This window comes from Erinaceus europaeus, chromosome 8 (assembly GCF_950295315.1).
Source record: "Erinaceus europaeus chromosome 8, mEriEur2.1, whole genome shotgun sequence".
NCBI classification, from domain to species: domain Eukaryota; kingdom Metazoa; phylum Chordata; class Mammalia; order Eulipotyphla; family Erinaceidae; genus Erinaceus; species Erinaceus europaeus.
In genome coordinates, this window is record NC_080169.1 from 53,382,404 (window position 1) to 53,641,587 (window position 259,184).

Genomic DNA, 259,184 nt, shown 5'->3' on the forward strand with positions numbered 1-259,184 from the left:
CTTCACTGGGATTTGGTTACTATTTTTTCACGGACTGGAGAAATTGTTTGGCTAACTGGTAACGATTAAACTCCTTCAATACTTACTTCAGTTGCTACGGTTATTCCGGAGGTTGGTGAGTGCAATTGTCATAAAGGTATTTAGTACAGTGTTACTTGTGCTCAAAACACAACAACTGAGGAACAACAGAACATTAAAAAAAAAAAAAGAGAGAGAAACACATAAATTAAAAAAAAATGGGTAGATTAAAAACAAATAAAACTGCTACCCCAATGAATGAAGACAAGAGCCCAGAAGAAACCACAAATCAGTCAGAAGTAACCATAGATAAGAAAAGTATGCAAGCAATAATAAACTTATTAATCACAGAAATGAAAACAACATTGGAGGAAAGAAATGGCAGTATTAGGGAAACAACAGTTGAGACCCCCAAGGAAAATACTGATTATCTTGAGACAATTAGAGAACTGAAAGCTGAAATAGCTGTAATGAAGAAAGAAGCTGAGGCAAGGGAAAGCAGACTAACAGAAGCAGAAAACAGAATTAGTCAGACAGAGGATGAGTTAGAGAAAACTAAGAAAGAGGTGAAAGAGCTTAAAAAGAGATTGAGAGACACTGAAAACAACAACAGAGACATATGGGATGATCTCAAAAGAAGTAACATTCGTATAATTGGCCTTCCAGAGGAAGAAAGAGAGGAAGGGGAAGCAAACATCCTAGAGGAAATAATACAAGAAAATTTCCCAGACCTGAATAACAGAAAGGATATCAAGGTGCAAGAGGCCCAGAGAGTACCAAACAGAATCAACCCAGACCTGAAAACACCAAGACACATCATAGTCACAATGAGAAGAAGTAAGGATAAAGAAAGGATCCTAAAGGCTGCAAGAGAGAAACAAAAAGTCACATACAGGGGAAAACCCATAAGACTTTCTGCAGATTTTTCAACTCAAACTCTAAAAGCCAGAAGGGAGTGGCAAGATATCTATCGAGCCCTGAATGAAAAAGGGTTTCAACCAAGGATTATATATCCTGCTAGACTTTCATTCAAGCTAGATGGAGGGATCAAAACCTTCTTAGACAAACAACAGTTAAAGGAGGCAACTATCACCAAGCCGGCCCTGAAAGAGGTATTAAAAGACCTCTTATAAACAAGAACATCACTATAATACTTGTAATATATCAGAGCAAACAAATTGTTTTTTAGAACAATGGCACTACAATACATTAAATCCATAATATCAATAAATGTCAATGGCTTAAACTCACCCATCAAAAGGCACAGGGTGGGGGGATGGATCAGAAAACATAACCCAACCATATGCTGCTTGCAAGAATCACATCTGTCACAACAAGATAAACACAGACTTAAAGTGAAAGGATGGAAAACTATCATACAGGCTAACGGTCCACAAAAAAAGGGCAGGAACAGCCATTCTCATCTCAGACACGATAGATTTTAAATTAAATAAAGTAATAAAAGATAGGCAAGGACATTACATAATGATAAGAGGATCAATCAGCCAAGAAGACTTAACAATTATTAACATCTATGCACCCAACGAGGGACCATCTAAATACATTAAACACCTATTGAAAGAATTTCAAAAATACATCAATAGTAATACAATAATAGTGGGAGACTTCAATACCCCACTCTCACACTTAGACAGATCAACAAAGAAGAGAACCAATAAAGATATAAGAGAATTGAATGAAGAGATTGACAGACTAGACCTCTTGGACATTTTCAGACTCCTCCACCCCAAAAAACTGGAATACACCTTCTTTTCAAATCCACACAACACATACTCAAGGATAGACCACATGTTAGGCCACAAAGACAGCATCAATAAATTCAAGAGCATTGAAATCATCCCAAGTATCTTCTCAGACCACAGTGGAGTAAAACTAACTTTTAACAACAAACGGAAAATTATTAAAAGACATAGAATTTGGAAACTAAACAACATGCTCCTTAAGAACCACTGGGTCAGACACTCACTCAAACAGGAAATTCAAATGTTCCTGGAAACTAATGAAAATGAAGACACAACCTATCAAAATATTTGGGACACAGCTAAAGCAGTACTGAGAGGGAAACTTATAGCTATACAATCACATATTAAACACCAAGAAGAAGCCCAAATGAACGAACTTACTACACACCTCAAGGACTTAGAGGAAGAGGAACAAAGGAACCCTAAAGCAACCAGAAGGACAGAAATCACTAAAGTTAGAGCAGAAATAAACAACATCGAAAATAAAAGAACCATACAAAAGATCAATGAAGCCAAATGTTGGTTCTTTGAAAGATTAAACAAAATTGACAAACCCCTAGCCAGACTCACCAAACAAAAAAGAGAGAAGACTCAAATTAATAGAATTGTCAACGATACAGGAGATATCACAACTGACACCACAGAAATCCAGAGAATTCTGCGAAACTTCTATAAAGAACTATATGCCACCAAGCTAGAGAATCTGGAAGAAATGGAACAATTCCTAGAAACCTATGCACTTCCAAAACTGAACCAAGAAGAACTACAAAATCTAAATGCACCAATCACAGACAAAGAAATTGAAACCGTTATTAAGAATCTCCCCAACAACAAAAGTCCTGGACCAGATGGCTTCACAAACGAATTCTACAAAACTTTCAGGAAACAGTTAATACCCATACTTCTTAAGCTATTCCATAAGATTGAAGAAACAGGAATACTCCCTTCCACCTTTTATGAAGCCAACATCACCCTGATACCAAAAGCTGATAGGGACAGAACAAAAAAGGAAAACTACAGACCAATATCTCTGATGAACATAGATGCCAAAATATTAAACAAGATCTTGGCCAACCGGATACAGCAACACATCAAAAAGATTGTTCATCATGACCAAGTGGGATTCATCCCAGGAATGCAAGGCTGGTTCAACATCCGTAAATCAATCAATGTCATTCATCACATCAATAAAAGCAAAGCCAAAAACCACATGATTATCTCAATAGATGCAGAGAAAGCCTTTGACAAAATCCAACACCCATTCATGCTCAAAACTCTACAAAAAATGGGAATAGATGGGAAATTCCTCAAGATAGTGGAGTCTATATATAGCAAACCTACAGCCAACATCATACTCAATGGACAGAAGCTGAAAGCATTCCCCCTCAGATCAGGGACTAGACAGGGCTGCCCACTGTCACCGTTACTCTTCAACATAGTATTGGAAGTTCTTGCCATAGCAATCAGGCAAGAGAAAGAAATCAAAGGGATACAGATTGGAAGGGAAGAAGTCAAGCTCTCACTATTTGCAGATGATATGATAGTATACATAGAAAGACCTAAAGAATCCAGTAGAAAATTACTGGAAGTTGTTAGGCAATATAGCAAGGTATCAGGCTACAAAATCAATGTACAAAAATCAGTGGCATTTCTTTATGCAAACACTAAATCTGAAGAAGAAGACATCCAGATATCACTCCCATTCACTATTTCAGCAAAATCAATCAAATACCTAGGAATAAAGTTGACCAAAGAAGTGAAAGACTTGTATGCTGAAAACTATGAGTCGCTACTCAAGGAGATAGAAACTGATACCAAGAAATGGAAAGATATCCCATGCTCATGGATTGGAAGAATAAATATCATCAAAATGAACATTCTCCCCAGAGCCATATACAAATTTAATGCAATACCCATCAAAGTTCCACCAAGCTTCTTTAAGAGAATAGAACAAACACTACAATCATTTATCTGGAACCTGAAAACACCTAGAATTGCCAAAACCATCTTGAGGAAAAGAAACAGAAATGGAGGCATCACACTCCCAGACCTTAAACTATATTATAAAGCCATCATCATCAAAACAGCATGGTACTGGAACAAAAATAGGCACACAGACCAGTGGAACAGAATTGAAAGCCCAGAAGTAAATCCCAACACCTATGGGCATCTAATCTTTGATAAGGGGGCCCAAAGGATTAAATGGAAGAAGGAGGCTCTCTTCAATAAATGGTGCTGGGAAAACTGGGTTGAAACATGCAGAAGAATGAAATTGAACCACTTTATCTCACCAGAAACAAAAATCAACTCCAAATGGATCAAAGACCTAGATGTCAGACCAGAAACAATCAAATACTTAGAGGAAAACATTGGTAAAACACTTTCCCATCTACACCTCAAGGATATCTTTGATGAATCAAACCCAATAGCAAGGAAGACCAAAGCAGAAACAAACCAATGGGACTACATCAAATTGAAAAGCTTCTGCACATCCAAAGAAACTATTAAACAAACAGAGAGACCCCTCACAGAATGGGAGAAGATCTTCACATGCCAGACATCAGACAAGAAACTAATCACCAAAATATATAAAGAGCTCAGCAAACTTAGCCGCAAAAAAGCAAATGACCCCATCCAAAAATGGGCAGAGGAAATGAACAAAACACTCACCACAGAGGAGATCCAAAAGGCTAACAAACATATGAAAAACTGCTCTAGGTCACTGATTGTCAGAGAAATGCAAATTAAGACAACACTAAGATACCACCTCACTCCTGTAAGAATGGCATACATCAAAAAGGACAGCAGCAACAAATGCTGGAGAGGATGTGGGGACAGAGGAACCCTTTTACATTGCTGGTGGGAATGTAAATTGGTACAGCCTCTGTGGAGAGCAGTCTGGAAAACCCTCAGAAGGCTAGACATGGACCTTCCATATGACCCAATAATTCTTCTCCTGGGGTTATACCCCAAGGACTCCATAACACCCAACCAAAAAGAGGTGTGTACTCCTATGTTCATAGCAGCACAATTCATAATAGCTAAAACCTGGAAGCAACCCAGGTGCCCAACAACAGATGAATGGCTGAGAAAGCTGTGGTATATATACACAATGGAATACTATGCAGCTATCAAGAACAATGAACTCACCTTCTCTGACCCATCTTGGACAGAGCTAGAAGGAATTATGTTAAGTGGACTAAGTCAGAAAGTTAAAGATGAGTATGGGATGATCCCACTCATCAACAGAAGCTGACTTAGAAGATTTGAAAGGGAAACTAAAAGCAGGACCTGATCAAATTGTAAGTAGGGCACCAAAGTAAAAACCCAGTGGTGAGGGGTAGACATGCAGCTTCCTGGGCCAGTGGGGGGTGGGAATGGGCGGGAGGGATGGGTCACGGTCCTTTGGTGATGGGAATGGTGTTTATGTACACTCCTAGCAAAATGTAGACATATAAATCAGTAGTTAATTAATATGAGAGGGGGAAATCAATTGTATGTCTCAAAGGTTCTCAAAAGACAAACTGAATCTTTTTAATAGATAGGCTACGTATTTGATATGCGGACTCTCTCAAAAGCCTAGACCAAGTAGATTAGAAGCTTCCAATAGCACAGCTATATACAAGATACTGGGTACTGTACAGCAAACCATAACAAAGGGACTTTTCAAAGTTAACCCAATTAACAAATAATGTGTGGGTAATATTAACTATTGATTGTCTTTTTGAACCCTAAGACAGCAGGAACCTCACATCTTCACTATAGAGCCCCTACTTCCCCCAGTCCTGGCACCCTTGGATAGGGCTCACTTTCCCGTATGCTTCTCCCAATCCATACCAAATAATATTGCATCCGCCGATCACAACCTAACCAAAGCAACGATTGCCATCTCAACATGCTTCACCTCAGAGTGTATCCAGAGACTTCACGTGTGGAATGACAACCCTTCAGCTTCATTACTCGGGTGAGACCTTTCCTTTTATAGTACACTCTAATTTCATCTCAGGTAGTTCACTTTCTAACAAAGTCCCATAACCTAGACATACACCAGTTTCTGTGAGAGAGAGCGTATGTGCACACGTATCCATAAACTACTGCAAAATATATACCTGAAAGCAGGATTACACTAGAGTTTGCAGTGAGTACCTCCCCAACACTTCCTCTCCACTATTCCAATCTTGGGATCCATGTTTGCTCAACAAATTGATTGGCTTCGTATGTTAACTCTCTTTTCAATCACCAGGTTCCAGATGCCACCAGGATGCTGGCTAGGCTTCCCTGGATTGAGGACCCCACCAATGTGTCCTGGAGCTCAGCTTCCCCAGAGACACACCTGACTAGGGAAAGAGAGAGGCAGACTGGGAGTATGGACCGACCAGTCAACACCCATGTTCAGCAGGGAAGCAATTACAGAAGCCAGACCTTCTACCTTCTGCAACCCTCAACGACCCTGGGTCCATGCTCCCAGAGGGCTAGAGAATGGGAAGGCTATCATGGGAGAGGGTGGGTTATGGGGATTGGGTGGTGGGAATTGTGTGGAGTTGTACCCCTCCTACCTTATGCCTTTGTTCACTAATCCTTTCTTAAATTAAAAATTTAAAAAAAAAAAAAAAAAGAAGTGCAAGGACCCTGGTTCAAGCCCCTTGTTCAAGCCTCTGGCTCCCCACCTGCAGATATAAAGTGGTGAAGCAGGTCTGCAGGTGTCTCCTTGTCTCTCTCCCTCTCTATCTTCCCTTCCCCTCTCAATTTCTCTCTGTCCTATCCAGTTAAAAGAGAGAGAGAAAGAGAAGAGAAGAGAAGAGAAGAGAAGAGAAGAGAAGAGAAGAGAAGAGAAGGAAAGGAAGAAAGGAAAAAAGGAAGGGAAGAAGGAAGGAAGGAAGGAAGGAAGGAAGATAAAAAGACAGAAAGAAAGAAAAGAAAGAAAGAAAGAAAGAAAGAAAAGAAAAGAAAGGAAAGAAGAAAGAAAGAAAGGAAGGAAGGAAGAAAGAGAAAGAAAGAAAGAAAGAAAGAAAGAAAGAAAGAAAGAAAGAAAGAAAGAAGAAAAATGGCCACCAGGCGCAGTAGATTTGTAGTTGTAGTGCAGGCACGGAGCCACAGCAATAACACTGGAGGGAAAGAAAAAAAAGAAAAAGAAAAATGCAGAATAGTATCTAATTTCACAGTTTTGAGAATTAAATTAGGTAAATAAATATAACATTACAGGCTCATACAGGGAGTTAAGAAAATCACCTCCCTTAGTCCCTCCCAAGTTTCCATGAGACAGACTATCATGATCACCACTTTCCTAAAGACATTAAATCAGGATCTAAATGCCAAAGGCTAGACTCAGGTCTCACCTCAAGTATCACGTTTGATCACATAAACTTGTCCTTAAATTTTAAAAAAATGCGATTGTGATAGATGCTTCAGATAAACATTTTTCTCCACTGGCTCCTCCTTATCTGTAGAAATGGTAGAAGATGCATTCTTAAGCTAGCTCAGATATTTTCTTGATAATATAGAAGATACTCATGCATCTGGAATGAGTACATTTGTGTTCAGAATTTGGATTAGTTAAATTCACAAGAATTTGAAAACCAGCTAAGATTCAATTCAAAGTTTAGGTGACAGCTGTTGACTACATAAAGACTCCTGCATTGAGATTCTGATTGAGTGTTTATCTAGTTCCAAACACCATCATTAAGATGCATAAATTACTGTATGCAGTCCTCAAGATGTTAAGTCTTCACATTTGTAGGAGTCATTTAACAAAGTAAATAAGACATTGGTCTCATAAGCTTGTTTATGTATACCAAGCATAATCCACAGGTTTACAAATTTAAAACCAAAGATGGGAATTATAGCAGGCATGTAGTCTGCCTCTCTTTGTAAATGATCTGACTGCCCAGATGTGTGCTTAGCTGCCAGCTGCCAGCTATGAGCTCCAGGTCTCCCTCATCTTTTGAGTTAAGCACACACTCTTTTCAGGGTGGCCCCAGGCAATTAATAAGTGACATTCATTTTTTAGTGAAGTCTAGAAGCTAATATATGCAAGAGAAAAACCCAAAGATCAAAACTCCATTTTTCTTTTTACCATTTGCCCAATCTTTACTGAGGCCCAACTCATACTAAGTAATAACTTTGAACTCATTATTCTTGTTCCAAAGCATTCATCTTACTTTCTTCAAATCAGCAATTCTTTTTCCTTAGATTTATGTGATATTTAAATTATATAAATATAAAAGTAAGAGCAACTGATATCGAATGATGAGCACTCACTTAAGCAGGTCAACATAGGGCCAGGAGACAACTCATCTGGTAGACTATATACCTTACATTGATTTATGCACTATGCTGCCAACTGGCTGATGAAACTTATGGGACAGGGTCAACTCCCACCCCCACCCCAATTTAATTTATCCTTAAGTGAATTTCCTGGAACTGGACAGTAGCATATCCAGTAGAAGCACACACATTACCATGTGCAAGGACCGGGGTTCAAACCTCCAATCTCCACTCGCAGGCACAAGAAACTTCATGAGTGGTGAAACAGTGTTGCATATGCCTTTCTCTCTCCCTCTCTATACCCCTTTAGCATCCATTTCTCTTTGTTTCTATCAAATGAAAAAGAAGGAAAAGAAAAATGGTTGCTAGAGGAGTAGATTTGTCATGCAGGCATCAAACCAAGGCAGTGGTTAAATACATAAATAAATACATAAAATAATTTCTTACTTGCTTCTCAGCAAATATTCATATTTAAATTTTCTAAATCTTTCTAAGGAAATTCTGACAAATAACTTTAGCAATTTTAATTAATAAGTGAAAACAAATCAGTTTATTGGGTAGTTCGATTTCAGCTGTTCACAGGAAACAGCTGACGTTAAACAGGTACAAAACAACAGAACTTGATAGTTTTTCAACAGAAGCCAACTCCTTTTCCACCTTTGCCAAGTATATTGGAATAAGAGAAGGGGGTTTGTTGTTGCTGTTATGGTGATGCTGGGGATTGAACTTGGGACTTTTGGTGCCTTGGACATGAAAGCCTTTTTGCATAAATGTTATGCTATCTCCCCAGCCCAAAGAAATCACTTTTATTTTGTTTTGTTTTAGTGATGCCCAGACCTGACACCTGCATAATTTCATCTCACCCAGAGTGGCTTTTTTTATTCTTTATTTCAGTTAGAGACAGAAAAACAGAGAGAGAGAGAGAGAAATAGAGCAAGAGCCATTCCAGTACTACTTCACCATCCATGGAGCTTTCAAGTGGTACCGGGGCTTTAACCCTGAGCCTTGTGCAGTAAAGTACATACACTTCTGAGTGAGCTACCTCCCAATTCCTGGGAAGTATTCTTGACCATACACAGAGGGCAAAGCCTTTCCAATACCTAGTAAGGAAAGTTGGCTGTAAATATACACATTTATTAAGGAAAACAGCAATGAGGTGCCCAAAATAAATAAGTAAATATAAGACTGCCATAAGACCAAGCAGTCCCACTTCTGGGTGGACCCAATGGAGATTAAATCGGCATCAATAAAAAGTACCTGCACTTTCATCTTCATTGCAGCATTATTCAGTATAAGCCAAGATGTGAGAAGAACCTAAAAGTGTACTGACAAATGGATTTTTTAAGATGATATGTAAAATATTATTTGACCATGAAAGTCCCACCATTTGTAGCAATATGAATAAACCTAGAGAACACTATAATAAGTGAAATAAGATGAATAAAGTCAAACATCACTACGTAGTCTCATTTTTATGTGAGTGGTAATAAATCGCATCTTTCATTACTTCTTGGAAGGAAAGTCAGAGTCTACTTAGAATTCTATTCTCAAGTAGGCTATGAAGATGTTCAAACAGGGGCACGCCTGGTTAAGCACACACGTCAAACTGTGCAAGGATCCAGGTTCAAGCCCTTGGTCCCTTTCTGCAGAGGGAAAGCTTCAGGAGTGGTTCAGCAGGGCTGCAGATGTCTTTCTGTCTCTCTCCCTCTCTATCTCCCACACCCCTCTCAATTTCTTTCTGTCTCTATGCAATAATTAATAAATATATATATATATATTTTTTTAAAAGATGGTCATCCCAATTAACTGTCAGGACTTCAATTGTGTCAATAAGTTAATTACAGAAGGAGGTCAACATGCAACTCTGATGCCATGGTGCCTACTTAAGCAAAACAAAAATATAAGTCTATAAATGATTCAAGTTATTAAATCAAAACACTATGGGGGGGGGCGGAGCCAAGATGACGGCGTGACTACAACTCTGACTTTGTCTCTGCAAAGTAGCAGCTGGCTTGAGTGCTGGGAGTGTAGTAAGGGCAAGATTTGCAGGTCAGTGTTTGTTAGAGGATACAGAGTGGGTCAGGAGTAGAACAGCAGATCACATGAAGGCTAGAGCTGGCTACAGAGCGGACAAACACATACCAGATTCTGAGCAAACAAACAAGGGTCCCCCCACCAGGTTCCAGATGTATAATAATGCCAACCAGACTTCCCAGGGCAGACGAATCCACCAATGTGTCCTGGAGCCCCACTTCCCCAGATCCCTGCCCCACTAGGGAAAGAGAGAGACAGGCTGGGAGTGTAGATCGACCTGTTAACGCCCATGTTCAGTGGAGAAGCAATTATAGAAGCCAGACCTTCCACCTTCTGCACCCCATAAGGATCCTGGGGTCCATGCTCCCAGAGGGTTAAGGAAGGGAAGGAAATGGGATATGGAGTTTCAATGGCAGGAAATGTATGGAATTGCACCCCTCTTATCCAATGGTCTTGTCAGTGTTTCCATTTTATAAATAAAAACTTTAAAAAAAAGAAACTATAGACAACGAGTCACAACCAAAAGCCCTTTAAGCTACATCCAACCAACCCTTTCTTTCAGTTCTTTTTCCCTCTTTTGAGGAAAGGTTGATTTACAGGACTGTTGTGACAAGGGTACATTTCCACATTTCCCAAAGATACGTATCAGTACATTTCACCTCCAACCAGTCATCCTATCTGTACTATCATAGCCACTTAGAACCCTAGCCTTTTCAGGGTGGCCCTTAGATGGGCTCCTCTCTGCCCATCTGAGTACCCAAAACTTCTGCAATAGACTACTCTCACTGAGGATTCACCCTGTATCATCCTTTGCCTTGTGTCTTAGCTCAAACCTGTGAATGAGACCACCGGGCATTCATCCTTCTCCTTCTTTTTTTTTTTTTAATTTAAGAAAGGATTAATGAACAAAACCATAAGGTAGGAGGGGTACAACTCCACACAATTCCCACCACCCAATCTCCATAACCCACCCCCTCCCCTGATAGCTTTCCCATTCTCTGTCCCTCTGGGAGCATGGACCCAGGGTCGTTGAGGGTTGCAGAAGGTAGAAGGTCTGGCTTCTGTAATTGCTTCCCCACTGAACATGGGCGTTGACTGGTCGGTCCATACTCCCAGTCTGCCTCTCTCTTTCCCTAGTAGGGTGTGTCTCTGGGGAAGCTGAGCTCCAGGACACATTGGTGGGGTCTTCAATCCAGGGAAGCCTGGCCAGCATCGTGGTGGCATCTGGAACCTGGAGATTGAAAAGAGAGTTAACATACGAAGCCAAACAAATTGTTGAGCAATCATGGACCCAAAGCTTGGAATAGTGGAGAGGAAGTGTTAGGGGGGTGCTCACTGCAAACTCTAGTGTACTTCTGCTTTCAGGTATATATTTTGCAGTAATTTACGGATACATGTGAACATAAGCTCTCTCTCACAGAAACAGGTGTATATCTAGGTTATGGGATTTTGTTAGAAAGTGAACCACCTGAGATGAAATTAGAGTGTACTATAAAAGGAAAGGTCTCAACCGAGTAATGAAGCTGAAGGGTTGTCATTCCATTCGTGAAGTCTCTGGACACAGTCTGAGGTGAAGCATGTTGAGGTAGCAATCGTTGCGTTGATTAGGTTGTGATCGGCAGATGCAATATTATTTGGTATGGATTGGGAGACGCATAAGGGAAAGTGGGCCCTATCCAAGGGTTCCAGGACTGGGGGAAGTAGGAGCTCTATAGTGGAGAGGTGAGGTTCCTGCTGTCTTAGGGTTCAAAAAGACAATCGATAGTTAATGTTATCATCACATTATTTGGTAATTGGGTTAACTTTGAAAAGTCCTTTTGTTAGGGTTTGCTGTACAGTATCCAGTATCTTGTATATAGCTGTGCTATTGGATGCTTCTAATCTACTTGGTCTAGGCTTTTGAGAGAGCCCGCATATCAAATACACAGCCTATATATTTAAAAGATTCAGTTTGTGTTTTGAAAAACTTTGAGACATACAATTGATTTTCCCCCCTCATATTAATCAACTACTGATTTATATGTCTACATTTTGCTAAGAGTGTACATAAACATCATTCCCACCACCAAAAGACTGTGACCCATCCCTCCCACCCACTCCCACCCCCCACTGGCCCAGGAAGCTGCATGTCTACCCCTCACCACAGGGTTTATACTTTGGTGCCCTACTTACAATTTGATCAGGTCCTGCTTTTAGTTTCCCTTTCAGATCTTCTTCCTCAACTTCTGTTGATGAGTGGGATCATCCCATACTCAACTTTATCTCTCTGACTTAGTTCACTTAACATAATTCCTTCTAGCTCTGTCCAAGATGGGTCAGAGAAGGTGGGTTCATTGTTCTTGATAGCCGCATAGTATTCCATTGTGTATATATACCACAGCTTTCTCAGCCACTCATCTGTTGTTGGGCACCTGGGTTGCTTCCAGGTTTTAGCTATTATGAATTGTGCTGCTATAAACATAGGAGTACATACCTCTTTTTCGTTGGGTGTTATGGAGTCCTTGGGGTATAACCCCAGGAGAGGAATTACTGGATCATATGGAAGGTCCATGTCTAGCCTTGTGAGAGTTTTCCAGACTGCTCTCCACAGAGGCTGTACCAATTTACATTCCCACCAGCAATGTAAAAGGGTTCCTCTGTCCCCACATCCTCTCCAGCATTTGTTGCTGCTGTCCTTTTTGATGTATGCCATTCTTACAGGAGTGAGGTGGTATCTTAGTGTTGTCTTAATTTGCATTTCTCTGACAATCAGTGACCTAGAGCAGTTTTTCATATGTTTGTTAGCCTTTTGGATCTCCTCTGAGGTGAATGTTTTGTTCATATCCTCTGCCCATTTTTGGATGGGGTCATTTGCTTTTTTGGTGCGAAGTTTGCTGAGCTCTTTATATATTTTGGTGATTAGTTTCTTGTCTGATGTATGGCATGTGAAGATCTTCTCCCATTCTGTGAGGGGTCTCTCTGTTTGACACACCCTGCTTTATCTCTTGGTCAGGAGTCAGTGATTAAGCTAAGAAGCCTCCTTATAGTTTAAAAGCCCTCAGGCTCCCATAGCCTAAAGAGAAGAAAAAGCACAAAAGAGACTTTTAAGTCACTGTTCTCCAATTCAGGGATTAAAATAATATTGATACAACTGTCAATTTCCACAACTGTGAACCCATTGAGTACCTTACTTAGACACAAGTCAATCTAGGCAAGAGTGATCAGTAATTTGAAAAGTACTGAGAGAGGGATCTCATAATATAGTATATAAAATGGTTAAACCAACAAGAAATATTGGAGAAATGAACAAGGTCCAGCTAAAAGCCCCCTAAGGTTGAAGCACAAAATAATGAGGTCAACATCCAAACACTACTTAAGGAAAGAATTGTCATCAGAAATGCAGAAACAACAAATGAGACCCTGGAAGAAAACACTAATTATCTCAAGGTTACTTGAGAGCTGAAAGCTGAAATAGCTGAGCTAAGAACACAACTAGCTGAACAAGCTAAAACAGTATCAGAACAGGGTAAACAAAACAGATGAACTCCAGAAAACAGTTTAGGGGAGAGAGAATACAATAAATGAAGCTGAAGACAGAATTATCAAGATCAAGGACAAATTAGAGACAACTGTACTACATCAAATTGAAAAGCTTTTGCACAGCCAAAGAAACTATCACACAAACAAGGATACCCCTCACAGAATGGGAGATCTTCACATGCCATACATCAGACAAGAGACTAATCACCAAAATATACATAGAGCTCAGCAAACTTAGCAACAAAAAAGCAAATAACCCCATCCAAAAATGGGCAGAGAATATGAATAGAACATTCACTACAGAAGAGATCCAAAAGGCTAACAAAAACATGAAAAATTGCTCCAGGTCACTGATTGTCAGAGAAATGCAAATTAAGACAACATTGAGATACCACCTCACCCCTGTGAGAATGGCATAAATCAAAAATGACAGGGGCAACAAAAGCTGGAAATGCTGTGGGGACAGAGGAACCCTTCAGCACTGCTGGTGGGAATGTAAACTGGTCCAGCCTCTCTGGAGATCAGTCTGGAGAACTCTCACAAGGCTAGACATGACCTTCCATATGACCCAGTAATTTCTCTGCTGGGGAAGGACTCCAAGGACTCCCAAAGACTCCATAACACCCAACCAAAAAGATATTTGTACACCTATGTTCATAGCAGCACAATTTGTAATAGCTAAAACCTAGAAGCAACCCAGCTGCCCAACAACAGATGAGAGGCTGAGAAAGCTGTGGTATATATACATAATGGAATACTATGCAGCTATTAAGAACAATGAACCCACCTTCTCTGACCCATCTTGGATGGAGCTAGAAGGGATTATGTTAAGTGAGCTAAGTCAGAAAGATAAAGATGAGTAATGGGATGATCCCACTCATCAACAGAAGCTGAGAAAGAAGAACAGAAAGGGAAACTAAAAGCAGGATTTGACTAAATCTGGAGTAGGGCACCAAAGTAAAAACCCTGGGAAGAGGGTGAGGGTGAATATTCGGCTTCCCCGGGTGGATGAAACACAATCTTTTGGTGGTGGGAGTGGTGTTTATGTACACTCCTATCAATTTGTAGTCATATAAATCTCTATTTAATTAATATGATAGGGGAAAAATTGATCGTATGTCTCCAACTTTTTAAAGCACAGACTGAGTCTTTTTAATACACAGGCTGAGTCTTTGATATGTTGACTCTCTCAAAAGCCTAGATCAGGGAGAACAGAAGCAACTGGTGGCACAGCAATATACAAATAATATCAAAGGACATAAATTATGGTGATGTTGGGTATTATACAGCAAATCCTAACAAAGGGATTTTTCAAAGGTAAACCAATTACCAAACAATGTGATTATAACAAAAACTATCTGTTGTCTTCTTGAACCCTAAGACAGCAGGAAACTCACATTTCCACTATAGAGCCTATGTTTCCCCGAGTCCTGGAACCTTAGGGTGGGGTGCACTTTCCTGCATGCTTCTCTTAATTCATACCAAATAATATTGCATCCGCCAATCCCAATCTAATCAATGCAACGAGTACAACCTCAGCATGCTTTACTTCAGACTGTTTCCAGAGACTTGAGGTGTGGAATGACAATGCCTTCAGCTTCAGTACTCAGATGAGACCTTTCCTTTCATAGTATTCTCTAATTCCATTCCAGGAGGTTCACTTCCTAATAAAGTCCCAAAATGTAGATATAGACCAGTCCCGTGAGATAGAGCATAAGTTCACACATATCCATAAACTAGGGCAAAATATATTTGAAAGCAAAAGTACGCAATAGTCTGCAGTGAGTACCCTCCAACACTTCATCTGCACTATTCCAGCCTTTAGGTCCATGATTATTCAACAGTTTGTTAGGCTTTGTATGTTAACTCTCTTTTCAGCCACCAGGTTCCAGATGCCAGAAGGGTGCCAACCAGGTGTCCCTGGACAGACAACCCCACCAATGTGTCCTGGAGCTCCACTTCCCCAGAGCCCCACCCTACTAGGGAAAGAGACAGTCAGGCTGGGAGTATGGATCGACCTGTCAATATCCATATTCAGTGGGGAAGCAATTATAGAAGACAGATCTTCTACCTTCTGCATCCAACAATGACCTTGGGTCCATACTCCTAGAGGGATAAAGAATAGGAAAGCTATCAGGGGAGGGGATGGGATACGGAGATCTGGTGGTGGGAACTGTGTGGAGTTCTACCCCTCTTGTCCTATGGTTTTGTTAATGTCTCCTTTTTTAAATAAATAAAGCCAGTATGCAAGGACCCAGGTTTGAGCCCCCGGTCCCCACCTACAGGGGGAAAGTTTCACAAGTGGTGAAGCAGGGCTGCAGGTGCTTCTCTGTCTCTCTTCCTCTCTATCACCCCTTCCCTCTTGATTTCTGGCTGTCTCTATCCAATAAATAAATAAAGATAAAAAAACAAATTAGAGACAACTAAAAAAGAAGAGATCTCAAAAAGAGATCAAGAGATACTGAAAACAACAACAGACACCTATGGGATGACTTCTTTCAAAAGAAGTAACGCACTCATTATTGGCTTTCCTGATGAAGAAAGAGAGGGAGGGGAAGAATGCATTCTTCAGGACATAATACCTGAGAACTTCTCTACTCTAGACAACATCAAAGACATAAAGGTTCAAGAAGTCCATAGGGCCCCAAACAGAATTAACCCAGACTTAAAGACACCAAGACACATCATATTTAGAATGGAAAGGAATAAGGATAAAGAAAGGATACTGAAGGCCGCAAGAGAAAAAACAAAGAGTCACCTACAGAGTAAACCCCTTAAGATTAGCAGGACACTTCTCCACACAAAAACTACAGGCCAAAAGAGAATGGCAAGATGTCTGTCGAGTGCTCAATGAGAAAGGCTTTCAACCAAGACTACTGTATCCTGCAACACTGTCATTCAGACTAGATGGAGGCATCAAAACCTTCTCAGACAAGGAACAGTTGAAAGAATCAACTATCACAAGACTGCCCTGAAAGAAGTTCTGAAAGATCTCCTATAAACAGTCACATCATCATAAACATGCCATATATCAGAACACTATAAAATCTAAAATAATGGCATTAAAATATCTTCAACCTATGTTATAAATAAATGTCAATGGCCTGAATTCACCTACCAAAAGGCACAGAGTAGGAAGATGGATCAAAAAACACAACCCAGTTATATGCTGTCTACAGGAAACCCATCTAACTCAACAAGACAAACACAGACTCAAAGTGAAAGGATGGAAAACTATCATACAAGCCAATGGCACACAAAAAAGGGCAGGAACAGCTATTCTCATATCTGACATGATATACTTTAAATAAATAAAATTTAAAAAGATAGGGATGGACAATACTTAATGCTCAGAGGATGAGTCAAGCAAGCATACTTAACAATTATTAATATCTATGCACCCAATGAGAAGCCATCTAAATACATCAAACCAAGAGATCCCTCACAGAATGGGAGAAGACCGTTACATGCCATGCATTAGACAAGAGGCTAATAACCAAAACATATAAAGGCCTTGTAAAACTCAAGAAGAATAAAACAAATGACCCCATACAAGAAGGGGGAGAAGACATGGACAGAATATTCACCATAGAAGAGATCCAAAAGGCCGAGAAACACATGAAAGATGTTCCAAGTCTCTGATTATCAGAGAAATGCAAATAAAGAAAACATTGAGATAACACTTCACTCCTGTGAGAATGTCATACATCAGAAAAGGTAACAGCAGCAAATGCTGGAGAGGTTGTGGGGTCAAAGGAACCCTCCTGCACTGCTGGTGGAAATGTAAATTGGTCCAACCCCTGTGCAGAACAGTCTGGAGAACTCTCAGAAGGCTAGAAATGGACCTACCCTATGATCCTACAATTCCTTTCCTGGGGGGATATATCCTAAGGAACCCAACACACTCATCCAAAAAGATCTGTGTAGACATATGTCCTCAGCAGCACAATTGGTAGTAGCCAAAATCTGGAAGTATCCCAGGTGTCCAATAACTGATGAGTGGCTGAGCAAGTTGTGGTATATATATATATAATGGAATACTACTCAGCTATTAAACACAGCGACTTTACTGTTTTCAGCCCATCTTGGATGGATCTTTAAAAATACATGTTAAGTGAAATAAGTCAGAAACAGAAGGATGAATATGGGATGATCTCACTGTCTTGCAGAAGTTGAAAAACAAGATCAGAAGAGAAAACACAAGTAGAACCTGCAATGGAAATGGCATATTGCAACAAAGTAAAAGAACCTGGGGTGGGTGGGCAGGGGTGGGGGTAGAATACAGGTCCAAAAAGGATGATAGAGGACCTAGTGGGTGTTGTATTGTTACATGGAAAACTGGGAAATGTTATGCATTCAAAAACTATTGTATTCACTGTCAAATGTAAAACATTACTTCCCCAATAAAGAATTTTTAAAAAGTAAATGAAATAAAATTCTCATTCATACAGGTATGGACCAATCAAGGGGCTTGAACTTGAATCCTTCTGCATGGTTATACATGCACTTAAGCAGGTGTGCCACAACCCAGCACAGAAATTGTATTCATATATCAATAAGTGAACTGTAATGAAGTAACACCCTCAATAAAATATTCATATCAAAAATAGAAGCCCCTACATTTTTTCAGTGAAATTTACAAATATTTAATTTATAATGCTTTAGATATTAATTTATTTTTCACCAAAGCCATAAAATATTTCTTTAGTATTTTTGTATTTTCATGTTTTACATTTAGATTTAGTATCCATTTAAGCTATTTTTATATGTGATATAAGCTTTGAGTGAATTATTTTTTCTGTTGTTTCACATATAGATATCCACTACTTTTAGCATTACATGTTGGGAAAGATGCTCTTTCTGCAATAAATTATCTTTGTGCTTTGTTGAAAATCAATAACCATAACTATGTGGGTCTATTTCTAAAATTTCACTGGAGTATATGTCAATCTGGAAAGTACTACCAAGCTATCTTGATTACTTTCACTCGAAATCAAAGTAAAGAAAATTATTGAGGGTAGAAACACTTGTTTTGTTTCCAGTGTTAGAAGAAACTTCATCTAGCACTATTAACTCTATGTTATTGATAATTCTCTTATAGATGCTCTTTATCAAACTGAACAAGTTCAACTCTCTTTGACTGAGAACATTCATTATGAATAAATGATTTTTTCAAATATTTTCTGCATTATTTTCTATTCATTGAATTAATTTTGATGGAATAAAACTGGAATCAATACCAGGTAGATAAGAAGGAGAGACTCCAAATCCATTGGAACTAAGCAACACACTTCTGAATTATCGAGGCATCAAAGATGGAGCTTTGAAGAAAATCTAAAGTGGAACTGAAAGAAAATGCTTATCAAAATTTCTGAAAAAAAAACTACTTTACCACTGAAAGAACTTAAAGAACTGTGTGCTTACATTATAAAAGCAAACACCTCAAATCAGTAACCCAAGGGCTTACAAAAAAAAAAAATCACAGGAACCCAAAGCAAGGAGAAAAATGAAGTAATAAAGCAAGAACTATATACAAAAAAGTAAATGAAATAAAAATATCATTCTTTGTAAAAACCAATATGATAAGCAAAGATTCAGCAAATCTTAAAAGTACATAGAAATACACACACACACACACACACACACACACACATACACACACACACACACACACACACACACACACACCACACAATCTAGAATGAAGTGATATTTGTCTCTACAAAACCTGTAGACACCAAAGGGTCAATACAGGAATATTGCAAAGAATTACACACAAATAAATCTGGCAGTCTGTGTGAAATAAGTAAACATTCAAAAAGCCATAAACTACCACAACTCACACACTCAGTATGAAGTAAGCCATTTGAATAGCCCCATCTGTGAAATTGAGTTTGTACTTTAAATACACCCATCAACAAAGAAATCCGCAGATCCAGATTGTTTCACTGAAGAAGAAACACCAATTAAAAATAATTTCTTAATGTAAAACATTAATCCCCAATAAAGGAAAAAATTAAAAGAGAACACTAACAATAATAATAATCTCTTAAAAAACTTGAATAAGAAACACTTCACTCTTGGAGGCAGAGTCAAGATGGTAGCTCAAAAACAAAACCTGGCTGACTCTCCACAAAAAAATGATTTAGGATCCAGGTGGTGGAGCACCTGGTTGAGAGCACATATTACAATGTGCAAAGACCCAGGTTCAAGCTCCTGGTCCCCACCAACAGGGGGGAAGCTTCACAAGCGCTAAAGCCGGTCTGCAGGTGTCTCTCTACATCCCCCCTTCCTTCTCAACTTCTAGCCATCTCTACTATCCAATAAGTAAATAAAGATAATTTTAAAAAGCCCTTAATAATGGTATTTATATACTTTTCCCATACTTGGAAGCTACTCTTTTCCCTAATCCAGCTTCTTAGTTTTATTCCCAACTCTGACACCATCTCCCCAGACAATAACTTTAGTCCACCTACATATTAGCTGGCGGGCTCAAGAAAGAACTAGTAAAGTCATAGGCCCTTTGAAATATATGTAAAAAAGACTTCCTAAATTTTTCCAAAATGGAGACCATAAATCTCATCTGCTATATTTTTACCTTTAGGTTCCTAATTATTATACAATTTGTTCTGCTTTATATCTTAATGCCTTTTAGCCACCAAGCTGCAGATGTTACCATGACACCAAAGTGACTTTCCTGGGCAGATCAGCTCACCAATGTGTCCTGAAACCCAACCTCTCCAGGGTCCTGCCCCACTAGGAAAAGACAGAAACAGGGTGGGAGTATGGATCTACCTACTAATGCCCATATCCAGTGGATTACAGAAGTCACACCTTCTGCACCCCATAATGACCTTGTGTCCATATTCCCAGAGTGATAAAGAATAGGAGAGCTTCCAGTGGAGGGGATGGGATGCAGAATTCTAGTGGTGGGAATTGTGTGGAATTGTACCCCTCTTATCCAATGGACTTCTCATTCAGATATATACCTTAAAGTAAAAATGCGCAATAGTCTGCAGTGATGCAATAAATGCAGTAAGCAAGAAGGAAGACCTAAAAAAAAAAGACACTTTTTAATTAATTTTTTAAAATTTTTTATTTTTAAAAAGGAAACATTGACTAAACCATAGGATAAAAGGGGTACAACTTCACACAATTCCCACCACCAGAACTCTGTATCCCATCCCCTCCCCTGATAGCTTTCCTATTCTTTAATCCTCTGGGAGTATGGACCCAAGGTCATTGTGGGATGCAGAAGGTTAAAGTCTGGCTTCTGTAATTGCTTCCCTGCTGAACATGGGCGTTGACAGGTCAGTCCATACTCCCAGCCTGTCTTTCTCTTTCTCTAGTCGGGAAGGACTCTGGGGAAGCAGAGCTCCAGGACACATTGATGGGGTTGTCTGTCCAAGGAAGTCTGGTGGGCATCATGCTAGCATCTGGAACCTGGTGGCTGACAAGATAGTTAACATACAAAGCCAAACAAATTGTTGACCAATCATGGACCTAAGGGTTGGAATAGTGCAGATGAAGAGTTGGGGGTCCTCCATTTTGTAGATAGCTAGTAGGCATATTTTAGTTAAATTCCAAAGGGCCTGTGGCTATAAAAAGACACTTTTTTAAATTAAGTACTATAAATTAATTAATCAAATAGTTTCTACTTAGACTTAGATACCCTCCTCACTAACTTCCTATTTCACTTCCCTCAACCACCCAAAGCCTGACCTAGTCAGATAAAGTAAGGACTATAAAGTCTGTATAAGGGTAAGAGACCAACACACTTAAAAAGTCCCTTTTGGTCACTACCAGGCCACCTCATTATCTGGGGTCCTAGTCATGGAATCCTTGGATTCCCACAGAGATATCATGGGCCTAGACCTCTAACAGATCCTTCTCTCCATCATCACTGGTTGTCTCCATCAGGAATAACATCATAAACCCTATATGGATCTCTATATAGGATCTTGCCCCCAATGTCAATAATGGTAGAAACTGCTGTACTCTCTGAAGGAAGAGGTCAGCCTTCTCTGCCACACAAGGAAGATTGGCCCTGAAATGAGTGTATCCTAGAATGTTCACATATGTGACCATGGAATGTGAGCTCAGACTGACAGGGATGCAGAGGTTACATAGGCTCCTGTGCTAAATATGAATAGACATGGGCCCTAGGTCAGATAGGTGAGGTTTACAATTAATGGTATTTAAATATTTTTCTCATATATGGGACATACTCTCTGCCCTGATCCAGATTTCTAGTCCTCTTTCCAACTCTGACACTATCTTACCTAAAAGATCATACTTTTAGCCCACCTACATATTAACTGTCAGGCTTAGGAAAAAATTAGTAAAGTCATGCTCCCCTTGGAATATACTTAAAATAGACTTCCTAACTTCTTCCAACATGAAGACACCAAATCTCATCTACTATATTCTTAACTTTAGATTCCTGAATATTAAACAATTTGTTCTGTTTTATATCTTGATGCTCTTCAGCCACTAAGCTGCAGATGCCACCATGACACCAAGCTGACTTCCCTGGGCAGACAACCTCAACAATATGTCCTGGAATCCCACATTCTCAAAAACCCTCTCTCACTAGAGAAAGATAGAAACAGGCTGAGGATATGGACTGACCTGTCAAAGCCCATGTCCAGAGGAAAAGCAATTACAGAAGCCAGACTTTCCACCTTCTGCACCCCATAAAGATTCTTGGTCCATAATTCCCGGAGGTATAAAGAGTAGGGAACCTTCCAATGGAGGGGATGGGATATGGCACACTAGTGGTGGGAATTGTATGGAATTATACCCCTCTTATCCCATAATCTTGTTGATCATTACTAAATTACTAATAAAAAAAAGAAATTGAAAAATTATAAAACACAAAGCAGAACTTGGACTGGACTTGGTGTACGGCACCAAAGTAAAAGACTCTGGAGTGGGTGGGGAAGGTTCAGGTCCTGGAATTTAATGGCAGAGGAGGACTTAGAGTGGACTGAATTGTTATGTGGAAAACTGAGAAATGTTACACATGTACAGACTACTCTATTTTACTATTGATTGTAAACCATAGGCTCCTAATCTGAATATGGACCCCAGATCAGACCAAATCGATGGGATTTATAGTCAACAATATTTATACATCTTTCCAATATTTAGGAGCTACTCTCTTCCCTGATCTAGCTTTGTAGTCCTTTTTACAGCCATGACATCATCCCCCCCCCCCCAGACAATAACTTGGGTCCACCTACATATCAGATGTCAGCCTCAAAAAAAAAGAAAAAAGAAAAGGACTGGTATAGTCATTGACCTTTTGGAATATATCTAAAATAGGCCTACTAACTATCTACAAAATGGAGATATCTTCATCCGCACTATTCCAGCCTTTAGTCAACAATTTGTTTAGCTTTATATATTAACTCTTCTTTCAGCCACCAGGTTCCAGATGCTACCGTGATGCCACCAGACTTCCCTGGGCAGATGACCCCATCAATGTGTCCTGGAGCCCTGTTTCCCCACAGCCCCTCTCCACTAGGGAAAGAGAGACACAGGCCAGGAGTATGGATCGACATGCCAACGCCCATGTTCAGTAAGGAAGCAATTACAGAAGCCAGACTTTTCACCTTCTCATCTCATAATGACCCTGGGTCCATACTCCCAGAGGGATAAAGAATAGGAAAGTTATCAGGGGAGAGGATGTGATACGGAGTTCTGGTTGTGGGAACTGTGTGGAGTCGTACCCTTCTTATCCTATGGTTTAGTCAGTGTTTCCTTTTTATAAATAAAAATTATATTTAAAAAGGCCAACAAGAAAAAAGAAATAGGCTGGGGGTATAGCTCTATCTGTCAATGTCAATTTCCATCAAAGAAGCAATTACAGAAGTCAGACTTTGCACCTTCTGCATAAAGATCTTTAGTCCATATTTCCAGAGGGATAAAGAATATAGAAGCTTCCAATGGAGGATATGGGATATAGAACTATTGTGGTGAGAATTGTATGGAATTGTACCCTCTTATCCCACAGTCTTGTCATTATTAATATTATTATTATTATTATCACTAATTTTTTTAAAGATAAATAAAATAGATTCTTTAAAAAGAATAAAAGAAAAAAGAGGGAGACTGGCAGAAGAGCAGTGGGTTAAGTAAGAGCATGTGGCATGAAGCCAAGGACTGGCTTAAGGATCCCGTTTTGAGTCCCTGCTCCCCACCTGCAGGGGAGTCGCTTTACAGGAGGTGAAGCAGGTCTGCAGGTTTCTACTTTTCTCTCTCCCTCTCTACCTTCCTCTCCTCTCTCCATTTCTCTCTGTCCTATCTAACAACGACGATATCAAAAACTACAACAACAATAAAAAACAAGGGCAACAAAAGGGAAAATAAAGAAAGAAAAAAGAAAGAAACACTTCACTGTAAATTCATTCCATGAAGCTATTTCAATTACCAAGATTGAAAAGACCCTGGGATTCATTCAGTGGCATATGCGGTTAAGCACACATATTACCAAGTGCAAGTACCTGGGTTCAAGCCTCTGCTCCCCACATGCAAGGGGCACACTTCATGAGCTGTGGAGCAAGTTTGAAGACCTATATCTTTCTCCATCTCTCTACCCCTCCTCTCTCAGTGTCTGTCTTATCCAATAAAAATAGAAGGGGGGAAAAAAAAGAAAAAGTCTACCAGAGCAGTGAATTTGTCGTGCTAGCACCTAGGCACAGTGATAACCCTGGTGGCAAACATAAATAAAATAAATAAATAACAAAATAACACAAATAAATAAATAAATAACTTGCAAAGCTATTCAAAAAAGAAAATTACTGACCATCATTCTTCATGAAGGTAAACACAAAAATCCTTAAACATATTAACAAATAAAATTCATTGATAGATAAAAGAAATTATATACCACAGATTAATGAAGTTTATTCTGGGGATGCAAGGTTTAATTTGTATTTCAAAAATCAATTTAATCTCCATATCCGTGGAATATACATATGATTATATTTCCTCATAGGTCATCGGTACATTTACATTACCAACTTAGATAAGTTCTGGAAATATGTCAACATGTTTTGGTTTGCTTTGTAAAATTCTCAGGATTTCACAAATCAAATTGAGGTTTGTGTTACCAATTTTCTCTACCATTGGTTGAAATTATGAACTCATACATCACCGAATTCATTTTCCAGTTTACTAACACAGAAAACACAATACTCAAGAGTTAATAGCACAGTAATTAATTAACTCATACGTCTTGCTTTCAAAAGAAACCCTAAGGCACCATTTTCATCAAAGTACACACTAATAGTTGTAAGAAAATCATGATCAGTCAAAATTTGTCATGTCTTTGAACTGGTGTACTGTAGAATACCAAGAACACCTTGCCCTAGAGAAAATTTCCACATCAAATACCAGTAGATAACAGGGAGACTGTCTAAAACTAATAGAAGGCTTAATGTTAAAAAAAAGTTTATTATGCAACTTAGAAATATATAATTCATCTTAGAGGCATCATAGAGGATTACTTATTTCCTACAAAGACACATTATCTTTAAAGTATTCTAAGACATTGAAACAATGTCAGCTGAACAATGTATTGCCCACCTGCATGATCCTGGAATATGCAACATCCCATTACTCTCCAAGCGCACAGTCTTGGTTATGACAGGTTGAGGTGACCAAGACTGGTAACTAAGTACATATGGAGGTTAAAAACCTGCTGAAGAAAGGTAAACTAAATCCAAGTTCTAGAAGCTATTTATACACATATCATTCCTCATACACCGGTTTCAACAGCATCAATTTTTTTTGCTACCTCAAGAATTCTTTACAGTTTCATTTCCATTTTCTTCAATGAAGTTGACCTTAAATCTGTTGATATTTTTCAGAAGAAATATTCTGCTAAAGGGTGAAGCGCAAAAAGGAACTCTTGTTCTGATCTTATGTGTTAGAAGCTTTATTATTCAAGAAGCACTAGAAAGAACAAGAGTCAGCATATGTACACAGCACAATAGAAGGAAGTTCTATTCCCAGCTGTAGTCTTCATAAATGAAGCGTCCTAAGAGTTTGGCAGAACACACAGCTCTGGAGGCAGTCTCTTTAAACTTCACTCTTCATATTGTTGGTACAGCCCCAATAGTAATAATTAAAAAATTCCCCCAAACAAACAGTCCAGGAAGATAACAATTTTTTAATTAGTGATTTAATTTTGATTTACAAAAATTGTGAGATAATAGGGGTATAATTCCACACAGTTACCATCACCATAGTTCTGTGTCCCCATATCTTCCTTTGAAAGCTGTAGTTCTCCCAAGGTCATGGATACGTGGATACGAGCTGATTCTATAATTATCTATATCTATATATCTAGATTTATTTTTTCTTATTTTTTCTTCCAATGGTCCTGCTTTCATTTCCTTTCTATGTCACCCTTATACCTATTACTATTTCTCAGTATCCTTCCTTTGTTCCCTTCTCACTCAGATAAAAGAAATAGTATCTGACTTCCTCTGGTGTTTTACAGATTCACCTTTTATTGATGGTATAAAAATAAGATTCCTGGGAATCAGGTGGTGGCACAGTGGGTTAAACACACATGGCACAAAGCGCAAGGATCGGCATAAGGATCCTGTTCGAGCCCCTTGCTCCCCACCTACAGGGGAGTCGCTTCACAAGCGGTGAAACAGGTCTGCATGTGTCTTTCTCTTCCCCTCTCTGTCTTCCCTTCCTCTCTCCATTCCTCTCTGTCCTATCTAACAACAATGACATCAATAACAACAATAACTACAACAACAATAAAAAATTAAGATTCCTGGTTACAAATGCTTTGGGTCCTAGTGGAATGGGGGTACAGAGCCCTTTGTTTTATCTCCCCTATTATTTACACCTTTAGGAGTATGGACAAAAAAATGGGAGGTGCAGAAGGTAGGAGTTCTGTAATTTCTTCTCTGCTAAATATGGAAGTTTGCAAGTCTACCCATACCCCTAGACTGTTTCTATCTTTATCTAGTGGGGTAGGTCTTTGGAGAGATGAGGTTCCAAGATGCACTAGTGAGATCATCTGCCCAGGGAAGTCAGGATGAAATCATAGTAGCATTTGCAAATTATTGGCTGAAAGGTAAGTAAGTAAGATGGGAAGCAGGACAAAATGCTTAATACACAGGAACCATAAATTAAGAATAGAGAAACATGAACATAGCAACCTTAAAGTGGAAGGAAGCTAGAAAGTCTATTTTAGGTATGTTCCTAGGATCCTATGTTTCAGTAATCTTTGTTTGAGCTTGATAGCTAACATGGGGGTGAACTAGAAATATTATCTGGGAAGATGTAGTCAGAGTTGAGAATAGAGCTAGTAAGCAGGGTTGCTCACAAACTTGAAGAAAATACATAAATTAAAAAAATAAGTCAATAAATTTTTAAAAAGAGAATACATAAATTAACTGTTTACCACTTCAATCTAATCTGGGGCCCATATCTATTGTGTGCAACCTCTGAATTCCTGTCAGTTTGAGCTCACAATTCATGGTCACAGCTTAGAACATTGTAGGCTGCTTTCACTTCAGAACCAGTCTTCCTTGAGTGGCAGAGCAGGCTAACCCAGCCTCCCTTCAAAGAGTAGGACTGTCCTTACTATTACAAATTCATAGTGAAGGTAAAGTTCTGAAGAAACCTCAAAGGGGCTTATGACATTCCCAATAGATGTGACCAGTGGTGGTAGAGAGAAGGATCTATTAAAGGTCTAGACTCATATTACCAACGGAAAATCCAAAAATTTCCTGTCTAGGACCGCAGGTGATGGAGTGGCCTGATAATGACCAAAAAGGCTGTCGTAAATGAGCCACTCTCTTCATTTATTTAGCTTTTATAGTCCCTTCATTATCTGACAAGCTCAGACTTTCTCCCAGTTATTAAATCATTGAGTGTCATTTGTTATATTCAAACCAGTATTAGGTTTATGGGATCTGGCCTCAAGTTAGGGAGGAAATAGACCTAACATTTTAGTGGGATCTAATTTAACTTTGAATTTTACTGCATTTACTAGTTTGTTGATTCTAATAAAGGTTCTCATATGAACAATAATTGTCCTTTACTTGAATTTTTTTTGCCTCTATATCTCTTGGCAAAAAAAATTCAATATATAGTGTTTCTTCAAAAGATTATCAAGGGGTAACAATAATGCTGATGCTGTCAGAAGAGATTAGGAGATATATCTTACTTTCTTTGGTGCAGATAGTTTAGTAGATAGAGTGATTTCTCTACTTCTTTTGTCAAGGTTGGCAGTTGGTATGCCTCTAAGAATGTGTCCATTTATTATAAGTTGTCAAATTCCATATAGTTGTCTATAATAGCCTTGTGTGACCCTTTGCATCTCTGCCTTGTCTGATGTAATATACCCTCTCTGGTTTCTCAATAATTTTGCCATAGTCTTCTCGTTTTTTCTCTTTGCAAATCTAGCTAGTGGTTTATTTTATTTATCCTTTCAAAGAACTAGCTTATGATTTCATTAATCACCCTGATGGTCTCTTTGTTTTCTATTTCACTTCTATTTTATTTATTTATTTATTTATTTATTTATTTATTGCCTCCAGGGTTATTGCTAGGGCACAGTGCTGGCACTGCAAACCCACTGATCCTGGAGGCCATTTTTGTTTACCTTGTTGTTATTATTGTTATTGATGTCGCTGCTGTTGGATAGGACAGAGAGAAATAGAGAGAGGAGGAGAAGACAGAGAGGGGGAGAGAAAGATAGACACCTTCAGATCTGCTTCAATGCTTGTGAAGTGACCCCCCCTGCAGGAGGGGATCCAGGGGTTTTTGTGCTTCTCTATTCACTTAAACATGATCTGATTCTAACTATTTCCTGTCTCCTGCTGACCTTTGGGTCTCTTTGATGCTACATTTCTAGTTGGTTCAGTTGGATTGTTAGATAGTTTATAAGTGAATTCTCCTCTTTATTAATGTGGGACTATGAACATCCCTCTCAGGACTGCTTTTGCTGCATCCCATAGGGTCTGACAGATGTTTTTTTTCTTTTTCATTGATATTGAGGCAATTCTTAATTTCTTTTTTGATGTCCTCAGTGACCCATGTTGTTTGTGTGCTGTAGAGAAGAGAGAGAGGAGGTCCGGAGTGAAGAGGGAACACAAATCTTTATTTGCACTGGCACCTCAGAGTTGGGTGCTAGAGAAACAGGTTGGGCCATGTGGAGGTAGCGAAAATGGCCGCCTCATGCAGTAACCTTTCCTGCATCTGAACACCGAAGTGAAGCGCTGGCAAGAGAGCAAGGTGCGGAAGAAGAAGGGCTTTTATAGGAGCAGCTTTCGCAAGAATGGGAAGGGGGAGGAGTAACCATAGCACTCCAGGATAGGATGATAGCTCTCGTGAGAATGGTAGGGTGGAGGAGTGACCAAAGCACTCCAAATATGGGGGAAATAGACAATGCCCTGAGGGCATAACATGGCGAAACAGGCACTCCGAGAATGTCCCAACTCTCGTGGGAGCTAGCAGTAGCCTGAGGGGACAACATGACAGATGTGACTGCATCTGCACAATTTCCCAGCACCATGTATTATTCAGAAGAATGTAGTTTAGTCTCTAGACTTTAGGGGGGTTTCTTTTCTTTTTGTGGTTGATTTCTATTTTCATACCATCAAGGTCTGAGAAAATGCATTTTAACACTTGAATATTCACAGATTTGTTTAGGCTGTCTTTGTGGTACAGCTAATGGTCAATCCTTGTGAACATTCCTTGTGTATTTCAGCAGTATGTGTATTTGTTGGTATGCTTCTAATTCTACTTCTGAAAACCTCTTCTGTTTCATTTGGTTTAATCCCCCCTGCTTAACACTGCATTCTATTTACATAACCACTGTATTCTATTTACATAACCACTGTATTCTATTTACATAACCACTGTTAACAAGCACCACCCTCCCTCCAGGGCATTGGTGGTTCAGTGGTAGAATTCTTGCCTGCTCCGCCCCCTCCCCTTGTCACACCCTGATTTTCACCAGTCACTTTTCTCTCCACCCTCTCTACATCACATCCTGTTTACACCCTACTTGGCAAGTATATATAAAGACAGCATTGTGAGTTTTACTTTAGTTTAGTTTAGCTTGGCATATATTGTGCTGCGTCCTGCATGAATAAAGAGATACTGCCTACAGCTCAGCCATGAGTCCCTGGTCATCTGTCTCCCATCAGTGAAGCTCAGCCCATCATGTATTCACTTTGTTTGAAATGGAAAATTCATATCTGTTAGGTCCAGTTTGTCTATGGTTTCATTTAAGACCATTATTTTCCTATTGATTTTTTTGTTTGTTTGTTTTTGGTCTGGATGATTTATCTCTTGCTGTGAGTGTTGTATTAACAACTACTATTATTGTATTGCTGTCAATATCTCTCTTAATTTCAGTAAGTACTTGTTTTATCTGTCTGGGCCCACTGGATCTTGGGGCACATATATTTATAATGGTTATGTCTTCTTGTTAGATTAATCCTTTGACCATCTCTGCTTATTGTCTTTACCCAAAATTCTATTTTATCTCGAATAAAATAGCTATCCCTAACCTTTTTTCTCGAATAAAATAGCTATTCCTAACCTTTTTTATTAGCCTGAAACATCTTGCTCCAATCTCTAACATTAAGCTTCCATTCATATTTTTCTCTGAGTATATACTTCCTGAAGAAATGCAATAGATGTATCCTTTTCTTTAATTAATTTAGCTACTCTGAATCTTTAGGCCATTCGGATATAGGGTGATTATTGATATATGTGGTTTACTTATATACATTCTAGGTTTTGTTTTGAGGTTATTGTAAATTATTGATCCTTTGCCTACTTGTTTCTATAATGAGCTCCTCATTGATTTCTCTTGTATTTACTACAGTCTTCATTCTTGCTGAACCTTTCTTCTCCATCATCCACTTTGAAGTTTGCTTTTGCAATTTTTCATTTATGCATTTATTGTGCTGATTATTGCTGGCTATCAGGTGGTACTATTGTAATCACTGTGCTTCATTTTGTATGTATGTTGAGTGGTAGAGGGTGAGGGCTGGGCTATGTTTCTTGTTAGTTTCTTGAGCTTTTCTGTACTCTATGTGGTATGTATATATGGCTTCTCTGTAGGATTTGACTCTAGATCCAAGCTTCAGCAATTTGCTGTTAGACTGCAGCTGTATTAAGAGAAGTAGGATTCAATTTACCATTTAGCCTTCAGCTGCCACAAATTTCCTTTATGTATGTCTGCCTTAGCTTGGCAATATTGATCAAAAGCTCAAAGGCTCTCCTCAAATATACATTAAAGTTCTGTGGAAGATTGTAACAGGTGATCTTAGTCAAAACTCATAGATTTGACTCTGAATGCTTCTCATCTTTGTCTTTACCCCTGGGGCTATGTGCTATGAAATCATTCTTGCCATGTATAATGGATACTTTCCATGTAGATTCACTGGATCCTGGGTTAACAGGATATTCTGAATGTCAAGTTCAGAAGACTCCTGAAATTACCTATTTACTCATTACTTCCCTACATCCATGTAGATCCATTGTGGTCTCCCCCAGATTGTGCCAAAGAAATGATTGTTGTCTTCTGCTTGTTCAATGGTTACAATTTTTAAGGCCAGTACTTACCTTACTATGCATTGCCAGATGGACAATTCTGGCATGATGCTGTCTGTCACTACTTTATCTTTATACTCCAAATGCTACAGTGTTCATTTTGAATTTTTTCTAAAGTTCAGGGAACAGCAACTTATAGTACTAATTGGCCATTCCTTGTGTATTTCAACCCTTGTCTTCTATGCCACCTTCATTGCTTTTATGAAGTAATGATTGCTTTCCATATGACCCCCTCATTATTTTACTGAAGATGGAATCTCAGAGCAAAAAGAACAAATAAATTAGTAAGTTGGCCTCACAGATGGTATTAGGGAAAATTTCTCTGTCCTCAATTTTGGGGGTTTGTGAAGTGTAGGTAGTAGCTCTTGCTTAAAGGTTTTAATGAATTCACTTGAAAAATTACTTTGACCTGAACTTTCTTGCTGGACTTTTGAATACTGCTTTAATTTCTTTGATTATAATTGATCTATATGTTGTTAAATTCCTCCTGATCAGTCTTGGACATTATATGTTTCTAAAAATTTATCCATCTCCTCTAGTTTTTCCAGTTTGGTGACATGTATTTATTCACAAAAGCCTCATATAATACTTTGTATTTTTATATTATCTGTTAGTTGTCTCCCTTTATATAATCCTATATATTTGGGTCTTTGTCCTTTTTTTTCTATTGAGCCTAACCAAAGGCTAATCAATTTTGTTTACCTCTTTGAAGAGCCAGCTCTTGATTTCATTGATCTTTTATATTTTGTTTTTGATGATGTTTATTGCTGCTTTAGTGTTTATTATTTTCTCCTTCTGCTTGCATTGGGTTTTCTTTGCTTTTTATTTCTCAAAACTCCATCAATTGCAAGGTCAGGTAGTTTATTTTTGCTTTTTCTTGTTTTCCGATGTGTGCCTATATAGCTATGAAGTTCCCTTTTAATGCTACTTCCATGGCTGAAAATCTCTGAAAAATAACTGCCACTAAAAATGGGGATACAAAAATGACAGAGTCCTTAGAAAAGAAGATATCTGGATGACAAACAAATATGTGGAAAAGTGCTCAAAGTTGCTAATTATTAGAGAAGTACAAACAAAGAGAACAATGAGATAACATGGTACACCTGTGAGAAAGCCATGTGGTAGAACAGACAGAAACAAGTGTTGGAAAAAAAAAAAAAACTTTTTTTAAAAATTTCTTTATTGGGGGGTTAATGTTTTACAGTCCACAGTAAATACAATAGCTTGCACATAACATTTCTCAGTTTTCCACATAACAATACAACTCCTAATAGGTCCTCTGTCATCCTTTTTGGACCTGTACTCTCCCCCCACGCCCAACCCACAGTCTTCTACATTAGAGCAATACACCAACTCCATTTCAAGTTCTACTTGTGTTTTCTCTCCTGATCTTGTTTTTCAACTTCTGCCTGAGAGTAAGATCATCCTATATTCATCCTTCTGTTTCTGACTTATTTCACTTAACATGATTTCTTCAAGCTCCATCCAAATTGGGCTGAAACGGTGAAGTCAATATTTTTAATAGCTGAGTAGTATTCCATTGTGTATATGTACCACATCTTACTCAGCCACTCATCTGTTGTTGGACACCTGGGTTGCTTCCAGGTTTTGGCTATGACACATTGTGGTGCTATGAACATAGGTATACACAAATCTTTTTGGATGGGTGTGTTGGGTTCCTTAGGATATTTCCCCAGGAGAGGAATTGCAGGATCATAGGGTAGGTCCATTTCTAGCCTTCTGAGAGTTCTTCAGACTGCTCTCCACAGAGGTTGGACCAATTTACATTCCCACCAGCAGGGCAGAAGGGTTCCTTTGACCCCACAACCAACCTCTCCAGCATTTGTTGATGCTAAATTTTTTGATGTATGACATTCTCACAGGAGTGAAGTGGTATCTCATTGTTGTTTTTATTTGCATTTCTCTGACAGTCAAAGACTTGGAACATTTTTTCAAGAGGCCCTTGAACATTTTTTCAAGAGGCCTCTTCTGTGGTGAATATTCTGTCTATGTCCTCTCCCCCTTTTTGGATGTGGTAATTTGTTTTCTTGCTGAGTTTGGCAAGCTCTTTATATATTTTGGTTATTAAACTCTTGTCTGATGTATGGCATGTAAAGATCTTCTCTCATTCTGTGAGGGGTCTCTTGGTTTGGGTTTTGGTTTCTTTTGCTATGCAGAAGCTTTTTTATTTGATGTAGTTCCATAAGTTGCCTCAATCTTCTTTGTAATTGGATTTGTTTCATTGAAGATGTCTTTAAAATATATGTGGAAAAGAGTTTTGCCAATATTTTCCTCCAAGTATCTGATAGTTTGTGGTCTAACATCCAAGTCCTTGTCCTTGATTCACTTGGAATTTACTTTTGTGTTTGGTGAAATATAGTTGTTCACTTTCATTGTTCTACATTTTTCAACCCATTTTTTCCAATACCATTTGTTCAAGAGACTATGCTTTCCGCATTTAATAGTCTGGGCACCTTTGTCAAAGATCAGATGTTCATAGGTATGGGAGCTTACTTCTGGGCTATCAATTCTATTCTACTGGTCAGTGTGTCTATTCATGTTCCAGTACCAAGCAGTTTTGATGACAATGGCCCTATAATACAATTTGAGATCTGGGAGTGTGATGCCTCCAGTTCTGTTCTTTTGTAGATAGCTCTGGGCAGTATATTCATTTTGATTATGTTAATTCTTCCAGCCCATGAACATGCAATATCTTTCCACTTCTTTATGTCTTTTTCTATTTTCTTGAATAGTGACTCATAATTTTCAGTATACAAGTCTTTCACTTCTTTGGTTAAGTTTATTTCTAGATATTTTATTGTTTTTGTTGCTATAGTAAAAGGAAGTGATTTCTGGATTTCATCTTCTTCTAACTTAGTGTTTGCATAGAGGAATGCTACTGACTTTTGTATATTAATTTTGTAGTCTGACACCTTACTCTATTGGCTGATGATTTCCAAAAGCTTATTGCTGGATTCTTTAGGTTTTTCTATGTATACTATCATGTTGTCTGCAAATAGAGAGAGTTTGACTTCTTCTCTTCCAATCTGTATATCTTTAATTCCTTGCTCCTGAGCCTGATTGCTATGGCAAGAACTTCCAACACTATGTTGAATAGTAATTGTGATAGTGGGAAGCCCTTTCTAGTATCAGAATTGAGGTGAAATGCTTCCAATTTTTCACCACTAAGTATGATGTTGGCTGTACATTTGCTATATATAGACTCCACTATCTTGAGGAATTTTCCATCTATTCCCATTTTTTGTAGCATTTTGATCATGAAGAGATGTTGAATTTTGTCAAAGGCTTTCTCTGCATCTATTGATATGACCATGTGGTTTTTGGTCCTGCTTTTATTGATGTGGTGGATCATGTTTATTGATTTACGTATATTAAACTAACCTTGCACGCATGGGATAAACCCCGCTTGGTCATGATGAACAATGTTTTTAATATACTGCTGTATCTAGTTGGTTAGAATTTTGTTCAATATTTAAGCATCTATGTTCATCAGAGATATTTGTATGTAGTTTTCTTTTTTGGTTGTGTCCCTGTCTACTTTTGGTATCAGAGTGATATTGGCTTCATAGAAGTTGGAAGGGAGTATTTCAGTGTCTTCAATCTTCTGGAAGACTTTTAAAAGAAGAAGTATTAACTCTTCCTCGAAGGTTTTGTAGACTTCATTTGTAAAACCATCTGGTCCAGGACTTTTATTCTTGGGAAGGTTTTTGATTACTCTTTCAGTTTTGTTGGCTGTGATAGACCCATTCATATTATCTAGTTCCTCTTTATTTAATTTTGGAAGTTTTTAGGTATCTAGGAAATCATCCATTTCTTCCAGGTTCTCTAGCTTGGTTCATTTCAGGTTCAGTTATCTCCTGGTTCATTTCTCCAGCATTTCCTCTTGTTGGTTTAACCATTCTATATAGTATGTTATGAGGTCCCTCTCAGTACTTTTTAAATTACTGATAACTCTTGCCTGGATTGAACTGTGTCTAAGTAAGGTACTTAAAGAGTTTACAGTTGTGGAAATTAATAGTTGTTTCAATATTATTTCAATCCCTGAGTTGGATTAGAGGCTGTTAAAAGCCTCTTTTGTTCTTTTTCTTCCCTGTAGGCTATGGGAGCCTGAAGGCTTTCAAACTATAAGTAGGCTTCTTAGCTTAATCACTCACTCCTGAGCAAGAGATAAAGCAGGGTGGGGGAAGAGAAATCACAGTGGTTATGCAAAGATACTCTCACACCCCAAGGATCCAAAGCTCCAGGCTCAATTCATCTTCTCTGCCAAGCCAGGCAGCATTTCTGGGCCCTGTGAGTTTCTATCCAAGTCCTGTTTATGGTCTGTAGGTTCTGAGGCAGTTATTCACCATGTTCTCATCAGAAGAACAATGTGGAAAGGCTCCCACTATACAGCCCCACTGCTAGGCCACTGAGGTAAATGGAGAGAAATGGAGAGAGGAGGGGAAGACAGAGAGGAGGAGAGAAAGATGGACACCTACTGACTTGTTTCACAGCTTGTGAAGCTATTCCCCAGCCTGTGGGGAGCTGGGGACTCAAACCGGGATCCTTATGCCTGTCCTTGCACTTTGTGCCACATGCACTTAACCTGCTGTGGTACTGACCAACTCCCAAAAGGAACACTTTTACTATACTGACAGGACTGGATTTCTCTGACCTCTGTGAAAAATAGTCTGTTGGTTGCTCAGGACTCTGGAAATAGACCAATTATGTGACCTAAAATTCCTTTTCCTAAAGATCATCACAAAGAGCATAGAAAGAGATCTAGATACACCTATGCTCATAGAAGCACAGTTTATAAGTTCAAGCTTGAAAATAACCCAGGCATGACATCATCTCCCCAGATAATAACTTGGTTCCACCTGCATATCAGATTTCAGTCTCAAGCAAAAAAAAATAAATAAAATAAAATAAAATAAAACTAGTATAGCTACAGGTCCTTTGTAATATAACTAAAATAGGCCTACTAGCTATCTACAAAATGGAGGACTCCCCCCCCCACAATACTTCATCTGCACTATTCCATCCTTTAGGTCCACGATTGGTCAACAATTTGTTTGGCTTTGTATGTTAACTCTCTTTTCAGCCACCAGGTTCCAGATGCTAGCATGATGCCGACCAGACTTCCCTGGATAGATAACCCCACCAATGTGCCTTGGAGCTCCACTTCTCCAGAGCCCTTCCCTACCAGGGAAAGAGAGAAACAGGCTGGGAGTATGGATCGACCTGTCAATGCCCATGTTCAGTGGGGAAGCAATTACAGAAGCCAGACCTTCAACCTTCTGCATCCCACAATGATCTTGGGTCCATACTCCCAGAGGGCTAAAGAATAGGAAAGCTATCAGGGAAGGGGATGGGATATGGAGGAATTGTGTGAAGTTATACCCCTCTTATCCTATGGTTTTGTCAATGTTTCCTTTTTATAAATAAAAAATTTTAAAAATAAAATAACCCAGATAGCTAATAAAAGGCAAATGACAAAGAAAGTTGCAGTACATATGCACAATGGGATACAATACAGTCATAAAATGATGAAATCATCACCTTTGCCTCATCATGGATGGGATTATAGAACTGATGTTAAGTGAGATAAGCCAGAAGGAGGACAAATATAGTATGATATCACTCATACATAGAAATTAAGAAACAAGAGAAGAAAAACACCAAGTTAAATATGAACTGGGTATTGTATATTGTAGCAAAGTAAAGAATTCTGCAGGGGGTGTAAGGAGTCTGACTGGAGTGGAGAAGAGAGGATATCAGGGTTATGTTTGTGGAGAAAGACTGGATGGGTGGTGGGAGAAGTGAGCATCTGGGAGATGAGGCTGCATCCATGTGTCAACAACTTTCCTGTAAAGCATTATTTCCCCCAATACAAATATTTGGGAAAAAGAAAAAGAATCAGATAAAAAAAAAGTGAAGAGTTTGACCTTTAACAAGGAAAAGCAAGGATCCAGGTGGTGGTGTTATGCCTGAGAGAGTACACACATTGCCATGACTGAGGACATGACTTCAAGCCTCTGGTCCTCACCTGCAGGTGAGAGTCTTCACTCGTGATGGAGCAGTGCTACAGGTGTCTCTCATTTGTGTACTTTTTCTTTTCCCTTCTCTCTGTCTCAAAGTGATGAAAATAAAAAGGAGAAAAACTACCTCTGGGAGCAGCGGAGTCATTTTACAGGCCATCAGTCATCAGTGATAACATTGATGGCAATAAAATAAAATAAAATAAAATAAAATAAAATACGTGAGGAAAAACAATAGGGCTGTGCAAATAGCATAGTGGTTATGCACAGTCCTTTGTGTTGGAGGTTCTGATATCCCAGGTTCAATCTCCAGCACCACCATATGCCAGAGGTGAGCAGTGTTCTGGAGGGTAAAAAAAGGCTAGTAAATTTTCAAAAAGAAACCATCAAGATACCTACAGTCCTGAAGAGCCTAGTTATTACCATATGTTGACTCTCATTCAAATAACATTTTAAAATGCCATTTTACTGAAAACTCAGAGTAATGAATGGAAGTCTAATAACAAAGATCATCTTGATTTTCCTGTGCAAGACAGTTATAAAACCATTCAATCCAGCTTCCAATAAGTAAACTTTTCAAGATGAAAATAAAGTACTTACTGAGAAAAGTCTGTTAAGAGCTGGAGAATTTCAGTCCCTATGATTGTGCTAATTATAAACTCATTTAGAATGTTATTATTGACACACACTTAAATCTCAGGGACAAAACTGCAGTTATTGATAGTTTGCTTGCATCAAGTCTTGTTTCAAAGATTAATGACTCAGAGAGGAACCAATAAACCTTAGCCAAAATAAATTTAAAAGTAACCATCCTACTATCTGAAGAAACAGATACCAGGCAGTACATTAGTTTGTTTAGTCAATGAAGTTGGATGTACAGGGGGGAGTGTGTGTGTGTGTGTGTGTGTGTGTGTGTGTGCTTCTGAGAAGTAAAAATTTACAAAATAAGAAGAATTCTGTTAAAAGGATTATGCACTCTCCTGACAATATTAAGATATTGATAAATGGCAAATTTCTGTCTCCATTAACATGTTTATTGGTTTTCTGTGTAATTCTCTTTTATCTGTTTCTCGTTAGCATCCAAACGCCACTTTTCCTCCTTCTACTTTCAAGGAGGCTAAAACTGTTGACCTATGTGAACAAGAACATTTCCACTTGCAAAATTACTTCTTACTTTCCCAGAGAGGAAGAGAAAGAGAAAAATCTTCCCCACAGCTGAGGTGGAACAGCACATATACTAGGGACTTTGTTATGCCCTATGAAGGGCAGCAGAAAAACTATCATGGAATTCAGGAATTGTGTGTCTGTAGCACTGCTTCTGCTGCCCTGTACTCCGAGTATATATGTGCAGCTTATACTTTTTTATATAGGTTTGAGCAAAGTTTGGTGATTTACATAAATAATATACAAAGGACAAGGCTCTTGATTATTCATCTTTGCATGATATAAGTATCAGTACTCACTTCCCCAAATCAGGCATTTGACTCACCCATAGTAGACTCTGTTATTGAATCTGGAGACTGTTAAAACTGAATTGGTGGGGTGGGGTTGATAGCATAATGGTTATACAGAGAGACTCTTATGACTGAGGCTCCAAAGTACCAAGTTCTATTCCCCACCCCACCTCCCACCTTCACTACTATAAACCAGAGCTAAGTAGAGCTCTGGTAAAAATAAGCAACACAACACAAAACAAAACAAAACGTGAAGTGGTCTGCATACATTCCTTTGGGCAGAAAGGTACATGCCTACAAAGGGAATTAATACCTGCGTGTCCTATAGACAGAGCAGCATTCCAAGGAAATGTAATGAGAGCCTTCACTAGTAAATACTAAGATCTCTTCTGCTAGAAATACTGATGGGAAGAACAAAATTTAATTTCTTGTTCTATTCTTAGCAGTGTGACAAGGAAAATTGCTTCAACCACCTGGGATCTAGTTGTTATCTCTACAAAGCAAGGTTTGTAGTAATCACCATTAATTGGTTACTTTTTATCTGGTAGACAGGGTCCTCAACTTTTTTTTTCACATTTATTTTTGCTTTTACCATAGTCCAGTAGTAGGAATTAATTTATTATTATTATTGTTGTTGTTGTTATTGTTACTATTATTATGCCACTGTTAAGATTTAATTGCTATAGGTCAACTTTTTCAGACAGAAATGGAAGATGTCATGAGGGGTTGGGATAATCACAGCACCAAAGTTTCCTCTAATACAGTGGGTTAGAGCAGAGGGCTTGGGCCGGGATTGCTCAAATGGCCAAGCAGGCACACTATCCAGGTGAACTGTTTTGCTGGTCCAGCAGAAACTACTATTGTTCCCATCTTAGAAAAGCACAAGTGCTCCTTAAACTTATGAAGCAAAAGAAAAACTAGAAACTAGGCAAGTTTGAAAGAATTATGAACACAATTGAGCTCAGCTATGTCCAGTTCCTGGTAAGTCTGACTGGGGCAACTAGGAATGGGATCTTCCTATTTACTATCTTATGTAGAATAATAGAATTTTCCTAAACTAATCAAACAAAACATATTTATTTTTTAATTGGGAGATTAATTTTTATATTTGAAAGTAAATACAATAGTTTGTACATGCATAATATTTCCCAGTTTTCCACATAACAATACAGGTCCTCTGCCATCATGTTCCAGGACCTGAACCCTCCCCCCACCCACCACAGAGTCTTTTACTCTAGTTTGGCAAAGGACAGCCCCTCAACATTAAGTTGGAGGACTCGAAGAGCAGGACCAACAGCTTGAAAGCTGTCAGGAGCTGCTTGTTGCTGGCTTTGAAAGTGACTGGGATCCATGTGGATTCAGTTGGCTAGGAAGGATCGTCAGTTTCCCCAATGAATGGGTACTCACTTTAGTACAACACACCAACTCCATTCCAAATTCTGCTTAGTGACAAAACACATTTTTTTGAAATGGGTTAGAGTTTAGTAAAAAGTATGAATTATGGAGTCATAGTGTATGATCGATATCTGAACTGAATTCCTCTTCTCATCCATTTTATTCAGTGTCAATGAGTTATATAGAATTATGCTATTCCACTGCAGAATACTGTGCCCCAGTATGGTTCCCTAGCCCCCATGTCCACTTGGTCGATTCCAAATTATATTCCTCCATCCATTCCACCCCGGTTCCATGGCTGCCAGTTCTTAGCAACATCACCCCACCAGATATTCGTCGGGATGTGGCATCATCTAAGTTCATTTCCCACGTCTATGCTCGACCGGACCTGCCAATATACGCGGATATCTTCGCCCACCCTGTCCAACGCTTGACGTCTCGTCACCCAATCTGGTCCCCTATGCCTACACTGAACTTCTCTGTTCCAGACTCTTGGAAACAGAGTTGGCAGTCAGCTGAGGTAAAGAACAAACACCTCATCACAGACCCCTGTAAGCGTCAACCCGGCTTTGACCTAGCACGTTATGATTGGGCCCTCCTCAATCGCTATCGAACAGGCAATGGCCGGTGCACCGCTATGTTCCATCGCTGGGGAGCCAGAGACGACCCGAACTGCCCCTGCGGCTACAGACAGACTATGACCCACATAGTCAACGACTGCCACCTCTCCAGATTCAAAGGAGGTCTCGAAACTTTACATCAGGCTCAACCTGACGCTGTTGACTGGCTATGGAAGAAGGGCAAACGCTAGAAGAAGAATAGAAATTAAACTGTTTAGTGTCTTCATCTGTGAAACAGGATGATATTAATGGGAGTTACCACAGAGATCCATTAAGCTTGAATGGACCTAGGTAAAATCTTTATGTCTAAGTTAAGATATGAAAATGATCTAGTTATCAAATAATTAAGTAATATGTGACACACACACATATATGTGGGATATCCTCAGACAGAAGAAAGAATAAAATTTTTTATTATCACTTTAAGGGGGTACGCTAGTGGTTTATAGTACAATTGTAGGTGCATAGGTGCAGTTTCTTATCTGTCTGTGCTATATGTCTGCACAACACTCATACCTACCCCCACCCTGGCCCCCTTAGATCCTTTTCTACCATCATGAACCTGGTCCTCAAGGTCCTTTCCTCCCCATCTTTCCCCAGAGTCCTTTGCTTTGGTGTAATACACCACATCCCATCCAAATTTCACTTTGTGTTTTCTCTATCTAAACTACTAGGTATAGTTATTTTTTTAATTATCTTTATTTATTGGATAGAGACAGCCAAAAATCAAGAGGGAAGGGGATGATAGAAAGGGAGAGAGACAGAGAGACACCTGCAGCCCTGCTTCACCACTTGCAAAGCTTTTCCCCTGCAGGTGGGTACCGGGAGCTCGAACCCAGGTCCTTATGCATTGTAATATATGCTCTCAACCAGGTGCGCCACCACCTGGCCCCTGTGTTTTCCCTTTCTAGTCTTGTTTCTTAAGTTCTACCTGTAAGTGGTATTTGTGAGAAAGAAGAAAGCGTTGTCCTATTGTTTGCAACAAATGAAATGAACTGTGAGGTCATTATACTAAGTGAAGTAAGTCAAATAGAGAAGGGAAAGTACTGTATGCTCTCGTGAGTAGAATCTAAAAATGGTGAACTTGGAGAACCAGATATCAAAGTCATTACCAGGACCTGAGGAGTAGTAGAAACCAAAATATTGTTCAAAGGGCAGAAGCTTACATCTATATATTAACACATTCTAGAGATATAATTTACATCATGACATATATTGACTTATATACTTGAAAATTAATAAGAAAGTAGATCTTAAAAGACACTACTAGGGAGTCAGGAGGTAGCGCAGTGGGTTAAGCGCAAATGGCACAAAGCGCAAGGACTGGCATAAGGGTCCCCGTTCGAGCCCCCCCCCCACCTGCAGGGGAGTCAATTCACAAGCGGTGAAGCAGGTCTGCAGGTGTCTATCTTTCTCTTCCCCTCTCTGTCTTCCCCTCCTCTCTCCATTTCTCTCTGTCCTATCCAACAACGGCATCAATAACAACAACTACAACAATAAAATAACAAAGGCAACAAAAGGGAATAAATAAATGAATATTTTTTTTAAAGTCACTACTAAAATGAAATTGTAATTACACAACAGGATGGTAGTTTTAGCTAGTGGCATGGTAATGCCATTTTGCAACATATAACTTTATGAAATCAATACATGCATACCTTACACTTACACAATTATATATCAACTACAATTAAGTAAACTTGGAAAAAACCTTCAGAAAGGTTATCTACTAAGTTTATTATAAATTTATTATCTTTTTAAATAAAATTTTAAATAGTATTTATTATTTATTGGATAAAGACAGAGAAAACTTGACAGAGAAGGGAGTGATGGGGGAAGTAGGGAACTAGGGAGGGAGGGGTTAAGAGGGAGGGAAGGAAAGAGAGAGAGAGACTCTTGCATCATTCCATCACTGCTTGTGAAGCTTTCTCCCTGAAAGTGGGACTAGGGGTTTGAATCTGGGTCCTTGCAATTTGTAACATGTATACTCAATCAGATGTACCACCACCCAGTCCCCAGCAAATGTATCTTATGTAGATAAAGGAGACTTTCTCTAATTAAACAAAATAAAAGTTACGAGATGTACCAATGCAATATACAACCCCTCTTAGAGGAGACCACATCAAGATAATACATTCACAGTAACACAGCACAGAAAATAGGATACGTGACATAGGTTATAGACAGGAATTGAAGCAATGAACAGGACTAAAGTAATCAGGAAGTTGCCATTGAAAAAATTCCTGAATGTGACCAGGGAAATGGAACATGCAGAAGTGGTGAAGACTAATGATTGCTGAAAGGAGCCCGCAAACAGAAGGAACAGTTTAGAGCAGGCTCACTTTACAGGTTGTACGCAAGACAGAAGCAAATTGTATATATATTCTTCCAGGAAAAGACAGATACCTAGAAGTCTGTAGGGCCAGTGAAATGACTCACCTGTGTACTTGGGTGCTTATTGCTTTGAGTCTGGACTCCACCACAATGAAGGAAGTTCTAGTGCTGTTATGATCTCTCTCTCTCTCTCTCTCTCTCTCTCTCTCTCTCCCTCCCTCCCTCTCTCCCTCCCTCCTTCCCTCCTTCTCCCTTTCTGTTACTATAACAAAAAATGTTCTTAGACATGTAACTCTTAGAATTTTCTGTTTTGGGAGTCGGGTGGTAGCGCAGCGGGTTAAGTGCAGGTGGTGCAAAGCACAATGACCAGCGTAAGGATCCCAGTTTGAGCCCCCGGCTCCCCATCTGCAGAGGAGTCTCTTCACAGGCAGTGAAGCAGGTCTGCAGGTGTCTATCTTTCTCTCTCCCTCTCTGTCTTCCCCTCCTCTCTCCATTTCTCTCTGTCCTATCCAACAATGATGGATAACAACACTAATAACAGCAATAATAACTACAACAATAAAAACAACAAGGGCAACAAAAAGGGAATAAATAAATTTTTTAAAAAGAATTTTCTGTTTTATGACAAAAATTATGCATCTTTTAAAGTATTTGACAGAGACAGAGACACCTGAAGCCCTAATTCACTTGTAAAGTTTCCCCCCTGCAGATGGGGACCAGGTGCATGAACCTGGGTCGTTGCAGACTGTAAGATGAGCACTTAACCAGGTGTGCCACCACCTGGTCCCTAAGAAGTTATGTACTTTTTCCCATTACCCTCACTCCAGTGGTTCTAATTGGCCATCATGTTCATCTGATGTATTAGATCAGGAAAAAATTATAACTGTCTCTTGAGTAGAGCTGTACAGCAATCTCAGAATAACTGAAGTTTAATAATTTCATATTTTAAGTGGTAGAAGAGATCCTCTCCTATGCCTTCTGTATAGAATTCAGTTTTTGCTTTATAGTAGAACAGGGAGGTTGGGGCCAGGTGATAGTGTCCTGAAAGAGCACACACATTATCATGTGCAAGTACCCAGGTTCAAGTCCCTAGTTGCCACCTGCAAGGGGGACGCTTCACAAATCATAAAGTAGTGCTACAGGTGTCTTTCTCCCTCTCCCTCCCCTTTCAATATTTCTGTCTTATCAATAGGGGAAAAAAAAAAAGGAACTCCACAATCCCTTGGAACCACAGTTGTATACTGAGTCACTCCTGTATAATTCCATTGCCATTCTTATTTCTCAAATTTATTTATCTTTTTATTAATGTCTCTTTTTGAGAGAGCCACACTAGAGCACTGCTCTGCCATTTTATGCAGTGCCAGGAATTAAGTCCAGGACCTTGCCTATGTAAGGTATGTGCTTCTATAATTGAGCCACTTCTCCATCTGCAATATCACTATTAGTAGTAGCAGTTTAGACAGACAGGCAGAGAGAGAGAGAGAGAGAGAGAATAGTAGCACTGAAACTTCAGTGTGGGGTGGGAGCTGGGGAGCTTGGGTTTGATCCTGTGTCACGCACCTAACAGGGCAGCATGCTATCCATGTAACTTATTTTGTGGACCTCAAGCCCCAATTTTATTTATCTTAAAAGTATTCTCACAAAATTTCATAGGATTACAATTAAAAACAAATTTAGAGGGAGTCGGGTGGTGGTGCAGTGGGTTAAGCGCACGTGGCACAAAGTGCAAGGACCAGCATAAGGATCCCGCTTGAGCCCTCAGCTCTCCACCTGCAGGGGAGTCGCTTCACAAGCAGTGAATCAGGTCTGCAGGTGTCTCTCTTTCTCTCCCCCTCTCTGTCTTCCCCATCTCTCTCCATCCTTTCCAACAACAACGACATCAATAACCACAACAATGTTAAACAACAAGGGCAACAAAATGGAAAATAAATAAATATAAAAAAATTAAAATTTATTAAAAATGTATAGTGTTTAAGCAATATCTCTTAATTTCTCTTATTACTAGGTAATTTGTGATTCATATCTTGTTTTTAAAATAACACTTGTGTCACCTAGTAATGCAAAACTATTATTTTTTTTAAAAGCTTCAAAGAGGGCATCAGGCAATAGCGCATCAGGTTAAGCACAGGTGTTGTGAAGCGCAAGGACTGGTGTAAGGATCCCAGTTTGAGCCCCCAGCTCCCCACCTGCAGGGGAGTTGCTTCACAAGCTGTGAAGCAGGTCTGCAGTTTTTTGTCTTTCTCTCCCCCTCTCTGTCTTCCCCTCCTCTCTCCATTTCTCTCTGTCCTATCCAACAACGATGATATCAATAACAACAATAACTACAACAACAATAAAAAAGACAATAAAAGGGAAAATAAATTTAAAAAGAGCTTCAAAGAGATAATTATTTTTTATTTTGAAGATGCGGGTAAGTAAAAATGTCTGTTGAATCTTTAACAAGTAATCCTTCCCTATCCTAGAAAACACTTTGTCAGATTTGGGGCCAGGTGGTGGCACACTTGATTAAGCACACGTATTACAGTGCACAAGAATGCAAGTTCAAGCCCCTGGTCCCCATAGAGGGAAAGCTTCACGACCTGTCTCTCTCCCTCTCAATATCCACCCCTCTCAATTTCTCCCTGTTTCTATCCAATAATAAATTAATTAATAAATACAAAGAAATAAGAAGAGAAAGAAATGACACACTACCAGACAGGTAATTGATCTTCCTACTATTTAGAATCAGTTAAAGTAGAAGCTAAAGAAAGCCACCTATAAGATCCATGTAGGAAAAAATAAGCAACTCCCAATCAACTGAGAAATAAATGAGAATTAGCTCCTTATGTGCCTAGCTGAATATGCCATTTAAATACAAGGACCAAGTTCATCTCTTGTTTGTATCCCTCAAAAGGCTGCACAGTGGAAATGATGACAGAATCTGCCTTCCAAGTACATACTCCAGTGCCACAAGTAACTCATGATGACTCTAAGAGGAAAGTTTTACTGTCAATATTGATTTAATAAGAAATGAACTGTGACATGAGAGAATGAACACAAAAACTAATCATACAGCTATCCAAGATACCACACCACCTATACGTTACAAGTGTTTCATATTATACTATACAGATAATTGATAGTCACAGGCGATGGTGGACACTGAGTGGCGATTATCTCTTGATCATCTCTGTGCCTGATCACACACAACCCCTTTCCTCTGCTTCAGCACCTCAGTTCTCAGAACACTCACAGGATGCAAGACCTATTTCTTCTAAGATGTTTCAGGAATGTGTGCTGTAGATGTTTTATGTAATACTCAGTAACAACAAACCAACACCACACAGGTTTAGATGTGTCTTCTACTCTCTGGTCAGAATTACAAGCAGAAAATTCCATGACATGAGAGTTGGGGGAAGTGCATGAGAAATTGGCTGATCTATGTGTTGGTAGAAGATACTAAGTTTCAAAGCAAGATTTAAAGTGTGTAGTTTATAATTCAGATAGTATAAAGTATATAGTTTGTACTTTACACTTAGTAGCAGTACACCGTTACTAAGTAATGGAGCTTCAAATTTTATCATTGCTTAAACTCACATTATTTTTATTTATTTATTTTTACCAAAGTACTCTGGCTTACAGTGGTACACAGGTCTAACCTGAAACATGACTCTTGCATAAATGCTATTTCCCCTCATATAAATTCATATTGTTTTTTAAATTAAAAAATTATTAACTTTATTTATTTGATACAGACAGCCAGAAATTGAGAGGAAATGGGGATATAGAGAGAGGTAAAGAAACAGAGAGATACCTGCAGCACTGCTTCACCACTTGTGAAGCTTTCCCCCTCTAAGTCGGAATCATAAGATTGAACCTGGGTCCTTGTGCATTGTAATATGTGCGCTCAACCAGGTGCACCACCACTTGGCCCCTAACTCATATTATTTTGTATATGTGATATAAAGTATATATTTAATGGACTGGGTGGTGGTGCACATGTTACAATGCACAGGGACCCAAGTGTAAGTCCCTGGTCCCCTACCTACAGGAGAAAAGCTTCATGAAAGGTGAAGCAGTGCTGCAGGTGTCCACTGTCTCCCTATCTTCCCATTCCTCTTGATTTCTGACTATATCTATACAAAAAATAAATAAAGATAATAGACAAAAAATTTTAAAAATAGTATATTTAAATTTTTGAACATATCAACATAACCAATACTCATGCCAGTTTAGTATTTCTTCTCATGAACCAGCTCAGCCAGATCATGATATCCTAAAATAAAAATTGAATTCAGGGGGTCAGGCAGTAGTGCAGTAGGTTAAGCACACATGGCGCCAAATGCAAGGACCTGCATGAGGATCCCATTTCGAACCCCCGGATCCCCACCTGCAGGGGAGTTGCTTCATAAACGTTATGCAGGTCTGCAGGTATCTATCTTTTTTATATAAATATTTATTTTTTTATTTATTTCCTTTTGTTGCCCTTGTTGTTATATTGTTGTAGTTATTGATGTCGTTGTTGTTGGATAGGACAGAGAGAAATGGAGAGAGGAGGAGAAGACAGAGAGTTTGCTGAGCCCTTTGTATATTTTGGTGATTAGTCTCTTGTCTGATGTATGGCATGTGAAGATCTTCTCCCATTCTGTGAGGGGTCTCTTTGTTTGTGTGATAGTTTCTTTGGCTGTGCAGAAGCTTTTCAATTTGATATAGTCCTATTTGTTTGTTTCTGCGTTAGTCTTCTTTGCAATTGGGTTTGTTTCATCAAAGATGTCCTTGAGGTTTAGGTGGGAAAGTGTTTTGCCAATGTTTTCCTCTAAGTATTTGATTGTTTTTGGTCTAACATCCAGGTGTTTAATCCATTTGGAGTTGATTTTTATTTCTGGTGAGATAAAGTGGTTCAGTTTCATCTTCTGCATGTTACAACCCAGCACCATTTATTGAAAAGTGCCTCCTTCTTCCATTTAATACTTTGGGCCCCCTTATCAAAGATTAGATGTCCATAGGTGTATGCTGGTTTAGTTCTGGGCTTTCAATTCTGTTCCACTGGTCTGTGTGCCTATTTTTGTTCCAGTACCATGTTGTTTTGATTATGATGGCTTTATAATAAAGTTTGAGGTCTGGGAGTGTAATGCCTCCATTTCTGTTTCTTTTCCTCAAGATAGTTTTGGCAATTCTAGGTGTTTTCTGGTCCCAGATAAATGATTGTAGTGTTTGTTCTATTCTCTTAAAGAAGTTTGGTGGAACTTTGATGTGTATCACATTAAATTTGTATATTGCTCTGGGGAGAATATTCATTTTGATGATATTTATTCTTCTGATCCATGAACATGGGATGTCTTTCCCTTTCTTGGTATCAGTTTCTATTTCCTTGAGTAGTGACTCATAGTTTTCAATATACAAGTCTTTCACTACTTTGGTCAGTTTTACTCCTAGGTATTCTATTGATTTTGCTGTGACAGTGAAAGGGAGTGATTTCTGGATGTCTTCTTCTTCAGATTTAGTGTCTGCATAAAGAAATGTCACTGATTTTTGTACATTGATTTTGTAGCCTGACACCTTGCTATATTGCCAAATAACGTCCAGTAGTTTTCTTCTGGATTCTTTAGGTTTTTCTATGTATACTATCTTATCATCTGCAAAAAGTGAGAGCTTGACTTCTTCCCTTCCAATCTGTATTCCTTTGATTTCAATGTTGTTTATTTCTGCTCTAATTTTAGTGATTTCTGTCCTTCTGGTTGCTTTAGGGTTCCTTTGTTCCTCTTCCTCTAAGTCCTTGAAGTGTGCAGTAAGATCGTTTATTTGAGCTTTTTCTTGTTTTTAAATATGTGATTGTATGGCTCTAAGTTTCCCTCTCAATACTGCTTTAGCTGTGTCTCAAATATTTTGATAGGTTGTGTCTTCATTTTCATTTGTTTCCAGGAACATTTGAATTTCTTGCTTGACTCTGACCCAGTGGTTCTTAAGGAGTATGTCGTTTAGTTTCCAAATTCTGTGTCTTTTAATAATTTTCTGTTTGTTGTTAAATGTTAGTTTTAGTCCACTGTAGTCTGAGAAGATACTTGGGATGATTTCAATGCTCTTGAATTTATTGATGCTGTCTTTGTAGCCTAACATGTGGCCTATCCTTGAGTATGTGTTGTGTGGATTTGAGAAGAATGTGTAGTTTTTTCCATTTTTTGGGGGGTGAAGGGCTCTGAAGATCTCCAGGAGGTCTAGTCAGACCATCTGTTAATTTAATGCTCTTGTTTCTTTGTTGATTCACTGCTTTGCTGATCTAAGTGTGAGAGTGGGGTGTTAAAGTCTCCCACTATTATTTTATTACTATTGATGTATTTTTGAAGTTCTTTCAGTAGATGTCTGATGTATTTAGATGGTGCCTCATTGGGTGCATAGATGTTAATAATTGTTAAGTCTTCTTGGCTGATTGATCCTCTAATCATTATGTAATGTCCTTGCCTATCTTTTATTACTTTATTTAATTTAAAATCTATTGTGTCAGAGATGAGAATGGCTATTCCAGCTTTTATTGTGTGGTCCATTAGTCTGTATGATAGTTATCTATTCTTTCACTTTAAGTATCTGTGTTTATCTTGTTGTGTCAGATGGGATTCTTGCAAGCAACATATGGTTGGGTTATGTTTTCTGATCCATCCTCCCACTCTGTGCCTTTTGATGGGTGAGTTTAAGCCATTGACATTTATTGATATTATGGATTTAATGTAGTGCCATTGTTCAAGTTTTTATTTGCTCTGATATATGGAAAGTATTATAGTGAAGTTCTTCTTTAAGAGGTCTTTTAGAACCTCTTTCAGGGCCAGTTTGGTGATGGTTGCTTCCTTTAACTGTTGTTTGTCTAAGAAGGTTTTGATCCCTCCATCTAGTTTGAATGAAAGTCTAGCAGGATATATTTTCCTTGGTTGAAACCCTTTTTCTTTTAGGGCTTGATAGATATCTTGCCATTCTCTTCTGGCTTTTAGAGTCTGAATGGAGAAGTGTGCTGATAGTCTTATGGGTTTTCCCCTGTTTGTGACTTTTTGTTTCTCTCTTGCAGCCTTTAGGATCCTTTCTTTATCCTTACTTCTTCTCATTGTGACTATGATGTGTCTTGGTGTCTTAAGGTCTGGGTTGATTCTGTTTGGAACTCTCTGGGCCTCTTGAATCTTAATGTCCTTTCTGTTGTTCTGGTCTAGGAAGTTTTCTTCTGTAATTTATCTAGAATGTTTACTTCTCATTCCTCTCTTTCTTCCTCTGGCAGGCCAATTATATGAATGTTACTTCTTTTGAGATCATCCCATATGTCTGTTGTTTTTTTCAGTGTCTCTCAATCTCTTTTTGAGCTTTCACCTCTTTCTTAGTTTTCTCTAACTTATCCTCATCTAATTGTTTTCTGCTTCTGTTAGTCTGCTTTCCCTTCCCTCAGCTTCTTTCTTCAGTTCAGCTATTTCAGCTTTCAGTTCTCTAATTGCCTCAATATAATCAGTATTTTCCTTAAGAGTCTCAACTGTTGTTTCCCTAATACTGCCATTCCTTTCCTCCAAAGTTGTTTTCATTTCTGTGATTAATAAGTTTATTATTGCTTGCCTATTTTTCTTATCTATGGTTACTTCTGGCTGATTTGTAGTTTCTTTTGGGCTCTTGTCTTCATTCATTGTAGTAGTAGCAGTTTTATTTGCTCTTGATCTACCCATTTTTTTATTAATGTGTTTCTTATTTTTATGTTCTGTTGTTCCTCTGTTGTTGTGTTTTGAGTACAAGCAACACTGTACTAAATACCTTTATGACAAATGCAGTCACCAACCTCAGAAATTACAATAGCAGCAGAAGCAAGGATTGAAGCAATTTAACCACTACCAGTTAGCCAAACAATGTCTCCAGTCCATGAAAAGATAGCAACCAAGTCCAAGTGAAGAAGAAAGAGAAAGGAAAAAATGGATAGCAAGAATAGACAATTATGCAAATCTACTATTCACTGTATATTCTATGTGTAGCAAGAGGAGAAAGGGAAGTAGAGCAGAGATACACACATAGGGAGTCCAGTCTGAGTCAGATTTATTCCCCAAAATAATTCACAAATGAGTATCAGTGAATTCAGAAAGCCGAAGAAGGAGGAAGGAAGAAAGATAAGGAAAAAAAAAGGAAGAAAAACAAGAGAGAGAAAAGAAAAAAAAGATAAGAAAAAGAACTGTAATAAAGGAGCAGTGAAATGAAAGTTTTTTAATTAATTAATTTATTTATTTTATTTTATTTTTTAATTAGCTCAGAGGAGGGAGGAGGGGAGAGTGGCTAGGGGAGGTAGGAGTAGTGAAACAAGTTCCTCTCACAGTGGATAAGAAGCCCTGTCCCCTAGCAATGGAAAATACACTAAGAGTTAATTCTGGTCAACCTAAAGGAGGGGGGGGGAAGAGATATCCCTTTATATAATATTAACAATAAAATAGAGCAGGGTAAAAAAAACCTGTCCTAGATTGCCTCATGCTGCCTGAGCAGAGGCAGCTGATTGTTAAGAAAGTAAAACAAACAAACAAAAAAACAAAAAAACCCAACCCCCCCCAAAAAAAAAACACCTCAGGGCCGTCTTTCCCTTTTGTAGATCCAATTGGCCACTTAGAAAGAAAGAGGGCCAAGGGTTTCAGAAAGAAATAGACTTGGAATGGAACCCCTGTTGGGCCAGAATCTTGGTAAAGAAAGAAGCTCAGCAGGGAAGCCTGCTAGGAGCAGTTCTCTAGCACCCAGGGTCTGGTTATGGGGCGGGGGGGGGGGCAGGGATGCACTTCGGGAATAATAAAAAAATTTTTCCTTTCTTTTTTCCTCTATATTCTAACCCAAACTGGGCTATATTCACCCCCCTTGGTGTCACAGCTAGAACCCCGAATTCACTGTCCTGCTAAAGGCAAAAAAATCCTACCGTTTCCAGCAGTTGGTGTCAGAACTCAGACCAGAAGCTACTTCTCAGTCCACCATCTTGGCTCCACCCCCAGAACTCTTTTCAATGCAAGTTTTAAGAACATTTACAATAGTTCAAGTCCAATGGAGGGAAAACAAAAACAAACCAAAAGGATTACATAAAACTGAGAAACTTATGCACAACAAAAGGAATCATCACCAAAACAGAGGATTTATTATAGAATGGAAGATTTTTATATACCATACATCAGACAAAGGGCTAATACCCCAAATACATAGATATCTCACCAAAATCAGAGAAAAAAACCAAACCAAACTACAACAAAATTAAACATGGAGAGAGCACATAGACAGAATATTCACCAGAAAAGAACTCCAAAGCGTTAACAGACATGAAAAAAATTGTTTGAAGTCACTGATAATCAGAGAAAATCCAAATAAAGATGAAATATTACTTTACACCAGTGAGACTGTCATATATTAAAAAAAACAGAAACACCAAGTATTAGACGCTTTGGAAGAGGGGGAAAAAGTCCTTCTAGACTACTGGTGGGATACAAATGTGTCCAAACCTTGTGAGAAACAGTTGGAAGACTCAGCAAAACAGTAGAAATGGACCTACCCTATGACCCATCAATTCTTTTGGGGATGATCTAAGACATATATGTATAGCTATGTTCAAAGCCATTCAATTTGTAATAGCCCAAATTTGGAAGCAACTCAGATGCCTAAGGATTCTGGGAAATTATGCAGATGCAGTCACACCTGCCATGTTGTCCCCTCAGGCTACTGCTAGTTCCCGCGAGAGTTGGGACATTCTCGGAGTGCCTGTTTCGCCATGTTGTGCCCTCAGGGCATTGTCTATTTCCCCGCGATATTTGGAGTGCTTTGGTCACTCCTCCCCCTTCCCATTCTCACGAGAGTTATTATCCTATCCTGGAATGCTATGGTTACTCCTCCCCCTTCCCATTCTCACGAAAGCTGCTCCTATAAAAGCCCTTCTTCTTCCGCGCCTTGTTCTCTTGCCAGCGCTCCACTTGTTGTTCAGATGCAGGAAAGGTTACTGCATGAGGCGGCCATTTTCGTTACCTCCACGTGGCCCAACCTGCTTCTCTAGCACCCAACTCTGAGGTGCCAGCGCAAATAAAGATTTGTGTTCCCTCTTCGCTCCAGACCTCCTCTCTCTCTTCTCCGCAGCTGGCGCACAACAACATAAGGACAGATAAGTGGCTTAGAAAACTATAATATATATATATATTGGAGTTGTTAAAAAAAAATGAAGTCATTGCCTTTGCATCATCTTCAATGGAACTCGAAGTAATCACATTGAGTGAGATATGCCAAACAGAGGACAATGACAGATGATCTCACTCATAGGTGGAACTTAACAAGCACAAAAAGGAAAAACACAAGTGAAACTTGGACTGGATGTGATATACTACACCAAAGAAAAGGACTCTAGGGAAGAAGGGGAAAAGAGGGAGTGGAAAAGGTTTTGGGGTCCTGCTGCATGATAGTGGAAAAGAATCCGAGTTGAGGATAAGAGTGTTTTGTAGACGCCTATAAGGGAAATGAGAAATTGTATCCATGTGTCAATAACTGTATTGTAAACAATTACCCCCCAAAATTGATTTGAGTGTGTGTACATGTAAATTACCAGTGAGAATACCTAAAAATGATATTTGAGAAACTCCTTTTGCCTTGAGAATTCTATTCCTTTTATAGATTTAGTCATCTTAAAGCTTTCATTCTGGGCAGGGGAAATAGCATAATGGGTATGCAAACACTCTTATGGCTGAGGCTCCAGAGTCCTAGGTTCAATCCCCTCACACCACCGTAAGCCAGAGCTGAGCAGTGCTCTGGTGTTTCACTCTGTGTCTCTATCTGTATCCCTCTCTCTGAAATAAATTATTAAATTAAACAAATTATATATAAAATCTTTCATTCCAATTTTGTAATTTCAGGTGAGAAGTGTCTTAGGATCTCAGTTTAATGGTACTTATTAGAGAGAATATTGGCAGATTGGTGCAGGGGTTACTACTGGTGCGATGTTAAGAGAACTTTTGGTCATGTGTGTGGTCAGTTGTATACCCACATATATGTATAGGTATGAAACTACACTTCTAAGATCCTATTATAACCAGTGTCCCAACCAATAAAAATCTAACAGTTTAAAAAATTAGTAAAATCATGGGCCCCTTGGAATATACCTAAAGTAGATTTACTAGCCTTTTCCAAAATGGAAACCCCAAATCCCATCTGCTATAGTCTTACCTTTAGATTCCTGATTATTAAACAATTTGTTCTTCTTTATATATATTTTAAATATTTATTTTTCCTTTTTTACCCTTGTTTTTTATTGTTGTTTCAATTATTATTGTTGTTATTGATGTCAACATTATTAGATAGGACAGAGAGAAATGGAGAGAAGAGGGGGAAGACAGAGAGGGGGAGAGAAAGATAGACACCTGCAGACCTGATTTACCACCTGTGAAGCAACTCCCCTACAGGTGGGGAGCTGGGGGTTCCATCCTGGATCCTCATGCCAGTCCTTGTGCTTCACACCATGTGCACTTAACCCGTTGTGCTACCTCCTGACTCCCTGCTTTATATTTTAATGCTTTTTCAGACACCAAGTTGCAGATGCTACCATGACTCCAACCTGACTTTCCTGGACAGACAACCTCACCAGTGTACCCTGGAACACTACCTCTTCAGAGCTCTGCCCCATTAGGGAAAGACAGGCCGGGAGTATGGATCAACCTGCCAATGCCTGTGTCCAGCAGAAAAACAATTACAGAAACCAGACCTTCCATCTTCTGTACCCCATAAGGATCCTGGGTCCATACTCCCAGAGGGATAAAGAACAGTAAAGTTTCCAATACAGGGGATGGGATACAGAACTATGGTGGTGAGAACTGTGTGGAATTGTACCCCTCTTATACCACAATCTTGTTGATCATTGAAATCACTAATAAAATAAATACTTCCCCTATGGTCTAGTCAATCATTATTAAATAAAAATAAAATAAAATAAAATAGGGAGTTGGGCAGTAGTGCATAGGGTTAAATGCATGTGGTGCAATTCAAGCCCCTGGCTTACCACCTGCAGGGGAGTTGCTTCACAGGCAGTGAAGCAGGTCTGAAGGTGTCTATCTTTTTCTCCCCCTCTCTGTCTTCCCCTCCTCTCTCCGTCCTGTCTAACATTGACATCAGTAACAACAATAATAACTGCAACAGTGAAAAACAACAAGGGCAACAAAAGGGAAAATAAATATTAAAAAATTAAAATAAAATAAAAAATAAAGTGTCTAGAAACAGAAAGAATTTTGGGGTATATTATTATAACTATGCTAACCACTTTAAAAAGAAATGCTTTATGTTTATAGTTGAGATTTTAGTTTGAACAATGAGGGTGAAAAACAATTCATGAAAGTGACCCTAGGTTCCAGAAGTCATGAAGAAAATTATTTTAGATGCTACAAATGTTTATCTGAAACCAGAAAAGACCTAGAATTTCCAAAACAGTCTTGAGAAAAAAGAACAAAACTGGAGGGTCACACGCCCAGATTTCAAATTGTATTATAGGGCCATTGTCATCAACACTGCTTGGTACTGGAACATGAATAGACACAATGACCAGTGGAATAGAACTGAGAGTCCAGAAGTAAGCCCCCACACCTATGGACATCTAATCTTTGATAAAGGTGCCCAGACTATTAAATGGGGATATCATAGTCTCTTCAACAAATGGTGTGGGAAAAAATGGGTTGAAACATGCAGAAGAATGAAACTGAACCCACTCTATTTCACCAAACACAAAAGTGAATTCCAAGCGGATAAAGGACTTGAATGTTAGACCAGAAACTATCATATACTTAAAGGAAAATATTGGCAGAACTCTTTTCCGCATAATTTTTTTTTTATTTATAAAAAGGAAACACTGAAAAAAAACCATAGGAGATGAAGGGTACAACTCCACACAATTCCCACCACCAGATCTCTGTATCCCATCCCTCCCTTGATAACTTTCCTGTTCTTTAACCTCTGGGAGTATGGACCCAAGGTCATTGTGGGATGCAGACGGTGGAAGGTCTGGCTTCTGTAATTGCTTCCCCACTGAATATGGGTATTGAAAGGTCGATCCATACTCCCAGCCTGCCTCTCTCTTTCCCTAGTGAGGTGGGGCTCTGGGGAATGGGAGCTCCAGGACACATTGGTGGTGTCATCTGTCCAGATAAGTCTGGTTGGCATCATGTTAGCATCTGGAACCTGGTAGCTGAAAAGTGAGTTCACATACAAGGCCAAACAAATTGTTGACCAGTCATGAAACTGAAGGCTGGAATAGTGCAGATGAAGAGTTGGCAGGGGTCCTCCATTTTGTAGACAGCTAGTAGGCATATTTTAGTTATATTCCAAAGGGCCTGTGGCTATACTATTTTTTTCCCCCTGAGCCTTAAATCTGTTATGCAGGTGGATCCAAGTTATTGTCTGGGGAGATGATATCATGGCTGGAAAAGGAACAGAAAGCTGGATCAGGGAAGAGAGTAGCTCCCTAATATGGGAAAGGTATATAAATATTGTTGACTATAAACCCCATCAATTTGATTTGGTCTGGGGCAAATATTCAGCTTAGGAGCCTAAGTGACCTCTGCATCCCTGTAGATCTGAGCTCATATTCTGTGGTGGTCCAGGTCACTGTTTGTCAGAGAAATGCAAATAAAGACAACACTGAGATACTACCTCACCCCTGTGAGAATGGCATACATCAAAAAGGACAGCAGCAACAAATGCTGGAGAGGCTGTGGGAACAAAGGAACCCTTCTACACTGCTGGTGGGAATGTAAACTGGTCCAGCCTCTCCAGAGAGCAGTCTGAAGAACTCTCACAAGGCTAGACATGACCTTCCATATGACCCAGTAATCCCTCTCCTGGGGATATACCCCAAGGACTCCATAACACCCAACCAAAAAGATGTGTACACCTAAGTTCATAGCAGCACAATTCATAATAGCTAAAACCTGGAAGCAACCCAGGTGCCCAACAACAGATGAGTCGCTGAGAAAGCTGTGGTATATATATACAATGGAATACTATGCAGCTATTAAGAACAATGAACCCACCTTCTCTGACCCATCTTGGATAGAGCTAGAAGGAATTATGTTAAGTGAGCTAAGTCAGAAAGATAAAGATGAGTATGGGATGATTCCACTCATCAACAGAAGTTGAGAAAGAACAGAAAGGGAAACTAAAAGCAAGATTTCACTGAATCTGAAGTAGGGCACTAAAGTAAAAACCCTGGGGAGAGGGTGAGGGTGGATGTTTAGCTTCCCGGGGCAGCAGGGGTAGGGTAGGGAATGGGACGGGACACATTCTTTCAGTATTGGGAATGGTGTTTATGTATAGTCCTATTAATTTGTAGTCATATAAATCACTAATTAATATGAGGGGAAAATTGATTGTCTCAAACTTTTTAAAGCACAGACTGAGTCCTTTTAATACATAGGCTGAGTCTTTGATATGTTGATTCCCTTAAAAGCCTAGACCAGAGAAACAGAAGCAATTGGTGGCACAGCTATATACAAATAATGTCAAAGGACATAAACTATGGTGATGTTAGGTATTATAAAGCAAATCCTAACAAATGGATTTTTCAAAGTTAACCCAATTGCCAAACAATATGATTATAATAATAACTATTGTCTTCTTGAACACTAATACAGCAGGAAATTCACATTTCCACTATAGAGCCTTTATTTCCCCCAGTCCTGGAACCTCTAGGGTGGGGCTCACCTTCCTACATGCTTCTCTCAATTCATACCAAATTGATATTGCTTCCGCTGATCCCAACCTAATCAATGCAAGGAGTACCACCTCAGCATGCTTCACTTCAGACTGTGTCCAGAGACTTCAGGTGTGGAATGTTGTTGGTTGTGGCCAGGTGTCGGGCTGCACCGCGGAGAAGAGAGAGGAGGTCCGGAGCAAGTGGGGTACACAAATCTTTATTATAGGATGGGGGGGTCAGGCCACGTGGAGTCAGCCGACAATGGCCGTCCCCACTACCTCACCACGGGGAGAGAAGGGAGAGAGCGCAGAGAGAACGGGGGGGGGGTGAGTGAGCTTTTATTGGGCAACAACCAGGGGTGACATGTGGGGGCAGGATTGGTTGAAGGGGGCACTGCTAGGATTACACGGGGCGTGGTAAAACCTGGGGGCAGAGACTGCATCAGAATAATTCCTCAGCATCAGAATGTCAACCCTTTATCCTCATTACTCGGGTGAGACCTTTCCTTTCATAGTATTCTCTGATTCCATTCCAGGAGGTTCACTTCCTAACAAAGTCCCAAAACCTCGATATAGACCAGGTTCCGTGAGATAGAGCATATGTTCACACGTATCCACAAATTAGGGCAAAATATGTACCTGAAAGCAAAAGTTCACAATAGTCTGTAGTGAGCCAGTATAAAGTTCCTAATAAAATAGTATCTAATTAGACTTAGATACCCTCCTAACCTACTTCCTATTACTTTTCTCTCACTCACTCCAAAGCTAACGTTAGCAAAGCCAAGGCCTGCAAAAGCTGAATAAGGGCAAGAGACTGGGATACTTTAACAATGACTCTTTAGTCACTATCAGGCCACCCCATCAGCTGGGGCCCTATTTGGGGAGTCCTGAGATTCTCAGACATGATGGGCCTAGACCTCAAATAAATCCCTCTCTCCATTGTTACCAGTCATCTCTATCAGGAACAACACAATAGACCCCTTTGTGGGCCCTCATAGGACCTTGCCCTCAAGTTGGGTTAACAACGGTAGAGAATGTTCCATCCTCCAAAGGGAGGATGGACAACATATTCTATGCTACACCTGAGGAAGATGGGTAGATATTGGGGCAGCTTGGAATGATCCACATAAATTTTAAAGACATCTTCAATTAAATAAATTCAATTACAAAGATTAAGACAAGTATAAACCTATGGGACTACATAAAATTAAAAAGCTTCTGCATTGCAAAAGAATCCAATACCCAAACAAAAAGACCCCTCACAGAATGGGAGATCTTTACATGCCATACATCAGACAGAAGTTTAATAACCAAAATATATAAAGAGCTTACCAAACTAAACAAGAAAACAAATGACCACATCCAAAAAGGGGGAGAGGACATGGACAGAATATTCGCCACAGAAGAGATCTAAAAGGCCAAGAAACACATGAAAAAATGTTCCAAGTCTTTGATTGTCAGAGAAATGCAAATAAAGACAACAATGAGATACCACTTCACTCCTGTGAGAATGTCATACATCAGAAAAGGTAACAGCAACAAATGCTGGAGAGGTTGGTTGTGGAGTGTCAAAGGAACCCTCCTGCCCTGCTGGTAGGAATATAAATTGGTCCAACCTCTATGGAGAGCAGTCTGGATAACTCTCAGAAGGCTAGAAATGGACCTACCCTATGATCCTGCAATTTCTTTCCTGGGGATATATCCTAAGGAACCCAATACACCCATCCAAAAAGATTTGTGTATACCTATGTTCATAGCAGCACAATGTGTCATAGCCAAAACCTGGAAGCAACCCAGGTGTCCAACAACAGATGAGTGGCTGAGCAAGATGTGGTACGTATACACAATGGAATACTACTCAGCTATTAAAAACAGTGACTTTACCATTTTTAGCCCATCTTGGATGGAGCTTGAAGTATTCATGTTAAGTGAAATAAGTCAGAAATAGAAGGATGAATGTGGGATGATCTCACTCTCAGGCAGAAGTTGAAAAACAAGATCAGAAGAGAAAACACAAGTAGAACCTGAACTGGAATTGGCATATTGCACCAAAGTAAAAGATTTTGGGGTGGCTGTGGGGGGAGAATACAGGTCCAAAAAGGATGACAGAGGACCCAGTGGGGGGGTGTACTGTTATATGGAAAAGTGGGAAATGCTATGCATGTACAAACTATTGTATTTATTGTTGAGTGTAAAACATTAATTCCCCAATAAAGAAATTAAAAAAAAAAAAAAAACAAGATCATAAGAGAAAAGTAGAACTTGAACTAGTGTGGGTGTTGGGGAGAGTGCAGGTCCAAAATGATGACAGAGGACCTAGGGGGTTGTATTATTATATGGGAAACTGAGAAATGTTATGCATGTACAAATTATTGTATTTACTTCCGACTGTAAAATATTAACCCCCAATAAAGAAATAAAAAAATGATTTTCATACTCCTGATAGGTCAAGGGTAATAACTCAGAGTGTCAAAGCACAGTATTAGTATGCCTGAGGCCCAGAGGTCCCCAGTTCAATCCCTGGCACCATCATAAGCACAGCTGAACATTGTTCTGGTATCTCTCTCTTCCTCAGATAAACAAACATAAAAAAAAAAATCTATCAGTTTAGTCAGCAGTAAATTAAGGATAGGAGACATGGTTGCATGTGTTTGAAAACTAGGTTTAAAACAGTATCCTTTCTCTCTCTTTTTTTTAACCAGAGCACTGCTCAGCTCTGGTTGATGGTGGTGCAGGGAATTGAACCTAGAATCATGCCTAAGGCATGAGTCTCTTTTTATAGCCTTTATGCTAACTGCCTCACCTTTAAAATAATATATTCTTTTTTATTTTATTGAAGTATTATATTTAATACAATATAATATTTAATAAAATATATTGTATTTTATATTATAAAATATTTTATTAATATACATATATTTATATGTGGATAGAGATAGTCAGAAATTGAGAGGGTAGAGGGTGAGAGAGGGAGACAGAGACACCTGCAGCACTGCTTTACCACCCACAAAGCTTTCTCCCTGCAGGTGAGGACCAGGGGCTTGAAACTGGGTCCTTGCACATTGTAACATGTGCATTCAAGTAGGTGTGCCACCACCTGGCCCCTAATATATTCTTTTAGTGTATATTTTTCTATGATATTCATATACACACAATGGAATACTACACAGCTGTAAGAAATGATCTTTTGCTATAACATGGATGGAACTGGAGGGAATCATGCTGAGTGAAATAAGTCAGGAGAAGGACTAACACAGAAGGATCTCATTTCTATGTGGGATCTAAGAAATTAAGAAAAAAACAATACAGGATGAAACCTCAATGAATCACAGTCTATCACAGCAGATCTAGGGACATATAACAGGAAGAAGATAGGAGCACTAGAGGAGACTGGGATCTATGTCCCTAAGGTGGAACCGGATGATGGTCTGGTGGAAGATGAGATGAACTGATGTCTGTCTCTGGGAAATGATAAGTGGGCGTAAGATATGAATTCAGTTCTCTCTTAAAGAAGAGATACACATGCCCATAGACATATGCAGAAATGCTCTAATTCACTCATCACCAGAGAAATGCAAATTAAAACCACCTGTGAGAATGGCCTTCATCAACAAAATAGGAGAGGGCAAATGTTGGAGAGGATGTTGAGATAGAGGAACTCTATTACACTGCTGGTGGGAATGCAAATTGGCATAGCCACTATGAAGAACAGTATGGAGAATCCTTAAACAAATACAGATGGAAATACCTTAGGATCCAGCAATTCCACTCCTAGGCATTTATCCAAATGAGATAATAAAGCCAACCCATATCCAGGTTTCAGAAAACTATAGTGGTTATGGGGGGGGGGCACACAGATTTTTGGTGGCAAGAAAGGTGTAAGAATTATATTATTAATTTGTAATCTTAAAAATCTCTACTAATGTAATATGTTTGGGGCAGGAGAGATTTAATAATTCCAGTTCCTTAACTGCCTAGATCATACATAGCTCTAAATAGATTCTTTAGTTTAAGGTAGTTTAAACACTAATTTAAAAGGATATATGTACCCCCATGTTTATAGCTGCATTATTCACAATAGCCAAAATATAGAAGCAACCAAAGTGCCCTTTGACAGATGACTGGATAAAAAAGTTATGGGATATATACTCAATGGCATACTACTAAGCAATAAAAAAAAAAAACCCGATATTTGGGATAAAGTAGGTTGAACTCAAGAAGATTATGCTTACTGAAGTAAGGAGATAAAGGATAACTATGGAATGGTTTCACTCATATGGAATTAAGAGAACTGAACACATAAACTTGAAACAAACAAGCAAACAACCGAAAAGCCAACCCCATATCCAGATTGTGTGAAGCTACAGTGGTTATCTAAAGTGGGGGGGGGGGGGGAAGACAAAGATTTTTAGTGGCAGGAAAGGTGTGAAATTATAATCCTATTAATTTATAATCTCATAAATCTCTACTAATATAACATGTTTGGGATAGGGGAGAAATTTAATATTTCAAGGGGATGGGATACGGAGATCTGGTGGTGGGAATTATGTAGAGTTGTACCCCTCTTATCCTATGGTTTTGTTAATGTCTCTTTTTATAAATAATAATAAAAAAAGATGATCAAATTCTGATACTGGGCTTAAATTGTTCAAAAAGCCTTACAAATATATCTGTATATATAGTTTTCTAAATATGTAATTTACCTACAGCCTTGGGCCAGAGAGATCAAAACCATTTGGCCATTTCAGTATCTTAAGAGATGGTGATTTCGAGAAACTGCTAAAGGGCACAAAGCATAGTGAGGTAAGTGCACAAAGCATAGTGAGGTCAAGTATATTACTGTAGATGCTAGCCACTGGATTTTCATAGAAAACAAACCTCCAACTAATCTGACTATAATAATAATTAACGATTGCTATTTTAAACTCTTCCTAAAACTACAAGAAACCCTTCCCATTTTCTTTAAGATCCTTATTTCTCCTAATTCTGGAACCTCTAGGACTATGCCCACATTTCTTGATGTTTCTGCTCTGATTCCTTACTGTCATACTACCTCTGCTGACCTCAACTAAATCAGTGCTATTAGTGCTGTCATTCCATGTTATGCTGCTACTGAATTATTACTGTGGTCTGTAGCCAGAGATACCGACCCTGAGATGTCAGCATCCCAACTCCTCAAATCTACCAAGATGCAGATGATATCATAATTCTATCCTGACTCCCTGGGCAGAGGACCTCACCAATTTGTCCTGGGATCTCACCTCTCCAAAGCCCTACCCGACTAGGGAAAAACTGAAATAGGTTCGGGGTATGGATTGACTTCCCAATGCCGATGTCCTGTAGAGAAGCAATTACAGAAGCTAGACCTTCCATCTTCTGTACCCCCAAAATAATTTTGATCCATATTCCCATCGGGGGAAAAATGACAGGAGGAAGATGACCAGAGGGCTCTAAACTCCAACTCCATCAGGATTAAAAGAGAAAAGAAGAAAAAGGAAGAGACATTTGGATGTAGTAATAGGCATATATGTGCCTTGGAAAGGAAGAGGTGATGGGATCACAGGGACAAAAAAGGGCAAATATATACAAATATAGACAGAAAGCCATAGAAATAATAGTTAACTCCCTATTTGCAACCTTAAGAGAACTGCTATAGTTTACAATAGAGGGACTGAGATTCAGAACTCTGGTGGTGGGAATGGTATAGAGTTGTACTCCTGTTATCTTGTAATTTTGTAAATCAATTTTAAATTACTAATAATTGAAAAAAATCATAAATTAACATTCCCTCAATAAAGTGATAATGAAACTGAAACAAGAAAAAGATGATCAAAATTAGAACATATTTAAAAATTGTATCCTTATTTCATGAAATCTTCCAGGCAATAAATTATATCAAAATGTAGCCTTACATAGGTTAAGCATGTTAAGAGTATATTTATTAATTTTTATCACTTATGATCACTTCATTATAACCAAATTAACCCTGACATAAACTCTGATACTTAAAAACATACATATAGTTTACTGATTTTTCAACTACTTTGTTTACATGTACATTTAAAATTCTCATGCAGTGCTCATAATTAGGAGATACTATATATTGACACTCTCATACTATGCTTATTGAGAATCAAGCTTCGAGAGTAGAAAAATGCCAACATAAATTCATTTTCCAAAAACTGTCTATGGTTGTACTATCACTGTTCCTTCTAATTAAATACTTAAGGTGCATTTGCCAGTAAAATGTATAATTGTAGTCACATAATAATAGTTGTAATATAGCAATAATATTTCAAGGAAGGATTACAATAACTGAAACTTAAGGTAAAGGGACCAGGGTATATAAGTTATTTGAGACCACACAAATGCCAATTTTTTTTTCCCACTTTCCAGTTGCAAAGAACATGCACAGACTTTTCACCGCAGACAGTCAAGAATGCATGAACATTGATTAGTAAATCACATATGTTGAAAGAAGATCAATTGCCAGTGTTCATTATCTTTTGGGCCTGTCTATATCATCTATGGCTGATAGAAGTTTTTGTCTTGCTTTCTTGTTGATATGGGATCCCAGGCAAACATTCACCAGATTGGTCAGCTGCTTGGTTGAATACTCCTGTTCAAAACAAACAAATAAAAAGCACAAACAAATTTAGTACACTAAGAAGCATGCATTTGATAAATACAGTGACAGAATAAGCAAATATTTAGGTTTTAGTGAATAACTTTTGAGTATTACAAATCAGTGAAAAGCAGTAGAAATTATAGTTTAGATATACAGAACGAATTGTTTATTGAGCTACACCAATGACAAAATGAATACTTTAGTATGTATTTGAAATAGGAATCACCAAAATCTTTTAATATGACAGGGTAATCTTATGCTTATGGTTTGTATTACTGTATGCCTGCTTTGCCAGTTTTTGTTATGATGCTATAAAAATACATTGACTTTTGAATTTGGAAATTCTATTGAATAAGTACTTTTTAGCACTTTATATTTTAAAAGATTTATTTTTAATGATGAGGTGAGGAAGACAAATAACTAGAGTACCACTTAGTCATATTCAGTGCTGTGAATTAAAGTCAGGATCTCATGGCTTAAAAGTCTAATGCTTTATTCACTATGCCATATACACTACATTTTGTAAACATTTAAGGCAAAAGAAAATCCCCTCAGACCGAAGAACAACATTTTTACGGTATAATAAATGAAAATGGTAACATGGATTTGAAAGTTATCCACTGAGTTTCAAAGCATCACACTGTAAAGGTAGCTAGTATGTAAAAGTAAAGACTATTACATGGGGAAAGCAGTCTCTTCAACAAATGGTGTTGGAAACAATGGGTGGAAACATGCAGAAGAATGAAACTGAATCACTGTATTTCACCAAATACAAAAGTAAATTCCAAGTGGATCAAGTAAAGACTATTTCTTTTTGCTGTTTTTATTTATTGAATTTTAGATAACAAGTTTGTAGTATGAGAATGAATACTGACTCATGAAAAGTTTTGTATATTGACTAAGTTTGGAAACTGAACAGCAAGATTTCAGGTAAGGGGAGATAGTTGTGGGGAATATTCATATCAGATGTATCTAAGTCATTACCTGTCTCTATTTCCAGTAAGCTATCTGAATATTCCCAAAACATTGCTGAGTACAGCCACTACCTGAAGGTAGCCAAACTCCTGGACATTTAATGTCTTAATCTTTGATATGGAAGAGGATTTTCCAAACCTACCGTTTTGTATCTGAAATTCCTGATATTTTCTAAATCTTGTTTATAAAAGGACCCTGGGACTGAAGGGATTGCCATTTTTGCTAACCCTCTCTCACTAGTGAAAGGATACCTCTAGGTTCTCAGTAAAGACTTTAGACATCTCTAGTCTGTCTTGAGCAATCTTTTAGCTCATATATAAAAAAACTCAGCAAACTGCTTAGTTTGTCTATATGACCTCTGAAAACTCCTGTAAATGCCTGATAAATTCTCCCATGTAATTACTTAACAATTAGGGGCCAGGCGATGGTACATCTGGTTAAGTGCACACACTATAGTACACAAGGACCCAGGTTCAAGCCCCTGATTCCCACCTGCAGTGGTAAAGCTTCACAAGTGGTGAAGTAGGGCTGCAAGTGTCTCTCTGTCTCTCTCCTCTACCTCTCCATCCCCTTTCAATTTCTCTATCCAATAATAAATTTTAAAAAATTAGTGAGTATATACTATCATAAAGGAACTGGCCACTGTGGGGATGTCCTTGGAAGACAGTACTTGCTGCTGGGCAAGCTTTAATTAAATTATACTTATCAGTTACTTAAAGCTCTTCTGTAATATAAGTCAAAGTTTGAGTCCATTCTATCAAAAAAAGAACCCTAAAAAAGGGTATTATTCCTTTCTCTTCAGTTATTTGACTTTGCCCGAACTTCTTCCTGGCACCAATCCCAAATGTTTATAAATTACAATTTAACAAAATTTAGGAGTCAACTTGTACCTGTATTTTAGATTTTTGGTTCTCAAAATGATAGAAATATGAGACTCTTAAGTTTTCTTGATTCAGTATACTGACCAAAACTCACTGAAAATAGTCTGCATATTCCTATTTTGTACCCACAAATCTGAAACTGAACTACAATAGGCATACTTATACAAACCACACTTACTGGCTAAGATTGACTCTTATTTTGTTTCTAGAGTGTTAAAAAAAAAGGCCAAGACCAATAAAGTAAGTACTAGAAAGTCCTTATTTTCTTACCCATTAACATGAAATAACATTTTATTTAGATACTACTCATTAATAGATAAACATGAACACTAGAGTTATTGAAGATTTAAGATTTGGTGACAATTCTAGTACTTTCTATATTTTCATTAAATATATCTTTACATTTCTTTCTACCTAGACAAATGATAACAATCATACAGAAAAGGTCTTCATATTGAGCAGACTTTAGAGGTATATGGCAAGTTGACCTATATCAAAAATTCAGTATACCAAATGAGAATCAATTATATATATATATACACAAATGCACATATACACATAAAAATATCTATAACTAAGATAAAATATAATATAAAATGAAGCCAACTTTATTCATTTAAATATTATATATTCAGTGGTCTGAGAGGTGGCACAGTGAATAAAACATTGAACTCTCAAGCACGGAGTCCTGAATTTGATCCCCAGCACATGTACCAGAGTGATGTCTGGTTCTTTCTCTCTCTCTTCCTATCGTTCGCATTAATAAATAGTCTTTTAAACATATTATATAGATACTCAGTCAACATTGCTACACATCAGTGTACTCAGGATGTCATCAATTCATTGTTAAGGGCCACAATATTTTAAATTTTATAATATACTTTAGCTTGTAAATCTTTTCAGTGTCACCACATTTAAATTTGTTTTGATATTAACTAACTTAAACAACACAGTTTTCAACTGCAGAATAGACATAGCCAGTGTTCAAACTGTATTTCTAAACAAACGACATCACAGTTCACAAAGGTAACAAAAGATTTAAGTAATGACCCTGGGTCCGTACTCCCAGAGGGTTAAAGAATAGGAAAGCTACCAAGGGAGGCGATAGGATAGGGAGCTCTAGTGGTGGGAATTGAGTGGAATTGTACCCTTCTTATCCTAAGGTCTTGTCAGTGTTTCCATTTTGTAAATAAAAATTAAAAAAAAATTTAAGTAAAAAGCACTGTATAGACATAGCCTATATACAGTCAAGGATTAATCTACATAACTCATGCTAAAAAAGTAAAATATTTCTCTATATTTCACTCTCATGATTTTGATTTATCTTGTATACCCGGCACGAATAGTATTCAGAAAAAGGATAACAGCATAATTAACATTTTCCCCCAGCTTACCCTGTGCTCTTTGATCCAGCGTTCCATGTCATTCTCAGTTAGATAGTAGGCTTTAATATAGGTTTCCACAAATTCTTTATCAGGAATGGGTCTAATATCTGTTAGTTTTTCCAGTTTCATTAAAAACTGTTGAAAATCTAATTGCATCAAGGCACGACCCTCATTGCTACACTTCTTGACATTAGCATATCTAAGATAAACAATAAAAATAATGGAATGAATTAGAAAAAAGAAATTCTTAGATATTTAAACTCTCAAACCCATACTTGGGCAGATTCACTAGAAATGAGAGGTTACAAAAAAAAAAAAAAAAGAGAGAGAGAGAGAGGTTACAAAAAAATAATACATTTCTTTAACATACAAGTTTTTTATCTTATTGAACAACTTGATTAAAAATGCTTTTTAGTAATGATTTTTGACACAATTGGTTTGAACACAAAAATGCCAAGCCAGTTTTTAGCTTGTCACAGTCAAGGAGCTCCCACTTTCTAGTATATTTTTCAAGATGACAAATGAGAACTAAAAAGAATGTAGATAAATGATAGTGTGACAACTCAACTGATATACAATTACAGATCAGTGTGAATAGTTACTGAAATAGCAGTTTGCTTCCCAGGGACATTTTAATATTACTGATTCTTACTTGTGTTTCTGATAAGGAGAGCAGAGTAAGCAGGGTTTCTAAGTAATAATCACTGATGGGTAAACCTGTAAACTCAATATCTGAGAGATTTATACAGTTTACAATGACATTAACAACAGTGATGTAGTGGTAAGGAAGACTGATTTTGTCAACAGAACATCTTGAGTCATAATTGTGAACCTGAAAAGTTATCTTTATTTCTTGAGGACTCTGTTTTCTGAAACTATGTTTTACTATTAACAAAGCAGGATAAAATAAAATTAGTAAAATAACCCTGTGAAGTGCTGGGTTTAGTACTGGACACAGAGTTCTCAATAAATGTTGTATGGATAATCATCATCAGAATGGTTACCTGCTATATTTCCTCACCTTTTATTAACTGGTTCTAGCTAACCAACAAGAAAAAAGAACAGGCGGAGCCAGGAATGGTGTGGTTTAAGACACCTTGTCTAATTTTATTCCAAAGTTAAATCAGAATTATTAAGGGATTCTCAGCTATAAATGATCTATTCTCACCATCTTTTAGCAACAACATAAAATGTTATTCATATACTATGATTTATCACTGAAGAAGCAGATAATGTTAAAAAAAATTTTACCCTTCCACAATAGTTCGATTAGCCAGTCGTATACAATGTTCCCAAAGTATATTAGACACAGGCAAGGGTATCCGTACTCTCTTAGAAACCTCGTTTAACCTCCTGTTAAACTGCTCAAATTCCTAAAAAGATAAAGAATAAAGTCATATGTAACAATTATAATGCCATATTGCTTTCCTATCTTAAATGACAAAAAGGAATAATTAGATTCAGAATCAAACCAAGACAAAAGAAATAATGACAAAGATAAATTGGATTTAGTGAGATGAATTTTCAGAGTATGTTAAAATGAATACATTGTGTTGTAATACACAGAACACTATATTTCATCTTAAAGGAAGTGTTATTAACTGCTTAAACTGCTAACAGTTTTCAAATTGTTGTACAATTTTGAATTTTTCTGTCACTATGTCACTAAAAATTGACTTTTACAAATCTTCAAGAAACTGGGTTTCAGGGGTAGTAGTAGATAGCATAATGGTTATACAAAGAGACTCATGCCTGAGGCTCCTAAGTCCCAGGTTCAATCCCACAAACCGCGCACCACCATAAGCCAGAGCTGAACAGTGTTCTGGTAAAAAAAAAAAAAAAAAAAAGGAAACTGGGTTTCAAATTATAGTTTCAAGATTTATATATCTTTATACACACACACACACACAGAGATTAGAACACCGCAGTACAGTACTGGAGAATGAGTTTGGGAACCTAACACATCCAAGTCTTTCATATTACAAGCTAAACCACCTCTCTAATCACTAAAATACTGTTTTAATAAGCTTTCAACTCAAAGTAAACTATATGTAATTTTAGACTATTCTTTTGACAGAAATCTGACAAATTATTCTCTTTATTACTTTCGAAAAGTAAACAGACTTATATACTGTTAATTTGAGAGTCATGTAATAGCTGTACATTTTTAGTACAAATGTAAAACAAAATAATTTTTATTACTAACAGAAAAGATGGACATTTTTATTACCTATCAGTGACCTTCCTGCCACTATGGTATTAAAAAGACATAATTTAGGGGGGCCGGGAGGTAGCGCAGTGGGTTAAGCACACATGGTGCAAAGCACAAGGACTAGCATAAGGACTGTGGTTCGAGTATCTGGCATCTCACCTGCAGGGGGGTTGCTTCACAAGTGCTGAAGCATGTCTGCAGGTGTCTTATCTTTCTCTCCCCCTGTCTTCTCCTCCTCTTTCCATTTCTCTCTGTCCTAGCCAACAACAATGACAGCAATAACAACAATAATAATAACAACAATGATAAACAACAAGGGCAACAAAAAAGAAAAAATAGCCCCCAGGAGCAGTGGATTCATAGCGCAGGCACCGAACCCCAGCAATAACCCTGGAGGCAAAGAAAAAATATATAATTTAGACATTTTTCAATAATTATAAGAAAGCAGCAGCTAGTTTATCCTTCAATAAATATATTTCTGCTTTCTTTGTATTCTAAAATCATGAAATATGTTCATTTATTTATTTATAAAGATTTAAAAAATATTTATTTATTCCCTTTGTTGCCCCTGTTTTATTGTTGTATTGATGTCATTGTTGTTGGATAGGACAGAGAGAAATGGAGAGAAGAGGGGAAGACAGAGGGGGGAGAGAAAGACAGACACTTGCAGACCTGCTTCACCCCTTGTGAAGCAACTTACCTTGCAGGTAGGGAGCCTAGCAGGGAACCGCGGGCTTGAACTGGGATCCTTATGCAGGTCCTTGGGCTTTGTGCCACATGTGCTTAACCTGCTGCGCTACCACCAGATGCCCGAAATATGTTCACTTACAAAAGTAAATGCTAGTAGTAAAATTAAGAAAGCTCAAGTTTTACTTTCCTCAAAAAAGAAGCTAATAATGCTTAGCCAAATGGACATATATTCATATTTGGCGATAAGGAAGAAAAAAATAATCTGATTACTGCCAGTCAAACTACTTCTTAATGACCTAGTGGTATGGATGTGGAGAAACAAGCAAAAAGAACAAAAGTTAACCTAAAAGATTTATTTATTTATTTTAAGAAGTAGTTTAGATTGATAATTTAACACTCATTCTTTCAATATTTATGTACTTGAAATTAAAAATAACTGAAGCATGTACATACTCCTTCTAGTAGGTATATTCAGTGATGACAAGGGCACTTTTTTCCTTGCATCTTTGTGGCTACTAGCATGCCACAAATAAAAATCTACTTTTCAAAACAAAGTTGTTTAGAAAAGTGTCATTATTAAAAAGTCATATTTATCATGTACATTCTCAATTAATCTTGTCAATTGAAATCTTGGTGTTCTAGATAACAAAGTTCCTCCAGGGTAGTTCATAAAAAGCAGCTTTACAGGAATCGGGAGGTAGCACAGCGGGTTAAGCGCAGGTGGTGCAAAGCGCAAGGACCAATGTTAGGATCCCAGTTCGAGCCCCCGGCTCCCCACCTGCCAGAGGAGTCACTTCACAAGCTTCACAGGCAGTGAAGCAGGTCTGCACTGCAGGTGTCTATCTTTCTCTCTCCCTGTTTTCCTTTCCACTCTCCATTTCTCTCTGTCCTATCCAACAACGAGGACATCAATAACAACAATAATAACTACAACAATAAAACAAGGGCAACAAAAAAGGAATAAATAAATGAATAAAATTAAAAAACAAAGCAGCCTTGCTGTCATTCACGTTAAAGTTACAAATATAATCCAGCAATTATCTTTTAGAAATCATCAGGTAATACAGTAAGGTGTCAGGCTACAAAATTAACATTCAAAAGTCAGTGATATGCCTCTATGCAAACACTAAGTTAGAAGAAGATGAAATCCAGAAATCAATTCCTTTTACTATAGCACAAAAACAATAAAATACCTAGAAGTAAACCTAACCAAAGAAGTGAAAGACTTGTATACTGAAAATTATGAGTCACTACTCAAGGAAATTGAGAAAGACACAAAGAAGTGGAAAGATATTCCATGTTCATGGGTTGGTAGAATTAACATCATCAAAATGAATATATTACCTAGAGCCATCTACAAATTTAATGCTATCCCCATCCAGATCCCAAACACATTTTTTAGGAGAATAGAAAAAATGCTACAAATGTTTATCTGGAACCAGAAAAGACCTAGAATTGCCAAAACAATCTTGAGAAGAAAGAACAGAACCAGAGGCATCACATTCCCAGATCTCAAATTGTATTATATGGCCATTGTCATCAAAACTGCTTGGTACTGGAGCATGAATAGACACACTGACCAGTGGAATAGAACTGAGAGCCCAGAAGTAAGCCCCCAGACCTATGGACATCTAGTCTTTGACAAAGGTGCCCAGACTATTAAATGGGGAAAGCATAGTCTTTTCAACAAATGGGGTTGGAAAAAAATGGGCTGAAACGTGCAGAAGAATGAAACTGAGCCACTATATTTCACCAAATACAAAAGTAAATTCCAAGTGGATCAAGGACTTGGATGTTAGACCAGAAATTACCAGATACTTAGAGGAAAATATTGGCAGAACTCTTTTCCACATAAATTTAAAAGACATCTTCAATGAAATGAATCCAATTACAAAGAAGACTAAGGCAAGCACAAACCTATGGGACTCCATAAAATTAAAAAGCTTCTGCACAGCTAAAGAAACTACTACCCAAACCAAGAGTCCCCTCATAGAATGGGAGAAGATCTTAACATGCCATTCATCAGACAAGAGGCTAATAACCAGAATATTTTATAAAGAACTTGCAAATCTCAACAACAAGAAAATAAATACCCCCATCCAAAAATGGGGGGAGGACATGAACAGAATATTCACCACAGAAGAGATCCAAAAGGCCAAGAAACACATGAAAAAATGCTCCAAGTCTCTGATTGTCAGAGAAATGCAAATAAAGACAAGATTGAGATAGCACTTCACTCCTATGAGAATGTCATACATCAGAAAAGGTAACAGTAGCAAATGCTGGAGAGGGTGTGGGGTCAAAGGAACCCTCCTACATTGCTGGTGGGAATGTAAACTGGTCCATCCTCTGTGGAGAATAGTCTGGAGAACTCTCAGAAGGCTAGAAATGGACCTACCCTATGATCCTACAATTCCTTTCCTGGGGATATATCCTAAGGAACCCAACATACCCATCCAAAAAGATCTGTGCACACATGTGTTTTGGCAGCACAATTTGTAATAGCCAAAACCTAGAAGCAACCCAGGTGTCCAACAACAGATGAGTGGCTGAGCAAGTTGTGGTATATATACACAATGGAATACTACTCAGCTATAAAAAAATGGTGACTTTACTGTTTTCAGCCGATCTTGGATGGACCTTGAAAAATTCATGATAAGTGAAGTAAGTCAGAAACAGACTATGGGATAATCTCACTTTCAGGCAGAAGTTGAAAAACAAGATCAGAAAAGAAAACACAAGTAGAACCTGAACTGGAATTGGCAATATTGCACCAAAGTAAAAGACTCTGGGGTGGGTGGGTGGGGAGAATACAGATCCAAGAAGGATGATAGAGGACCTAGTGGGGGTTGTATTGTTATAAGGAAAACTGGAAAATCTTATGCATGTACAAACTATTGCATTTGCTGTCGAACATAAAACATTAATTCCCCAATAAAGAAATTAAAACAAAGTTACATTTATAAGAAAGCTCATTTTCATTTGACTCACAAATATGAAAAATAAAATCTTTCTGAAGGCTATTCTGATTTTTTCAGCCGCTATTTTCAAACATCTACATCGCTCATTTTCTTACTATATTCTGTTCTTTCCTTAAATGTCACTTTATCAAAATCCTTCTCTAACCACCAATAAATTAATGGTACTCCTTTTGTATCCACTCTCTTTTCTACTGGTTATTTTTTGCCACTTTTTTTTTTGTCTTCTTTTTATTTTTTTGTCAATAGAGACAGAAAAACTGAGAGGCAAGGGGGAGACAGAGAGGTAAAATGAAAGATACCCACAGCACTGTTTCACTTCTAGCGAAGCTTTCCCTCCCGCAGGTGGGTACTCGGGGTTTGAACCCAGGTCCATGAGCAGTGTAGCACCTATGCTCTACCAGATGTGCCACTGTCTGACCCTGACACACTATAAATCTCATTTATGTCTTTACTGCTGTCCCCACACTCTGACATTAAATTTCTTGAGGGCATGTAAGTTCTTAAATCACACCCATATTGTCAGTGTGGTAATATCAGGTACTCTATAAATATATTCTGATGTAAAAAATTAAAAAGTCAGTAGAGTTCTTTACAGAAAACATATTCATCATCACATGCAAAGGCATCTCTCTGACAATTTGTAAAAACAATGTGACTTCTGGGAAAAAAATACCTTAGAATAATCATGGACAAGGTTTCTTGCTAATGAAAAAGTACACTACAGAAATATTTTCAATTTAATGAGAAATCAATACTTTTCACTACAGTCACGGCTACTGAGATTATACAATGTAACAGTCATGACATGCAATAGTAAACTTTAATTCAAATGGGAAATTAGTGCACACACAAAAACTTAACAGTGTACTTATGAATCTAAAAAAAAAAGTCACAAAATATGAGAAGTAAGTCTATGCCAATTCAGGGACGTTAATATCATAAAGCTAGAAATGTAACAATTGTAATCTCACTATTTTAAAGCCATTACATGAATAATTTTCTCAATATAACCAACTGTAACAAAAATGTTTTCACGAGTACTTACCTTTAGCAATGCATCTACATATATGTTGTGCTGTGACATAATTTCTTTGACATCCCATTTCACATTAGTCATTAGAAGTAGCATTTGTTCATAATCAATGGCTTTACCAGCTACAATCCAGTAAATTGGTTTGCGTAGTTCACTGGCAGTTGAGACTGTCTGAAATAAATTTCACAGAAATGAAAAGTATTTTCTTGTTTGTTTATCTATTTATTAATGGATAGAAGCAGAGAGAAATTGAGAGGGAGGAGGGAGCGAGATAAAATGAGATACCTGCCCCACCGCTTCAGGGTTTGTGAAGCTTTTCCTCTGCAGGTGAAGGCCAGAGGGCTTGAACTCAGGTCCTTGTGCATTGTAACATGTGTTTTCAGCCAGGTGTGCCACCACTCATCCTCTTAAAAGTTCTCTGGGGGAGTCGAGCAGTAGTGAAGCAGGTCAAGCGCACTTGGTGCAAAGCACAAGGACCAGCGTTAGGATCCCGGTTCAAGCCCCTGGCTCCCCACCTGTAGGGGAGTTGCTTCACAGGTGGTAAAGCAGGTTTGCAGGTGTCTATCTTTCTCTTCCCCTCTCTGTCTTCCCATCCTCTCTCCATCGCTCTCTGTCCTAACAATGACAACATCAGTGAGAAAAAAAAAAGGGCAAAAAAGTGAAAGTAAATAAATAAATATAAAAAAAAGTTCTCTGGGAACAATGGAATACTTTAGTTTATTTTGCCAGAGCACTGCTCAGCTCTGGTTTATGGTGGTACAAGGGATTGAACTTGGGACCTTAAAGCCTCAGGCATGAACATCTTTTGCATAACCAGCATGCTATCTCCTCTGTCCCTGAAAACTATTTTCTAAAAAGTATCAGAAGCATAAGAAATACTTTGTCTGGCTGTGAGTATGGATCGACCCGTCAACACCCATGTTCAGCAGGGAAGCAATTACAGAAGCCAGACCTTCAACCTTCTGCATCCCACAATGATCTTGGGTCCATACTCCCAGAGGGTTAAAGAATAGCAAACCTATCAGGGGAGGGGATGGGATACGGAGGTCTGGTGGTGGGAACTGTGTGAAGCTCTTATCCTATGGTTTTGTCAATGTTTCCTTTATATAAATAAAAAATTAAAAAATAAATAAAATAAAAAAAGCATTACATTGTCTGTTTCTAGTATATGCCATATATGAAATAAAAGAGCATGCAACTGGAGAGTATATGTATGACAGGGATATTTTAACTCCCATGAGGTAAAGTAAGATCTTAGTCAAAACCCAATTTTGAAACATTAAACTGGAGTCTACAGACTTACAATTACCAGAGAACAAGAAACTTTCATGTAGATGAGCAAAGATTTTTTAAAAATTCTTTCACCTCTTTCCATTTCACTTTCAGTACTCCACCTTAAAGCTACCATTTCTCACTACATTACAGGAGCCTTCACATTGGCTCCACTGCCTCTGGGTTTGCCATACAAAGTTCACTCCTCACACCACTCCTCAAATACTCCTTCTAAAATACACGCTTGACTGACCACACCATTCCCTTGTCTCAAATCATCCTCTAATCCTTAGAATAAAGAAAAATCCACTGAGGGCACTGTACATGAAGCGGCTCCTGCTTAACACACTGGCCACCTTTTTGCACTCACCCTCTCTTCTGCCCTGGCAGTATAAATTTTCCTCAGCTGCTCTTTCACCTGGTGATTTTAACCTAAGTCATTTCCTTAGCCTTCTACTTGTGATTAGTGAATCAGTTTTAATATCACTTCCTTCAAACAGTCTTTCCATATGACTTTCTCACAACCACATCTTCTTTTTGCCCTCAGTAAAGTTAAATAACCTGCCACTGTTTCTTTCCGCTCACATTTTGTTGTTTTTCTTTTCTTTACTAGAGGGAGAGAGATAAGAGACCCCAATTGGAGAATCACTCAACTCTGGTGGTACAAGGGATTGAACATGGCACCTCCAAGTTTCAAGCATTAATGTCTAAGACACTTCCATGGTGGATCTTGCCTGCCTTATCTAACAAGTGTTTTTTATGAACACATTTTTATAACTGGCCCTCTCTATCTAGATTAAAAGTTATATGACACACTCAATAAGCATATATTTATAAATATCAGACTTCATAAATGAATCAATATTCTATTCCAGCTCTCACCTAGTTTGGAAATTGATCATCAGTTAAGAAAAAAGAAAACCCACATAAGGTAATATGTAATAGTCCTTTCTTGCTTGCTATAATTGAAATGATATATGAGATCATTTCTAACCTGAGAATAAAACTGCTGAAGAAAGGGCTTTTTGACCGCAGGCATCACGGCATCCAGATGTGGCTGAAGGAACTCAAATTGTTCAGCCAAGAATACCCTAGAGGGAATAAATAACTCAAGATATAAAAGAAATACAGGATAGGATTTAGCACGGCAATATTTTTGTACTTTAAAATCTTTGAGTTAAAAGTTTTAACAATCAAAAGCCTTTATGACTTTAGTGACCTACCATGCACTACACCATTTGACATTCTCATAAAAATTAATGCAGAGCTCACAACTGACTGGGAGCTAGGTGAGAAAAGCCTGACCTCAAAGGAGCTAATCTGATGTACAGAGGTGTTGCTGTGCAGTGCATAAGATACATAACTCAAGAACACAATATATATATTTTTTCCCTAAATGAATTGAATTTCTTCCTCCTCCCTCTCCTCTTCTTCTTCTTCTTTTTTTTTCCTCCAAGATTATTGCTAGGACACATTGCCTTCGCTATGAATCCACTGTTGCTGGAGGCATTTTGTTGCCCTTGTTGTTGTTATTGTTGCCATTGCTGTTGTTGTTGTTGTTGGATAGGACAGAGAAATCCAGAGAGAAGGGGAAGACAGAGGAGGGGAAAGAAAGACACCTGAAGACATGCTTCATCACTCGTGAAGCGACCACCCTGCAGGTGGGGAACCAGGGGCTCATACCGGGATCAATGCGCTGGTCCTTGCGCTCTTCGCGCCATGTGTGCTTAACTCGCTGCGCTACCTGCTCAGCCCCCTCTCTCCTTATTTATTTATTTATTTATTAATTTGTTATCATCATTGGGGTTATTACAGGGGCTAGGTACTGGCACTACAAATCCACTGCTCCTGGCAGCCGTTATTTTCCTTTCCTCAAACTCTCTGCTCCCATCTCCCATTTTATTCGACAGATCAGAAAGAAAAGTAGAGGGGAGGGGTAGACAGTGAGGAAGGAAGGAAGACAGTCAGTCATCTGCAGACCTGCTTCATTGCTTGTGAAGCGTCTCCCTTGCAGGTAGGGAGCAGGAGTTCAAACCCGGGTCCTTGAGTATGTGTACATGCACTAAATGAATTTCTTCTAAATATCTCCTTTAGTTAAATACAGCAGACCTTTGATTCAGATTTAATATATGATACTTTGCAGAAGTAACTTTAACATGTAACACATTGTAACTGACCAAGACAAACATAAATTTCAGGTCAGGAGGTTGGTGTGCAGGAGTGGGAATCATTCAACTAGAATACTGTAGAGATGCACTGGATTTTGCTACTTTTTTCTATGCATACAGAAATTCTTCAGTCATATTAGACTATTTTATAGAAAAAGTTATATACTTTGCATTAGAAATTATACAGGTCAGAAAGCACTCTTTCTAATGCCACAGGTAGATGACAACCAGAGTGTTTCTAGAGTCACAATTAGTACACAGGAAAATACAAAGTATACCATAATGCTTTTTTTTAAGTTTCACTTACAGCAAGGATCACATTGTTCTCTGCTTTCATCTTTATAGTTGAAAAACAAGCATAATGCTTTAGAAAATGATTGGTATTTTAGGATAAACTCAGAAATACACAAATGGGATTTACAAGTAGAAGTCTGTAGCTGAATTCTATACAATGCTTACTTTTATAATCTTCCTTAAAGATTTAATGATAAGTCATTGCTTTTAACAACTTACAAGGATTCTGTGGCTACCACTCTTTCTGCCAACCCATACAATGTATCTCCAGATGTCAAAACCACTAGGTGACTAAGGTGTGGGCTTGGAACCTTCTCCTTTCTCTCTTCTGCTGCTGTCAGTGTGGCAGTAGGGTCAGATGAAACTTCCTGAAAATATAATGTACATATAAACACACAGCCTGAAAGAGTGAATCTAGTAGCAATAAACTACCTGATTTTGACAAAACTTATACTGTTACTCACAGACACACATTAGATTTCATTTACATTCTTTTTTTTTTTTTCTGTCACTGGAGCTTTCCCTCCTCCACATTTTTTATTGTTTTATTAGGGAAATAATGATTTATAAGATAGTTGTTGTCTCATAAGTATAAATCTTTCTGTGATTTCCCAAATAATATCACATTCTTTTCTTTTTAGCTTTCTTACCCAATTCTCATAGCTCTCAACACAACCTGACACTAGATACTCATGTATTCCTAGTAGAAACACAAAGTCTACCACAAAGTAGCCAGGATACAGTAAGCATTTGCTGAATGAACTGACAATAATGATCCAACTATCTTGCATCCCCATGAGTCTTGTGCCCTCATCAGATTAATCCTTGCCTTCTGTATACTTCCAGTACCTCTATGACACCCTATTTTCTTATGATGCCAAATTATGAATATACATCTCCAAACAAGTCAAGCAATGGTCAGGAGACATGGAACCCTGAAATAAGAAAAACTACTAAAAGAACTAAGGGGGCTCACTTCAGCAAGATAGTTAGGTTAGCCAAAGTGGGCCCCTATGGGATAGAAATAAAATAAAAGTGGGGAAGCTGGGTGGTAGTGCAGTAGGTTAAGCGCATATGTAACAAAGTTCAAGGGCCCGTTTAAAAACGGATCCAGGTTCAATTCCCTGGCTCCCCACCTGCAGGGTGTTGCTTTGCAAGTGGTGAAGCAGGTCTGTAGGTGTCTATCTTTCTCTCCCCCTCTCTGTCTTCCCCATCTCTCTGAATTTCTCTCTGTCCTATCCAACAACAACAACAGCTATGACAACAATAACAAGAACTATAACAAGGGCAATAAAATGGGAAAAGTGGCCTCCAGGAGCAGTGGATTCATAGTGCAGGAACCGAGCCTCAGTGATAACCCTGGAGGCAAAAATAAATAAATGAATAAACAATTAATTAAAAGTGGGTGGAGAAGATAGCATAACGGCTATGCAAAAAAAGCTGTCTTGCTGAGAGACTCAGAAGTATCAGGGTCAGTCTCTGGCACTACCACTAGTGCCAACTACCACTGAGCAGTGCTCTGGTTGGTTGGTTGAGGTTTAGATCACTCCCAGTATCTTTCTCATTAAAATAAAATGTTAAAAAAGGGAAAATAACAGAAAATGGTTACAGATAAATCTATCATTCTATCAGTCAGAAGTATAAGGCAGTATTAGGCAGGACTGCTTACAGTAGTAATGATTTTCTTATTGAAGGAGTGGTTCAATCAGAAGCTGGCAGCCACTCAGTACATGTAAATACTCTACAGTTTCAATGAGCATACACTCACTTCCTTCTATGAATTTCTGGTTAGAAACCTAAGAATTATACTCCATAATTATGGGCAGGTCTCCTTCAATTATCAACACCCTCTTCTAAAATATTTTGCAATTTAATTAATAAAATCTGACATAAACTTTCTGCAACACTGTACAAACTCAAAATAGCTCAAGGATTACCATGAATACCATACATTTATAAAAGCAAAATTACTTCTGAATTTTAATTTTTATAACTAGATATTACCACATGTACAGTGCTATTTATAAGACCAAATATTTCTTTGAATTTAGATACTAGGTTTGACTTAAGAATAGAGAGAGAGTGTGGAAGTCAAACTGTAGCTTCACGTAAATGTGGGTGTGACAGGAGAGAGAGAAGCTCTGACCAAACTACCTCCCTAGCCAGGACCTGTTGCAAATGCATTTGGTTTCCCCCTTTACTTACTGAGCATTTTCACTAAAACACACTCATAGAGACCACTGGAACTGTTATTCCCACTTGTTCAAAAAAACTTTCATTTAGGAAACTGCTTTGTTCCTAGTTAACTGGTGTTTCAGGCATATAAATTATGGCAATTATCTGCTTAGTGACTAAAGTTCTGTGTTTACATTTAGAGAAATACACTTGAGTAGAACAAGAGTCATCAAATGTCAAGTCAGTATAAATAAATGTTGTATCCTTATGTGCATTTAAATAGAAAATCTCCCAATGTGATCAGTATATTCGCTTCTATCAGTTTAAAAAGGATACAAAGCTTCCTTTGAAGACTTGGCAAATAAAACTTCAATCAATCTTTATTCTCATAGGTTAAATTGCCTTTACATATATAATTTCAGGTGAGATTTCTAAGCTGTAAAGATTTCATTTTGCCTTTTATAACTTAAAAGAGAAGAAAAAATAGACACATGAAGATAAAAAGTGCTTATAAAAATTTTAATTGGCTTATAGGAGAAATGAAGAAAAATGTTATTTTCATTTAATTGGTTCCAAATTGATCAGGTTACAAATTATTTTAATAAATAATGTAATGAATAGCAAAAAAAAAAACCTCATTAATGCTCTCTGCCAATGTAGATACAAATTAATGAAGCAAAGAAGATTAATATATCAAACTTAGTGGAGATTTTTCAGAAAATCATCTACTGTATAACTGTACTGGGTCTGATGAGGACCCATTTAAAGTTAGCTCTTTACCTAACCACAATCTTTTAGATGTGATGTGAAACTATTCCCCTGCAATCTTATAATCTTGTAAACCATTGTCAAATCTCTAATAAAAAATGTTAACCACTCCAAAACAAACAACAACAACACCATGGTCCTATGATGAAAAGTGCAGTCTCTGAAGTAAGAGATAGTAAGGGTAAAGATGTAAAGAAACAATATCTTTAAAAAGCAAAGTTCCAAAGTCACAATTCATTTATTATAGAGAAGCAAGTGTTTTAAAACTGATTACTAAATCTGAGTAGTACAATAGTTCAGGAGAAACCTATCCAGTGAACATGGAACAGGTCAGGCAGCTGCTATAGACACAATATCATCAGTGGTCAGGTGACAGCATGTCTCAGAAAACAGATAGTTTGGTCCCTGAGTTTACTCAGTCATGCTATTTCATCCTACACCATTCAGGAAAACCTAGAGTATTAAATTTACACCTTGAGGGTCAGACCTGGAACTGTGTCTTGACAATCTTAAGTTGGTAGCTAGCAGAGATGATGGAGAGGGGTCAGAATGAATGATTTCTAGTGGTAAATTTAGACCATCAATCTTTTGGTGTATTTATCTAGCAACAACAAAAATCCTTCAGCTGCAGTCTAAGAACTAGATAACAGCATCTGATGATCATCCTTACATGTTTCAAATGGAAGAAGCAAAACAAACATAGTAACTACCAAGGGGATTGAAAATTAATGCATTTCACAAAAGAGACAAAAGATAAAGATGGCTAGATCAAACAATGGCTTGACTCTAAAAATGAAGATCAAGAATAAAGTGGATAGTAAAACAATCCAAGTTAAACTTGGTGACACAAAACTGAGGAATTAGAGTTGATCTATTCGACTGTTGTGTGCCAAGGTAAAGGCTATGAGTTTGCACTGGGCAAAAAAAAACTTTAGATGGTAAGACAGGTAATATCCTCTACATAGATTGTTGGGTAGTTGCCATCTCCCCCTGGCTTCTGCTTAACCATATGCCTATATAGGGATTTTACTGATCCAAAGCTTTGGTCTATTTACATAAATCACTTTTACATAAAGCACTCCAGGGCATTGGTGGTTCTATGATAGGATTCTCTCCTGCTCCACCCCCTCCTTATCACACACTGATCCCTTCTTTGTCACACTCTGATTTTCACCAGTCACTTTTCTCTCCACCCTCTCTATATCACATCCTGTTTCCACCCTACTTGGAGAGTATAAAAACAGCTGCTCTTCTGATTAAAGACACTTGGAAATTGCTTTCTGGCTCCGAGAGTTCCAGAGTGTATCTCCTGCGGAAGTTGGTGCAGCACGAGTTCCTGATCCCTCTCCCACACAGCAGCCTAGATCAGCTCCAGTTGAATTCTCTCCAACCCAGAGAGCACTAGCTCGGGAAGAAGTACCCTCAGGCTATCCCGGCATCTGGCGCCTGAACAGGGACCCGTAAGCAGCAGATTTACAAGAAGACATCTTAGATAAGTACACACCTTTTGGGTATCTGCAATATTGTGTTAAGGCACTGTGATTTTTTTTCTTTCTTATTGTTTTCCGGAGATCTTTCCACCATGGAAAATCTTTTCCAAATCCTGCATTCTTTTTCCAGTATACAATTTTTATATATCTGGGACATTTTTCTCGGGGCTTCACCTTATATCCTGTTGATCATCATAGCAGCTTTTAAGGGATATATAGGTCAACCTCTCAAAAGGCTTAAGGACCTAGAGGCTGAGGTCAAAGTGATAAAGGAAGTAATCATAGAACTTAACCAGCACCTTAAAAACAAGAAGAAGCAAAGGCCTGTCGTGATCTTGACCCACCCTAATTCCTCTGCATCTTGCCCTGAGGCCCCTATTTTGGCATCTTGCCCTGAGGCCCCTATTTTGGCAGACACGTGTCCGAATTCTCCTTTGGACTCCACAGCCACTTCTTCGGCCACCCCCATTTTGGCAGAAACGTGTCCGGAACCTCCTGCTGCCTCCACGGCTGCTTCTTCACCCCACCCTGTTTTGATAGACATATGTCCGAATTCTCCTGTAGCCTCCAAAACCACTTCTTCGGCCACTTGTCCAGAAGCTTCCACTTCGATGACTCCTCCTACCGCTACACACTTATCAGAGCAAGTCCACACATTTCCGGTCAATGTTGCCCCCAATAGACAAAAACCTCAGGCCTGGTATCCATATTCCGCCACAGACCTGAAGGAACTACGCCAGGCTATCAAAGATGACGGTGTTCATGCCCCATGGACCAGGTCCATTTTACGAGGCCTGCTTCAGAACCTTAATACCCCTCAAGATTGGAGAGATGTGACTCGTGCTACGCTCCCAGGCCCCCTCTTCCTGCAATGGGAGGCATTCTTTCGTGACGAATGTTTACAACAATCGCGGAAAAATATTCAAAATCAGCCAGAGGGTAATTTTGATGCATTGTTTGGAACAGGCCAATTAGAAACAGGGATTCAACAGGCGGAAGCCAAGTTTCCAGCGGGGTATTTTGATCAAGTATGCCTGTGTGCATTAAAAGCATGGGAGCGATTAACACCACCCATGGGAGCAGCCTCAGCCCCCATTCTCTCCCTGCAACAAGAACCTGATGAATCCCTCGCTAAATTCATTGCCAGGGTCCAGTCGAGTTTGGAAAGGAAGATTTATAATCCTGACGCTCGTTTTCTCCTTCTGCGATCCATAGTCTGGGATGGAATGCTTCCGCATTTTCGACAGGCCTGTATCACTCTTAAAAACGAACACCCAGATACTTGGATTCTAGCTACACAGGATCTCAGATCAAGCTCTTTTCAAGGACCTATGTTACAGGCCTATGCAGCTACCTTACATAAGCAAAAAGGAGCTTGCTTTCAGTGCGGTCGCCAAGGGCATTGGCGTAACCAATGTCCAAAAAATAGACCGTGACCCCGCCTCCAGTCAGGACGACCCCGCCTCCAGTCAGGACGACCCCACCTCCAGTCAGGGCGACCCCACCTCCAATCAGGGCAGCCCCGCCTCCAGACAGGGAATCAGAGACCACGAATGCCTTGTCCCAGATGCCAGAAAGGATTTCACTGGAGGAGAGATTGTTGGTCAAGGTTCCATAGGAATGGCACGCCTCTGCCAAATGTAAACAGGGATTTAAACTAGGTATGGGGCTTCCCTTAGCCCCACCCCCAAGAGGGAAGGAAGCAGGTCGCCCGCTTGGTGCTGTGCCCTTCTTCCACAAACAGAAGCCCAGCTTGGGACCCAATCCGTTGCTATACCCACCACGCCAAGTAACAATAACAGAGGGTGAGCAGAAGGAGGAACCCGTTGTATGTGGGAACTTCCAGCATAGAAATAACCGGCTGGAGCAAGAGAACAGCTCAAATTCAGAGCCTGAGATTTTATGGACCACCCCTGTTTTAGAAAGGGGTCACCCAACTATGACAGTAAAGATTGGTAATATTCCTTTTAAGTGTTTGATTGACACGGGAGCAGATAAGACAATATTAAGACAAGCAGAGGTTCCCCAGAGTTGGGAACTCCTCCCAGGACCACGCTTACATGGTGTTGGAGGATTGACTCAGGCATTCCTCACACGAGATTCCCTTGTGTGGGAAGATCCAGAAGGGACTACCGGACGCTTTCAGCCTTTAATAGCTGATATAAGCACCAATTTATTGGGAAGAGACTTGCTGGAATCTTTAGATGTAGTGATATCCTCAGACACCTCTGCAGGACACCACACTCACTCCTGTGAGACTGCTAGACCCAACCAGCACCCCCAATACTAACTGCCACTGTTCGTAACAGAACTCCCCGCTTAGATTGGCTTTCTAATGAGCCTGTCTGGGTGGAACAATGGCCTTTGCCTAGGGAGAAGGTAGAAATTTTTAAAAAACTCGTCCAAGAGCAGTTATCTTTGGGACACATTCGTCATTCTCGGAGCCCATGGAATACTCCAGTCTTTGTAATTAAAAAGCGCTCAGGAAAATGGCGCCTCCTCCAAGATCTTCATGCAGTTAATAAAACCATGCAGGTTTGGGGCTCCCCCCTAAAGGGGTTTGCCTCTTGCTTCTGCAATTCCCACAGGAATTCCAATCATAGCTATTGATATACAGGATTGTTTTTTCTCTATTCCCTTACACCCACAAGATTGTAAGCGTTTTGCTTTCTCTGTTCCTTCTATTAATAATGCCAGCCCTGCCGATAGATTTGAATGGGTGGTACTGCCCCAGGGCATGGCTAATAGTCCTACTATTTGTCAAGAGGTTGTTAAATCTGCCCTTTTTCCATATATTCATAAGGGCCTTAAGGTTTTTCATTATATGGATGACGTGTTAATATGGGGAGAATTAGATACAGATCTCTCCGCCCTACGTGATTTTCTAATCCCTGCCTTAAAGAGAAGTGGACTTAATGTAGCTCCTGAGAAGATACAGCTAATCCCTCCAATATCTTTCTTAGGCTCAGAGATTTCCCTAACGCAGATTCGTCCTTTAAAACCTTGTGTTACTTTTCCTTCTAATCTCACTCTTGCTTCTTTACAAAGTTTTCTTGGAAATTTGAATTGGCTTAGGCAGTATCTTTATCTGCCTACGAGCTGCCTGCAACCACTGTTCGATCTGTTAAAAGGAAACAAACAGCCCTCCTCAAAGCGTATGTTAACCCCCGAAGCATCCTTGGCTCTGGAAAAAGTTAACCAGGCTCTCCAGGACATGCACCTCGTTCGATTCTCCCCCTCCTCTCCAGTAAATCTTCTAATCTTTAACTCCACCCCCACGGTAGTGGGGGCATTGTGGCAGAAACATGGCGTTCTCGAATGGCTTCATACGCCAGTAGGTGGAGCTCCAAGACTCCTTACCGAGATTGATGCCTTAGCATTTATGGTTCGCCAAGGAAGAAACAGATCGGTTCAGGTCTTAGGAAGGGAACCAGATTCAATCATTCTTCCCTTTTCTCTCACTGATACAGAATGGCTCATATGCCACCATTCTCGTTTTGCCATAAGTTTAATGGGTTTTCCAGGACAATTAGATAATCATTTTCCCTCTAATAATTTGATAGCTTCTTTACCTCTGTTGCCTCTACTAGTACCTAAACTTTTCTCTCGAGATCCCATCCCCTCTGCTCCTACAGTGTTCACTGATGGTGGAAAAAAGGGAGCTGCTGCCCTTATATATTATCCAGACCAGCAATACCCCAAACCTCTCTTTACTGAACTTCCTGATAATTCCCCTCAGTACAAAGAACTTTATGTGTTTTCCTTGCATTAAAACCTGTACCAGAATCCTTCAACCTTTTTTCTGACAGTGTGTATACTGTTAACTTACTTCCATGGCTTGCTCGATCTTATGTAAGAATTGATGACAACCCACTTTCTCCTCTTTTAATTCAAATTGCCTCTATGCTCTGTTCTCGAACCCATCCACTGTATGTTCAGCACCTACGTTCCCACAGCCCTCTTCCTGGTCCCCTGTCCGAAGGGAATGCTGCAGCTGACCGCCTTGCCTCCACAGGAATTCTCCTAGCCTCTGTCTCTAATCCTGCTGACTTTCATTCCCTAACCCATGTTAATCTTAAAGGTCTTCGAGCTCGATTTCCTGATATTCCTCTGCCACAGTTAAAACGTATTCTTGCTACATGTTCCTCCTGTGCAGGTCTAATCAAAACACCTGCTATTCAGACTCTAGGGGTTAATCCTCGAGGTTTAAAAGCCAACGCTCTTTGGCAAATTGATGTTACCCACATACCTAACTTTGGCAAACAAAAATATGTGTTCGTCTCAATTGATACCTTCTCTAAGTTTATGTGGGCTACAGCTCAAACTGGAGAAAACTCAAAAAAGCTTATAAGCCATATGCTCTCCTGTTTTGCTGTAATGGGCTTACCTCTTCAAATTAAAACAGATAATGGACCTGCTTTTACCAGCAAACAATTTAAAGATTTTTGTTCCCTCTGGAACATTACTCATACTACAGGCATTCCGTATAATCCACAGGGACAAGGCATTGTTGAGAGGGCCCATCAAACTCTTAAGGCTCAATTAAATAAAGAAAAAGGGGAAATGTACCCCCCTAATATCCAGCTGGCAAAAGCCTTAACTACATTAAATCTCTTTAATATTTACAAAAACTCAGACCAACCTCCTATAATTCTTCATTGGCAAACACCACCCACCCTCCCAGCTATTAAAGTCAAATGGAAAGACCCACTTGATTAAATTTGGAAAGGACCTGACCCCCTGTTGACTATGGGGAGGGGTTTCGCATGTATTTTTCCACAAAATTACTCCAAGCCTGTTTGGGTTCCTGCCCGCCATGTCCGGCAATACCCACATGATGGCGCTGATATCCCTGAAGAACAAGAAACACTGCAAGAAGACTGGCTGCAAGAGGACTGGCTACAGGATGCACCCCAGGATCCATAATACAGCATGGCAGAATAAAAAAAAAAAAATCTGATTCACAGAACTCTCCCCCCCCCCCGAATGAATGTCTTATGCTATGACTGGCCAGTTGTGTTTTGTGAGTGAGAAAAAAAAAAAAATTGAGTGAGTTGAGTGACCAAAATTTTTGTATGACCCATTGTGCTCAGAGTACTCTGAAAGTTAACTGACTTTATATCAAACGGCTGGACGCAGCCATGGTTTCTGGAGACGTCCAGAAACAGTCCAAAAATTGTTCATTCCCCCTTTTGATTTCTTTTTTAAGTCTTGATATCAATATGAAATGTTTAGTCTTAAACTGTGTGAGTAAAGATGGTTCAACTATGACAGTAGTTCTAAATTCACATTTGAAATGATATATCTTATTTACAAGTTTTTCTCCTCCTGTGTGTTATAAACTATATGTTTAATATGCGTGTTTCAAGTTTGGTAAACATTAACTTGACAGTTAAATTGTAACTTCGAAGTTACATTTTTACGAGAAGATGTAAAATCAATTCATTTAAGTAACTGAGTGTTTAAGGTAAAACTCTAAATATTCAATGTGACAATTCATCATCTCCTAAGTTAAAATACAAATTCTCTATACAGGACATTTTTGGAGGGCCCCCAAAAATGTCCTGTAAGCTATCTTGTGGAAATTAATCCACAACAAATTTGGCATCAATCTGATATTGTAAATGTACCAAAAAAAAAAAATGTCACTAAAATGTGTTAACTCTAGTAACCTGAGTTTGCTTAAAAACCCAATGTAAAAATAGTTAAGAATCAATATATGTAACTTAAATTTGGTATGAAAACTTTGCTATATAAAGACTGCTACATGAGGTCACGTAAGATGACCTTTACACAAAATTATAAAGATACCTAAACCAGTTATAATCATTGAGTTACCAATTGTAGTAAACTTCTAATTTGTTACAAAGTTTTTCCATAACTAATTGACTACAGCTATGACAAGCCTTCACATAAAGAAGCATCTGCTCATATAGAATCCCCAGAAATCCATCTTGGACCCCTGACCTCTGACATCACCCACAATTACAGCCATCCCCCGAAACCCATGATGTGACCTGACACGATCTGGAGAACCTGATTCACAGACTCCAAAGGACAAGACTTTCCTACTGCCTTTCTCTCAACCATCGGTGTCTGCTCTTCCTGCTTCTGTTTCGCCCATCATGTTTTGGCGGTTCCAGGTCACTCTCTACAGAGAAGAAAAGTTCCGGTGGCCGTCCTCATCCATCAAGATAGACGTGTGGCATTTATTTCCTGGCCGTTGACATTGGACTGATGCTTCTATAGAACTTGCTGGACACTCCTTTTATACTGCTGGACTTCTTGAAGAATGACTGTAGCAGTTCATAGAACTTAACGCCAGCTGACTCGGGATTTTGCAATGCCAGATCACCCCTCTAGCCCCTCGGCTTATCAGGCCCCCACTCCTCCACCCATCAGGCTCACTCTGTCTCTTGCTACTCTTACTTATCCCTCCCTGTCTTGTGCTAGTTATTTTTGAAGACACTTACACACTATCATTCTGCTTTCTTCCCAACAGGTTTCCGTTCACCCCTACACTGCTATTCCCCTGACAGAGATGAAGCCTTTTACAGACATTGACCCAGTTATATATGGCCATTAAGTAAGAGGAAGATGTTGGGGAATTGTGAGGATATGGTTGAGCTTGGAAGGGCTTGAGCCTGAGGGGTGTGTCAATCCTGTTAGTCTCTCTCTCCACGGAGAGGTTGAGCAAGGAGGGACAGTAGAACCCCAAAAAAGGTGTGCCTCTTATCAGTCTCCCTGCCTCACAAAGTGCCCCGCACTCCTGATACTATGGCAAAAAGTTAAAAAGAAAGGGGGAGATGTTGGGTAGTTGCCATCTCCCCCTGGCTTCTGCTTAACCATATGCCTATATAGGGATTTTACTGATCCAAAGCTTTGGTCTATTTACATAAATCACTTTTACATAAAGCACTCCAGGGCATTGGTGGTTCTATGATAGGATTCTCTCCTGCTCCACCCCCTCCTTGTCATACACTGATCCCTTCTTTGTCACACTCTGATTTTCACCAGTCACTTTTCTCTCCACCCTCTCTATATCACATCCTGTTTCCACCCTACTTGGAGAGTATAAAAACAGCTGCTCTTCTGATTAAAGACACTTGGAAATTGCTTTCTGGCTCCGAGAGTTCCAGAGTGTATCTCCTGCGGAAGTTGGTGCAGCACGAGTTCCTGATCCCTCTCCCACACAGCAGCCTAGATCAGCTCCAGTTGAATTCTCTCCAACCCAGAGAGCACTAGCTCGGGAAGAAGTACCCTCAGGCTATCCCGGCAATAGATGACATTCACTAAAGATATACTAGGCATACACCTCTATCATTTTATTCACCTCTCTGCTCAAAAACCACTCCTATCACTGTTTCATTTTTCTTCTTATCACTTATGAGAATCTCACATCATAATCCGTACTTAAGTCTCTGTTCCAATAAAACATTAGTACAAAACACAGGAATGACTCTGCTGTGAACTAATGAACTTTCAGCAATATAATACCTGGCATAAGTTATTTTAGAAATATTTCAAATTATTTTAGAAAGTCTTATGAAATGAAATATATATTGCTTTATAAAAGTTCACTAGCGGGAGTCGGGCTGTAGCGCAGCGGGTAAAGCGCAGGTGGCGCAAAGCACAAGGACCGGCATAAGGATCCCGGTTCGAACCCCGGCTCCCCACCTGCAGGGGAGTCGCTTCACAGGCGGTGAAGCAGGTCTGCAGGTGTCTATCTTTCTCTCCTCCTCTCTGTCTTCCCCTCCTCTCTCCATTTCTCTCTGTCCTATCCAACAACGACAACAACAATAATAACTACAACAATAAAACAACAAGGGCAACAAAAGGGAATAAACTAAATAAATTAAAAAAAAAAAGTTCACTAGCAAAGTATGCACATACTATAGAGCACATTAATGAGGAAGAAGGAAAATGATTATTAGATATGAGAAGGGATACGGGAATATTTGGGAAAGTCCTAGTGATGATATAGATGCAGAGAACAACCAAAATCTGGCTACAATGACCAGCCACAGGAAAATTAAAAAAATTAATTTTAATTGCTCATAGTAGGGTAAGCACTACATAGCAGGTCAGTTTTGTTTTGTTATATATTCTGTTTTCTTTAAACCTCTATTATATCATGTGATGACAGTCAACAACCTAGAACGACTACATTTAAACTCTCTTGTTGGATTTCAAGGTAATTTATAACTATTCCAAAAGACACACTGCAACAGGCTGGGAAGGAAACATAATGGTTATACAAAAGACTCTCAAAAGACCTGATGCCCTAATTACTCAATTCTTAGCAGCACTACAAACCAGAGCTGATCAGTGCTCTGGTCTCTCTTTTTCTTTGTGGATATTTTTCATTAAAATAAGCAAAATATTAAAAAAGAATTCACTGCAACACATTTCTTCAGCATAGACTAGTAATCCATTAATAAAGAACTTAACACACTTTGGGGCAAGCTTACCCTTACAGCTAGGCCCTTGTTCTAACTCAGAACCTCAATTTGAATACATTCTTACTTCATTTTTCCACTTATCCCAAGACTATTCTTCAAAGTCTAACACAAATCTCACTTCCTCAAGTTGCTATTAATTTCACACGTTTCTTCTCATTTGCAACTTGCACTGAATGTATAGTCAGTATCACAGTCTATCACGCACACCAGCTTTCTCCTTAACTGAACTATAAGAAATCTCCATTTTACTTCTCGTAATCACTAAGTGTAACATTAAGGACTCAATTACTAGTTATACATACAGACACATTTATGTGCAGTTGACTGAATCACTAATTGTTATTTCATATTAGAGGAAGGGCAGATTCCAACTGAACACTTACCAGATCAATAAGACTTTCCTGTATTCTGTTTAGAGTTGTTCTTAGTCTACTACTACTTAGACCTAGTCCTGTTGATTCTAACTGAAAAAGAAAAAGAAAATTATGTTATATTGTACTGGAGGCAAACTTGCAAATACTATTAAGTTCAAATTAAGTAGCTGATGTACTTTCACTTAGATATTACTTAGTCTTCAGATGGTTTCCAGTATTTAAACCTTTAGAAATAGCAAACAAAGAAGTCTTAAGGAAACAAGAATTATTTACAAATGTACATGTAGAGGTCACACTATTATCAACCAATCTCATGAATCACCAGAGGTCATTTGAATTTCTTTTCTACACGTTTTTTATTTTTATTACAAAAATTAAGAAATGTAGCTATTTATAGAGTATAGTGTTATATTTCTGTAGAAGCAGAATAATGTACTAATATTAATTTATTCTTGTATAGGATTATGTAGACAATCTAAATCTTCATCCAAAAATTAATGAGGCTTTTTATTACACTTAGTAAACTTTCCACAGTATAGAATACACTTACAACATCAACATCACAGTTTATTTTTTAATTTTTTAAAAACTGTTTAATTTATTATTATTATTGGATAGTGACAGAGAAATTGAGAGGAGATGGGAAGAGAGATAGAGAGACACCTGCAGCCCTGCTTCACCACTCATGAAGCTTTCCCCCTGCAGGCGGGGACCAGGGGCTTGAACCTGGGTCCTTGCACACTGTAATGTGTGCGCTTAACCAAGTGCACCACCGTCTGGCCCCCAACATCATAGAGCTTATTAAAAAAAAAAAATAGATGTTCCCCTGCACCACCATAAGCCAGAGCTGAACAGTGCTCTCGTTAAAAAATAAAATAAGACCTTTCAAAAAAAAAAAAAAACAGTTGGCTCTTGGTGTGATGATTCAATTAGTGAAGATCTATTCAACATAGAAACAATCATCTATACTGAGTCCTCTGTAAAATATTTAAAATATTATGTGTTAATAAATTCAAAGCAATGCTTATTTATAACTGTAAATTATACAGTCTTATAATTTATTTATAGAAATTATAGGTGTGTACACACAAGTGAATATTCACCTTTATTCTAATCTGAAATCCAAAAATGAGAAATCATTTATCCTCTTTATATTAAGTATTATTTATAGCCAAATTAGTCATTTTAAGCAAGTGGTTTAGAAAGTTTTAGTAACTGATAATCTTTTAATAAGCGCCACTCAAAATACTGAAGTTTCCTCACCTTTAAAAATATCCTAGGCTGGGCAGTGGCACACCTAGTTAAGCACACACATAACCATGTAAGGACCTGGGTTGAAGCCCCCAGCCTCTCACCTACAGTAGGGAATCTTCATGAATGGTATAGCAAGTCAGCAAGTGTCTTTTTCTCTCCCCTCCCCTCCCCTCTCAATTTCTCTCTGTTCTATCAGGTAGAAGAAAGAGAAGGTGTGTGGAGGGGAGAATAGCTGCTGGGAGCAATAGATTTATAGTGCAGGGGCAGATAGATTTATAGTGCAGGGGCAGAGCCCCAGCATGATCCTGGTGGCAAAATAAATAAATAAACAAACAAACAAGTGAATAAATATCTTCATGGTGCTGAAACAATAGCATAATACAACAACAACAATAATAATACTTTAAAATGTGAGGCAACAAAGGTCCCAGGTTCAATCTATAGCACCACCATAAACCAGACCTGAGCTCTGATAAAAATAGGTAAATGAATGGATAAATAAATTCCTTATGACTTTTGTAATTAGACATCTCCTGCCAACCCTGAACCCCTGATCTTTCTGTTACTCAAGGCAGAACCTGAGAAAAAATGTAAAGAAAAGGAAAACACAGCAGACACTTGAACTAGGTGAAGTCTATTGCAGCAAAGCCAATTTGTTTTTTTCTGAAGCTGATATAAATAGAAGCCTACAGCACATAATCGTCATGATTGACTTCATTCTTTTGTTTAGCATGTTTTTGAGATTCACCAATGTTTCAGTCATCTAGTATTTATTTTAAAAAAGTATTCATGTATTTATTTGATAGAGACAGAGAGAAACTGAGAGGGCAGGGGAGACAGAGAAGAGAGAAACACCTAGCTCTACTTCACTGCTCATGAAGCTTCCCCCTTGCAGGTGGGGACTGGGCCCTTGAAGTCAGGTCCTTGAGCATTGCAGCATGTGTGCTCAACCAAGTGTACTACCAGTAGGCCCTTCTTAATTAGTACTTCATGCTCTTTTATTTACTAATATATTTCCTAGCATGGAGACAGCACAATATGCTATTAATTCAACAGTAAATGAACACTGATGTTATCTCTTTGTGTAGGCATCATTAAATTCCTTTAGACAATTACCTAAAAGTGAAATTTTGACTCATAAAACAAATATATGTCACCATTGCCCACCCTACCTTATTTCATAAGGTGAAGGTCAATGTTATGGTATTTGGCTATTAAAGTTAGACAAGGTCATAAGGGTAGAATCCCAATGATGGGATGTTGGCATGCTTCTAATTCTGCTTCTAAAACCCCTTCTGTTTCATTGGTTTAATCCCCCCTGCTTAACACTGTATTCTATTTACATAAACCACTGTTAACTAAGCACTACCCTACCTCCAGGGCATTGGTTTAATCCTGCTGGTTCATACTCTTTTTGCTCCGCCCCCTCTCCTTGTCACACCCTAATTTTCACCAATCTCTTTTTGCTCCACCCTCTCTACGTCACATCCTGTTTCCACTCTACTTAGTGAGTATATATAAGGACAGGATTGTGATTAGAGATAGCTTAGATTGAGCTGCGTTTCACATGGATAAAGAGATACTGCTTCCCAGCTCAGTCATTAGTCCCTGGTTGTCTGTCTCCCGCCCGCGAAGCTAGCTCGGCATAACGGTGCACTGAAACAGGGACAGGAATCTCAGATCCACACACATGCAGCAGACGAAAGAAGACCAGATAAGTAAAGCAGCCATGGCCTGCCTTTCTACTTATGAAGAGGTTTTCCAAAGCTTCCACTCTTTCTTCATGAGACAGTTTCTCTGTCTCTGGAACATTTTGCTCTGGGCCACACTTTGGTTTCTTATGACTGTGATCGTAGAGCTTGTAGATGCGGGAAAATTTCTTGGACTTTTTGGACTTCCTCTCGCATGTTTTCCGCGGAGAAGGACTACTCTAACTTGAAGAGCATTCTCCAGTACCCTGGCAGTCCCCAAGAATGGAGAAATGTGGTTAGTTCTACCCTCCTGATTTGATTTTTTCTTCAATGGGAAGATGCTTTTAAAAATAGATGCCTGCAATCCTGCAGGAACAGTCAGGAGCACCCTAAATGGAATTTCGAGGAGCTTTTTGGACTAGGACACCCTCCGGGGACTCATGATGCTACATGGTGAGATCTGGATAATCTGGAAAAGCCTATGGCTTTTCTCTCGATTTCCCCCTCATTGTTCTCTCTGAATATCCCCCTAGTTGTTCTCTCTGAATATCTTAAGTTTGCTGTCTGCTTTCAGTTGCGTTTCATAAGAGAGTGATTTGAATGACTGAATTTTTGTATGACATTGACTTAAAAAAAAATGCTGGATGCAGCCATGATTTCTAGAGACATTCAGAAACAATCCAAAAAAAAATTTTTTTTCTCCTTTGATTTTTTTTTTTTTTTTTTTATGTCTTGGCATAAATCTGAAACGTTTAATCCTGAAAACTGTATGAGTTATGGGCGGGCAGATAGTGCAATGATTATGTTAATGATTCTCATGCCTAAGGCTTCTAACCATGGTTCTTTTATTGAGAACTGTTTAAACAACCTTAAAATCAAACTAGAAAGGACTTCCAATTATAATGGAGTTATCAATTATAGTAAAGTTCTAATCTGCTACAAGTTTTGTTTGACAAGTAAGTGAATTACAGCTGTCAAGTCTTTATATGAAAAAGCATCTACTCAAATGGAATCCCTGGAAATCCATTTGGACCCCTGTTCTCTGACATCGCCCACAAGATGGCAAGACTACAACGCACCCCCGGAAACCAATGATGTGACCTGGCACGACCTAAAGAAACTGATTCACAGACTCCAAAGCTCACTCTCTACAGAAAAGCGGAATTACAGTGGCTGACCTTCCCCATCGAGACAGACATGCAGCATTTCATCCCCTGGCATTTCTTCCATGGTCATCTGCTTTGGACTGACACTTCTATTGGACTTACTGGTACACCTCTTAGACACTTTATACAACTTTACAGCAGTTTCCCTTTATGCTGCTGGGTTTCTCAAAGACTGACCACAGCAGTGCATGGACTTTGCAGCCAGAGCCTTGGGACTTTATAGGCCACATTCCCCTCGCCTGCAGGCCCTGTCCCCAGAGGCAGGAAATGCCCATTGAGGCATGAAATGTCCCCAGAGGCAAGAGATGCCCACAGAGGCAGGAAACACCCTTTGAGGCAAGAAACGACCCCCCTCAGGCCTCCCCTCAGCATCACATTGGTCCTTGCTGCTCTCTTACTTGTTCCTCCATATCTTCTACCAGTTCTTTTGAAAATGCCTGTACAATATAGGTTTCTGTTCACCCCACACTCCTGATACTATGGCCATTAGTTAAAAAGAAAGGGGGAAATGTTGGTATGCTTCTAATTCTGCTTCTAAAACCCGTTCTTTTTCATTAGTTTAATCCCCCCTGCTTAACACTCTATTCTATTTACATAAACCACTAAGCACTACCCTGCCTCCAGGGCATTGGTTGAATCCCGCTGGTTCATACACTTTTTGCTCTGGCCCCTCTCCTTGTCACACCCTGATTTTCACCAATCTCTTTTTGCTCCACCCTCTCTACATCACATCCTGTTTCCACCCTACTTGGCGAGTATATATACAAGCTGCTTTTCTGAGTAAACACACTTGGAATTGCTTTCTGGCTCCAAGAGTTCCAGAGTGTATCTCCTGTGACGTTAGCTTGGCACTAGTTCCTGATCCCTCTCCCAAGCAGCAGCCTAGATTGGCTCCAGTTGAGTTCTCTCCAACCCAGAGAGCACTTGCTCGGGAAGAAGCACCCTCAGGCTATCCCGGCAATGGGAGTCTTAGAAGAAGAGAACCTGAGGAATGGCCATGTGCAAATGCAGCCAGACTCAACTCTTTAGAAGTCAGGAAGAGAAATTTAACTTAGAACCAAATTGACTGATACTGTGCTCCAGGACTATGCAGACTCCAGACTGTGAAAAATAAATTTGTTGTTTGAGTTACCCAGACTGTGGGACTTGGTTATGACAGTCAAGCAAAGCAACTGCATAACCTTGACAACTTAGTATTGTCAGTTCTTTTAAGTACAGTAATTTTAGAGCACATATAGCCATACACTGTAATGTGCTTTTGTGTCCATTTTTGTGTTGATAATTCATGTAGTACATCTGTTCACGTACTTATTAGCTACTAAACAAAATCTTCTTTGTGATGTATCTGACCATATTTTTTTTTGTCCATTGTTTGACAAGGCTACTTATCTTCCTATTAAGTTCTAAGAGTTGCTTATATATTCTGTAAACATGCCCTTTCACTCAATATTTTGAAAAATAGTCTGCAGTCTGACTCATTTCTTTTTTGTAGTTGTCCTTTGAAAAGCATAATTTACCTGTAAGTCCATTTTATCAGTATTTTCTTTTGATTCATTCCTTTTGTATTTTCTAAAGCATAAGCCTAATATAACATCACAATTTTCCAAGACTACTTCTAAAAGTTTCATAGTTTTGAATCTTATATTTAGACTTATAAACAATTTATATTATTATGGATGTTAAGAGAAAAGTTGTTTTATACACACACACACACACACACACACACACACACACACACACACACCCAAATGTTCCAGGACTAGTTGTTGAAATGGCTGTTTTCTTCTGAGATATATTAGCATCTTTTAAAAATCAATAAAACACAGAGTTATACAAAAGCTACAAAGAGGCAAGAGACTTGCTCACTTAAGGGTGGCCTTTTGGGCCAATACTAGGCCACCCCATCATCTGGGGCCCTAGTTAAGGAAATCCTTGATTCCCACAGATATAATATGGGACTAGGTCTCTAGTAGAGCCACCATCACTGGTCGTTTCCATCAGGAATATCACCATAAGCCCTCTGGTGGGCCTCACCAAGACCTTTCCCTTACTGTAGAGCAGCAATGGTAGGGTCTGCCCCACTCTCCAAAGGGAGGCTGGACCAGCCTGCTCTGCCACTCAAGGAAAACTGGTCCTGAAATGAGTGAAGCCTAGAATGTTCCCAACTGTAACCATAGGCTGTGAGGTCAGACTGACAGGGACTAGGAAGTTATACAGGCCCTGGTGCTAAATGTGAATATAAATGGGTCCTGAGTCAGATCAATGGGGTAAACAGTTAATTGTACTTATATACTTTATTCAAGTTTGGGAGCTACTCTCTGTCCTAATCCAGCTTTCTAGCCCCATTCTCAACTCTGACACCATCTTCCCCGACAATGTTTTTAGGCTACCTGCATGTTAGCTATAAAGCTCAGGCAAAAATACTAGTCATGGGCCCTTAGGAATATACTTAAAATAAGACTTCCTAGCTTCTCTTCACCCTAAGATCCCCACTCTCTGGTTCCTGTTCATTGTTCAATTTTATTATTTTCTCTTGCTTTGTATCTTAATATCTATCAGCTACCCAAGTTGCAGATGATACTATGATTCCATCCTGACTTCTCTGGGCAGATGATCTGAGGAGTGTGTCCCTGAACCTCACTTTTCCAGAGCCCTACCTTACTAGGGAAAGATAGAAAAAGGCTGGGGGAATGGACTGACTTGCCAATGCCAATGTCCAACTGTCGGGAGCCATAATGACACTGCACATCACGCCCCTAGATGGCACCGGCCACGTGGTGGCTAAACCAGTAAAGTGGTAAACAACTTTGCAGAGGTTGGACGATCCAACTGAACAGACTGCGTGCTGTACACGTGAACTGTTTTATGATTGGTAGAAGGCTGCATGATCTATGAATGCTGTATGCTTGCTTAATGCCCATTGGCTGACTATGTAACCGTGAAAAGTACTTAAGGTGGCCATAAGAAGGAAATAAAGGGAATTGAGGAAGAAGACTCTGGTGTCCGTGTCGTTGTTGAGGGCCGACAACGACAAGTGGTGCCGAAACCCAGGAATCTCAAAACGGTCCGTGAGTAAACTGAAAGCTAGTCAAACAGACTAGGGAGCTGCGAGAAGTGCAGGATTGTGATCACAGGTTAAGCTGCTTTGAAGCAGGGAGTCGCCATGGGAGGCTTTCAGTCAAGCCAGCGTATGGAGGGAACTATTAAGAAATTACTGAAGAGTAATGGGACCCCCGTTAAGACGGGGACCATTAGGACTTTCATGTCCACGGTAGAAGAGGTCGCTCCATGGTTCCTGGAAGAGGGACTTCTTACCGTCCTGCAATGGGAGCACCTTGGAGAAGTTTTTAGAAAGACAGAGGACAAGGAGGGGCCCCTGAGGCCGGGAACTTTAGGATTGTGGACCCTGATCAAATCCTGTCTAGTAAAGAGGGGAGAATCAGCAGAAGCCTGTGTGGATCCCGGAAAGGCTGACCTGTGCTGTGACACATAAAGATGACTCCCCCGCGTGCCCTGCTGATCATGATGATGGTGATGACGACGGCCAGGGCACAAACGCGAACCCTGTGGAGTCTGGCCCGCGCGTGGCCATTCCCCTTGCCAGTGACCAATGAGTCCAAAATCCTGCCAGCCTTCCTGTCCACAAATGCCTCCACGGGACTTCCTACAGTGCCTTTCGACCCGGCCACAGGATACTTCAATACCACGGACTTTCTACTCCAAGGGACTGTCTGCTTTCAAGCCCCCGGGGTCTCAGCAGACTCTGTCGGACCCTGCGTGACGCTTTTGAATCAGACCCTGGGACATTTCTCCAATAGCTCCGGGCGCCCCTGGGCAGTCACAATGACTTCTGCCACTGTCCCACGGGTCTGCCCTCGTCGGGTGTGCAACTCCACCTTGCAGGTTCCCGACCTTTAGCAACAGGTCTTTTGGAGGATATAACTACTCCTTTGGCAACCCCACGCAGGGTGCCCCAGTCAACCCTTGGCAAGTGTGGCTGTTCTGCACCTCGGGCGGGGGTTGCTCGGACATTTCCCCTTTCTCCTTTGTGCGGGGGGCTACGTGGAAAAACTGCACCTATTCTTATACTCCCGGAGAGATGTTTGAAACTAATGTTTCTCCTTCTGAATGCAATGCTACATTGAACTTCCCCCCTACACCTGTATGTGTACAGCCCCCGTTCATGTTCATTGTTCATGCTTTGGTTAATACCACTCAGCTGCCTTATAAGTCAGGGAGATGTAACCTGACACAATGTTGGAACGGTATGGGCACAGCTGTAGTGGCCAGGGTACCCACTTATCTCCCTGTACCCACTAAGATAGAGGAAGGAGAGTTAGAGATTTTGCTCCGCCCCAGGCGAGATTTTGGCATCACAGCAGCAATTGTTGCTGCCATTGCCGTATCTGCCACCACTGCAGCGGCGGCAGGCATTTCCCTAGCTACCAGCACACCTACTGCAGAAGCTCTAAATAATCTCACCGCATCCACAGCTGAGGCCTTACAAACCAATCTAGCTGTTGTTCAACACTTCAAAGCAGGTATCATGATTGTGAACCAAAGGGTAGACCTTCTCCAAGAGTCAGTTGAGCAAATAGAGGGTATGCTGGGCTGCTCATTGCATGCGGAGCATGCCTGGAGTGTGTGTCACCAGTACAGCATGGGTCAATAACAGTCTGGCAGCTAATCACTCCAGGCGATTATCCCTGATGCTCAATGGCACCTGGTCCGCTGAGTTTGACACGCTGACCAAGACCATGAGACACCAAATTTTCTCCATTAATACCACCAAAGTGCAGATTGCCACGGCAAAAGAGTTTGCCGCTTATGTGCTCTCGGCAGCCTCCCACCTAAAAGAATGGGCTGGAGTAGGGGTCCTTGGGACAGCGCTTGTGGGTGCCATCATCCTGGGCCTTTATTGTCTGTTCGTCTCAGAGCACAGGCTCGAGTTGAACGACAAATTATGGTCCAGGCCATGTTGGCTATCCAAGGTGGAAAGACCCCTCAAATCTGGCTAAGCATGCTGGACCAGTAGCCAAAGACGGGTAAGTTCCCTGGGGTTCCTATACCAACCTAAGACAGGCGGCGTGCCAAGCTGCCCGGCCACTAAAGACGGGTAAGGGTACGAACAATCTGGGACAACCTAAGACAGGCATGGTCCCCTGCTCATTTTATTATATATAAACGGGGGAGCTGTTGGGAGCCATAATGACACTGCACATCACGCCCCTAAGATGGCGCCGGCCACGTGGTGGCTAAACCAGTAAAGTGGTAAACAACTTTGCGGAAGTTGGACGATCCAACTGAACAGACTGCGTGCTGTACACGTGAACTGTATTATGATTGGTAGAAGGCTGCATGATCTATGAATGCTGTATGCTTGCTTAATGCCCATTGGCTGACTATGTAACAGCGAAAGGTACTTAAGGTGGTCATAAGAAGGAAATAAAGGGAATTGAGGAAGAAGACTCTGGTGTCCGTGTCGTTGTTGCGGGCCGACAGCGACATCCAACAGAAAAGCAATTACAGAACTCCCACCTTCTGTACCCCAAAAGATTATTGATTCATACTTCTAGAAGGGGAGCAATATTAGGGGAAGATGACCAATTGGCTCTGAACTCCAACCCCATCAAGACCCCAATACTCAGAGAGAGAAGAGGAAAACAGAAGTAGCAATAGGTGTTAGTGTGACTTAGAAAGGAAGGGAAGGGGAGTTGGGCAGTAGCGCAGTGGGTTAAGCGCATGTGGTGCAAAGCCAAGGACCAGCTGGATCCTGGTTCGAGCACCAGCGCCCCACCTGTAGGGGAGTCACTTCACACACTTGTGAAGTGACCTGTGAAGGTCTGCAGGTGTCTATCTTTTTCTCCCCCTCTGTCTTCCCTTCCTCTCTCCATTTTTCTCTGTCCTATCTAACAACAATACTACAACAATGAAAAACAACAAGGGCAACAAACAGGAAAATAAATAAATAAATTTTAAAAAAAAGAAGAAAAGAAAGGAAGGAAAGGTAGAACCACAGGAAAAAAAAAAATGGATGGATATATATATGATAGTCAACCCACATCTGTGACCTTAAGAGAATTACTACAGTTTCCAATGGAGGGAATGGGGACAGAACTTTAGTGGTGGAAACTGTGTAAATTATACCCCTGTTGTCTCATAATTTTGTAAATCAATATTAAATCACTAATAAAAATATATTCATGTGTCTATATTTGGACTGATTTTGTAGTTGTTGCATTGACTTATAGGGTTATTGTTAGACCAGTAATCCTATATCCTTATCACTGCAGTTCAAGAGTAAGCTTTGCAATAAGGAAATGTTAAATTCTCCAACCTTGTTTGTCCAAAAGAATTTGCTTCCGGGATTTTAGACCCAGAACCATAAAATACACATAAAAAACATCTGATATAGAGATCTGGTGGTGGGAATTGTGTGTAGTCGTACCCCTCCTATCCTATGGTTTTGTTAATGTCTTCTTTTTAAAAAAAAAAAAAAAGAAGAAGAAGAAAACATTTGTGTTTCAAAACACTTCAGACCTTAGCATCAAAGATGTTAGCATCAACCCCATGGGCAAATAAAACTAAAAAACAATATATATATATATATATATATATATATATATATATATATATATATATCCTCTTAGTTCCAACATCCTAGTGACGGTCAGATCACTAGTTTTCTTTTTACTTAAAAACCTATTATAATTTTTTGGTTTGATAAATGTTGGTTAAATCATTTGGATTGTCATTTTCCCCTAATAACTAGTTTTCTTTGTTTTTAGTATGTAATTTTCTAGGCTGGACTTAAAAGGTAAACTACATCTCCTATAGCAGCTTCTATATCTATTTAGATCATTTTCTCTGTCTTGGCTTGAGTCATTCTGATCTATATATACAAGGTCCACAGAGTAAGTAGCAAAGGAGGATAGAGAGCACTGAGACTGCTTTATTGATTCTTCCCTCTGAGTTTTTACTCACTTTCTTCAGTGTTCCCAGTTCCCTACTTTCGATTTTCTGGTTTCCCAGTACATAAAGACTGGATGGACTTGCCTCCATCTCAGTTCTTCATGGACTAAACTGAGCCCTAGACTAAAGGTCATGAGAGTGAACTTTATTTTTTCCTAGCTTCTCTTTTCCCTGCCAGCATGGCAGCAGAAACTCCCCAATCCAGAGTCTGTGTATTTGTGCTCATACTCAGTATCCAGATTTTATAGTTTCTTTTCTGTATATAGTACTATCCAGTGAGGTATTACTTAACTCATCATACCCAGAAATAGAAACTAAATTCATTTCTTAAAAATTGAAATACTGAATTTCTTTCTTTCTTATTTGATAAGACAGAGAGAATCTGAAAAGGGGAGGGGGGGAGACAGAGAGAAAAATGATTGCAACACAGCTTCAACTTTCATGAAGCATGAGCAGGGGACTATGGGCTTGAACTGGGGCAGGGACTAGGGGTGTGAATACAGGTTCTTGTGCATTAAAATTTCAGTTTGTCTGTCACAATAGTTATATTTCAAATATTTAATAGGTATATATAGCTAGTGGCTACTCACTGGCACAGTGCAAGTAATTATAGACCATTTCCACTGTACAATTTCTCTTAGACAGTGCTAGTCTAGCAACATAAACCCAGCAGCAGATAAACCTAATTTAAATGATTGAAAAATTGTGGTAACTAAAACTCTATCTTTTCTTATATCTACTAGTTCACAAGTTCAGAGTGATGAATTAGTATACATTTTATAGTACAATTACTTCTGTAGCAATACTGTACTGTATGAGCAACTTTCCTGATAGAACATTTTACAAAATTAAGAAAACAGAAAATTCAAATCCCTTATTAAAAGATCATGTCTTTGATATGTTTAAAAGCATAAAAAGAATTTATATGAGGAATACAGTTGTACATTAAAATTCATATTTTTAAAAGGTCTAATATATAGTATATAAAATTAATATTATGACATAGTCATGAGATTTAGCAGAAATCTGTTACATAGAAAACTGTCAATAATCTATGCAAACTGCATAGTAACCTCAAATAGTAGATGAGTTATCTACCTAGTGTTGTTATCTCCATTAGGAGTAGAAAGATATAAACTCAATAAGAACTTTAGAAACAGTTCCAAGATGCAGGAAACAAATTCTGTGGCAGGCAGTCGAGTTCCATTATTTCAATTATTTTATTAAATATTTGCCATTATCTACTGAATATAGTTGTAGTCACTACTTAAAAGCGTCATTTCTGTGAACTAATTACACTCAGAGCCAGATTTAAATAAGGCAACCCGCACATTTTTCATTGCCAAAATATGAGTAGGGCTTAGAGATGGATGCTACATTTTTAGATCAAAGGTATGAATAACCATATAGTATAATTATATCAAGTTTAATGATAATATGTAAATAAGGGAATCAGGCAAACTGAAAGCTGTTGTCAATAATCTTGTTGCATTTTTGATGGCTTATTTTCAAAATAATTTTATACATTTTATACAGAAAATGAAAAATTACATTTAAATATAAGAGTAGATATTCAAAAGAAACAAACACCCCCCCCAAAGATTGACTTACTGAATCATTCCGACCAAAAAAGGTATAGATTGCATACAAGTAATAGTCAAATAGCTGAGACATGAAGTGTATAACATCAAAGGCAATTGGCTTAAGAATGTTCATCATCTGCATATATTTACCTGAAAAGAAAAAATAACAGCTTAGTCGAACAAAATTAAAATCTGTTAGTATACAATTATAGAGACTATAAAAATAGTTTACAATTTTTTAAATTACAATAGTTTACAATTTTTTAAATCATTTTATGGGGGGTTAATAATTTACACCACAGTTATTGACATATTTCTATTTATTTACTGGATAGAAATAGCTAGAAATTGAGAGGGAAGGGGGAGATAGAGAGAAGACAGAGAGACACCTGCAGCACTGCTTCAGCACTTGCAAATCTCTCTCCTGGCAGGTGGGAACTGGGGATCTGAACCTGGGTCCTTGTGCATTGTAACATATGCGCTTAACCAGGTGCACCATCACCTGGCACCTATAATTATAGACTATAAAAATGGTTTACAAAACAATTTTTAAAATAATTTTATGGAGGGAGAGGGCTAATATTTACAGTACAGTTGTCGACATATTTCTCATCTCTTCATGGTATGTGTCTACAGAATATTCTCACCCCCAACTCAGGTCCTTTCCCATCATCATTATGCACAGGAAGCCAAGGGCCTCGCCAACCCTTCTCCCCCATTCACCAGAGTCCTTTACTTTGGTGCAATATACCACACCCAGTCCAAGTATCACTTTGTGGTTTTCCTTTCTATCCTTGTTTCTTAAGTTCCACCTATAAGTGAGATCATCTTGTATTTTTTACAGTGAAATATTAGCACATTTCAAGTGATCAATAGTCCTATGTGGCTAGGAGCTACCGTAGTGGACATCACATATACAAGTCAGTTATATCACTGTGCAAAGCACTAGAATAAATAAATAATACCAACAAAAATGTTTTTAGAGCCAGGGAGAGGTCCACTTAGTTGAGTGCATATGTTATAGCCCCGGTCCCCGCTTGCCAGAGAAAGCTTGGCAAGTGGTAAAGCAATGCTGCAGGTATCTCTCAGTCTCTACCTCTCTCTCTCCCTTACTTCTCAATTTCTGCCCATCTCTATCAAGTAAATAAATAAAATAATTTAAAAAGTTTTTCTATCATTATATTTTATTGCTTGACAAATATTCATGGAATACCCATAGTTTTCTATAAATGACATTTGCAAACACACAGCATAGTTCCTTATTTCTTGGAGATTTCACTTAAAATAATTTCTTCAAAAATGATATAATAAAATAAAATAGATGCTTGAGAAAAAAGTCATTTTTATAAGTTCATGCCCACATAGCAAAAGTAAGAAATCATAAAGCAAAAGGACAGATGAATAATTCTCATTCCCTGATTCCGAAGTCTATACAAAATCTGTGTCAGAGGCCAAAAACATTTCTTTATGACTGCATCACTCAAAAGCTCAATGCTCTAAAAAGTGCTAAGATATTAAAATATCCTTGTCCTCATTCATTCCTTCTGAAGATGCTAATTTTCCATTTGCTTTCCTCTAAACATTGTAAAGATTTGAAAACCAAAATCTCTGCATTTAAAAACTTTTTAATACATATAACATATGCATGCAAACAGATTTAATCAAATAGTAACAATTTTACACCATTAATTGTATATATTTTGTGGGAAATCAAAGGGAAAGGAACATACTTATAAAAAATACTATACATGGATGTTGAAACAAATGATTTTAATTTTCAAGTGAACAATTTCATTTAGGTGTTGGCTTTTTCAGTAACTACCATAAATTTTATCTTTTTATTATTTTTTTAAAGATTTTATTTATTTAGTGATGAGAAAGACAGGAGGAGAGAGAAAGAAAGAACCAGACATCACTCTGGTACATGTACTGCCGGGGCTTGAACTCAGGACCTCACGCTTGAGAGTTCCAGCACTTTATCCACTGTGCCACCTCTTGGACCACTACCATAAATTTTAAGTGGGTACTACTGAAGATGTGATTCAAGAACAAATACATCAAGTGAAGTAGAAGAATGATAAATTTACTTTAATGAAAATGACTACTATCAAGACAATTTTTTATTATCTAAAACGTTTGTCTAAATTTACAGAGATTATTTTAGTTAACAGTCAGTAGTCCAAAAGAGAAACCCAAAGACATATATAAAAACAAAGTAGCAACCAGTTAAATCATATTTTATCCCTATTCTTGGTTGCAAGTCTTTTGTGTCAGAATTATCTTGTGCAATTATTAGCATAAATCATGCTATTTAAAAAAAAAATCACAGCTGAAAAATATACTCCTAGGACATTCTAGATCACAATGCATTTTTGCACATGCAAAACAAAGAAAAATTTGTCATGACTTTTCCAACAACTCAATAGTCATGAAATCTATAGCAGAATATGAAAGACTACAAAAGGTTCGTTAAGATTAAAATATTTATTTTTAAATAAAAACTAAATGGAAAGGGGGCTGGGTGGTGGCGCACCCTCACTAAGCATATATAGAACTATGCAGAAGGGCTGGGGTTTGAGCCCCTATTCTCCACCAGCAGTGGGGACTCTTCATGAGTAGGTGAAGCTGGTCTGCAGGTGTCTATCTTTCCCTTTCTGTCACCCTCTCCTCTCTCAATTTATTTATCCTATTGAATAAAACAGAAAAGAAAAAAGAAAAAGAAAAAAAGTTGAGTAAAAAAAAATAGAGAAAACACATGACATAAATGCTGATCTAAAGGCAAAAAGCTTGAGTAATGGGTAACCAAAAAAAAAAAAGAAAAGTAGACAAAATGAGGTGGCAAAAATTATCAAAGAAGTAATCACATGATACATGAGTTTTAGGTTGGGAGTATGGATTGAGCTGCCAATGGCCCATGTCCAGCAGAGAAGCAATTACAGAAACCAGAACTCCCACGTTCTGCAGCTCATAAAGAACTTTGGCCCATACACTCTGAGGGGGAGAAATGCTAGGGGAAAATGACTAGAGAGAGGGCTCTAATCTCCAATTCCATCAGGCCCAGAGAGAGAAGAGGGGAAAGAAAAAAAAAAAGAAAGAAAGAAAAGAAAGATGACTACCAGATGGTTTCACTCATAAATGGAATCTAGAGATCTGATTTACATGAACTTGGCAAAAAAAAACCTACATAAAACAGAAGCAAGCAAATTGTAAGACTTTTAGGACTATGGTGGTTATCTTGGGGGGGGGGGTAGGGATACAGACCTTTGGTGGTGGTTGTGATGTGGAACTACACATTGTAATCTTACAATCTTGTAACATACTATTAATAATAAAAGATTATTTATAAAAAAAGATACATGAGTTTCTCTTGTGATCCCAACAGGAGTTTGGGACTATTAGCATGTGAATGATGTCAGCCTGAGGCTGGGACACAAGGGAATGTATAAAAGGCCTTTAGGTTCATGATTAATCAACAATTTGTTTGGCTTTGTATGTTAACTCTCTTGTCAACCACCAGGTTCTAGCATGATGCCAACCAGACTTTCCTGGACAGAAACCCCACCAATGTGTCCTGGAGCTCCGCTTCCCCAGAGCCCCACCCTACTAGGGAAAGAGAGAAGCAGGCTGGGAATATGGATCGACCTGTTGATGCCCATGTTCAGCGGGGAAGCAATTACAGAAGCCAGACCTTCCACCTTCTGCAACCCATAATAACCTTGGGTCCATACTCCCAGAGAGTTAAAGAATAGGAAAGCTATCAGGGGATAGGATGGGATACAGAGTTCTGTGGTGGGAATTGTGTGGCGTTGTACCCCTCTTATCCTATGGTTTAATCAATGTTTCCTTTTTATAAATAAAATTTTTTTAAAAAAAAGTATCAGTTCATAGAGCTGCAGAGTTAGCTTACCTGGGGAGGCTCCTACTATACCCAAATAGGAATACTACGGTGCTGGGAAAAGTTTCAGTGCTGCATCTCCCTCTCTGTTTATCTGGAAAAGTTAGCCAAAGTGGTGATGCACTAGCCACAACAACATATATATACATGCATATAAATCATACATATAAAAAAATCCCTATAAAGAAAAAACCATATCTTCCACTGCATCATATAAAACTCCCTCCTTTTTTCTTGATTCCCCCATGTGTCTGAGCACAGGATGTAATACTTTGGAAGTGTGCAAATTCTCAGGATGCACATAAATTTTGACTTTCTTCTACTAATCTGTCTGATCTAGTCTGTACCCTTGTTCAGAAGAACTCAGAGGGGTGAGGAAATTTCCCCCTTCCTCCCCAATAGTGGTAAAGTTAATAGTTTTCACAAGCATGGATTTTGGCCACTGTCCCCTGTCCCTATCACACAAGATGAAGTAAAAGTTGTCTTTAATATAGTGAATGTAAACTATCAAGTCTATTTCAAGGATTAGACACACTACCTAGAATTTCTCTGCCTTCATCTGTAAGGAATTATTAGGCCGACAAGATTTTCTCTTTACACAAGCAAGCACTGATTAGTCCTCTGTGCTTGTAAAAGGCTCCTGAGTCTTTCTAACAGATTTAGGTACCACCTGGGGCTGGGAAGTCCCATTAACACTCTTTTGTTTAATCTCTCCTAATTATCTGCCATGTAAATACTACTTGAAAAAGACATTTGCAATATGCCTTTAATGTTCTAAACCATGTCTCCCAACTACTGAATAATTAGTTCCTTCATCTTCTCCACTATCAAAAATTAATCTTTTACACAACTGTACTTCTTGCCTTGTAAGAAGAGACATCACCTTTGCCAGTTTTAATCTTCAAACATCTTTATGCAGTAACAACAGGGGATGGAATAGTGCATTTGCTCGTTAAGAGACCCCTTGGAGAGTGGTTCCTTTAAAGTTCTATTTTATGATTATGTACAAACTGAGGATAAAGGCATCCTAGGGAGAGTGAAAGTGGTAAGCATAAAAATCTGTGTGGGGGGGGGAGGGTTAAGGGCAGCCACCTAATCCTAGCCATAAATGAAAGACACAAAAATTCAATTATCATACTAGGCACTGTTTCTTAATTGCAGCTCTAGTAAAAGTTCTGGTGGAGAAGAAGGCTTCACAGAGTAAGGTTTTTACTCAGGACTGTATTGTTTAAAAAAGCTGATGTAGCAATGGCCCATAAAAATGTGCTTTAAAAAAAGTATTTTTTTCTAATTTTCTATCAATCCTGTTAGAAAACAATTACACCTTAAATAAGAAGCTGTTATCTTCTTTTGGCTTTAGCAGCAACACATTTTTATCATTATTATATTCTTTCTTAGATGAGAATAATATAGTATAGTACACTGGTTCATTTCTTTTTGTGTGTGTGTGAGTTTTAAATTTTTTAAATTTATTTGTTTTCCCTATTGTTGCCCTTGTTGTTTTATTGTTGTTGTAGGTATTGTTGTTGTTATTGATGTTATTGATGCAGGTGGGGAGCCGGGGGTATCTTTATGCTGGTCCTTGCAGTTTGCGCCAAGTGTGCTTAACCTGTTGCCCAACTCCCCGGTTCTTCATTTCTTTATACTCCCCAGAAGTCTCGCAGTAGATTTGATGTTTGCATTTAACTAAAGATAAATTAAGTTCCCTCAATTTTGTTTGAGCATTGTTTTGTGTGATTTCACTCTATTGACTAGATATGTGTGTGAGATTAAGATATGCATACATCTTTTATACTACATATATATTATTTTTCACACAAGTATAAACATCTAAAGTCCATTTTGAACTATACAAGGTAAAGGACATAAAAACAATCTCTTAAATTGGTTGGTCATACTATTCTCCCCAATTATTTACCCATTTTCCCATTCCTTGTAAAAGAATCATGCATTCCTATTCACAGCCTAGGGTTTGAAGTTTCTTCCTGGAAAAACAATATACTTCTCTCTCCTGAAGTCAGGACTGACTTTCTGTGACCAGAGACAGGACAAAGGAGTCAACAGTGCTAAGAAAATCAATCTGATTGGAAGCCTTGCACTGCTCCCTATGTCCCAGATGATTTTTTTTTTTTTTTTGGTTATTTTTTTCAGCCTACATTGCAGAATGAAGGCTATCATCCCACCAAGATAACGCTTTGTGGTTGGAAGCTAGATGGTTTGTTACTTTAAAATCCTTAATTAGAATTAAGGAAAAATGACTAAACTACATCTCAGGGACTGAAAGAGGTAGATGACTGGTAGAGTACATACTCTGTATACACTGGGTTTGATCTCTACCATCACATAAAATGTCAAACATATTAGGAAATTTGGCACACTGATCATGAAGAATATACATTGAGGGTGGTAGGTATGATCAATGGAAAGTCAGTATAACTACAAACACAGAGGTGAAAAGTGACCACACATGAATAAGGAGGAAAACAAAAGTACAGGTCTATTTACTGTTTTTATTTTATTTATTTTAGACCTATTTACTTTTAAAGAAAGAACTAAGATAATAAGGGGCAGATGACGAGAAGGCTCTGAACTTCAACTCCACAGGACCCAAGAGAGAAGAGGAAAAGGATGGATGTAGTAATTGTAAATTGGATGTAGTAATAGGTGTATGTGTCACTTGGAAAGGAAGATAGGACCACAGGGGGGGAAAAAGGGAGCGGGTGCAAATATAGACAGATAGTTGTAGAAATAACAGTTAATCCATGTCTACAACCTTAAGAGAACTGTTACACTTAACAATGGAAGGATGGGGATTCAGAACCTTTGGTGGAGGGAACATTATGGAGTTGTATGCCTATTATTTTTTAATTTTATAAATCAATATTAAATTACTATTAGAAAGAAAGGGAAGGAGGGGGGAGGAGGGACGGAGGGAGAGAAGAAGGGAGAGAGAGAGAGAGAGGGGAGAGAGAAAGGGGAGAGAGAGAGAGAACTAAGAAAGATTGCATTAGAAAGGAAGAAACATTTTGGTTTACCACAAGGAAATAATTCCTACCAGTTAGATTAATCAAATTACAGAATGAGTAGTTTTGCAAAGCAATATGCTTCCAATGACTATAACATGAAACAACTGTTAGATGCATACCACATACTAGGGATATAAAGAAACCCTTATTTTATGGGACTTTAGACAGAATAATATTCATAGTCCTTCCAATTCTGACTCTATAAATTCTAGTAAAGTAACTTACAATACTATGTTGGGCTGGATAAAGAAAGCTTATTTCTTTGACAATATTCACTCACAAAACAGCTCCTGCCCCCATTTGCCTTTTTACCCATTTTTTGATTATTATAAGTGATTTACCATTGATTACAAAATTACAAGATAATAGGGGTACAATTCCACACTGTTCCCATTACCAGAATTACCAGAACTATATTATTCTCATCTAAGAAAGGATAATAATAATGATAAAAATGTGTTGCTGCTAAATCCAAAAGAAGATAACAACTTCTTATTTAAGGTGTAATTGTTTTCTGTAATTGTGTCCCCATTCCTTGCACTGAAAACCGCAGTGGTTCTCCCAAGGTCATAGATATGGGTTGATTATTATTTCTGTAGCTATCTTTCTATCTATATACGTTTTTGTCCATTTTTTCTATGGGCCTACCCTCTCTTCCATATTAAGTCACACTTATACCTATTACTACTTCCAAATGTCTTTCCCGTTTTCCTCTTCTTTCTCTAGGCCCTGATGGAATTGAGTTTTAGAGCCCTCTAGTCATCTTCCTCTAATAATTCTCCCCCTTTGGGAGTATGAACCAAAATTTTTCATAAAGTAGTTTTGTTATTGTTGTTTGTTTTACAATCTGTCATTTTCTGTGTTATGGAAATAAGTACAAAACTATATATTTCAATGACTACTTCTCTAATTTTCTTTTAAAAAAGTGGATTACCCCCAAATTTTGTCCACTTAATGCTATTCATTAAAGAAATAGACTTAAGAACACACAGACCATTTCATCAAAGGTAAGAGTACTAAAACTAGGCAATAGGGAGGTTCCCGGAAGATGGTGGACTGAGAAGCTGCTAGTGGCTTGAGCTCTGACCACATCTTCTGGAAACGGGAGGATTTTCTGCCTTTAGTAGACCAATCAATAAGGGGTCCTAGCGGTGACACCAAGGAGGTGACTATAACTTAATTTGGGTTAAAAAACAGAGTAGGAAAAAAAGGAAAAAAATTTTTTTCTTTTAAATTATTAACCCCAAAGCACACCTCCCCCCCCCCCCATAACCAGTCCCTGTGGACCAGCTCCTAGTAGGCTCCCCTGCTGAGCTTTTTTCTTTACCAAGATTCCTATCCCACCAGGGAGTATCATTCATTCTAAGTCTATACCCTTCCAAAACCTCTGGCCTTTTCTCTTTCTAAGTAGCCAACCTCCCCGACCCCACCCCACATAGCTAATTAATTAAAAATAAATGAATAAAAAACTCTTTCCTTTCACCGCTCTTTTATTACTGTTCTTTTTCTTATCTTTTTCTTTTTTCTCTCTCTTTCTTTTTCTCATTCTTGTCATCCTTTCTTCCTTAATCCTACAGCTCCCAAAGCCACAAGCCCCATCCCCCATAGCACCAAACAGTGTGCTTTCACTGAATTCACTGATACACATTTGGGAATTATTTTGGGGAAGAATTCTGACTCAGAGTGGACTCTCACTTCGAGTATCTCTGCTCAACTTCCCTTCCTCCTTTAGCTACCCCTAGAATATACAGTGGATAGTAGATTTGCATAACTGTCTATTTCAGCTATCCTTGTCTACTCGTGAGGTTTTTTTTTTTAATTTTTTTTTCTTTCTTAACAATCAGCTGCCTCTGATCACGAGGTTTGAGGTAATCTGGGACAGCAGGTTTTTACCCTGCTCTACTTTATTATTAATATTAAATAAAGGCATATATCTTCCTCCCCTTTAGGTTGATCAGAAATACTCTTAGGGTATCTTTCATTGCTAGGGTAGTGGGCATCTTATCTATTGTGGGAGGAACTTGTCTCGTTATTCCTACCTCCACTACAGACTCTCCCCTTCCTCCTCCTCCTAGCTAATTAAAAAAATTAAATTAAATTAAAAATAAAGTAATAAAAAAAACTTTCCTTCCACTGCTCTTTAATTACATCTCTTTTTCTTATCTTTTTTCTCTATCTCCTTTTTTCTTTTTTTTTAATCTTGTCACACACTTCTTCCTTTCTTCTTCTTTGTCTTTCTGAATTTGTGAATTATTTTGGGGAAGAACTCTGATGCAGAGTGGACTCTCTATGTGTGTATCTCTGCTCTACTTCACTTCCCCCTCTTGTTACCCCTAGAATATACAGTGGATAGTAGATTCGCATAACTGTCTATTCTGGCTATCCCTTCTTTTCTCTTTCTTCATCACTGGGATTTGGTTACGATTTTTTCACGGACTGGAGACACTGTTTGGCTAACTGGTAGTGATTAAACTGCTTCAATACTTGCTTCAGTTGCTATTGTAATTCCTGAGGTTGGTGAGTGCAATTGTCATAAAGGTATTTAGTACAGTGTTGCTTGTACTCAAGACACAACAACTGAGGAACAACAGAGCATAAAAAAAGAAACACATAAATAATAAAAAAAGGGTAGATCAAAAACAAATAAAACTGCTACTCCAATGAATGAAGACAAGAACACAGAAGAAAGTACAAATCAGCCAGAAGTAACCATAAATAAGAAAAGTATGCAAGCAATAATAAACTTATTAATCACAGAAATGAAAACAACATTGGACGAAAGGAATGGCAGTATTAGGGAAACAACAGATGAGACCCCCAAAGAAAATACTGATTATCCTGAGGCAATTAGAGAACTGAAAGCTGAAATAGCTGTAATGAAGAAGCTGAGGGAAGGGAAAGCAGACTAACAGAAGCAGAAAACAGAATTAGTCAGACAGAGGATGAGTTAGAGAAAACAAAGAAAGAGGTGAAAGAGCTCAAAAAGAGATTGAGAGACACTGAAAACAACAATAGAGACATATGGGATGATCTCAAAAGAAGTAACATTCATATAATTGGCCTGCCAGAGGAAGAAAGAGAGCAAGGGGAAGCAAGCATTCTAGAGGAAATAATGGAAGAAAACTTCCCAGACCTGAATAACAGAAAGGACATCAAGATTCAAGAGGCCCAGAGAGTTCCAAACAGAATCAACCCAGACCTGAAGACACCAAGACACATCATAGTCACAATGAGAAGGAGTAAGGATAAAGAAAGGATCCTAAAGGCTGCAAGAGAGAAACAAAAAGTCACATACAGGGGAAAACCCATAAGATTATCTGCAGACTTCTCCACTCAAAATCTAAAAGCCAAAAGAGAATGGCAAGATATCTATCGAGTCCTGAATGAAAAAGGGTTTCAACCAAGGATAATATATACTGCTAGACTTTCATTCAAACTAGATGGAGGGATCAAAACCTTCTTAGACAAACAACAGTTAAAGGAGGCAACCATCACCAAACCGGCCCTGAAAGAGGTTCTAAAAGACCTCTTATAAACAAGAACATCACTATAATACTTGCAATATATCAGAGCAAACAAAATTTTTTTTTGAACAATGGCACTACAATACATTAAATCCATAATATCAATAAATAAAATGTCAATGGCTTAAACTCACCCATCAAAAGACACCGAGTGGGGGGATGGGTCAGAAAACATAACCCAACCATATGCTGCTTGCAAGAATCCCATCTGTCACAACATGATAAACACAGACTTAAAGTGAAAGGATGGAAAACTATCATACAGGCTAACGGACCACAAAAAAGGGCTGGAACAGCCATTCTCATCTCAGACACAGTAGATTTTAAATTAAGTAAAGTAATGAAAGATAGGCAAGGACATTACACAATGATTAGAGGATCAATCAGCCAAGAAGACTTAACAATTATTAACATCTATGCATCCAATGAGGGACCATCTAAATACATCAAGCACTTACTGAAAGACTTTCAAAACTACATCAATAGTAATACAATAATAGTGGGAGACTTCAATACCCCACTCTCACACTTAGACAGATCAACAATTAGGAGAATCAACAAAAATACAAGAGAATTGAATGAAGAGATTGACAGACTAGACCTCATGGACATTTTCAGAGTCCTTCACCCCCCAAAACTGGAATACACCTTCTTTTCAAATGCACATAACACATACTCAAGGATAGACCACATGTTAGGCCACAAAGACAGCATTAATAAATTCAAGAACATCGAAATCATCCCAAGTATCTCCTCAGAACACAGTGGAGTAAAACTAACATTTAATAGAATTGTAAACGATGGAGGAGATATCACAACTGACACCACAGAAATCCAGAGAATCCTGCAAAACTTCTATAAAGAACTATACGCCACCAAGCTAGAGAATCTGGAAGAAATGGAACAATTCCTAGAAGCATGTGCCCTTCCAAAACTGAACCAAGAAGAACTACAAAATCTAAATGCACCAATCACAGACAAAGAAGTTGAAACCGTTATTAAGAATCTCCCCAACAACAAAAGTCCTGGACCAGATGGCTTCACAAATGAATTCTACAAAACTTTCAAGAAACAGTTAGTACCCATACTTCTTAAGCTTTTCCATAAGATTGAAGAAACAGGAATACTCCCTTCCACCTTCTATGAAGCCAACATCACCCTGATGCCAAAAGCTGATAGGGACAGAATAAAAAAGGAAAACTACAGACCAATATCTCTGAGGAACATTGATGCCAAAATATTAAACAAGATCTTGGCCAACCGGATACAGCAACATATCAAAAAGATTGTTCATCACGACCAAGTGAGATTCATCCCAGGAATGCAAGGCTGGTTCAACATCCGTAAGTCAATCAATGTCATTCACCACATCAATAAAAGCAAAGCCAAAAACCACATTATTATCTCAATAGATGCAGAGAAAGCCTTTGACAAAATCCAACACCCATTCATGCTCAAAACTCTACAAAAAATGGGAATAGATGGGAAATTCCTCAAGATAGTGGAGTCTATATATAGCAAACCTACAGCCAACATCATACTCAATGGACAGAAGCTGAAAGCATTCCCCCTCAGATCGGGGACTAGACAGGGCTGTCCACTGTCACCGTTACTCTTCAACATAGTATTGGAAGTTCTTCCCATAGCAATCAGGCAAGAGAAAGGAAGCAAAGGAATACAGATTGGAAGGGAAAATGTCAAGCTCTCACTATTTGCAGATGATATGATAGTATACACAGAAAAACCTAAAGAATATAGCAGAAAACTACTGGAAGTTATTAGGCAATATAGCAAGGTATCAGGCTACAAATTCAATGCACAAAAATCAGTGGCATTTCTTTATGCAAACACTAAATCTGAAGAAGAAGACATCCAGAAAGCACTCCCATTTACTGTTTCAGCAAAATCAATCAAATACCTAGGAATGAAGTTGACCAAAGAAGTGAAAGACTTGCATGCTGAAAACTATGAGTCGCTACTCAAGGAAATAGAAACTGATACCAAGAAATGGAAAGATATCCCATACTCACGGATTGGAAGAATAAATATCATCAAAATGAATATTCTCCCCAGAGCCATATATAAATTTAATGCAATACCCATCAAAGTTCCACCAAGCTTCTTTAAGAGAATAGAACAAACACTACAATCATTTATCTGGAACCTGAAAACACCTAGAATTGCCAAAACCATCTTGAGGAAAAGAAACAGAAATGGGGGCATCACACTCCCAGACCTTAAACTATATTATAAAGCCATCATCATCATCAAAACAGCATGGTACTGGAACAAAAATAGGCACACAGACCAGTGGAACAGAATTGAAAGTCCAGAAATAAATCCCCACACCTATGGGCATCTAATCTTTGATAAGGGGGCCCAAAGGATTAAATGGAAAAAGGAGGCTCTCTTCAATAAATGGTGCTGGGAAAACTGGATTGTAAAATACAGAAGAATGAAACTGAACCACTTTATCTCACCAGAAACAAAAATCAACTCCAAATGGATCAAAGACCAGGATGTTAGACCAGAAACAGGGAAAACATTGGTAAAACAGTTTCCCACCTACACCTCAAGGACATCTTTGATGAATCAAACCCAATTGCAAGGAAGACTAAAGCAGAAACAAACCAATGGGACTACATCAAATTGAAAAGCTTCTGCACATCCAAAGAAACTATTAAACAAACAGAGAGACCCCTCACAGAATGGGAGAAGATCTTCACATGGCAGACATCAGACAAAAAACTAATCACCAAAATATATAAAGAGCTCAGCAAATTTCACACCAAAAAAGCAAATGACCCCATCCAAAAATGGGCAGAGGATATGAACAAAACATTCACTACAGAGGAGATCCAAAAGGCTAACAAACATATGAAAAACTGCTCTAGGTCACTGATTGTCAGAGAAACGCAAATTAAGACAACACTAAGATACCACCTGACTCCTGTAAGAATGGCATACATCAAAAAGGACAGTAGCAACAAATTCTGGAGAGGTTGTGGAGACAGAGGAACCATTTTACATTGCTGGTGGGAATGTAAATTGGTACAGCCTCTGTGGAGAGCAGTCTGGAGCACTCTCACAAGGCTAGACACAGACCTTCCATATGATCCAGTAATTCCTCTCCTGGGGTTATACCCCAAGGACTCCATAACACCCAACCAAAAAGAGGTGTGTACTCCTATGTTCCTAGCAGCACAATTCACAATAGCTAAAACCTGGAAGCAACCCAGGTGCCCCACAACAGATGAGTGGCTGAGAAAGCTGTGGTATATATACACAATGGAATACTATGCGGCTATCAAGAACAATGAACCCACCTTCTTTGACCCATCTTGGACAGAGATAGAAGGAATTATGTTAAGTGAGCTAAGTCAGAAAGATAAAGATGAATATGGGATGATCCCACTCATCAACAGAAGTTGACTAAGAAGATCTGAAAGGGAAACTAAAAGCAGGACCTGACCAAATGGTAAGTAGGGCACCAAAGTATAAACCCTGTGGTGAGGGGTAGACATGCAGCTTCCTGGGCCAGTGGGGGGTGGGAGTGGGTGGGTGGGATAGGACTCAGTCTTTTGGTGGTGGGAATGGTGTTTATGTACACTCCTAGTAAAATGTAGTCATATAAATCACTAGTTAATTAATATGAGAGGGGGAAAATTAATTGTATGTCTCGAAGATTGAATCTTCTTAATATATTGAATCTTTTTAATATATTGGCAGTGTATTTGATGTGTGGACTCTCTCAAAAGCCTAGACCAAGTAGATCAGAAGCAACCAATAGCACAGCTGTATACAAGATACTGGGTACTGTACAGCAAACCCTAACAAAAGGATTTTTCAAAGTTAACCCAATTACCAAATAATGTGATGATAACATTAACTATCGATTGTCTTTTTGAACCCTAAGACAGCAGGAACCTCACATCTCCACTATAGAGCCCCTACTTCCCCCAGTCCTGGAACCCTTGGATAGGGCCCACTTTCCCATATGCCTCTCCCAATCCATATAAAATAATATTGCATCTGCCGATCACAACCTAATCAACGTAAGATTGCCACCTCAACATGCTTCACTTCAGACTGTGTCCAGAGACTTCACATGTGGAATGACAACCCTTCAGCTTCATTACTCGGGTGAGACCTTTCCTTTCATAGTATACTCTAATTCCATCCCAGGTGGTTCACTTTCTGACAAAGTCCCATAACCTAGATATACACCAGTTTCTGTGAGAGAGAGCATATGTTCATACGTATGCATAAACTACTGCAAAATATATAATGAAAGCAGAAGTACACTAGAGTTTGCAGTGAGTATCCCCCTAACACTTTCTCTCCACTATTCCAAGCTTTGGGTCCATGATTGCTCAACAATTTGTTTGGCTTTGTATGTTAACTCTCTTTTCAGTCACCTGGTTCCAGATGCCATCAGGATGCTGGCCAGGCTTCCCTGGACTGAAGACCCCAGCAATGTGTCCTGGAGCTCTGTTTCCCCAGAGACCCACTCTACTAGGGAAAGAGAGGCAGACTGGGAGTATGGACCGACCAGTCAACGCCCATGTTCAGTGCGGAAGCAATTACAGAAGCCAGACCTTCCACCTTCTACAACCCACAATGACCCTGGGTCCATGCTCCCAGAGGGATCGAGAGTAGGAAAGCTATCAGGGGAGGGGGTGGGAATTGGAGATTGGGTGGTCGGAACTGTGTGGAGTTGTACCCCTCCTACCCTATGGTTTTGTTAATTAATCCTTTCTTAAATAAAACTAGGCAATAGGAAATTATTATCTCCATAAATAGAATACAGACCTTTTATAAAAACAAAACAAAGCATTAAAACTACTGACGGATACAAATGATTTAATTAATGTGAGAAGATAGCTCCATCTATAATTTATTTGTTAAATGAACACCAGCATGTGAGATGCAAAGGCTAGGACAATATAAACAATGTTGAAATACTGATATTAAAAATCCACATAATCTTCAAACCTAAAAATTTTAAATGCCATTTCTTCATGTTTTTTGCCTTCTACAAAATCATTAATAAATATCTTGTCTATAATAAGAACAACACTTCTTATGGTGTGAATATTTATCTAGTGTCTGAAAATGTCAGAGAATCACTACTTATTCTGACTATCTGACAGGAAGACTGTGAAGATCAATGAAACAAGTACAAAAAACCTGTGCAAATGTAAAACTGGTCCTATCATCATCCTACACTTAGCTCTAACTCACACAAGTTTTCATTATAATTAAACTATCTATAACATTTTTTTTAATTGGAAGACACAAATACCAAGTAGTTAACTGAGAAAAAAAATGTCATTAATTATAATATGCATAGTATTATAATAATAATTATTATACTATTTGGTAAATTAAGATAAAAAGCATTGGCATATGATAAATCTTCAGTACAGTGTACAATGGAGTGTAGAATAAAAATTAAATGAAAAATAATTTTGTGGAAAAAAAAATCACTTTTTAAGAGATACAGCGACTTACCAACAAGTCTTATTACATTCAGTGTTGTATTTGTTAAGATGGGCGCATTCACTTTATTTAGACTGTAATCGGATTTCTTCCTGATTTTTAGAGTTTCTCGAGAAACACTTAATATAGAAAAAACAGTTGTAGTTAGGATTGTCAAAGTAGTAAAACAATACAAAGTTTAGGGTGTATGCTTCATTCCCTAATCAATTTTGTGACACATGTTGATATAAAAATTTACTTTCTGTTAATAACTAGTAAGTAAACAAAAAGAAATCAATGCATCAACCACTAAAAGAAGCTATGCCATTAAAAAAAATGATTCATCAAATTTACCCAGCATATTGAATTCAAGATTATAAATCTAGAAGAAAAAAAAAACCCTAGTATCTTCATTAAGTTAAAGTTATGATGGCAAATTTTGGGATTGAGGGAAAGGGTATTGCTATACTGGAAAAGAAAAGGTGGAAGTTATGTGGTACATTTAGAAAAAGGAGATAGCATGTAATAAGGTCAGTGGTAAAGGAGAACAGAGTGGTGCTCAGAGAAGCCTAGGAGTTCACATATCAACCTGCAGGTGGTTGGCAAAAGTGACAAGAAAGAACATAAATAGGGTCAGATCAGTAAAAGGAATCAAATCTAAAGAGTTTGCTTTTTAAATTCATTTTCCCCATCTTACTGGGTGAGGGGATTAATAATAATACAGTTGCTGGCATATAGGTACATCCTCTTATCTTTTTATAATAGGCATCTGCAAGACAATCTCTCTCCCAACCTAGGTTATTTTCTACCATCATAGACCCAATATTTTATCTAGTTGTTGTCTCTACAACTTGAAAAGAAAAAAAAAAAAAGAAACAAACAAACTATCAACTGGGGTTGGGGAGATAGTATAATGGTTATGTAAAAGGCTTCCATGATTGAAACTCTGAGGCTCTGAGGCCCCAGGTTCAATCCCCAGGACCATGATAAGCCAGAGATGAGCAGTGATATGCTATGTCTCTCTCTCTCTCTCCCTCTCGGCATCTTATTAAAATAAATATATAAAATATTTTTTAAAGAAAAAATATAAAATAGTTTCATTTCTTTTTTGAAGTACCATTGGTTTTTAAGACTACAAGTATTTTAGAAGTACAATTTCTCAGCTCTTCAAAATGTGTTATTTTATTTCACCCTCAGTCCCCCAAGTTATATCAAATGTAGTACAAACCATTAAAGTGCTCAACCATGAAAATACCATGATCAGCTTTTCATATTTAAAAAAAAAAATCTAAACTTGTATCTAAAAAATGATTTAGAGGTGAGCAAGACTGGCGATGGGAAGCCTAAGGAAGGACTGCTTCCAGGTTTTGGCTATTACAAACTGTACTGCTATGAACATAGGTAAATACATATCTTTTTGGATGGGTGTTAGACTCCTAAGGATTCATCTCTAGGAGAGGAATTGCTAGGTCATATGAAGGTCCATTTCTAGCCTTCTGAGACTTCTCCAGACTGCTCTCCACAGGGGCTAGACCAATCTACATTCCCACTGGCAGTACAGGAGGGTTCCTTTGTCCCCACAACCTCTCCAGCATTTGTTGATGCCTCCCTTTCTGATGTAGGACATCCTCATAGGGGTGAAGTGGTATCTCACTGCTGTCTTCATTTGCATTTCTCTGACCAGTGACTTGGAGCAATTTTTCACATATGGCATGTAAAGATCTTTTCCCATTCTTTGAGGAGTCACTTTGTTTGGGTGATGGTTTCTTTTGCTGTGCAGAAGATTTTCAATTTGATATAGTCACACAGGTTTATCTCTGTTTTAATCTTCCTTGCAATTGGGTCTGTATCATCAAAGAAGCCCTTGAGATTTAGATGGGAAAGAGTTCCACCAATATTTTACTTTAAGTATTTGATAGTTTCTAGTCTAACATCCAAGTCCTTGATCTATTTAGAGTTTACTTTTGTTTCTAGGGAGATGTACTGGTTCAACTTGCACACTTCAACCCAATTTTCCCAACACCACTTATTTTTAATTATATTTAATTATTTATAGGATAGAGACAGTCAGAAATCAAGACAGAAGGAGGTGATATAGAGGGAAAGAGACAAAGAGAAACTTGCAACACTGCTTTTCCCCTTGCAGGTGGGGACCAGGGGCTTGAACCTGGGTCCTTGCACATTGTAATGTGTGCTCAACCAGGTGTGTCACCACCTGACTCTTTCCAACACCATTTATTGAAGAGACTCTCCTCTCTCCATTTCATAATTTGGGCCTCTTTGTAAAAAATTAGGTGTTTGTAGGGGTGGAGGTTTATTTCTGGGCTCTCAATTTTGTTCTGTTCCACTGGTCAGTGTGTCTATTTTTGTTCTAGTACCAAGCAGTAGTAACCTAAATTCTGCTATATTTATTCAATAAGTAAGGGGAAAATAGATTGTATGTCTCAAGTTTTTAAATGCATAGATTTCATTTCTGAGTGTATATTCCTTTATTATAAGCACTTAATGTGCTTAAAATCAAATTTGTAAATTGATTGAATTTGGATACTGGGCTTAAATTAGGTTTTTGAAGCATTTCTAATAATTTTTTTTTTTTTTAAAACCAGAGCAATGCTCAGTTCTGGCTTATGGTGGAGCTAGGGATTAAACCTGAAACTTTGGTGCCTCAGGCATGAGTTTCAGCATAACCATTATGCTATCTACCTCCGACCATCATTTTTTTTTTAAATACTAAATCATCTATAATCTTAGACCAGGTATATCAGAAGCAAACAGTCCTATCAGTTATGATACAGTTATTTGTATACAGCATTAAATGATATAAGTAATGGTGAGGTCATACACAGTACAGTAAATACTCATCATGGGATTTTTCAAAGTAAACAAAGCTCCCAAATAACTTGGTTATAGTAATTAATTATCTACTGCATTCTTAAGCTCTAAAATAGCAAAGAACTTTCCTCATTCTCTTTAAAATCTGTATTTTTCTCATTCCTGGAACATATGGGACTTTGCTTGTATTTCTTCATGCTTCTCCTCTTGATCACCTAAATGTGATACTGCCTCTGCTGACCTCAACTAAATCAATGCAAGCAGTGCCACCATGCCATGTTTCACTTCAGATTGTATCCAGAGATGCCAAACCTGAGATGTCAGCCCTCCAACTCCAATAATCTGCCATCAGTTGCAGATGCTACCATGAGGCTATCCTAACTTCCCTGGGAAGATGACCTCACCAGTTTGTCTCAGAACCTCACTTCTCTAGAGCCCAAGCCCAGCGAAAGACAGAAACAGGCTGGGGGTATGGACTGACATGCCAACACCCATGTTCAATGGAGAAGCAATTACAGAAACCAGACCTGCACCCCATAAAGAATTTTGGCCCAGGGAGTTGGGCGGTAGTGCAGTGGGTTAAGTGCATGTGGCGCGAAGCATAAGGACCGGCAGAAGGATCCCTGTTCAGCCCCATGCTTCCCACCTGCTGGGGAGTCACTTCACAGGCAGTGAAGCAGGTCTGCAGGTGTCTTTCTCTCCCCGTCTGTGTTTCTTTCCTCACTCTCCATTTCTCTCTGTCCTATCTAGCAACGACAACATCAACAACAACAACAACTACAACAATTAAAAAAAAAACAAGGGCAATAAAAGGGGGGGGAATTTTGGTCCATACTCCCAGAGGGGTAAAGAATAGGGAAGCTTCCAATGGAGGGGCTAGAACAGGGAACTCTGGTGGTGGGAACTATATGGAATTATACCCCTGTTATCTTATAATCTTGTTAAGTATTATTATATCACTAAGAACATAAATAAATATAAATAAAATAAGAGAGAAAAAATAATCACTGTTTTTAAGAGGAAAGATTATCCTTAAAACTCAAATAAAAGAGGGGAACCTTACAAGATTCAAATAATGTACATATATGGTACTAGGTAGATACAAGGAAACTCAGTGTGCACTAGACTGAGGCAACAATTTCACATGTAAAATCAGTGACTACTGTTTCCCCTTTAAGGTTTTCTGATCTGTGAGAAACATGAAGTGCCTCTAAAGGCACCATTTATTTTACAAATTGTAAGTTCACTTTTCTGCAAATACCACTGATCTCTAACTTACAGTATTTAAATTATGCCTACTATCAAAAACTACATTTTTAGCCTTTTGAGAGTCAATTCTAAAATGTATCAACTTCTGTCACATGTTACAGCCAACTGAAACTTTAACTTTTAAATTCTATTTCCTAAACCTCTGTGGAAATCTTAAAGCAACATAAAATGCAAAAAAAAAAAAAAAAACCCAGGCAATATAAGAAAAACTACCTTTTTACAGGAGCATCACCAGTCTGTTCATCCACATAATCCCGTTTTAGTTCCTCAGGAACATCACTGTCACTGTCATATTCCTGATAGGCACTTTTTTCTTGTTCATCAGATTCATACTAAAGAAACACAGTATACAATTGGTATACCAGTTAACTTCTGTTGAAGTCTATCAACAAGATAAAATCAACCATTTTTCTATGAAGTAGCTTATAATTAAAAGTTCTTAGGTTTTTTGGTGTTTTTTTTTCTGCCTCCAGGATTATTGCTGGGGCCTGGTGTCAGCACTATAAGTCAACTGCTCCTGGAGGACATTTTTTTTTTTTTAAATAGGATAGGACAGAGAGAAATTGAGAGAGGAGGGGAAGATAGGGAGGAGAAGAGAAAGACAAGATACCTGCAGACCTGCTTCACTGCTTGTGAAGTGACCCCTCTGCAAGTGAGGAGCCAGGGGCTTATACAGGGATCTTTGCACAGATCCTTGCACTTCCTACTTACTATATGCACTTAACCCAGTGTGTTACCACCTGCCCCCCACTTAGCTTTAATTTTGTCATGAATATATTTTTTTATTTTCCAAGGATTACACAGCTAATAAAAAGACGGTTTGCATTCATCTGTCCTCAAGTCCTTTTTGCATACTAATACTACCTCCAGTTCATAAGTTTCCCTGAAATGTTCAAACATAAACAAAATATATAGTTCTAAATCCTAAAAAAATATACCTGTCAGACAAGAAAATGAGTTATTCCCCTTTTTTCAATAATAGGATAGGGAACAAAATAACTCACTTTGTTAGGTAAGAGAGGAATCAAGAAATAAGTGTAGATGATCAATTAATCTATCTACCAAATAAAATAAACATTAGGCATTATACTACTACTCAGCTGGCCAGACTACAAAATAATCTAATCTTAAATTAAACAAAGGAAAAATTTATCGTTCAAGAGAATAATGTGAACGAAGCATATTATAAAGTCGTTATCAGGAGACATAGGTAAGTGTAGGAAGGTGGGTTGTGGCTGTATGATTAATTTGTGTCAATAGCATTACTCTTCAGAAAAACAAGTTTTTCAATTAGAAAACCACACACACACACACACACACACACACACAGATTTGTACTTTTTTTTTTTTTTTTTTTACCGAGCACTGATCAGTTCTGGTTTATGGTGGTACTAGGGATTGAACCTAGTTGGACTTCAAAGCGTCAGATATCAGTATCTTTGCGTAACCATTATGTTATCAAACCCCACACCTCCCCTTTTAAAGGCATACCCCATTAGAAGCCAGAACATCTTCTGTTTCTTCATCCTTGTGGTTGGCCTGAATTTCAAATGGATTCCCACCACTGCAGTACTGCTCAAACAAGTTAACTGTTTTTGAGGAAGTTGAGGCTGGCTGCTTACTAGGTGAAACAGATGGGGAACGAGACTGTTCCATAAATTTAAATTCCTAGACATTAAGAAAGGAAGTCAGTTATGCTTGGTAGCAATAAAATCCAAGTGGTTAAACATATCCCACCAGTGAAAATGTAAAGATATTTTAAAATAAACATCCAAATGTTTAGGATTATTTACGTTCAAGTATTACAAGTTATCTAAAAACACAAACTTGGAAATATATGTTTCAAAATTATAAACTAAAAAAAAACTCAGTAGCTATTATCATTTAAAATAGAGCTATCTATAATAAGCTTCTTTTTTTTATTGCCAGGACTATAAATCATTGTTCCTCATTCTCACTGTTCCTCTTATTCTCTTTTCTATTTTATTTGATATGACAGTGAGAAAGTTGAGAAATCAACTAATAAAAAAAATCAGTTGAGTACTTTTTGTAAGTGCCTCCTTAACTTTTGAGGTATTTGCTTATTGATAACAAATTTATGATTTTACAAACTAACAAACTAATCTCCTTTCAGGAAATGATAATCTGTAAGTATATGTATTTTCACTCATCAAAATATAAGCAATTAAGTTTATATGTAAAATTTACATACAGCAGAAAGGTCTCCTGAAATTAAAAAAATAATAATTTTTCAATTATGGCTCTTTTTAGGCAAAATACTTTCCTGAAATAAACGAGTTTTCACAAGGACATTTTTACACTTATAAGCCAGTTACTCTTATAAAAGAGATTTGTGTTGCTTTTTCTTTTTTTTTCCCTGTCAGGCTTTTTACCTGTACAATTACACCACTCCAAGTGGCCTCTCCTGTCTGTTTTGTTTAACTCTTTTTCCCAGATAAAGGATGAAGCGAGAGAATGAAAGTCTACAGTAGTGTTCTACAGCTGTGAAGCTTCCCTTTGCATAGTGCTCCCATGTGATGGATAGTGGCTCAAAGAGGGGTCCTCACACACAGTACTATCTCCTGGTCCCTAGCTTGCAAGTACTTTGAAGAAAGGACAAAAATGCGTTACCCTTAATTTTAAATATTTTTTACCTTACTTAAGAAAACTAAAACATATCTTTTTTTTTCTTCTCAATACTTACATGAAGTTGCAAGATGCTGAAATTAGACTTAACGGGACAAAGTTCCCAAGTCTCATTTTCCAGGAACATTCTCAGTTCATCAAGCCGTGTTCTTTAAAAAAAAAAAAAGAATAGGACAAGGTCAAAAAGTAATAAACACATAACCCATACTGTATATGTGAGGTTACTATACAGAGAGGCAGAAGAGCTTAAGAGTTTAGATAGGGTGGTAGCGCAGCGGGGGTGGGGGGGGAAGTGGGGTCACCTCACAGGCGGTGAAGCAGGTCTGCAGGAGTGTGTCTCCCCCCCCCAATTTCTCTCTGTCCTATCCAACAACAACAATAGCATTGGTAACAATAACAGTAATGACAACAAGGGCAACAAAATAGAAAAAAATGACCTCTAGGAGCAGTGCATTTGTAGTGTAGGCACCAAGTCCCAGCAATAACCCTGGAAGCAAAAAAAAAAAAAAAAAAAAAAATTTACATAGGACACAGTGGTCCAAGTAGCACTTTGGTGGAGGGTGAGATATACAGTTATTGGGGGGGATGAAATTGCACCCCAAAATGATACAAGCTTGTAATACAGCATTTCCTCAATAAATTATTTTTTAAAAGGAAAGGAACAAAATCCTCTGTAATAGGTTTCTTCTTCTTCTTCGTCTTCGTCTTCGTCTTCATCTTCATCTTCGTCTTTTTCTGGAGCTGGAGTCAAGAATGATTGATCTCAGTGCTCCTAGATGACTTTTTCATTCATAGCAAAGACATTACAGCAGCAGAGCTTTGCTCAATACATGGCATGTCCATGTGGTGTGGCACCATGAACCTAGACTGTGCATGGCAAAGAAGCATGCACCCTACTGTTACTAGATCAGTTACGTCTCCAGAAGTTTCTTTTTTCCTTTCCCTTCCTTCCTTTCCTTCCTTCTTTCTTTTTCTTAGAATAGCTTAGTTCTGGCTTATTGTGGTGGTAAGGACTGAACCCAAGAGCTTATAATGTATAAAAGTTACTTGCATAATCACTGTTATTTCCCCAGCCAGTACTATGTGACAGGATTTTGCTTTCCATTTAGAATATAAGTTATCTACTTGTTGTCATGAGTATGATAGAGATCAAATACAGGTTGTGTAGTTATTTATAAGAATCTTATAAATCAGATTTATAAGATTTATACCAGAAACTCACAGTATAGATCACTGTTAATTCTGGAATGGGTAAGTCTAAAGCACTGCATTCTCTATAGTTATTCTCTGAACAAAATTATAATTGTTGGAGAAATCTGTATTTCCAGATTTATTTTATTTATAGATTTCCAAGCTGTAAACATTTAGCTGTCATAAAATTATCATGTTCATTCTATTAAAAAGAAAAAGAACATCCTAAAAAAGTAAGAAAAAAAAGGTACTGTACATAAGAATTCAGAAGGTATGATATAACTATAGGGTTCTATCATGATTATACTCAACTTTGAGAACCCATTCAGAGCAACACAGTACAAATAAATATCTACTTGTTAATATCTCATCATCCTTGAGGGGAAAAAACTCACAAATATTTACTAAATTCAGATATTTTTAATATATTATAAAATTAATGAATTCAAAAGAAATGACAGTTTTATTAAAGTACTAAACAAGAAACAACTCACCAACTCCTGTGCTTAAAATAACTTAGCTAATCATACATCAATGCCAAAAGACGAGAAATATTTTAGAGTTTTTAGATCATAAATGCCAATAAACGATCTATGCTAAACAGCAGAGATTACAATCTATGCTAAACAGCAGAGATTACAATCTATGCTAAACAGCAGAGATTACTCACTAAATCACAATATCAAGATGTTTAGCATTTTCCACACATTTAATTAATTACTTGCCTCTAAACAGCATTTAGTAATTAAATTAGCAAGTGTGGCACTTACATATCGACATTGTACTAATTACTTATTCAAGGGATATCGTCTTTTTTTAATGCTATTATTCTTACTGTCTATTTTGATTAAGCAGTACATTATTTAAGTAGTTCTAGAAAAACATGCTTTCTTCTAGGTAAACAAGGAAACAAAGAGCCATTGACTACCTTCTTCCTACAACCAGTCTGATTATAGTTACAATTATTCTAAATACAACACCTACATATATTAAAAATAAAAATACATAGGTCTTAAAAATAGTTTAAAAAATTGGTAAGTATATGAAAAATAGAATTTGCTCAAAGTGTTAGTATTCATAGATAAGGATTTTAAAGTCACTACTATAAATAAGCCAAACAGAAAATACATATATAAGTTCACAATGAAATAAAATATTCTGGGGAAGGAGGCAGGAGGAGCTGGAGTGATCCTTGGGGTCCTGATGCATGATGAAAAGAAAGTTGGTGGTGAGAATGTTCTGCAGAGACCTTTCACCGGGAGATGAGAAACTGTACCCCTTTGTCCACAACTGTATAGTAAACATTAGCCCCCTAATGTTTACAACACACACACACACACACACACACACACACACACACACACACACACACACACTAACTAGAAAGAGGAACTTCAAAGAATTCCAGTGATAAAAGGAGCAAATAGACGTTCTAAAATTTAAAAAGACTACACCTCAAAATAAAAGTTGACTGGATAAGGGGAGTCAGATGGTAGCTCAGCGGATTAAGCGCAGGTGGCGCAAAGCCCCTGATAAATCCCCAAGAAAAGTACCATAGAAGTCTTTTATATTTTAATTATTATATTTTTCTACTATGAATGCTAGGCTTATTCTTAGAGCCACTGAAAACTTCCTTTTTATCTCCTTCCCCAAAAACATTTTAGACAAATCGAAAGATTTGCACTTTACCTGATTTCTTCTATTTTACAACTAATATACAAAAGAATAGTTATGATGGGAAAGCAATGAGTACATAAAATATAAAGTGTAATCAGTGGATGAATCACAAAAGTGACTGCAGACATCAAATTATGTGAAAAAACAATCATGATTATGACTATTTAAAAGCTTCAGGTGCTGCATATGTCTCTTACCAAAAGGAACCATTTTAGGTACACAAAATAGGTACAAACCCCAAGAGTTTTTAAGGATAAATATGGTAGAATCATTATTAAATCACTAATAAAAATAAGTAACTAAATGAAAGAATAAAGAAGCACAGGAAAAACATAGGGTGAAACTTGGAGTAGAAGAAACATAGACAAGACCAAGAATTGGGGGGGGGGGCAATCACGGGAAAGGAGTGGGAAAGGGTGTTTAGGACTAAGTGCACTAAGCTGAAGGAGGTTCTAGGTTGGTAGTGGAAATGGTGTGCAGATATCAGGAGAAATTGTACACGTGACAACCATTCTATAAATCATTTCCCTAATAAGACTATTAAAAATAAATAAGTAAAAAAAAAAAATAGAGGACCTAGTGGGGGTTGTATGTTGTGTGGAAAACTGAGAGATGTTATGCAAGTACAAAATATTATATTTACTGTCAACTTTAAAATATTAATCCCCCAATAAAAAATTTTTTAAATGAATTCTCATTATCTAAATTTGACTGTTTATATTCTGAGTTCTTACCTATGGTAGTTCTTAAAATAATTGACACTTTGTTTCCTAATAGACTCCTGCAAAACTTCAGATTTACTACCACAAAATTCTTCTCCAACTTGCATCAACCTAATTGGATAAAGATTTAAATAAATTTCAACAAGATATTTAAATAATAAAAATTTCAAGTCAATTTTTTCATAAAACAATAAGTCATGAATATTTAGATATTTGGAAAAAGGCTACAAATAACAAATTCACTATCTTATAAGCATTTAAGTATCAGAAATAAACACACACATGTACCCAGCAAAAATTAGACTATGAATGTCTAATATTTTAATTTCTATTAAGAATTTATACATAATAATTTCCTCATTTATGGTTTCTTTGATTATCATGGTTGAATGAACTGAACTAAAAACCAGACTGAAAACATTACCTGCTGACTATATCCAAAACAAAGATGAAGTCATCATATTTGAATATTGATAAATCAGTTCCAAGTAAATAGGTTTTCACTTTTAGCTGAACATCCTGTAAGACCAAAAAAGGGAGCAAATAAACCAAAATCAAAAACACAGAAAATAAATACTCAGAAACAATCATTCCTAAACTGATAAATAACACATATTTAGATTAAGTCAATATCCTCAGGGCTAAATTAAAGATGTAATTCATAAACATCCTATATAAAAATAATAATGGCTACAATATCACGTCAAAACATATCAGTGCAAGGTAAGAATTATATACTAATACTTGATACGAAGCTAAAAGTCACCAACTTTTATGCAAAACTTTTTAGACCAGAAACTCCAAATAATAATAAAAATAAGAATTAACAAAATAATTATGTAAAGTCATATGTAACATGCAAAAAATGCTTTTATGTATACCTGCTATAATACTTTAAAATGGAGACTTCATTAAAAATAAATAAATTAATAATAATTTTTTAAAGTATAATATACTTTAAAATAAGAAATATCAGACCTATAGCTAAATAGAAACTGTTGTAATGGAATTTCTAAAAGAACTTTCAATAGAATGAGTGACTTAAATAGTATAAAGATGTTAGTTTTTCCAAATTAATATAGCTTCAGTGAAATTCTACAAAATTACCAAAATCACATATTCTTTTTCTGAACAATTATTTTTAAATGCCCCAGAAAAAGCAACCAGACAAAAATTTTGTTTTTTGTTTTAAAAAGATAGAATAGAAGCTGTAAAATAGCTCACTTGGTATGCTGTCTTGCCATAGGTATAACCCAGGTTCAAGCTGGTCTCTGCCAAACTGGAGAAAGCTTTGGTGCATGGCTTTTTTATACCTCTGTCTCTCTATCCATAAAAATTCAGCCTAGAGCACTATAGGGCCACCAGTAAATAAATACAAGATGGAACAATAGTTCATAAATTATGTTAGAGGACTTGTATTAATTACCTGGGCATTTGACTATGAAACAACATGAACATATGCATTTCTATGCTCATAGTAGCATTATTCATGAGAGCCAAAATACGAATCAACCTAAATATCCATCAGCAGATAACTGGATAAAGAAGCTGTGGTACATTTACTCAATAAACATAAATCTTTCAATTGCTTTGCAAAAATAAAAGTAATTTTAGAAACCAAACCTGCCATATTCGTGTAAGTCCATGTTCTAACTTCTTTTTTATATAGCCACGATCAAAATTAGTTTCTTCGGTACCAATCATATTACTCCCTTCTAAAAATAAGATGGCATGAAATGCTTCAAAACATTTGTTTAAAAAAAAAAACCAGAACCTGTAAACACATGTAATACATGTAGTATCTATAAGACCAAAATTATGACAAAAATAGGAATTGGGATTAAATTCGTTTGATTATAAATTAGGTCCTGAAATGTTAAGTACTTTATATCTAAAGAGATCAAGCTCATGTAGGATTTTAACTTGGTTATTATGAACCTGTTGACTAGGATTCTTAGCAATCTATGTACTGCCTAATGCCAGTGCACTGCAGGACCAATTAATCTAATTATGGACTAGTATGCATATGTTAATAAGAATACAGGTTGCAGAACTATTCATTAAGATAAAAATATGTGTGTATCTTCTGTTCAATAAATTAATAATGCTAGAGGATTCCTCTACATATCTAATCATAGAAATAAAGCATCTCTCAAAAATTAGAAGTTACTAAAATAAATTGAATAGAAATATTAAGCTGCATGCAATACAAAAGATTATGTATAGAATAAATTATTTTGACCATATTAAACAATGCTAATAAAATTGTTTGCTACTTTTAAAAAGTATTTTTAATACTTAATACTCACTATTGTTCAAGGATAATCACTTGATACACAGAATTATACAAATTCAGTATATTAAGTATAATATCTATTTAATATAATTTCTAGATTTTTCCCTTTATATACCCAACTATAACATAGTCACAGTTGTACTTAAAACATATTATTGACATTCCTGCTATGTTGTTACAAATAATAAGCACAACTATTAATTTTTTCCTCTCATTTCTCAGTACAAGTTGGAAAATTAGCAAAACAGAATTAATATTTAAATTCACCATTAATTTTACCGTATACCTAGATAAGCCAATGTCTTACCACATTTGCAACCATTACTTTAAGTCCTTAATAATTAAAAATTAAAAGAAAAAATTATGTCCTACCAGAAGTAGATGTAGTATCTTCATTATCATGTTTTTCATGCCATTCCATAGTTCTGTAATAACTGAGCATAACTTCCCACAGTGCTTTGCACAGGTCAGCAAGGCATGGAATATAGCTGTCTGGTGTAACATGCTGATGGAAAAGACAACATCCAAACACTCGTGTTTACTTCAATACCTAAGATTAGTCAAGCTAAATATTATCAATTGAATTGAATTCAGTTATCAGACATAACTGATAAATTTTCTTTTAACTGGCATATTTAAAGATCATGTTTAACTTCAGGGAAATTTTGTCTGAATCAATTTTGTTCTCATTTCAACATGAGACTCAAATGGGAAAAAATAGCTTCCAAGAGCAGTGGATTAGTAGGCAGGCACTGAGCCCCTGCAATAACCCTGAAGGGAAAAAAAAATAAATAAATAAAACAAAAAAAAGACTCAAATGAGGGGGTGGGCAGTGATGCACCTGGTTAAGTGTACATATTACCAAGTGCAGGATCCGTGTTTAAGCCCTCACGCTCCACCTTCAGGAAGGTGCTTCACGAATGGTGAGCCAGGTCTACAAGTGTATCTCTTTGTCTCCCTCTCTCTATCTCCCCGGCCTTTCTCAATTTCTCTATGTCTTATCTAAATAAAAAGATTCAAATGAGTTCCATTGTTAAAGGCCTTCCTCCCCCCGCCCCCAAACTCGATCTAAGTATATTTCTCACAGGGGTATTGTTGTCCCAATATTTCAAACTTTTAATGAGGAAAATGAAAAGGCATGCACCAGAGAAACACATGGCCCATTTTAGCAGATGTATGCATGAGCACACTTTCTCATCTTCCTATGATAACTGTCTGAAAGACACTCTCACCCCTAATTTAGGCCCATTTCCACCATCATGCACCAGAACCCCCAAATTCCCACATCAGACTCACTCCTCTTCTCCTAATTACATCTTTACAATGACTTTTCATTGTAATGATTTTTGAATTATGATTTTTACCATGTTACTACAGCTGACTTATTTCTAAGCACACACATGTAATGAAAGCCAATTCTGAAATACAAAGTCAGCCCCACACCTATGGACATCTAATCTCTGATAAGGGGCCCAAAGTATTAAATGGAAGAAGGAGGCTCTCTCCAATTAATGGTGCTGGGAAAACTGGGTTGAAACATGCAGAAGAATGAAACTGAACCACTTTATCTCACCAGAAACAAAAATCAACTCCAAATGGATTAAACACCTGGATGTTAGACCAGAAACAATCAAATACTTAGAGGAAAACATTGGCAAAACACTTTCCCACCTAAACCTCAAGGACATCCTTGATGAAACAAACCCAATTGCAAGGAAGACTAAAGCAGAAACAAACCAATGGGACTACATCAAATTGAAAAGCTTCTGCACAGCTAAAGAAACTATCACACAAACAGAGACCCCTCACAGAATGGGAGAAGATTTTTACATGCCATACATCAGACAAGAGACTAATCACCAAAATATACAAAGAGCTCAGCAAACTTAGCACCAAAAAAGTAAATGACCCCATCCATAAATGGGCAGAGGATATGAACAGAACATTCACTCCAGAGGAGATCCAAAAGGCTAACAGACTTATGAAAAACTGTTTCATGTCGCTGACTGTCAGAGAGATGCAAATAAAGACAACATTGAGATACCACCTCACCCCTGTGAGAATGGCATACATCAAAAAGGACAGCAGCAACAAATGCTGGAGAGGCTGTGGAGACAGAGGAACCCTTCTGCACTGCTGGTGGGAATGTAAATTGGTCCAGCCTCTGTGGAGAGCAGTCTGGAGCACTCTCACAAGACTAGACATGGGCCTTCCATATGACCCAGTAACTCCTCTCTTGGGGATGTACCCCAAGGACTCCATAACACCCAACCAAAAAGATGTGTGTACACCTATATTCATAGCAGCACAATTCATAATAGCTAAAACCTGGAAGCAACCCAGGTGCCCAACAACAGATGAGTGGCTGAGAAAGCTGTGGTATATATACACAATGGAATACTTTGCAGCTACTAAGAACAATGAACTCAACTTCTCTGACCCATCTTGGTCAGAGCTAGAAGGAATTATGTTCAGTGAGCTAAGTCAGAAAGATAAAGATGAGTATGGGATGATCCCACTATCAACAGAAGTTGAGTAAGAAGATCAGAAAGGGAAACTAAAAGCAGGATCTGACTAAATTGTAAGTAGGGCACCAAAGTAAAAACCCTGTGGTAAGCGGGAGGGTGGCCATGCGGCGGGGGGTAGGGGTGGGGTTGGGGGGTGGGTTGGATGGGAAACAATCTTTTGGTGATGGGAATGGTGTTTATGTACACATCTATTAAAGTGTAGTCATATAAATCACTATTTAATATGAGAGGGGGAAAATTGATTGCATGTCTAACAAAGGGACTTTCCAAAGTTAACCCAATTACCAAATAATGTGATGATAACATTAACTATCCATTGTCTTCTTGAACCCTAAGACAACAGGAACCTCACATTTCCACTATAGAGCCTAAACTTCCCCCAGTCCTGGGACCCTAGGGTAGGGCCCACTTCCCGTATGTTTCTCCCAATTCTTATCAAATAATACTGCATCCGCTGATTGCAAATAAGCATTTAATAAAAAATAAATAAATAAATAAAAATGAAATACAAAGTCAGATATAAAAACAAAGTGCGGGGGTGTCAGGCAGCAGCGCAGCAGGTTAAGCGCACGTGGCGAAGCACAAGGACTGGCAAAGGTCTGGGTTCCAGCACCCAGCTTCCCACCTGCAGGGGGGTCGCTTCACAGGTGGTGAAGCAGGTCTGCAGGTGTCTCTCTTCATCTCCTCCTCTCTCCATTTCTCTCTGTCCTATCCAACAATGTTGACATCATCATCAACAACAACAACAAAAAAAACAAGGGCAACAAAAGGGAAAATAAAAATCAACAAAGTGACAAAGTGCAGTGAAAAGTAAAACAAAGTGCTAGGCTATAATTCAGCATCTTTCACCTCTAAGTCCCTCTTTATGATAACTTTCAAAAACTCAGCTTTGCTGAAATGTACATTTTGGTTACACAAATTAATTCAATCTAATTATATTCAATATTTTTTTCTTTTTTAAAATTTTTTTATTTAAAAAAGGAGACATTAACAAAAGCATAGGATAAGTGGGGTACAACTCCACACAATTGATAGTTTTCCTATTCTTTAACCCTCTGGGAGTATGGACTCAAGGTCATTGTGGGATGCAGAAGGTGAAAGTAAATTACAGTATTTTTTCTGTTAAGTAAAAATGAAGGCAGTGTTGCTCTTATTTTTCCAAAGAAAAATTATGATTATATACATAATTGTCCTACAGTCCACCAATTAATTTTAATTATTTTTATCATCATTTTTTAACGAACAAGACCATTGTACCTTAGAACTACTACTTTCTTAGATGAGTGGCTAAGAAAGTTATGGTATATATGTACAATGGAATACTAGTTAACTGTTAAAAGTTACAAAGTCATCACTTTTGCTTCATCCTGGATATAATGGGAAAACATTGTTTTAATTGAGATAAGACAATAAGAGAAGGACAAATACCAAATGATATCACTTATAAGTAGAACTTAAGAAACAAGGACAGAAAAAGCAACACAAAGAGAAAAGTAGACTTATTAGGGTTTATAGCACCAATGCAAAAGACCTGAAGGAGGTCGATAGGCGTGGTGGTAAAGATGGTTTTGGGGTCTTTATATACAATGAAGAAAAAGGTCCTAAATTGGGGGTGAGAGGGTCCTGCAGAACATACCACAGAAAGATGAGAAACTGTTCCCATGTGTCAACATCTGAACTATAAATCACAAAACACCCAATAAAATGATGGAAAAAAATAAAAGAACTACAAACTTCTATTTTCCACCCAAACACTGTCTAGTTATACTATATACCTATTAAGAAGGTTCAATGTTCTAGCTTGAGATCATTTTAATGATCTGGGATAAGAGATAGGAGTATATGTCATGTGGATTTTTTTTTATTGAAATTATGGAGTAAGCAATAGCATGCTTTTGCTCTCTAAAATGTTTCAAATGTAAGTAATTTGCATATTGAGTCAAACCACTGCACATGCTTAAAGATCTCTTAAAATAATCCAACTGTATTATTTTTCAGAAATGGAAAATAATGTACTGATGTACTGAGCATTAGACAAGATAATTTTTGCCTTTATTTGTATTCTAAAATAGAAACAAGTTGATATTCATTGCACTAAACATGTATATACATATATATGTGTGAATATGCATATACATATTGTATATACACATACAGTAAAAGATAAAAGAAAATAAGAGAAGGTGGGATAGACTTTTCTTTTCTTTTTTTGTTTTGGGTGGGGTAGGCTTTTTTAAACTAATGCTTTCAATAGATTTAAGCCTAAATATGTTAAGCCCTATACTTGAGGACTATGCTAAAATAAGTCACTTCATTTCAGAAATGAATTTGAGGCCATTATCCACTATAACACATAACCAACTTGTGCCAGCTCTCAGAGCAGCAAATGCTTTTAGCACCTTATAACTAAAATCATCTGCAACTAGTGCTCCCTCATTAATTTATAAAAACCATTCCTGAATTTCAAGTGGGGCATCTGATTATATAGACACAAATAAACTATAACTGTAACCCAAAGAGATTTAAGGAAAACAACAAGTAAATAACTACATGTATATAGTAATTAAAAAAAAAGGAAGACAGACTAAAAGAATATTTGAATTTCCAAATTAAAAGTTTGTGCAGCTTTCAGTCAGATGTCAATTCTTCACATCTAAATAATATAACAGAAAAAAGTCTAGCAAAACATCAGCAGCATGAGTCCTAACCATCAGCAACTGTATAAGTACCAATCAAATGCCCTTAGACAGAAAACCACTCTGGATCTCTGTTTTACCTCTCATAAAACAGTGGGACAGATTCCTGGATCTGCCCACCTCATCACAGGTTTAGTCTATTCACTAATTACTACATACCTACCATGGCAGCTCAGCTCACATTTCAATTTGAGAGGGATTCACTGAGTATCTGACTAACAGAGAAGTGTACCATACTGTAAGTCCAATTTTATGTTCTTACCACACACTGCTAACAGCAATAAAATTTTTGAATCAATAAATATTTTTTAAAAATCCACAAAGTAGACATTCCAAAGAACTAGTATGTCTTGACATTTTCTTCAAGTTAATATACAGGAAACAGAAAATTAACTGTTAAATATTTCTCTAAATTCTATAGCTCTTTTCCATTGCCATTATTTGACTAAAAAGTAATGGTGGCAATTTACTCAGTGAAGGTAGTAAAATAAGAATAAAATAAATTGTCATCCAAGGCCAAGATGGCGACTGGAAAGTAGCAGCACCCGTGGGCTCTGACATCAACTGCTAGAAAGCCTTTAAATCCTGGCCTTCAGTGGGACAAGCAAGGAGGCATCCTAAAGGTAGACCAGGGAGGTGATTATAATTCAATATGGGTTAAAAATTAGAGAAAAAAGAAATGAAATTTCTTGATTATTTCTCTCAGCCCACCTCTCCCCATAACCAGACCCCAAGGGTAGGGAGCTGCTGCTAGCAGGCTCCCCGTGGAGCTCCTTTCTTTACCAAGATTCCTGGCCTACAGGGGTGCCATTAAACCCTGCTTCTACATTTCTAGGCTATTTCTGTTGTTCCTCTGAATAAGGGACTTAGACCCATTCAAGTGACAATTTGCTAATCAAGCAAGCCTCACCCAGCCTGGGAAAGACTACTTGAAAGTTTTTTTTTTTTCTTTTTTCCCCGTTTGTTTTGTGTTTTCTTTCTCAATCAGCTGTTTAGACTCAGTGTACATAGCTAACAGGGAGCTGTCCAAGCTGTAGACCCACTGCTCAGGCTTTTTACTCTGTTCTATTTTACAAATACTATTATATAAACACGCATATCCCTTCCCCCCCACCAGTTGACCAAAATTAACTCTTAGTATACTTTCCATTGCTAGACGACAAGAATTATCACCCACTGTGAGAGAAACCTGTCTCACTTTTCATACCTCCTCTATACACTATCGCCCTTCTCCCACCTCCAAGCCAATTAAAAAAAAAAAAAAAAATATATATATATATATACAACTCTCCTTTCACTGCTTTTTTTTCCTGTCTCCTTCTTATCTTTTTTCTTTACTCTCTTTTTTCCCTGTCTTCCTTTCTCCCTTCCTCCTCCCTCTGCCTTTTGAATTAACTGATGCTTATTTGTGAACTATTTCAGGGAAGAAGTCTGGCTCAGAGTGGACTCTCTTTGTGTGTGTCTCTGCTCTACTTCCCCTTCCCCTCTTGCTACCCCTAGAATCTACAGTGGACAGGAGATTTGCATAATTGTCTATTCCTGCTATCCCTTTTTTTTCCCTTCTCTTTCTTTTTCAATTAGATTTGGTTGCTATTTTTTCTTGAACTGGAGACATTGTGGGACTAACTGGTATTGGTTAAACTGCTTCAGTCATTGCCTTAGTTACTACTGTAATTGCTGAGGGTGGTGATTGCATTTGTCATAAAGGTATTTAGTATAGTGTGGCTTGTACATAAAACAAAGCAACTGAAGAACAACAGAACATAAAAATAAAAAACACATTAAAAATGGGTAGATCAAGAGCAAATGAAACTGCTAATAAAATGAATGAAGACAAGAGCCTAGAAGAAACTACAAATCAGCCAGAAGTAACCATAGATAAGAAAAATATGAAAGCAATAATAAATTTATTAATCACAGAAATGAAAACAACTTTGGAGGAAAGGAATAGCAATATTAGGGAAACAACAGATGAGACCCTCAAGGAAAATACTAACTACCTTGAGGCAATTAGAGAACTGAAAGCTGAAATAGCTGTAATGAAGAAACAGCCAAGGGAAGGGGAAGCAGACTAGCAGAAGCAGAAAACAGAATTAGCCAGACAGAGGATGAGCTAGAGAAAACTAAAAAAGAGGTGAAAGAGCTCAAAAAGAGATTGAGAGACACTGAAAACAACAACAGAGACATATGGGATGATCTCAAAAGAAGTAACATTCATATAATTGGCCTGCCAGAGGAAGAAAGAGAGCAAGGGGAAGCAAGCATTCTAGAGGAAATAATGGAAGAAAACTTCCCAGATCTGAAAAACAGAAAGGACATTAAGATCCAAGAGGCTCAGAGAGTCCCAAACAGAATTAACCCAGACCTGAAGACACCAAGACACATCATAGTCACAATGAAAAGAAGTAAGGATAAAGAAAGGATCCTAAAGGCTACAAGAGAAAAACAAAAAGTCACAAACAGGGGAAAACCTATAAGACTATCAGCAGACTTCTCTACCCAAACTCTAAAGGCCAGGAGAATGGCAAGATATCTATCAAGCCCTGAATGAAAAAGGGTCTCAACCAAGAATAATATATCACGCTAGACTTTCATTCAAACTAGATGGAGTCATCAAAATCTTCTCAGACAAACAACAGTTAAAGGAAGCAACCATCACCAAACCGGCCCTGAAAGAGGTTCTAAAAGACCTCTTATAAACAAGAACATTACTATAATACTTGCAACATATCAAATGAAAACTTGTTGAAAAATGGCACTAAAACACATTAAATACATAATATCAGTAAATGTCAATGGATTAAATTGACCCATCAAAAGGCACAGAGTAGGAGGATGGATCAGAAAACATAACCCAACTATATGCTGCTTGCAAGAATCCCACTTGACCCAACAAGATAAACACAGACTTAAAGTGCAAGGATGGAAAACTATCCTGCAGGCTAATGGACCACAAAAAAGGGCAGGAACAGCCATTCTCATCTCTGACACAATAGATTTTAAATTAAATAAAGTAATAAAAGATAGGCAAGGTCATTACATAATGATTAAAGGATTAATCAGCCAAGAAGATATAACAATTATTAACATCTATGCACCCAATGAGGGACCATCTAAATACATCAAACACCTTCTCAAAGAACTTCAAAAATACATAAATAGTAATACAATAATAGTGGGAGATGTTAACACCCCACTCTCAAACTTAGATCAACAAAACACAGAATCAACAAAGAAACAAGAGAATTAAATGAAGAGATGGACAGACTAGAACTCTTGGACATTTTCAGAGCTCTTCACCCCAAAAATTGGAATACACATTCTTTTCAAATCCACACAACATATACTCAAGGACAGACCATATGTTAGGCCACAAAGACAGCATCAATAAATTCAAGAGCATTGAAATCATACCAGGTATCTTCTCAGACCACAGTGGAGTAAAACTAAAATTTAACAACAAACAGAAAATTATTAAAAGTCACAGAATTTGGAAACTAAACAACATGCTTCTTAAGAACCACTGGGTCAGAGAGTCACTCAAGCAGGAAATTCAAATGTTCCTGGAAACAAATGAAAATGAAGACACAACCTATCAAAATATTTGGGACACAGCTAAAGCAGTATTGAGAGGGAAACTCAGAGCCATACAATCACATATTAAACACCAAGAAAAAACCTAAATATACAACCTTACTGCACACTTCAAGGACGTAGAGGAAGAGGAAAAAAGGAACCCTAAAGCAACCAGAAGGACAGAAATCACTAAAACTAGAGCAGAAATAAACAACATCGAAAATAAGAGAACCATACAGAAGATCAACGAAGCCAAGTGTTGGTTCTTTGAAAAATTACACAAGATTGACAAACCCTAGCCAGACTCACCAAACAAAAAAGAGAGAAGACTCAAATTAATAGAATTGTAAACGATGGAGGAGATATCACAACTGACACCACAGAAATCCAGAAAATCATGTGAGACTTCTATGAAGAACTATACACCACTAAGCTAGAAAATCTGGAAGAAATGGAAGAATTCCTAGAAGCATATGCCCTTCCAAAACTTAACCAAGAGGAACCACAAAACCTAAATGCACCAATCACACACAAAGAAATCGAAACTGTTATTAAGAATCTCCCCAACAACAAAAGTCCTGGACCAGATGGCTTCATAAACGAATTCTACAAAACCTTCAGGAAACAGTTAATACCCATACTCCTAAAGCTTTTCCATAAGATCAAAGAAACAGGGACACTCCCTTCCACCTTCTATGAAGCCAACATCACTCTGATACCAAAAGCAGATAGAGACACAACAAAAAAGGAAAACTACAGACCAATGTCTCTGATGAACATAGATGCCAAAATATTAAACAAGATCTTGGCCAACAGGATACAGCAACATATCAAAAAGATTGTTCATCACGACCAAGTGGGATTCATCCCAGGAATACAAGGCTGGTTCAACATCCGTAAGTCTATCAATGTCATTAACATATTAATAAAAGAGCCAAAAACCACATGATTATCTCAAGAGATGCAGAGAAAGTCTTTGACAAAAGCCAACACCCATTCATGCTCAAAACTCTACTAAAAATGGGAATAGATGGGAAATTCCTAAAGACAGTGGAATCCATATATAGCAAACCAACAGCCAACATCATACTCAATGGACAGAAGCTGAAAGCATTTCCCCTCAGATCAGGGACTAGAGAGGGCTGCCCACTATCACTATTACTCGTCAACATAGTATTGGAAGTTCTTGCCATAGCAATCAGGCAAGAGAAAGGAATCAAAGAAATACAGATTGGAAGGGAAGAAGTCAAACTCTCACTACTTGCAGATGACATGATAGTATACATAGAAAATCCTAAAGAATCCAGTAGAAAACTACTGGAAGTTATTAGGCAATATTGCAAGGTGTCAGGCTACAAATTCAATGTACAAAAATCAGTGGCATTTCTCTATGCAAACACTAAAACTGAAGAAGAAGACATTCAGAAATCATTCCCATTTACTGTTACAACAAAATCAATAAAATACCTAGGAGTAAAGCTGACCAAAGAAGTGAAAGACTTGTATATTGAAAACTATGAGTCACTCTTCAAGGAAATAGAAACTGATACCAAGAAATGGAAAGACATCCGATGCTCATGGATCGGAAGAATAAATATCATCAAAATGAATATTCTCCCCAGAGCCATATACAAATTTAACGCAATACCCATCAAAGTTCCACCAAGCTTCTTTAAGAAAATAGAACAAAAACTACATTCATTTATCTGGAATCTGAAAACACCTAGAATTGCCAAAACCATCTTGAAGAAAAGAAACAGAAACGGAGGCATCACACTCCCAGATCTCAAACTATATTATAATGCCATCATCATCAAAACAGCCTGGTACTGGAACAAAAATAGCCATACAGACCAGTGGAACAGAATTGAAAGCCCAGATCTAAACCCCCACAACTATGGACATCTAATCATTGATAAGGAGGCCCAAAGTATTAAATGGAGGAAGGAGGCTCTCTTCAATAATGGTGCTGGGAAAACTGGGTTGAAACATGCAGAAGAATGAAACTGAACCACCTTATCTCACCAGAAATAAAAATCAACTCTGAATGGATCAAAGATCTGGATGTTAGACCAGAAACAATAAAATACTTAGAGGAAACCATCAGTGAAACACTTTCCCACCTAAACTTCAAGGACATCTTTGATGAATCAAACCCAATTGCAAGGAAGACTAAAGCAGAAACAAACCAATGGGACTACATCAAATTGAAAAACTTCTGCACAGCCAAAGAAACTATCACACAAACAAAGAGACCCCTCACAGAATGGGAGATCTTCACATGCCAAACATCAGACAAGAGATTAATCAACAAAATATACAGAGAACTCAGCAAACTTAGCACCAAAAAAGCAAATGACCCCATCCAAAAATGGGCAGAGGATATGAACAAGACATTCACCTCAGAGGAGATCCAAAAGGCTAACAAACATATGAAAAACTGTTCCATGTCGCTGATTGTCAGAGAGATGCAAATAAAAACAACACTGAGATACCAACTTACTCCTGTGAGAATGGCATACATCAAAAAGGACAGCAGCAACAAATGTTGGAGAGGCTCTGGGGACAGAGGAACCCTTCTGAACTGCTGGTTTGAAGGTAAACTGGTCCAGCCTCTCTGGAGAGCAGTCTGGAGAACTATCACAAGACTAGACATAGACCTTCCATATGACCCAGTAATTCCTCTCCTGGGGCTATACCCCAAGGATTCCATAATGCCCATCCAAAAAAATGTGTGTACATTTATTTTCATAGCAGCACAATTCATAATAGCTAATACCTGAAAGGAACCCAGGTGCCCAACAGCAGATGAGTGGCTGAGAAAACTGTCGTACATATACACAATGGAATACTATGCAGCTGTTAAGAACAATGAGCTCACCTTATCTGACCCATCTTGGACAGAGCTAGAAGGATTTATGTTAAGTCAGCTAAGTCAGAAAGATAAAGATGAATATGGGATGTCCCCACTCATCAACAGAAGTTGAGAAAGAAGAACAGAAAGGGAAACTAAAAGCAGGATCTGATTAAATCGAGAGCAGGGCACCAATGTAAAAACCCTGTGGTGAAGGGGAGGGTGGTCATTGGGCTTCCCGGCATGGCGGGGGGGTTGGGGGTCCGGGGTGGGTGGTGGGGATGGGACACAGTCTTTTCGTGGTGGGAGTGGTGTTTATGTACAATCCTATTAAAGTATAAACATATAAACCACTATTTAATTGATATGAGAGGCGAAAAATTGATCATATGTCTAGAACTTCTTAAAACACAGATTGAGTCTTTTTAATACACAGGCTGTCTTTGATATGTTGTCTCTCCCAAAAGCCTAGATCAGGGAGAACAGAAGCAATTGGTAGCACAGCTATAGACAAGATGCTGGGTATGATACCCCAAACCCTATCAAAGGGCCTTTCCAAAGTTAACCCTATCACCAAATAATGTGACAATAACAATAACTATCCATTGTCTTCTTGAACCCTAAGACAACAGGAACCTCACATTTCCACTATAGAGCCTATAGTTCCCCCAGTCCTGGAACCTTAGGATGGGGCCCACTTTTCTGCATGCTGCTCTCAATTCAAATCAAATAATATTGCATCCGAAGATCGCAAGCTAATCAACGCAAGAAGTGCCACCTCAGCATGCTTCACTTCAGACTGTGACCAGAGACTTCAGGTGTGGAATGTCAACCCTTCAGCTTCATCACTTTCCTTTCCTTTCCTTTCATAGTATTCTCTAATTCCATTCCAAGTGTTCCACTGCCCAATAAAGTCCCCAAACCTAGATATAGTCCAGGTCCCCTGAGATAGAGCATAGGTTCACCCGTGCCCATAAACTAGGGGAAAAATATATACCTGAAAGCTTGCACAAGAGCTTGCAGGGAATAGCCCCTAACACTTCATCTGCACTACTCTAGTCTTTAGGTCCATGACTGTTCAACAATTTGTTTGGCTTTGTATGTTAACTCTTTTCAGCCACCAGGTTCCGGATGCCATCAAGATGCTGACCAGACCTCCCTGGACAGATGATCCCATTAGTGTGTACTGGAGCTCCACTTCCTCAGAGCCCCACCCTACTAGGGAAAGAGAGAGGCAGACTGGGAGTATGGATCAAGCAGTCAACGCCCATGTTCAGCGGGGAAGCAATTACAGAAGCCAGACCTTCCACCCTCTGCAACCAACAACGACCCTGGATCCATATTCCCAGAGAGATAGAGAATGGGAAGGCTATCAGGGGAGGGAATGGGATATGGAGATCGGGTTATGGGAATTGTGCGGAATTGCACCCCTCTTATTCTATGGTTTTGTTAATGTCTCCTTTCTTAAATAAATAAAATTTTTAAAAAAGGGGAAAAAAAAGAATAAAATAAATTGGGTATTTTCAACCTATATCCAAAAACATGCAGAGAAAAAGAAACATTTTTTTTTGTTTTTTTAATCAAATTTACCCCTCATATTAATTAGTGATATATGGGACTAGAAATTAACAGGAGTGTACATAAACACCACTCCCACCACCAAAAGACCGTGTCCCATCCCATCCCCCTGCTCCATGAAGCAGAACATCCACCCTTACCCTCAACTGAGGGTTTTTACTTTGGTGCCCTACTCCAAATTCAGTCAAATCTTGCTTTGAGTTTCCCTTTCTGTTCTTTCTCCTGTTTATGAGTGGGATTGTCCTTATCTTTCTGACTTAGCTCACTTAACATTATTCCTTCTAGCTCCATCCAAGATAGAAATATTTAATAAAAGAAATATTTAAGTAATCTAAACACATATATGCATATACACACATATACACAACCTCTATATAGATAACATACTTGCCTAATAACATCACTGATCATAAAAATATCGGGAAAAGAATTTGGAGAATATTCACAAATCTGGATGTTGTTATATAAAAATCTCAACACATTTAATCCTGCTTCGTTATTCAAACATCAATATAGGCTCAATAATCAAATTGATTTAATGCTTTCACAAAACCCACATAATTTCCATCTCACCATTATCAGTTCAGAGGAACACTCTGTTGTACCTTCTACTTTAACTATCAGTCACATCAATGAACCAACCTAGTTAAAACAAAAATAGTGAAATCACCTTATCAAAGCTAGCAACTCCATACAGCAAAGCATAGGGCTTTGGACTAGGGAAATGGCGTGAAGCAAGAGTACCTAGTACATGACGGTAAAGAGAGAGTGGGGTAGATGATGGGACATCCACCCACCACAGAGAGATTTGAAAGACTATTCATGTATTAACAACTGTCCTGTAAACTATTTCACCAATAAAACGAAAAACAAAAAATAATAAAACTGGCAACCTCTCAATCTTGAACACAAACAATAACTTCAATAAGAATCAACAGGCCGTTTTAAAAGAACAGTATAGGTCTAGATGTAAATATAAAGTCTTTCCTAAGTTGAAGAACACAATAAAGAGATCATTTTTGAAAGTTGCATAAATGCGAATTTCAGAAGTAAATGGGGGGGGTTTACTAGGTGTTACTAGGTCTAGTCTTTGCTTTCCTTCTTTCTTTTTACTCATACGAAAGACAGGTGGAGAGAAAGAACCAGACATCACTCTGGTACATGTGCGGCCAGGGATTGAACTCGGGACCTCATGGTTGAGAATCAAATGCTTTATCCACTGCACCACCTCCTGGACCACCTAGTCTTTTATTTCTTATTAATTTACCTTTATATATAACAGAAATTTCTATGACAAAATTCCTACAACTTTCAAAAAGTTATTATACTGAAAAAAAAACAGAAGAGAGTTTCTTAGAATTCTGTTATTTCATTTTGATTTTGCACACTAATTACATCCACGTAAAGGGAAAAGATGTTTTGGCATCCCATTATGGATCCCAAAGTAGCATCTGTAATACTCCCTGCCACCAGATACATATACTGATACATGGATTTAGAAATAACAAAGCACTATCAGCCAGTATCTTTTTTTTTTTAGTTTTTTTCATTTTTATTGAATTTTTACTATTATTGGGAGGTGATTAATGGCTTACAGTAAATACAGTCATTGATACATGTGTAAAATTTCTCAATTTTCTGCAAAATATTCTCATCCCCCAGCCTATATCCTCCTTCACTATCACAAAACAGAACTTGAGATTCTGCTTTGTGTTACCCTTTCTGTTCTTATTTCTCATTTTCTGTCCATGAATGAGATCATCCTATATTCATCTTTCTCTTCCTGGCTTATCTCACTTATATGATTGCTTCAATCTCTATCCAAGATGAGATGAAGGTACATTATTTTTTATAACTGAGTAATATTCCATTGTGTAGACATACCACAGCTTGCTTAGCCACTACCCAGCTTGCTTTCAGGTTTTGGCTATTACAAATAGAGCTGATAAGAACATAGGTATACACCGATCTTTTTAGATGCATGTGTTTAATTCCTTAGGATAAATCCCTAGGAAACTAATTGCTGGTTCATAGGGTAGGTCTGTTTCTTTTTTTTTTTTTTTTTTTTTTTTTTTTTTTATTTTTTATTTTAGGAGGGGTACAACTCCACACAATTCCCACCGCCCAATCTCCATATCCCACCCCCTCCCCCGATAGCTTTCCCATTCTCTATCCCTCTGGGAGCATGGACCCAGGGTCATTGAGGGTTGCAGAAGGTAGAAGGTCTGGCTTCTGTAATTGCTTCCTCGCTGAACATGGGCGTTGACTGGTCGGTCCATACTCCCAGTCTGCCTCTCTCTTTCCCTAGTAGGATGGGTCTCTGGGGAAGCTGAGCTCCAGGACACATTGGTGGTGTCTTCAATCCAGGGAAGTCTGGCCGGCATCCTGATGACACCTGGAACCTGGTGACTAAAAAGAGAGTTAACATACAAAGCCAAACAAATTGTTGAGCAATCATGGACCCAAAGCTTGGAAAAGTGGAGAGGAAGTATTAGGGAGGTACTCACTGCAAACTCTAGTATACTTCTGCTTTCTTACTTTGGTGCCATACTCCAAACTCAATTTCTGCTTTGCGTTTCTACTTTTTTTTTTTTTTACATGCATAACATTCCCCAGATTCCCATTTAGCAATACAACCCCCACTATTTCATTCATCATTTTTCATGGACCTGTATTCTCCCCACCCACCCACCCACCCCAGAGTCTTTTACTTTGGTGTAATACTCCAATTCCATTTCAGGTTCGACTTGTGTTTTCTTTTCTAATCTTGTTTTTCAACTTCGGCCTGAGAGTGAGATCATCCCATATTCATCCTTCTGTTTCTGACTTATTTCACTCAACATGATTTTTTCAAGGTCCATCCAAGATCGGCTGAAAACAGTGAAGTCACCATTTTTTACAGCTGAGTAGTATTCCATTGTGTATATATACCACAACTTGCTCAGCCACTCATCTGTTGTTGGACACCTGGGTTGCTTCCAGGTTTTGGCTATTACAAATTGTGCTGCCAAGAACATATGTGTACACAGATCTTTTTGGATGGATGTGTTGGGTTCCTTAGGATATATCCCCAGGAGGGGAATTGCAGGGTCATAGGGTAGGTCCATTTCTAGCCTTCTGAGAGTTCTCCAGACTGTTCTCCACAGAGGTTGGACCAATTGACATTCCCACCAGCAGTGCAGGAGGGTTCCTTTGACCCCACACCCTCTCCAGCATTTGCTGCTGTTACCTTTTCTGATGTGTGACATTCTCACAGGAGTGAAGTGATATCTCATTGTTGTCTTGATTTGCATTTCTCTGACAATGAGAGACTTGGAGCATTTTTTCATGTGTTTCTCAGCCTTTTGGATCTCTTCTGTGGTGAATATTCTGTCCAAGTCCTCCCCCCATTTTTGGATGGGGTTATTTGTTGTCTTGTTGGTAGGTCTGTTTCTAGCCTTCTAAGACTTCCTCAGGCAGCTCTCCACAGGGGTTGGACCAATTTACATTCCCACCAGCAGTGCAGGTGGGTTCCTTTGCCCCACAACGTCTCCAGTATTTGTTGTTGCTTTCATTTCTGTTGTATCATATTCTCACAGGAGTGAAGTAGTATCTCATTGTTGTCTTCATTTGCAGTTTTCTGACAGTGACTTGGGGCACTTTTTAAAGACTTTTTAGTTTTATTTTAATTTATTTTCCCTTTGTTGCCCTTGTTGTTTTAGTTTTTATTGTTGTTGTTATTGATATCATCATTGTTAGATAGGACAGAGAGAAATGGAGAGAGGAGGGGAAGACAGAGACAGAGAGGGGGAGAGAAAGGTAGATACCTGCAGACCTGCTTCATCGCCTGTGAAGCAACTCCCCTGTAGGTGGGGAGTCAGGGGCTCAAACCAGGATCCTTACGCCTGTCCTTGCGCTTCACGCCATGTGCAGTTAACCCACTGCACTACCACCCGACTCCCAGAGCATTTTTCTTATATGTCTGTTGGCCTTTTAGAGCTCTTCCTTGATGAATATATAAATTTAATGCACACAGAAAAGTAAACTTCAAATGGACTAGGGACTAGATGTTAGACTAGAAATTATCAAATACTTAGAGGAAAATATTAGCAGAACTCTATTCCATCTAAGTTTTATAGGCATTTTCAATGACTCAAGTCTAATTGCAAGGAAGACAGAAACAAAACTAAACCTACCAAAGGGGAGTACATCAAGTTGAATAGCTTCTGCACAACAAAAGAAGTCACTGTCCTAACAAAGAGATTCTTTATAGAATGTAAGGTCATACATCATACATGTCATACATGTCATACATCAAACAAAAGGCTAATAGGCAAAAAATATAAAGATCTTAGCAAAATAAGAAGCAAAAACAAAATAATTCCCAGACACAAGTGGGAAGATATGAACAGAATAATCACCAAAGATATCTTTACCACTTCAAGCTCACATCACCAGAAGTTGATGAACATTGATTTTATCTGGGAGGCTTCTGGGAATATGTTGCAGGTCAAAACAGCACTTCACACAGAGAAAAAAAATCTTGGTAGAGGGTGAATTCTTTTAACAACAAAAGACATTTTGCCTTCCTTAGATCTCTTACAGAACTGTGACATTTCACACTACGTAGACTTTTCTTACACTGACACTGATCATTATTGTGTCCTCAGTAGATTATAAACCTCATTTATTCTGCTGAGCAAAAATGATTACCTGAATGAGGAAAGTTGAGCAATAGCAAGGGTACTAATTCATACAGAAGGTGTAAGAACATAAAGGTTTTTGTCTTCTATTAGTATTTATCAATTAGTAATAGAGTAGTTCAGTATTTGACAGTAGGATAAAATTTCTCTCTTCACAAGTTCTCTACAATTTAGAGAACAAATATCAATAAGCAAGGAAAAAGAGATAAGCTTTCTTTTTAACCTATCTTTTGATCACTGTTTTGAATTTTAAAAATTACCAAACTTTACTTTTTATTTTACCATATTTAAAAAAAAAATCAACATATAATTTACATAAAATTAGTGAGCTACTAGATATATGTGATAGAATAAATATGACAGATGGATTCTTAGAATGTTCTAAAACTGACCATAAGTAAAAAATATTATACTTGTAAGTGAAAAGTTATTTTTCTTTGACTAAATATTAAATGCGTAACTTCCAGTAAGAAAGGAAGAGTTAACACATTTATCCATCCAAATAAATCAAGTAAACCATAACAATTGACGATTTACCTCCATATCCTAATTTTCCCTGAGTGATAAAAACCATAACTTATGCTTAGTATGCTTGCTTCCTTCTGGTTTCTGACAACCAAGCTAGTAATTTTTCTAAATCAGCATCCATGTGTACAGGGGAAAGGATAAATGACACTGCTAAAGAGGAATACAAATTAAAACATACAATCTAGAGAACAGTTTTGGAAATATGAACCAAAAGTCATAAGAGTGAAAAGCTTTTGACAGTAAAATTGTACTTGTCATCATTTATCTTAAAAAATAATTAAATGTGCACAAAACTTAGCCTTGAAGATTACTTATATTATTCTGTTCATAATGGCAAAGCTGAAAATAACAGAAATGCCTAATAGGAAACTGGCTAATCAACTTCATAGGTTCTCATATAAAAATACTGTCAAGGTATTAAAAATTAAGTAGGTAACCTTAAATGAAGTTCACAAATAGCAGTAAAGTAAAAACTTTCAAATGATCTATTTGTATAAAAAAATCAATTAGGACATTGATCTATGTGTCCTGAATATCTACTACGTGCTTACAGTGGAATGGTCTCTATAAGAAAATACCAACAGTAACAAGAAAAACATAACTCATGAAGTAACCAATGGAAGACTAGAAGCAAGGCAGGATAAATAATACTATTAGAAACATATTTTAGTAGAAATCAAATGGAATATGTACATATTTATACACACACATATATGTGGAAGTAGTACCAATAGCAAAAATCCCTTAGCCTAATGCTATAACTGTAACACACACATACAACCAGTTAGTGAGTGACACTGTAGAACTACTAGAAAAAAAGATGCTTATATTTCCACAGCAGCATCTATCTAAATTCACAAAGATATGTCTCATTCTTCTGAGGAATAAAAAATGCAACTATCTACTCCATTTTTCCCATTACCTGACTCCCTCTCCCCTTCTCCTATCTAGGACTACGTAGTTAATGGGCAATCTGAAGTAGGTATTTAAATAATGAAACTTCTAGAATTTCCTTCAGAAATTTAAGCTGCCATTTAAATCTTACATGCTTGCACAAGCTCTATTATGCTACATATTTAGACTGTTTTATTCTTAAAGGGATTTTACATCATCCAATTAAGAATATAACATTGATGGTTTTAAAAAATGCTTTAAGAGGTGGAGGGCATTGTGTGGAGCTGTACCCCTCTTATAATGGGAGCAGTGCTGTAGGTGGCTTTCTCTCTCTGCTTCCCTACTTCTGTCAATATTAGAGGGAGGGAGGAAGAGTGGGAGAAGCCACTGGAAATAGAGGAACCCGCTGTACAGACACCAAAGCCTTAGAAGCTGATAACCCTGAAGAGAAAAAAAAAAATTAAGCAGGGAGTCGGACAGTAGCGCGGTTGGTTACGCGCACATGGTGCAAAGCGCAAGGACCAGCTTAAGGATCCCGGTTCGATCCCCCCCGACCCCCTACCTGTAGGGATGACCCTTCACAGGCGGTAAAGCAGGTCTGCAGGTGTCTCTTTCTCTCTCCCTCTGTCTCTGTCTTCCCCTCCTCTCTGCATTTCTCTCTGTCGTATTAAACAACGACAACTACAACAATAATAACTACAACAACAATCAAAAAAAGGGCAACAAAAGGGAAAAATAAAAATGTAAAAAAAAAATTAAGCAAACTATGGATAGAAGTGACATGAAGAGTAACTATCTATTTATTTATTTATTTATTTATTTATTTATTTATTTATTTATTTGTATAGCACTGCTCAGCTCTGATTTATGGTGGTGCTGGGGATTGAATATGGGACTGCTGGTACCTAAGACAAGAACTCTATTGTATAAACTACTGTGTAATTTCCCCCATCAATTTGCTATGCTTTAGTGTTTCCTTCAATGATGCAGAGTCAAAAAATAAACTGTTCCATTTGAGGATGTGCATCATTTTTAAATTGTAGCCACAAGCTGGTAGGACTAAAAACAATCCATACAGATCTTTCTTAAAATCTAACGCTATTACTAAGCAAAATTTAATAGTCTTACTTAAAATATGCTTGAGACCGAGGGAATTCTACTTAAATCATATATTTACCCATAAGTGGGGGGTGCAGTGGATAGGGTGATGCAGGAGGGGATGCAGTTAGGATGGTGGACTCAAAAGTATGAGGTCACAAGGTCAATCCCTAGCAACAGATGTGCCAGAGTGAGGATCTTGATTCTTCTTCTCATAAATAAATGAATTATTAAAAGAAAACACTGTAACTGATAACTTACTGTTTTAATATAATAAAAAACTCTGTTACAGACTTACACAAAAAAGGTTTTAACATAAAGTAACAAATTAATGTTATCTTTTTTCCTTGCCTCCAGGGTTATTGCTGGGACTCAGTGCCTGCAGTACAAATCTACTACTCTTGCATCCCATTATTTTATTTTTTATTTTTTTAGATAGGACAGAGAGAAATTGAGAGAGAAAACGAAAGAGAAAGATAGCTGCAGACCTGCTTCATTGCCTGTGAAGCGACTCCCCTGCAGGTGGGGAGCCAGGGGCTTGAACTGGAATCCTTGAGCTTTGTACTATGCTGGCTTAACCCAGTGCACCATTGTCCAGAGCCCTAATGTTACCTTTAAAATATAATATTTTAAACAAAATATAGAGAATGTTTTATAAAAATTACCTAACTATACTTTTCTAACCTTCCCAAGATTCTGGTGGTAGGAACTGTGTGGAGTTGTACCCCTCTTATCCTATGGTTTTGTCAATGTTTCCTTTTTATAAGTAATAAATAATAATAATAAAAGAAATAGCATATGTTAGAGAGGGTGTGGACAGAAGGAAACCTTTCAATACTACTTATGGAGATGTAACTTGGTGTAACCTTTATGAAATTCAGTATAGAGTTTTATTATAAAAATAGAAATTTCATGATTCACTTATCCCTCTTCTGGGTATTTACCAGAAGAGCAAATAGCGCTTAAATATATATATGTACATATGTACAATATTATATTCTCACTGTAGGATTATCCACAATATTGAAGAGGTGGAAAAAAACCTCAGTTTCCACTGACAAATGAGTGGGGGGGGATGTGGTGCATACACAGTGAAATAAAATTCAGTTATTAAAGGACTATCATTTCCAATACTATGGGTGGATTTAGAAGGTATTATGCGAAGAGAATATATACACTATATATTCATTTGCACATCAGAAAACCTTTATACAGAAAATGACAACAACAACAAATTACCGTAAAATGTTATTTTATAATTAACATTAAGAAAAGCAAAATTCTTTAAAATTATAACAACGTTTTATAAGCTAAGTACTACTCTCATATTTAGAAGTTGAAAATGCACAGAAGGGCTTCTCAGAAAGCATGAGCTTAAGATTATCTTAACCTTTCCCACCTTAAAGTTTACCAGTATATTAGTAGGTATAGAAGAGAATTTGTGAAAACTTGCCTCTTTAAATAAGAGAAAATTGTTGTTCATCATTCTCATTTCCTCAAATATGAAACAACCTATCATCAGGACCAATTCTAAAATAGCTCAACTTAATTCACTTCTCACTTGTGAATTATAATACCTGCAGATTTATGTTCCTTTAAGGTTGAAAAAGAAAAACAGGTCACACATGCTGACAGAGTAGCACTTACACAAAAACAAAACAAAACAAAACAAAACAAAACAAAAACTGACTGAAAGTTTGCACAGAAAACCAGTGAAGATGATTTAGAAGCCATTTAAATACAATCAAAGACTAGGATTAATAGCACGAGAGGAAAGATAAAAGAAGCTAAAGTAAATAATCCATGTACATGACACATATGCCTACTGGGTGAGCAACTTTCCAGGCCTCACTGGTAATGTGTGTGTGTATATATATATATGAAAATATATAATAAATATAATAAATTATAACCTGATTGAATTCTTATCCAAACTATAACAGTATTTTAGAATATGGGAGATATTCTTTGTACACAATCTTACCAATTTTAAATAAAGACTATCCTATCCTATTTCAGGCGAAAAAGAAAAATTCTGTAGTAAGAACTACATTCCATAATTCTATACTATCTCATTGATCTTTCCCATTTGTGTTACCATTCTTCCAGCTTTTCTATAAGCACAATATCAACAGGAAAGAAAAATTTTAAGCAAATATTTGTTCTGATTTCAGTATCATCTTCAAATAGTAGGTGCTAAAAAAAAATGGAGTATGAATTTAAAAACTAAGAGACATATGAATAGTAATTTATGTTACTACATACAGTACAGAGATCCTTATATTGAAGTTTTTGGAATTTTGTATCCGTGTTTCCTGCACATAACTCCACATAGCCAAGAACAACTTGGAACACAGTATTGTGAATGGCCTGGGTAAAGTGCATATGAAGTTGATCCATGGCTGTCTATAGAAAGAAAAAGCATACCACATAATCTCATGTTATCAAAATAAATGTTATCAGACTGAAAATAAGAAAGTTTTTATCAATTACTGTTAAGACACAAAGATCACTAGTATTAATGGAAATTAAATATCTGCAAATAACAGCAATATCACCACTAAAGATAAATCTAGGGGTTGAACAGTGGTGCACCGAGTTGAAAGCACATGTTATGCCAGGTATAAGGACCTTGGTTCAGGCCCCACTCTCCACCTTGCAAGGGGGGACACTTCATGAGTGGTGAAGTAGGTCTGTGGGAGTTTTTTTCTCTATCTCCCCCTCACTTCTCAATTTCTCTCTGTCCTAGCAAATAAAACAAATAATAATAATAGTAAAAAGAAATAGCCAGGGAGTCGGGCTGTAGTGCAGTGGGTTAAGTGCAGGTGGCGCAAAGCACAAGGACGGGCATAAGGATCCCGGTTCGAACCCCGGCTCCCCACCTGCAGGGGAATCGCTTCACAGGTGGTGAAGCAGGTCTGCAGGTGTCTATCTTTCTCTCCTCCTCTCTGTCTTCCCCTCCTCTCTCCATTTCTCTCTGTCCTATCCAACAACGACAACAATAATAATAACTACAACAATAAAACAACAAGGGCAACAAAAGGGAATAAATAAAATAAAATATTAAAAAAAGGGAGTCAGGCTGTAGCGCAGCGGGTTAAGCGCAGGTGGCGCAAAGCACAAGGACCAGCATAAGGATCCCGGTTTGAACCCCGGCTCCCCACCTGCAGGAGAGTTGCTTCACAAGCGGTGAAGCAGGTCTGTAGGTGTCTATCTTTCTCTCCTCCTCTCTGTCTTCCCCTCCTCTCTCCATTTCTCTCTGTCCTATCCAACAACGACAACAACAATAATAACTATCACAATAAAACAACAAGGGCAACAAAAGGGAATAAATAAATAAAATTAAAAAAAATAAAAAAAAAGAAATAGCCAGCACCAAGCCACAGCAATAATTCTGGTGACAATAAAAAATAAATGAAGAAATCTGAATAATGCTACCATTTTGTATTTATGGTTGGGCATGGGTTCTGCTCTTTCAATGGTCACCTTTTCAAAGATGTATTTCTTGACTATCTTATCAGTACTTTCTGCGTTTCTACCCACTTAGATGGCTGCATCACTTCTTTACAGTACTTGTTAATGCTAGACATATTCATTTACTTATTTGTCCCCCTCACTAGAAGGTAAAATACACATGGGCTGAGTGCCATCCAAATCATTAAGTACCAATAACTATATCATGAATTAAATAGTTCTTACAGAGAAAATCAAAAGTTATGATCATCTTTTTGAAGGTCTTTAAGAATGGCCTTCAAAATTGCCAAGTATCTTCCTTCTGACATATATTTCACATGCATAATGTCATGAAAATAAATCACAATCAAGAGTAAAGTTTCTCTGTTCAGATTTCAAAACGTGAAGTTTAAATGGTAAAACTTTTAGCTCCCCTCTAACACAAGGGACCATTTAAGGAAATATAGTATTCATATTTATCATGTCTAACTACTTTATAGTTAAATATAAACTTTATACATGCAGAAACTAAAATTAGCTCTCAAACTATGGCCTGCTTTAAGTTTTCCAAGGAGCTCCTGAGAATCAAGTTAAAGTCACATATCATGGAAGCAGGCTGCTCTGGAGAGAACAGAATCCTTTGAAAAAAAATATGATAAATGCAATGTGCCTAGTCTACAAAAAATGGACAAGGGGCTGGGTGGTGGTGCACCTGGTTGAGCACCACACATTACAAAAAATGGAAAAATACACAAAACCTTGCAATTTTTGAGTCATGCTGGTCTATCCAGAAAGTAAAGTACTAAATTACTAAGTTCTCATTCAGAACTAACTGGTTAAAGAGACCTCTCCCATAGAGCACTCCTTTCCCACTGAGTTATCTGATGTTTTAAAAAACACAAAATTTTAACTAGTAAATTTAACTAGTAAATTTTAACTAGTAATTTTAACTTCATATTTGAAAACAAATATGTTACATCTTAATTATACTATATACACTCTGAATTTGTCAGTAACCATGTTCTAACTATTAATGAAGCAAATGAAGATTTGCTTTTTAAACTGAAAATTTAAAGGATAGCACATTAATGATATCCAGACTTCAGTAGTCACAAAGATCAATAGAATCCCTAATTAAAAAAGAAAAAGGGAAAAAAAAAAAAAAAAAAGCTTTCAGAACTCACCTGTGTTTTTCCAAGAAGTCGATAAGCTTGTTGAACCTTAGTGTAATGGTTAATGTCAAAATTCTTACAGATTTTGGAAAGTGCTACATCCAACTGTTCCTACGTAATTAAAAGGAAAGCAAGAAATGACTTGAGTGAACTATTTTCAAGGCAATGAAATAAGAAAAAATAATTTCTCAATTTTAATTAATATCTAAACACATTAAGTTCCACACTGAATAATTAAAAATAAATTACAAATTGCAATTCTCACTTTTAGCTACTATAATTAAATTTACTGAGATATTAATATATGCCTTTTCTAAAAATCTAGGCCTAGGACTCCAAGAAACACAAAACAAATATAATAGTTTCTATAAGAAATTTATTCTTAGGAGTCGGGCTATATAGCGCAGTAGGTTAAGCGCAGGAGGTGCAAAGCGCAAGGAGCGGTGTGAGGATCCCGGTTTGAGTCCCCAGCTCCCCACCTGCAGGGGAGTATCTTCACAGGCAGTGAAGCAGGTCTGCAGGTGTCTATCTTTCTCTCCCCTTCTTTTTTTTAAATTAATTAATTATTTATTCCCTTTTGTTGCCCTTGTTGTTTTATTGTTGTAGTTATTATTGTTGTTGTTGTTGTTGGATAGGACAGAGAGAAATGGAGAGAGGAGGGGAAGACAGAGAGGGGGAGAGAAAGACAGACACCTGCAGACCTGCTTCACCGCTTGTGAAGCAACTCTCCTGCAGGTGGGGAGCCGGGGCTTGAACCTGGATCCTTACTCCGGTCCTTGTGCTTTGCGCCACCTGCGTTTAACCCACTACGCTACAGCCTGACTCCCTTTCTCTCCCCTTCTATGTCTTCCCCCATCTCTCTCCATTTCTCTCTGTCCTATCCAACAATGACAATTACAATAATAATAACTACAACAATAAAAAAACAAGGGCAACAGAAAAGAATAAATAAAAATTTAAAAAAAAGAATTTATTCTTTTGTTTTCACTTAACTTTGTTCACTTAACTTTGTTTCCTTAAGTATCTGCTAAAAGACACACACACACACACAACCTACACTGACTTTTCAAAAGAATATACTTCAAAGAGTAAGTCTTTAGGAGACAGGGGATGCAAATGATAGAGTACACACTTTATCATTTTATCTTGTGCAAGGACCCTGGTGCAATCCTCTGGATCTCAAGTGGCAGTGCGGAAGGGGATAGGAGAAGGGCGTGGGGAATTTTCATTAGCAGTGAAGCTATAGGTATCTCTCTGTCTCCCTATCACCCCTTCTCTCCATTTCTATCTCTATCAACAACAACAAAGTGGCTGTCAAGAGCAGGAGTCTCATCTTGTAAGCACCGCACCTTGGTGATAACCCTGAGGCAATAAAGATAAGAGAAAAACAATTAATGTTTTGTAAAAGATTAAGCTTTTTAAAAAAATTGTACCTATTTTTTTTGGTATTATCTTTATTTATTATTGGATAGAGACAGCCAAAAATCAAGAGAGGAAGGAGACTGGGAGGGAGAGAGACAGGTAGACACCTGCAATGCTGCTTCACCACCACTTGCAAATCTTTCCTCCTGCAGGTGGGGACTGGGGGCTCGAACCCAGGTCTTTTCACATTGTAATATGTGCACTCAACCAGGTACACTACCACCTGCCTCCAAATTAAGCTTTTATATCTAAAGGCACTAATATTGTTTCTGGGTTTACATTTTAATTATTGGATTTGAAAAGTAATTATGTTCTATGTGGGTACAAAATATATATTCAGAATGATTATTTAATTTTTAGAACAAAATCTCATTAAAATATTCAGGAGGTTGTGTATTGTGAAAGTAGGTATTTAATGTTTATTAATTGCTATGTAATGCAATAACTGCATTTATGAACTTTCACAAAAGATCTTCTGCAAGCCTAGCCTCAAGTTTGTGAGTTTTTCTTTTTTAAAATTCACTTAGCTAGGGGAGTAATGATTTACAAGACAATTGTTGTCACAAGTATATGATTTCTTATCTCACAACAAGAGGCATCCAAACACTACAGCTTCTACAAACTGACAACTACCTCAGCTGCAATGCACTGGTTTTCAAAGCCCCTATCAATCTCTTCCCACCTCTCTTTTTTTAAAGTCTCTTGGGATAGACCACAATTAATCTAAGTTTTACTGTGTTTATTCTCTTCTGTTTTTTTAAGTCCCACCTATAAATGAAGCCATCTGGTATAACTCCTTCTCTTGGGTTTATCGCACTTAGCATGATCCCTTCAAGTTCCATCTAAGATGTAGCAAAATAGATGTCATCATTTCTTAACAGCTGAATAGTATTCCATTATGTTTATATACCACAGCTTTCTAAACCATTCATTTATCCTTGGACATGTGGATTATTTCTAATAACTTTGGTTATTAGAAATAGTGCTACTATGCACACAGGTATTCATAGTTATCTTTGGGATATGAGTTTTTGTGTTCTTTTCATAGATTCGTAAGGGAAAAATTGCCAGGTTGTATCCTAAGTTATTTTTAATGGTCTTGGGAATCTCCAAGTCATTTTGCACAGAGGTTGGACTAATTTACATTCCCACCAGCTATGTATATGGGCTCTATTTCCCCACATCCTTACCAGTACTTTTGTTCCTGTCCTTTTTTTGATGTAAAGCATTTTCATATGTACAAGAAGGGATCGATCTCCTTGTTGTTTTGATTCACATTTCTCAGGTAATCAGCAACTCTGAGCATTTTTTACTATGACTATTTGTCATTTGGATGTCATCTTTAGTGAAGAGTCTGTCTAGATCCTCTCCCCATTTTTTTTTTCCCTCCTCAACCACGGTTCTATGTGTGGTAATATTTTCTTTAGCCCCTAACACATCATAATTACTTTTTGTATCATAATTACTTTTATAAATGCTCTGTTTTTCCCTCTGTTGCTCTTTTGTTATTATTATTTATTGATTTAACAACAATCAACAAGTCCATTGGATAAAAGGAGTACAATTCCACACAATTCCCACCACTAGAATTCCACATCCCAACTCCTCCATTGGAAGCTTTCCTATTCTTTATCTCTCTGAGAGCATGGACCCAGGATCACTATGGGGTGCAGAAGGTGGAAGGTCTGGCTTCTGTAATTATTTCTCCATTAAACATGAATGTTTGCAGATTGATCCATACTCCCAGACTGTTTCTAACTTTCTCTAGTGGGGCAGAACTCTGGAAAGGTGAGGTTCCAGAACACATTGGTGAGATCATCTGCCCAGGGAAGTCAGGCTGGCATCACGATAGCATATGCAAATTGGTGACTGGAGTACTGGAGCTGAAGGGTTGGCATCCCATGCCTGGCATCTCTAGAAACCATTCAAAGTGAAACATGTCGAGGTACTACTGGTTGCACTGATTTAGTTGAGGTCAGCAGATGTAGTATCAAATGGTATGGATCGAGATAAGCATGAAGGAAAATGAGCCATGCCCCAGAGTTTCCAGGACTGGGAGAAATATGGGTTTTATAGAGAATGGGGAAGGTTCCTGCTATCTTGGAGTTTAAATTATTTGGGAATTTGGTTTACTTTGAAAATCCCCTGGTTAGGATTTATGGTACCATATAAGACCTTACCATGATTTATGTAATTTAATGCTATTTACAAATAACTATCTTATATACTGACAAGACCAGCTGCTTCTGACTGCTTGGTCCAAGAATATAGGTGATTTAATATTTAAAAAAATCATTTTTAGAAATGCATTAACAATTTAAGCCCACTGTTAAAATTCAACCAGGTTACTTATGTAAAAACCTTAAGTACTTAGAAGGTTTATTACTCTTTATTGAAGAAATATTTTACAAGAGTATTGGTGTCTCAGAGATAACAATTTTACAGCACCCCAAGAAAACTGTTAGCACACCTCACCCACTGCCAAAGTGCTACCTCCTTCTATTGGAGGACATCAGTACCCCTATACCCTTTAAAGCTCTCACTCCTTCCTATCTTCAGATCTACAGATAAAGTTTTATTAATGTTTCATCCTGACTGTTCCCCTTCTTTCTTAGATCCCACATAGGAGTGAGATCATTAGGTACTTCACATTTTTCTTCTGGCTTATTTTTCTTAGTATGATCCCCTCCAGTTCCTTCAATATTATAGCAAAAGGCAAGATTTCACTTTTCATACATCTGAGTAGTATATACAGCGAGTATATACTTCTTTATTCACTCACTAGTCACTGGTCATTGGTTACGTCAGTCATGCCCTAATTTCCCCTACTGCAGTCTTGCAATGAACAAACATATAAGTGTGCATGTATCTTTTCAGATTGGTACTTTTGTGTTCTTAAGCTACAGTGGAACTGCTGAGTCATACAGCAAAAAAGACTTGACCAAAAACAAAAAGACTATCAAATTCTACAGGTTGAGAAATCTCCATACTATTTTCCAATGAAATTAGACCAGTCTACACAACAATATATTCAAGGTCTCTCTCCCCCTCCCTCTCCCTACCTCTCTCTCTCTCTCTCTCTTTTATCATTTATCTTTTTTTCATTTGCATTTTCCTAATAACAGGTGAAGATGAGCAGTTTTTATTTATGTGGTTGTTGCAATCTGTATTCCTTTCTAGTGAAATATCTTATTAGCTCTTCTCCCTAATTTTTGGTGGGTTCCTTTTATCTGCTGTTGTTGAATTTTCTGTATTTCTTGAATAATAGCCCTTTGTCTAATGCATGTCTTGTATCTTCCATTCAGTAGCTTTTATCTTAATAAATTCTTTCTACCATGCAGAAGTTTTTGAGTTTGATGTAATCCCATATCTATTTGACATGAATGGCTGGTAAATAATATCAAATGCTTTCTCTGCAACTATTAATATGCTTAATATCTATCCTCTGTTGGTGTGAGATAGTAATATTTTCAAATGATGTTTTCAAAATCCTTAGTACTACAAATATTATTGAGATTATAAGTAGATAAACATTCTCTTGACTGAGTATATAAACTAACTGAAAATCAACAAATAAGTAGAGTTACCTAGACAAAATGGCATAAAGGTGACAACATAAATTATACCTATGTTATCTAGAAACCTCTAGAGATAAAAAAGAAAAACCAGTAAAATTATGATAAGCCAGTTTCCAATAGAGGGAATGGAGACACAGAACTCTGATGGTAGGAATAGTGTTGAATTATACCCCCGTTATCTCATAATTTTATAAATCAATATTAAGTCACTAATTTTTTAAAATTATAATGAGCCAGCTTACCTCAATTTGTTCTAAAGTATCTTGCAGCTTTGAATTTAGTTCACTGTTAAATAAAAACAGAGAGTTAGATGTTTCTAACTTATAAAAACGAATTCAGTGGTGAGTAAAGATTGGGTTCTCAGAAAAGTCATGACACATTTTTGTATAGAAAAACATGGAAAAAATATGCCACAACTTTTCTGACAACCCAATATATGACACTAATTCATTAGTTAATTACATGAGCAATAGCTTATAGTGTTGATTCTATAAGTCAATAAGGAAAATAAAGATAAATAACAACAAATGAATTAAAATTAAAAGAGATACTATTAGGAGCAACAGAATTATGTGAGTAGAAAATCTTTTAAAAAATCTATAGGCAAAACTAGGAATTTCGGAACTAAAAAATGTCAGCAAACTTTAAAGACATAATCCACAATTTAAATGAAAAGTAAAATTAGGTGGTCTGGGAGGTGGAGCAGTGGATAAGGCATTGGACTCTCAAGCATGAGGTCCGGAGTTCAATCCCCAGCAGCATATGTACCAGAATGATGTCTGGTTCTTTCTCTTTCTCTCTATCTTTATCATAAATAATAAAATTTTTTTTTAATTAAAAAAAAAGTAAAATCAGTATATGGAACAAAGAATTAGATTTTTTTTTTTTTGATTCCAGGGTTATTGCTGAGGCTCAGTGCTTGCACCATGAATCCACTGCTCCTAGAGGCTATTTTTTCCCCCTTTTGTTGCCCTTGTTGTTGTAGCCTTCTTGTTGTTGTTAATGTTGATGTCGTTTGTTGTTGGATAGAATAGAGAGAAATGGAGAGAGGAGGGGAAGACAGAGAGGGGGAGAGAAAGATAGATAACTGCAGACCTGCTTCACTGCCTGTGAAGCGGCTCCCCTAGAGGTGAGGAGCAGGGGGCTCGAACCAGGGTTCTTACTCCAGTCCTTGCGCTTTGTGCCATGTGTTTAACCCACTACGCTACTTACTGCCCAACCCCCAGATAATTTTTTTTAATAGAAATTATTTACTCATGAGAAAGACAGGCAAAGAAAGAGAAAGAACCAGACATCACTCTGGTACATGTGCTGCTGGGGACTGAACTCAGGACTTCATGGTGGAGAATCCAATGCTTTATCCACTGTGCCACCTCCCGGACCATAAGAATTGGATAATATTTTTAATTCTGTTTCAAAAAATCAAATACCTGGTAATGGATCTAAAACAAAATATACATTGTTAAAAAGAGCTAAGTAGGGAAGGCCTAAGGACATGGAAGTATAAGGTGTTTACATAGACTAAGACCTAAAGAGTTATCAATTCTGATCAAAACAATATCATAAAATAACTGAAATTCTAATAATTGTGAGTGTTTTTTGTGGGAATTAACAAACTGTTTCTAAAATTTATGCACAAACTCTAAGGGCTATGAAAAATCAAGAAAAGTCTTTAGAGTAATGTTGAGGTTCGTATATTTGTTATAGCAGGTAAAGGCATATTATAAAGTTGTAGCAATCACAGTATGATACAGTGTAAGAATACATAAACAGATCAACAGTATCAAAATAAAGGGCTGGTGACCTGAGCAGAGAAAATATCCAACTGGCTAATAAATGTATAAATTCTCCATTAGCCATTCAAAATATGAAAATGAAATACAGGCAAGAATACAGACCAAAGGGGTCATATAAATCAGTCCTTGAAATGGGAAAATCAATATATCCACTTAAAAAACTAACATCTACTAAAATGCAGTACACGCTGTATCTCAGCAGGGCCAAACATATTTTTAATATTTAACAGAAATACATACATAACCCTAACAGTATTGCTCATAATGGACAAAAATTGAAGCAACTTGAGTATCATGAATAATTAAGTAGATAATTAAAATGTTATATATTTACATAATGAAATACTATAGGAATGAATATGAATCTCAAAAACATACTAGGACAGTCAATTAAAATAGTATACACTGTGCTATTCCATCTACTTAAATTTCAAAACAAGCAAAATGAAGTCATAATAGTGGCTATCATGGGAAAATAATGATTGGGATGGTGTATGATTAAAAAAATGCTCTATTTCTGGAAGATAATTCATAACTATGTTCACTTTGCAAAGAAAACAAAAAAACCAAAACTGACAGCTTGATGACAGCTGACAAAATTAATTTAATACTAGTGACAACTAGCTTCTTTCCACCCTAAGATCCCTACACTCATCTGTTCTACTCCTACTTTTTTTTTTTTTTTCATATTTAGTAAACATTTTGTCCTGCTTTGTATCCTACCACCTTTCAGCCACCAAGCTGCAGATGCTACTATGATTCCAACCGGACTTCCCTGGGCAGATGACTTCACCAATGCTGGAACCTCATTTCTCCAAAGCCCTATCCCACTATGGAAAATTGAAACAAACTGGGGGTATGGACTGACCTGCCAACATCCATGTTCAGCAGAGAAGCAATTATAGAAGGCAGAATTTCCACTTTCACCCCATAAAGAATTCTGGTCCATACTCCCAGAGGGAGAGAAATGTCAAGGGACCAGAGAACTCTAAACTCCAATTTCATCAGAACCAGGAAAGAGAAGAGGAAAAAAAATGAAGGACATTTGGAAGTAGCAATAGGTATAGGTGTGACTTAGAAAGGAAGAGAGGGCATGACCATAAAAAAAATGGACAGCTATATATATAGTTACAGAAATAATAGTCAACCCATATCTGTGACCTTGGGAGAACTACTGCAGTTTCCAATGGAGGGAATGGGGACACAGAACTCTGGTGGTGGGAAGATGTGGAAGTATACTTGTTGGATAGTATGCCAGCTCCCCCTGGCTTCTGCTTAACCATATGCCTATATAGGGATAGATTTAATCCCATTCAAAGCTTTGGTCTATTTACATAAATCACTTTTACATTCACATAAAGCACTCCCTCCAGGGCATTGGTGGTTCAGTGATAGGATTCTCGCCTGCTCTGGCCCCTCCTTGTCACACTCTGATTTTCACCAGTCACTTTTCTCTCCACCCTCTCTATATCACATCCTGTTTCCACCCTACTTGGAGAGTATAAAAACAGCTGCTCTTCTGATTAAAGACACTTGGAAATTGCTTTCTGGCTCCAAGAGTTCCAGAGTGTATCTCCTGCGAAGTTGAAGCGGCACGAGTTCCTGATCCCTCTCCCACGCAGCAGCCTAGATCGGCTCCAGTTGAGTTCTCTCCAACCCAGAGAGCACTAGCTCGGGAAGAAGTACCCTCAGGCTATCCCAGCATATACTCATCTCATATTTTTGTATATCAATAGCAAATCACTCATAAAAAAAAAATTTAAGGTAAAAAAAAAGTGAAAAGGGGGCCAGGTGGTGGTGGACTTGGTTAGGTGCACACATTACAGTGTGCAAGGACATATGTTCAAGCTTCATGAGTAATGAAGCAGTGTGCTACAGGGGTTTCTCTCCCTCTCTGTCTCCCTCTCCCTTGTCAGGTTCTGTCTCTATCCAATACTATATAAATAAAATACAAAAAAAAAAAAAAACCATAGTTTGATATACTGATAATATAAGGTTTTTTAAAAAAGATTTATTTTATTTTTATGAGTAACAGATACACAGAGAGTGAGAAACCAGAATACCACTCAATTCTGGCTGACAGTGGTGGCCAGGATTGAACCTGGGATGTATGGAGTCTCAGGCATGTTCATCCTTTGCTCTGACATACTGAGCTATCTCCCCCATCCTATACCAGGTTTTCTACAATTGTTATCTGATGGAACATGTCTCTCAATGTCTTAGAAGGCAAGGTTAATAGGAAGGAACTACAGTACATAATTTGATGTTCACAGTAACAAAATCTACCAGTAAATCAACTGGGAAAACAAAACCAGATAAAAGTCACTTTTGCTGGCAATGAATTTTAAGAGAAATTTATACTAGAGTTTTGTTAGACTTTTTAAAAATCTGCTGAGGTATATAAACCTGGCAATATCCTTACAGTATATACAATAATGGATTCATGAATTCCTTGCAATTGTTTCATATAGTATCTTCTAATGCAAGATGGTAAGAAGGTAAAACCAGAGTGTTGATGATATGTATGTGTGTGGAAAACTTAAAACCGGATTGGGAAAACAGCACAAGACTCTCATGACTGAGGCCCCAGAGGTCCCAGTTTCAATTCCTAGCACTACCAGAAGCCAGAGCCAAGCTATGCTCCCTAGTCTCTCTCTCATTAAAATAAAATATACTTTCAAAAAGTCAGCAATAGCATAAGTACCCAGTTTTTGATGGTCTCAATAATGAATTTTCAAATATCTGCAAGAATCAAAGAAGTTTTTTCAAAAGTTTTTTTTTTATCATCTTTGTTTACTTATTGAGTAGAAACCGCCAGAAATCGAGGGATGGGGGAGATAGAAAGGGAAAAAAAGAAAAAGAGACATCTGCAGCACTGCTTCACCACTTGCAAAGTTTTCCTTTTCTCCCTACGGGCGGGGTCTGGGGGCTCAAAACCAGGTCCACCACCACCCAGCCCCCCCAGAGTTGTTTTTTACATTAATAGTCCTTTGACTAAAGTTCTAAACTAGAGATTACATGCTTCTAACAACTTAGTGACCAAAACTATAACCTTTGTCAATCAATAGTGTAGAATTAATATTTTATTAGAAAAACCAATACTTCTAACCAAGAGTTATACCTGAAAAATAAGGATGGATGCAGGAAGTGTTAAGAAAATACCTGTACATAGGAATGAGATATTCCATTAAGAAAATAAAACATTCTGAGACAACTTCTTTCCAAACTATAACTGAGGAATGAATTAAAATAAGAATGACAGTTAAAGGTCAAAATACCCTCCAAAAGATAGCCATGATAGTATCTTGGCACTTAGAATAATTTCCACTCTACTTTCTACCCCAATTCAGTATGTTCTCTCCCCCCCCCTTTAAACATGGCACATGGGAATGAACCCAGGAACTCATACATGTGCAATACTATTGACTACCCTCCCAGCCCAATTTTTTATTATTTTTATAAGGTGCACAAGAGGAAAAGTGAAGTGATAGAGAGGAAAGGCACTATTATAGCACCCCTCTACCATCCATGAAACTTCCCCAAGTAAAGTCCATGCTGTTCTTATCTGCTAACTGGGTTCAAATCCTGGGCCCCACACTTAGCAAGGTGTATAGTCTCCCTGGCGAATGATCTCCCTGGCCTCTATGTTCTCTCCTGAACCACAATATCATTATTATTCACTTCAAGATGAAAATCTCAGTCATCTTTAATTTTTTCACTTCAGATGTCATAGACTATCAAATCTTGATGATTCTACCAGTTCAGTGTTCTTCATACCCACCACTTATATTTCTCTTTTAATTTTTGATCCTAAACCCACCATTATCAGCTGTCTCCCCCCCACCACCACCACCAAAGCCAGTGCCAGGGCTCTGTCCTTACATCATGATTCCACTGCTCCTGGCAGAATTCTTCCTTTTTTTTCTTTATTTATTGCCTTTTGTTGCCATTGTTTTACTGTTGTAGTTATTATTGTTGTCACTATTGGATAGGACAGAAATGGAGAGAGATGGGGAAGACAGAGAGAAGGGGAGAAAGATAGACATCTGCAGATCTGCTTCACTGCCTGTGAAGCGACTTCCCTGCAGGGGGGAAGCTGGAGGCTTGAACCAGAATCCTTACGCCAGTCCTTGCACTTTGCACCACCTGCAGTTAACCCGCTGCAGTATCACCCGATTCCCCCTTCCTTTTTTTCTTTTTTCCTGCTTTTAGATAAGACAGAGAGGAGAGGCCCCATATCACTGCTCCACTGTATGCTAAGCCTCCCCCATGTAGGTATCCCCATGTGGTTGAGCTAAAGTCCTCATGGATGGCAAAGTATGGGCTCTAGCAGGTGAGCCATCTCTCAGCTCCTGCTTTAGTTATCTTAATGGTTTCCTAACTAATCACTATACACAATGCACATATCCTACTCTTGAATTTATCCATTCATTTACATGAGAAACACTATTGACCTACTATTTGGCAAACATTATACAATATCCTCCAAAAATCTTTTAGAAATAGTTCTAAGTAGACTTCCAACTTCAAAGTGGGCTTAACTGATACTGTCTGATTCAGCAGACAAGGTGTTTTCAAGGTATATGTATGAAAGGCCTTGGCCAAGGTCAGACTAGTCCTATGGGCCCAGTCATTTCTTGCTGTATTGTCCTATGGGCCCAGTCATTTCTTGCTGCATTGTCCTATGGGCCCAGTCATTTCTTGCTGTATCACAGCTTCAAATTTATATTACTGTCTCTATCCCCAAAGAAATTTGAGTTTGTATGTCCAAAAACAGACAGACAACAAAACAGATAACTGTTTCACTTCTGTGAGAATGGTATACATCAGAAATGAAAGCAACAATAAATGCTGAAGAGGTTGTTTAGGCAAAGAAACCCTTCTGCACTGCTGGTGGGAATGTAAATTGGTCCAACCTCTATGGAGAGAAGTCTGGGGAACTCTCAGAAGGCTAGAAATGGACCTACTCTATGACTCAGCAAATCCTTTCTGGGGCTATATCCTAAGGAATAAAAACACACCCATCCAAAAAGATCCATGTATGCCTATGTTCATAGCAGCACTATTTGTAATAGCTAAAACCTGGAAGCAATCTAGGTGTCCAACAACAGATGACTGGCTAAGAAAGTTGTTGTATATATACACAATGGAATATTACTCATCTATAAAAAATAATAAATTTACCTTTCTACCTCATAATTGGATGAAGCTTGAAGGAATCAAGGTAAGTGAGATAAGCCAGAAAGAGAATGATGAATATGGGATGATCTCAGTCATAGACAGAAGTTGAGAAATAAGTACAGATAAAGGACTCTGGAGGATAGGAGTAGAGGATAGGTTTCAGGTCCTGAATCAAGATGGTAGAGGAGGACCTGGGCAGGGGGTTAGAGTGTTATGCAGAAAATGGCCAAACTTTACACATATACTAACAAATGTATTTACTATCAACCATTAATCCCCCAATAAAAATATTTTTTAAAGTAGAAATAAAATCATAGTAATCCACTACTTTAAAAACTTGGGTAGCAGATCAGCAAAATAGCTCCACTTGAATAGCACACTGCTTTGCCACATGCGTGAGCCAGGCTTGAGCTCAGTTAACCCACACTGCAAGAAGCCTTGATGCTGGGGTTTCTTTCCTTCTCTCTGGCTCTCTCTCTTACTCTTTCCATCTGAAAAAGTCAACCCAGAGCAGTGAAGAAGCCACAGAGACAACAATAACAACAACAAACCACTCTGATGGTAAGATCTTTAACAACTGACATAAAAATTAACTTCCCATTAACCTTTTTAATTTTATTAGTGATTTAATATTGACTTACAAAATTACATGTCAACAGGAGTATAATTCCACACCTTTCCCACCACCAGAGTTCTGAATCCCCAATCCTTCCATTGCAAGCCACCGAAGTTCTCTGAAGGTTGCAGACATGGCTTAACTATCATCCCCATTAACTTTTCAGTGCCTATACTTTAGATGTATGAACTGAATATAGTTCCCCAGAACCCAGATTTTTCACCCTTTGTTCCTGCATATATAACTCTTCCCTTTTTCTCATTCACAAATGTACTCCTATCCAGGTCCAATCAAAACATCTTCTTTTCGAGGAAGATTTCTAGCTAACTAACTGTTGCTCAGTAACACAATGTTCTGTATGCAACACCCTGTTTATTACGGTAAGAGATATCTCTGACCCTCCAAGCAGATCATGTGGCTCATTCTAGAGGGGTTCCTCAGGATTAGCTTAAGTTACTGTATGTCTGACTTAGAGGAAAGTAATCAGTAACTGCTAAGTCAAACTTGCAATAGAAACACAGGCAGCAAAAGTTTATTATCCTTCTTTTAGACTCCATATTCCCATATAACAAATAAATCTATAGTGATAGAAGAAGAGAGAGAAGAATGTTTTAAAAGAAAAAGAGACATACTAGATACTGGGTCTATTGATGCCCAAAGCAAGAGAAGGAAAAGCGATGATCAGAACTTATGAATACTAGTTCTACTCCTCTCATATGAGATTCAGAAGATTTGTTATGGCTTATACTAGACACAGGTAGAGAGATACAATTATACTTAGATAACATGCAGGGCCTATTTTGAATTTGGAGGAAAACTTAGTATATCTATATTCATTTAGAAGTGAAAGTTTCACTATTAAAAAGGGAGGCTAGTAATTATAATATCACAAATACAAGAGTTCTTATTGCTCTTACTTATGGTTGAATACAATACAGAGTTTAAGCATTAATGCTTAATGTAAACATGGCAAAAATAAGTAGCACATAGATTTTAAATGTGAAATCTATAAATCTAAAATTTTCTTTGAAAATATTTTCAAAATGAACTAAAAGATTAACAATATACTAATATATATATATATACACACACACATTTACATAAATTAAGTGACTAAAGAGTATTTATATTAGCTGCACAATTTTAAAAAAATAGCCACTTTTAGAAGCATTAATTCAAGTCATTTTATAAATTAATCTAAGTATGTTAAAAGGATCTGTTCATAAATGTTTAGATAAATACTATATTAAGTTAAAAAAATTACTAAGATAGAATGCTAAAAGCTATTATGCAAGCTGCATAGAATGAAAATAATGCTATAGAGCATTTTTACCATTCCTACAAAAATATTAAAGATAACATATCTACAAATACTAATAGTGTTCTTTTAAATAGCTAATCTAGGTTCATTTTGCAAAATGAGTGCTAGAAAGGCTGTATATAAATAAAAATTTTGTTCAAATTTGACCTACAGAAAGACAAGATAGTTCAGTAGTAATTAGCATCTTAATGATCTTTCCCTAGTTCCTTATTAATGAGCCATGTGATTTAAATAATTCTCTTGATCTCTGGGCATCAATTTCCTATATAAAAGTGGATTAGATTTAAAAGCTTGCTTCTCAAAGTTTCAAGGCTGTTATATATTGAATAATAGTGACCTAATTACCAGTCAATTGCATATGATCAATAGAGTATAAAATTTATAGAATAAATTTAAAACTTCTACTTAAAAGTTTATACACTGTCTTCTGTCCTCTGAAAATTCAGTCTGTGTAGAACAGGGATTTATTCTAGCTGTTTCAATCTAGTTACTGTTTGCAGAGAATTTATCAGTAGGCTTCAGACAAAGTCTGGTTTTCAACACCCTGAAGCTAAATCAGCAGTCCTGAGGTACTATGACTGGCAATTGGACCCATTATTCTTCACACCAATTATCAGCAAACTGAAAAGAATGCTGAGGTTCATTTGGGACCTACTTTCTTCCCTGATCCAGCTTTCAACAATTTGTTCTGCTTTATATCTTAACTCTTTTTTAAGCCACCAGTTTCCAGATGCTACCATGATGCCAACCTGACTTCCCTGAGCAGAAGACCCCACCAATGTATCCTGGAGCCCTGCCTCCTTAGTTCCCTGCCCCCACTAGGGAAAGAGAGAGACAGGCTGGGAGTATGGATCAACCTGCCAATGCCCATGTTCACTGGGGAAGCAATTACAGACACCAGACCTTCCATCTTCTGCACCCCATAATGATCCTGGGTCCTAGGATAAAGAATAGGAACGCTATCAAGGGAGGGGGTTGGATACGAAGTTCTGGTGGTGGGAACTGTGTGGAATTGTAGCCCTTTTATCCTATGGTCTTGTCAATATTTCCACTTTATAAATAAAAATTTTTTTTAAAAATGCCAAGGTTTATTCTGTATTTACCCACATTGCTAAAACCTAAAATCCCTGACTATACCCAGCACACAAATGATGTTCAACAGAAAAAGTTAATAGTCCATTGCTAAGGTTACTAAAGATACCCAAAAAATTTGCTAATTTTTATAAATTATAATTTTAGAGCAAATATCCACATCTAGAATCAAGCACAAAGCAAGGCTAGCTAGATGCTCATGCTTCTAAGGTTTTGTTTTTGTTTGTTTGCTTGTTTCTTTTTTTTGCCTCCAGGGTTATTGCTGGGGCTTAGTGCTGGTATTAAGAAGCCACAGCCACTATGGCCATTTTTTCTTCCCCCTAGCCCAGCTTCCCATTTTACTCAATAAAACAGAGAGAAATTGAGAGGGGAGGGGAAAATGGCAAGGGAGAGAGAAAAATAGGTAACCTGCAGACCTGCTTGTGAGCCATCCACCCTGCAGCTGGGGTACAGAAACTGAATCCCTGGTCCTTGCACATAGTACTATGTACACTTAACTGTGTACACCACCACCTGGCCCCCCAAGTTAAATTTTATTTGAAAAAAATTCTATTCATTTCTTTACTTACTATCTGTGACTGTTTACAGGCATAGAAGGAAAGATCTGAAAAGAATTTGTGGAGTAAAAAACTTAAAGTCCTTCTTATCTGCCCCTTAACGACAAAATTTGCTAAGCCTAGTTTTCTTAGTGCTAGAGTTCAACAGAAAACTCTTTTAGTTGGTCCAAAAGATTTCAGTTAAAATAGGAATATCCGTGTCTGCACATGTATGCATATTCACTGCATATTGAATAATTTAATTAAAACTGCACAAATATACTTCAATCACCCATTTTTTTATTTAAGTCAAGTTTCAGTTCCTCTAATCTATAAATTATTTAAGACAAATGCAAAGCAGTCCAAATGCTAAATCATATTAAGCTACCAATTCTTATGAATTAGTGACAAATTCAAAAGGACTTTTCTTCTTTTTTTCTTGCCTCCAGGGTTATTGCTGAGGCTAGGTGCCTGAACTATGAATCCACTGCTCCTGGAGGCGATTTTTTCCCATTGTTGCCTTTTTGCAGTTGTTATTGTGACTGTTGTCATAATTGTTGTTGTTGTGAGATAGGACAGAGAGAAATTGAGAGAAGAGGGGAAGACAGAAAGGAGAAGAAAAGATAGACACCTGCAGACCTGCTTCACTGCTTGCAAGGTGAACCCTTGCAGGTGGGGAGCTGGGGGCTGGAACCGGGATCCTTCTGCCACCTTTGCGCTGTGCTACCGCCCAGCCCCCCCACCCAGAATTTTATTCTTAACAATGTTTTGGTTTTCCACTGTATTCATTTCAAATTTTTGTTTCATTTCATTAATTTGTTTACATAAAGACAGAACAAACACAACTGTCAGGAACATATTTAAGAAAAGAAGTACAATTAACTCTGGTAAACACACAAATTTAGCTATTAGAACAAAGTATTGAAAACTGACATACTGGTCTTGAGCATCTACTGAATCTAATAGCTATATACTAAGAGACAGCATTACAGAGTAGTGGTTAAGAACAATAAGCTCTCAATTCCAACAGACCTTAAGTTTAAATCCTAGTTCTGCTATCTACTCTGCAAAGCATCGACTTTTTCATCTATAAAACATAGATAAAAACAACTGTTTTCAGGAATATTTTAAATAAAAAAGGTTACCAAAAAAAAAGAACACTGCAGTGTTTGACATTAGAGACCAAATAATTTCAAATTTCAATTTTCTATTATAAACATACTTACTATTATCATGATTCAACTTTTAAAATTTTTTTAAAACACAATTCTATTTTTTACTTTCATGTGTGTTTGTGTGACAGCAAGACAGAGCATTTCTTTGCTACTTCACGCAGTGCCAGGAATCAAACCCAGAGCCCTACACGTATAAGCTATGTCCTCTAGCTCTGTGCCACCTCCCCAGATTCACTTTCAAGCTACAAATAAACTTTAGTGAGAAAAAGATCACTGAAATCCAATTTAGAACTACTGAGTAGTCAGTACTGCCTTAGCTAACAGTATCAGATTTGACTTTCATTTCTATGTCAATAATTTCTATTTCTGCAGCATTATAAGAGAACCATTCACAGCATGAACATATCTAATGGTCTTTTGTCTGTATACTTTCTGATCTCCATCCACTTGCATATCCTCCCACACTCCTGTATTAACTGCTTATTATTAAAAACTCCTGGAGAATGGATAAATTTCAAACACCTTTACTATAATAAGTTCTAAAGTATCTCATACAGATAAGCATTAAGTAATGCATTATTCTTGTCTTAGCTTCAAAGAATAAAGAGTTTGAGTTTTGGATGACTTCTCTTGACACTGGTGACACTTTTTAGAGCATCAAGTAAAAAAAAAAAAAGATGCTAATTTTTTACAAATAAAAATCACTATTGTAGTGGGTGGAATGAAGACAAGAACAACTAGTAGAGTGCACATATCAAACACAAGGGACCAGGTTCAAGCTCCCAGTCCACGACTACAGGGTGGAAGGTTCATGAGCAGTGAAGCAGTGCTGTAGGTGCCTCTCTTTCTCTCTCCCTCTCTATCTCCTCTTCCCTCTCAATTCATCTTTAGTTATTAAAAAAAAAAAATCACTGGGAGTGGGTGGGGTAGGGGGTGGCTTGACAGGTGGTGAAAGAGGTCTGTAGGTATCTATCTTTTTATCTCACCCTTCCCTCTCAATTTTTCTCTGTCCTACTGAATAAAGTGGAATAAAAAAGGTCACCAGGAGCAGTGGATTCAAGGTGCCAGCACCCAACCCCAGCAATAACCCTGGAGGTGAAGAAAGGAAAGGAGAGGAGAGGAGAGGAGAGGAGAGGAGAGGAGAGGAGAGGAGAGGAGAGGAGAGGAGAGGAGAGGAGAGGAGAGGAGAGGAGAGGAGAGGAGAGGAAAATAGTATCTCACTCTGTTCTATAAAACAAGTCTAGAAGACAGCTAAACAATACTTTCCATATACTAAGAAAAAATAATTTTATTTTAATGATATGTAGACCAAACTAAGAACAATTGTAATTCTGAAGTTTTATCTCATGTACCCTGTATTAAAAATAAATAAATCTCAGGCGGGGATAGACAGCATAATGGTATGCAAAAAAAATATCATGCCTGAAGCTGCCAAATCCCAGGTTCAATCCCCTGTATCACCATAAGCCAGAGCTGAACAGTGTTACCGGGGGGGGGGGGGGGGACACCTTACTGAGGTTACTACAACAAAAAGGACAATTATAAACAAGGAATATGTAATGATAACAGCTGATTAAGACCTAAAATACTGAAAAGTATTCAAGAGAAATTGATAATATACTAACTTTGATTTTTATTTAGGATTAATTTCCCTTTTTTTTTGTAAGCCCAATTACTCTACTTAGTTCTTCAGATAATATTTATTTATTTTTTAACCAGGGGAGAGCACACACGCAGTCTCCCACTACCACAAATTATGCAGTTGAGTTTCTCACATTTGGGGAAATCATCGGGGTCAACAAATGCCAAGTGCAATGGATAAGTCTCACTACAGGAAAACCACCTTCTTGATTATGGTCTTTCCTCTGCTACATTAAGTATCCAGATAATAATATTTATAGAGGGACTGGCTGGTGGTATACTCGGTTGGATACTCATGTTACAATGTGCAAGGCTCAAGCCTCTAATACCCACCTATGAGGGGGGTAGTTTCCCAAATGGCAAAGTAGTTCTCTCTCCCTCCCCTACTCTATATCTTCCCCTCTTTACTTCTCTCTATCTCTATCCTAAATAAATGAGAAAAAAATATTTTTTAAATAATAATATTTGTATAATCACAGTATAGTAAATATTTCTATCAGGCCAATTTTTAGAAGCAGTATTAAATGAGCACAGAAAACTCAAATTATAGTTTTATAGAAATTATGTCCTAAACTTGAGCGTGTAAAAATAGCAGTTTCACTAGCAAAACACGGAAGATAGAGAGAAATGAGAAAAAGGATGCTTAGCAAAGTCCTTTCTCTTACTGGTATATTATCATAGGTCACAAAGAAATAGGTTATCCAAAGGTAACAAATCAGGAAAAAAATTAATGTTGTATTTTAAATTATAATAAAATCTAGGAAAAATTACACTGTAGATATGGTTAACTCTAAGGAGTAAGAAGGGGGCTGGTAACACATGAAGACAAACATTTACCTTTTATTTAAATATCATGTCTTTTGCCATGCGTAGATTTTTTACTTTACAATACTTCTCCATTCATTTGCTTGCAACACAAAGGTCTTACACATATATAATTCTGCTACTTTAGGGCCAACTTCTTTAATATTTTTATTTCAGATAGATAAAATGGGTAAGAATGGAAGGAGTAAGGGAGGGGGAGAAAGACACCAGATCATTGGTCCATCATCCATTGAAATGATCATGGTGTTGTTCATGGCATTCCTGTGTGGTAATAGGGCCCAATCCTGGGAACTCATGCATTTTAAGACACCCTGTACCTGAAGAGCTAACTCATGGCTCTTTACACTATTTTTTTAAATGACATTGTATAGGGAAGGGAGACTGAAGAAATGTTACACTAGGAGATGAGTACAGGTGGCATCAGAATAGCAGGATATCAAAGTCTGTCCAAGCAGAGAGAGCAAGGAAAATTGGCAAGTAGCCCAGCAAGTAGAGAACAGAATTTGCTTGTGAGAACTGAAGTTCAGTCACTGGCCTCACATATGATGGAGTGATGCTCTGACCCCAATACCTCTCTCTTTCCCTCTCCCTCTCTCATAAAAATGTTTAAGAAAAGGAAAAAAAAAAAAAAAAGGGACCAGGTGATGGTGAACCTGGCTGAGTGCACATGTGACAATACACAAAGACCCTGGTTCAAGCCCCCAGTCCCCACCTGCAGGGGGAAAACTTTGTAAGTAGTGAAGCAGGGCTGCAAGTGTCTCTCTATCTCTCCCTCTCTCTCACACCCTTCCCTCAAGATTTCTGGTTGTCTCTATTCAATAAATAAAATAAAGATAATTTGAAGAAAAAAAAAAAAGAACTGGAGACCTACATACATATCTAGGTAGCAGATCTGGTAAACTGGAAGAAATACTATTCAAACAGTACTCCAGGCAAGGATGTGGATCCCAGTGCCTGGGTCTGGACAAGAGAGAACAGATGCAGCTTGCTAGAAAGCAGTTTATGGTGTGGCAGGGGAGGAGCCTCAGCATTTATACATGGGAGGGCCCAGGTTCAATTCTTGGCAGCACATGTATCATAGAGGAGCTGTAGTTTCTCTCTCATTAAATAAATAAGGCCTGGGCTGGGGAGATAGCATAATAATTATGCAAAGAGACTTTCATTCCTGAGGCACCAAAGGTCTCAAGTTCAATCTCCTCTACCACCATAAGCCAAAGTTGAGCAGTGCTCTGGTATGTTATAAATAAATAAAGCGTAAAAAGGAATTAAATGCAAGAGTAGTAACTAGCAACACTGTATTTATAAATAAAATGTGCTCAATACACTGTAATTTGAAGATTTTTCTATTCCAACTATTTTTTTCTTTATATTTTATTTAAAGAACAGAGAGAAATTGGAAGAGGAGGGAAGATAGAGAGGAAAAGAGACAGACACCTGCAGACCTGCTTCATCACTTGTAAAGCAGACCCCTTACAGGTGGGGAGCAGGAGGGCTCAAACTGGGATCATTATACATAGTGATACGTGCACTTAACGGGGTGCATTACCACTCAGGCGGAGACCCTACACAATTTTCATCCAATTCTAAGGCCATATTTTGGAGGGGGGGGAAAGATGAAAGATTGTAACAAACTACATATACCTGTCTATTTTAAAGTACAGTACACAATATACGAGTTCTGACAGTATGCGAAACTTCAGTGCATACTCTAGAATTCACTCAGGGTTCTTCCAGTTTCATTCAAATGAAATAAAATGCAAAAAAGCAGTACTGAGGTTTTTTTTTTTTTTTAGTAATTTCTTAAAACTATTTTGATAAATTTGAACTGAAAAAGAAATATTTCATTCACAAACCTACTTTAACATAAGCATACTCTTATTCTCAATAAACTACAATTTATATGACTGTCTATCAAGTCAAGAAATTCAAATAAAGTAAAATTGTGCCCTGTCAGTTATGAAACTGAAGAAAACCTGTGTTACAGTATTTCTTATTAAAGATGTGGAAACAAACAACAACAACAACAACAACAACAACAAAAAAGATGTGGAAACAGCACATATCAAAGAAAAGAAAATGTACTGTAGAGAGAGGTACCTGCTTCCTTCCACTTCTCAACCAGCTGGGAGTACCATATTGACCAATACTTCACCTATTAAATTACACACACAGAGCCTGAGACTTAAGAGACATACAGACAGTGCCTCTCAGGCAAGTGCAAACATGTTAATCCTGTTCTTCCTACTTTCAGAATACTAAGAGTCAGTGTTCAATTAGTCCGTGTCATCGATGTCTAAGGCAAGAGAAGTGCAAATTCAGGTGAAAAGGGATCTAACCACTTACATGGACTTTACAGTGAACAATGAGAGATGATTTTTCACTTCAATTCACATAATTAAAACAAAGATAAAATCTTGTATTTGGCCAAATTCCCTAACTTGAGTATAAAACATCCCTTGCAGATGTGAGGACACAGGTTTGACCTGTAGCATAGGACAAAGCAGTCCTCTAGTCTCTTTCACACACTATGCCATAAAGTAAATTAAAAAGAAAATTTAAATAGAAACAATGTTGATGTATAATATCTGAGCAGGCCCAACTAGAGAGATCTAGAACTAGTACTGCATTGTGTTTCAAGTCCAGAAGGAAAAGAGAAATAAATATACAGAGGAAAATAAAAGGTCCATCTAATTAATAAAGATGAGAGAGAGCGAAAGTGTGTGTGTGGGGGGGGAGAGAAGGTCCAATAGGGGCCAAGTGGTGGTCAAGCACACATATTATAGTATGCAAGGACCTGGGTTCAAGCCTCTAGTCCCCATCTGCAGGGGGAAAGGTTCACCAGTAGTGAAGATAGAGCTGCAGATTCCTCTCTGTCTCTCTCCCTTTCTATCCCCCTCTTCCCCAATTTCTCCCTATCTCTATCTAATAATAAATAAAGGAAATTAAATTTCCTTATTAAAAAAAAGAGGTTATGATAAAATTCCTATTACTTTTAGGAATTCTGCATGCCCCATATAGCCATTAACTCTACTACTATATCCCACATCATATGATCCACACATAAGAAGTGAACAGATTTCACTTGTTCTCCCAAAGAGGAACAAATGGGTAAAATAACAGTTGAAGGGGAAAGAGAATTGGGTTAGACAAGGTGGCCAGCAAAGAAAACAGTGCTGGTAATTGGATAGAACTGTTGTTAGAGGGCTTCGTACTACCATCAATCAATCCCAACTACTAGCTCTGCTTCTGAGTCATAATACCAATGTCACTAACTTAACTGACTGCTAAATCTGCTTTAGCAGTGACTTAAACACAATTCTACCATCTTCCTTGGGAAAACTAGGAAAACTCCATTACAGTGAATCTTGGTATTTGTGTATCAACGTATTTGTGCATGCTGTGCTTGCCTATTTTCAAAGAATCTGACAAACTTCTTATTATCCTACGTATGGCTCACATTTGTAAACATACCAGGTTTATTTGCTGCATTATCTAAAATAAATGATTACATTATTATTTTCAGTCATCATTACCAACTTGATACTGAATTTCTCAATTTCAGCCTTTTCAACAGGTCAGACAAATGCAGTCATGCCTCCTCTCTGTAAAAGTATTCAGGAAGAGAACAGGCAGTAGCCTGTTAAACACACATGGCACAAAGCGCAAGGACTGGCGCAAGGATCCCAGTTGGAGCCCCCGGCTCCCCACCTGCAGGGGGGTGGCTTCACAGGCAGTGAAGTAGGTCTGCAGGTGTCTATCTTTCTCTCCTCTCTGTCTTCCCTTCCTTTCTCAATTTCTTTCTGTCCTATCCAACAACTACAGCAATGGCAACAATAACAACAACAAGGGCAACAAAATGGAAAAAAAAAATGGCTTCTAGGAACAGTGGATTCATAGTGCAGGAACTGAGCACCAGCAATGACCCTGGAGGCAAAAAAAATAAATGAATAAATAAATAAAAGTACTCAGAGTTAGTGTATTACACTAAAGTAAAAGACTCTGGGGTGGTGGGGCAGGTTCAGGTCCTAGAACATGATGGCAGAAAGGTGTGATGGCAAAACATGATGGCAATCTAGTGGGGGTTGAATGGAAATGTGGAAAACTGAGAAATGCTACACATGTACAAACTATTGTGTTGAATTTTTTTATTTTTCTTAAAGATTTTATTTATTTATGAGAAACTATTGTGTTTTAATGTTGACTGTAAACCATTAATCCCCCAGTAAGGAAATTAAGGGAAAAAATGCATTCAGGGGGCAAGGTGCTGGCGCACCTAACTGAGGGCACAATACAGTGTGCAAGGACCTGAATTCAAGCCCAGGATCCCCACCTGCAAGGGGAAAGCTTTACAAATGGTGAAGTAGTGCTACAGGTGTTTCTTTCTCTCTCCCTTACTATCTCCCCCTTCACTCTCAATTTCTGTCTCAGTTCAATAAATAAACACTAATAATAAAAAAATTAAAAAAGAGAAAAGAAAAATCTAAAAATAAATAAATAAATAAAAGTATTCAGAAGCCACTTCACATTAACTTTAAAAGGCCGAATTAGAAATTTCTTTTCAAAAACACTGTTTATAGTTGACACTCATCAAATAATACATTTAATTTAGTATAGCTAAATTTTATAGTACCTGGGTCTTACACATGTGCAATTTCACTACTCCAGGCCTATTTCGCCCCACATAAGAGAAGAACAAGAGACTCCCTAGCCCCAACCCCACCCCAGAGCATCCTCTGGTGCCACGGCACTCCCATGTGATGCTGGGGCTTAAACTCACACAGTAAGTAAGGCAAGGTATACACCCTAACAGGTGAGCTATATTCCAGCCCCAATAAAATGTAAATTAGTGGGGGGGGGGAAATAAAGTGTTAAACAAAGCACTGCTTCCTCAATTTCTGCCACCAAATCTCCATACCCAATCTCTAATAGACCGTGACCTTTTTGAAGTCAATCTCAGCTATAATCCCTGAAAAGCTTGTTATGTTCTCTATTTTAGTTTCCTATCACTTCCCCATTGACTTTCAAATATTCAAGCTTCTCCCTCTCAATTCCACATCCACCCTCTTCATGGAATACCCTAATCTTACACTTAAACCAAATACATCCTTAATAAGGTTAACTCTGACTTTGTTACTGTTAAGTCCGATACATATGCTCAGTTCTTATTTTCCTTACCATCTCCATCGAAGTCTTCATCATGAGACCCTTAATCTCCTATCCATAGTCTCTCTTCTTGTAGCTTAGTTAACTCCTCCTTCAGTCCTTCTTAGTCATGGTCCCCTAAGATTTAGATTCCAATATATGCTAAACATTCCTCTCTCTAAGGCCCCAACCCACTCATGCCGATTTCAATCTGAGTTATTCTTGATATCGATTACACTGAGTATGATTCATCACTGCACAAACTATTTCAAAGCAAAGCATTTTACATATAAAAGACTCTCAGTAAATATACAACTGCCAGAATTATGATCACCCTATCAAAAATAAGCTGCTCCCACTCCAACAGATTTGTCACCACAAAGTAAATCAAAGGAATACTAAGTTTTTTTCCAGGTGCCAGAGGCCTTTTGAAAAATTTCAAGTAAAAACAACATGGCTGAGCTAATTACTATATTCTCTATATCTAAGAAATATAGACATAATAATTGAGTTTTTAATTTTATTTAATTTTATTTATTTATTTTGCCTCCAGGGTTATCGCTGGAGCTCGGTGCCTGCACCACGAAGCCATTGCTCCTGGAGGCTATTTTCTTCCTTTTGTTGCCCTTGTTGTTTTATCATTGTTACTGTTATTGTCATTGCTGTCATTGTTGTTGGACAGGACAGAGAAACTGAGAGAAGAAGGGAAGACAAAGGGGGGACAGAAAGATAAGACACCTGCAGACCTACTTCACTGCTTGTGGGAAGCCCAGGCTCGAATCAGGATCTTTAATCCGGTCCTTGCACTTTGCGCCATGTGCACTGCGCTACTGCCTGACCCCCATAATAGTTTTTAATAGTGACAATATCAAAATAGGTAAAACCAAAATATCACTGTACTACCTTAATCAAATAAAAAGTATATAGTTTCAGTATGCCTGATCTTAAAAAAATGCTTTAAATATTTAAACTGCAACTATACGAGAGAAATATCTTTATTTACGAGAGAAATAGCCTTTATTCTGTACTCAGCAGAAATCTATACTGTGAGAGTATATTCAAGGAAGAAATTTAATCCAAACATATTAATGTTTTATTCTGGCATAATCCTTTTATTTCTTAGATACTAGCAATCAAAATCATGCTTACTGAATTCCAGAATTTTCATACAGCAGAGACTAGGGACCTGTATTCTAAGAGAGCTAAGAATTTAATTTGAAACTGGGTTTGCTTGGCAAGCACAATATTTTACTTAGACTTTATGTCACTCATGATGGTTTTAGAAATGATGGAAATTTGACCTGATAATTAGAGATTCCCCAAGATACTGTTCCCAGCAATTTTAAGTTGCCTTCATTTTAAGCAGAGCAAACATCCATTAATAAAGTTAGAACTAACAGTAAAGAACATAGCTTTTATTTTCACAATGTAAATTTTAGAAACAAAAAAGGCAATATCTTAAACATACAACCATTTAAATATTGCAAAGATGCTATAACAAAAAATTAAACCATATCAAAATTTCCCAAAATAATTCTTATCAGGATAAGACAAATACTTGAACCATATAGATCTAATGAACAAACTGCAAAAACATTCTCAATATTTATAAGACAGGCAATGTTGAGGAAGAATTCCCAAGATATGCAATACTACTACTCTATTATAAAATTAAAAACAAAAACAGACTGGAAAAAATATGAAAAGGGGGAGGGTCGTAGTGGTAGCACAGTAGTATTATATAGGACTTGGATGAAAGAGGTCCTAGGTTTGATCCCCAGCACTAACAGCCAGAGTCAAGTTGTGCTTTAGCCAAAACCAAAAGTTTTCATGAGGTAAAAAAAGGGCTAAGCCTAAAATGTACCTGGTACCACACCCTGAGAAGTATTATTTTTATTTGTGTTATATTGCACATTTATAAATATGAATGCTAAACTAGAACAAAATACTTAAGATTAATCTCCAGGGCTGGGGAAACAGGTTAATGGTCATGCAAGTGACTTTTAAGCCTGAGGTTTTGAGCTCTCTGGTTCAATCCCCAGCACCACCATAAACCAGAGCTGAGCAGTGCTCTGGTTAAACATAAAAATGTCAACGCTCATTAATTTTACTTCAATGCTCAATAACTTTACATATTGCAACTCTCTTACAAAAAAAAAAAAACCCTGACAATAGAGTTAGTTTTAAAAAATTTGTATTGTGTTACCTTATGCAACTATAATGTTTGAAAGTGCTGGCAGCTTTCTGACATTCCAGACATAGCTGAATAGCTCCTGGGTAGTCTTCTTCCTTAAAATAAAAGTAACAGAAGTCAGTAGACTGGAAACATTTTTGTTTAAGTACCTGAAAAAAAAAAATCTGTTTATACTCCATCAAACAGTTACAGAACAATGTCTGAGTGGTGGCACACAACGTTGAGTGCTCACGTACAATGTGCAAGGACCCAGGTTTAAGCCCGGGCCACCACCTGCAGGGGAAAGCCTCACAAGTGCAGAGGCGGTGCTACAAATGTCTCTGTGTGTCTCCCTTTCAATCTTCATTTTTCCTCTAGATTTCGCTGTCTTTATCCAATAAATAAATAAAATATATTTTTTAAAGTTACAGAATGAAAAAAATAATTCCTCTTAAGTAAGCATTAAAAACACTATATGGTAGGGAGACGGGCAGTAGCGCAGCGGTTTAAGCTCAAGTAGCGCAAAGCCCAAGGCACCGCATAAGAATCCCGATTCAAGCCCCCGCCTCCCCACCTGCAGGGTGAAGCAGGTCTTCCGGTGACTTTCTCGCCCCCTCTCTGAAAGTCTTCCCCTCCTTTCGCCATTTCTCTGTCCTATCCAACAACGACGACATCAATAACAACAACAACAGTAATAACTACAACAAGGGCAACAAAAGGGAATAAATAAATATTTAAAAAGAAATACAATGGGGGAGTCGCAGCGGGTTAAGCGCACGTGGCACAAAGCACAAGGAACAGCGTAAGAATCCCGGTTTGAGACCCCTGCTCCCCACCTGGAAGGGAGTCGCTTCACAAGCAGTGAAGCAGCTCTGCAAGTGTCTTATCTTTCTCTCCCTCTCTGTCTTCCCCTCCTCTCTCAATTTCTCTTTGTCCAATCCAACAACAATGACATCAATAACTACAACAATAAAACAACAAGGGCAACAAAAGGGAATAAATAAATATTTAAAAAAATATAATGGTAGATAAATAGTAAAACATAAAAAGGCAACTAGCTACAGAGCATAGAAAAACATTTTACTCCCTCAAATACAGTCTGAGAATATACATGTGGGCAGAGTATATACAGAATGATAAGCTGCTTCATATAGAAGGTATTCTTCTAACTATTCACATATCTTTAGAAGTCAGTGGCACACCAAATAGAGGCTATATGTAAAATATCATCTTTCTCACTGAGCAGATGACCTCACCATGTCCTAGAACCTCATCTCACCAGATCCCTACCCCACTAGAGGAAGATAGAAACAGGCTGGGGGTGTAGATCAACCAGCCAACGGTCATACTCAGTAGAGAAGCAATTAAAGAAGCCAGACCTTCCACCTTCTGCACCCCATAAGAATTCTGGTCCATACTCGCGGAGAGGGATAAAGAATAGAGAAGCTTCCAATGAGAGGATGGAATACAGAACTCTGGTGGTAGGAATGGTAGGGAATTGTACCCCTCTTATATCCTAATGTTGTTAATCATTATGAAATCACTAATAAAAATATCTCCTTTCATTAATATTTATGGAAAATGCTCAAAACAATATAGCATCTGATTTGCATTCAACATTTTACAGTTCTACCACAAAGAAGTCAATACACATTTTAAACAACTAAATTTATATATTTAAAAAGTATACTACTAGTCTTTATAACCTCAGAGCATGTTTATCACCTAAAAATGAACTTAATGTCAAGTGAATACTTCATATGGATTCCTCAATTCTGGTTTCACTGTAATACTTTGGAAGTAATAAAGTGATTACAAAAAAAAAATTAAATAGTTTCCACATGTATAATCTAAATTCAGCAAATACAATTGGAAGCACTGTTATTTCAAATTGATAAAGTACCTACTCAAAGGAGCTCAAGTGTTAAGGAAAAACACACATTATGCTTTGGAGAAATAGAACGTGAATAAAATATTAAGAAAGCATCAAAGAAACACAGATTGTTCAAAGAAAACTTGCATGAGACACTATAATCATAACAAAAATATTACATATTCCTTAAGTCACAACTAGATGCTAGATGCAAAAAATAATTTTATTGCAATTTGGGTGCTAGTACAATTGTGAGAGACATTTTTAAAGTTAACATACCCACTTTGCTACAAAGTAAACATTTACACCCAAAATATTTTTGATAAAGTGTGATATAGCAATAGGAAAAAGTTCTTTAACACACAGACATTTGTAAGAGCAAAATTCTCTTTAAATCATGAAAGCATTATTAGAAAAATGCATGTGAATTTTTCTACCGCAGTTGTTCTGTTATCATTTTGCTTGGGAAATAATGGCTTACATAACAGTTGTTGACATATGGATACAGTTTCTTATCTTCCCCTGGTAGGTATCTGCAAATCATTTCCACCAAAAACCTATCATGTACTGGATACCTAATACCTTCTGCCCAATCTTTCCCTACTCCAGAATCCTTTGCCTTGCTACAATATGCCCCATGTTCAAACTTCACCTTGTTTTACTTTTCTTGCCTTGATTCTTAAATCATACAGCATGATGAGAAAAATGGGTATCTGAGTTTTTTCTATTTGGCATCAGGATTGTCAAATGTCCAATCTCTGTTAACTTACCTCTAGCATTTCACTTAAGCGTACATCTGTTCTTTGCTGGGAAAAAAAAAAAAGTAAAATCTATTTCAGCCAAAGTAAAACTTTAATTATATATATATATATGTAAATGTAGCCTATATATACCAATGTTTTTATAGTTCTCAGAGACTTCAGAAGTCCAATCAGCAACTGGCGTTTCCTTTGATTTGCAAGAAGGCCTAAACTAGCTTGAGTAAAACCTTCCTTTGCAATATTTAGATGCCTGTAAATATGAACAAAAACAGTCAAATTTTTCAAGAATAAGAACACTATTCACAGAGAACAATTAGGCAAGAAATGTGGTAGGATCCTAGATTAGTCTTTAAAGTGGGGTTGTGAATACTATTTGACAGATTTATTCAACAGTTCAATCTAAATCAGAATCACTTAAATATGAGACAGACTGGTGCCAATCCTCAAAGTGTTACCAGTCTATCAGAAGAAAAGTACAGAAATTGAACATTAGATTCAAAATACTTAGAGCAAAAGCTGATAGGATAATCCAATACCTAATGACAAAAAAATGGAATTGTATTTATATACCTGACTTTTATTTCATTTTCCTAGTAACTCGTTCACAGCATTTTACCAAAAAAAAAAAAAATGCCTGTAACAAGGTAGAATTAAAAAAAAGACTTGTTTACTACACATTTTGAGAGGCACTGACATAAGTAATACAAAAACAATAACCAGTAACATTATCAAGTCACAACTAGATGTAGAGACACTACCTAACTTCTTAGAATAGTTTTGATCATCGTGGATTTTCAATTGATGAAATAATAGTCTAGAAAGCATAGTCATAATAAAATTAAATTATCAATGATAGTCTCACAGTTTTATTGAGACACTTGTTTAAAAGTAAGAATAACCCACCAATGTGTCCTGGAGCTCAGCTTCCCCAGAGACACACCCTACTAGGGAAAGAGAGAGGCAGAATGGGAGTATGGACCAACCAGTCAACGCCCATGTTCAGCGGGGAAGCAATTACAGAAGCCAGACCTTCTACCTTCTGCAACCCACAATGACCCTGGGTCCATGCTCCCAGAGGGATAGAGAATGGGAAAGCTATCAGGGGAGGGGGTGGGATATGGAGATTGGGTGGTGGGAATTGTGTGGAGTTGTACCCCTCCTACCCTATGGTTTTGTTAATTAATCCTTTCTTAAATAAAAAAAATTTAAAAATAAATAAAAAATAAAAAAATAAAAGTAAGAATAAGATATTATAAAGTACAATACCTCCTCCCATTTGTGCAGATAACAGCAGCTAACTGAAGACCTGTCTGCAATGAGGTAACTCTTTCAAGTTCCTACAGAAAGGTAAGGAAAAGTTATTCCTTGTGGCATTTTATTGTCTTTTCTTCTTCATATGGTACTCTAACAAAGTAGCAACAAAAATGCCTAAGTTTAAGAACTGTTAGTATAATATTCATAATTACCTAAAGTAACTATTTTTAACAGATTTTTTTTTAATTTTTTATTTAAGAAAGGATTAGTGAACAAAAACATAAGGTAGGAGGGGTACAACTCCACACAATTCCCACCACCCAATCCCCATAACCCACCCCCTCCCATGTTAGCTTTCCCATTCTTTAGCCCTCTGGGAGCATGGACCCAGGGTCGTTGAGGGTTGCAGAAGGTAGAAGGTCTGGCTTCTGTAATTGCTTCCCCGCTGAACATGGACAGATTTTTAACAACTGACAAAATATTTAGTCATTATGTAAGGAAATCTAGGCCCAAACTGTTTTTCAGAAAGACACAGTTAAATACTAATAAACCCATTAAATGTCTCTACCTGAGAGAACTTCACAAGCCAGTAAAGGCTATGGCATGGGGGGGGAGTGGCACCCGTAGTTGAGTGCACGTTATAACGTGCAAGGACACAAGTTCAAGTCTGAGATCCCCACCTCCAGAGGGAAAGCTTTGTGAATGGTGAAGCAGGGCTACTGATTTCTCTCTCTATCTCTCTTTCCCTTCCCTCAGTCTCCCTCTCTCTACCTAATAAATAATAAAAATATTTTAAAGATAATAAAATCTTAAAAAATAAATGACACAACAAATACAGTATCTATATGCTTCTTTTCTTCTAGCGTTTGCCCTTCTTCCGTAGCCAGTCAACAGCGTCAGGTTGAGCCTGATGTAAAGTTTTGAGACCTCCTTTGAATCTGGAGAGGTGGCAGTCATTGACTATGTGGGTCATAGTCTGTCTAAGATGCCTTGACAATGAAAAAGTTCACTTGAAAATCATTAAGATATTTTGATGGATTTTCCAATTTCTGATAAAAGATGCAATCATATATCCACAACTTTATCTTATTTTCAAGACCTGTTTTTATATCACTGTAGAGCAATCATTATTAGTTGTCAGTGTGATATGAACTACATGGAGACAATTTTCCTGGTCATTCTAACATGTGGAAAACCAAAGAGATTACTTTAAAATCAGAAATAAAAACTTGCTTCTTCAGTTTGGTACGTTTCCCCCCCCCCAAAAAAAAAATGAGAAGGAAATACACAACACATATAAAGGCTATATGTAAGCTAAGGTAAAAGTATAAATCAAAAAATTGTCAATATTTTCAGATGCAAGTTAACCATTTTTTCAATTTTGCAACTAAAATGAAGTATTATCCATTGGTGGTTGGGGGCACAAAACTTTGATGGGGAGTATGGCATGGAACTACCACTATTATATCATGAGTAAAAAATTTTAAACATTTTCTAAAAACAACATACTAAATAAAAATAAGTATTACCCCACCTTTACATAAGCAGGCTGTTTTTCAAGAATTAAATCTGCCACTTTTTTAGAGACCTATATGGAAACAAAAAAAGGGAAGGGCTTATGCTTCCTGTTATATTTTACATTTTAAATTTTTGCAAGAATATTCTCCAAGTCTTCCCAGTAATTGTCATAACAAATGTTAGCATGCTATAGTCACATATATGCCTCTGGACTTTAAATTAGTGAAAGAGGTAGTAGTTGCTTCTGACAAAAACTCAGTAAATGATCTTTTTATTACTTTTTTTTTTTTTCCTCCTCCAGGGTTATTCCTGGGCTCGGTGCCTGCACCATGAATCCACCGCTCCTGGAGGCCTTTTTTTCCCCCCCCTTTTGTTGCCCTTGTTATAGCTTCGTTGTGGTTATTATTATTGCCTTTGTTGACGCAATTCGTTGTTGGATAGGACAGAGAGAAATGGAGAGAGGAGGGGAAGACAGAGAAGGGGAGAGAAAGATAGACACCTGCAGACCTGCTTCACCGCCTGCGATGCGACTCCCCTGCAGGTGGGGAGCCCGGGGCTAGAATGGGGATCCTTACGCTGGTCCCTGCGCTTTGCGGCCACATGCGCTTAACACTGCGCCACCGCCCGACCCCCTTTTTATTATTTTTAATAATAAATGAATATCATTATCTGACTTAATAGGTACAAAGGTGTAACAATCTTTAATGGTGCAGAACTTGCTTTAAAAAAATGAAATCTGTTCAAACTGAAAATTGTTTTGGAGACAATATCTGGGAAACAAAGACCAGCTGTATCCCTTTGTTTGGATCCTTTGTATCATATAAGAAAATAGTCACTTGGTCCTCTATGTCTGAAAAACTGAAAATGTGTGTTTTGAAATGCTATGGAAATATCTAAGCTTTTCTTGGTTAATTATTAGTTTGTCAGAAAAGTCATGACAATTTTTTTCCTGTGCTTTATGATGCGAAAATGCTTTATGATTTTTCCGACAACGAAATACATGATCACTATTAATGTATATAAGCTAGAAGGACTTTTGAGAACAGTCTCTTTCATATATCAAAATTTCAGGGACCCCTAACAGGCTACACTTTAGTGACACCCCATATAGTATGAAGCACAAAATACCATAAGTGACAAGTAAGTACTTATTCAAGAAACATAGATTCCCTTTTCTTAGGTCAGTTAAGATTCTAACATTCAAAATTTACTCATTCAAAATTTGCATTAGTCTTTTCATGTTTTTTAATCTTTTGAATTTGGATAGATACATACAAATTTATACTACTATGAGTTTGTATAGACATGCACAAAAATCCACCTGGTTTTACAAAACTGGGTTTAAAAAAGAATGATGTAGTTATGAGTAGTTTGCACTTGTGCCAGGCAGTGCACTACGTGCTTTTTCTACATTATCCCAATTAGTCCTCATGACAACCTTCTGAGATGAATTAGACACATCCTCATTTTCCACTTGAGCATATTCATAGCATGCCTTCAACTTCACAGTTAGTAAGTTACAAGGTCAGGATTCAAAACCAGGTTATCAAACCGCAATGGTCACTACACTTTAGGGCTCTTAGCCCCCAAAATACTACATAAAGCACACAGATGGCAAAGACCTAAGCATGTTTAAGCCAAAAGGAGATAAAGTTTCCAACATTTACTGAAATTGAATCTTGCAGAAGTGTATTTTTACTATACAATCCTCAGGGGATTCAAGTCCCTATCCTGTTACTGCTACTAGCAGGAAGATTCTAACAACCACTGAAACTTCTAGGAATAATACAAAAGAAAGAGAAGTAAATCCTCCTTTATATAACAGATTGTATTATTAAAAATCCCATCTTAAATCAAATAGGTAAATTTATTACTAGTTTGCCTTTAGTATTAAAAAACAAACAAGTCCACTGGTGGTACACTTGGTTGAGCGCACATGTTATAATGTATAATGACAAGGTTCAAACCTCCAGTCCCCATCTGCAGGGGAAAGCTTTCCAAGTGGTGAAGCAGTGTTGCAGGTATCTTTCTCACTTCTCGGCTATCTTCCCTATCCCTCCTAATTTCTGTCTCTATCCAATAAATAAATAAATAAAAATATATTTTTTAAACTGGGCAGGGGTAGATAATGGTTATGCAGAGAGACTTTAGTGCCTGAAGCTCCAAAGTCCCAGGTTCTGTCCTCCATACCACTATAAGCCAGAGCTGATCAGCGCTCTGGTAAGTAAATAAATAAATAAATAAACAAACAAACTAACAAGACCACCTATGACCACTACTTAGTAATACTTTACAGAATAGTTTAAGATTTGTAAAGAGAATTCAGCTTAACATGAAAATACAGAGAAATATGGAATTTGAGAGAATGCAATGCTAAAACCCATAGACAAAGCTAAAGAGACTTAGCAAGGTTAAATAACTCACTCAGAAATCACACAATGGTCACTTAAATTCAGGCTTTTCTCATAGCCCTATATTCTCTTTGGATCTATTTCAAATAGAAATGAGGACCTTTATCTTGAGATGAAAATATTCAATTAAGGATCAGAGAGATAATTGATTGGTAGGGCAGGTAACTTGCCATGTTTGCACACCAGGTTTGAAGCCAAATACTATCACAGGAGAAGTGTACCACACGGGGAAACTGATGCTATAGTGTCTTTCTCCCTGTTTCTGTCTATCTGCCTGTCCCTCTGTCTCTATCTTAATAAGATATGGCCTAAAAGCCCTTGAACTCACTATAAAAGTTAAAGGGCCAGTAAACTTGGGGCTTGTACTTGTGATTTCTCTCTCTCTCTCTCTCTCGCCCCCCTCGATCCTGCATGTGTCTATAAATGTAATTTTCTCTCTCTCTTTCCTATCTCTGCTTTGTTTCAGTTCTTCTTCTAGCATTTGCCCTTCTTCCGTAGCCAGTCAGTTTCAGTAACCACGGTAAAGAAAAGAAAATGGGAAAGAAGAAGGGGAGAGGAAAGGAGGGGAAGGAAAAGAAAACAATGGGAAGGGGAGAAGTGGAGAAATCATGCATGTGGGGCCCCAGATCCACTCCCCCCACCAAAAAAAAAAAAAAAACCTCAATCACAAAACAAACTTAACGGTAGGAGAGTCAAGCATGCCTGCATGACAAGGTGCCTAAAGGTACTTACTAATCTTGAAAAAAAGTTCAAAATTCTTTGATCATGTTAAAAATTCCAGAAAAAGAATTCCCAAATTCTAGAGGCAAAAAACTGAATAGAAATGAAGGTTTTATATAAATGTATCATTTAAGTCAAAGTTAAATTTTAAGATTTATATCATGTTAGTAGTTAGACCATAAAAATCTCAAATGTTACACATTTCTTCTGTGTTCCAGTTTTATTTTCAGAACATATATTTTTTTTTACTTACCGCAGCTTGCTGTTGTTTTAATTTGTCTCTATACTCCTCTAGTTCTTGCAAACTGAGAATAGGAGGGAGTTTCTACAAAAAAAAAATAATTAAATGAAGAATCAAAGAATAGTTTGATTTGGTTTCATTTTCTAGATACCTTTGACTTACAAACTATAATTTGTGCATACAAAAGTGTTAAATCTCATCCCTTTCCTCTTCATTTCCTCCACGAGATTTCAGAGACAAAAGCTTGGACATATCTCAGTTACTTAACCCTCAGGTACTCAAGCTCCATCACTTACCTAGTTTTGTTTTCTCCATCAATGCTAACTCTAACCTCCGGGAAACCAGGCCTAGGCCTTGGGATGGAAACCTCTCCCTCTCCCTCTCCCTCTCCCTCTCCCTCTCCCTCTCCCTCTCCCTCTCCCCCTCCCCTCCCCCTCCCCCTCCCCTTCTCCCTCAATTTCTCTGTCCTATCAAATTAAATAAAGATTTAAAAAAGAGAGAAAACAAACAACAAACAAAAAAGTTCCTAACCTTCTCTCTACCCTCACAACCACAGGTCTAACCCTTAAGTCTATGACAGAACTTAAAAAATATGTCACTGATTGGGGGAGATAGCACAATGGTTATGCAAAGAGACTCTCATGCCTGAAGCTCCAAGTCAGGTTCAAGCCCCTCTACCATCATAAGCCAGAGCTAAGCAGTGCTCTGGTAAAATAAAATTTTTAAAAATTTAAAGAGAGAAAGAAAGAGGAAAAAAAAAAAAAAGCAAACTAACTAAAGCAGTAATAAACCTGGGGGGGGGGGGAGTCCCCTTGGGAGAAGACAAAAAAGAAACGTGATCTGGACATGGTGTCTTGCACCAAAACAAAGGACTCTAGGGAGGGAGTCCTTGAAAATCACACTGCTGGGGCTAGGCAGTGGCGCACCTGGCTGAGTGCATGTTACAATGTGCAAGGATCCAGGTTCAAAGCCCCGGTTCCCACCTGCAAGGGGAAAACTTCAGGAGTGATGAAGCAGGGCTACAGGGTCTCTCTCTCTTCTTCCCTCTCTATCTCCCCTTCCCTCTGGATTACTCTGTCTCTATCCAATAAAAAAAATAATTAAAAAAAATTTTAAATCACACTGCTGTCTAAGAATCTGTGCATTCAGAAAAGGTTCCATAGTTCTGGAAGGATTCCCTCAAAGTGTATGGTTATTCCAAGAGAAAGAGAACCTTGGGGAGTGGGGTGGGGGATCTGCTCTATGAGGTATTAATTCCCTTCAATAAAAATATATATATTACTTAAAATATACATATTATATATTTTTGGTACATACATAACCAAGCACTACTTTATAATAGCATCAGCTACTGTGGTTCTGGATTACATTACTTTGAGGGACACAGTATGTGAAACTAACAAACACTTATACATTATATAGATGTGAAATTGAACACCAAGTCTCAGTCTAAGTGATGAAACTTTAGAAATACTTGCAGACTGATTTTATAGATGGAATACACATGCATACTAATTTGATTTCAGCAAAAAAAAACTTTCACTACTACATACTTTTCTGAACAACTTCATGGCATAAGAGTTGTATTGTGGTTAAACAATTACAGACATATACATCTATGATTAAATCACAGAGCTACTATTTAGAAGCTTATTTAGTCAGTGTAAGATAAAGCAAATTCATATATGGCATACTAGTAGTTAAAAAAATCAGCTACAGAGTTCTTTTTCAGAGCAGTACTCTACAATTGCACTTAATATCACATTTTTCAAAATAATTTTATTTTAAATAATAGAGTTCATATGGTCATCACAGAATTATTCTGGTATAAAAACAATTAAAACCATCTTTAAAAAAAACAACAACTAAATCTCACTCACAAATTCAATCACTTAACAAAATAGGCTTTAAAATATTATGATTTTTTTTACCTCCAGCTCATATTTAACAATATCAAAGGAGTCTGTAGAAAAATATACTTGTTCAATACTATTAATTAGTTCTTGTTCAGCCTGAGGATCACTGGGTTGTTCTCGAAGTTCTCGAAATTCCTCCTTTAAGAGGGGGAAAAAAATAATCATGATTATAGTACTTGTAGCTGTTAAAATTCTATCTGCATTGAAGAAAATGATCAGCTGTCTTAACACTTCCAAATATGTTAGGAACCATTTGGACCAAGATACAAACTATCAGAAAGTAAGAAATTCACAGAAAATTAGGAATCAGTCAAATACTAAGAATAAGTTATCCATTGGGGGGGGGGGTTCTAGCAAATTAAAAAAATTTTAATCTATTTTCAATTTCCTGTGTAACAACCAGGAAGACCTTAAAAATATTTAATAAAAAGGAAAAACAGTGATGGCTTAACATCTCTCACATACATTTCTCTCACCTCTTCCACAACACACACACACACCTCCACTTAACAACATCCTAAAATCTGTTTCAACACAAATAACAAGGGAGCAACATACATCCCAGTGACTTTTGTGTCATAATCCACTTTGGGACCTTGAATAGCAAATATCTTCCTTTTTGTTAAAAATCATGTTGCTGTCTAAGAAATTGCATTTAGGAAAGGTTCTATATAGTTCTATGAAGATTCCCTCAAATTACATGGGTATTCCAAGTACTGCTCTCATTATACACCTAAAGCTCCATATTTGATCAAATGTTTTCTTTCCAATGATGCAGATGGGGATTCCACAGAATTTTATTACTAAAAAGAGTCTGACAGACAAATTCCTAGTGTCAGCACCCTTATCCTGTATAATTTCAAGGCATAATTAGCTAAAATATCAGTAGAGAGGTAGTAAGGTAGAAAATTAATATATAAAAATCAGGGGCACTTGTCTATGCAAACAGCAACTCAGAAGAAGAAATACAGAAGTCAATCCCTTTCAAATAGCAGCAAAAACAATTAGGTGTCTAGGAATGAACTTAACAAAGGAGGTGAAAGACCTAACTGAAAATTATTTGTCTAAATAAAACAGAAAAAGAGATAAAGAAATGGAAAGGTATCCCATGGTCATAGCTTTGAAGAATTAACATCTTTAAAATGACTATCTTTCCCTTCTGGAAGATTGACCACATACAGGTCAGTGCAATCCCTATCAACAGTCTAGCAAATTTCTTCAACGTAATAGAACAAAATCTACAAAAGTTTATCTGAAACCAGAAAATACCCAGAATTGTCCAATAAATCCTGAAGAAAAACAACAAGAATAGAGGCATGATGATTCTGATCTCAAAGTATACTGCAGGATTATTATAATCAGAACTGTCTGGTACTAAAACAAAATGAGGCGCACAGACCAGTGGGATAGAACTGAGAGCTCAAAAATTAGTCCCCACACCTATGAATATCTAATTTTTGACAAAGGAGCCAAAATCATTAAGGTGGAAAGAAGGATCTTTTCAACAAATGGTGATGAGAAAACTGTATTGAGACATACAGAATACTGAAACCAGACCACCACATTTCACTGTATATTAAAGTCGACTCCAAATGGATCAAAGACTTGGACGTCAGACCAGAAACTATCAAAATATATAGAAGAAAACAATGGTAGAACACTGCACAATATCTGCTTCAGAAACATCTTCAAAGAATCAAGTACAAGAGCTGGGCGGTGGCACACCCAGTTACACACAATAAAGCGCAAGGATCAACTCAAGGATCCGGGTTTCATCGTGGAGGAACAATTCTCAAGTGGTGAAGCAGGTCTAAAGTTGTGTTTCACTCTCCCTATCTCCCTCCTCTTCTCTCCATTTCTCTCTGTCCTATCCAATAAAGTGGAAAAAAATGTCCTCCACGAGCAGTGGATTTGTAGTGTTGGCACCAAGCCCCAGCAATAGCCCTAGAGACACAAAAAAAGGGGGGGGGGGTTTGAAGGGGAGTCCGGCGTAGCGCAGCGGGTTAAGCACACATGGCACAAAGCGCAAGGACTAGAGTAAGGATTCGGGTTCAAGCCCGAATCCCCACCTGTAGGGGGAGTCGCTTCACAGGCGGTGAAGCAGGTCTACAGGTGTCTGTCTTTCTCTCCTCCTTTCTGTCTTCCCCTCCTCTCTCCATTTCTCTCTGTCCTATCCAACAACAATGACATCAAGAACAACAATAACTACAACAATAAAACAGGGCAAAAAAAGGGAAAATATATAAATAGTAAAAAAAAAAAAAAAAACAAGTACAACAGCAAAAAATAAAATTGTACAACTATCTCCTAAAACATTATTTACCTAACAAAACAAACAGAAACTTTAACTGATAGAGAAATTTCAGTAATTCAGATATGCTCTCTGCCATATTAAACAGTCAAGCCATAATGAATGATATATAACAATCTAGCCATTCAGCAATCAGGGAGACACCTCAGTGAATAGAGTGCAGGATTTACATGAGTTGAGGCCCTGGGGTTTGAACCCTGTCACTGCATTTGCTGGAACGATGCTCTGATCTTGATCTCTCACTCTCTCAAAAATAAATCGTTCTTTAAAAGCAATGCATTCAAAGTTTTTATTTCATCTCAAATACATCTAAGTACAAAAACAAAACCACTATTCAAAACTGATTTTAGTTACTAAGATAATAATTGGAAAAAATGTTTTCTTCTTCCTTTTTTTTTAACAGAACACTACTCATCTATTGTTTATATCGATATGGGAAACTGAATCTGAGACTGTGACATCTCTGTCTTTTTTGCATAACCATTCTCCACTACCAGAAAAAATTCTTTATCATAAATAAATATACAAATCTACGTAGTTAATCAAATGACATTATTTTCCAAATAAAGATATTGATAATTATTTTATTGCAGGGCATAAATTTTATTTACAGAAAGAGCCGAACATGTATTATTTTAGAGTTAAATTTACATTTTAAATTTGTGAATATTAACTACAAAACTATCTCATCTTAGTTGATTCAATCTACAGAAAATACAAGGGTAAGAGAATAGTTAGCTGTTTAAAACAGCCACCAAATTACTTTAAAAAAAAAAAAGAGTAAAGTCATATAAAAATCAAACCTGCATTATTAATAATGTATGGAAAAGAAAATGTCTCTTCTGTACCAAAACACAGCTTATGAAATACAGTAACAAAAAAGGTCAAACACACAGACGTCACTGATTCAGCATACAATCAGACAGTCTGAATATAATAAGAAACTCAGCACCTTATCAGTGGAAACTGCATTCCCACAGAGATATATCTATAACACATAAATCTGGGCAGCCCACCCACCCCCTGCCCCAGGCAATGGTGTGAGGAACAGAATTAGATGAAAACCACACCACTTGCAGAAGGTTTCCCAACTAGCTTATTCATAAGCAATTTCCCTGAATTCCAAGGTGATATAACAATAAAATGGGAAATAGAAAAAAGAACCAGGAGTTCTACACACTGAGTAGGGAGACATTAAAGTTCAAAAGGGGGAAAAGCAAAGCTACCTGCCTAGGAATTCCACACCACCATGGGCAAGTCAATGAAGTGAGTGCCATTAAAAAAAAAAAAAAAGTTTATAAACATTGTTAAGACTGAAAATAATCAGGTGTGGACCCAAACCATAAGTTCAAGTACAGTGCAGTGAATTGAGCATTTCATCTTAAATGTATAAATGTCAATGGTTTATGACACCATGCTGAGATACTACCCGATTGATCTGAAGGTAAAGACATTTAGGTTTTAGTTTCAACTATGCTTTAGCCTCAGGTAACTTATTTTAAGTCTCTCCATACCTAGCTTATTGTTTCTTCTTTTTTTTCCACACATAAATACACTCAAATGTCTAGTTTAAAAAATGTCAAAGGGGAAACATAATTTCATTTATAAATATCTCACAAATGTATTTCATAAATGTGATGAGTCTATAAAAGCAGTACAATCTGCATATGGACATAAAAGGTCAAATGACACTCCTTCTTAAAGAACTAAGCAATTATATTTCAGTGAACAGACAAACCCATCTAATTTCACAGAACTGACATGTATGTAACACTTGACAATAAGAACAGAAGTAACCTGGATTAAGGACAGATAAAGCCAAGGCAGACAGAAAAAGAAATAAATCACAGAAAATAGAATTCAACCCAAAACAAATGCCCAACATAAAATACCCATCTCCATAAAATACTCTCTCCTTTCAGGCATAACGCTGTGTAAAAACATACATCGGAACTAGCACAGTCAAACTCAATTCTGACTAGAATCCTGATCATCCTGTTCCTTTTTAATCTCACTACACTTGCAGGATGAGACTGTTTCTACTTCATCATTCCCTGTGTGCTTTTTACTGTTTGTTCCTGCCTGCTTGATCAGATTACACACCTCTTGAGAACTGAGATACATCCTCACTCTCCATCATTATGCTCCATGGTGCCAAGGCATATTGTAGAAAATAATCACTGATCAAACCAAAACTAATTTATAAGGTGAACTGTATTTAAAAAAAAAAATAAAAGCAAAATGGGAGAAAAGATAATATTCTTTTGATAGTCAAATTTTCTCGCAAGCTTTTAAAAAGGCTTCTTTCTTCTAACTAGAAATTATAATAAATGGCAAAATGATTCTAGGGATATTATATGAATACTAACTAGAAAAATAAACAGAAAGCTAGATTACATATTCCTTTCACAATGACTCCATGATTATGCATTATATAAAATGGTTTCTTAAGATCAGTATTGTGTACAAAAATGCATAATTCTTCACTAGAGGCCCAATTTTACAAGTTAATATATACGTATGAGATAATGATTTACATAAGCAAAATGAAAAAAAAACTACAAAAAATTTTACAAAAGCAAAATCAGGAGATATAATAACAAAAGTAACTCCTTATTAAAACATGATTTTTAAAAAAGCTACAGTACTTTAGATATTTAAATTAAGTGTGGGAATAAAGTATTTTAGTTTTATAAACTTTTCATCTTAATAAAGTATCTTAATGTTACTTTTATAGTAAATGTATGTTCTATAGTAACAAATGAACATATAAGCAGTACTAGTGCTATAAATGCCTGCTTAACCTCAAAAATCTAGTAATTAACTACAGACCATAGTTATATTCCACAACTTATGTGCTAATGGTAATCAACTATACCAAAAAGAAAGAAAAGTACATCAATGCCACCCCAGAATTAAAACTGAAGAAAAACTACAACTAATATAATAAACTGTAAAAAAATTAAAAAAAGAAACACAACATAACAAAAATAAACAAATCAAATCCCTCTCTTTATTTTCAAAACTATTTTCCTACCTTTCCCAGACAAGTCACATATTTCAATTTAATAATTTTTAAATTCCCATTGTGTAAAAATTCCCAATATTAAGTCATTTAGAAACAAAGATAAGTAAAATCTAGCTGTTCTTTCTAATGGTTGCTAACGCAATAGGAGGGATCAGGTGAATAAACAATGACATTGCAGGGCAGAACATAAGACAGATAAATAAAATGAAAGACATCAAAGGACAGAAAGTGAGTTTATATCCGATAGGAAAGGTGGTATTTGAACAATACGAAAAAAGAGAATTTCAAGTTTGAGAATTTGGGGGGAATAGATTACATATAGGAGGTTTTAAGAAGCTTTCCCCCACCCCTTTTACACATAAGTAATAATAGTATAGTGGGAATGCATAAAACAGGCTGTACAATATAAACAGTGGCTGGTTTCCCAAAGGGCAGAAAAATGTCCTCGGGAGATTCTACAGGTACTTCAAAAGGCAATAAAATGCAACCACTGATAGCTTACGAAAGTCAACATACTTTTTATTAACTAGAGCCATATTTTCCTTTACTAAACATAATAAAAAAAAATCTTACACAGACTTTTTTTGTCAGATGCTATATCCAAACAGTCAGCCTAAATATTCAACATTCTCTTAACATAATAAACCAAGAATAATTTTTTAAAAGTGGTAGACAACAAAAAAATTATTCAGTATTTTACAGGCTGTCTTTTACAGCAAGAAATAATAACAGTGCATATAACAGTCTCACATATTTTTCTATTTTGATATTTTTCAATAAAGCTACATGAACATACACAATAATATACATCATAAATGTAGCTTTATGAAATATGAAAAATAATCATAAGTCTAGGTCTATCTCTTAGTTTCCGTCATCTCTACTCTAAAAAAAGCAACAGAAGGTTTTATGAGTTTAGCAATCAAGTCTATAAAATAAGTGAAGCCCTCAAATGTAAACTGTCATGAAACATTCCAGTATATTTACGGTTTCTAAGGAACTAGACCATCACTCTACAAAATAATTTCCCATTTGAGAGTTCATATCTTAATAAAATGTATTTGAGTTTAGAAAAGAAAAAAACAATTTTGCATTTGGCAATCACGTTCAAATTACACAAAATATCACACCAGTTAAAAGCATCAACACAAATTCAGGATGTTATCCTATAAGAAAGTTAGTTATAAAAGTTTAGCAATTTTCCTTTTCATTACTAAATTCAATATTCTCTTTAATTTTGAACAGAATTTTACCTAATCTTTAAACCCACAGAACAGCTTTAAAAAGCATACTCTGCAGTCATATTTTTATCCAAAAAAAAAAAAACCAAATGCAAAATATTCTATTCACAAGCCAGGTTTTAACAGCCTACAGAAAATTTATAGTAAAATACAAAATTGGATACAAGCCAATTTTCACTTCTATACTTAATCTATTAGAGTACAATTCATATTGTATACCTGAATAGCAAAATGTACTATGTTTGAAGAGAGCATGGAAGAAATGTTTGCTCTTTATAAAATATGAATGTGGGCTTGTGGAGACAAAAAATCTTATCCATGTTTTTATGTTTGTTTTCACTTTTTTATCTCGCCATTCAACACAGACATATAATATTATTGTGAATTATAAAACAGAAATCATAGCATTAAAGTTAACATCACACTGGAGTCCTACTTGAGAGCAAAAGAAAGAGCAAGAAGAAAAGAGTTTAGGCACCAAACTCCATGTAGAGTTAAAGAACAAAAACGTAAATTTTCAATTTCTGATGATATTAGAAAAATCATAAATCATAACAGGTTTTCTGTTTCCAGATGAAATGGGAATCAGAGAACAGATACCCTACAACCATAATATACACCATGTATGTCTGTAATGAATTGACAGATGTTTGATTACTTGGGGAAATTGCACATTTTCTTAAAATCCCAAGAGAACAACAACAATAATCCATCAAAGCAGCCAGTTCATCAGTTTGTAATTGTGTGTTTTAAATAAAAGATAGCTTTTTTTTTAAGTCAATGCCATTTTTTTCTTTAGGCTTTCAGTGCCATCTAGTGGGGTACTGATGGGACTACAACTTAAAAGGTTTCATCAAAACTATTGATTTTTACATAAGATTACTAAAATAGCATTATTTTAATCAATGATAAAACAATGTATTTTAGTCACTTTCCTAGTAGTATGTTCCCAGTATGTATCTGTTTTCTGACAAATACATCATGACAGAAATATCTAACTCAGAAATGTGTAGAGCAAAATACATAATTAGAAAGTAAAATTTGGGGCTAGGGAGGTAGCATAATGGTTACACAAAAGACTTTCACGGCTGAGGTTCTGAGGTCCCAGGTTCAATCCCCAGCGTGGTATCACCATAAGCCAGAGCTGAGCAGTGCTCTGGTCTATCTATCTACCTATCTCCATCCCTCTCTCTTTAAAAATAAATAAATAAATAAATAAAATATTTTTTAAAAGAAAGTGAAACTTTTACATTGGATGCTTTACCAATTTTTTATTGTTATTTAATAGTTATATTTTAATAAACATTTCCTACATTTACTCCAATAAAAAGCAATAGTTCTAAAGACATAACACATTTTTAAAAGCTATCATTAAAAATATTTTTAATTATTAAAAATATTACTCTTAGCCCAAGAGGTGGCACAGTGTTGAACTATCAAACATGAGGTCACAAAGCTGAATCCCCAGCATCACATATGCTTGAGTGATCCTCTTGTTCTCTCTCTCCTGTTAATAAATAAATTTTTTTTAATTTTTTTTTTTTTTTTGCCTCCAGGGTTATTGCTAGGGCTCAGTGCCTGCACCATGAATGCACTGGTCCTGGAGGTTATTTTTTTCCCTTTTGTTGTCCTTGTTGTTCATCGTTGTTGTTGTTATTACCATTGTTGTTATTGCTATCTTTGCTGTTGGATAGGACAGAGAAATATAGAGAGGAAGAGAAGACAGAGAAAGGGAGAGAAAGATAGACACCTGCAGACCTGCTTCACCACCTATGAGGTGACCCCCCTGCAGGTGGGGAGCCAGGGGCTCAAACTGGGACCCTTATGCTGGTCCTTGCGCTTGCCGCCACTGCGCTACTGCCCAGCCCCCTAAAAATTTTTTGAAGTTATTTCTCAACTCCAATGAACAACATTAACTTTTTTGTCACATCTCTGTCCATTTGAAATCTAATATTAGAAAAAAAAAACACTGTAAGTTGAAGTACCAAGAGAAAAACTCAATATATATATATATATATCCTTTTCTTTTTTCTTCCTTCCTTTCTTTGTTTTTAGCTTTATTTGCTTGCTTCTTTGTTTACAGAGACAAGAGCACTGCTCTGGCAAATGCAGAGCTGGGAATCAAGCCTAGTGCAGCACCCATGCAAATCCTACAGTCTATCAGCTAAATCATCTCCCTGGCCACATCACATGTCTGATTTTCATTTCATTTCTGAAGGTATCATCAGATACATTCTCAAAAAGAAGAAATACTATCCGAAGAGAAAGAAAAGAAAAATCAACACTGTCATTCTCAGTGCCTACAAACCTCATTCAGTCTTTCTGATCTCGTGTTCTTCCACGACCAGTAAGATCCTCATTCCTACGAAACTCTGCTTTAAATGTCTTTCAAATAAAACTCTTTTCCATTTCCATTTCTAGACTTCATGTTATCTTAATGGATGTCCCAGTGTCCTAGCTTTCTACTAAAAAATCTGCATGCACACTAATGGTTCTTCTAAAACAAATGAGTCACCAACTGGAAAAGACCCTGCACTTACTCCTACCTGCAGCTAGAGGCTGCTAGTTTGCATTACAGGTGCACAGATCAATATGTTTATACATGTGTGTACAATGTACTTGGACTATTCTGCATTCATATTTGCTTGCCTCTGCCATTTAGATGAAGTAGTAGCAGGAGTCTTAACAACTCCTGACATCTTCAAGTTTTAGTAGCTGTGTTAATGGATAAATGATTACCAAATGGATTGCGTGAATGATCTTTCATGTTTTTCCATGAAATATAAGTTGGAAATATCAACGTAACAGAAGCCATAAGAAGCACAAATTCACTAATAGTTAAAAAAAAAACAAACACTTAAATACTATTAAGCATGAGTGCCCAAGAAAACCCTAGATAAGTTTGCAGATACATATTTAGAGAGCCTCTTGATACTAGCTGTAGGTCTCAAATGATACTCAGTCCTCAACAGACAAAAAATTTAACCCTACTGCTAAACCTAAAAATGTTTCTTTGTGGGAGTCGGGCCGTAGCGCAGCGGGTTAAGCGCAGGTGGCGCTAAACTCAAGGACCGGCGTCAGGATCCCGGTTTGAGCCCCCGGCTCCCCACCTGCAGGCAGGTCCCTTCACAGGCGGTGAAGCAGGTCTGCAGGTGTCTATCTTTCTCTCCCCCTCTCTGTCTTCCCCTCCTCTCTCCATTTCTCTCTGTCCTATCCAACAACAACGACATCAATAATAACTACAACAATAAAAAAAAAATGTTTCTTTGTGGGGCGGGGGTAGATAACATAATGGTTATGCAAAGAGACTCATGCCTGAGGTTCCAAAGTCCCAGGTTCAATCCCTCACACCACCATAAGTCAGAGCTGATCTGGTAAAAAATTTTTAAAGAGGTTTCTTTGTCATAAATACTCCAATAATATTCCTATCTTGTAGGTACCAACAGATTCATCCTCTAAAAACTATTGAGTACTCTACCCACATCACTCCTACAAATATTACAATGTAAAAGTACAAAATACCAAGAGCCAAGAGGGCTCTTCAGTAAAATCTATCTTAATCACCTCACAGGTGAGAAGACTGAGGCACAAAGAAGCTTCCTCTTTAGTATGCGAAATGGTAAGTCAATACTTGAATCTATCTATTTTGATTCTTATTTATGCCAGCACTCCACATCTTAGTAAAACTCTAAAAACAAAGTTCTGTATTTGGTGTGTGATTTTAATTTTTTTTTCATAGACACTAAGAAGTCAATTTAAATCTACTTATATTCACAAAAATATTTACAATAAAAAAAAGTTTGTACAGACTTCCAGAAAGTTACAAAGAAGAAATGTTATAGAGTGGGCAGATACTCAAAAATATTGGATCAAACTAAAATGGAGCAAGTTCACAAACAAAATACATAATTACATCCAAAAACCAACCTTCCTTTTTTTTTAATTTATAAAAAGGAAACATTAACAAAACCATAGGATAAGAGGGGTATAACTCCACACAATTCCTACCACCAGAACTCCGCATCTCATCCCCTCCCCTGATAGCTTTCCTATTCTTTATTCCTCTGGGAGTATGGACCCAAGGTCATTATGGGATACAGAAGGTAGAAGGTCTGGTTTCTGTAATTGCTTCCCCGCTGAACATGGGCGTCAACAGGTCGATCCATAATCCCAGCCTGTCTCTCTAGTGGGGTGGGGCTCTGGGTAAGCAGGGCTCCAGGACACACTGGTGGGGTTATCTGTCCAGGGAAGTCTGCTTGGCATCATGATAGCATCTGGAACCTGGTGGTTGAGAAGAAAGTTAACATAGCCTGGAATCAGCCTCATTACTCGGGTGAGACCTTTCCTTTCATAGGATTTTTTAATTCCATTTCAGGTGGTTCACTTCCTAACAAAGTCCCAACACCTAGATATAGACCAGGTCCCATGAGATAGAGCATATGTTCACAGGTATCCATAAACTAGGACAAAATACATACCTGAAAGCAAAAGTACACAATAGTCTACAGTGAGTCAGTATGAAGTTCATAATGAAATAGTTATCTATTTAGACTTAAATATCCTCCTCACCTACTTCCTATTACACTTCCCTCAGTCACTCCAAAGCTAACCTTATCAAAGCAAGGACTGCAAAAGCTTAGTAAGAGCAAGAGACTGGCATACATTAATGATGATGACTCTTTAGTCACTATCAGGCCACCCCATCAGCTGAGGCCCTAATCAGAGAGTCCGGAGATTCCCAAACAAACTTGATGGGCCTAGATCTCCCTCGAATAAACCCTTCTCCCCATTGTTACCGATCATCTCTAATAGGAACAACACACTAGATCCCTTTGTAGGCACCCATAGGACCTTGCCCTCAACTTGGATCAACAATGGTAGAGAATGTTCTATCCTCTGAAGGGAGGATTGACAACATACTCTATGCTCCACCTGAGAAGATAGGTCCTGAAATTGGGACAGCTTGGAATGTTCCTACTGATGACCACAGAATGTGAGCTCAGATCTACAGGGATGCAGAGGTCACATAGGCTCTTAAGCTGAATATGGGCCCTAGATCAGATGAAATCAATGGGGTTTACCGTCAACAATATTTATACACCTTTCCCATATTTGGGAGCTACTCTCTTCCCTGATCCAGCTTTCTAGTCCTTTTTCTAGCCATGACACCATCTTCTCAGACAATTACTTGGATCCACCTGCATATCAGATTTCAGGCTCGGGGGAAAAAAAACACCTGCATTAAGGTTTTACTGCAACACATATATCATTTGACCCCTGTCCTGTATTTTTCTTTAATTATAAAAAATAAAGGAATAGCTACATATCTAATAGTAAACATAGCTGCATCCTATTTGTATGAGTCAGTGAAGTCAAGTTCAAAAATTAAAATGAAAAGCTTAGCTTTAAAGAAAACTTTCAGAAGAATGCACTAAAATTTTATAAGACAATATATTAGCACTCTTCAGTTTTATGACATGTGAAAATTATGAAAGAGCTATGAAAAGTATTAATTCGAAGCTTGGGTATAGATTTGTAAAATTCTATATACTGACATTTTATTTATTTTCCTTTTCATTGCCCTTGTTTTTATCATTGTTGCAGTTATTATTATTGCTGTCATCGTTGTTGGATAGGACAGAGAGAAATGGAGAGAGGAGGGGAAAACAGAAAGGGGGAGAGAAAGATAGACACCTGCAGACCTGCTTCACCGCTTGTGAAGCAACTTCCCTGCAGGTGAGGAGGTGGGGGCTCAAACCCGTAACCTTACAATGATCCTCGAGTTTCACACCATATGCGCTTAACCTGCTGTGCTACAGCCTGACCTCCAGACATTTTATTTTTTCAATAGGATTCAACAAATACTCTAAAACACAGATCTATTAACATCTATACTAATCATGTGGCTATAAGAATTAATTCTATTTTATAATAAATGCAGCTTTTCTTGTAATAACTATGTACATTTTTCAAAAAGTATATAATCTCTCTCTCTCCCTCTTTTTTTTTAAACCAAAGCATTGCTTAGTTCTGAGCTCTGGTTTATTGTACAGCAGGGAATTAAACCGGAGATTTTGGAGCCTCAAGCAAGAGAGTGTTGTTGCATAACTGTTATGCTATCTATTCCCTAGCCCCACTCTAAAAAGTATAATTTCTTTAAATCAATAACACATTTTGCCAGTCAATGCTCTATAATTTTATATATACTAACCTCTACATAAAAAGATCCCATTATTTTTAAATACAGTCATTTACTTTCCAAGATGACCCCTTAAGTTATAACTAACTCTCCAAACTTTTTCTCAGAAAAATTACCAATAAAAGTTTCAATTTTTTTCTAGACTATCTCCTATATTTTTCTTTTCTCAGTGATCGTGACCTCAACTTGGCCAGTGGTTTCCAAAAGGGCCTACATATTGGAATCACCTGGGAGTTTTTCAAGTTAATGACACCTGGTACAACTTCAACACATATCATTTAATGAAGTAGGCTATGTCTCGGATACTAGTAATTCTAAAAAGTAGCAAGATTTGGCCCTGAATTATTTAAGCCTAGCTTTGATTTTTCAATGTCTCATTTTCTTTTCTATAGTAAGTTCTGAAAAGAACCCTAAAATATATACTACTATACTATTTGCGCCACCAAAATTCCAAGCTTCCTATTTGTAAATTATTTGACTTACACTTCTCCTTAAAATGGAGTACATTTTCATTTTTTCTAGGAAATACAGAAATGGTGCCTGATAATTTCCAAGGTTTCTTCCTCACTTAGACTTTATGTAGGTCTCTTAAAAAAAAAAAATCAGTGTGACTTTCTGGATCACGAAGCACACCTCAGGCACCTGGCTCAGCTGGACTTTCCTTCCCCCCACCCTTTCTTCAAATGGACTGACCAAAATGAAATTGTCGATATTTGGTCATTTTTAATCTAAACAGACATTCCATGTGATTCATTATGATGTCTTTCCTCTATTTATACTTTATAGTAAAACCAACAACTCAACATTCTCAAAACTACCCAGAGTAGAAGATAGGAACTTGGCATGTATATCAGCACTCACAATATTTTGACAGCACAGAAAGGTGTAAGAAGCTTATCAGGTTTTCTTAGTTTAGTATAGCATTAAATTTAAGCTGACAATATTAATCATAAAATTAATTTTATTAGCCACTGCTTTACAATTTAACTGTGTCAATGAGAACAATGTTCCAGCCACTTTCACCAGCTGGTCTTGTGATCCCAGACTGACTTCTCTACCCAGAATCAATTCCAATTCAGTCTTGAAAGTACACATCACTAATCATAAAGAAATTAAGGTGAGGAGTCAGTAAGAGAGTTGTAAATTGAGTATGCCATAGTATCACTCTACAGCACAATGGAAAAAAAAAAAATCACAGTTCATGGTTTAAAGAAAATAGAAAGATCCTATACCATACATTCACATATTTTTAAAGAGGCATATTCATCAATACACTAGAATAAATTTTACATTGATTCTGTAGTATCTAATATATTCTAATTCACAGAATGTTTATAATGCAATATGATCACTTTTCTTACAGAAAAATAAGGATTGCTTGTAAAATTAGGATTTGTGGTCATCTTTAAGTTGCCAATTTTAATTCTATATTTCACAACATAATGTAAAACCACTTGTTTGTCTCTTTAAGATGTTTTAATCATTTCATAAAAGAGTTAGTCAGGGTCTTACCATATTTGCAGAATCTGTTTGAGTCTTATTTCAAATAAGGGAGGGAACTAAAAAGAAAATAAAAGTTCACTGTATGGGGTGTAAAAAAAAAAAAAAGGAAAATCATCTTCCTAAGCAGCTGATAGAGGTGTGACAGAAACCTTATAATCAGTGGTCAAGAGAAACAAGCCCAATGTATGAAATGTCAGACACGGAAAACAAACAGTAGTTTCTAATATGATCCTCAAATTGAAAAATTATAAGAGCAAGCATTCAGAAGTGCAGTCTGTGATTGACTTGCTATTCTAAGAGGCAGGTCCAAGTGGCAATGTCCCAGAGTTAGAAGCAACAGGGATTTATTTATTTAACAATGGTTAATAATTCTCCTGGGGAGAAGCCAGCCAGCTTTCACATAGCATCCATTAAATTTGTAAACTGAGAAGTTCACATGAATATGAGGGGATTAAAAATCTAATCTGCCCACAATTTAGTGTAAATTATGCTTAGCCACTTAGTCTAAAAATCTCTGCTCCATAACAAAAACACAATTAACTATGATTTTTGGTTCAGAGTGTTATGGCATAGAAAGCAAATTATTTCATTTTACTTCTCAGAATTACAACAGATAAATCAATATGCTTCATATGTATATGTAACTGCTTCCAGGCTACAAATTTGATAGAATAGCAACTTCTAAATTTATCAATTTCATATTTTCTGCTTTACTAAAATGATTCATTCTGCATCCTAATGAGTAATGAGAGCAAAAGAAAGCCCCAAGCCTAATGCATTATAAAAATTTACCTAGCTTATCATAACATCTGTCTACGGGAAGGAAAAGCTTCTGTGAATCAATTATTCTCTAAAGGGAATAGTATTTTCTCAAGGCAGTAAAGTCATGTTCACACAGGTAGGTCAATACCTTTCCAGGGACCCGGAGACTCTCAATGGCACCAAGATCACTGAGGTTCTCTGGAGGACTTCTCAGACCCTTGAAAAGAACAAATACAGTAAAAAGAATTTAAATTGTGCTGCAGAACTGTAAAATCCTGGAACATACTTAGTAAGACAGAAATTGTCATTTACAAATAGCTATTTTCCTGCCTGAAAATATTTGGGACAAAAGCCAAAGAAGTGGCTCAACAGATGCCATGCCTTGCATGCATGGGTTCGATCCTGGGTTCGATCTCCAGCACCACATGTGACAGAGCACTGCTCCGATCTCTCTCACTCAATAACAGGAATGATTAACTTGTATATACAAGACATATGTTCTTAGAATAATGATCACTTAGTAGATTCAGTACTTTTATTAATCAAGTAAAGACCTACTCTGAGTAGTATAAAATAAGCATATTGATATCCAACTTAAGCAAGATTTGAAAGCAACCAAAAAAATTTTTTTAATTAAAAAAAAAAATTGGGGTAGTCTGGGAGATGGCACAGTGGATAAAGCATTGGACTCTCAAGCAGGTGGTCCTGAGTTCAGTCCCCGGCAACACATGTACCAGAGTAATGTATGGTTCTTTCTCTCTCTTATCTTTCACATTAATAAATAAATCAACTCTTTTTAAAAAATGGATAACAAATAATATAAAAAACACTATCTATTAATCATTAGCAAATTTACCTGGCAAAACAGTCCAGTATTACAAATATACCAAAGTGAGAAACTCATAGACTAATAATAATATTGTTAAGTTAATATTTAAGAAGCCCTTGTATTTTACTGGATTATTTCTCACCAGTGGACTACATTACTGCTGCAATAAAACCTGAAATTAAAAATAAAACCTGAAATCTCATGCCTCACCACTTCCTGATTGTCCCTTACCTCTCTTACCTCTCTACCCAATACTTTCTACATTGATGTCAACTGATGAATTCTGAATGGCTCCTTAAGGAAATTTAGCAGGATGAAACAACTTATCAATTAAATTTTCTCTATGCCTGTATTTAAAAAATAGGATATTCAAAGCAGGCATTAGGAGTTATTGTAGTATTACGCTCTAAGAAAAAAGAAGACACCCAGAAGTAGTGATAGGTGTACAGGTGACTTCGAAAGGAAGTGAAGGCAGGACCACTGAAAAAATGGGAAAAATAATGAAAAGAAAATAAAAGATATAGATAATATAGTTATAAAATCATCCACATTGGTGACCTGGGGAGAACTACTGCAGTATACAATGGAAGGGACAGGGACACAGAACTCTAGTGGTGGGGACTGTATAGAATTATAGTTCTATTATCTTACAATTTTGTAAATCAGTATTAAGTCAATAATTAAAATAAATAAACAAAAAATAACCTGGTACATTAATCTGAGATTTATTCTACAGTCAAGTGTTAAGTCTTCAAGTGCCCCATACTGGTACACTGGTGTTCCTAGCAATCAAACTCTGATATATTTACATAGATTATTTGTGACATTAGAGTAAAATTGATTATTATAGAAGTGTATATTTCATCTTCCCAATTATATAATATCACCAGTCATAGGTATCACTTATTTATTTATTTATTTATTTATTTATTTTTGCCTCCAGGGTTATCGCTGGGGCTCGGTGCCTGCACTACGAATCCACTGCTCCTGGAGGCCATTTTTCCCCTTTTGTTGCCCTTGTTGGTTTTATTGTTATTATTATTGTTGTTGTTATTGTTGTTGGCCAGATCAGAGAGAAATGAAGAGAGGAGGGGAAAACAGAGAGGGGGAGAGAAAGATAGACACCTGCAGACTTGCTTTCACCACTTGTGAAGTGACCTACTGCAGGTGGGGAGTCAGAGGCTGGAACCGGGATCCTTATGCTGGTCCTTGTGCTTCATGCTGTGCTACCGCCAAACCCCCAGGTATCATTTTTTATGACAAGGTACTTTGTCTTACCTCCAAACCTTCCTTCCTTCCTCACAGACTACACACCCCTCCACTATTCTCTCTTACAAACATACATCCCACATCACTTAAGGAATATGCACATACTTTGTGTGTATGTGTATATGCATAATATACATAAAAAGGTCAGTTTTAGAACTCAACATTGTTTTCCTTACTACTTTTGACGCTATACCTTCATGATGCTAATGGTGAAAAATTATGTCAAGGAAAAGTGTACACTAATAGTTTATACATATTTTTATTTCTTCACTCATTTTAAGATAGTAAATCTTGGTATTCCTTTCTTAATTTCAGCAGGCTTCTCTAGAAATTTTCTTTTAAGTCGACTGCATATCCCCCTGATAACAATGTCTAATTAGTTGAATATGAAAGATAGGGACTTCTATCAAATATTTTATTCACTTCTTTGGTGTTTACTTTCTAACTCTGGACTTCTACCAAATATTTTATTCACTTCTTTGGTGTTTACTTTCTCCCTGGATTGAAGAGGCAAATAATACCTGGTCTCTGCCTTCTCTTTGAATTTACAGTGTAGGAGAAAAATAGTGATACAATTAATATCAAAAACTGATCAGCTTAGCAGATACTGTATTTGAGAATATTTGATTGTGCTTCAAAACATTAGTGACTGCATAAGTCACTTGTAACTCCTACTTTTAACCCAGAAACACATATGTATTAGATGAGATTGGGCGTATCCAAGGTGGTCCAGCTATAGACAAACACGAATATACTAGATCTGTGGTACCCAGGAATCTTATGTTTAAGAAGCTCCATGGCAATTTTGCTGGTGATGAATCATGGGCCATAATACATTCTTTGAAGCATAGGAAAACTTCACAGAGAAGTTCACTGTCACACATGCACACTAAGTAAAATTTCATAATTCAAAAAGCACTACTCCCAAAATAATCCTTTAAAAAAATATAACTGCTATGCATCCAAACATTTTTTTTTCTTTCCTTATTGTCACCAGAATTATTACTGGGGCTCAGTGTATGAATCCACCACTCCTGGTGGCCATCTTTCTTTCTTTTTTTTCCTTTACTTGATAGACAGAAATTGAGAGGGGAGCAGGAGACACAGAGACACACCAACAATACTTGCTCCCCCCTGGAAGTGGGTAGCAAAGGCTCAAACCCAGGTCCTTACATAGAGCAGTGTTAACCAGGTGTACCACTGGCCAGTCCTTGCTTTAAAAGTTTTTTAAATATAAATGTGCTTAACCAACCTAACAGAAATCCTTAGTGGAATCCATCAGATGTAATTTATTCTTTCCTCTGGGGGGGGGGGGGGCATCTAATGATTGAAGTTTAAAAAAGTGATATATGTTAGAAGCAGTAGTTTTAAGGAATGTTAGAAGTAGTTTTAAAAGTTCTCTTTCATGCAGTTATTTGTTAAGTGCTTTTAGTATAAGTTATTTGTGGTGTGAGATGGAAAATTCCTTGCCCTTTCCCCCTTGGAAAACAGGACCTAATCAGTGAAGGCCATTGGTTGTTTTGCAAGTTGCTTGAAAGACCCTGCAAACAGGCAAGGCTTATCAGGGCCTTTGCACAAGGAAATTATTTTCCAGGAAGGGGCAGTTGTAGTGACCCTACCTGGCTAGATTCTATTGGTTGTGTGACTTTGCAATGTTTGAAACTAGCCCGCGCTTTGCTTTGAATGGATCATGCTTTCATTAAGTTTGAAATGATTGGGTTTTTGTGTTCTCTATAGCCTGTTATTGGATGTAGGTTGATAAGGTGATGTGTTCCCCCTCCCTGAATGTCAGAAATCCTATAAATTGTATGGTTTGAGCCCTGTTCGGAGTCGAGCTTGGTAGACTAACATCAGTCACCACTCGGCCCGGATTGCAATTCGTGAATAAACATCTTTGCTTCCTTGCAGTGGATGGTGGTTAATTCTCGCTCTGTAACAATATATACCAATATCTACAAAAGAGGCTGGGTGGTAGCACACCTGGTTGAGCACACATGTTATAAAGCACAAGGATCTGGGTTTAAGCCCTCAGTCCCCACCTGCAGGGAGAAAGTTTTGCGAATGGTGAAGCAGGGCTTCACGTGTTCTCCCTCTCTCTCTCTCTCACCCCCTTTCCCACTTGAATTCTGGCTGTCTCTGTCCAATAAATAAATAAAGATAATTTAAAAAATTTTAAAAAATTGATAAATCCAGTATCTACAAAAAGTCTTCTAAAATAGTCACAAATATGCTACTGTACATGGCAACTTTCTAGTAAATGCATAAGATAAATGCAATAAATACTAGAAACTCTATAGACATGTAGTGATACAAGGAAGGAGTGACTCAAGGAATGGGCTTTGTGGTCTCAAAAAAAAAAAACAAACACTTGCCTAGACCACTGATCATGATTATGACAAAAATTCAGAAGTTGTTATACGGAGATAATGTATGTGAAGGGCCAAAATAAAAAATAAAAAAAAAAAAACATGGCACTCATTCTTTAAGTAGTAACCATTACTTCGAAAAGCACTGTGACCATAGTAATCTCTCTCTCTCTTTTTTTTTTTATTTTCTTTAATATTTATTTATTTATTTATTTCCTTTTGTTCCCTTGTTGTTCTATTGATGTTGTTGTTGTTGGATAGGACAGAGAGAAATGGAGAGAGGAGGGGTAGACAGAGAAGGGGAGAGAGAAAGACAGACACCTACAGACCTGCTTTCACCGCCTGTGAAGCGACTCCCCTGCAGGTGGGGAGCTGGGGGCTCGAACCGGGAACCTTACTCCAATCATTGCGCTTTGTGCCATGTGCATTTAACCCGCTGCGCTACAGCCCAGCTCCCATCTCTCTCTTTTTTTAATCAAAACAGAAATGAAGAAGTGCATTAGTTTTCAGACACAATATCTGATACTCATCTGTACCCCAAGGCTAGAGACACTGAAACTTTTGATTAACAGTCTTATTAATATCAAACAAATACTAAGCCATCATTTTTATTCTATCGTCATCTCTCCACCGTAGGAAGTGATAATTATAATGTAGTACTCTGCCTTTATTAATGGAAACTTTCACTGTAATCATTAAGCACTGTTTTATTTTCTATCTGGTTTCTCTTTGACCACTTTTCGTACTTCACAAACAAACAAAAGTCAGAATAAATAACAACCTCTACATTACCTTTCCTCAAATCAAACATAAGGCTATTTCTGTTATGTTTACCAAAATTCTCCATTTCCATTGATGACACCAGCAACTTTTTATGTCCCAAATTTCCAAAGAACTGTGTTGGATGATTTGTGTTCCTTTCTCTTTTCAGAAAAACTCAACAGTGAGTTTATCTAAGGCTTCAATTTCTCTGGAACCCAAGATCACCAGGTTTTCCTTTTCCCACTAGACAAAAAGCTTTCAGGGGGTCACCAAAGGCATCCAAGTTGCTCAAACAATGACTATTATCATTCTCACATTATGGGGTCTATTTGCAGCACTAAACCCAGCTAACAACTCCCTCTTTTAAATTCTTTACTTGACTTCCAAGAACTATCCTCCCTTTCTCCCCAACATTTATCACAATGTCTGTCATAGCCCTTGTCTAATTAGTTCACTGCAGCATCCCCCAACTTAGAATAGTGCAGGACACTGAAAGAACAAAGACCAGCATAATGGAGAAAGCTGAACAACAGCTCTCATCTAAATAACAAGAGCCAACAAAGTCTACTCTTTGAGGGAAAGCTGAATGCCAAAAAAAAAAAAAAAAAAAAAAAAAAATCTGTTTTGTAGACCTTACTTCTCATCTCTCCACATTAACAACAGTAGCTTCATTTTCAAAAACCTTTTTATATATTTGTATATTACCACTAAAAAAAAAAAAACCTTAACTCTACGCAGCACCCTTCACCCTTCTTTCATACCTCAGTTTCATAAATGTTTTGTAATAAGGATCACAAATGTATTATTACTAATAATCAAATATGTGGAAGCTGAACTGTAAATAATTGTAACTAAATGTCTTTAAATATTTGTGTAACCCCAAATTCAGTTCCCTGCATCAACAAAAGCGAGAGCTGAGCAGTGTGTTGGTCTCTGTCCCTGTCTCTCACTAAAATAAATAAATCTTTGGAATAAATTTATGTAAAACTCCTAATTTTACCTTATTCCTTACACAGTTCAGTTCCACTTTCCAAATCTGTTTTTTTTTCCAGGAATTTTTTTTCCTTTCATATATATTCCACCTAAGTAAAGTTTTCAGTTTCTCAATTACAACTGAAAATTTAATTGAAAATTAAAATTTAATTGAAAATTAAAGCAATTGCTTCAGCCTGAAAAGTTAGCATTTTAAACAGAATTGCATTACATTTAGAAAACATTATTATGGGGGGCTGGGTGGTGGCACACCTGGTTGAGCACACGTTACAGTGCGCAAGGACTCGGGTTTGAGGCCCTGGTCTCCACCTGCAGGGGGGACGCTTCATGAGTGGTGAAGCAGGGCTGCAGGTGTCTCTCTCTCTCTCTATCACCTCCTCTCAATTTCCAATAAAATAAATAAAAATAACAAAAAAAACTTTTTTTAAAAAAAGAAAACATTATTATGTGTTTGCCACTGGAGTTTTGTGCCTATGTGATCCACTGCTCCTGAAGATGTCTTTTTTTTTTTCTTTTCAATCTCAGAATGAGTGAAAGACAGGACAGAGACAGAGAGGGGTAGGAGGGAAAGGAGAGGGAGGGAGGGAGAAGCTTCCTTTGCTCATGATGCTCCCTTGAGAAGCTGGAGGCTTTACTATGTGGGTCTTTGCATATGGTAAAAGTGTTACTCGTTTTCTTTTCTGTTTTTTTTGTTTGTTTGTTTGTTTGTTTACCAGAACACTGATCAGCTCTGGCTTATGGTGGTGCAGGGAATTGAACCCAGGATTTCGAAGCCTCAGTCTGTTTGCATAACCATTATGCTATCTATCCTTGCCCGTAAAAGTGTTTCTCTATGTGTCAGTCATGTCCCAGACCCACATTCAGAGACTGGTATCTGGGCTTTTTGTTTGTCTGTTAAAATTCAGTAGGCTACTCTTCTCACAAACAGCCTTATGTGAACTATCACAATGGGGCTGACTCAAGGTTGGTGGTCCAAGAAGAGTACTGAGTTTTTACTACTGCACATGCCTAAAAATGCAGAGATCAATGTTGAACAGGCTTAAATGTAGGTTGTCAGGTCAGCAAGCATATGCAGATGAACAAAGCCAACAAGGTGTGCTGAGAACTTAAAGAGTTCATGGTCAGATTAACCCCTACATTAATTCTCCCTGCTACAAAGAGAGGATCCTCACTGAAAAAAATCAGATTGTCCCTAAGCTAGAAGAGCTCACACAGAAGAAAAAGACACCCCAGAAGAAACTGAAGAAACAAAAACCAAGTCACAGAAATTAACTCAGCATATAAATGCAAATAAAAGTTAAAAATGTAAATATAATTAAAAGCAAAAAGAGAAAAAAGAAGGAGGCTGGGTGGTGACATACTTGGTTAAGTGTACATATTATAATGTGCAGGGACCCAGGTTTGAGTCCCTAGTCGCCACCTACAGACAAAAATCTTTGTGAGTAGTGAAGTAGTGTTGCAGGTGTCTCTCTGTCTCTCTCCCTCTCTATCACTCCCCTCTCAATTTCTGGTAGTCTCTATCCAATAAATAAATAAGGATAATAAAATAAAAGAAATAAAGAAAAATAAAACAAACACAGTAAATCAACCAAAGCTGCTGTGCAAAATTTACAACAGCATCAGCTATACTAAAGTGCATGGCAAGCAACATGAGGGAAAAAAAATTTTTTTTTTAGTGGTCCCGGAGGTGGCACAGTGGATAAGGCACTTGACTCTCAAGAGTGAGGTCCTGAGTTCAAGCCCTGGCAGCACATGTACCAGAGTGATGTCTGGTACTTTCTCACTCTCCTCCTATCTTTCCCATCAGTAAATAAATAAAATCTTTTTTAAAAAAAAGGATTTTTTTTAGTTGTTGCACACAAGTCCAAATGCAGCATTTCAAAAAGAGGATATAGCTTTAAAAACCAAAGAGATAACAAAGCAACCTGGATTAATCTACTGCTTGAATTATTCCAACAGCCTATTTTCACTTTTCTGCACCATCAATGAAGCCATGAGGTGACTGATCACTGTGATCACACACTTCCTTATTAAAGACCAGGAACAGTGTTAACTGCTTTAATTAGCTCTTTATAAACATCACCACCAGGCCAATCTCACAAGGTGTGTTATTTTTCTTATTTTAAAGATGTGGAAACATATGCTCAAAAAAGATGACTTACTCAAGTTCACACTGCTACTACAGGTGGGGGGGGCCAAGTTTCATTCTGAAGAAATGGTATGAAGTATAACACTGGTACTAAACAAATGTTAAGGGTTGCCTGACTCAAATTTATTACTTCAGAACAATGTATTTATGTTTATAACTAATATAACTAGCATAAAGCGATCGTGGGAAACGTAATGTATTGTTAACCAAAAATCTAAAATTTCTAAATCAGATTTTTGTTCAGATCTCTCTCAAATTCTAGTTTTCAAGTTAGGATTTGATTTGGAATTTGAATTATCTTTAATCAACAAGAAAAAAATGAACCTTTCATTAAATAATATGCCCATTCTCCTAAGTTCTCATAAATACTGAGAATACTGTAATCAAAGTCACTGTTCTATTAAAATAAGACTCGACTGTAGTGATATGAGTTAAATAAAGGTAACTCAAGTTATGATCAGTATGCAACTTTCCCCCCACTTCTTGCTTGAAGGAAGCTGACAGGAAGTCCCTAAGATTGTGAAATAGAGTAAGAAATACCCACGGTTTTAATTCATGAATTATTCTAACTAAAATTTAGACTATTATTTTGTCATAACGATTTTTTTTAAAAAGTAGCACTATGCATAAAAGAATTTTCACATATTCCACCTTATGACCCTCCCCGAGGTCTGTCTGTAAGATAGCATAGCAAAAATTACTATTTTCATCTTCACAGCCTGAAACTTCGTTACGAGGCTTGAGAACTGCCTCAGTCATAAAGCTATATTAATTGTGTCATTAAATTATCCATGCCTAGGGCAGGGGTAGAGAGCATAATGGTTATGAAAATAGACTTTCATGCCTGAGACTCCAAAGTCCCAGGTTCAATCCCCTGCCCCACTATAAGCCAGAGTTGAGGAGTGCTCTGGTTGAAAAATAATAGTAATAATAATTATCCGTGCTTTTCCACACACACTTTTATCAGGTCATTTCTACTGCATGGGCCATCTGACCATCTTCCATACCCAGGCCATCCGACCAAAGACAACAAGCAGTTTACATACGAGAAATCCTAAACAAGGAAGAAATTGGGGCTGTCACTGGAAAAGATGGCAAAGTGGGAGAAAGAAAGACAAATATAGTTTCTGAGTACCTCATAGATCTATCTCGTCCATAAAATGTTTCTGGGACGACACCATATGTTCAATCAGGACTCTGATAAGGAGACTTTCAGTAAGTGTCCCGGCTTCCCGAACCTCTGACACCTGCCGTGGTCTACAACACCTAACTAACTCCTCCGGCCCAGCCCAGAGACAAAATATCTCAGCATCTCGTCCAGGTAAGACGAAAGTGGCCTTTGCAACAACTTACACGACTTACCTGTCGGGTCATAAGAGATTTGATTTTTTGCATGTTGAAGTCGTAAACGGGTACCTTTCCACAAAGACTTAACAAATCACACCAGCTAACTAGCCCCAACAGAGGGAAGCCATAGTGAACTGTCACGTGGAGTTACCGACTGGGGTCATCCTTTCCTGTCCTGAGCATGCTGGGAGTTGTAGTCTTCCGGTTACCGCCGGCACCAGCAATGGAGGAAAGCAGTCAGCCCAGCTACTACATTTCCCAGCAAGCAGAACACTGGGCGCTACGTTTAAGGAGAAAAGTTTTGTTTCCCCGGGTGTCTTGGCGATCGCCTGACTTCACAGAAACATTTGCTCTCAGTAACTCTGCTTCGGCAAGGTGAAAATAACACGCCTAGGTGAGGCGGCATTGAGTGGCAGCAACAAACACTGAGAGAAGAGTATATAAATCAGACTGACTGGACATTCTTCCCTTATCCGCCCCAAATAGAAGTTTATTGGAGGTAATCTTAACTGGAGCTAAAAGTAAGAGGGCGCTTTTCTAGTGGTGACCTGAGAACTTGGTACTTCACAGGCAGCGATGTGCAAAGCCTGAGGAAAGGCGTGGTCACACACACACACACACACACACACACACACACACACACACACACACACACACACACACACCCCTCTAAAATCATGGGAAAAACACACACACACCTAAAATCATGGGAAAACACACACACACACACACCTAAAATCATGGGAAATCGTACCCTACCTATTTTGCTACCTGGGTAAACTTTGATCAAATGGAAAATATACTGAACATGTCACTTTTCAGCTATTATAATCATTCCCACTGTAAAGATAACGAAGTATTAAAAAATGATTTGCCTAAGATAACAATAGATATGCAAACAGAAACAGTAATGGATTATCCAAATGCTTTAGCAGTTTAATGCATGGTGTTACAAGGGGAATCCTTATTTGTGGTTCCAATTATTTTTAAATACACACTTATTTTTAACTTAATTTTTAATTAGATGTTTATTAGGAAAAAAAACACATACTCATGCTATCAAAATATGTTTCTGAAGACAACTAAAATGAGTTTTAAGTGGACTTCACTAACAAAAAAATGTTAGATAAACAGCGTGGGTGGTAACGCAAAAATACTAAAAATAAATTACTAGAGTTTAAAAAGCATTGATATCGAGGTTCTTTACAAGTCTGAAATTATATTACTTGACCTGCCTAAATTTATTAATATTTATAACTGAGGTTGTAATAGTTGGTCTACAATAAATGAGATAATGTGGCTTCAATTTATAAATAACAAAGCACCTTACAAATTTTGAATTGTTATAGTCACAAATCTGCTCATTTCTCTCCTGCGACAGATTCACCATGTGCATATTTCTAAAATTTTATTTAAAGATTTATTTTAAAATAGTATCTTTACCTATAATTCTGTTATTTGTAATTTTGTAAATAAATTAACTCTAGAGCAATCCTAATTGAGTTCATTTTGTAATCATTCTAACCTTAATTGCCAAAATTTTCTCCATGGGTAAAAATATTCAATATTTAAAATTCCCCTAAGACATCAAAAGAATCAACCATATTAATGTGTAAAATTACAATAAATTCAGTAAACATTTATTGAGTGTATAAAACAACACACTACTTAGTATTTTAAATAAAAAAGATGCAATTTTAGTCCTGAGGGAATTTACAATTTAGTTGGAAAACATATATTAGTGGTGATCCAAGTTCATTAATTTTCAAACCTGACCATTTATACTTACATGAGGAATGTGCTGTTATTGTTGTCTTTTTGGTTCTATAATTGTTTATGTAGAAATTCTTTTTCACTTTTTAAAAATAAATATTCAAATTTTATTTAATATTTTCATGCTTTCCTGAGGATAGTTACTGGAATGACAGAACAAATTAAAAGAAATTACTGATGGCCTGCCAACAAACTTTGAGGAAGTCTTTCTGGATGTTAGTCCCTTGGTAAAGAAGTGCTGACCTGAATGTGAGGGCGATCTGGCTGTCATCTGTCACCCCATTGATCGCCAGGTTTGATTCCTTTGATCTGGCTGGCTAGGCGGGTGTCCCCTTCCTCCCTCACTGCTCTGTTAGTCCCTCCAGAAGCTGCCTGCTCAGTGGAAGAGTATGGCCTTCCCCAAATAAAGACGGACTGGTCTTCAATCAAGGGTATATGAGTAGCTGTGCTCCCCTGCTAGAACCTCCGAGCAAGCTCTCAAGAAGTGCTAACCTATTTCACAGATTGAAATGTTAGGGCTGAGAATTAAGTAAGTAGCATTATCAAAAGAAGTAGCCATAGGGCGTCTTTTTGATTGCCCAAACAGGAAAACTCTGTATAACTAAATAAAGTCTTGTTTTATTAGGAAGATAAGTTTTTAATTATCCTCTAAACAACAAAGCCGTGCAAATACATAGCCATTCTAAGACTTCCTGAACAAGACTTCCTGAACAAGAAGCAGCAGAAAATACAACACTTGCTAAAGGTAAAGCAGCAATCTGGAGAGGAGCCCAGGAAGGAAGACATTGCATAGGCGTTGAGCAGTCATATCAGGTTTCTGGGAGGCCCCACTGTATATTTATATAAGAATGAATATCAGCAAGATGACTCATCTGAAAGTGGGCCTGCTTTGCCATACTTTGGTCCTGGTTCTAGCCGGCCCCCTTTCACACTAGGGAAAGTCTTTGTGCTATGGTTCCTCTATCTGTCTCTGTTTCTCTCATTCTATCTGAAAAAGTGTGCTGAGAGCTTAGCAAACACACACACACACACACACACACACACACACACATGAATGCGCACTAGCACAGCCATAGATGATTGTGATAATTTCTGTAGTAGCCAAATCTTCCCTAGAAACTACAATTTATCCTGTGATCTACCTCATTACAACATAAAAGAGTGCTTTCTCTGTTTTGTTCTTAGTCTCCAAGTTGACCCTGGTAATTCACCGTCTTTGCTTTACAATTATTTCTACCATTGCAAAACACTTACGTGCTAACAGTAAATAAAGATTGTGGGTGTTACAAATGTCCGTAGAAGACTGTTAACTTTATATATTAAAACAACCTTGTCTACAATTTAAGCAAACTAGTCAATAAACTACAGTGTGGCTTTAGATCCCCCTAAAAAAAAAATTCCTTATGACACCCCCCCCACGCATCATACACACACACCACCTCAGAGACCCTTTAATTACTTGAAATTCAGTCACTGTGGATGAATATTTATTAATATTGGGCTTTTTTATTTTAAATGCCTAAATGTGTATAATTAAGATCAATAAACAATAAGGCTCCTAAACAGTAGTAGAATTGGTAGGGTAGAATTGCCCCTACAGTTACAGATGAGATAGGAAATACTAATAGTGGAAAATTTCTTGTAATATTAGTATAGTTTAAACAGTTTTTCAATAATTGTGTAAAAATGACAACAGTAGGTTGTATTTTTTACGTGACCTGCATGTTTCTCCGTGTAAATATAATTGGTTTCCAAAAAAGATTTTATGCCTACCACCGTCCACTAGAGGGCACTTTGTCAAGGTTATGCCTTCTAGCACTTTACCAAGATATACCATTCAGAAGTCCTGTGTGTGTGTGTGTGTGTGTGTGTGTGTGTGTGTGTTTATTATTTGCTATTAAAAGTATCTTACAAGATTGTAAAATTACAATGTATAATTCCACACCACACCCACAACCAAAGCATATGTCCTTTCTTAATGTGTACCTGGGTGATGAAAAGATCATTAGTATGATTTATCTCAGCATTTTATTTATTCACGTCACAATACTTTATTCTAATAAAAAAATAAAGGTATTTTAAAATATAACAAAAGAAAAATCTCAGAATTAAAACTAGACCTTTAATGCTGGGAGACCCCATAATGGTTATGCAAAATGACTTTCATGCCTGAGGCTCTGAAATCCCAAGTTCAATGCTCAACACCACCATAAGAGCTGAGCTGTGCTTGGTCCCTCTCTGTCTCTATATCTTTTCTCTGAATCACTCACTCATCAAAAATAAATAAATAGGGGCCAGATGATGGCACAGCTGGTTAAGTGCACACATTACAGTGCATAAGGACTTGGGTTCAAGCCCCTGGTCCCCCACCTGCAGCGGGACAACTTCACGAGTAGTGAAGTAGGGCAGCAAGTGTCTCTCTGTCTCTCTCCTTCTCTATCTCCCTCTCCCCTCACAATTTCTTTCTGTCTCTGTCCAATAATAAAAAATAAATTAAAATTTAAAATTAATTATAAATAAATAAATAACAGAGTTGGGCAATAGCGCAGCGGGTTAAACACACGTAGTGCGAAGCGCAAGAACCATCATAAGGATCCCTGTTCTAGCCCGTGGCTCCCCACCTGCAGGGGAGTTGCTTCACAATCGATAAAGCAGGTCTGCAGGTGTCTTCTCTCCCCCTCTCTCCATTTCTCTCTGTCCTAGCCAGCAATAACGACATCAGTAACAACAACAATAATAACTACAACAATAAAAAAACAAGGGCAACAAAAGGGAATAAATAAATATTAAAAATAAAGTATTTAGACTTACTTGATCTTGTTTTAAAAACCCAGAAATTACTATGTACTATCTTTAAAAAAAAAAAAACAGAAATTACTATGTACAAGGCCTCAAATGTAAGTCCCCAGTCTCCACCTGCAAGGGGACACTTATCTCTGGAGCAGTGAAGTAGTGCTACAAGTGTCTCTCATTCCTCTCTCCTCCTCTATGCACCCTCCCTCTAAATCTCTTTTTGTCTCTATGAAAGAAAGGAAAAGAGAGGTGTGGGGGGTGGACAGAGTGGAGGAGTCATTGTGTAGGCACCTAGCCCTAGCAGTAGCCTTGGTGTCAAAATATTGTCCCTCCACCACTACAACCACCACCCTTGATGGGGCTTCATGATTGGATCCTAGCGCCTCTTTTCCTTTCTCCTTCTTCTTCTTCTTCTTCTTCTTCTTCTTCTTCTTCTTCTTCTTCTTCCTTCTTTCTTCTTTCTTCTTCTTCTTCTTTTTTCTCTCTCACTCTCTTTCTCTCTCTCTCTCTCCCCTCCCCTCCCTTCCTCTCCCCTTCCCTTCCCTCCCCTTCTGTTCCCTCCTCTCCCCTTCCCTCCCCTCCCCTCCCCTCCCCTTCTCTCTCTCTCTCTCTCTCTCTCTCTCTCTCTGTCTTCTAGATAGAGGTGAAGAGGAACCACCCAGTAGCACTCCACTGTTTGTGAAGTTTCCCATTGGCATGTTCCTATCATGTGGTGATGGAAGGTTGTAACAGCATCCCTGTGTATGGTAAAGTGTACTTTTTGCTGGGTGAGCTATCACTTAGTCTCCCATTGTCTTTTCACTTCTCTCAACTTCCCCTAGGAACCAGCAAATTTCATCATAAGCTAATAGTGAATTTGAATAATGTAGGAAAAAGTATGTATTAAAAGGCATTGGAGATTAATAATGATTTTAAAAATGTGAGGGAAACTCCATATGTTATCTGTAGAAGTTGCATCTTATTTACTGTGTTATTTTTTTTTTACTTCTTTATTGGGGGAATCAATGTTTATTTACTGTGTTTTGTGCAACCCATATTAAAATGTATATGTTCTTGAGCACCAACTAAGAATGAGATGGTGTGGGCCAGGAAGCATTTAGAGTTTATTCTAGGAGAATGACTTAACGAAGATTGTAGTTAAATACTATGCTAGGTAGTAGGGATCCATAAATGAGTAGACGCTGTCTCAATATTGAGCCCAGAGGGAAAGTAAACATTCAATAAAATTAAGTAAGGTTAATGAGATAAGTTCTCTAATAGGTATAAGGACAAGATGTAGAGACAGCACAGAGAAAGTTGTGGCTTACAAATGACCCCTGTGAAGAGGGGTGGGGCTTAATATATTTCTGATGCATGAAAGGATCAGCAAGTGACCTCTGAAGAAACTTCAGTTTTTCCTTCTCTCGGTCACTTTCTTTGCCTGTAGAACCATATCTGGACAAGTTGGAAGCCATAGTGAGAAAAGTGTTTTTAAGTTTGGATTCCAAAACAATCATCATTCTTTTTTTTTAAGCTTTATACTTGAGAGGTATGCTTTCCTCTCATCTTTATGCTTCTCCACTGACTCTTTACTATTAACAATTATTTCTGCAAAGACCTTTGCTTGCTTGGTTTAATGCAATTTTTTTATTTACTGTTTATAATGGAAGATTGAACTAGAACCTTCTTACAGGGAACTTAAACTTAACAGAAGTGCCCGGGCTGCCTGCTGTCACAATAGTGTCAAGGTCAGGCTGAAAAGGAATAGCCCAAGCACCAATGAAAGCAAGACCTTTGAGCCACTGGTTCACTTCTCTGCTTCAGCTGTAAAAATGTAGCCTGAGATATTATCTTGTTGGCACAGGATTGTCATTATAATTAGTCACGGTTCATGATTCAGCCTCACTAGGAAACATACAGATGGTTCACTTTTAGAAGTATTGTGGATCCATAGATTCAATAAAACCATAGCAAACATTTGTAGTAGAAAAGTGACATCGAAAAAAAATGTTTTAAAGGCATCCAGGTGCTCTGTTTTGATTCTTTGGTAGGAATCTTACATGCTATTTGGATATTTTATGATTACTTATGGTCATCTATTAGGTTATGTAACTCTTTAGTTTTTTCTAGAAAAAGTATAATTTTGAAACTATGATACAGTTTTCCATGGTAGAGAACCAGCACTTTTGTTTTTAAGAAAATAACATTCTATGCTTTCATACATACAGCATATTACTTTTCAGTAATCATCCAAAAGGATGCTTTCCTTCATATGATAACTAATAATTAAGAATAATTCATGAAATATACTGTCAATTACTGACAATGACTAAGAAGCTGTTCTGAAAGTCATATGCCTGTATTCATACTGCGCCTATAACAGGTGTTCCCAGTCCTGTGTCTTTTGTATACACATTCATTCTGTATTCAAATCACAGAAGCAAAAGGCAGGATAGGGTCTGTTGCCTCATTGCTAATTTCCCTAGCAAATAAACCAGCAGCTGCTGGTCCATGAACCAAGTTACCACCAAGAATAGAGCACTGCATGCATGGGACAGGATGCCTTCATGGAGCCCTTCAGCAGCACAGTTGGGGTCTTTCGTTGCAAACTATACCTCCTTCTCTTAGGTAACGTACTGTATGAGTTTTGCTCTAGATATTTTTTTTAATTGTAGGCATAAGGTAAATATTTGCTCTACACTGTAGATTCACTCAGATAAATGACGCTCTGGACCTTTTAAACAATAACACACTTTCTTCCAGCAGAGAGGCAAGAACATGTAGGAGAAATAAGTTTCAATAAATGGTTGTTGTTTTCATAGAGCAATATTTATTCTTAGGAATTCATTAAAAAGTTAACACATTCTAAATAGCTAATGAGTCTCTTCTTTTTACAGAGTTTACATATAGGTTCAATAGCCTTTAACGTATTTTTCTTTCACTAAATATTGCATAGGCACTGAATTTGTGACCACTTATGGTTAAGTGGGAAATAATTTATAAAAATGTTTTGCTATTGTATTAATTAAAAGACACTGCTGAAAACTACTAGCTTATCTTTATTTTAAATTACCTATCTTATGAAATATGGAAAACTGTGAGTTTCCAATCTTACAAAAATATTTTATACAAAGTAGGGAGAAATATATTTTAAAGTATTATTTCTATAAAATGTCTGCAGATTTTCTCTTTTCCAATGACTTGTCCAATTAAACAGTTTTCTCTCAATGTTTTTTCATTCTTGTCTTCCTTTTCCTTACATTCAGAAGTAGTTTTTCTCCAACATTCCTACTATTCATCATCATTTTAAAAGTTTTTAAATCATACTAGCTTTTGTGTTTTGATTATAACTGACTAAATAAGGGTTTTTTTAGGTTGCTTTTGGTTTGAGTAACCAACTTACTATCTCCTGACCCCTTTTCCTTAAGTTTTAAGAATTTAGGTAGATAGGCAATTTTATCTATTTATATTATTATTATTACTATTACTATTATTATTATTCTCACCAGAGCAATGATCAGCTCTGGCTTACAGTGGTGCGGGAGATTGAACCTGGGACTTTGGAGCCTCAGGCATGAGAATCTCTTTGCATAATCATTATGCTACCTACCTCCCACATAAGGTATTGTTGTTGTTTTTGTTGTTGTTATTTCTCCTGTTCAAGTTCTAGCTTATGGTGATGCTGGGGACTGAACCTGGATGGAACTTTTGGTGCCTCAGGCATGAAAGTCTTTTTGCATAACCACTATGCTATTTCCCTAGTCCAATAGGCAATCTTAGTTTTAGCCTTCATCAGTGGTTTAGAAACTTGTTTTCGTGGAAACTTTGTTATAGTTTTATTACAAATGTGATTGGTATTCAAATGTATATCTAATTTTGATTATGTCATACATATTTGAAATGTCCAGTCTGTAAACAGTTTGTTAAATGCTTGAGTTTCTCTTAGTGGTGATTGTTCCAATCTCTGTGTTGTTAAATACAATCACAGACAGGTTTTCAGCTTTTGAAATTTTATAAAAATTAAATGGTTATTATTGTTGACTTTTTATTTGTGGATTTTAATGAAATTCAAAAGTATTCTATATGTCAGTACCCCATTTATTTAAAATTTTATAACAAGAGAACTGCTGTCACTTCATAATTAATACTTTTATGATTTGCTAATTGACTTTATGAAGAAGTTAGAAAGAATTAATTTGAAGAACTCAGGTAAGATAAAATATACTTTTGTGAAATGTTATAATCATGTAGTTAGAGCAGTTATTATTTGACTTTCTTATGCAAATGCACTTTTCTCCCTTAGTAACCTGTTTTACAGACCATAAATAATGTGAAAAGTTTTTTTAAATATTGTTTTTGTTTTCTGAAAAGAATGAGTGTGGAGCTCAAAAATACATGTCTATTCAACTTCATAATTTCTATTTTCTCAAATGATGCAAGAGTTTATTTTTAGTCAACAATAGTTGTGTTATATTTGCTAATATTGTGCACGATAATGGGGAAGTAAATGCCAACTATTTTAAGCTATAACTAGAGGTCACTTTGTGAAGCCTAATGTTTGTATTCAATACTGTGAAACTCGTCAAGGAAGTTTTTTGTTGCTGGATACAGATAAATTTTACAGTTTGATTTCAACTGTCCATTAAAGCTGAACACTCCTTTACAATACTATTATACAATTTAAGAGAGCCTCTAGAGGGGAGATAGTTCATTGCTATAATTTTTGTCAGATTGTGTGTGTGTGTGTGTCCATCCCATGCATTCTACTATTCCAGGCCTGATTTTTTTCTCATTTTTATTACTGATTTAATGTTAATTTTTTAAGATAATAGGGCTATAATCCCATGCCATTTCTGCCACCAGAGTTCTTTGTCCCCATTCTCCTTCATTGGAAACTGCAGTAGTTCTTGCAAGGTCAAAGATATGAGCTGATTTTATAATTATATATCTACATCAATATCTATATTTTTTGCCCTTTTTTTCCCTACAGTCCTGCTTTTACTTCCTTTCTATACCTATTTCTATTTCTATACCTATCTAAGTGTTCTCCTTTTTTCCTCTTCTTTTTCAGATAAAAGAAACAGTACCTGGCTTCCTCTCATGTTTTTAAGGCTTGCTTCCTTTTCAGTGATAGTATAGAAACAAGTTTCCTGGTTGAGTACACATTATAATGCGGAAGGATCCAGGTTCAAGTCCCTGGTCCCCACCTGCAGGGGAAAAGCTTCATGAGTGGTAAAGCAATGCTACAGGTGTCTCTCTTTCTCGCTTCCTGTATACCCCCCCTTCCCTCTTGATTTCTGGCTGTCTGTATTCAATAAATAAATAAAGATAATTTAAAATATTTTTTTTTAAAAAATAAAGAAAAAGAAACAAGGTTCCTGGTGACAAATACTTCATGCCCTGGTGGAACTGAGATTCAGAGCTCTCTGGTTATTTTCCCCTATCATCTACCTCTCATGGGAATATGGATCGAATTCTTTTTGGAGTGCAGAAGCTGTGCTGCTATGAACATAGGTTACTTGGACAGGTGTTTTTGGATAGATCCCTAGGAGATAAATTGTTAGGACATAGAACTGTGCCATTTATAATGTTCTGAGGAACCTCCAAATTTTACACTACAGGAGCTAAACCAATCTGCACTCCCACCAACAGTGTAGATGTGTTTCTTTTCCCCACATCCTTGCCAAAATTTGGCATTTCTGACATTTCTGATGTAAGCCATTCTCACCGGTGCAAAGTGGTATCTCACGGTTGTCTTTACTTGCGTTTCTCTGATCATCGGTGATTTTGAACATTTTTTTCCATGTATCTGTTGGTCCTCTGAATATCTTCACTTTTCTTTTTTTATTATTTTATTGAGGGACTAATGTTTTATAGTACTTTTATTGTCACATAAGTAAAATTTTTCTTTTCACTGTGATAGATGTCTGCAGAAACTCTCTCACCTGTACCTTAAGTCCTTTTCCACCATCATGCACCAAGGACACTACAGCACCTCCCCTTCCCAAGCCCCATGCTGCTATCCTTCCCCAGAGTGCCTTGGTGCAATACATCAATTCCAGTCCAAGTTTTATTTTGTATTTTCCTTTTCTATCCTTGTTACACAAGTTCTGTCTAGACATGAGATCATCACATATTCATCCTTCTCTTTTTGACTTATCTTACACAGCACGATTCCTCCAAACTCTATCCAAGATGGGTTCAGGTGACTTCATTATCCTTAACAACTGAGTACTATTCCACTGTGCATATATACCACAACTTTCCTAGCCATTCATCTGTTGTTGGACACCTGTGTTGCTTCCAAGTTTGGGCTATTAAAATTGTACTGCTGGGGACTGGCGGTAGTGCAGCAGGTTAAGCCCATGGGGCGCAAAGCTCAGCGACCCGCGTAAGGATCCCGGTTAGAGCCCCCGGCTCCCCACCTGCAGGGGAGTCGCTTCACAAGTGGTGAAGCAAGTCTACAGGTGTCTTTCACCCCCCCTCCCCCGTCTTCCCCTCCTCTCTCGTTTCTCTCTGTCCTATCCAACAACGAATGACATCAACATCAACAACAACAATAATAACCACAACAAGGCTACAAAAACAAGGGCAACAAAAGGGGGGGGTGGCCTCCAGGAGCAGTGGATTTATGGTGCAGGTGCTGAGCCCCAGCAATAACCCTGGAGGCAAAAACAAACAAACAAACAAAATTGTACTTCTATGAACATAGGTATACATAGATCTCTTTGGATGGGTATGTTTATTCTATATATATCCTCTCTCTATTTTTTAATGGGGTTGTTTGGTTTATTTTCTGTTGTTGTTGTTGTTGCTGACTTTTGTGAGGTTTCTATATATTTTGGTTATTAGATCTCTGTCTAATATATGCCATGTAAATCTCATCTCCAACTCAGTAGGGTGTCTTTCTGTTTGGGTGGTAGTTCCTTTGGCTGTGCTGAAGTGTTTTAGTTTGATGTCGTTCTACTAGTTAATTTTTGTTTTTTGATTCTTTGTCTTTGATTCTTCAAAGATGTTTCTGAAACAAACATTGTGGAATGTTCTAACAATGTTTTCTTCTCTGTATCTGATGGTTTCTGTCTAAGTATTTGATCCATTTGGAGTTGATTTTGTATACATTGAAATGTGGTTCAGTTTCATTCATCCCATGTTTTAACCCAATTTTCTCCACACCATTTGTTAAAATGACTCTCCTTTCTCCATTTAATATTTTGGGGATCCCCTGTCAACAGATAACTGAAGGTATAAAAACTTGTTTTGTGGCTCTCAATTCTATCTCACTGGTCTGTGTGTTTATTTTTGTTCCATTACCAGGCAGTTTTGATTATAACAGCCCTGTAATCTAATTTGAGGCCAAAATGCCTCTATTCTTGTTCTTTTCCCTCTGGACTGCTTTTCTCATTCCAGATAAACTTTTGTGGATTTTGTTCTGTTCCTCTGAACAAATTTGGTGGGACCTTGTATAAGTATTGCACTACACCTGAATATGGCTATGGAAAGGATTGTCATTTTAACAATGTTAATTCTCCGAAATTACGAACATGGGCTATCCTTCCATTTCTTTGTGTCCTTTTCTTGTTAATCTAATTTTTTTTTTTTTTACCTTACCATTGCTTAGCTCTGGTTTATAGTGGTGCAGGGGATTGAACCTGGAACTTTGGAGCTTTGTGTCCCTTTTTATTTCCTTCAGTAGTGATTAATAATTTTTGTTTACATGTCTTTCACCTTCTATGTTGAATTTATTCCTAAATACCTAATTGTTTTTGCTGTTTTTGTGAAAGGGATTAATTTTCATATTGCTTTTTCTTCTGTTTTGCTATTTGCATGAAGAAATGATAGTGGCTTTTTTTTTTTGAAGAGTCTGGATTTTGTGTTTAAAGTGCTAGTGAATCTAATTACTTTGAACATTTGTTTAAATCTAATCATCTGGATTATTAAAATGAAATTGAACTGTCATAAAATTTCATATCATTTGTTTTCTTAAGGTTTATTTGTCCAGACAGAGGTTGACTTTTTAAAGTCATGAATTTTATTTTATTTTTTTATTTTTCATTCATTCATTTGTTTATTTATTTTTATAAAAAGAAAAAAATGACAAAATCATAGGATAAGAGGGGTACAACTCCACACAGTTCCCACCACCAGATCTCTGTATCCCACCCCCTCTATTGATAGCTTTCCTATTCATTAACCCTCTGGGAGTATGGACCCAAGGTCATTGTAGGATGCAGAAGGTGGAAGGTCTGGCTTCTGTAATTGCTTCCCCGCTGAACATGGGCATTGACTGGTCGATCCATACTCCCAGTCTGCCTCTCTCTTTCTTTAGTGGGGCAGGGTTCTGGAACCCTCAACGACCCTGGGTCCATGCTCCCAGAGGGCTAGAGAATGGGAAAGCTATCATGGGAGGGGGTGGGTTATGGAGATTGGGTGGTGGGAATTGTGCGGAGTTGTACCCCTCCTACCTTATGTTTTTGTTCATTAATCCTTTCTTAAATAAAAAATTTAATAAAAAAAAGGATATGTGGCAGCTTTTAAAGATAAATATAATATAATCATTAGTAAATAGGTGTGATAAAGACAGGATGAATTAAAGCAAGATTAAGCAGCCCGAATGCCTTCTACAAATGGCTAGATACTTAACTCACACCAGGTCAAAAAGTAAAGTAGTAAAGAAGTAAGTAAGTGCCAGAGTAAAGAAGGGCCCTTGAGACAGTGGGAGATTCCCAAGGATTCAAGAAATGAAAAGGTGGCACCAGATGCTAAAGCAGAGCTCTTTCCTTTCTAGGAGGAACTGAGGCAACTTGCTCTTCTGGTTCTTCATGAAGAGACACTAAATGACACAAAGGCTCACAGCATACTGGTATCAGAGAGATTTCCCTGTCTCAATAACACTAGCAGTTCATCTGGCTTTGTCAAGGAAGTCATTGAACCAATCCAGTTCCAACAAGGTTCCAGATGCCAACTAGACTTCCCTGGACAGACGACCCCACCAATGTGTCCTGGAGCTCCGATTCACTAAAGTCATGAATTTTAGTCCTTAGATTTTATTTTAAAACTAGGAAAGTGCCCTTGAAAAACTCTCAAAATTAAGCTAAGTTACTAAAACTACTGTTTTGACAGCGTGGATTCACCACATCTACAGCGAGTAATATAGCAGTGGTAACAAAGTATGTGTTCCTAAAATGTAGTGGAATCATTCAATTATATGCTTTTTCTCCTTGAGTTCACCACATATAAGAATTACATAAGGGAGTCAGACGGTAGCGCAGCGTGTTAAGCGCAGGTGGCGCAAAGCAGAAGGACAGGAATAAGGTCGGGGTTGGAGCCCCCAGCTGCCCAGCTGCAGGGGAGTCGCTTCACAAGTTGTGAAGCAGATCTGCAGGTATCTATCTTTCTCCTCCCCCCGCCCCCGCCACGTCTTCCCTCCTTTCTCGATTTCTCTCAGTCCTATCCAACAATGACGACATCAATAACAATAATAACTATAACAATAACTAAATAAAAAGAATCACATCATATCAATAGGTTCATGTGTCTCCTGCAATATGAAAGGATTTTTAGGTGGCTGAGATGCGATACTGTATAGAGAAAATTTCATTTTTTGCTAACATTCTTATAGCATGCTACCTTTCTTCTTCTAGCGTTTGCCCTTCTTCCGTAGCCAGTCAACAGCGTCAGGTTGAAAGCTGTCAGGAGCTGCTTGTTGCTGGCTTTGAAAGTGACTGGGATCCATGTGGATTCAGTCGGCTAGGAAGGATCGTCAGTTTCCCCAACGAATGCTACCTTTAATTTATCTGATCAAAATGGCATTGGCGGAAGTCGGGTGGCAGCACAGCAGGTTAAGCACACATGGTGCAAAGCGCAAGGACTGGCCTAAGGATCCTCTTCTAGCCCCTGGCTTCCCACCTGAAGGGGAGTGGCTTCACAAGCGGTGAAGCAGATCTGCAGATGTCTGTCTTTCTTCCCCCCTCTGTCTTCCCCTCCTCTCTCCACTTCTCTTTTTCCTATCCAACAATGAACAACATCTAAACAACAACAATAAAACAACAAGGGCAACACAAGGAAAAATAAATAAATAAATAAATACATAAACAAAATGGCATTGGCGATCTAAGCAAATAGCTGTTGTAATAGCGGTGGTATCTCTCACTATCATATATATGTTTAGAAAAGCAGACGTTTTTAAAAAAATCAAATAATCGATCATATTTTTGATATGACAAGCATTCTGAGGTATTAACTACATCATTAACTACTATATTCTGTAAGTTATTATGTGATACAGTGTCTAAGATAGTAGGAAAGAATAGTTCACTCTCCCTAGATATTATTATAAGTACCATATAAAATATTACTTTCTACTAAAAGTTTCATTATTCCCTGGGCTGCAATATTTGTATTGTATTTAATATTTGATCAGATAACATTTACTTCCCATAACTTTAGTCACAGACTCAGTGAATCTTTCCTTATTTAAGATTCAACATTTTGATTCAACATCTCAAACCACCAACATTTCTATTCTAACCATGCAAGTTCTTCATAGTAATAAAAGTGCCTTCCAACTACCTCCACCTTCAGAGTGTTGTAAAATCTCTCTTTTTTCTAACCACAACTACCAAAAAGAGGAATTAAATAACAACTACAACAACAACAAAAAAGTTCTTCCCCTTTAAAAAAAAATAAATGAGGATTCCTGCAATGACTTCCTCAAACAACAAGTCCAGATTGAACAGAGTTAAATCTCGGCTATTTGTTTCTATGCCACTGTTGTATCTAGATTGAGCGGTGGACTGTATTTAATGGGCGGCTAAGTTAGTAATCCGTCTATTCACTGTGAGAGGCAGCTACTGACTTTTATGTTAGCAACCATGCAACTTCTTAAAGAGTATTCTCAAGGCAGTAATGTGGATGTTTCCTTCATCCTTCTTGATTTCTTGGTAACATACACACATTTATTTCATTAGAAGATATCCAGGGGGGCAAGCAGTGACCCACCCTGTAGAGTGCATATACTACCAAGTGTGAGGATCCAAGTTCAAGTTCCCAATTCCCAGCTTTAGGGAGAAGCTTCTCACGGATAGAGAAGTATTGAAGGTGTCTTACTTTCCCTCTATCTCCCCAACCATTCTTTCTGTTTCTCTGTCTCTATAAGAAAAAGAAAACATATCCATATATTGTAACCTGGGAGGTGATGGCATGGATATAGCATTAAACTTTGAAGCATGAGATCCTGAATTCGATCCCCAGCATCCCATGCACTAGAGTGGTGGTCTGATTCAGTTAATTCCAGGAATTAACAACTTAATAAAACCTTAGACACAATACTTCAAAATTCTTTGGGCTCTCCTTCTATTAAATATGGGTCCTTCACCTTCAAGTAGGGTAACAACTGCCACAAGAAAAGCACCTCAAGCTGTCAAGAACGCAAACTTAATAGGGGCACTTTAGATCTCATCTTTTTTTTTTTTAATTTCTTTATTGGGGAATTAATGTTTTACACTCGACAATAAATACAATTGTTTGTACATGCATAACATTTCCCAGTTTTCAGATCTCATCTTTTCTATACATGAGAAAAGTAAGGCCCAAAGAATGATAGTGACTTTTCTATAATCACTTACATGGGTTTTAGTCCAGCTCCTTGTCCTTTGCTAGGACCTTCCATCTCTGTGGATTTTTAAGTTTATTAGTGTTTCAATTACAGGATTCTCTCAGCAATTTGAGCCACTAGGTCCCTTAACTCTTTTATTTCAAAACAAGTGATACCTCCAAGTGATGGATTTATTACTATATGTTGTGGTAGGAACACAAGAAAGGAGTCCACAATCAAGAATGAACCACAAAAGCTTCATAAATATTTTCATATCCATTCAAGTAAAAATGGAAATAGCAGCAGCCTTAATATATTGAAATTACACTTAACATATCTTGTTTGTGAAATAAGTACTAAAAAGGAGTTTATATTTACTGCTTACCAAGTACTTGTCAGATGCTCTCAATGACCAATTTCAGTGAATGCATATGAAGGCATAAAATTATGTTTTGTGTACATAAAACATATACAGGGAGTTGGGCGGTAGCGCAGCAGGTTAAGCACATGTGGAGCGAAGCACAAGGACCAGAGTAAGGATCCCAGTTCAAGCCCCTAGCTCCCCACCTGCAGGGGAGTTGCTTCACAGGTGGTGAAGCAAGTCTGCAGGTGTCTGTCTTTCTCTCCCCCTCTCTGTCTTCCCCTCCTCCATTTCTCTCTGTCCTATCTAACAATGACAACAACAATAATAACTACAACAACAATAAACAAGGGCAACAAAAGGGAAATTAAATTAAATTAAATTTAAAAACATATACTAAAAACGATATTTTCCTGTTCAGTTTCCCAGTCAAATGTCTAATGTCTTTCTAAATCAGTGACTTAAGTAGTTTCACTTACTTTTGTTAACCTCGGTTTTGCCTAAGTTAGACATTACTAGTTTCTCTCATCTTACTTCCTTTCCTCTGAGAGAAACTTCCATTCCAAGGGGCTGGGCAGTAGCTCACTGGGTTTAGTGCGCATGGCCGGAAACTCAAGGACCCCAGTAAGAATCCTGGTTCCCCACCTTCAGGGAGGTCATTTCATAAGCTGTGAAGCAGGTCTGCAGGTGACCATCTTTCTCTCTCCCTTTCTGTCTTCCCTTACTCTCTCGATTTCTCTCTTTCCTATCCAACAACAATAACAACAACAAAATAGAAAAAAAAAAAAAGGCTGTCAGGAGCAGTGGATTTGTACAAGTGCAGGCACCCACCCCCAGCAATAACCCTAGAGCCAAAACAAACAATTAAAAAAAACAAAACAAAACAAAAAACCCTACTATTCCATATCAGTAATCCACTTTATCTACTCTTTCTTATTTATATATTTATTTTTATTTACAGAAATGAAATACTGACAAAACTATAGGATAAGAGGGATACAACTCCACACAGTTCCCACCACCAGAACTCTGTATCCTGTCCCCTCCCCTGATGGCTTCCCTATTCTTTATCTCTCTGGGAGTATGAACCCAGGCTCATTATGGGGTGCAGAAGGTGGAAGTTCTGGCTTCTGTAATTGCTTCCCAGCTGAACATGGGTGTTGACAGGTCAATTCATACTCCCAGCCTGTCTCTCTTTCCCTAGTGGGGTGGGGCTCTGGGGAAGCAGAGCTCCAGGACACATTGGTAAGATTGTCTGTTCAGGGAAGTCTGTTTGGCGTCATGTTAGCATCTGGAACCTGGTGGCTGAAAAGAGAGTTAACATATAGAGCCAAATAAATTGTTGACTAGTCATGAACCTAAAGGCTGGAATGGTTCAGATGAAGAGTTGAGTGGTCTCAGTTTTGTAGTTAGCTAGTAAGCTATTTTAGTTATATTCCAAAGCGCCCATGACTATACTAGTTTTTTATTTTTGAGCCTGACATCTGATATGCAGGTGGGTCCAAGTTATTGTCTGGGGAGATGATGTCATGGCTGGAAAAAGGACCAGAAAACTGGATCAGGAAAGAGAGTAGCTCCCAGATATGGGAAACGTGTATAAATACTGTTGACTATAAACCCTATCGATTTGGTCTGATCTGGGGCCCATATTCTGCTTAGGAGCCTATGTGACCTCTGCATCCCTGTAGATCTGAGCTCACATTCTGTGGTCATCAGTATGAACATTCCAAGCTGTCCCAATTTCAGGACCCATCTTCCTCAGGTGTAGCATAGAGTATGTTGTCCAGCCTCTCTTCAGAGGATGGAACATTCTTTACCACTATTGATCCAAGTTGAGGGCAAGGTCCTATGGGGGCCCACAAAGGGGTCTAGTGTGTTGTTCCTATAAGAGATGACTGGTAACAATGGGGAGAGGGGTTTATTCGAGGGAGATCTAGGCCCATCAAGTTTGTTTGGGAATCTCAGGACTTCCCAATTAGGGCCCCAGCTTAGGGGTGGCCTGATAGTGACTAAAGAGTCATCATCATTAATGTATGCCAGTCTCTTGCTCTTACTAAGCTTTTGCAGTCCTTGCTTTGATAAGGTTAGCTTTGGAGTGACTGAGGGAAATGTAATAGGAAGTAGGTGAGGAGGATATTTAAGTCTAAGTAGACAGTATTTCATTATGAACTTTTATACTGACTCACTGTAGACTATTGTGTACTTTTGCTTTCAGGTATATATTTTGTCCCAATTTATGGATACCTGTGAACATATGCTCTATCTCATGGGACCTCGTCTATATCTAGGTTTTGGGACTTTGTTAGGAAGTGAACCACCTGAAATGGAATTAGGGAATCCTATGAAAGGAAAAGTCTTACTCTAGTAATGGGTTGAGGGTAAGGATGAATGTTTGGCTTCACTGGGGGGGGGGGGTGAAGGGGTAGGGGAAAGGATGGGATGAAACACTATCTTTTGGTGGTGGGAATGGTATTTATGTACAGTCCTATTAATTTATACTCATATAAATCACTAATATGAGAGGGGAAAAATTGATTGAATGTCTCATACTTTTTAATGTATAGAACATAGGCTGAGTCTTTGATATGTTGACTCTCTTAAAAGCTTAAACCAGGGAAAACAGAAGCAACTGGTGGCACAGCTATATACAAATAATTTCAAAGGACATAAATTATGGTGATGTTGTGTATGATAAAGAAAATCCTAACAGAGGGAGTTTTCAAAGTTAACCCAATTGCCAAATAATGTGATTATAGCAATAACTATCTATTGCCTTCTTAAACCCTAAGACAGGAGGAACCTCCTACTTCCTCTGTAGAGCCTGTATTTCCCCCAGTCCTGGAACCTCTAGGGTGGGGTTCACTTTCCTACATGCTTCTCTCAATTCATACCAAATGATATTGCATCTGCTGATCTCAGTGTAATCAATGCAATGAGTACCACCTCAGCATGCTTCACTTCAGACTGTGTCCAGAGACATCAGGCATGGAATGTCAACCCTATCTACTCTTTGAACAACCAACAACTATGGATGTAACATTTTTGCACTTGCCTCCCATCCCTGCAAAAAAAAGCAAATAATTTGTGACCCTATCATTAGGGACCAGATTACTAAATGGATTTGCACGTAGAGTCCACTTTCAGAGAATGAAACAAGTCAATCACAGATGTACACAGAACCCAAGGAGACTGACATGAGTTTGCTTTTCCTATATTGTGACCTAATTTTCAGTCCATGTGATCAGTTCACTTAAGCATCTAGAAATCTCTTTTCTCTCTAACCTGACTCTGATATTCTTCTTAGTACCTTCTAAGTTGTTTAGCTTTCCGTTGGATCCCAGGAGCTCACTTTTTACTAACAGCTAGTCCAAAACCCAACCATGGAAACTTTTGCTCCCACCTCTACTCTGGAAAACAAATAGGAAGTTCACTGATTGTAGAACTCAGCCCATTATGTGAGTAGGCTACATTTTCAGTTTCTCCAAATAAATTATTATATAAATTATTATTATAAATTATTATTATAAATAAATTATTATCTATTCTTTTTAAAATTTCTTTATTGGGGGATTAATGATTTACAGTCAACTATAAAATGTAATAGTCCGTACATGCATAACATTTCCCAGTTTTCCACATAACAATACAACCTCCACTAAGTCCTCTTCTGCCAACATGTTCCAGGACCTGAACCTTCCCCCACATGTCAATTCTTCTTAATATTGATAACCTTTGATAACATGTCTTTAGTAAAACTTAAAGATCTACTCCCTCTGAGGAAGCAATCAAAGAGTATGAATACCTACTCAAGCATTTTATTTCTTCTTTCTTTCTCTGTTCTCCCTCATCAACATTACTCTTACTAGTGGATAATTTTCAATAGCAATAAACAAGCTGTTCATCAACCCTCCGAAGAAAAGATAAAAAGACCTTCTTTTTCTCTTTATAGCCAAACTCCCTAAAGTCTTGCTTATATGCATTCTCTTCAATTTTCTTTTTTTAATTTTTACTAGTGATATAGTAATGATTAACAAGATTGTAAAATAACAGGGGTACAATTCTACACAGTCCCCACCACCAGAGTCCCATGCCCCTTGGTTGGAAGCATCTCTATTCTTTATCCTTCTCTGAGAATATGAAGCAAAATTCTTTGTGGGGTGCAGAAAATGGTAGATCTGGCTTTTGTAATTGCTTCTCTAAAGGACTTGTGCGTTTATTGGTCAATCCATACCCCAAGACTGATTTTATTTTTCCTTAGTAGTTAAGGGCTTTAGAGAGGTGTGGTTCCAGGACTTATGGGGTTGCCCAGGGAGGTTAGGATGGCATTATGGTAGCATCTGAAACTTGGTGACTGGAAGGTGGTAAGATATAAAGCAAACTGTTAAATAAACAGGAACCCAAAATTAGGAATACAGCAAATGCAACTAAGAGCCTTCATGTGGGAAGAAGCTAGGAAGTCTACTTTAGGTATGTTTCATGTGGCCCATGACTTTTATAATTTTTGCCTGAGCCCAATAGCTAACATGCAGGTAGGCTAAAGGTACTGCCTGGGAAGATGGTGTTAGAGTTGATAATAGGGTAGAAAGCTGGATTAGGGGAGCAAGTAGCTCCTAAACATGAGGAAAGTATATAAATATCATTAACTGTAAAGCCCACTGATCTGACCTAGGGCCCATATTGCTTCGTATTTAGCCAAAGAGCCTGTGTAACCTCTGAGTTTCTCTCCCTTTAGAGAGTGGGACTGTCCCTACCATTATTGCTCTACAGTGAGGTCAAGGTCGTGGAGAGGTCCACAAAAGTGCTTATGATGACATTCCTGATATCTCTCCAATTTTCTATTATTTCATTTGTCCTTCTCTGTTCAAAATGATTCACATTTAATTGTTTACATAGTCTTTTCCACTATTTCAACTGTTCACATGATGTAGATGCCATAGTGTTCCCTTTTAAATGAAGAGTGAAGCAGAAAGCATGTAATTAGGATATAAGCAATGTGGTAGCCTATAAGGGAGTCTTAAGTCTCATTAATTGGCACATCTGGCTGAGTACATATGTTACAATGCACAAAGACATGGGTTCGAGCCCCCATTCCCCACCTTCAGGGGGAAAGCTTTGTTAAGTGGTGAGGCAGTGCTGCAGGTATCTCTCTGTCTCTCTCCTTCTCTATCTCTCCTTCCCTCCTGATTTCAGGCAGTCTCTATCCAATACATAAAGATAATAAAAAATAAAAAAGGAGTTAACATATTTAAATATATATGAGGTGCCAGGCAGTGGTACACCAGCTAGAGTGCACATGTTATGCTGAGTTTGAGACCTTAACCCCAGCCTATAGGAGAAAGCATCACATGAAAGGTAGCACTGTTGTAGGTGCCCCTTTTATCTATCTCTCTATCAGTCTCTCACATTCTATCAAAAAGGAAAGAAAGATATGACTGCCAGGAGTAGTGGCATAGTATAGGCACTGAACCCCAGCAACAATCTGGTGGCAGTAAATAAACAAGGAAAAGGAAGTATATCTAAATGTTTGATAGGGGCCAGGAGGTGGCGCACCTGGTTAAGCGCTCACATTACAGTGCACAAGGACCCAGGCTCAAGCCCCTGGTCTCCACCTATAGGGGGAAAGCTTCAGAAGTGGTGAAGCAGAGCTACAGGTATCTCTCTATCTCTCTCCCTCTCTACCTCCCCCTCCCGTCTCAATTTTTCTCTGTCTCTATCCAATAACAACTAAATATAAATGTTTGATAAAAATAAAACAATATTTGGGCGTTCTGGCAGTAGTGCAGCAGGTTAAGCGCAGGTGGCATGAAGTGCAAGGACCGGAAGGATTCGGGTTCCAGCCCCTGGCTCCCCACCTGCAGGGGGGTTGCTTCACAGGCATTGATGTGGGTCTGCGAGTCTCTATCTTTCTCTCCCCCTCTCTGTCTTCCCCTCCTTTCTCCATTTCTCTCTGTCCTATCCAACAACGATGACATCAATAACAACAACAGTAATAACTACAACAACAATAAAACAACAAGGGCAACAAAAGTGGGGAAAGCAAAAAAGAAATAAAATAAAAACATAAAGAAATATTTTATGCTTCAAGATAAAGATGAGTTAATGTACAGGTGCCCCAAACTAGAAAAACCTATAGATGAACACTGTGAGCATATGTGCTCAAACAACCTATATACAAACAGGAGGCCTGGAACCAGGGCTATGCACTGGGCATAGCCCTGTGTGCTCTGTAGGCACTCCAGGCTCTTCTTTCTTTCTGAAACCCACTTTATATATTCAAATATTCACACCCAAGATATACTTTCATTTTTGCTTCTTAGATGTCTAATGGGCATCTAAAATGAACTAGTCACTCCTGACCTTACCTTACCCACTATATAAAAAACATCTGGGTCAGGCGGTGGCACACCTGGTTAAGCACACACATTACAGTGTGCAAGGACCCGGGTTCAAGCCCCTGGTCCCCACCTGCAGTGGGAAAGCTTCACAAGCTGTGAATCCGGGCTGCAGGCGTCTCTCTCTCTCTCTCCCTCTCTATCATCCCCTTCCCTCTCGATTTCTATCCGATAAGTAAATAAAGATAATTTTTTTTAAAAGCAAAAAATAAAACTATTCTGGTCATAGTCTCACCCATGTATAATGTATTAGTTATCTTGTTACTAAAAGACAACTTCATTCTTCCGGTTGATCAGGTCAACATCCTTGGAATCATTCTTGAATGTTTTATTTCCTAAGTCTAGTGTGAATAAATCCTCTGAGCCACCATAACTTTTCCTCACAATTTAGTTTTTACTTCCTCAATATGAAGCATAACAAATAAATAAATAGTCCTAGCACAATCATCTCTTACCTATATTTTTTCTTTTTCTTTATTTTTTTCCTATGAATAATACTAGATTGTAAGGCTACAGGGTATAGTTCCATACTTTATCTACCACCAAAATTCTGTGCCATCATCCTCACAATGGTAACTACCGTAGTTCTCACAAAGTCTTAAAGTCTGTTTTTTTTTTTTAGGGTCATATATTCCTGTTTTCTAGATTTCACATATGAGTGAAACCACCCAGAAATTATTTTTCATCTCTTATTTCACAAAGTATAATCACCTTTTCTGTCCACTTTGTCCTGAAAGACACAAAAGTCACCTTTCCTCCCCACCTCCCAAAAAGTAATATTTCATGGAATGTATAGCCCATAACAACTTTAACTAGTTATCTGTAGAAGACATTTACGCTACTGTCAGTCTTTTTTACTTCATAATTTATTTTTATTTTTAATATAATTTTTTTTGTGTAGGCTATAAGATTGTGAGATTGCAGTGTATAGTTCCACACCACAGCCACCACCGAAGTTCTGTATTCCCACCCTCGTACCTCCCAAAGATAACCACCTCAGTTATCTCAAGTCTTAGAAACAGCAAGCTTTCTTCTAGTTTGGTTTTGTTTGTTTTGTTTTGTTTTTGTTTTCTTTCAAGTTCATTGTATCAGTTCTCTAGATTCTACATATGAGTTAAACCATCTGGTAGTTTTCTTTCATCTCTTTACTTATTTTGTTAAGCAAAATCACCTCTAATTCCATCCATTTTGTCCTAAATAACACAAAATCATCTTTTTTTGTTTGTAGAGTAGTATTCCATGGACTATATATCCCATAAGTTCACTAGCCAGTCATCTGATGATGCACATTTAGGCTGCTTCCAATATTTGGACATGGTGAATAAAGCTGCTATGAATATAAAGAGTCCATATGTCCCTTTGGGTGAGTGCATATCCTCTGGATAAATACCGAAGAATGGTATTGCTGGATCATGAGGTAGTTCGTTTTGTTTATTTGTTTGTTTGTTTTGGACCCTCTTACAGTCTTCCAGAGAGGCTCTACCAGTTTTCTTCCCACTATTCTCACCGATATCACTGCAGTCACCTCCTACCACCTTCTAAGTGAACTCTCTAATCTTCTGATTGGGCTCTTGCTCCTATTTTAGGCTACTCTCACAGTAAGTGCCAACACACTGAAAAATAGAAAATATCTTATTCTGACTCTGTTCACTAAATTCCAGCTGCATCCCCATCTCACTCAGTTAAATTTTCAGTCTTTGCCATAAGATTTTTAAATGTTTTTGCTCTTTAAACTTTATTTTAACTTATTTAAATTTTTTAATGGAGATCGAGAGAAATTGAAAGGGGAGAGAAGTTAGGGAAAGTGAGACACCTGCAACACTGCTTCACTGCTTGTGAAGCATTCCCCCCACCCCCGCAGGTGGGGACTGGGATCTTGAACCTGGATCCTTGCACATTGTAATCTATGTTCTCTTGTAGATGTATCACCACCTGGCTCCTTCTTTGCCATAATCTTAAAATAAGGCCTGATGTGACCCTGGGCACCTTACTGACCCCATGCCTTACCATTCACCTCATTTTCCACTCTGCTCCTGCCTCTTGCTGTTTCTTCAACACACTAAACATATTTTTTTAAATTTTCATTTATAAAATGGAAATATTGACAAGACTATAGGATACTAACCATATTTCTTATTCTGGCATGAATGGTTTATCATATCTGGTAAAGGTTTAATAGCATTCTCCTTAGGATATTTGTATTGGGCTTGAAGGGAAAAATTTCCAATCATGGACTACTAAGATGTTTTAGAAAACTATATAATAAGATTCTTTGGGAGGAAATAGTCCACAAACAAATAATTTGATTAGGATATGATATGACTTGAACATTAATACAACCACCACTTCAAATGTATTAAAAGGTTTAAATGGACTTTAGAACTAAAATCTCCTAGATCTCCTTTTCCTATTACCCATTAACAGCCATAGATAATAACTTCTGCTTTTCATTTTCAATATGCCTTAAAAAGAAGTCATGCCTTTAAAGAATCCACATCATCTTTGGGTGGAGTTTTTTTTTTTTTGAGGCAGAAGGTTTCATAGACAAATATTTACCTCTGTGGGTAGTCAGTACTAGAATAGTCAGTACCTAGAAGTCTCTTTCCTTTGAAAAAGATTATTGTTTGACGGAGTTCTCTCTGCATTGCCCCTTCTGATTATGAAATGTGGCTCAGGGTTTTTACAGCTTTCTTTTCCTCTGTAGCAGGTTTTTGCTCAGGCCTGAAAGTAGCAGTGCCATCACACACTATTCATGGCATCAGGGGCCAAGCTCTCTACCTCCCTGTGCACTATGGATTCCATACGCGAGCATCAGACATCCAGATCATATGGCTATTTGAGAGGCCCCACACAATGCCCAAATACTTATTGGGCTCTGTGAACAAATCCGTGGTTCCTGACTTGGAATATCAGCACAAGTTCACCATGATGCCACCTAATGCGTCTCTGCTCATCAACCCACTGCAGTTCACTGATGAAGGCAATTATATTGTGAAGGTCAACATTCAGGGGAATGGAACTTTCTCAGCTAGTCAGAAGATACAAGTCACTGTCGATGGTAAGTCCACTGGAAGTATAATGGGTCTGTAGGTAGCATGATAGCTAGCAACTCAGGAGATTAGATTACCTGGGTGTTAGATCCTGGACCTGTAGCTTTGGGGGGAAATGCATTAAGCCTCAGGTCCTCAATGTCTGTTTCATAAATAGCATTATCAACCTTACAAGGTTTTCTAAGGTTTAAGTAAGACTTGCATGTACAGAATATGCTTAGCACCCAATAAAGGTAGTCAAGTAATAAATAAAATCTATTTGCCTGTAAGTTTTCTTTTTTAAAAAAAATTATCTTTATTCATTTGTTGGATAGAGACAGCTAGAAATCAAGAGGGAAGGGGGGAATCGAGAGGAAGAGAGACAGAGAGACACTTGCAGTACTGCTTTACCATTTGTGAAGTTTTTCTCCTGCAGGTGGGGACCAGGGACTCAAACCTGGGTCCTTGCGCATTGTAATATGTGCGCTCAACCAGGTGCACCACTACCGGCCCCTTGTAAGTTTTCTAATGTAATGAAATTTAATATGTCTATATTTTTCCCCTCAGTATCCAAATGCTTCCTACAGAGTCCTATTTTTGTATTATGTAGTTTTTTGGTGTTGGTACATTGGAGAAGTGGTTCAGGGAACAGAACAGAAGACATAGAAGTCCCCTTTTAAATTCTGCTGGTAGGACTCTAGACAGTCTACATGGAGGGATACAAAAATAAGAGGGTGGGGCAATGCAGTGGGTGGTGGTGCACCTGGTTAAGGACCTGCTCAAGGACCCAGATTGAGCTTCACTCCCTGTTTACAGGGAGGACGCTTTACCAATAGTAAAGCAGATTTGCAGTTCGTTCTCTCTTTCTCTCTTTCTCTCTATCTCCCCCTCCCCTCTCAGTTTCTATCTGTCCAATCTAGTGCAAATAGAAAAGGAAAAAGAAAGGAGGAAAGAAAGAGCATAATGGTTATACAAACAGATTCTCACGAGGCTTTAAGGTCCCAGCTTCAATCCCCCACATACTCATAAGCCAGAGCTGAGCAGTGTTCTAGTGTAATAATAATAATAATAATAATAATAATAATAATAATAATAACAGTTATTTAGTTATTATTATTATTAGGGAAACAAATGGCCGCCAGAGGATTTGTAGTGCAAGCAATAAGCCCCAGTGATAACACTGGTGGTAATAAAAAGAAAAGAAGAGAAGAGGAGAGGAGAGGAGAGGAGAGGAGAGGAGAGGAGAGGAGAGAAGAGGAGAGAGAAGAGGGGAGAGGAGAGAAGAGGAGAGTGAGGAGGGGAGAAGAGAGAAGAGGAGAGAGAGGAGGGGAGAGGAGAGAAGAGAGTGAGGAAGGGAGGAGAAGAGGAGAGAGAGGAGGGGAGAGGAAGCGGAAGGAGGGGAGGGGAGGGGAAGAGGGGAGATGAAGGAGAAAGAGAGGAGGGGAGGGGAGGAGAGGAGAGGGAAATACATGCTTTAGAGAGAGGATCCAAAGTTTTCCCAGCTTCCAACTTTTATAGCAGATTCAGGGGATGCTAAAGCAGGACCCTGATGGAATTAACTTTAGCTAGCTAGTGTCTTCAGGTGAGTACATCTGCATTCGTCTGCATTTTATGGCCTTAGCAGTCATGTTGAAAGGGCAATATCCATACAGGATGTAGACATCCTGGTATCTGACCTCTGTTCCAGCTACCTGCAGGATACAGGGGAAGTGATAATGTCCATCCTCTCGGAGTCATTCCCTAGGTAGCTCTCTAAAAGAAGGATAAAACTTGGTCGTGGACCATATTTAAAGAACAATAGAAGTTACTGGAAATACTCTCTGATGGGAGGGGAGTCAATGAGCTTTCACACATTTATTTTCCTTATTGAAATATGTAAATTATGGTCTACCATATATAGACTATATCTAAAGTCCAACATGTAATTTTTTCCCTTTAAATTTATGTTTAACATCATCCCTCCATTTTACTAAGTCCCACCTTTATTTCATCAATCACTTGTGTCAAAACCTTGTTGTCATTATTCCTCCCCACTGCATATACCACAATCAGTGTACACATTAAAGCTGTCAGCATTACCAGTTCAATAATTTCTCACTACCTCTACTTCCTCCCTTCTCCACCCCACCATCCCTTCTGGTCTCCTAATAGTCTGTCCCCTGCCCCCTGCTTCTATTTCTACCTCCTGCAGTTTAAAATCCTCCCATAGCTATTCTAATCAGAATTAAAGGCAAACAATGATATACAAGGCACATGATCTCTCTACATACCCAATACTAATCTGATTTAATTTCCTCTCTCTTCCTCTTGTTCACTCCATTTTGACCCCACTGATATCCTTGCTCTTTTTTTAACTTTTGTTTATAAAATGGAAATATTGACTAGACTATAGGGTTAGAGAGGTACATTTCCACACAATTCCCACCCCCAAAGCTACATATCCAATCGCCTCCCTTGATAGCTTCCCTACTCTTTATCCCTCTGGGAGTATGAACATAGGATCATTATGGGGTGCAGAAGGTGGAAGGTCTGGCTTCTGTAATTGTGTCCCTGCTGAACATGGGTATTGGTAGGTCGATCCATACTCCTAGCCTGTCTCTTTCCCTAGTGGGGCAGGGATCAGGGGAGGCAGGGCTCCAGGACACATTGGTGGGTCATCTGCCCAGGGAAGTCAGGTTGACATCATGGTAACATCTGGAACTTCGTGCCTGGAAAGGAGTTAAGATATAAAACAGAACAAATTGTTGACTAATCATGAACATAAAGGCCAGACAGAATATTTCAGATGAAGATTTGGGGTTTCCATTTTGGAAAGAGCTAGTAGGTTGTGGTCTGGGAAGTGGTGCAGTATATGGGGGCACTGGATTTTCAAGCATGAGGTCCTGAGTTCAGTCCCTGGCAACACATGTACCAGAGTGATGTCTGGTTCTTTCTCTCCTCCTATATTTCTCATAAATAAATAAATAGAAATTAAAAAAAAGAAAAAGCTAATATATCTATTTTAGGTATATTCCAAGGGATCCATGATTTTACTAGTTTTTTGACTGATTCTGACAGCTAATATGCAGGTAGACTCAGGTTAGTGTCTGGGGAGATGGTATCATAGTTGGAAAAAGGGACGAGCAAGCTGGATCAGGGAAGAGTAGCTCCCAAATACGGGGAAAGTATATAAATATTGTTGACTGTAAACCCCATCGATATGATCAGCACAGGAGCCTATGTAATGTCTGCATCTCTATAGGTCTGAGCACAAATTCTGGGATCACAGAAAACATGCAGAACATTCACATCTCAGTGAATATTTGGGAACAGTGTGTCTTCATATACACTATTCCTAAATATTAGCAGGTTTCTCTCCCTAATTAGTTTTAGTTCTCAACCAAAATTTCACTTTCAGTACAAGACCTCTTTCTTTCTTTCTTTCTTTCTTTCTTTCTTTCTTTCTTTCTTTCTTTCTTTCTCCTCCTCCTCCTCTTCCTCCTCCTTCTTCTTCTTCTTCTGTCTGTCTGTCTGTCTGTCTGTCTGTCTGTCTGTCTATCTTTTAACAGAGCACTGATCAATTCTGGCTTATGGTGTTACGGGGGATTGAACCAGGAAACTTGGAACCTCAGGGGTGAGAATTTCTTTGCATAACCGTTATGTGATCTATCCCCATCCACAAGACCTTTTTCTTTTTATTTTTTAAATATGTTTTATTTATTTATTTATTTATTTATTTATTTATTTATTTATTTATTTATTTTTCCTTTTGTTGCCCTTGTTGGTTTTTATTGTTGTTGTAGTTATTGTTGTTGATGTTGTCGTTGTTGGATAGGACAGAGAGAAATGGAGAGAGGAGGGGAAGACAGAAGGGGAGAGAAAGATAGACACCTACAGACCTGCTTCACCACCGGTGAAGCGACTCCCCTACAGATGGGTTAAGCGCATGTGGCGCAAAGCGCAAGGCTTGAGGATCCTGGTTCAAACCCCCAGCTCCCCATCTGTAGGGGAGTCGCTGCTACCACGCGACTCCCAAGACCTTTTTCTATCACCTTATGAAAGTATAGCCTCACATCCCTGAATACACGCATTACTCTCTTAGTCCTCCTTTATTCTCTTTTATAGTGCTAATTTCCTCCTAGATGCATTACATATATATTTTTTAAATTGGTTTAATTTATTACACATTCACTCACTTATTTTTGTTCTTCCTGGTCTAAAATACAATATCAACTGAAGCAGGGGCTTTGTGTTTTTATTTCTTTATCTTAAATGCCCTACACCTGTTGTTGGCCACTAGCTATGCACAGTAAATTTGCATTGAGTAAATGAGTGTAGACTGGAGCAACTGCAAAGGAGCAAAGACAGGCAATCAAAGTAGATGCCCAGAGAGCAACTTTGGGTGCATAAAGGAGGACATTCTCGAGAAAAATATTATGAAATTCAACTGGATAGTATTCAATCTCTCTGTAAAACTCTTTAGAATATCCATTATTTGTTCATGTGTAACATGCTTGGCTTTAATTAAACCAAATAGCTTTAATAGTTGAGGGCCTGTGCATAAAATTTTGGAAATCTTCCACATCAAAATCAAACTATTACAAGCAAGATGTAAGATGAATGGCACCAGAGCCTATCTAATGAGTGATTCTTTTCATTAAGACCATAATTAAATATAACCTATTTAACTTATCCTATATCTATATTTGTATACACACTCATGCATGAAAGCAAGTTCTCCCTATGTAACAAACAATAATGTTTGTGTTCTACCAGGTGCACCACTGCCTAGTTTCCCACATAATAAATGTAATACTTTTTTTTTTAAATTATGATTGCATGAACAAAAGCTATTTCAAATTCTTTGTTCTTTCCAGGGAAGATAAAAAATTAAGGCAGGGTGCCAGGCAGTATTACAGCTGGGTAAGTGCACATGGCGCAAAAAGCAAGGACCAGCATAAGGATCCTAATTGAAGCCCCTGGCTCCCCACCTGCAGGGGGGGGGGTCACTTCACAAGTGGTGAAGCAGGTCTGTAGGTGTCTTTCTCTCCCCCTCTCTGTCTTCCCCTCCTCTCTCAATTTCTTTTTGTCCTATCCAACAACAGCAATAACAAGGACAACAAAATAGAAAAAATGGCTTCCAGGAGCAGTGAATTTGTAGTGCAGAAACTGAGCCTCAGTGATAATCCTGGAGGCAAAATAATAATAATAATAATAAGTCAAATGGGCAAGCCATCTGATTGCACCTGTCTTCAGAAATGCTAGAGGCTTCACAACTACTCAGAACTCTAACAAGTTACCTTCTATCTCCCTTTTCCTGATTTTTCATTTTCTCTTGCATTCTCTGGCTGAAGAATTATTTCTATTTGTCCCCTAATGCACATTTTCCACAATTGTGAGTATAAGAAAAAAAATCTTTCTGAGAAGATGCATCAACCCCAGATAAGATCTCCGTAAAAAGTTGAAATCTAAAAATTAGAGCTAATCATTTGTTACTTATATAGCATTCTACTCTCTCTGTGTCCTGTAATCGCACATGGATTTCATCTTCCTCCAAATTTCTAGAGAAAAACATTGTGAGACTTAGAACCTTCCTCATTACTCCAAAAACTATAATATAACTCGAGGCAAACCACTTTTCTTTATCAGACAGAATGGAGAACTTTCAATGAAGGATGCTGGAAATGGCTGTGGATTCTTACATAATTCCCACCCCTATCCAACTGTTATAGAGTTAAAACAGAAATACTTAATTCTTGGATACATGTTTATTTGACAAAACATAATTATGTGCTTATTATGTACCAGATTTATGAAAAAACCCTAATTTTCTATGGTCTGATGTTCCTATAGGAATTTTTCCCCCTTTTTGTTGCCCTTGTTGCTTATCGTCATTGTTGTTGTTATTGTTGCTGTTATTGCTGTCGTTGTTGGATAGGACAGAGAGAAATGGAGAGAGGAGGGGATGACAGAGAGGGGGAGAGAAAGATAGACACCTGCAGACCTGCTTCACCGCCTGTGAAGCGACTCCCCTGCAGGTGGGGAGCCAGGTGCTCGAACCAGGATCCTTACTCCAGTCCTTGTGCTTTGTGTCACCTGCGCTTAACCCGCTGCATCACTGCCCAGCTCCCCCTACAGGAATTTCTATTGGAATTTGTCTTTTATATCTCTGAGGTATTATAATCTCAGTATTATATTATCCTATTTCCAGATCAATTCAATGTTGAAATGTATTCTTTGATGTGTTAAAATGACTGACATAATGTTGTGGCAAATGTAATGAAAGCATGAAATTAGTTCACATATGGAAGAAAAAGTGATATATTTCCTCAGTTCCTACAAATATAACATATTTTAAACTTTATATTTTTCAAAAGTTGAGTTGAAATTTGACTTAATCACATCTACCACTGTCACTTGGGACATTAGAACAAATCAAGAAAGGGGATTTTTGCACTGCTTGTGCAGATGTGTCTTTGGGCAGTTGGATAAAGCATAATGAACAGGATGTCGGGAAATTGGCATTTTCTTTCATTAACTATATCAACTATACATTAAACATTTTAACTCTTAATTAATTTTAATTATAACTTTTTAAAAATTTTCATTAGAAAATCCTTGAAAAAATAAGCTCCAGAATTTAGGTATCCTCTCTATAAATGATATTGTTCTATCTATCATTTTACCTTTGGCATGACTTCTTTGTTACCTGAACAGTTTTATTTACAAAGCATAAAAATTTGGAATAATTTCCCTCAAAATTTAATGATCGAGGGATCGGATAGTGCCACACCTGGTTGAGTGCACATATTACAATGCACAAGGATCTGGGTTAAAGCCCCTGAGCCCCACCTATAGGAGGAAAGCTTCACAAGTGTAGTATGTGCTGCAGAGATCTGTCTCTTTCTCTCCCCCTCGCTATTTCCTGCTTCCCGCTCAATTTCAGTTTCTAATCAATAATAAGTAAATAAAATTTTTAAAAAGATTTAATGTTTGAAAGGTTTTATAGAATTTTACTATAATTCCATGTGGCTAAAAGTCATTCTATCTGTTTTGGTATTGCAGATCTTGTTACAAAACCAGTGGTGCAGACTCAGCCTACTTCTGGGGCTGTGGAATATGTGGGGAACATTACGCTGACATGTCTAGTTGAAAGGGGAACCCGACTGGTTTACCAATGGCTTAAAGATGGAAGACCTGTCCACACTAGCTCCACCAACTCTTTTTCTCCCCAAAATAATACCTTTCATATTGCTCCAGTAACCAAAGAAGATATTGGGAATTACAGTTGCTTAGTGAAGAACTCTATCAGTGAGATGGAAAGTGACATCATTGTACCTACCATATATTGTAAGTTTCTAAAAACATAAATATTCATAAGGAGGTTGAAATGTCAGCACCAGATGTCCTTTGATTTTAGCCATTATTGTAGTGCAGTAGATTTGCTAGGAATCGTCTTACCATTAACTGTTATTGACTTTCACAACCTTGCCACCTGAAGATCAGGTAGAACTACTCACTAGGGATTAGAATACATTTTGAGGTATAGTTCATTATGTGACCTTTTTTCCGATGGAAGATAGAAATCTCGATTTTGGGCGGGGAGACAGCACAATGGTTATGCAAACAGACTCTCATGCCTGAGGCTCCTAAGCCCCAGGTTCAATCCCCCCGCACCACCATAAGCCTGAGCTGAGCAGTGCTCTGGTGTTTCTCTCTCTCTCTCTCTCTCTCTCTCTGCATCTCTCTCAAAAATAAAATTAATAAAAAATTTAAAAAAAGAAATCTCGATTTCAAAAGTCTAAAAGCAACCCTTTTCTCAGCTCCATATATTAGAGACAGAACAAAAGTAGGATCATAGTCAGAAAACTGTCATTCTGTAGTAATGTGTTCAGGTTCACAGAGATTCAGTAATTATTTCAGATTTTAGTTTGCTTTGGTCCTTTCTTTCATCTTTCTTTCTTTCTTTCTTTCTTTCCTTTCTTTCTTTTTCTATTTCTGTTGCTGTTGCTGTTTAACCTCATGTACAGAATTATGCTCATTAAATTCTTATGTTCACATATCACCCATCACCACCCCAGACAAAATCTTTCTCTTTATCATATTTTTCCCAGTCTTCTGTTTTTCACAACACCACTTCTAATATGTTTAATATCTGATTCAAACTTCAGCATCACATTTGTTTCAGCACCCACAACAGCAACACTTGGAGATGCACAGCTTTTTGTTGTGTGGCATATCCTATGTATTGTGGGAAGTTTAACAGCATCCATGTCCTCTACCTGTTTCATATCAATAGCAGTCACTACAGTTGTGGCAGCTGAAAATGTCTCGAGATACTGCCTTATGTCTTTGGGGGAGGGGACTCATCTCCTTAGTTGAGAACTAACAGCCCATGAAATTCGGAACTCTGATTAGCTCCCATGCAGTTTGGAGCACAAACACAGAAATAACTTAAAAGAAAAGTGAAGCACTACAAAAGAAAATCTCTCATCCCTTGACATGAGGGTGGAGGTATCTGTAAACTGTTCCATCCATAAGGAGAGAATTAAACCTCTTAAATGTATTCACTTGTTGTCAGAGATATTAGCATATAGTATTCACATGCTTAGGAGATAGACTGAAGTGAGAAATTCATTCCACTTGTACCCATGTGACCTCAGGCAAATCCCCCCTGACCTTTCTGGGCCACATCTATAAAAATAGACAGTTAAAAGCTGCTCACCATATTGTTGTTGTTAAGTGAAATGTACTGCCTGAAAAATAGCCAGTGACTAATGCAAGACAAACACTCCATAAATGAAGACTATTTTCTTTTATTATTAATGCATCTATGTTCTGTTTTCTTTCTGCAGTGCCATGGCCTTGTGCATGCACGATACCATACCACTCCTAGGTAAACACTTCCTTTTTTTTTTAGAGAAACAAGAGAGTGAGAAAGAGAAAAAGAACAGGGACACTGTAGTATTGCTCCATGGTTCATGGAGCTTTTCCTTTTGCCATGGTACTCCTGGAGTGGTGAAGTGCTTATAATGACAATGATGATGATGATGATGCTAAGTTGGCATAATTGGTAATAATCAACAAGAAGTTATGAAGAGCTTGGATGATATAAAATACAGCAACATAAGGAAAACACTGGGTTAGAAGAGCTGGCACAGTGGTTATGCAGAAGATATTCATGCCCGAGATTCTGAGATGTCAGGTTCAATCCCCATTACCACCAGAAAGCACAGCTAAACAGAGTTCGAACAGGAATGGGGCAACTTCAAAGACTATCATAAAAATAACATTTAACTCTCTCCCGTTTCCACTCTTTAATTAACCTACTTTTTTCTTCTACTTGAAAATATTTTCTTTATATCAATTCTTTCTTCTGTATATCTATCTTAATATCTACCTATTTTCTACATGTCTATCCATCTATATACCTATTAACACAAACCATAATTTCAAATGCAAACTTTCTAGAGGAAATTGCATAAACAATTACAGACACATGAAAATTTTACTATATCTTTGATTTTTTTTTTTTTTTGCTTAATAGCTTCTTTTAATCTAACAAAATGAAAATAAGCTCCTTCAACATACAAATGTGTCCCAATATCACTGGTATCATAGAATAAAATGATATACACTAGGAAAGGTGTAAAAATGTAAAATTAAACCTATAATAATAATAATAATAATAATAATAATAATAATAATAATAATAATTAGTGTTTAAAATTATGCCTTAACTGGGGCCTGGTGGTGGTGCATCTGATAAAGCGAGTATGTTATAATACTCAAGCGACCAGGTTCAAGTCCCTGGACCCCACCTGCAGGGGGAATGTTTCAATAGTGGTGTGAAACAGGGCTGCAGATATTTATCTCTCCTCCCTATTCAATTTCTTTCTGACTCTATTAAATTCATAAATAAAATGAAGTATCAAATATTATAAAAATTATGTTTTAAACTTCTAAATATTTTCTGAGTTATTTTAAAGAATTAAAATACTTGAATTCTAGTAAATTCATTTTCATAGAGCAGATCTTTTTTCAAAATTTATTTAATTTATTTATTTTTTACCAGAGCACTGACCAATTATGGCTTGTGGTGGTGTGGGTGGGGGGAAGGGGGAGGATTGAATCTGGGATTTTGGAGCCTCAGACATGAAAGTCTCTTTGCATAACCACTATGCTAGCTACCCCACACCTGAATAACTTATATTTACAGACTGAACTTTCTTCTTCACATCTTTTTAGAGTCTATGGATCACTCACATAGAAACTACCAAGTGTAAAGATAAAAAGAACACTTATGTGGGCCCATTCACACACTATAAAGATGAATTATCTAGATAATTTAAGATTTTTGCTCTGAAGTAGTAATTGTAAATATGGTATTGATTTCTTATTTTTTATGTTTACTTTCAAATGTAAAAATTCTTGATAGCTTGACATCTCATTTCATTGGTGTTCATTAATGTCAAGTTTGATTAAATATCAATATCTCAGTCTTGTTTTTTGCAAAGTTATTAACTGTCACATGACATATAACCCAGACTCACTATTTTTTTTCTTGTTATCACTCCTTTAGTCCTATGTTTTTGTTTGCTTGGTTTTATTTTGTTTGGGGCTAAAGAATTAAATTATATAATTTAAATGTTTGTTACCTAACCTTTCTGTTAATGTATCAATGTATTTGTAGTCTTTATCACTTCAACATATAGGCCTGTGTTGATAGTGTTCCCATTTTTCTCCCCCCCCCCCCGCTTATACCCTCCTCTTTCTTCCAAGCATCTTCTCCTCAAATATTTACTTAACCCTACCTTATCTCATCGCTTCAGTGTCACTGAGAGTCTCTCTGTGCTCCTATAGGCATCCATGCACATCTTTCCCCAGCACATGCTGCATTATATTTTCCTAAGTCTAATTCACTAGTAAGAGCCTCAGCTGAAAATAAGAGCTCTAGATCAGTCATCTTTGTATCCCTATGGCAATACTTGACACAGATTAAGAACTCAATAAGGGTTTCTTGAACTTCACTAAACTGGAACACAGTATTTTCCTTCAAATACCTTTCAGATTCCAGTATTATTTGATGATGGTGTAGAAAGGTTAAATTCCCATTATAAGATAACAACTTCTTAGTTATAGTGCTTTGGCCCTTCATTTTCCCCTCTGACCTTTAGCAAAGTTCCGTAATAGTCTAGTAAATGTCATATTCCAATTTTCCCCCAGAGAAGTTCACAGTATAATTTAGAATTTCAGCATGAATCACCTATTCTGTTTTCTCAAAGCACTGTTTCTATGATAGCTTCCTTCTTGAAAACAGGAATTGTTTTTTATTTTGGCAGAAAAAAAAATAACAATCTGTAGATATGGGCCATATATTTATGAGTTTATGATGTCATAATTGGGTATTGGTCTTGGTAGAATACAATACCAAGCTTATAATTCAGACAAATATCTACTTGTAGTTCATGAAAAGTATATGCTTTCCAGCTCCACTTGTAAATAATAACCTGATAACTACTGGATTTTGTGTGCAACATATGGCACTGCTGCAGGGAAGTACACTAAGTGATAAAAATTAAAGGGGGGAGAGGTCATTCACAGTAAATACATACCATCTGTTCCCAAGCAGGGTAGCAAACAGCACCATGATGGAAATTTAGGAGCTGTTTCCACCCAGCCATAAATTTTTAAAGAGAACAGATGACATGTGATTTTACAAGTCATTTAGTTAACAGTCATTCCTGAGGCAAAGAGTTCTCTTCTATTGGGAGTTCTCTGCCAAAGGCAAGAAACTGAACCATAATCCAAAGTCAAAATAGAATTATCCTTCTGCTTTCACCTTCCATGTCAGAGTTCTCACTGGTTGAACCATTCTAAATGTCTTCAACTGGAGTTTCTATTACATATATATAAATAATGTACTGGGCAGCACTTCATAATAAAAGCATAGTCAGCCTGAACTACATCACTGCACAGTAAGAAGAAAATGAATTGTAAGCAATATGTAAAGTGGGAAAACTAGAAGATAGGTAGATAGATGATAAGTCTGTATATGCATGAGCAAAAGGAGAGAAAGAAGAAAGACTTGAAGATCATACACTGAACTATTTTGAGTATTGTTTTTCTGGGGGTTAAATTACAAATAACTTGTCTTTTAATCATTATGTCTCTCTGAATTTCAGGATTTTCTTCTACAATATGCATTTTTTAAATACAGTAAGATAAAATGCAATTCATTTCATGAAACCATATGAGAAAGAGGAACCTAAATACCTCAAAGTATTAGGTTCAAGAACTGGAAGTGATGTTCATTCAGTAGGGTGGAGACAGGGGTTGTGAGGGAGAATATAATAGAATATAAGCTGAACTCTGAAGAGCCAAATATAGCATATAATTAAGACAGAGAAAGATTGTGTTAATCACGAAACCCAACAAAAGCAAAAATAGCAAAATAAAAATAAACATGAGTTTATAAGCATAAAGGAAGATAAACAAAAATAATTATTTTTTCTTTAAAATTGTGTTATTTTTAAAGTAGTGCAATGGTATCAAATTAATCAACTATATTCATACTCTTGGTTCTAAATGACTATGGGATTCCTAAAGAAGTCAAACCCAGCCACCCTGTAGTATTTCCTGTAGACCTGATTAAATAGTAATGAATCCCCTCAGCTTTTGCTGGTTTGCAAAGCTCTTTGTTCTTCCTTTAAACCTGATTAATAATCTAGCAGGATAAAGTATTCTTGGGTGGAGGTCTTTTCTATTAGAATTTTAAATATATTCTACCACGGTGGTTTTGACAAGAAAATGGGAGCTGCAAGTGTACCACCATCTTGACAGGAAGTCCCACATGACTATATTTTTAGGAAAATAATTTTCTTTATCAGTCTTCTGCCTTGCTCTGCTCTTAGAAAGATTCATGGGCCTTTTTTTTGACACAGACTATCTGCTTCTTCCCACTGGTTTTTCACAATGTAAACTTTAGCCAATGCCCCACTCCTTAATTGGTGGTCTTTACCTTCCTGTTATTCTATCTATGCTGGCTACTTGAAAGGATCTGACTGCCATGAAGAGTCCAACAAGTACAAGAACCACACCTATGACATTTGAGGGTTTCTTATATTGCCCATAATAATATTACACACATAGTACTAACTTATTAATGATTTTGACTGAGCTATCAGTGAAAACAATGTTTCATTCTCATTACATAACTTGCTATTTAGTGGAATTTAGAGTAAAAGGGTTCCATCTTACAACACACGAATCTAAAACTGCGTTATTGCTTTATTTTGTTTTGGTTTTCTGAGACCTGTATCATAGCCTGAAATGAGAAAACAGTGTGAAAGGATTCTATGTAGTTATAAGAAAAAAGAATCCATTTCTCTTCACTTCAATCCTTTATCTCCTGTTCCTGATTACTTCAGGTCTTAAGGTTCTTTCATATATATATTTTTTAATTTTTGTAATTTTTACCCCTTTTTGTTGCCCTTGTTTTATCATTGTTGTGGTTATTGTTGTTGTTGTTATTGATTTCATT

General features: G+C 37.6%; 2 protein-coding genes and 1 non-coding gene across 5 annotated transcripts in view; 1 reads left to right on the top strand and 2 right to left on the bottom strand.

Moving 5' to 3' along the window:
• Positions 1-63,632: 63,632 nt before the first annotated feature.
• VPS50 (VPS50 subunit of EARP/GARPII complex) lies at positions 63,633-219,888 on the bottom strand. Its single transcript, XM_060196224.1, has 28 exons — positions 219,758-219,888; positions 210,176-210,244; positions 194,999-195,121; positions 193,080-193,151; positions 189,712-189,765; positions 188,190-188,260; positions 187,056-187,173; positions 186,933-186,968; positions 184,323-184,405; positions 163,034-163,076; positions 157,804-157,902; positions 155,432-155,572; positions 133,105-133,237; positions 132,060-132,151; positions 130,861-130,955; positions 130,449-130,547; positions 126,905-126,995; positions 125,692-125,868; positions 124,414-124,532; positions 120,133-120,239; positions 104,202-104,323; positions 91,517-91,597; positions 78,458-78,606; positions 76,771-76,867; positions 74,517-74,675; positions 68,840-68,961; positions 67,598-67,787; positions 63,633-64,338 (listed from the first exon to the last, which is right to left on the bottom strand). The coding sequence occupies exons 1-28, from the start codon at positions 219,788-219,790 to the stop codon at positions 64,219-64,221; spliced, it is 2,895 nt and encodes a 964-aa protein (XP_060052207.1). The 5' UTR covers positions 219,791-219,888; the 3' UTR covers positions 63,633-64,218.
• Positions 176,225-176,389, bottom strand: LOC132540115 (U1 spliceosomal RNA). The gene has a single exon (XR_009551374.1). It is a non-coding gene; the product is annotated as a U1 spliceosomal RNA (small nuclear RNA).
• A 6,887-nt stretch (positions 219,889-226,775) lies between the features above and the next one.
• The window catches only part of HEPACAM2 (HEPACAM family member 2), a 79,158-nt gene continuing 46,749 nt past the window's right edge, over positions 226,776-259,184 (top strand). For all 3 annotated transcript variants that reach the window (XM_016187877.2, XM_016187878.2, XM_007522494.3), the window contains exons 1-3: positions 226,776-226,915; positions 245,341-245,691; positions 252,707-252,991. In XM_016187877.2, the coding sequence (XP_016043363.1) occupies positions 226,837-226,915; positions 245,341-245,691; positions 252,707-252,991 (715 nt within the window). In that variant the 5' untranslated portion in view covers positions 226,776-226,836. The remainder of the gene's footprint in view (positions 226,916-245,340; positions 245,692-252,706; positions 252,992-259,184) is intronic.

Coding starts and splice junctions, on each gene's coding strand:
- VPS50 (XM_060196224.1), bottom strand. CDS start 219,790: ATGCAAAAAATCAAATCTCTTATGACCCGACAG. Junction 130,548..130,860: donor GTTTTGGATATAGTCAGCAG/GTAATGTTTTCA, acceptor TTATCCAATTAG/GTTGATGCAAGTTGGAGAAG. Junction 64,339..67,597: donor GCTGGATCAAAGAGCACAGG/GTAAGCTGGGGG, acceptor TGTTTTGAACAG/GAGTATTCAACCAAGCAGCT.